Source organism: Drosophila melanogaster, chromosome 2L (assembly GCF_000001215.4).
Source record: "Drosophila melanogaster chromosome 2L".
NCBI lineage: Eukaryota > Metazoa > Arthropoda > Insecta > Diptera > Drosophilidae > Drosophila > Drosophila melanogaster.
Genome location: NT_033779.5, coordinates 10,430,486 through 10,674,278, shown reverse-complemented (window position 1 = coordinate 10,674,278; position 243,793 = coordinate 10,430,486). Strand labels below are relative to the sequence as shown.

General features: G+C 41.8%; 36 protein-coding genes, 5 long non-coding RNA genes and 1 other non-coding gene across 71 annotated transcripts in view, besides 2 other annotated features; 15 read left to right on the top strand and 27 right to left on the bottom strand.

Annotated features, from left to right (window-relative positions):
* Window positions 1-2,791: 2,791 nt before the first annotated feature.
* CG31871 (uncharacterized protein) lies at window positions 2,792-12,198 on the bottom strand. Its single transcript, NM_164939.2, has 5 exons — window positions 11,534-12,198; window positions 5,943-6,120; window positions 5,225-5,586; window positions 4,950-5,108; window positions 2,792-3,759 (listed from the first exon to the last, which is right to left on the bottom strand). The coding sequence occupies exons 1-5, from the start codon at window positions 11,768-11,770 to the stop codon at window positions 3,100-3,102; spliced, it is 1,596 nt and encodes a 531-aa protein (NP_723607.1). The 5' UTR covers window positions 11,771-12,198; the 3' UTR covers window positions 2,792-3,099.
* A 3,521-nt stretch (window positions 12,199-15,719) lies between these two features.
* CG45690 (uncharacterized protein) lies at window positions 15,720-15,998 on the bottom strand. The gene has a single exon (NM_001298879.1). It carries the CDS (start codon window positions 15,919-15,921, stop codon window positions 15,784-15,786), a length of 138 nt encoding a protein of 45 aa, NP_001285808.1. The 5' UTR covers window positions 15,922-15,998; the 3' UTR covers window positions 15,720-15,783.
* A 249-nt stretch (window positions 15,999-16,247) lies between these two features.
* lncRNA:CR45692 (long non-coding RNA:CR45692) lies at window positions 16,248-16,652 on the bottom strand. Its single transcript, NR_124181.1, has one exon. It is a non-coding gene; the product is annotated as a long non-coding RNA:CR45692 (long non-coding RNA).
* A 3,127-nt stretch (window positions 16,653-19,779) lies between these two features.
* Window positions 19,780-22,666, bottom strand: dbf (doublefault). Its single transcript, NM_135586.3, has 2 exons — window positions 20,997-22,666; window positions 19,780-20,846 (listed from the first exon to the last, which is right to left on the bottom strand). Exons 1-2 carry the CDS (start codon window positions 22,162-22,164, stop codon window positions 20,056-20,058), a joined length of 1,959 nt encoding a protein of 652 aa, NP_609430.1. The 5' UTR covers window positions 22,165-22,666; the 3' UTR covers window positions 19,780-20,055.
* Window positions 22,667-22,824: 158 nt separating this feature from the next.
* On the bottom strand, window positions 22,825-23,422 carry lncRNA:CR44580 (long non-coding RNA:CR44580). Its single transcript, NR_124180.1, has 2 exons — window positions 23,263-23,422; window positions 22,825-23,197 (listed from the first exon to the last, which is right to left on the bottom strand). It is a non-coding gene; the product is annotated as a long non-coding RNA:CR44580 (long non-coding RNA).
* A 704-nt stretch (window positions 23,423-24,126) lies between these two features.
* Window positions 24,127-27,864, bottom strand: CG17097 (uncharacterized protein). Its single transcript, NM_135585.3, has 5 exons — window positions 27,725-27,864; window positions 25,603-27,660; window positions 24,998-25,537; window positions 24,681-24,839; window positions 24,127-24,621 (listed from the first exon to the last, which is right to left on the bottom strand). Exons 1-5 carry the CDS (start codon window positions 27,842-27,844, stop codon window positions 24,235-24,237), a joined length of 3,264 nt encoding a protein of 1,087 aa, NP_609429.1. The 5' UTR covers window positions 27,845-27,864; the 3' UTR covers window positions 24,127-24,234.
* Window positions 27,865-28,387: 523 nt separating this feature from the next.
* On the bottom strand, window positions 28,388-30,308 carry CG18284 (uncharacterized protein). Of its 2 annotated transcripts, none has more exons than NM_001298878.1 (5): window positions 30,129-30,308; window positions 29,794-29,934; window positions 29,182-29,721; window positions 28,964-29,119; window positions 28,388-28,909 (listed from the first exon to the last, which is right to left on the bottom strand). In NM_001298878.1, the coding sequence occupies exons 1-5, from the start codon at window positions 30,282-30,284 to the stop codon at window positions 28,529-28,531; spliced, it is 1,374 nt and encodes a 457-aa protein (NP_001285807.1). In that variant the 5' UTR covers window positions 30,285-30,308; the 3' UTR covers window positions 28,388-28,528. The 2 variants fall into 2 exon arrangements, with proteins under 2 accessions (NP_001285807.1, NP_609428.1); NM_135584.4 differs by having other exon boundaries at window positions 28,467-28,909.
* A 431-nt stretch (window positions 30,309-30,739) lies between these two features.
* CG31872 (uncharacterized protein) lies at window positions 30,740-34,348 on the bottom strand. 2 transcript variants are annotated; one of them, NM_001298877.1, is made up of 4 exons: window positions 32,186-34,348; window positions 31,563-32,102; window positions 31,340-31,495; window positions 30,740-31,281 (listed from the first exon to the last, which is right to left on the bottom strand). In NM_001298877.1, exons 1-4 carry the CDS (start codon window positions 34,331-34,333, stop codon window positions 30,904-30,906), a joined length of 3,222 nt encoding a protein of 1,073 aa, NP_001285806.1. In that variant the 5' UTR covers window positions 34,334-34,348; the 3' UTR covers window positions 30,740-30,903. The 2 variants fall into 2 exon arrangements, with proteins under 2 accessions (NP_001285806.1, NP_723603.1); NM_164937.3 differs by having other exon boundaries at window positions 30,787-31,281.
* A 338-nt stretch (window positions 34,349-34,686) lies between these two features.
* Window positions 34,687-35,717, bottom strand: lncRNA:CR45351 (long non-coding RNA:CR45351). Its single transcript, NR_124179.1, has one exon. It is a non-coding gene; the product is annotated as a long non-coding RNA:CR45351 (long non-coding RNA).
* A 90-nt stretch (window positions 35,718-35,807) lies between these two features.
* CG7329 (uncharacterized protein) lies at window positions 35,808-44,927 on the top strand. 2 transcript variants are annotated; one of them, NM_001273428.2, is made up of 4 exons: window positions 35,808-36,053; window positions 43,227-43,409; window positions 43,475-44,146; window positions 44,205-44,927. In NM_001273428.2, the coding sequence occupies exons 2-4, from the start codon at window positions 43,284-43,286 to the stop codon at window positions 44,778-44,780; spliced, it is 1,374 nt and encodes a 457-aa protein (NP_001260357.1). In that variant the 5' UTR covers window positions 35,808-36,053; window positions 43,227-43,283; the 3' UTR covers window positions 44,781-44,927. The 2 variants fall into 2 exon arrangements, with proteins under 2 accessions (NP_001260357.1, NP_609425.1); NM_135581.2 differs by lacking the exon at window positions 35,808-36,053 and having other exon boundaries at window positions 43,088-43,409.
* A 1,297-nt stretch (window positions 44,928-46,224) lies between these two features.
* Trim9 (Tripartite motif containing 9) lies at window positions 46,225-129,396 on the bottom strand. Of its 2 annotated transcripts, NM_001201857.2 has the most exons (10): window positions 127,979-129,396; window positions 54,304-54,399; window positions 54,104-54,235; window positions 53,873-53,974; window positions 53,644-53,803; window positions 52,827-52,859; window positions 51,443-51,582; window positions 51,013-51,151; window positions 48,936-49,169; window positions 46,225-47,586 (listed from the first exon to the last, which is right to left on the bottom strand). In NM_001201857.2, the coding sequence occupies exons 1-10, from the start codon at window positions 128,873-128,875 to the stop codon at window positions 47,297-47,299; spliced, it is 2,223 nt and encodes a 740-aa protein (NP_001188786.1). In that variant the 5' UTR covers window positions 128,876-129,396; the 3' UTR covers window positions 46,225-47,296. The 2 variants fall into 2 exon arrangements, with proteins under 2 accessions (NP_001188786.1, NP_723600.2); NM_164935.3 differs by lacking the exon at window positions 52,827-52,859 and having other exon boundaries at window positions 46,905-47,586.
* Window positions 73,778-81,382: a mobile genetic element.
* CG34161 (uncharacterized protein) lies at window positions 92,577-93,322 on the top strand. Of its 3 annotated transcripts, none has more exons than NM_001103673.3 (4): window positions 92,577-92,777; window positions 92,839-92,855; window positions 92,909-93,018; window positions 93,074-93,322. In NM_001103673.3, exons 1-4 carry the CDS (start codon window positions 92,642-92,644, stop codon window positions 93,186-93,188), a joined length of 378 nt encoding a protein of 125 aa, NP_001097143.1. In that variant the 5' UTR covers window positions 92,577-92,641; the 3' UTR covers window positions 93,189-93,322. The 3 variants fall into 3 exon arrangements, with proteins under 3 accessions (NP_001097143.1, NP_001162942.1, NP_001162941.1); NM_001169471.3 differs by having other exon boundaries at window positions 92,924-93,018; window positions 93,074-93,313; NM_001169470.3 differs by having other exon boundaries at window positions 93,074-93,308.
* On the bottom strand, window positions 93,955-94,526 carry CG34160 (uncharacterized protein). The gene is made up of 2 exons (NM_001103672.3): window positions 94,358-94,526; window positions 93,955-94,282 (listed from the first exon to the last, which is right to left on the bottom strand). Exons 1-2 carry the CDS (start codon window positions 94,372-94,374, stop codon window positions 94,084-94,086), a joined length of 216 nt encoding a protein of 71 aa, NP_001097142.1. The 5' UTR covers window positions 94,375-94,526; the 3' UTR covers window positions 93,955-94,083.
* w-cup (world cup) lies at window positions 96,487-98,419 on the top strand. 2 transcript variants are annotated; one of them, NM_135579.3, is made up of 2 exons: window positions 96,487-97,523; window positions 97,584-98,419. In NM_135579.3, exons 1-2 carry the CDS (start codon window positions 96,562-96,564, stop codon window positions 97,849-97,851), a joined length of 1,230 nt encoding a protein of 409 aa, NP_609423.1. In that variant the 5' UTR covers window positions 96,487-96,561; the 3' UTR covers window positions 97,852-98,419. The 2 variants fall into 2 exon arrangements, with proteins under 2 accessions (NP_609423.1, NP_001188787.1); NM_001201858.1 differs by having other exon boundaries at window positions 97,587-98,410.
* On the bottom strand, window positions 106,267-107,024 carry CG6138 (uncharacterized protein). Its single transcript, NM_164936.3, has one exon. The coding sequence runs from the start codon at window positions 106,894-106,896 to the stop codon at window positions 106,339-106,341; it is 558 nt and encodes a 185-aa protein (NP_723601.1). The 5' UTR covers window positions 106,897-107,024; the 3' UTR covers window positions 106,267-106,338.
* Window positions 129,397-130,756: 1,360 nt separating the features above from the next.
* lncRNA:CR44618 (long non-coding RNA:CR44618) lies at window positions 130,757-131,419 on the top strand. Its single transcript, NR_124178.1, has one exon. It is a non-coding gene; the product is annotated as a long non-coding RNA:CR44618 (long non-coding RNA).
* Window positions 131,420-137,691: 6,272 nt separating this feature from the next.
* Window positions 137,692-139,957, bottom strand: CG18302 (uncharacterized protein). The gene is made up of 3 exons (NM_135576.3): window positions 139,178-139,957; window positions 138,576-139,118; window positions 137,692-138,512 (listed from the first exon to the last, which is right to left on the bottom strand). Exons 1-3 carry the CDS (start codon window positions 139,304-139,306, stop codon window positions 137,964-137,966), a joined length of 1,221 nt encoding a protein of 406 aa, NP_609420.1. The 5' UTR covers window positions 139,307-139,957; the 3' UTR covers window positions 137,692-137,963.
* Window positions 139,958-140,631: 674 nt separating this feature from the next.
* On the bottom strand, window positions 140,632-142,458 carry CG18301 (uncharacterized protein). The gene is made up of 4 exons (NM_135575.2): window positions 142,290-142,458; window positions 141,767-141,944; window positions 141,349-141,710; window positions 140,632-141,293 (listed from the first exon to the last, which is right to left on the bottom strand). Exons 1-4 carry the CDS (start codon window positions 142,425-142,427, stop codon window positions 140,703-140,705), a joined length of 1,269 nt encoding a protein of 422 aa, NP_609419.1. The 5' UTR covers window positions 142,428-142,458; the 3' UTR covers window positions 140,632-140,702.
* Window positions 142,459-142,500: 42 nt separating this feature from the next.
* Window positions 142,501-146,707, bottom strand: Lip4 (Lipase 4). Of its 3 annotated transcripts, NM_001273427.1 has the most exons (5): window positions 146,423-146,707; window positions 144,530-144,717; window positions 144,024-144,201; window positions 143,604-143,965; window positions 142,501-143,423 (listed from the first exon to the last, which is right to left on the bottom strand). In NM_001273427.1, the coding sequence occupies exons 1-5, from the start codon at window positions 146,487-146,489 to the stop codon at window positions 142,872-142,874; spliced, it is 1,347 nt and encodes a 448-aa protein (NP_001260356.1). In that variant the 5' UTR covers window positions 146,490-146,707; the 3' UTR covers window positions 142,501-142,871. The 3 variants fall into 3 exon arrangements, with proteins under 3 accessions (NP_001260356.1, NP_001188785.1, NP_609418.1); NM_001201856.2 differs by lacking the exon at window positions 146,423-146,707 and having other exon boundaries at window positions 142,719-143,423; window positions 143,610-143,965; window positions 144,530-145,151; NM_135574.4 differs by lacking the exon at window positions 146,423-146,707 and having other exon boundaries at window positions 142,719-143,423; window positions 144,530-144,864.
* Window positions 146,708-155,009: 8,302 nt separating this feature from the next.
* On the bottom strand, window positions 155,010-156,944 carry Lrr47 (Leucine-rich repeat 47). Of its 2 annotated transcripts, none has more exons than NM_001273426.1 (2): window positions 156,281-156,944; window positions 155,010-156,219 (listed from the first exon to the last, which is right to left on the bottom strand). In NM_001273426.1, the coding sequence occupies exons 1-2, from the start codon at window positions 156,851-156,853 to the stop codon at window positions 155,506-155,508; spliced, it is 1,287 nt and encodes a 428-aa protein (NP_001260355.1). In that variant the 5' UTR covers window positions 156,854-156,944; the 3' UTR covers window positions 155,010-155,505. The 2 variants fall into 2 exon arrangements, with proteins under 2 accessions (NP_001260355.1, NP_523539.2); NM_078815.3 differs by having other exon boundaries at window positions 155,295-156,219.
* A 116-nt stretch (window positions 156,945-157,060) lies between these two features.
* Window positions 157,061-163,607, top strand: Fatp1 (Fatty acid transport protein 1). Of its 4 annotated transcripts, none has more exons than NM_079984.4 (6): window positions 157,061-157,284; window positions 157,386-157,463; window positions 157,540-157,793; window positions 160,715-161,344; window positions 161,410-161,611; window positions 161,671-163,026. In NM_079984.4, exons 3-6 carry the CDS (start codon window positions 157,687-157,689, stop codon window positions 162,610-162,612), a joined length of 1,881 nt encoding a protein of 626 aa, NP_524723.2. In that variant the 5' UTR covers window positions 157,061-157,284; window positions 157,386-157,463; window positions 157,540-157,686; the 3' UTR covers window positions 162,613-163,026. The 4 variants fall into 3 exon arrangements, with proteins under 4 accessions (NP_524723.2, NP_001162940.3, NP_723597.1 ...); NM_164934.2 differs by having other exon boundaries at window positions 157,386-157,793; window positions 161,671-163,607; NM_001273425.3 differs by lacking the exons at window positions 157,061-157,284; window positions 157,386-157,463 and having other exon boundaries at window positions 157,611-157,793.
* A 218-nt stretch (window positions 163,608-163,825) lies between these two features.
* On the top strand, window positions 163,826-166,420 carry CG7384 (uncharacterized protein). The gene is made up of 4 exons (NM_135573.4): window positions 163,826-164,573; window positions 164,636-164,779; window positions 164,995-166,009; window positions 166,067-166,420. Exons 1-4 carry the CDS (start codon window positions 164,041-164,043, stop codon window positions 166,190-166,192), a joined length of 1,818 nt encoding a protein of 605 aa, NP_609417.1. The 5' UTR covers window positions 163,826-164,040; the 3' UTR covers window positions 166,193-166,420.
* On the bottom strand, window positions 166,247-167,198 carry CG6094 (uncharacterized protein). Of its 2 annotated transcripts, none has more exons than NM_001273424.1 (2): window positions 166,924-167,198; window positions 166,247-166,860 (listed from the first exon to the last, which is right to left on the bottom strand). In NM_001273424.1, the coding sequence occupies exons 1-2, from the start codon at window positions 167,083-167,085 to the stop codon at window positions 166,411-166,413; spliced, it is 612 nt and encodes a 203-aa protein (NP_001260353.1). In that variant the 5' UTR covers window positions 167,086-167,198; the 3' UTR covers window positions 166,247-166,410. The 2 variants fall into 2 exon arrangements, with proteins under 2 accessions (NP_001260353.1, NP_609416.1); NM_135572.3 differs by having other exon boundaries at window positions 166,361-166,860; window positions 166,924-167,158.
* A 65-nt stretch (window positions 167,199-167,263) lies between these two features.
* Window positions 167,264-167,978, bottom strand: asRNA:CR44224 (antisense RNA:CR44224). The gene has a single exon (NR_073753.1).
* On the top strand, window positions 167,500-182,465 carry Myo31DF (Myosin 31DF). Of its 3 annotated transcripts, none has more exons than NM_078814.4 (10): window positions 167,500-167,595; window positions 168,173-168,353; window positions 176,124-176,426; window positions 177,431-177,650; window positions 179,175-179,400; window positions 179,468-179,851; window positions 179,912-179,991; window positions 180,084-181,490; window positions 181,565-181,722; window positions 181,780-182,465. In NM_078814.4, the coding sequence occupies exons 2-10, from the start codon at window positions 168,265-168,267 to the stop codon at window positions 181,946-181,948; spliced, it is 3,036 nt and encodes a 1,011-aa protein (NP_523538.1). In that variant the 5' UTR covers window positions 167,500-167,595; window positions 168,173-168,264; the 3' UTR covers window positions 181,949-182,465. The 3 variants fall into 3 exon arrangements, with proteins under 3 accessions (NP_523538.1, NP_001188784.1, NP_723596.1); NM_001201855.2 differs by having other exon boundaries at window positions 167,500-167,736; NM_164933.3 differs by having other exon boundaries at window positions 167,500-168,353.
* A 359-nt stretch (window positions 182,466-182,824) lies between these two features.
* Window positions 182,825-184,379, top strand: CG13144 (uncharacterized protein). Its single transcript, NM_135571.3, has one exon. It carries the CDS (start codon window positions 182,915-182,917, stop codon window positions 183,788-183,790), a length of 876 nt encoding a protein of 291 aa, NP_609415.1. The 5' UTR covers window positions 182,825-182,914; the 3' UTR covers window positions 183,791-184,379.
* Window positions 183,818-185,585, bottom strand: CG6144 (uncharacterized protein). 2 transcript variants are annotated; one of them, NM_001038806.3, is made up of 2 exons: window positions 185,291-185,585; window positions 183,818-185,227 (listed from the first exon to the last, which is right to left on the bottom strand). In NM_001038806.3, exons 1-2 carry the CDS (start codon window positions 185,318-185,320, stop codon window positions 184,571-184,573), a joined length of 687 nt encoding a protein of 228 aa, NP_001033895.1. In that variant the 5' UTR covers window positions 185,321-185,585; the 3' UTR covers window positions 183,818-184,570. The 2 variants fall into 2 exon arrangements, with proteins under 2 accessions (NP_001033895.1, NP_609414.3); NM_135570.5 differs by having other exon boundaries at window positions 185,291-185,433.
* Window positions 185,586-185,656: 71 nt separating this feature from the next.
* Cog4 (Component of oligomeric golgi complex 4) lies at window positions 185,657-188,741 on the top strand. The gene is made up of 8 exons (NM_135569.4): window positions 185,657-185,868; window positions 185,926-186,662; window positions 186,720-187,035; window positions 187,087-187,217; window positions 187,278-187,881; window positions 187,942-188,127; window positions 188,198-188,424; window positions 188,489-188,741. Exons 1-8 carry the CDS (start codon window positions 185,782-185,784, stop codon window positions 188,529-188,531), a joined length of 2,331 nt encoding a protein of 776 aa, NP_609413.1. The 5' UTR covers window positions 185,657-185,781; the 3' UTR covers window positions 188,532-188,741.
* On the bottom strand, window positions 188,422-190,984 carry Grip75. Its single transcript, NM_135568.4, has 8 exons — window positions 190,853-190,984; window positions 190,651-190,795; window positions 190,307-190,592; window positions 190,086-190,245; window positions 189,519-190,025; window positions 189,082-189,454; window positions 188,752-189,025; window positions 188,422-188,685 (listed from the first exon to the last, which is right to left on the bottom strand). The coding sequence occupies exons 1-8, from the start codon at window positions 190,919-190,921 to the stop codon at window positions 188,547-188,549; spliced, it is 1,953 nt and encodes a 650-aa protein (NP_609412.1). The 5' UTR covers window positions 190,922-190,984; the 3' UTR covers window positions 188,422-188,546.
* A 319-nt stretch (window positions 190,985-191,303) lies between these two features.
* On the bottom strand, window positions 191,304-197,206 carry RluA-2 (RluA pseudouridine synthase 2). 4 transcript variants are annotated; one of them, NM_001201853.2, is made up of 10 exons: window positions 197,096-197,206; window positions 196,687-196,962; window positions 192,995-193,181; window positions 192,709-192,931; window positions 192,570-192,657; window positions 192,296-192,516; window positions 192,046-192,236; window positions 191,705-191,994; window positions 191,493-191,654; window positions 191,304-191,434 (listed from the first exon to the last, which is right to left on the bottom strand). In NM_001201853.2, exons 2-10 carry the CDS (start codon window positions 196,891-196,893, stop codon window positions 191,360-191,362), a joined length of 1,644 nt encoding a protein of 547 aa, NP_001188782.2. In that variant the 5' UTR covers window positions 196,894-196,962; window positions 197,096-197,206; the 3' UTR covers window positions 191,304-191,359. The 4 variants fall into 4 exon arrangements, with proteins under 4 accessions (NP_001188782.2, NP_609411.1, NP_001188783.1 ...); NM_135567.4 differs by having other exon boundaries at window positions 196,687-197,206; NM_001201854.2 differs by having other exon boundaries at window positions 191,493-191,642; window positions 196,687-197,206.
* Window positions 197,207-199,929: 2,723 nt separating this feature from the next.
* Window positions 199,930-210,939, top strand: RluA-1 (RluA pseudouridine synthase 1). 4 transcript variants are annotated; one of them, NM_164932.2, is made up of 11 exons: window positions 199,930-199,997; window positions 201,953-202,803; window positions 207,829-207,921; window positions 207,977-208,064; window positions 208,121-208,343; window positions 208,903-208,990; window positions 209,185-209,405; window positions 209,467-209,657; window positions 209,735-209,962; window positions 210,025-210,341; window positions 210,394-210,939. In NM_164932.2, the coding sequence occupies exons 2-11, from the start codon at window positions 202,108-202,110 to the stop codon at window positions 210,466-210,468; spliced, it is 2,220 nt and encodes a 739-aa protein (NP_723594.1). In that variant the 5' UTR covers window positions 199,930-199,997; window positions 201,953-202,107; the 3' UTR covers window positions 210,469-210,939. The 4 variants fall into 4 exon arrangements, with proteins under 4 accessions (NP_723594.1, NP_723592.1, NP_723593.1 ...); NM_164930.2 differs by having other exon boundaries at window positions 201,794-202,803; NM_164931.2 differs by having other exon boundaries at window positions 199,930-200,131; window positions 201,794-202,803.
* Window positions 210,940-211,806: 867 nt separating this feature from the next.
* On the bottom strand, window positions 211,807-216,621 carry LManII (Lysosomal alpha-mannosidase II). 2 transcript variants are annotated; one of them, NM_135564.4, is made up of 10 exons: window positions 216,317-216,621; window positions 215,461-215,831; window positions 215,194-215,399; window positions 214,999-215,135; window positions 214,762-214,895; window positions 213,759-214,399; window positions 213,478-213,698; window positions 212,999-213,410; window positions 212,494-212,936; window positions 211,807-212,435 (listed from the first exon to the last, which is right to left on the bottom strand). In NM_135564.4, exons 1-10 carry the CDS (start codon window positions 216,425-216,427, stop codon window positions 211,869-211,871), a joined length of 3,243 nt encoding a protein of 1,080 aa, NP_609408.1. In that variant the 5' UTR covers window positions 216,428-216,621; the 3' UTR covers window positions 211,807-211,868. The 2 variants fall into 2 exon arrangements, with proteins under 2 accessions (NP_609408.1, NP_723591.1); NM_164929.2 differs by lacking the exon at window positions 214,762-214,895 and adding an exon at window positions 214,484-214,617.
* A 416-nt stretch (window positions 216,622-217,037) lies between these two features.
* Window positions 217,038-221,602, top strand: LManI (Lysosomal alpha-mannosidase I). 2 transcript variants are annotated; one of them, NM_001273421.1, is made up of 7 exons: window positions 217,038-217,087; window positions 218,081-218,368; window positions 218,433-218,803; window positions 218,855-219,325; window positions 219,418-220,028; window positions 220,086-220,303; window positions 220,364-221,602. In NM_001273421.1, the coding sequence occupies exons 3-7, from the start codon at window positions 218,457-218,459 to the stop codon at window positions 221,567-221,569; spliced, it is 2,853 nt and encodes a 950-aa protein (NP_001260350.1). In that variant the 5' UTR covers window positions 217,038-217,087; window positions 218,081-218,368; window positions 218,433-218,456; the 3' UTR covers window positions 221,570-221,602. The 2 variants fall into 2 exon arrangements, with proteins under 2 accessions (NP_001260350.1, NP_609407.1); NM_135563.3 differs by lacking the exon at window positions 217,038-217,087 and having other exon boundaries at window positions 218,143-218,368.
* A 280-nt stretch (window positions 221,603-221,882) lies between these two features.
* ppk10 (pickpocket 10) lies at window positions 221,883-224,145 on the top strand (the record flags this gene model as incomplete). Its single annotated transcript, NM_001038805.2, has 11 exons — window positions 221,883-222,208; window positions 222,267-222,372; window positions 222,427-222,518; window positions 222,575-222,827; window positions 222,884-223,084; window positions 223,149-223,267; window positions 223,330-223,484; window positions 223,540-223,602; window positions 223,682-223,788; window positions 223,859-223,973; window positions 224,030-224,145. The coding sequence occupies exons 1-11, from the start codon at window positions 222,078-222,080 to the stop codon at window positions 224,143-224,145; spliced, it is 1,458 nt and encodes a 485-aa protein (NP_001033894.1). The 5' UTR covers window positions 221,883-222,077.
* A 53-nt stretch (window positions 224,146-224,198) lies between these two features.
* On the bottom strand, window positions 224,199-231,745 carry loh (lonely heart). Of its 3 annotated transcripts, none has more exons than NM_001169468.3 (11): window positions 231,477-231,745; window positions 229,494-229,527; window positions 229,043-229,118; window positions 228,247-228,770; window positions 227,913-228,094; window positions 227,599-227,756; window positions 226,297-226,498; window positions 226,049-226,230; window positions 224,980-225,987; window positions 224,764-224,914; window positions 224,199-224,697 (listed from the first exon to the last, which is right to left on the bottom strand). In NM_001169468.3, the coding sequence occupies exons 2-11, from the start codon at window positions 229,517-229,519 to the stop codon at window positions 224,567-224,569; spliced, it is 2,640 nt and encodes an 879-aa protein (NP_001162939.2). In that variant the 5' UTR covers window positions 229,520-229,527; window positions 231,477-231,745; the 3' UTR covers window positions 224,199-224,566. The 3 variants fall into 3 exon arrangements, with proteins under 3 accessions (NP_001162939.2, NP_609406.2, NP_001188781.1); NM_135562.4 differs by having other exon boundaries at window positions 224,199-224,700; window positions 231,477-231,554; NM_001201852.1 differs by lacking the exons at window positions 227,599-227,756; window positions 227,913-228,094; window positions 228,247-228,770; ... (1 more) ...; window positions 229,494-229,527; window positions 231,477-231,745 and adding an exon at window positions 226,558-226,643 and having other exon boundaries at window positions 224,199-224,700.
* A 329-nt stretch (window positions 231,746-232,074) lies between these two features.
* On the top strand, window positions 232,075-232,459 carry lncRNA:CR45375 (long non-coding RNA:CR45375). Its single transcript, NR_124177.1, has one exon. It is a non-coding gene; the product is annotated as a long non-coding RNA:CR45375 (long non-coding RNA).
* A 772-nt stretch (window positions 232,460-233,231) lies between these two features.
* On the bottom strand, window positions 233,232-234,839 carry Nse4 (Non-SMC element 4). Of its 2 annotated transcripts, none has more exons than NM_135561.3 (5): window positions 234,660-234,839; window positions 234,391-234,608; window positions 234,167-234,334; window positions 233,774-234,103; window positions 233,232-233,718 (listed from the first exon to the last, which is right to left on the bottom strand). In NM_135561.3, exons 1-5 carry the CDS (start codon window positions 234,748-234,750, stop codon window positions 233,653-233,655), a joined length of 873 nt encoding a protein of 290 aa, NP_609405.2. In that variant the 5' UTR covers window positions 234,751-234,839; the 3' UTR covers window positions 233,232-233,652. The 2 variants fall into 2 exon arrangements, with proteins under 2 accessions (NP_609405.2, NP_001162938.1); NM_001169467.1 differs by having other exon boundaries at window positions 233,586-233,718.
* Window positions 234,840-235,038: 199 nt separating this feature from the next.
* STUB1 (STIP1 homology and U-box containing protein 1) lies at window positions 235,039-236,731 on the bottom strand. Its single transcript, NM_058093.4, has 6 exons — window positions 236,318-236,731; window positions 236,040-236,238; window positions 235,837-235,978; window positions 235,583-235,688; window positions 235,467-235,523; window positions 235,039-235,397 (listed from the first exon to the last, which is right to left on the bottom strand). The coding sequence occupies exons 1-6, from the start codon at window positions 236,438-236,440 to the stop codon at window positions 235,155-235,157; spliced, it is 870 nt and encodes a 289-aa protein (NP_477441.1). The 5' UTR covers window positions 236,441-236,731; the 3' UTR covers window positions 235,039-235,154.
* Window positions 236,732-236,798: 67 nt separating this feature from the next.
* Window positions 236,799-236,867: a mobile genetic element.
* Window positions 236,868-236,962: 95 nt separating this feature from the next.
* holn1 (hole-in-one) lies at window positions 236,963-238,284 on the bottom strand. The gene is made up of 3 exons (NM_135560.3): window positions 238,090-238,284; window positions 237,838-238,030; window positions 236,963-237,772 (listed from the first exon to the last, which is right to left on the bottom strand). The coding sequence occupies exons 1-3, from the start codon at window positions 238,191-238,193 to the stop codon at window positions 237,110-237,112; spliced, it is 960 nt and encodes a 319-aa protein (NP_609404.2). The 5' UTR covers window positions 238,194-238,284; the 3' UTR covers window positions 236,963-237,109.
* A 338-nt stretch (window positions 238,285-238,622) lies between these two features.
* Window positions 238,623-241,592, top strand: TBC1D16 (TBC1 domain family member 16). Its single transcript, NM_135559.3, has 2 exons — window positions 238,623-240,426; window positions 240,501-241,592. Exons 1-2 carry the CDS (start codon window positions 238,942-238,944, stop codon window positions 241,122-241,124), a joined length of 2,109 nt encoding a protein of 702 aa, NP_609403.2. The 5' UTR covers window positions 238,623-238,941; the 3' UTR covers window positions 241,125-241,592.
* On the bottom strand, window positions 241,163-242,941 carry TfIIB (Transcription factor IIB). 2 transcript variants are annotated; one of them, NM_001273420.1, is made up of 4 exons: window positions 242,860-242,941; window positions 242,391-242,802; window positions 242,101-242,335; window positions 241,163-242,037 (listed from the first exon to the last, which is right to left on the bottom strand). In NM_001273420.1, the coding sequence occupies exons 1-4, from the start codon at window positions 242,874-242,876 to the stop codon at window positions 241,754-241,756; spliced, it is 948 nt and encodes a 315-aa protein (NP_001260349.1). In that variant the 5' UTR covers window positions 242,877-242,941; the 3' UTR covers window positions 241,163-241,753. The 2 variants fall into 2 exon arrangements, with proteins under 2 accessions (NP_001260349.1, NP_476888.1); NM_057540.4 differs by having other exon boundaries at window positions 241,357-242,037.
* A 419-nt stretch (window positions 242,942-243,360) lies between these two features.
* Window positions 243,361-243,793, top strand: part of Bug22 (Basal body up regulated gene 22) — a 999-nt gene continuing 566 nt past the window's right edge. The window contains exon 1 of the mRNA NM_135558.4: window positions 243,361-243,793. This exon is cut by the window's right edge and continues 47 nt beyond it. Coding sequence (NP_609402.1) covers window positions 243,565-243,793 — 229 coding nt within the window. The 5' untranslated portion in view covers window positions 243,361-243,564.

Sequence of the window (243,793 nt, the reverse complement as noted above, 5' to 3'; positions counted from 1 at the left end):
CCATTGTTCACAAAACGAAACAATAGAAAAGAGCAACTCGAAGCGAGCATTGTAATTGTATTGCCACAAATTATTATTGCATAAACGGAAAAAATGTTATGCGAATGCAATAGGCCTTGCGTTGTCTTTTGTCTTTGCTGCAAATTCAATTATCGAATCAGAACAAAATAAATATCAGAAATTGTCGATATTCATATAGATTCGCGTGCATTTACATATTAATCCTTAATTAAAAAGCTTCGCTTAACTGTTGTTCAATGTGTAGACACAGGAATATTAATTTAAGCCGTCCAATGACATTTTTTCGTTATGCTTTTCAGCATTTACAAGAGGTAATGCTTTCGGTTTAATTTCATGTTTGGTTAATTAAATTGATGCGCAATGATGAAATTCATGCGACAGAATTTGGCTATTTTATATACCAGTTAAGAAACGCACATTTTTAAAATGTTTGAACAGAATAAAATACGTTGAATTGCTATATATTATCCGTTAGCATAGTAAGCTGACATTAAAGGAACATCAGCTTTAGCCAAGAGAGCGAAGTTCATCAAAATTTTAGTTTATTTAATAAATTATGATGTGTGGCCTTCTTGGCGTGCAAACTAGAGTGTTTGTGCATCTATGGAGCTAATGACAGCCCCTGAAGGAGCTCTACAATATCATTAAAGGCCAAAACTAAATCAACAGCAACTAAGCCAAAAGCCAACTCACCAAGGATTAGAAGGAGATGGAAACAGAGGGCCGGAAAGAGAGGGATATGCGATAGCTAGTTGCACAGGCAAGAGCCACTAATTGACTTTAATTATTTTGTTGTACTTAATGTCTTGTTTACACGAGGAAAAGAAACAGAGGGTTGGGGAGAAAGGCGGTGGCCAAGTGGGCGGGGCACCAGCAAATCACATACAACAAAGGCAAATGAAGAGCAAAAACAAAGGAGTATCAGCAAAAAATGACAGCTGAGAGAGAATGAAAAGGAAAAAAAGTTGAAGTAGATTGAGCTAGATATATAAAAAAAAAATAATGGTAGGAAATTTGAGATTAAACCATATGTAAATCAATTAATTAAATAATTAATTAAGTCATTTAAAACGATATTTTAAAAGCTACCCAAACTATAAGCAATTTATTTGTATAATCAAATAAATTTTTTTCGGTGTATAGAGCAGAAGGAAAGCCTGTCAAAGTTGGTTAAAAGCGATGTGTAAACATGTGGGCTGCCAAAGCTTAGCGGGAAAAGAGCACCTTCATCTGCCTGTCTCTTTCTCCGCTATCGCTTCGTCTCTTTCTGCGAGCGCATCCTCCTGCTAAACTTTAATTAAAGTTGAATTTGTGTCAGTTGTGTGCGCTCGCAACTGTGGCTGCATGTTTGTTTCGCCTGCTGCGAGTAGATTTTTATTTTCCTTTGGTATCAACAGCAAGGATAAGCAAACGAGGATTCCCTGCCATATGGAGGAAGTCATGTCGAGGTAGGAACTTTGTTCTCTTAAATGTAGGAAATTTTATTGGAAACTACTTTTCTCCTTTTCAGTTTCAGTCAAGCTTTTTTGAAGAGTTATCTAATTGTAATATTGTTTAAGGTATATTTTCATAAAATGTTATATTTTATCAAACGATTTTATTGAAAAACTCTTGCGGCTGAACTAGTTTTACTTTGGCATTCAATTTTGACTAAGGAGCGGATGCAATTCGACATTAGTCGACAAGAAGTCAGCAGCCACCGGCAGGAACTGCATTTTTCATTTCCCTTCGGCTGGCAGTCAGCCCAGAGGCAATATCACCTGAAAGTTGTGACTTTCATGCTGGTTCCGATCCAAGTCCCGGCTACCACCTCAATCCCCTCATACTGCCAACACCCACTGGGCGCCTGGGTTTGCCTGTTTATTCAGCAACAGTGCGCGCGGTAAGTTTGCCTACAGTGGCTGTCTGCGTTTTCTTTTCGCCATTCGCTCCTTGTGTCGCCGGTCGCTAGACGCCAAAACGACGACAAATGAAGGCAATTCATTGGGCATGCGGCTTTAAGTTGTCGCTGCAAGTGCACAACTGCGGTCCACAGGCTCTCCGGGCTTCCCAGGCCAAGAACTGGTCTTGGACCTGCACTGAAACAAAAGTTTCTAAGAATTAAGCAAGTGTTTAGAATATCTAGTGGTAAAGACTTTACAGAGCTTGCAATTTCTCTATAATTTTTGCCAGTGTAGACCCGGTGCTGGTCCTGTGGCTTTGACTCCTGCTGCGACCAGGATAAAGTTTTGCACCCTGGCTGTCGAAATGAGTTGCGTTTTAAGTCGCAATTAAGTGTTTGTGCTGTTTTCCGCTCCTTCTTCTTGAAAGCTCCTCATCTTTGCCAGCCATTGGGGCAGACTAAAACCGCAGTGGGTTTTCACCAAAATATATACTTGCTTGGCCTTAGCAAAAGTTTGCGATTTTTTGGCCCAGTCTGCTATTAAATATATCTTAACACGATTTTATTAGATCACATTGCTTAATGATATGCAAAGGTAGTATAAAAATGGGTGCAATCAGAAAAATCTACAAAAAACATTGCATACTTTTGCATGTGGGCAGTAAGATGTAAATGTAAAATGTAAAATATTCACACAGCTTTAAACTCTTCGTTTTAACGGTCCATTTAGAAGACGATGAATTATTTAAATAATAATCCATGATAAATAAACTAGTATGTTTTACATTGTTTTTTTTGATGATGGAAATCCCATTTCTAAAGATACACAAAGCATTGTTTGAATTTCTGGTTTCTTTTTGCCCAAAACGCATTGAGACAGATTTTCTTAAAGTATGTCTTTTATTAAAAATAATCGTACATTTAAAGTTACTCATAAATTTGTACACATAAATTAAAGTATTGAGAGTAGCACAGAAGACGAATCGAACAATTCTGGTGTAAAAAGTGGACGTATCGAAGTTGGGGCTCTCTGTGGGATGCTTCTTGGATGGATGGGAATGGATTGCGCCTGAGTGATTGCACCTGCGGTCCTCCAGCCGGAGAACTTGGCGATGCTGCGATCGGTAAATTGTTAAAAATGTCATCACAGTCATATGGAAGTGGAACGAAACGAGCTTGGCCAGGCGGCGTCAAAGTCACGCCGGTACTTCCGTTGCGGTGGCGGCGGTAGTCAGGACCTCATCCTCCGCATCATTCTCCGTCGTTGTCGTGGGCATGGTCATGGTTGTGGTGGGATGTGTGACCGGAGCAAAGGTGGTTGCCCTGGCCAACATTTCCATGCCCAGTCCGTGGGGCAGGTGCACATTGGGCGGCAGACCCTCCATCATTTGCTGCTGCATCTGTTGGCGGAGCTGCTGGCGCTGCAGCTGCATGGCCAGGTAATTGGCCAAATTGGCCGTGAGCTTGGCCCGATGATTCTCCACCCGGCGCACATTTCGCACGAGGCGATTGTACACCAGTGGCTTCACATCGATGGCCCATAGGAAGTCGAGGTGATTAAAACGCTCCATGGGCACCAAATACTTGTCGATCACATTCGGCAGCTCGCGGGCCAAACGGTCCACTCCCGTGGTGGAGACAAGCAGATCATTCACCGAGTAATATAGTGCCACCGGCACTTTCACCCTGGACAAGTCATAGTCCGGCGGAGTCATCCGGTTGTACTCCAGCTGGTTGCGCAGATAGCCGCGGTCGAATTTCCGGAAATGGCCCGACTTCATCAGCTGGCCAAAGTGCTCCAGCTGCTTAATCGAGGCTCCCGATGGCGTGTGGCTCAGCATCACAGGAAGCATGGTCTACAAGGAATTGTTTTCATATTTTAAGTAAATAAATCGAATCTATGTAAATGTATGGCTAATCGCCATTCCGACTCCCACACCTGTTTCCCGCACAATGTAACAACAGTGCACCCATGTTCCGAATGCCCAGCATGGTATTATTCCCCCACATACATATAACACATGGAGGCGGGCGTGGAGGGAGGAGCAACTGGGTGACCAGGTTCATGTCGGGCCATGGAATCGCGCCTAATTTGCATGCATTGTCGCTTGTTTTCGGTGCTCCGGTATCCCGGCCTGCCAGTTAATTATGCCAATTTCAAACAAGAAGATGCCGCCCACTCTTGGCGGCCGTTGACATAATAGATAATGACACCCTTTCAATGGCAGACACCAGGTCAGGTCATGCCCCCACATTCTGTATCCTACATATAGCTACTATCCCTCATCCCAACACCTACATCTTGTTCAAGTAATTTAAGCCCGCCGCACTTTGTGGGCCATAATTTTGATTCTGCGGGTGTTTAGCTTGCGGTCGATTATCGGGCAAAGTTTTGCCCGGGCATTGAGCATATTTAATGCAAACATCGTGGCCGCTTGGGGGACTAACCTAGTGTTTAAATACGTTTAACCCATCGATAATTGCAGCCCCGAGTTAGTTAGTGGGCCCATCTGAACTGTGCACCGACTAAGGGCCAACTGGGTACCGAAAAATGTATTGAGTTGCACACTCTTTACGTAATTTGCGCTCACAAACGGTCGTGAGCAATTAAGGACATTCCGCACCGACATGTTGTGGCACAAACGGATATGCAAACTATCCCTATCGACAATCCGATTGAGGCGGGTTAATTAAGTGCCAACTTAATGAAGACAATCGAAGGGGACACCCAAATCGATGGCTCTCTCAGTTTGCCTGGCGAGTCACGCGAAATCGTGGCCAAAACACACCCGTAATCCAATCCCACCTACGGATCACACTACCATTTCTAGAACACTGCATAAAATGGGAATGGGAACTAAAATTGTGCCAATAAAAGATAGACTGCGAGCTAATAAATTTACAACAAGCATAAATAACTAAAGAGCATATATTTATCTTCTAAATCAACTGCTGAAATCTCTTCCTACCTTACGTTAATTGGAAATACCATTTAAGTTTTTATTCAGTATATGGATCAACCGTTTTTCACAGTGCCCCCGCTTACTTTGTTCAGCTGTTCGGAGTTGTAGCCGGCGACCAAAAACAGGATATTCGAGCAGACGTCCTGCGTCATGGCGTTGTCGTGGCACACAACCTGGCTGTGGTCCACTAGGAATTTTGTGTTGGGCATGAATTCTGTGATGCGCAGCATTCGTGTGGCGGCCTGCAGGAAAAGAACACGGCATGAGACGGGTGGAAATACGGCATGGAAAATGGAAAATGAGCCAGCCGCATGTGGCGGCTCCAAGCCCAAATCCAAAAACCCGAAGCACCACCCACCGTGAGAAAGTCGAGGAAGAGGACCAGGGTGCGGAACAGGGGGCTCTTCATGTCGTGTATGTAGGCGATGGGCGCCAGGGCGTGCATGGAGGTTATCTTCTGGGTGTAGGCGGGCTGCTCGGAGCACAGGACCCAGAAGATGGCTGTTCCCTGGGAGTGACCGATGTAGTGGACCTGCTCGTATCCCGTCTTGCTCAGGATGTAGTCGATATTGGCCGGAAGGTCGTACTTGCCCATCTCGTGGAAGGTGAAGTCCCAGAACTCCTGATAGTCGCTATTCAAACTGGTGTGGTTCTTGGAGTACCGATTGCCCCGAGAGTTGCCCATCCACACGTCGTAGCCCAGATCGGAGAGCATGTAGCCTGGATAACATATTTAATTTGATTAATTAACATCACAGGCAGGTACTCAATATAGATTTTGGAAATTTTATTAAATACCTCTGCATATGATACAAAAGGAGTACTGAAAATTGCAAAAACCATCGATGCGAAGTATATATATATTTAAATAATTCAATCTTACGTTGATAATATTTTATTTTAGATGAAGTTATCGCTAAATGTTTTCTTTTAGTTAGTATTCAAATTGCTTACTCATTTGAGAACAGTTTTTTAAAGCCAAAAATTTAGTTAAAATAAAATCACTTTTGAGCCAAACGATATTGTCCTTTTTTTTTGAGTAAAAGTAAATATTTTAACCCTGTAAAATAGCTTACCTAATCCTGACTTGGGTCCCATAAGCACCCATGTTGCAGAGGTATCAAGAATTCCGTGCATGAGGAGAACCGGCTGGGCTCCCTTCTTGGGAATGCGATGCATTTCCAGGATATAGCCATCCTTCGTCACCACCGTGTGGGTTTCCGATGGATATCCATATTTGCGTATTAATTTGGGCTGGAAGAGCGAAAAAATGGAGGAAAAAAATGCGTCAGATTGAGAGAAAGGTGTTAGAAGTGCAAATCATGGTAGTGTGAAATTGAGTTGCCATGCTCTACGTTCCACCTGCCCATACTGCTTTTTGTTTTTGCCCCGTTAATTTGCATAGTTCAAATGGAAGGGCAGGTGGAGGAGACCACCGGTATCCACTGGCAGCGTTATCGTCATCAAGGAGGCAATCGCCTGGCCTTAACCACAGTCATTTGGAAGTAATGAATTTTAATTTGCAGCATCAACAAGTTAATAAAGTTACCAGACAAGCTGTTGTGGTCCAGGATTTGAGCCTATCCTCTCAGGCTTGTGCCTGGATGTTAACCCTTCCATCTTAGAGAAGTTAAAGCTAAGTGAAATAGTTGTGGTAGATTATTTCAGAGGCAGACAGGTAAAACGACATTCTAGCCACTATATTGGCTTACAGAACCTTATAGAACCGCTTTATTGACACCGATGAAAACAAAAGTATCGGGCTAACTATAAAGCAAAACATTGGCGATGCTTTATTGGAACTACAGGTGAGGCAAAATACACGCGGCAACCTCTATAAGCACATCGCCATAGTTAAACCCAGTCACGTATCACGCATACGCACTGTATGACAGCATACATTTCTTCCTGCTGGCAAATGAATTTATAGGTTTTTCAGAAGTCCGTGATACGTTTGATAAGTCTGTGCGATTATGTAAGCCGGTCGGGTAGTGGGTGGCCATAAGAAAAACTCATAACACCATTGTTGAAATTAAGTTATAAACACGCGATTACCCAAATTTCGAAGCAAACAAACTGAAAATCAGCTGGAATGAGTGAAAAAGCTAGAGAAAGAGAGGCTCTGCGGGCCGACTGGCATTTTAATTAACCTTGGCAGCGAATAGACCCTCCTGTTGTTGGCCAGAAAATAATATAAACACTGCAATTGGCCAATTGACTTGCCGGCTGGTTGGACAACATGAGGAAGTGGTACGCAAAGTAAGCCAGCGAAATGTTTTTTTCCTGCTCCGTTTCTGCATGTTTTGTATTCGGCCGATTTTTGCCAAATGTTTAAGCATAAATTTGGTTTATTTGTTTTTTTTTTCGCTTTATTTTTGTGTTTTTTTCGTCAATTTCCTTGCCTTTTGTCTTACGTAATTTCTTTGTTTCGAGAATGAATGAACGTGCGAACGGGGCGCAGAGAAGCCGCAGAAAGTGACTTGGCCAAGCCCCGAAAAAATTGCAACAGCTGCTGGCGATGCTACCCGGCAAAGTTTTTGTTTTTCTTAGCTTGACACACATTTGGCCAAACAGCCGGCCAATATTTGCGAAGCGACGCGAAGGCGTTGCAAGATGCTCAAAATGCAACAAAGTGCTGCCGCCAGCTGGATTTTCCCGCCCAGCGTGTTGGCCAATCTCGGGATGTTTTGAAACTCGCACCACACGACAAATGTTCAGTAATAAAAATTTCTGCAATATTTATCTGTGGTCAAGAAAAATGACAACGTATTAAATTAATTGTTATATTTATCATTGCAATGTGAAGAAATTCCATTAATCACAGAAGCATACTGATAAAATGTTCAATTATTAATTGTTTAACAGAAATTGCGAAAATGTATATGAGCGAATTGAATAAAGAAAAAACTAGAATTTATCAAATCATATTGATATAGCATAGAATTTTTTAATAATTTTGTTTTAAAATAAACAATGCCATATTCCATGATTTAATTCAATCATATGGAAATGAAATAAGCAGTTAACAGAGAACAATTAGACAAAAGTACAATAAAACTGCACAAATATTGAACTATTTGATTTAACGCCAATTTTAAAACGCACAGTAAATAAATCAAATAAATTGCCGGGCAAACAATGTGCGCAAACCATGGAAAAACTATAATTAAATAAATATGAGTGGCTAAAATGGAAGCAGGGACTGGGAGAGGCCGATGGAAAAGTAAATGTTGAACTACACTGATTTCGACCTGGCCCAATGCAAAACTGAAATGTGGCTGTTTGTTGGTAAGTCGTCTTTTTGTGTTTGGGTCGGTTTCTTTTTTAATATTTTTACTGTTTTGCTAACTGAACTTTTCGTTCATTCGACTGAAAGCCCGCAAATGCTTCATTAGCACCTACAAAATCGTCTTGAGTTGCGATTAACATAATGCTCATCATGACCCACTAATTTTTGTGTTTGCCTGCCTCCGGTTTGTGTCCATGCTAATTGGCAATGTTGTGTGACTTGATTGTACAGTGAGCACTGACCTAGAGTAACACAGTTTTTTATAATCGCCTCACAACCGGTTTCCTTAAATAAATTCACACATCTTAACTGTGTGTTTGTATAGCAATCGAAAATAAGAAATATGTTCATATTTTCAATTTATTCAGTGTAACAAGATTAAATCGCATAGACGAAGTACCTACTGTAATAGCATGGAACTTTTGGGCGTGCATGGGCATCGGCTTCCATGATTTCGTTTGCTTTGTAGTTTTCCTCTAAAATCCAATGCAAATTTTGCAGTGTCAACTTGTGGGGGACTATTTATAGAGGGCTTTGTTGCGTGTATTTGATTCATTTGCATAAAACACTTTTGCAGTCCGAACTTGAGCTGAGCTCGTCAGTGGATCAATTTTGAAGAAGACCCAATAGCCACTCTTGATTTTTTCGGTTGGACGGTCGGCTGGATGGGCTCTGTGCCGATATCCACTTTGAGACCATCGCTCATTTTGTAACTGACCTTGATATTGACTTCGGCTTTTATCACAGTCATTATAATGACTGCCGTTCGGTTCGAAACGTCTCGATGTCATCGCCACCGACCCCAACCAGTTTTTCCTTCTCTTGTTCGATGCTGCGTCTTTGGCTGCAGTTTCTGTGCCGCCGTGCTGACTTTATTCCGCTGCCGACTGACATCGTTTTAATGACATCAAAATCTTAGAGGTTAATCACATTTGAACCCTGCTCTCAAGATGTCTGATCAAGTGGAGCAGCGAGTTCAAATTTATGCAAATTACTTCAATCGATTAGGGTTGCTAGAACATGCAACAAGTGGTAATAATAAGCTGATAATCGATTGGTATTAAGCGAATAGGGTTTTAATTAATCACAGATAATGAGTTGGACGAGTACAGATTTTTCTTCAAAAGAGCAATTTTCTATTAAAAGAAGGATACTCAGCTTATTCAAATCTATCCTTTGAAATTTCGCGTACAACTCATTACAACACCTAGATGTAATCAGTCCAAAAGACAGCCATTTGCCAATACTCGGTATTTTGGGCCCCAAAAGAAAAGACAATGCGGAAATCTTTAAATTCAAATTAAAGCAAAAACGAGACAATTTTATGCAAAACAAAAGCGCAAAATATCCAGAGCCAAGTCAAATGCCGAAACTATTTCCTTATTATTGGGGAAAAAGCCCTGGGCTTTCTTCGTTGACATTTTGCGGGGAATGTTGATGGAGGGTGTGGAGGCAGGGGTGAGGCAGTGGGTGGTGGGCGGTGAGCGGTGGTCGGAAGGCGGGCAGACTGCTAACCCATATTTCAAAGTCAGTCAAGCGCTGCGGACGTGGACAGGTTAGCCTAATTGCACGTTGATCATTGTGGCGTTGACAATTTCAATTTGTTATTGTCAGCCGCTAGAGGTGTCCCTCTGTGCTATACGAGTTGTAAGTACACATAGATAGATACATATCTGGCCATCTTCCAAGCCCCCTGATTATGCAATTTGGCAACGTGCAGAAATTGTAAAGCGGTCTGGTGTTTTGTTCCGAATTTAGTTACATTGCAGACACGCGCCTGTGAACGCGTTCGAAAGCCCAGCCATGACTTTGCATAAGATTCACTTGAAAAAAGTATGAAGGCACTTGGGTTGACAATGTGCCAGGTAGTACATATGTATAAATATGTATATGTATATTTCTCCCTTTATTAGTTTCTGGGCCTGCGCAACGGCTTGAATCACGTAAATCGCATAAATACGTTACGTTATCGTGGGCCTATCGTATGCCTGCTGATCACTTGTTAATAACTCTTTTCCTTCGGCTTTGCTTTGGTTTATTGGCTTTGTTAATTTTCGCCTGTCTGTTTGTTGACCCCACCCTGAAAGCGAATGCGATTGGGTAATCTTCAGCTCGGTGTGATCTTTGATATTTAGCTGGCTAAATCTGCTGTTTCTCGTAGACACCATGTAAAATGCAAATTTCCTAGCCTTGAGATAATTCGTTTTTGAAAACCCATGGAAAAGCAGCCGTAGGCACTTACAATTGTGTGAACAAATGCCCAATGAACACGTTGATCTAATTGCTGGGCACGTGAGTGTTGTAAATGAGCTCAAGGTCAGTTCGCACTTACCACGGCTATCAATTCTAAATGCCCAGCTCATTAAGCGAACTCGGATGTCTGCGGCTGCCATAAAACGCTTGTTTCGTATTGGATCCATTTCAATGAAGGCTAAGCCCGGCTTTTGTTTTGTTGAAGGTGGATTCGAAAACTATAAGCAAATAAGTATAAAACCTGATTCGATTTCTCCCAAAGTGGAATCCCCTATGCAGTTCATTCTGTCACCTATTAAGTCATAGACCTCGCGACGTTACTTCACGCCAGCAATGATGGCTCGTAAACCTTTTAATTAGCCTGAACTCTAGAAATAAATCCATCAGTTACGTACTCGCCGCTGCGTTAGCTCACTCACTAAAGTTAGACATGATTAACGCCATAAAAAGGCTACGAAATGTACACAAGTTACGGCAACTCCCCCTTTCTCTTCAAACAAAAAAAAAAAAAAAACAAAGGGAAGCGGATGGAAAGTGCAGTGGCAACTGCAGTTGATCACGACAGGTGGCCATTACCAGGTGCCACTGGACAGCTCAAATAAAATCCGTAATACTTGATTCTCACACGAATATGTCGAGTCAACGAACCCTGAGAACGGGAACTTTCTTTCGGCGGCGTGGAGTGAAAAGTGTAAATTTATATGACACACAAAAACTGCTCGACCAAAGTAAATACCAGAACAGAACGCGATAATGCCGTATAGAAAATCTATACAGCGGTATTATAGAAACAACACAAAGTTGCCGTGGAAAACCAATGTCAATGCAAGAGGCAACTCAAGCGTGGCGTTTTGACCGACTTGGACTGGACGCATAAATCAAAACAGCTTTCTTCAAAAGTACTGTTTTAGGTACAAATACATGAAAGGCATATAATTGATAAATGAAGAAACAATGATTTTCTAAGCTTTTGTAAAAATATCAGCCACAGTAATAGTTAAATTTCACTAATATTTATCCACAGAATGGTATTATCAATGTTATTAAACCAAACAATAATCAACAAAAGTGACATACTGATTTGATTTATCCGTATCGTAGCACATTTTATTACGAAAGACTCACCGTAATGAGGGATGCATCTTCTAGGACATCCGATTTGAGGTTCCTTCCGCCGCCGGCCAGGTTGGGGTTGCTCGAGAGCAGCACAGAGTTGAGCAGGTTCTTGAAGCTCAGGGAGCTGTAGCTAAAGGGCGAGAGGAGGGTGAAGGCACCGGCCCGTCCGCACACCTCGAGAGCGACGAGGCAGTGTAGCAGCAGGGTCAACAGCAGGCGACCCTTGACCTCGACGGTGGACCGCATCGGAAGGCCGGAAGGGAAGGAATCGCACCCAAACTTCAAACACTCAAGGCGACACTCACTGGGACACTCACTCCAGAGACACTCACTCACTACTCACTGGCTGGCCAAGCGACTCACGCTCAGTCGGACACACAAAATGGGGCAAATTGGCAAATGCAACAGTTGCTTGCACTTAAGCGTAACGGTTACGTCGCCACTATCTTTTTTTCTCCCCTCTTTCGTCACACTTGTCAGTTACGTGTGGCGTTTTGGCACTCCGAATGTCTCGCCGGTATCCTTCGGATCGACTTTGGATCGTGGAACTAATTCCCACGAAGAGCGCGTTGTATGAGTTGGATATTCCGATTCACTTGATCACTTGGCGCGGGATCAAAAATCTGCGATGGCAACCGTCTGGCTTGAGATTCGTCGTTCGACTGGCCGCTTCGTAGGCAGAATGAGCTGAGCTAGGCTCGAATTGCAGCCACGATCTGCGGGCCAACTTGTTCGAGCCGGCTATTGTGGATCGCGAGTTAGTGGATGGTAGTGATCAGCTTTAAAGCGGGCATAAGCTGCGTTCAATTTGTTTGTTGGCACTTGTGATTATGCACTGTAAATACATACTTGTAAACGTTATTATAATTATTTCTAATCCTATTATTATTGTTTTATAAAACTTATTTGTGTTTCTGAGTAATTACTACAGTCTTTACGTCATTGTGTTTAATATACTAGTTAAATTAAATTAAGCTATGGCACATTAATATAGTAATGTATAGTATGATTACTTTGCATCTTAAAAATAAAATTCAAATCACAAACTTTTCTCCGAGTGTAAATTTTTCCGACCTAGCTTAACTCCCCCGGATTAGTCAGCTGATCAAACCGAAATGTTCGACGCCCCCAATGCAACAAAACCTCCCTGCCCCTCTTGCCCACTTCGCAAACAGAGTTTGGCGCGTGCCAATCAAGTTTTTTTCCTAAGTCTTTCGTTTCGTTTCGCTTTCGTTCGGCCGCAAAAGTTTTTGGTTGGACGCAGCTTGTCTCTGGGTTCGATCCGTTTAGCCGTTAGGCGTTGGGTCGTTGGATCGCCGTATCGTTGGATCTTTTGGCACGTACCGAGCGTCTTAGTGTCTTGGTTGCGTGTTCGGTTGCCGCCAAGGCAATTGCAATTGAAGCCCCCAACCCAAGACCCCGGCTGACGAAATATTTGGCCTGGCATCGGGTTACGTCTGCATTTGGCCAAATTAAAATGCAGGCTGAATTACACACTATTTTGCTTTGTGCCGCGCCTGGCTGAAGGCGGGAGTTCGGGAGCAGCACTCCCCTAAATGTTCATGTGTACATACATATATCATTGCGCGATTTGTTGTGATTGCCCGTCATTTGTTTTGTTTATATTTCGCCGCCGCGTTTGCCATCTGCATCTTTGGACTCATTGGGCCTTGTGTGTTTAGCTGTCTGTTCCCACCAGCTTTGGCAACGATCTCTTCCCGTTTATCTCAGATTTCTTGCCGCACCGGTTGGCCTTGGCCGGCCAATTTGTCGGGCCTTCAATGACAACTGCGCTCAGGCATTAATCATAAATTCAATAACCATTTTTACATGCATTCTTACCACATCCCATCAGCAATCAAAAGTGGCGAAAATAAAAAGCCCAAGCTTCGCGAACACTGTCAAAAATGCCCGCGAAGAATTTATTTTCAGCTTGGACTTCTCGATTGGTTTATGAGCGGCATATAGACATTTTTAGTGAATCTGAAGATCATTTTAAATATTGTTTTTCCTTAAGTTCAATATACATATTTCAGTGAACAGTGCAGTGTGCAATGCTGCAAACAATTGTGACTGAATCGATCACCAACTTCGACTAATCATACATTATGATCGGTAGCTTCAAGGCAAGCAATCGTATAGCAATGCACTCAAGTGTGCTGCAGAATCGCATGGCCATCGGACTTGGACTTGGAGGAATGTCATGACCACGTGCCACATGCAATCAATGCTGGGGCAGGAGCAGGGCCATCAACTTCTTTTGACTGCCGTGATTATTATGGTTGTGTTGCTGTGCTTTTCGTTATTATCTTGCTGGGATTGTTACGACTGCAATTACGAGTATCTCGGGTTTTTTGGCCTCACTGAGATTCTTACAACACTGCGTGCGTCGGATTTTCGGGCAGCGAAATTAGCGCATAAACCATTAAAAGGAGTTTAAAAAAATGTTTAAAATAATTTGTGGTCAACAATGCAATGATAAATGTTTATCAATTTGTAGAAAAACCTTTGTTTTTACCAACTTGTTTAGCTATAATTGGATCTATTAGTTCTTAAAAAACAAAATTTTTATGAGAAATAATAATAGCTATGTGATTACTTACTTTAGTTTGAAAGTTGTTTTAGAGATCTCATAGCCAAAAACCGAAAAAAGCGCATTCCCTCGTCCAAAAGTAATCGCTGCGCTGTGGAAAATTACCCGTTGTTGCGTAATAGGTTAATGCCGCCAATCTCAAGGTCGCAAGGCGACTTAACTTTTTTCTTGTAATTTGTTTGTCCGCTGCTGTCCGAATTTTTGTGATTTTTGTTTTGCCTTTATCCCGCATCACAGCATGACACTGAAAATGTTTATTGGGATCAGAGGGAAAAGGGGTAAACTTTTTTCCCTCGGTAATATCGAGGTTGTCCTCAGCCTCTTGTAAATGACCTTGGGGAGGAGTGCGTGGTGGCACATTTTTCTGTGTTTACCTTATGGTTGACACACTTTTCGTCCGACCATCTCATTTTCATATCATCTTACGCTCGCTAATATCCGCAATGTGCCAGAAGTGCTTAATTAGCGCACTTGACATCGCTCCGGGCATGGGTTTAACTACTCGGGAGCGCCTTTATTATAGTGCTTAAGCTTTAATGGTCCTTAATTCGCTCCCAATTGCTTCGAACTTCTAGCCCGAGGGGAACGAACGAGGGACTAGCGTTGCCCTGAGCTAAAACACCTTTTAAGCATTAAATTTTATTAGGTCACTTAACATGCACGTTCTAGTTGCAATTAAAGTAAGCAAAAAATAAGTCCGAAAATATATGGCTTCTCCTTCCTGCATAGCTTAATGTTGTTATTATAAGACCAAAAGTCAAAGAATAATTTTTGGAAAATACTTAAAGAAGTTGCTAAAACTATAAAGTATCTAATTGCATAATGGTAAATTTTACAGTGAAAATAGTAACAAGACTTTTACCCTACTTTTATTTATGAAGCTAATTTCTCGTGCCTCTGAAAACACCTAATTACATTATTTGCGCCAAAATCAAAGCTGGAATTCAGACCGGGTCGGCTGTGGAATGATCCACACAGCCAGTCCGCGAAAGGATACGCCCTACGGGTAAGCAAACCGCCACTTAATTGTGGCGCCCGCCGCACACCCACGCCAAAAGCGAAATCAAATAGCAAGTCGCAGCCAAATAACTACAATCAGGCCGATGGCGTCAGAAAGTCCCACTTAAGTGGGGCGTTTTCTATCACCCAAGTTGGGGCCAGCGTAACATGGTAGTTTTTGGGTATTTTATTAGCAGTTCAGCTGGGTTCGGCACTGGCTCTTCTCCCGTCGATTATGTAAAGTGATTTCTTAGTCTCAGAAACTTGGGACCCTCGGCTGCGGCTATTACTGTCATCAATATTTGGTAACGAATTCCAATTGCATGGCATTCCAATTTCAGGTTGATTGCACTAACTATTTTGCAGTCGCAGTCGCAGATGCAGTGGCAACCCACTCGGGTCGCTTCTCTCCATCGAATGGCCTGTTATTATATAACCTTCCAGCCAGGCGGCAGAGCTGCTCCGTCTCTTTCATTCCGCTCGCACACAAAATTTTCCAAACAGAGAAAACTCTGCTAATGGCGACATCGAAAGTCGTTTCAAGTGTACTCTATAACGCGAAAAAGCTGCACAAATACGCAAGGTGTTTGACCAACAAAATTTAATTAACCCGATTCAGATAATTAATAAAACTCCCGTTCGAAGAGTTTCGTAACAAGGATTTACATCAACCTGCTTCGGGCATTGCATCTAGAATTCGTATTATACTCAGTAATAGGGCTTGAAGTTCATTATCTTCTTCGATGTTGGCTAAAACACTCAAAGCATTCCTCCTTGAGCTCCTCGATCGTCTAGTTTTTACCATTTTAAGCGTTTTTAAATTTTTTTAAATTTTAAAGAAACTTTGGTAATGTACAATTGAATATCAGAAAGTTGCTTTCACGAAAAGTGTTCAAAACAATACAGGCTTAAAATAATGCGACTTGCTTACTTGGATGTTAAATTGTTAAATGTTAATGATAAAATGGTGAGTCTTGCTTTTTTTTACTTAAGAAAATATTTCCAATATATTGAAAATATAATATGGAAATTATACAAATAATAATATTTATTATATATAGTGCATATAACTGCGAATGCCACATTTATATTGAACCAATAAACTTTGTTGAATGGAATTTTCAATGTTTTATTAAAATACTTCGATTTCCCGGGTAGGGCATTTCAACTTGTTGTTTACAAAATCTAGTCTATTGCAGTTTTTTTTAGCCAACTTTTATTTTATTTTGGCTGCGCTGGCAAAACGAGACATGAGACACAAGGCACGAGGCAGAGCCCCAGCGGTGTTGTTTGTTTGCTTTTCCGTGCAACAGTAATAACAACAACAACAGGTGGCCCGAATGCCTTGCCAGATTTGTCATCCGCCAGATACAACAGCAACAAAACGAACAACAATATCGAAAATGTTGGTAAATGTGTCATGGTACCAGGCAACCGTCTCTGTCTCTGTTCCTGTTTACATATCTTGCAATATTTCTGAGCAAAAATGTCGAAGCAAAAGCAAATTTTTTCCCAACAGCAGGTTTTTGGCGCCCCCCTCTGATGTGAGTGAGTGTTTTTGTTTGAGTTGCCTCGATCGTTCGATTGACACACATCCCATCCCAAAAATTAGTTATGGGGATATAAACTGGATGTCAGCTCCATCTCGGGGGAATTGTTTGTTAATGTCGCCAGTTGGCGATTCTAGTCAACGTCTTGTTCAATTTGCTAACGTTTGTTGCAGATGGCACGGCAGACAGATGATGTCTAATGACAAAATTAGTGACAATGGTAGAATGTATTTTAACACAATGTGTAGTAGTCATTTAAAAATCATGTAACATAGTTGTTATGCTATAACCTCGATTAAATTAAATAACTCAAAGGTTACTTACTTCCTCAACCAAATACCGGAAACAGACATTTGGCAACCCAAAATGCCTCTGCCAAATGAGCAAAAAACACTGATTATTTGCCATCTAAAGGATAAGTAGTCAAATTTTGATAAAAAAAAAAGTGAGCGTAAGCTCTGCTAATTAGCAGTCTTATGTATGTGTAATAGTGTTTCCCCAAGCAGGTTCTGGTTTTATTGGCCGCCATAAACATTGCCCCCTTCTCCATACACTCACTTTTTGTGACACACAAAGTGCGCAAAACACGTAACAATTAAAAACATTAAAAGCATTTTATATAATACCGCAGAGACAGGCAAACAATAAGCACTTCACACGCTTTAAACCATTTGCGCTGATCCCCAACACACCCTTTGGGAAATCTGAGTCTAGTTTTGACATAGCTTCGACGGACCCCGTAATACTGTGTGCCACAAGCAAAAAGGCTGAGAAATAAACAATGTTTATTAGGCTTTGACTAGAAAACGATCACATAACATATGCCATATATATCCGAGACATGCTGAATTGTCTTCAGGCAGTTATGATACGAATTATATGAATGAACACAGCTGTGTGCAAATAAAGATCTTGGGTGGAATATAGAAGATAGGGCACATTACTGTCATCAATCTGAGGGTAATACTGTTTTTAATTAGCTAAATTTATGTTAAGATATATCAAATGAGACAATATGTCACCAAATAACAGATAACATGCTATCTGTAAATCAAATTGCTCAAAACTGTCCTACTTCAAATGAAGATCATGTGTTAGAAATTTAAACACCATTAGCAATATTTAAATTGTTCAACGTGTTTTTCAAAATGCTAATTTCCAGTGCAGCCTCAGCATTTTGTCCAAGTGAGCGTTTGCCGAAATTATGTTAATTGCACAGATGCAAGCCGCATTTGTATCTGGGACTGTATATCTGAATCTTTGCGCCGTAAACGTGACCGTATCTGTGGGCCATGCAAATGCAAATTAGACGCCAGAGTCGAGAGATTGCCCCCGAGAATGTGATTTGGTTTCGATGGGGGGGCCTGGGGGGCTTGGTGTGTCACGCATAAATTTCCTCATGCCTGAGCGATTCAAGCGACCATTTTGCAACTGGCCCATGGGGCAGGGTAATGTGGAAATGCGAATGTTTATGCTGAAATATGTTGAAAGGATATTTTATTGAGCGAGATCAAGTGGGCGGGGGGCAAATGAGTGAAGGGGCTCCGTTTGTTCAGCCACAAAGTTGCATAATTAATTTGTTTACACAGTTGTATACGAACTCAACGCAATTTTCCGGGGGCTGGACTTCAGCTAAAAGGGGATGTGGGCAAAAACCTGGTCAGTCTCAAAAAGAATCACACGCCAGAATTTCATATAAAATTTATTTTGGTGCACTTAAATTACAGTTCAGCTTAAAAGTAAATAAAAAAAAAAAACACAATTGTGAGGCATAAATAAAACAAATTTGCGCATATCTCAGCTCCTTTGTCACATTGTCATTTCATTTGAAGGGAAGCACTTAAAAATGAATTATTATGCAGCTCGAATGTATCTGCTATCAGCTTCCACACGAACATAATGCCAGACTGTCATCGAGCCACATATGGATTGTACATTTGGACAAGGGTTATATCATTAACTGTATCATCGATAAAAGTGTTCATTTCCAGCGAATATTTATTTATATTTGGTGCCATTCTTCGGTCGGTCTATTGCGTTTTTATTTTGTTGTTGGTTTATTCAGTGTTTATTATGGCTGCTTTAATGCACATTTCCGGGCTGCAGTCGGTTGAAATGCAACAATGCCAGCCATGGCGTCAAATGTTTTACAGCCAGATAAGAAGTTTAATTTATGCGAAAACATGTTTGAAGCTTCTGCCGTCTGCCGATGCGACCAGACACCAAATGGTATAAATACAGCGCAGATAGCCGTGTAGTCTGGCTTCAGGATGTGGCGGGCCTTGACCACGCCCACAGTTCCCACGCCGCCTCCGGCTGCCATTGCTATTGACCTTGCATGGCGGCAAGCTTCAAACCCCAACAAAGTCACAGCCCGGCAAAAATTGGCCATAAATTTCGTAGCAAAGTCCCTTTTCCGTTTTTGCGGTTGCCAATGAGCGGCGTTTTTTTTTCCATGCTGGCGCTACTATTTATTTATTTAGCGCCATGTTTTGTCTAGACTCTCGCTGACTGACACTCTCTCCGATATTTGTCAAGCGATAACTCCTTTTTATGGCCACCCATTGTCTGCAGGCTGGAGCCACTGCCACAGTGGCAGCCCCATTGGATTTTATGCCACTTCCGTCTGGATGAAACCAAAAACCAGCGGCCGGAGGAGCGTGCCTCTGCATAAGCAGGCTGGCAATTAAAAGCAAAGATTCCAGACATTTCAGCCACCGCAGAGTGAGTGGGTGTGAGGAATGGGAGGGTGGCCAGTGGATCGCAATCGCATCATTAATTAAGTCCATGCCCGGAGGTGTTGATAGTTCCTTCAAATCCCGCACTCCGGGTCCAGATACATTTTCAGATGCAGATATCTGGTTGCGGCAACATGTTGCTGGCCGGCATTTCGCCGGCAGCCCAGAAGTATGCAACGCAATGTCTGGTGTGGGCAACTCATTAAAATGTTTGCGCTTGAGGATATTCCAAATCGCACAAGGACAGATTTAAGTCCCCAAATTTGTGTTTAAACGTTTCTATTGTGAAAAGGAAAATTATGATATTAAATGCAGTTGCAGACCTCAATGTCGTAGTTTTTTATTAGCCAAATTTATTTATGCATTTAGTTTTTTGAGGTTTATTTATTATACTACTAAAAAACATATAAAAAAAAGTAGTTAGATCAAAAATAAATTGCAAATAACACACAGCGCAGCAGGACGTTGGTTTGGCCACTGGGAACTCCAGACATCATGCTGTTTATTTTTGAAATATTTTCCAAAGATCACGTACTTTAAAACCTCCTCCCGGCACCTTCCTCACTTTCCTCGTTGACTGGTATTACGGTTGCGGGTTGACTTTACTTTTCATCGGATATCTCCCAGCCATTCACTTCGCCAATCGCAAGATCACTCGAAGAAGACCGCTTGGGCGGGCAACCTGTGCATATTCCGGCGGTGCATGCGTCCCTGCTCATGCTGATTCACCGACTTCAGATGGTTGAGCGTAATGTTGCAGGCATCGCAGTAGAAGACGGCACTCGGATCGGTCAGGGATAGCGGATAAGCGGAGCCTTGGAGGAGCTGTGAGCCCAAGGGCCTTATTGGGGCTAGCGATCCGTTGCCGCGTATCCGGTACATGTGCGAGCCATCGAACGGGACCAGACCAATGCCCATTTCCATGCCCCCGGCGGACTCACCAGCATAGGCAATTTGGACCCGTCTACGGTGGCGTGCACCCGCCAGGTGCATGGCCATTTGCGACTCCGAGGTGATGATCACGTCGCACAGCTCGCACATGGGGTACTTGATGTCCGTGCGCACCCAATTGCCCTCCCGATCGTAGAAGCCATCACTGAATGGTCTGATCCTGTGGCGCGCCGCGATTCGGTGACGCCGCCCAAGGAAGTGTTGCTGTGCGTGCGACAACGAGGTCAGCTTCAGGTCGCACAACTTGCAGTAGAATTCCGATTGGCTGATGGCCCCGCCCAAGGCGTCCGCATCCCGTCCAGTAAGGTTGGCGTAGCACTTACGCACCAGCCACGAGCTAATCCTGCGCTCATGGGCACGCGACGAGTAGTGATCAATGGCACTCTGTGTCGACCGAATGACCATGTTACACAATGCACAGTAGTTCCAGCGGAAGAGCGACTGCAGGTCCTGGGGAACCGGTGGATGTGCCTCCGACGGCAACGCCAAATCTAGAAGATGAGTTCATTGTTATTCACAAGGGCAAGCAAGTTATATGTACAGCTTAGGTTCTTCTAAATGTAAAGTAGAAAAATGTATATTCATTTTTACATCAATATTGAAATTATATATTGATATCAGGTTGCAGGGATTTTCCTCACCTGGATTTTGTGGTTTTATGAGTGATTCCTGGCGTATGCGAGGCTCGACCATGGCCACACGACTCTGCAGGTGATTGGGTATAAATCCGGGTACTGCTCCCTGCGCCTGTCCCTGTCCCTGTCCCAGCTTTGGTTGCAGGACAATCCGTTGATCTGCAAAGGCCGCGGGCTGATATTTGTAACCATTTTTTGGCTTCTCAGACTCTTGGGCGACGTTCGTGTAGCCATTGAGTCCTTTAATGGCGGACTCCAACTGGTGGCTTTGATTTTGTATGAAGTAGTGTGGATCCCTGCTCGAGACACTGGGAATGATCGGATCGGGTTGACGGCTAATCAACGGTTGATGCAGCTGCTTGTTGAGCACATACTCTCCATTGCTGTCCAAGCAAAGTTCGGCGACGTGACGAGGCTTTTTCACAGCTGGTCTCGGAACTGTCGGATAACCACTGATAGGATAACCATTGATAGGATAACCATTGATAGGTCGTATCTTATTAGCGACCATAGACTCGGCGTTCTCGCCCAGATAAAACTGCGGAAAATGGGTCGTGGAGAGGGCTTCACTTCTGGGCAAGCCCGTCGATGGACTATCTGATACCCAGATGTCCGAGTAGCTCAGCGGACTTGGTTGCTGCTGATATAGACTGGCCATAAAGTGCGCTCTCAAATTATCCGGTGATTCACTAGTCACAACGGGCTCTCTGAAGGTGGCGAAGTCAGTGGCGCCATCCTGCCCGTTGGTGATGTGTACCGAAGACTGAATCATCAGCATAGGAGGCGGACCCATGTTGGAGTTCGGTGACCAGCCCATCTCCATGATGGAACGCCCATGCATTGGACACGGAGGACGCTCTGGCAGAGGCAGCTTAAGGCCCATACTGTCCAGTGTACCGGGGAGCACCAATTGCTGGAATCGCTTTTCCTCCTCCTCCAAATCTTCGTTGGTCCAGCCCGTTGGCGGCACATTCACCTGGTAGCGGTGCACGGTCTGCTCGTCCGTCCGGCGCAGCTCCACGAGCACGACCACATGACCGGATGGGCAGCGGGGCTGCGGTTGCGGCATGGCGGAGGCCACGCGCACAATGTTCAGGGCGCACTGCTTTGCGATCTGCTCATGGATGACGGGCACACGCCTCTGCGGATGCATGTTGAAGGCGTGGGACAACATGTCCTGCGATGTGGCAACTTTTGTATTGTGGATAGCTTACGCACTGGCTGATGCCTCCTTTTTGGGGACTTGTCTGGGATTGGTTGTGGACCTGGTTTCTTAGTTAGCACATCTGGTCCGACTGCGTTGCTCCCTTAATGGCCTCTTTGACTCTGAGATTTGCTGTCCTTTTTTTTTTAGTTCTTGGGCTCGTCGATTTTCATAGAAAATAGAGAACTCTGGCCGTCGTTGAAATCAGAATGGTTTTTGATACACTTGGGTCGCGCAAAATTCCTCGACCGCTTCTTATTTTTTGTGCTACGATTATAATACGAAATGTTGGCAAAACATTTGAATTTGTTGGGGTGTTTAAAATATGTGTGAACGGGTTTTCCACCAGTCGAAAGCTACATAACAAAACGCAAGTTTTTCCGGCCTTGTCTACGATTTGGATGGAATTGTCAGAGCCAGTCGAGTTTTTCACTTGCCATGTACGTACAGTGTTGCATCTTTTCTAATCCGTGTGGGAAAAGTTACAAAACGATAGAGTTGCCATCATCTCAGTCAACCCTAGTGGGTCTCAACACTAAATCCTCCAATTAACGGAAAATCAAGGAATAATTCAAAACTCTTCATCATTTATTCTAGGGTAGACCTGACTAAAAAACCTAAGCAGGTTTTCCCAGAAACTAAAATGGCAAATCCTTCAAGGACGCGACCTCCTTCGATTCGGGCATCATGGTTGTTCCCAAGAGTCCTCTTAACGCACACGCAAATTCCGGGAAATAAGTTGGCAGGGCTTTAAACATTCCCGGAAAATCCACGCATGTGAAATACAGAGGGAAAAGCTGCCGACTCGCATATATGTACATATGTGACTGCCTGGGGACATTAAAATAATGTTTAGCGCGTGATTTGGACGGCATATCCTTGGCATCAATTGTCAGCTCTCAGCCGGAGGGCAAGTTTATCGGGTGGGGCGGCGGTGCACCTGTGGGAAAGATTCGGGAGCGGGAAGACATCGAGCCCCCCCCCGCTGCCAACATCAATAACACTAATGGGAAAAGGATAAAGATAAGCATTAAATAACACACGTACGCCGGGCCTTTTGGGGCTTACAGTTGGGAATACCACACCGAGAAGGGCCTACCGTTTGGGAGGCAGTGTTGCCAATTGGAAATGGCTAGAATTAGCCAAAAACTATGCTCTTTGGAACTATTATGTAATATTTTTTGATATGTTCGGAACAAAATGTTCCTATTTATTAACATTTGTTTGCTTTCTTTTCAAAGTAGAGCCCCAGCACAGGAAAAGCATGAATAGATGTTTCTATCTTAATTTTATGACACTAATATTCTAGCTATATTTTTTCGATTTTCATGTAATGCAAGCTACTCAGTGAATACATTTAGTTTTTATCCATTTCCAGATGGAATTTCTAGCTAATAAATCGAAAAAAGTCACAGCCAGCTAAAAAGAAGCTATGTGGACACAGTTGCCCCAAATTTTGTGGGCGGACTGCGCCTCGAGGGCCACGTACGTGGAACAGTTAAGCGACACGTTTCACCTCCCCCGATGACACACACCCTTGGCCATCTTTTGTTTGCTCTGCGCATTTTTCACATTTCGCGTTTCCGCTTCCGCTTGTCGCCATTGTCGTGACTCCGCCGAAAGAAATGTGTCACACACGTGAGCAATTTAAAGCCATGGTCCTGGCTTCCTCTCGCCTCATTTCGATTGCAAACTTAATTTGAAAACTTGGCCTCGCGGCGTGTAAATATGCGTTCAGGATGCGAAATTTATGGCAGCGCTTGGGGCCAGAGAAATGCAAATTTTCCTCACTGTTCGTAAGCATTGATTTCTTTTCACTTGAGTGAGTGATGCTGATGGAAAGAGCCTAGAGCCACGAAATTGAACGGCAGATACCCCTATGGAACCTCTTTTATCACTTAATATGGAATAAATTTCAGTATAATTATATATATATATTTAAAAGTTTCACTCATATTATGGTGAATCTAGATTTTTATTCCAATTATTCGTTTCTTGAAACCTAAAGTTCACTTTCAAGGGTTTCATGCCGAAAATGTTCTATCCACTGAGACTGGTTGACAAGTGCCGCAGGACGTGACTGTAGAGTAGAGGACGAACATCCTTGGAGAGCGTGAAGTCGAAGTGAGAGAAGCCTTCGAAATTGACCTTCCGGCTCTCGACGAGATTGGGCAGACGCTCCTGCAGCCGGATCACATCCGATGTGGATCCCAGCCAGTCGCCTTCGCCGTGATGGAGGACCACTTTGCTGGTCGTCTGCGAAAGATTGTAGGCTGGTGGCTCGCTGGACTCGTAGCGAACGCGATTCAGTACCGCTCCATGGTCGAAACGCTGGAAATTCAGGTCGCCCTGGAGCTGTGCATAGTGATAGATCTGTTTGGCGGAGGCGCCTTGGGAGGCATGGGCAGCCACGATGGGAGTGAGGGTCTAAAGTGCATTGGTAGTAATGTGTTAATGAAACCAGAGAAAACAATCTTTCGCCTCACCGTATTGAAGCTCTTCCAGTCGAATCCGCAGAGCACAAAGTCAAAGATGGCGCAGATGCTGCTGCCAAGCTCCGAGCCGGAGCATATGTGCTGGCGGAACTGCTGGATAAGCTTCGTTTTCGCTGAGATCTCGTAACCGCCCAGGAGGTTCAGAAGCATCTATAAAGATAAACGGAATAAGTATGCTGTAAAGCAGTTAAAATTGCTGATATGTCAACTCTTTGTCATGTTATCTTCTTATTGTCTTATCTTATAAATTATAAGGTAATCCTAATGATAGTGGAATTATATACTCCCAAACAAGGACTTTCACTCACCGAATACTTTCCCTTGAACATTCCGAGGAACTTTAGCACTGGACTGCGGTTTTCCTGCAAATAAACCGTTGGAGAAAGTGCCTGCATTAGATTCACCTTATGTGCATAATTGGGTCTCTCACTGCACATGACGAAGAAAACGGTGGAGCCCTGCGAATGGCCAATGTATTGGATCTTTGGCTTGTGTGTGTGAATCAGAATATGATCAATGGCAGCGGGCACATCAAACTTGCCGATCTCGTGGAAGGAGAAGTCCCAGTACTTATTCGGCTTGAGGCGTCTATTCAAATTCTCGCGGGAGTATATGTTGCCACGGGTATTCAGCATCCAGACGTCGTAACCCTTGCGGTAAAGGATATATGCTAGTCCATCCTTGGGCCCAAGTTCCACCCATGAGGCAGAGCTGGCCATTAGGCCGTGGACCAACAAAACTGGCTCAGCCCCAGGACGCGGAATACGATGCAAACAAAGCCTGTAGCCGTCTTCGGAGGTCACGTAATTGGTCTCAGATGGATAGCCGTACTTCTCAATCAGATCAACCTATTGGATTTGTTAAAAAGGTATTCGGAGCGATTGGAATCAGAGGAATAGATGTTTCAACTCACAGTTGTCAGCTTAGTATTATCCAAGATGTCCTCCTGGGTAAGGTAATTTGGTGTTTTGAATACTTTGTACTCAGGCGTAACCACATTGATTCGATTTTTTTGCGTCTGTATATTCGATTCAGCCAAATTGTCCTGATATGTGGAAGGCCCCTGAATGTGTAGTAGCACCTCGGATGGAGACTGTGACTCTAAAGTCTGTGTTCCTAGCTGTGACCTTATCTGTAATTGCGATTGGGACTGAGATCCTAAAGACTGGGAATTAAGCTGTGACTGCGATTGCGACTGTGATCCTGAAGATTGGGAATTAAGTTGTGACTGCGATTGCGACTGTGATCCTGAAGACTGGGAATTAAGCTGTGACTGCGATTGCGACTGTGATCCTAAAGACTGGGAATTAAGCTGTGACTGCGATTGGGACTGGGCTCCTAAAGACCGGAATTTGGCCTGTGACTGCAATTGGGACTGTGATTCTGAAGACTGGGAATTAAACTGTGACTGCAACTGAGACTGTGCGCCAGATAATTGTGAGTCTAACTGTGACTGCAATTGGGACTGTGATCCAGTTGAATCATAGCCTAACTGTGACTGCAGCTGGGACTGTGAGGCATCAGAGTGTAAGTCTATTTGTGATTGCAATTGGGACTGTGAACCAGATGATTGTGGGCTTATCTCTGATTGCAATTGGGATTGTGATCCTCTATTCTGTGACTGCAATTGGGATTGTGATCCTCTATTCTGTGACTGCAATTGGGATTGTGACCCAGATGATTGTGGGTTTATCTGTGATTGCAATTGGGATTGTGATCCAGATGATTGAGGGTTTATCTGTGATTGCAATTGGGATTGTGATCCTCTATTCTGTGATTGCAATTGGGATTGTAATCTTCTATTCTGTGATTGCAATTGGGATTGCGTTCCAGATGATTGAGGGTTTGACTGTGACTGCAACTGGGACTGTGAACCAGACGACTGTGAATCTGACTGTAACTGATACTGGGACTGTGATCCAGATGATTGAGCGTTTGACTGTGATCCCGAAGACTTTGAATTTTGCTGCGACTGTAATTGGGATAATGACCCTGATTGCTGTGATGCTATTTGGGATTGTATTTCGGACTGTGATTCTACTGGTAATTGGAGTTCAATGGCTGGGATTGCTGGTCTTAGCTGAAGAGCCGGAACCAAATTAAAAAGATTTTGTTTCTTTAGTTCCTTTATCTGTCTTTTCAATTCGGCAATTTTGCGCTCCTTATCCGTTTTGTACTTATACAACTTTAGTAATTGATCAATATTAATACTGGTGTTCGATTTTATCTGTTTGTCTGGAGTCAATATATAAACCTTGGGAATTGTGCTGCTATCAGGTGAAATTCGGCGTTTACGTTTTGGCGGACTCGGAATTATCACGTAACGAAGATTTGGGTCCTGCTGAACTGGCCCATTCTGAGGAGGAAGTAGTACAAACTGAGGTCGTGGTTTTGGTATGGAATCTAAGATTAAAATTGGTTGATCGGATACTTGGGGTTTCAACTGACCAAATGCGAGCTTCTGGAGCCCAGACTGTTGTTTAAGTGCATCTAACTGAGACTGGAGTTGTGCCTGTAACTGCGACTGGGACTGTAAATCAGACTGTAACTGTGATTGTATCTGTGATTGCAACTGAGACTGTAACTGAGCCTGTGACTGAGCCTGTGACTGCGCCTGTGACTGAGCCTGTAACTGAGCCTGTAACTGAGCCTGTGACTGAGCCTGTGACTGAGCCTGTGACTGAGCCTGTGACTGTGCCTGTGACTCGGCCAGCGCTTGTGCCTGCGACTGTGACTGTAACTTCCTCTGAATTAAGTTCTGTGATTGATCGACAGTCTCGATTGGGCGATTTTGTGGCTGTAGGAGCAAAGGTCGATCCATCCCTTCATCCACAAGTTGTATAATATTATTAGGTGGTTGCCCTCCACTTAGAGAAGCATCAGATGGCAGAATCTGCGCAACTATCTGATCTTGTGATTGAGATTGCGACTGCTCAAAATTATCCGGATTTTGATCGCTTAATCCAATTTCCTAATATTAAAACATTGGATTGTGCTTTAGGTGCTTATGAGCTGCTTTGCGTTCTTGTGTTTACCTGTAGCTGCGACTGTTCATCCAAAGGATTCGCATATGGGATCCATTTCTGAGAGTTGCTGGGTACCAAAGTACCGAGTAAAAACAAAACACAGACCGGAAGATTTAATACGATAGTCATTACGTTGCAAAACTTAGTTTCGACAGCGAAGGAATCGTTCGTTTATATAGGTTAAAAGATACAAGACCTTGAAATTAAAATAACCATGCTTGGAGTGGATAACTAAATTAACATACCGATGTTGCATCACTACAATACAATTTTCCAATGGTTGGCAGGGAAAAAAAACCTTGAAAATTATAATTTTTGAATCCTGGCGTTAAATAGATATCCTTACAAGTGTCAACAAGCAATAATTTCGTAATATAGATTTGGCTACTTAAAGCTTTTTGGATCAGAAGTGTTGAAAGAATTAAAGGTCTACACATAGGGAGATTTCAACCATGAAATGTACTTAGCGCCTATATAATATGATATAATATATAATATAATATAATGAAAATCTCTTAAACAATGGGTGGAATTCATTCTGAATGCTGATTCCACCCGCATTGTTAGGAAATGTTATATGATCAAGGCAAGTATTTTTCCCCCTCTTCCAAGAATTCTTTTTTCTTTATAATTACTGAAACATGTATCTATATTATTTTAAATAGAATTATTATTCTTTGTTTTTTCTTTACTTTTGTATTATTAGGTACATTGGCGGCGAGTCCTCAAAAAATGATTGTGCTAAGCAAATCAGTTAATTGCTTTGATTGTATTTCAGTTGTAAGCTAAGAGTACAATTTGTTATCTAAGCATTTAACGATTAGAACCACAAAGACTTATTACACGATCGTAGACCAAGGATCGAACGTCCTTTGAGATCGTGAAGTCGAAGTGCGAGAATCCTTCGAAGCGAATGTTCCTGTTTTCTATGCAGTTGGGCAGGTCCCGCTCCAGTCGAAGGACATCCGATTCGGATCCCAACCAGTCGCCATCTCCGCGGTGAAGAGCCACCTTGCCCAGTGCCAGGGAAAGGTTGTAAAGTGGGGGAAAGATCGACTGGTAGCGTATCTTATTCAGAATTAGCCCGTAGTCGTACTTTTGGAAAGCAGAATTGCCCTGCAATTGGGCGAAGTGATAGATCTGCTTGGCGGAGCTTCCCTGCGAGGCGTGACCTTCCAAAATGGGGGATAGTGTCTACAAAAAATCAATATTAACCCGTGAAATCCAAATTAGTGATGAATTTCCCACCATATTGAAGCTGTTGAAGTTAAATCCGCACACCACAAATTCAAAGATGGCACAGATGCGACTGGGGATAAGTTTGGTGCAGATGTGGTTACGGAACATGTCAACAATCTTGTTTTTCAGGGAGATCTTGTGGCCGCCCAAGAGATTCAACAACATCTTTTGAAAGAAATGGAGAGCATTAAATATATACATATTGTTTAGGAATTTCATGCACTCACTGTGAAGCCACCCGAAAATAATTTCATAAACTTAAGTGCTGGACTGCGTGTTCCTTCCATATAAACTGATGGCGAGAGGGACTGCATCAATGAGATCTTGCCTGCATACTCAGGCCTTTCACTACACATCACAAAGAAGGCCGTGGATCCCTGCGAGTGACCAATGTACTGGATGCTCGGCATTTTAGTCTGCAGCAGGATCAAGTCGATGGCAGCGGGTAGATCGTACTGCCCGATCTCGTGGAAGGAGAAGTCCCAGAAGATCTTGTCGCTCTCCCGACCGGCCAGGCGCTCCTCCGAGTAAACGTTACCCCTTGTGTTCAACATCCAGACGTCGTAGCCGCTTTGGGACAGGATGTAGGCCAGACCCTGGGATGGACCGAACTGCACCCAAGTGGCCGAGCTGGCCATCAGGCCATGGACCAATAGGACGGGTGTAGCTCCAGACCGCGGAATCCGATGCAGGCAGAGCTTGTAGCCGTCGGCAGTGAATGCGTAATGGGTCTCTACTTGATGTCCATATTTTGAGATCATTTTGGGCTGTCAAACGATAGAAAAATATATAGTTACTGCATGCTGTCCAAGTGTAATCTTATGAGTGGTATGGCTCACCGTCTCCAGCTTGGCGTCGATCTGGATGTCCACCTCCGCAAAGAATTGTTGGTAACTAGCTTGTTGACATTGTAAACATGACCTTGGTTCAGGCTGTGATTGAATTTGAGCTTGACTTTGTGATTGTGACGTCCCTTGACTCTGAAATGGGAATTACGCTTGATTAGGCTTCCGATTGAGAGGTTGTGATTGTAGTTTATAGGTGATTAAGCACGTCCTTACAATAAATCTTGCGACTGTGATTGAGTTTACCCTTGACGGTAAGCTTGGGTTTTTTAGGTAGTGGTTGTTCTAGGTCCAACGGATCTTAGCTGCTTTGCACTCTCTTTGTTTACCTGAATCTGTGATTGTGACTGCCACTGTGTCTGTTCATTCAATCCTTGATTTTCATCTACAGGATATGCATATGGAACCCATTCCTGAGTCTTGCTGGGTACCAAACTACCCACTAAAATTATTGCATAGATCGCAATATTAAATGCGATCGCCATTTCGTTCCCTTCTTGTCTACTCTCGAAGGCAGAAATGAAATCGAACTCTTTTATAGCGTTAATGATAAAATACCCTGAAATTAAAATATCCATGCTTGGAGTGAATAACTAGATTAACATATCGATCGAGCATCACTAAAGTAATATTTAACAAAGGGCAACCTTGATCAAGGGTTTAATAAATACATTTTTTGTATTCAAGCAGCTAGATGTAAAGATATCGTAACTTTTTAAAGGAGCTTGAATTACAGGTTGATCATAATTAATCGTAAAAGAAGATTGTACTTAGTATGATAGGTATCGTTATTCTTTAGTATTTTGTTTGATTGATTTGTGACCTCATTAAATAACACGGATAAAAACATAACAATTGTCTCTGGCCTGAATTCACCCTAAACACTGGCGACTTTTGTCGGTTTATTCATTTCCATATTTTCGATTATCATAATAAAAGTCTTTCTTTATTACAGCTGGGAAAATTGTAAAATATTTGTATATATTTAATTTCCCTTAATAAAAATTATATTTATTTCCGAGCCCTTAGGAAAAGGCAATTTCACATATGTGCCAAGCAAATCTATTAATTGATTTGCTAATATTTCATTCGTAAGCTAAAAGTTCAATTTGAACCGCACAAATCGATTACGCGATCGTAGACCAAGGATCGAACATCCTTCGAAATCGTGAAGTCGAAGTGCGAGAATCCTTCGAAGCGAATGTTCCTGTTTTCTATGCAGTTGGGCAGGTCCCGCTCCAGTCGAAGGACATCCGATTCGGATCCCAACCAGTCGCCATCTCCGCGGTGAAGAGCCACCTTGCCCAGTGCCAGGGAAAGGTTGTAAAGTGGGGGAAAGATCGACTGGTAGCGTATCTTATTCAGAATTAGCCCGTAGTCGTACTTTTGGAAAGCAGAATTGCCCTGCAATTGGGCGAAATGATAGATCTGCTTGGCGGAGCTTCCCTGCGAGGCGTGACCTTCCAAAATGGGGGATAGTGTCTACAAAAGAAGGTAATATCTGAACCCTTGAAAACAAAATCAGGGACTTGTTTTCTACCATATTGAAGCTGTTGAAGTTAAATCCACAGACCACAAATTCAAAGATGGCACAGATGCGACTGGGGATAAGCTTGTTGCAGATGTGGTTACGGAACATGTCAACGATCCGGTTTTTCAGGGAGATCTTGTGGCCGCCCAGGAGATTAAGCAGCATCTATAATATTGAATATATATCGAACCATATAGAAATGATATACCTTTTAAACTTCTCCTGTACTTACTGTGAAGCCACCCTGAAGAACTTTCATAAACTTGAGTGCTGGACTGCGTGTTCCTTCCATATAAACTGATGGCGAGAGGGACTGCATCAATGAGATCTTGCCTGCATACTCAGGTCTTTCACTACACATCACAAAGAAGGCCGTGGATCCCTGCGAGTGACCAATGTACTGGATGCTCGGCATTTTAGTCTGCAGCAGGATCAAGTCGATGGCAGCGGGTAGATCGTACTGCCCGATCTCGTGGAAGGAGAAGTCCCAGAAGATCTTGTCGCTCTCCCGACCGGCCAGGCGCTCCTCTGAGTAAACGTTACCCCTAGTGTTCAACATCCAGACGTCGTAGCCGCTTTGGGACAGGATATAGGCCAGACCCTGGGATGGACCGAACTGCACCCAAGTGTCCGAGCTGGCCATGAGGCCATGGACCAATAGGACGGGTGTGGCTCCAGATCGCGGAATCCGATGCAGGCAGAGCTTGTAGCCGTCGGCAGTGAATGCGTAATGGGTCTCTGCTTGATGGCCATATTTTGAGATCATTTTGGGCTGTCAAATGATAGAGAAATATATAGAAACCTTTATTATAGTAACTGCTGTCCCCATGGAATCTCTTGAGTGAAATGGCTCACCGTGTCCAGCTTGGCGTCAATCTCGATGTCCACTTCCGTAATGTATTGTGGGTAACTAGCTTTCTGGCACTGTGAACATGACCTTGGAGCAGGTTGTTCGTCAAGATCATCATCAAATTTGGGGCCCTGATCTTGGTCTTGACGTTGTGATTGTAATTGCGATTGCCTCTCGTTGGGAGCTTGTGATTGTGATTGATCTTGCTCTTGCGATTGTGATTGTGATTGAGCTTGCTCCTGGATTTGAGCATGGGCTTGAGTTAGTGATTGTGCAAGCGCTTCAACTGCTTGAACTTGGGATTGCTGTTGGGATTGCGTTAGTGATGTACCTGAGGCTTGAGTCTGTGATTGAAGTTGCTCTTGTACTTCAGCTTGGGCTTGATGTAGTGATTGGTCCAAAGCGGTATTTTGCGCTACATCCCCAGCTTGATCGCCTGATTGATCATCAGATCGAAGTGGTTCTTGCTGCGGTGATTGAACTTCAGATTGCTGTTGCGCTTGCGCTTTCCTCAAGGTTGTAAGAATTATACCATGAGCTTCTGATTGGGCTTGAGATTTCCGCTGAAGCTTAGTATTCGCTTGTTCTTGTGATTGGGATTGAGCATCCAATTGAGCTTGCGTCGGAGATTGGTCTAAAGCGGTATCTTGATCTCGATCCTCTGGTTGAAGTTGTGGTGGTTGAAAGATTGGAGTTCCTTGTGCTTGAGTCTGAGATTGATATTGAACATGAGCTTCTTCTAGAGCCTGATCGAGAGTCTGAGCTTGCGCTTGAGCTTGAGCCTTGTCTTGATCGTTAGTCTGTGACAGAAGTTGTTTTATTATTTCACTTTGGGCTTGATGAAGTGATTGATCTACGGGGTCTTCCTTTGCTTGATCGTCTGGTTCGACCAGCGATTGTTGCGTCGTTTGAGACAGTGATATTCCTTGTGATTGAGCCTGAGATTGATATTGAACATGCGCATCTTCCAGAGCCTGATCGAGAACTTGAGCTTGCATTTGAGCTTGAGCCTTTAATTGACCGTTAGTCTGCGACTTAACTTGGTTTAGTACTTCAGATTGCGCTTGATGAAGTGATTGGTCTATGGGATCTTCTTGTGCTTGATCCTCTGCTTGAACTAGCGATTGTTGTGGTGATAGAGGCGGTGCACCCCCTTTTTCCAGAGCCTGCGATTGATCTTGCGATTGTGCTTGATCTTGGGACTGTTCTTGACCCTCTAACTGCAATTGTGACCGCTCTTGAGCCTGTGATTCAGCTTGGTCCTGATTCTCTGCTACATCTCCCGATTGCTGTGATGATCGATTTTCAGCGTTTGCCGATTCTGGATTAATAGCCTCATCTTGGGATTGAGCTTGATCCTGCGATTGGGATTGCCCTTGTATCTCCTTTTCCAGTCCTTGTCTTTGATTCTGAATTTGAGATTCCGTTTGCGCCAGACCTTGTCTAAGAACTTCAGCTTCATCTTCAATCTGTGATTGAGCCTGGTCTTGCTTTTGATCTCCCTCTTCATTTGGTGGTACTAAAGCTATTTTTCCCGACAGTCCTCCTGGTGCTTCAGCTTCTTCACTTTCTGGATCATCGGCGTTTCTTTGTGATGAAGTTTGAATATGCGGATAAGGTTTTTCTCGTAATTTAGCTCCATCTTGATTCAGTGATTGTTGAATCTGGGTCTGTTGCTGCGATTGAGCCAGTCCTAGTTGTTGCGATTGGAATTGTTTTTGGACTTTAGTTCTGGCTATATTCGCGTATTGGATTTGTTGCTGTGATTGACCTAGACCTTGAGCCTGCGATTGTGATTGAGATTGCTTTTGGATTTGAAGCTTCGCTTCTTCAAGCCCTCGGCTAAACGATTGGGCCTGTCCTTCAGATTCAACTGAGGGCTTATAGCTTGAATTACTTTCCAAGACTATTGGTTGAGGTTTAAACACGAATCCGTAATCTTTTACAATGGATTCTCTTTGCAAGCGCACCTTTTGCTCATCTTCTGTTGAATCTGCATCGCCATTGATGTCCAATATGCTCTCAACCGCAGGAAGGATCGGGGGGCTTATAATATTGTTCAATTGATTGTTTATATCAATAATTCCCTCGCTGGGTTCCACTCGAAATATCGCCAAGAGCGCAACGAATGCGTAAAGGAATCCTAACTGCATTCTGAAACTACTTTTAGCAGCGAATCGGAAAGGAGCCTTTTATAGGCTCGCAAATGAAATGCCATGAAATTGATAACACATGGATTAAAGCGATTTTAAATGGATTATCTCTCGATGTTACATCACAAGTGGCAAATGAGTTGGGACAGCAAGATTGATGGGCTTCTTGAAAATACATTTTATTGTTACAATTCCAGGATTTGGTATTGAATAAGTGTTTTTTTTTTTGCCTTAGCTTCCCAGTTACAAACACAAGATATAGATCAAGTGTGTGGTTTGCGGATTTTTCATTTAATCGAACTTAAATAACTAATTATGTTAAGTAGAAGCTTAAGGATACACTTGATTTTTTTATTACCATCTAAAATCAAAAATAGTGAAACTGTAATTTAAAGAAGAACAATGGAGAATTTAAGGCGCTTCGGTTTGGGTAAAGTTACTGAACTTTTGACAATCTAATTGCACAAGTGCACGAGGCGCAACCGTTATTATCCTTGGTCCTTGTTTCGTCCTTGTTCCGGTGGCGTTGGCAAATTCACGCCACTCGCTTGTTTGCGCAAATTTGATTATCAAAATACCCAAGGAGAGTGCAGCCGTGGTCGGAAAAGTCGGGAAAGAAGTCGCGAAAGGAAGAAGGATAATGCCATGTCGCCGCATTAGCGCCTCTGGTGGGTCGGGTTGGGCGTGGTCGTTGTCCCGTGAAACAAGCTCGAAATTGAGTTTGCCTAGTGTCCTTGCGCCCCTTTAATACCACCCCCTCCTGTCCACCACCACTAGCCCTTTTGCCTGCTGGGCTGATTAAAGCTCCATGCCAACTTGCGGTGATTTGCTTTTTTTTTCTGGCACCATCATTTGGATGCAGTGGCGCCCTGCACAAATGGGGCATTAAGCCCTCCGATGTCGGGACCTGACATATATTAAATTTCATCTCGCCGTCAGTCGGATTCGGATGCGGAATCGGGCGCCTAATGAAGGTTAAGCAACTTTTAATGTCCCGGCCCGGGCCATTTTGCAGACCATTAAATGTTTCGCCTGGCAATATGCCATATGTTTCCAGCATGGACATAAGCCCCATGTCCGGAAAATGTTCGCTACGTTCTGCAAAAACTTTACTTATCATTTCAACGCCAAAAGCCATAAAGACGCTCGCTAAGTCTGCGTGTGTTTGTGATGACACGACGATGACAGTAATCGTAATCCTAGTCATGGTAATGATGACACTGGGGCGCTCAGCCCACAGTCATGCCATATAAGCATATGGCGGTTGGGTTCCAGGAATCAGGCTGGGCAGAGACACTTAACGGTCATGTGGAGGGCTAACGAGCGATTTCACCCTTTATGGCCAGCATTTGGATGCCATCGGTTATCGGATTCCGTCACGAGTATTTTCAATTAGTAATGTGGACTGTGGAAATCGGTTTCACTGGCGTATCGCATTGATATGATTGCTCTTTGTGTTATTAGTTAATTGTTCTGGTTGTTCAATGTATTTCCTTTGGGCTTCCCACACATGTAGTTTCACTCACCGCCAGTGTCACGCCCGATGGACACCTTCCGGAATCCCAGTCAATCGCAATTGGTGTGACTTTCGACTGCCTCAGTTGCTCCTGAACTCCTGAGTTCAATCTTCAATCGTTACCCCTTTGCACTCGAGCAGAACGCGACGCAGTCTTAAGTGGTATGAAGATTGTAACATTCGAACCTTGGTGCACTTGAACAAGTAAGATGGTTGAAATTTAACACTTTTTTTTACTTTTAGGTAAGAGATATAACTATTAGTAGATTTCCATTTTATAATTAATACCACTAGAGCTAATCTCTGGGGATTTAAAAATTACATTCTAAACAGTTTCATCCAGGAAAGCATGTTCTGAATTGATGCTTGTGAGATTTTCTTTTTCTGAGTGTATTTTTTGCCTGGTTATGTGAGCGTTTTCCATGTTCACACAAGTACAGCCCCCCCCCCCCTTTGCCGGCGGCACACCCCTCAGTAATTTCATGCTCCATTGGCCAACGAAATCGCCACACAATCAAAGGAAAAGCTTCGCCCTTTTCGTCAAGACATGAAGTTATACAACCATCGAGGTGAATGCTAAGAATTTGGCCCACATTGTGGCACTTCGAGAGTTCGCTGAAATATATATATATATATAGTATTTAAATTCACAGGCCCAATTTATGCACTTCTAAGTTTTTGAAACGAGACTCGTACATTCATTTCGGCCAGCCAACGCAACTTTCGATTGGCGTTTGTCCAGGGTCCTTGTAGCGATATTTATGCAGTTTTTCCATGGAACAAGGGAATACTATCTCCAGCTGTCGCTGTTGTTGTTCTTGTCACTGCATTCATGGCCACTTCTTTCCGCTCGCCATTTCTTTTGGGCTTTCTCCGCTCCGCTCCGCACTGGTCCACTTCACTCCACTCCATTTTTATTTATTTTCCCCGACTTTTGTATTTCTGTTTGCATTTTTTTTAAACACGTTTCTTTTTTGTGCTGCTGTCGGGCGCCCCAACACGAGAAGTCCATTTCGAAATTTATGTACACACAAATTGAAAGCGTTGGAAGGGACTGAGAGCCGAAATGAAGGAAAGAAAAGTGTTTTGGTGCTGGCGGAAAAACCGTTGGCTGCATTTCTCGAATTGCAGTTTCGGTGCAAAAAGAATTCGGGGCAGAAAAATACAAACGATATGCCTTTAAGTGACACTTGCCAGGAGGTTTTGTATTCCCGATGGGTGGAGTCCTTTTTGGTGGAGCGGACCGATAGTCCAAAACCGTCGACAAAACGTTTGGATTGTTGATTTTGGAGCGGGGAAAAGGCGAGAGATAAACTCAATTGAAAAGAGATCAGATAATGCTTCGACCACTGGGAAAATGTTTAAATAAAATTATCTAAATCCTTTCGCAAAGGGAGCAGTAAAGGAGGAGTGAAAATAAAGTATGTACTTTCCGCAATATTTATTGCTCTTAAATGTGAGGTGGATCGCTTGACATTTTAAGACATTGTTGGGTTCTTATATTTCCTAGCTATTTCTCCCATTAAGTACGCAAATATGCGTGTCAAATCGAGTCATAAAATTCCGTTCCACCCATTTAACCATTGAATACTAAACCATATCACACCAAAACAGTTTTAAATTCAGCAAGAGAAGGCACTCCTGCTTTAAGCTCATTCAGGCTAAAACAATAAACAAGCCGCGTAGTTTATTGCCCTCTGAACTTCTGGCCAGAGCGAAAAGTTCACCTCGTTTATAAGTCGGCATTGGCAGTTGCGATTGCTCTTGGCATAAATTAGATGCGGCAGCGGCTTTTGAAAATAGGTTGCCATGTGTGCGGCACCCGGCTTCTGTTTCCAAGTTGCCAGCTCCCACAGTTTCCATTTCCAAGTTCCTGGCTCCTACCGGTGGAGGATCACTGTGCTGCCCGAGGCGTGTCTTTGTTTTGGCGGCGGTGTCATCCCGGTTTAACCTGGACTGAAATTAACCCAGCTGAGCCCACGAAGCTGCGACCCGTTTCCTGTCAGTCTCTCTGTCCATCGGACTGACTGACTGACTGCATTTGCATTTGCATTTCAATGCCCTGCCCTTTTTAAATAGCGAAGCTTTACTGCGAACAAAATAGTGTACTTTGAATAGTAAGAAAAAACTGCTGTAAACTTTAAGATACATCTTATATGTTGCCACTTAAAGTTTCAAGATTCAAAGAATAAAATATTGCATCGTACATTAAAGTCAAGAATATGAAGTGAAGTTGTCTACAAATGGGTTCAAATAATTTTTAATTTTTTTCCAGTGCTCTTAGAGTATCCCTAATTCTAAACTCAATTATCGCTGAATGCGCGACTGGCAACATTGTCTTGTGCATGCTAATTTCATTACAATGCAGCTAAAGGGTCCTTGCCCAGCCGCAGGACCCAGCTCAATACCCAATGAATTATGATGGACGTTGTCATGAGTGTGGTTCACTCACACACACACACACATGTGCAAGCCGCCTATGTGTGTTGGCCATGTTTATCTCTCTGGCCAACGTATACTTAGCACATTTGTCGGGAAGTAAGGGAGAATATGGAAAACCCGGAGATGTGGGCGGTCGGTTTGGGGCTGGTCAATGAGCGTTTGGCATACACGCTATCAGTAGATTGCTGGCTAGGCGTTTTTAGCCGACACGCCCCAACGAAAAATGGAGGAAAGGGCTTAAAGAAGGACTGATGGCGAAATGAAGTGCTTAACGCCAGGCTACTCACTATAACGCGGAAATTGCACTGGAAATAAAATGCATATCTTTAAAATATTAACGATATATAGTCAGGAAATTCTTTTTTCTATTCAAAATTCTTTTGGTCGAGGCACATAAAATTCTTCTAAATGTACATAGGATTTATGTACCATAAATTCAGTTCACACTCACACTCCAGTTGCAGTGTAGAGCTTAGCGTTGTGGTTGAGAACCCTTTGGCTGCGCCACTTCATTATAAACATTTCTCAATTGATTATCGTTAGTTTTCCATGGGTGGGCTCTCCAACGCGTGTGGGCAAAGATTGCATGTGGATGTGTGATAATGCCATAATTATGCCCCTGCCTTGGCGTGCTCGTCGTTACGGCTCGTGTTATAGTTGCGGCTTTTGCCTCGCCGATTATATTTGCACGCATGTCCCTTTTCGCTGCCTATCCTTCGAGCACCACCCAATCTCCCCCACCCACTTAGCGGGCTTTACGCCGTGTTTTCACGGTTGTCCGGACTCCGGTATCCACTTTTTGCATGCGCCTCGAACATTTGTGTAAGTAATCCCCATAAACTGCTCTTGAAATATTTCATTATCGTAATGAAAAGGACTACACGGGCACATTACATTTATTTCTCGTGCTGTCCCGCAGCAGGTAATCCCCGTCAGATATTGGTAATGAAATGGCCACTGTGATATATTTATATTGTAGAAACCTCACATAATGGTCATGCAAAGCCCTTTGTTAAGCCTCAAAGGCTTTTTGGTGAAGGCATCTTAATTCTTTTCGAAAGGTGACAGGTAAGTGATGCAATCTGTGGCATTATATTGTGGAACACAAAACAATAGTTTACATAAATAATATAGAACACTATTCGATTAATTAGCGAATAAGGTATGCATTTTGGCTTTAGCAAACCTTTTGTGTTTTAAGTGTGTGCTGTTGAAGATAAAAAGCTGGTTCTCTTAAGAGTCTAAAATAAATTATTATAGGTAAAACAATTGCAATTTCAATATTGTCAATTTTCCTTCCACTTATCAAAAGAAATATTTCCTTGTAGTGCAATAATTAATATAATCATTCCACTCAAATTTCGCCACAAATCAATGGCAAATCAATCGGTGAGAGCAGCTCGATTCCTCCACGCAATTAGTCGCACAAACAAGTTTTCATTAAATGAGCTTAATTCAATTAATTTATGGCTGCAAATTACGAATCGTATTAAATTAAATAACGATGCATCTCTTACACGGCTCAAAAGTGACACAAGGCAGCAGGAAAAAACTTCTGCCGTTCGATATTTTATGGATATAAAATGGAAAATCGACTGCCATCACTCTCGGCTGCAACTGCAAACTTGTTGGCCAGTGTGAAAACCATTGATGTTTTCAGTTGAAAGTCTTCTCGTTTTCCATAATTTAATCAATTCCGCGGCCATCGCCGCTGTCAGTCGTAATCCTTTATCACTCGCTCGGTTTATTGATGGGCGACGAGCGGATGCGGCATGATTCTCCGGCTCCAGATATTTGTGGGACCGTGACAATACGCAAACATAATGGCGTAATTAATGGAAAAAGCATCATATTTTTTATTGCCAGAAATTAACAAGCAGTCGACACGTCATGGAGAGCTGGAGGACAATTGATAGCTACCATTCTTGCCGATTCCCTTACTAAAATCAACCATAAATGGCATTTAATTTTTAAATTAATTAACTCGAGTTCCTTTCTGCATAGTCATTTCATTGCTGCACGGCCTTATTTTGCATAACTTACAATATTAAATTCGGGAAAATGGATGAATATTGCTGAAAATGGCAGAGATTCAACGACTCTGACCCTGAACTTGTCGCACTGCAGAAATAAATTTAAAGGGCAGATCCAGATCCATGTACTGTGGCACGTGCACAAAAGTAATTACAAAAGGCAGACAAAATGGGGGCGGGATCCCCTTTTACAGCGAGTGGGCGTGGCCAGGGCCAGTTGAGTGGGGCTGACAGCTAAAAAACGAATTGTAATTGCCTCCGAGTCAAGTTCACAGAAAATATTTTATTCCAACTGCAAGTGTTACCTTTTACATATCTAAGTGTATTTAAAAATGTACATAATATTGTTAAATTGAGCGAAAAAATAAAGCTAGGTATTTGGATAATTCGTTTGTCAGTGAATCAGTGAACCAACTAAAAGAAACTATTAATACAAACTTAGACTGATTTTCTTGCAGTGCACCAAGCGAAGCCGCTAGGAAGTGACTACAATATGGCCAACCCCGACCCCACTTGTCTGGCCAACACTTGACTTTAACCTCTGCTTAAGTGGAAGTTGTTCCTTTGACTGGCTGGCCAACGGAATGGAGTCCTGTTCTGGCTCGGTTCCAAAAACATTGCTAAAGTCGTAAAGTTTCGCAGGCTGACCTTTATGCGACCCAGCCACCTATTCAATGAGGCTTCACGCACTTTTTCTTTTTCCCTGGCGCCGTAATGAGCCAAGACCCGGAGGCAGTTGCTCCGTTTCGGCCAAGACAAAGATATCCCATGAAATTTTATGCGCGCGTGATTAAAAGTCACGTGCGTGGCCAACATAAAGGGGTTCCTCGATGGAACCGAACTGAGCCGGATTTGAGCAACTGCTGCAGCTAATGTGAGTCCACGACGGGCGAACAATGCTGATCATAATCTCACCAGGCCGCGCCAGATGCTGCCACTAACGAGCCTGGAACACTTAAACAGATTCGCCCTACACCTTAAGCAAAATCTGGTATTAATGGACCAAGAACATAAGCAAAAGTACTTACGATACTTGCCGAAATGTCACGCTAGACTAAAAATAACTTTCTATCATTGGCGTTAGCTAATCACTTATGTTGGGATGTCTGCATCACTTCTATCCACAACTTTTCTCCTAGTGTATCTCGATAGTTGCACTTAAGGCCAAATGCTGTGCTCCCATTGTCTCAGTTTAGCCGCCACCAAGGGCTCCCTGGCCAATTGATTGGTCTTGTTTTCATTGTTGGCCAAGCGAGTTTCGTTTTTGGCCAGCACCTCTCAGTCGCTTGCAAGTTGCAACACGCTTTCGGCCAGTTGATTGTCCTCTGATTGGCAGTTGGCACCATAATAACACAAATCCATTGGGAAACCGGGCAAATGGCTAATTGTCGTGGCACGCGTCGCTGAGACTTCAAGGAACCGCCTCCTTGGCCCGACTATTAAGGTGAGACCAGGAAATTAGGTAACCAAGCTGACAGCTAAATTTGTGGACTGCTAAAAGTGGGTCAAAAGGGCAACGTTTTGGGAAAGGTGGAAGAGGTCTATACCAACTAGCACGGAGGTCTTGTTTAAAGTGTGAAGGTAACTCAATGATTTATTGTTGATAAAACAATATATTTTGGAAAAATCATTGACACTTCAAGAACAATGCTCGCCGCTTGTGAAGCCATCCCAATTGACACTTCTGGGAAATTAATTTTAAAGGCAGCCCAAAAGGCATTGTCCCTTGAAGTTCTTGCCCATCGAGCATGAAACCAAGGCTTCAACTTCAACATCCTGCCAACTGACTTGTGCAGAGCCACTGTGCCACGCCCCCCTGAGCCACCCCGCATGTCATGGGTTGTCAAGTTGCCATCGCTGCCACTGCCACCCACATCCACCCACTCACACCCACTTCCACCCACTTTTGTGCTGGCATTGCCAACATGTGGTGACAACGGCGAATTAAGTTATTTGTCAAATGTCGAAACGTTGGCCGGCACACAGTCACACATCGAGCCTACGAATCCCCCGTCATCGGAGTCGGATCCGAGTCCGATTCGAAAATCCGGACACGGACCGGGTCTGGAAGGGATTCCACTCCATCCGCTCTATCCGCTCCGTCCGCGGCGCTTTGTCAGCCTGTCAGTCGTCGTTGTGACAGCAGTTGCTGCAAATAAAGGAGCGACGAATATTTTATGCAGAAGCCGAAATCAATTTTTGCCAATCAATTGCGAAAAAAGAAAGCGATGACGTAGGCAATGAAAGGGACGAATTCAAATGTTTGGCAAGTGGACACGGTTCACTCCACAACTGAATTAAAAATTTAATTTTCCAATTAAGCCGGCAAACATTTCTAGGATCATACGCTTTTCGAAGTGGCATGGCAAATCTGATTAAAGAAGGGCCTTTTGATTTGGCCGATGGTGCGCATTAGGATGTGGATACAAACCCTTAAATACGTAAAAAAAAAGTATTCAACATTTAAAATATTTATTCTAACGTATAGTGGAAATGGAAAAATAATTAGGGGTGATTTAATTCGCGAAGGTATTATATTGAAACTCATTTTAGATCTATTATAATTATAAGTATATTAAAATTTAGAATGAATTAAGGCACTTATAGTTATTATGTATGGATTCTTTATTCGTTTAACTTTGAAGGTATCTCGTCTAGCCGTTCCAGCTGATTTCCCGTCTGAACAACTCAGATTGATTGGTTATTAAATGAGTGGACATATCGCAGCAATTTACGCCAGTGAATAACACTTAACTTTGCCCATTGGCATTTTAAAAACATTTTTATTTGCCTCAATTTAAAAACGTTTTCCGGCACATACAACCGAAAATGAGCTGGTCACGATTCGATTATACGATAAGCGTAGAAAATCCACTCAAACAATATTCCGTACTAATTACAGCGCTTTAGTGGCCCAGTGGGCTTGGACTAAGCTCGATTTAGTCACTGATCGAACGCCATGCCACATGCGATCTGCATTCTCGTAGTGCTCGGGATCTATACGCTCGATGGATCCGGGGTGTTGGGCGGGTTCATGGAGAACACCTACCCGGCAAGCGTGATTGAGGATGCTCACCTGAATACGGTAAGTTAGGTCCAAGTTTTATGGGAACTTAACTCATCGAACTGTTCCTCTCATGCTCCGTTTAGATACAACTACTGGAAAAGTACAAGCATCCAGCGGAGACCCACCAGGTGACCACCGATGATAAATATATCCTTACCCTTCATCGCATAGCTCGACCTGGAGCCAAGCCAGTTCTGCTGGTTCACGGACTGGAGGACACCTCTTCCACTTGGATCGTAATGGGTCCCGAAAGTGGCCTGGGTTACTTTCTCTACGCCAACGGATACGACGTCTGGATGGGTAATGTCAGGGGGAATCGTTACTCCAAGGGCCACGTGAAACTCAACCCCAATACGGACAAGTCCTACTGGAGCTTCTCTTGGCACGAGATTGGCATGTACGATCTGCCAGCGATGATCGATGGAGTTCTGCAGAAAACAGGATACCAAAAGCTGAGCTACTTCGGTCACTCCCAGGGAACCACCTCGTTCTTCGTAATGGCTTCCAGTAGACCCGAGTATAATGCGAAGATCCATTTGATGAGCGCTCTGGCACCCGTGGCCTTTATGAAGCACATGAAGGCACCACTTATGGGAATAGCCCGCATGGGAATGAACATGTTTGGCGACAATTTTGAGCTGTTTCCGCACTCGGAAGTATTTCTCAACCAGTGCCTTTCCTCTGCCGCCATGCTAAAGACCTGTATGCGATTCTACTGGCAGATTGTAGGCAAGAATAGGGAGGAGCAAAATATGGTAGGTATTGTTATGAAACTCCATCTGATATACTCATATAATCCCTATTCTTATACAGACCATGTTCCCTGTGGTTTTGGGCCATCTTCCCGGTGGCTGCAATATCAAACAAGCGCTCCACTACCTCCAAATGCAAAAATCCGATCGCTTCTGCCAGTACGATTACGAATCCAAGGAGAACCAAAGGCTGTACGGACGTTCCACACCGCCGGATTACCGCCTGGAAAGGATCAAGGCTCCGGTGGCCCTGTACTACGGCAGTAATGATTACCTTTCGGCCGTGGAGGATGTACACCGATTGGCCAAAGTGTTGCCTAATGTGGTCGAGAACCATCTGTACCGCAAATGGAACCACATGGACATGATCTGGGGCATAAGTGCTAGGCGTTCGATTCAACCCAGGATTCTACAAGTGATGCAGTACTGGGAAACAGGAGGAGGAGGAACCAAGGATGGCACTACTGGTTCACCCGTGGAAGAGGATGTGCCCCAGCTGACAACGGAGACTCCGATCGAGGAAGGAACAACTCAAGGGGACGAGAAAATTGGCAATGTCCAGGGAAATGAGGAGCAAGGTCATGCTGAAGAAACTGAGCAGGTTCAAGTTACCACCAGTCCTACCTCGGAACTATAGGTTCTATGTGCATTTTAAAGCAATGATTAATGTTATGGTTCCTTAGGTATACGTTGTTCAATGTCAAATGAATTAAGTCACATGTTTTTGAAATAAAAAGTGTATGTCAATACATCAAGCTCAATGAAAATGCTCTCAAGCCATTGCAATATTATCCAGCATGTTCTATAACGCCCAAAAACTTGAAGCTCGGCATCCCAGCTTTTCTCGGTATTTATGAGTTTTTGGGAGTTCCGTTGGGGGGGGGGGGGGGGGCTACTGCAGCAATCACGTGCCACATCCGCCATATAGCCCCACTAATACCAACAACTGGAAACGTTTTGGGAATTTGAGAGGGCAACGAGGCGCGAAAACATTTACTCAACGCTTAGCAGCTGTTGGTTAGTTTTGCGGGGGCAAGTTTTCCCGGGAGGGAAAACTGGATGGGAAAAGTGGGGGAATGGGGTAGAGATGGCGGCTTGTCGGGAGTTGTTCTTGTTCGGCGACGTGCGGTGAAAGTTTTTTATGATTTATGAAGCAGGCGACGATGGAGCAGCTGCTGCAAGTCCTGTGTCCCATGTCCTGCGTCCTGTGTCCTGTCTTCCATCTCTTGTCTGATGTCGACGGATGCGGATGTGGATGCGGATGCGGATGTGAGGAGGGGAGGGTGCAGCTAAGCGCTTTCTCTTGTTAGTTTCCCAACTGCAACCCGGATATAAAAATTGCACTTTGATGCGTTTTCCTGACACATAACTATATACGACTCACATACATATATAAATATGGTGAAAACAATGCGTGGCCGACACAACAAAAGTTTCTTTGGCGGTTTTTTTTTTCAGCGCTGTGCTCATTAAAATTTCGCTTTTGTCAAACCCACCGAACAATGGAGCATCTCCCCCTGCCACCAACATAAAGAACTCGCACCTAAAAACATTCTAGAAATGCCGACTCTGGCAGTTGACACATGCTGCTTTCCAAGCCATCGTAGTGCTAAAGTTAAGTGTGTAATTTGTGAAAGTGTGTGGTGGGCGGTGGATGAATGCCAAAACAACAAACAGGAATCATATTGTTCGTTGGCGACACATTTCCCGCTTCAGATGCTGTCTCCAACAAAAAAAAAATGGAGAACAACTAAACTGCAGAACAAACACGGGAATTCGCTCAGAAATTGGCACAATGAACTCTCCTGGTTTCGGGGGGCTTTTCCACTAATGCGTCAGCAAATGAAAAGCGGGGAAAGTGCCGTTTGTTGGAAAAATAACCATACACTAAACGCTAATTAATATGTGAAAAACTGCCTAGTTTTATAATTATTGCTAAAAGTTTGATGCCGCTTTAAATTTGACCAAAAACACAGCTCTTTAATATTATTATCATTTTTTTCATATTTATTTTGTTTCCGCTTTTTTAAATAAACTCATTTATATGTGTGCTTGTAGTTGCCCACGCAATTACATTTTTTGCTCTTCGGTTTGTTTGCACTTTACTATTATTACTATTATAAATATTTAAACATGCATAGTACTGGTAATTAACTTTAATTGTGGTTTTTGCTGTAAATAGGCTTAAGTTGAAAAGTATAAATAGTCCGTACATACATTGGAATTTAATTTTATGCATTACACCTTAAATAGAAAATATCTAGAAAAGCCGAACGTTTATTAAACAATACATTAATATTTACAGGAAACTTAGTTGTACATTAAGTATTAATATTCCGATGCATATTTGATTTTATAAGCGAAACTCTTGGCTTTAAGTTGGTTTTCGTGTTTGGGGACATTTGTTTTATGCAGCTTTTGCAGTGTTCATAAATATTGAAAGTTACTAATTTTTGGGAAATTTTTTGTTGATTTTGCCTTGGTTAGTTTTGCGCATTCAAACTTTTGTCGTGTTTTTCCTAACGTACTTATAAAAAACATGTTCTTTTCAGTCTTTAAAATAAAAACTCACCCGAAAACACGTTGATTTTGATTTAATTTTAGCCTCAAACAAATGCGTTTGTGTTAGCCATAAACATTAACCTTAACACACGTACGTGTGATGACATACAGATGCAGATTTTTAGCTACACTAATTGCTAATTGGATTTTACCTTAGTTTTTATTCGCTTGCGTTTAAATTAGATTTGTTTTTTTTTTTGGTGTTCGCGATTTTATTATAACTTTTTTTTTGTTGCACGGTGCATGATTTTTGGCTCTATTTTCGTGTTGAAAAACATTGAGAGTTTTGTTATTGTATTTTACATCGAGATACCTTTAAATGCTTTCAATTATTTTGAATAATTCCTATCCGATTTGGCGCAGCGTTTTACAAACAGTGCCTAAAACTACGAATAGAGATACGATTAAATGGAGATATGTCGCTGAACTTTGCCCAAAACTACACGTACACATACACCCATATATGTATAAGCTGTCTGAGTAAATTGTTCGTATTAAGGTAATGCTAACATATATATATAGACACCGATAACTGCCAAATGTCAAGCTCTATGTACACAATTTGCTACTCTCCACCCGGTTCGATCACCTCTAGAAATAGTCCATCTTGGGCGCATCCATGGCCGTGTGCATGGTCAGAGTGACGCCTCGATTGATGCTCACGGCCGGATAGAAGACCCCGTAGAGATCCCGGAATGCCACCGATCCCTGCGGCATTTCGTTGACCAGGAAGCTCAGGGTGTGCCGCTCTAGATCCAGGAGCACTCCGATCGTGCTTCCCGTGGTGATGCCGCCCTCAACTCGCCGCTCGTGTATGGAGTTGTGCTGGAACCAGGATCGCTGCCGGTCGATGTACATGGCGAATGACTTCTCGTCCTTGCCTGAGGATAATAACATAAAAGTACAACATTAATTAGAAGCTGTAATCAATCACAAGTATAATAGAGCTGTATATGGAACATATGCCTGAAGTCGCTTAAGTGCTCATGAATTGGAGTGGCTTAAACGGATATAATTCTCTTGACTGAAATGGAAATTCCACAGAAATATACACTTAAAGCATTTAAACCATCTTCCTCTCAGCTTAAGCCCCAGCAATCGCCATCCAAATTCATTGATAATTTGAATGCCCCAAATAATCTTTGCTCTCCGCTTTCGTGACTTGCTGAACTCAGTTTCAGCTGCAAGTTGCGAACTTTAAACTCCGGCTGGCACGATGGCTCCCCCGACTCGCAGTATCCTTGGCTTGTCAGTTTCCCGTCTGTCGTTTTAGTCCTGCGGAATTATAACTGACAAACGCAGGAGCAACAGGATCGGGCGGAAGTCGGGGGTCTGCTGTGCACATAGCTATATAGATATAGAGATATATGTATCTATAGAACGCATAAGGGTCGTAAAACAACTTGGCAAACTGCAACTGTTAGTGTCAATGTCAGCCGCTGGGGGCGCCACCTGCTTCGTTACGCTTTGCATATGAAAATTTAATTCGAAAACTTGAGTTTTCCAACAGTGGACCACAGCGATGCTGGCGGGCACGTGTTAAATGGCGCGTGAGCAGCTTGGGGAATAAATTGTGTAAGTGAAAAGGATACACAGCATCGCGCAAAGACTTAAAAAGATAGAAAAATGCGGTACGGGATGCGCTGCCGCAAATAAACTTTTGCATTTGACAAAAGTTTAAGTGCCGCACTTTTAATTACTTTTGTCTGCAGTTCAAGTCGCCTGTGGAAACCACCCACTCCTCCTACGCAACCCCACGCACATTTTCAATCAATTTGCCAAGGCATACTTCAAGGCGCCTCGACCAAGTCCTTTTGATTGTGTTTGTCTTTGTCTCAGTCTGGTAACGAAAGACACCCCATCCCACGCACATGCAACAAGAAATGGCAAAAGTTTTCGATACGCCCCCGTACTACTTGGCACTCGATTTTATTGGCATCGCATTGCGAGACGGCAAAATGGCAAAGTTTTTAAGTTCCCGAACCGAACTCCCTCCGGAATCCCAGTCTATTAGCTGTGCGAACTTTGCGCATACGTATTGGCTCTTTTGTCAACGCCAGGAATCTATTTGTTGTGCAGATTTTCCACTTCGGCTCCCCCCCCCCCCTGCTTATTTTCGATCAAAGTTTCTATCCTGGCGGCGCCTGCTCTGAATTTTTAATTGAATTGCGAATGCCACCAGTAACCCACTGTAAGGTGAGCCGTAGGGATGAGGGCCAGGCATACTCACCCAGCATTTTGTTGCGGGCCACGTCGATGCGGGCCACTCCGAAGGCCGGGTCCGTGTCCGCCGTATAGTTGTCGATGGTGAACTCCCAGTAGTGGACGCCGCGGGAGAATCCCACCGAGCCGAGGGCCACCCGGTGTTCCCAGCCCTCGACGCTCACGGTGGCGTTGTTTTTGCTAAAGATTAAGCCAGAACCGGCTCCACCGCTCAGAACGGGATCAAACGTGAACCAGGCCACTGCAATGGAATGAAGAAAAATTTAGACGATAAATACACTTGGCACATTAACTCTTGGAAAGTTGAAAGAATTCCAGATAGAAATATCTTGGCAATACCACCCAGTTAACCGAATCGCTAGATTACTTTTGGTTACAAAACATGTTGGATAACAAACGAGCTCAATTGGATTCCTTAAATGAGATAAGATTATTTTCCACTACCCCTATTCAGCTGATTACGGTCCAATAGTATCCCATTACCGCCGAGTTATTATTTCTAAATTTAAGACCATCATCTTTTCCCAGTGCACGGGGCAGTGAAAAGTGGAAAGAAAAACAAAGCCAGACCGGTTGCAATTTTCCCCATTGTCAAAGCTCAAGTGGCCAGTGCAATTCGGAGTCCAAGTTGGTGGTTCCTTGCAGTTCATGCTGTTATGCGCCGCAAAGTAGGCAACGAGTGGCGAGTCGAGTGGAGTGCTTTATTAAATTTCCTTTTTTATTGTTGTGGCCGCATTAAGTGGCCAAGGCTAGTCCGGAATCAGCTGGGACCGGCTATACATCTATGTATATATAAAGAGAGTCATGGCTCCACTTCTCGGTCTGCTGACGATGATGACGTTGCCTGTTTTATTGGCCACCAAAGGCAATTGTGTGGCCAAACAAGCCACAAAGCAAGCATCTGGGCCAGGAGGACTCCGGCTGGCCATTGTTTTGTTTATGTCGGCCATATGACTTTGCGATTAAAACTATGAGAGATTTGAGCCAGGCGCCATAAACCGAGAGTCCTGGATGCCCAGGCATTTAATTAGTTGTTGTAAACTGTTCCCAGTTTCTTAATTGGATAACCAAGAGGCAGACCGAGCTAAAATATTTGCCAAATGAATGCGTCTGAAGTTGGGATTAGGAGTCTATTAAAAAGGATTAGAAGTGGTCTTTAATCGCCTTGGTTTATTAGGTTTAGTTTGATAACTTTAAGATACGCATCTGCTATGGTTTAATGTATGGATTTCTTTATTTCTGAACTGAGTTTCTCAATTTGTCACGTAACCAAACGACCGCATCATCGCTGGCTTAATTGAAATTACTTGAACCGTCTCACATCCCAAGACTGACGTCTTGTAAACTGTCTCCCTAATGTCCTTAAGGTGTCCGACTTAACCCATTAGTGCCGACCACCCGCAAACGTCACGAGCCATAAACTGTTAACTGGTTTTCCGTTAATTACTTAGGGACACGCGCTCGTTGTAAACACTTTATAAAATGACAATTTGCAGTGGGATCGGCTCGGTTTCGGGTTCGGATGGATACGCTTAAATCGCCTGTGACCCCTTTGAAGGCAACTCGTAGACAGCGAGGAATAATCAATTAAAAGTTGCAAATTAATGGCGCCCAACTAATAAAACGACGGAAAGTAAATGTTGCCTAGAGCGCTCTGTTAATTTTATAAATTAAACAACTTTACGCGGCGTTCCGTTTGTGGTGAGCAGTGGGAGTGGAAGCAGGAGTCGATGTGCCTCCTGTAGGAATAGGAGCTGCTGTCAGGTGGCGCATGCATCAATCAAGTGCGAATTGGATTGCAGAAGACATCCTCCGCCCATGGCGACCACCTCCAGACCCATTTCCATTCACATTTTCCTGCCCTGCAGGCGCAAAAGGGGTCAATGGCTGTTTGACATGCAAAGCACGAACGGGAAGCCAGAAGCAGTCCGAGCTGGGAACTCGGTAGGTGGATATGGATTGGGGTGGCGCATGACCGAAAAGGATTAAATTATAAAACAGTTGGGAAAGTAGCTCAGCGGCGAGCGTGGTGGAGCTTAATTGAAAAAGCTAGTAGAGCTGGAAACGTGAAAAGCGGCACTCACCTTCGGCAGTCTGCAGTCCAATCAGCTCCGAGTATTCACCCTCTCCGGCGGAATTGAAGGCCTTCACCCGGGCATTGTACATCGAGTTGAAGTGCAGCCCGTCCACGGTGCAAATTGTTTCCTTGCCGCAGTAGACTTCCTGAATGGGGGCAGGCAATCAAATTAAAGTTCTGGGTTAATAAATTGGAAGATGACAGCCATTCACTCAGCCAATCAGCACTTGGATCGAACGATTCGTATAGCCATTCATTAGCTGATATGGCATTCACTTGACTTGGCTCATTTACATACATTATTTTATTTACATTTTCATTACATTTTCAACTTTAAAAGCAATCGTTTTGAACAAGATATATATAAAGGATTTACAACTGTTGCCATTGAAGCATTTGTTATATTTATATATTATTTTTGTTTTGATTAAACATACCCTAAATTCACCGCCGCTGCCATCATCCAATTCCAGGACATATCCTTCGACGAAAGAGTGATTTGGTGGCTGCCACGCAACGGTCACCGAATTATTCTCGGCCGAGCAATCCGATGGCAGTATAGTTGGTGTCATGGGTGCTGTGGGAAGAACAAAAAAAGTTATCTTTAGATGGGAAATGGGAAAACGATGAATAAAAGACCCAAATAAGTGTTAGTACTGGTATAGAGGTAGTGAAATAAAAGTAAACCAAATTATCAGTAAAACTAAGACAATACCACAACCAATAAAAGAGTTTCGATGGATGAGAGGACCACAGGACAACCAATTGATCCCAAGACTAACCAAAACGAATCTGTCAACAAAAAGATATGCTCGTTTGTTCAAGTTTCATTTTTTATTAATTGCCCTGAGGGGGGCCACGCCCAGGTGTCATAAAATCGGGGCATAAAACCAACGCCTGGTAATAAAAATTCATGACACAACACAAATGGCGAGTCCGAAGTAAAGCGCCTAAAATTATGCCGCAAAATAAACATAAAAACGACGACACTCCGGGCATTTCCGCTCCCCTGAACAGGCATCGAATTAAAATGGCGCCAAAAGCTGTCAAATGTCACCGAAACAAAAAGCGAGGCACAAAGTAAAAAGTTGAATTCAAGGTGCCTCGGCAATCGGGCTAAAAGTGTAAGGGATAAGCCTAAGCAGCCCGCTTGAAGAGGGTCAATTGCGAGGGAAAATACCAGAAAAAAGCAGCAAGGGTAGCATAAAAATAATAAACATATAAAACGAAAAATGCGAAATAAAAGCTTAAGCATGAAATAATGAAGATGAGAAAGAGTAGTCAAATGAAAAGCGACGGGCAAAGGCAAAAGCGTGGCGTAAAAAATTATGTCACATGAAATGACATCGCCGACCACGCCCCTCCAGTGGTACCGCCCCCACCCACAAGTTGACAGTTTTTTGACATTCGCCAGGAAACGGAAGTGAAGCCGAAAATATTTGGACGCATTTTCGGGTATTTTGTATTTCCAGCTAGTGGCTTAAATGAAAATGAAAAATTATTATGCGTAGGCGTGTGCCCGTCGAACGTAAAAGAACGGAAAACAAAGGTAGAAAGCAATGGCCAAAAACCATGAAAACAAAATGGCCGACAGCCAGGTGGATATGTGTGTGTGTGAGTGAGTCAATGAGCGTGTGTGAGTGTGTGTGAGAGAGGGAAGAAGTCCAAAAGCACCAAAAAATCAGTTTTCCCCAAAAAAAACTGAACAAAAATTATGAAATCAAGATTCATGTGTTTCTGTCTTGTGTACGAAAACTTAATTTGTGTATTGATTTTTTCAGTTGATATTTTTGCATTCAAGTGATTGTGGTTTTTGCTCACCTGCCGGACATCTTTCATCTCCATCTTTGACGGCTTTAGATGATTTGTTTGGTTTTTATGGGTATATTCGATATTCATTTAAATGATAGCAAGCGGCACATTCAGAATGACAGGAAGATGCAAGAAAAGCACAAATATGTTAGCCATATCAGATGTTTAATGTATCTTAATAGTTAGTCCGCAGTCTGTGTGTGCACTATCCGATTTCAACACTTTCACATTAATTATGGGGCACCTATTTTGGGTGTTCATTTCCCCCAGAAGTTGTCAACAGAAACTCTTTTTGCCTTTTTCCCAACACTCAACCAGTTCTAAATTTGAAAACCCAACTCCCGGGGGAGTTCCCAAAACTATTTTTGAAGCCCTTCAGTCGGAACTCTTAAACGACCCTCGAATGAAGGGCTCTTTCCCCTTTTGTTTCAAGTGCGGGCTCTGTTTTTGTTTATATTTGTGCTTGTGCTTATTATTGGGTGGCCCAAAGTCACACCTTTGGCCAATTGGGTGGGTCTGTGTGTTTGTGCGTAATTAGTGACAATATTTATGACGTGGGTTTGCCTGGCACATACATTTGGGCTCAAAAATTCACGGCTGGTTAGGATACAATAATATTGAACAAGAAGTCTGCAGCTCGAAATTGGTGGGAAATTGTTCTACATAGAAATACTCAAGGAGTTCTAGTTACGTATAAATATCTATTAATTTTAGATTCTATAATTGTTTTACCTATACCTATGCATAATGTTATTACGTGGGCTAGCAAACATAGCTATTAGAGTAAATATTTTAAGCATTTTTCATTAGGTGCCCTCGCACTTACCTCTCATCTGGATAAAGTTCAAGTTATCTATGGCACGTGCCAGAGCAGCATCATCCAGGGTCAAGTCAACAATGGGCGAGACTCGAGGGGCGGCATTGGTGACCTCCTGGTGCCAGGTCATGTCCGTGTTGGTCACTCGATTGATGAGCATGGAGCCCACCTGCACAGCAGAATAAAAAGTATTTTATTAACTGACGAACACATTAATTAATGAAGTCAAAAAACCCACCTGAAGAAAGGCGGCGCTGTCAGTCTCTTTTAGAGCTTCAATGCAGAACTGAATTAGTCCTGTGGTTTGCTGCAACTTGCCAGTGCAATTCGATTGTTGGTCCTGTTGTTTAAGTAAAATATTGTACATTTATTAAATTATAATAATTTACAAAATCATTATTTAACTTTCATATACTTTGGGTTTGTATATGTTAGTTATTTATAATAGCTTCTTGAAGAAACAACATACCTTGAGTATCCTGATCTTGGTGTCCTTGTCCATGCGAATGGCCTCCAGCAGATATTCGCGTCTGTCGTGGATGGCCTGAATGAGGGCCTCACACTGAGCGTGGACGAGGCGCTCGAACTCCATACAGGATTCCTGATTACGGATGAGATACGGAGATTTAGCCGAATTGCGGACTTTTTCGCCGGTTTTTTCCCACTTACCGTGACTTTGTCGCTCATGCCTTTGAGCCGCTGGATGAACTCGGTCGTGGAACGTGCCTTCTCCGACAATTGTTGCAGATTGTGTGAGAGCTCCGTCTGCAAAGAAATACGAAGGATATGCAAAAATCAGTCGCGAGGACAATGACATCAGCGCGAAAATTAAAATGAGAAACAGAGCTGGAATGCAGTGTGGAGTAATAAAAGTTTACATACCGCAAATAAATCGCTTGAAAAATCATTTAAACAATGCCGAGCCGAGTTGTTTGTAGGCGAGCAATAATAAATAACACGCAAGCTTTTCCATTTCCATTTGCCGACATTGGCAAACCTCATTTGTTGAATGCGAATGTTTTTTTGGGGAGACAATGTTGATGTTGCGGCATTGGAAACATTTGCACTTGACAGTGACATGACATGCCACGCTACACAATGAACAATTCAATTTTCATCAGCGCGCAATTTGCTCAGCAATTAAATTGCTCATACGCCCCCGCGCCACCAACAAATTTCAATTCATTAGCATTCGGCATTCTGGCTTTGTATCTTTGCTTAATATGCCATTCCTGCCCGGCATTTTCCCCCTTTTCCCTCTTTCCGGCGCTGCCATTGCCCGCAGGACACTTGGGCATGGAACCCTCGCTCGCACAATTATTGTCCAGCTGGATGTCGAGGAGTCGGCTGGTTGGCTCAAGTGTCTGGCAGACGCGCCATGGAGCATAGAAATCGGAGCGGTAACCGGTATGGGGTGCCTCATAATGCCCGCCCTCGGGCTTTAACATGCTTTTCACTTTTCCAGACAACACAGCACGGGGAACGCCGTTCCCTTCCTGCTTTTTTCTCCTTTGTCCAACACGGCGTATACTCATTACCACTTTCTGCGTTTGTCTTCTGATTATTTTATTCTGTTTGCCATTCGTCGCTGTGTTTTTCTGCATGTTGCTGCCGCTGTTTGTCGCCTTTGTTTGCTTATCAAATCAAAATAGCTGCAGGTACGACATTCTAATGGCCTTGCGACCAGGCGGAAAAAGGTAGGGGTTTGTTCTGCTTTTCCGGTTTTATTACGACTGAAATATGTTAGTCTCATTTCTGGAGAGAATTCCTAATCTTAAATGCATCTCATGTATATGCACAATTTTTGCTTCTTTTAGTAATACATTTCTATCTGAAAACCTATCTTTTCCAATCAACCGCAAATGCTTACATCAAAGTACAATTTTTCATTAAAAATACCTAATTAAGAATCACAAAATGCTTTCTAGAAGTTTTGCCCTTTTAAATCGTTGCAAATTCTTTAGAAATCCTTTTCACAGAAGTTTGCCCAACCCTCCGGTAAACAACCAATTTGATGGACAGCGGGCAAGAGCGGATTTAAATTGAATGCACTTTCGTTCATAATTCTCCGAAAGATTCGACTACCACCCCCCAAAATCAAGCCCAATTACAAGGAAATATTCTGTAGACAGGCACTCGTAATGAGTTGGCTCTTCCGCAGCGAAAAGGGCAGCTTATGACGATTACATTCATTAGCTGTATGCCCTATTCCCATTTAAGCGCTACCCATTTCCACGAAAATGCACAGACAGATGGCTAAGCGTCGAAAAGTCGGCAAGAGAAAAGCTACTGAAGGCACATGGTGAGAAGGGGGGGGGGAAGGATTTTCCAAAGGGGGGAAGTGCTGGCCAAGAATGCGCAACGCGGGCGGCAAACTGTTGAAATTTAATCCCTCAAGGGTTGCTTCAACGCTTCCTGCACAATGCAGATGGAAATAGATGAAAATTGTGGAAATGGTGAAAATGGGTGGATGGCAAATATGAAGTGGGGGTGGCATTTCGAATATGAAGTGGACGGCATAAAGCCGAAAGTCTGTTTTGCATTGATAAGCTGCCCGCTCCTGTTGCTCCACGTCCCTTTCAAAACATTTCGCTTGGTCAGGATTCGTTTTCTTTATGACGCAGCTCCATAAAAAGGCGAAACTTTTATCAGCGAGTAAAAAAAATAATAATAATACGACATGTTTATGCTACACAGACGCAACCTCTTTAAAGTTGCCACGCATGCAAATCGTGTAAATAATTCAAGAGCCCTCATCTTCTTCGGAGCTACTGACGTGGCCATGTGACACATGTTCCGCGGGGGGGGGCTGGGGATACCAATAAATTATTAAGTTGTTAAGAGACGCGGCCAACAACGGCAGTCACTCACATTAATATGATAAACGCTGCAACAATGTGCTTGAAATTGAGCGCCAGCATGGGCGACTTAAAAACGGGAAGTCACCGCCAGATGGGACAAGAAATTACCCATTAAATTGCGAGTATTAAGTTACTCATGAGCGGCAGGAAACGTTGAAAGTTGGCTTTAATATAGCAGTTAACCATTTTGACTGTTTTTTTTTTTAAATTATGAAATATTACAGCGTTATAGGGACATTTATAATGTAATTTTTCTGTCTGCGTATCAGACTGCCAACGGCAAGATATCAAAAAGATCCATGAATACAACAAGATATCTTCTGATGGAACAATTTTACCAAAGGCCCTTTATTCTTTAGTTCGCAGTAGTAATTAAGCAATTCGTTCGGCATTTTCAGTAACTGGAGAGCTGGCATTTTCTTATCGCCACAAATAAAAGCAAAATGCGTCTGCGTCTCGTACTAAACTATAAAGATGCTAGATTCCATCTCTTGCAAATGGCAATAAGCCAAAAGGCAGCACAAAAGCGTTGACAACCTTCTCCCTGCCCCACCCAAAACTCACCTAGCACACGACATCGCACAATTTGTATAGTTAACAGTGGGATATAGGCTGGTCGAGGCCAAAGATTAGAATCGCAGACTTTGTGGCGACATCGCAGTCGTGAATTCAACAGAATGTTGCTTGGCGCCGCCATTGGCAACAAGTTGCTAGTGGCTACTGTATAGTGCGATTACACTGGCCTGCAAGCACTTGAGAAACAATCAAATGAAAAAGTCAGACAGAATCTTTTTAGCCATTTATGCTGTTTTAATTTTTGTAATATTTCTTAGAATCCTTTTTAAGTTTTAAGCACTTGTTAATGTAAGCAGTTTTTAGTACAACGATTTTAGATAATCGTAGCTTGTATAGCTTGTAGTCCAGTGTTGCACTGTAATGTTGCCCATAATTCAGTTGGCTCTACGACGCAGTATTCTGCTATAAATAAACCATATTGTGCAGCTCGGATCGTGCCGCAGACCGAAGTTCATTAGTTGCTTGCTTGTTGGCAGCGAATTATCATTATCTTGAGATTGTGCAACACAGGGCAATGAAAAGCTGGCGCTGAAAATATGCAATGAGTTTCCCCAAATGAGAACTCATCAACAGAGCGTAGCGTAAACTATGATACATGTCATCATACAGTTACCAATATTTATGGCGGTGTGGAGTGGCAGGGACGTGACAACGACTCAAATATCCGACGAACAGGTGGCCGGTCAGGCATTCGGGCTTGAATTATAACGCATTTGAGCCGTAAAGCCGCGGATATATGAGATCCGCTTAAGTAGCTCGTGTTGCCGGCACTTTGGACACATGTTGAGCCCGATCCGTATCCATATATGGTGTTTGGCATTAACGCACATAAATAATATTTACAGCCATTTCGTGTTGCACATGCAACACGTGGCTTTGGCGATTGAGTTGTTGATGCTCTTCTTACGGCGCACACATAGCCTAAATGGCCAAAAGATTTAGCCACAAAAATGATGGTGCCTCGAAGTTGGTAGGGTGAGCCAATGCCAATGAAAATGAAAATCTATAGGTAGGGAGAATAAAGTTCCAGGCCAGAAATATAATCATAAATATAATAAGGATCAAAGTAATATCATCGAGGCTTACGGTGTAACTGGGCATATATTTTGATTAGCAGCAAACGACATTTATTAAAATTCATATTTGTTATTTGATTATCTATGTGCAAGCTAATTAAAATGAAGTAGTAGTATATCAAGAGAAAGGGTTTTCACAACAAATCCGATTTTAAAATCGTGAATCACCCTAATCGAAACCGTTCAGGTGGATAAGTGCCGTCTCGGTTGGGCCTCTCAGTTGGCCCAAAAATTTGACTTGTGCTTTACCTTTTACCGTCTCAGTTTCGCCCTTCACCCACGCACCACCGCACCACTGGAGCACCGCCCAGAGACGCCGCACCACCTTCGGCTCCGTTTATCCATTCATAACCAGCGCTTTTGCTTCCTTTTCTCGGCTGCAAGTCGGCGGGGCATGAGTAATGTGAGGCGCGTTGCAGCCGCCTTTTGGGGCCCGATAAAAAGCTTAAAATACAACTTACATTCTGACAAGATATGAATTTTAAGCGCGCGTCCCATTGATTTATGTGGCAGTCAAAGGAAGCGTCTGACGGAGATGGTTTTTTAAATTGGATTATGAGTCTCTGTTTCTCGAGTTCTTCGCCGTCTGCGGAGTTTTCTGCCTGGCTTGCATGCCAAGTTGGCGATTAAAAATGAGTCAAGATGTCAGCTTATTGAGCTACTGGCTCGTCTAATTAATTAGCGACTCGAGCAAATAACATTTGGAACGGCAACAAAAGTAAACAAGATTGGAAATCAGCATGGAAATAGAAATATACGGCCAACGGAAGGGAAAGCAAAACAACGGGCAAATAAACAAACGAGGGGGAATCCCCCCGACGACGATTGATTGCGATCCGGTGTGGCGCCCCCTAGCGGGCAGCAGCACGGACTGACACACAAAGAGACATTCGAAAACCGCAGAATCTAATTTGGAAAACGTATGTGAAATTTGTAGAGCATGTGCAGTCATCTGCCGGAGCAGGGGATCCATGGCAAACAAATGCCCCGGGGGTGTGTGAAACAATATTTGAACTACTCGTCGTTGAGTGGAAATGGGAATGAGGTGAGGAGGGGGAAAAGGTGAAGGCAGCGAGCGGGGGGCAAGCGAATGCGCAACAATCAAAATATTTTCATGACAAATTTAAAACAACAGAGCCATGAAGTGGAAACACGTTGCCAGCATTTGGTCAGCAGCACATTGGCCATAACTGGAAAACAAGTTCTGCACAGCGAAAAATTTTCAATTAAAACTAGAAATAAGAATCAATGTTATTATTTACAGAGCTAGGAATTACAGAAAATGTTATTGGAATATATTATATATTCGCATATTATGGTTGATATTGTAGAAGTACTCATGCCTGAAATGTAGAAAGTCTACATAACGAAGTCTTCCAAGTAACAAACCCATGAAATTAGTAGAGCATCGATATAGAAGAAATAGTTTTCCGAGTGTGCTGGCCAATCAAGCGGAATGGGAAGTGAGAATGGGCAAAGTCGAGACGGGAAGTGGCCAAGTCATGACCGCGGAGGGGGATGAATTCTTGAGGAACTTTCGATCCGTCAAAGTAGAGCCCCCTTCTTTGCGAAATTGCTAATACCCGTCGACCGAGGAAGCGACACACGTGTCTGCGTTTACAATTCATTACGAACGCCTTGAACCTCGAACCTAAGCCCTTTTCCGACTTTCAGATGACCCAAAGTCAATTTCAGACTTTCGCCAGTTGACAACCCCATTGTCTGGTTAGCTCAGAATGCAGAAAGGCAGCTGGCTGCAGAACTGAAAGCCACTTAATCCCGTCGGCGGAAGAAAGAGCCACTATTTCTGCGGCGAAAGGACAACGCCAGTCTTCATCATTACTCGCGCATAAATTAGGATTAAGGCATGAAAGCGACGGGTGAAAAGGGGAATTCAACGGAAATCATATTCGCAATTTTGACCTTATTTGGATTTGCTTCGCGAGAATGCCGACTTCACTTCAGTTTACTCCACTCCTTATACGGATGGTCACTGAGGGACCAACTAAGAAGCAATTGCCATCCTCGTTTTCTCGCTCCTAATTTCGCATCGTTATATTCAGCATATATGTATATTTGCAAAACCGAGCGATGTTGATGTTCCCCCTATCATTTTGTGGCCACTAATGCGACAGAAAACTGGTAAAAAGCTCGCCAGTTATGCATTTTTCTGACACATTCCATATTCGCATTAGTTGCGCTGACATTTCGTGTCAAATTAGTGACATTTAGTGTCACAAAAGTGCGCAAATTCGCTCACGAAAATGGGGGAACTTGTATATCATAAGGAAGTATTACTTAGAGGGGTGACTCTATGTCAAAACAAAAAAAGACCGATGTGTTTATACAAATGATGAAAGGGGATTATTATGGCTTCTTTAATTTGTTTAACGGCTGACTTCCACGTCAAACAGATTTCATTTATGCATTTCCTAATCTCATCCTATGAATTTTAGCCGTACAATCGCAACTGAATTTTTTAAACCATTTTTCTAATCTTTAAATGTATGCCAAAAACCGCAGAGCTGCAGGGAAATAAAACATTATTTTATCATTCCAATCGCTGGATTTCTTTTTTCTGAGACCGTACGAAAAATAAACCCGAAACGAAAACAAAACTCGAAAACTTTTTGCGTTGTTCCCAGTGACAGTTGCAAACATTTTCGGTGCCTTCTTTTTTCGGCAATGTTTGTGCTGGGTATTATTATTTTTATTCTGATTGTCACAGCGGCGGCAGGGCAACCCAAACTGGTTTTCATTTTGTTTGTTATTGTTATTGCTGTCGGATGCATTGTTGTTCCCCTTGTTGTTGTGGTAGTCCTCTGTTAAACATGTTTGACACGGACTCTCGTGGGATAAGTCCCCCTATTCCGTAACCCTCCTGCCGCATCATGCGAGTAAAAATAAGTTTTGGTAGCTGCGGCCCGCAGAATTCGCTCTCCCCCAAAACGGGGTAAAAAAAAAAAAATACAAAAATAAAGCATCAACAATGCTGCAGAATACCGAGCTTGGGGCGAAACCCAACCCAATCCAATCCAACAGAACCAAACCAAACGATCTGGCTGTGACAAGCCGCATACCAGAAGCATCCAGCAAAATGCTGACAGGCTGACAAACCGACGACCAACTGGGAAAACGGGGCGCATGTCTGCTGCTCCTTAATAATTTAATTTGTATAAATTTACCCAATATGTCAAGAGGCCCTCAATTTGCAGCTGAAACGGGAGTGGACTCCCTAATTAGCAGTCCATTCGGAGGAATGTCATTCGCTCCAAGATGGACATGGGTATTTCAAAACCTTTTCCCAATTTATTTGAAACTGTAAAGTGTCATTATAGGTTTGCTCAAAATCGAATTTAGTAACCATAACTTCAAATTAAAGTTATTAAAGGAACTCATGCTAAAGTCCACGTAGTAACGAAGCGCACACCGCGATGGAATAACTCGTTCTTCTTATAATTTTACTAAACAACAAAAAGGCTTTTTCTTTTCCCTATAGTTTCCAGCAAAAGTGCAACAACCCTGCAGTTTCCCCGTTGGCCTTAGTTATTATTTTCCTTGGAAGTGATTCGATTTGCCACCCAACAACTGGCTGCCTCATTTAAAAACTAATATTTACACTGATTTCCTCGGCACTCCGCCTTGCACACGCAATTCCACGATATATTGATGGCTCCCATAATTTGCCTGCTCGCATTCTGCACTAAATGTCCCACAAAGTGGTCTTGGTCATGGCTTCCAGCTGGAGCTCGCTGCCGGGATTGCGACTGCGAGATGTGACTTTAAGTGTTATGGGGAGCGGCGGCCATTTGGACGACGTCCCAGCGACGGGTTAAGTGCTGGCTAAATGCTGCCAGTTTCGCATTTCTTTCAGCCGGCCATAAAGCGAGAAAACATGTTAATTGAACCGGGATTGAACCAAGTGGATGCCGCAGATTGCCAGTGTAAACAAGCGGCGAAAGCATCAATGGAACGTGTCAAAACATGGATTATGCAGGTGGTTACTAAACTGTATCGATTTGGCACTCAAAGAAATATTTGCTTTAATTAAACTAAAGTGAATAAAACTAAAGTAAAATATTAAATGTATCTAAGGTATGCATATGGATAGCCGCATATGCATCTCTTAAATTTTTTCAATAATGCCTACAAAATCCTCAATTAAACCCTATATTTTTGAGTGAGTTATGTGACAACAACGATTTTGGTATTTTCCGCACAAGTGGCTAGCAAATTGATACATGTCCCGGCGACCAATTGCCTCGCAAAATCCGATGAGTAACCATGGGTATCCGTATCCACTAAGCCGAAAAGTCAAATTGAGTAACCAAATCCCCGGCATCGAAAATCAAGGCGCAACTAATTTGGCGAAATGTCAAGTGGTCGGCACTCCAGTTGCAAAGAGCTGATGTCTGCTGCGATCCGCTGACAATGCCACCTACGTAGCACAGTGTAGCCACAAACATACACACACACACACTTACACTCGACAACAAAAGTGCCGAACAACAACTGGCAAATTTGTGAAGTGGCTGTGAAAAAATTTCACATATTTCGACAACGAAATCTGCTTGTTGTGCGACGAAAATTGTTCGAGTACCGTCGTTTCACACATGCCACCAACTACAACAACAATGGTAATAGCAACAACATTTAAAGCAGCTACAACAACAAGGGAATCAACCATATAAAGCAACAAGTGGTTGTTGTTGCGACACAGGGGTTTTTGGCAACCGAAATCCTTTTAAGCTTTAATGGCATTTCGATAAGGAAATTTGCAAGATAAATATTTTGCTGCATCAATTTCGCTGGAAAGGTTGGCCTGCAAAAAAAAAAACGAAAAACTTTGTCATCAAGAGGTGAAATCTGATGAGCAAACCTGACTCACACAGATGAGTTTGTTGTTATTCAATTTGCCAAATGAGTCAGAAAAGAAAGTTGTTCAGAATATACTGGGCTAACTTAGGAGCCAAAATAAAAGCAAAATAAATCTTATAAAGCTATCTTGTTTCATTAACCTTTATCCTTGAAGCAGATCAAATATTTCTTAATTCTCTCACATTTTCGACTATTAACCCATTGTGGAAAATCTTTAACGACAATTTTCCTGTTAACATGCAACTGTAAACCGCGCATTGCTTTGCTGGTAAGTTGATTTTCCATTATGCGGCTTCATAAATAAAGGAGCAGCCCATTTCGACGTATCCGGCGAGAGGGAAAATGGGAAGGACTCCCAGGACTTACAACTTTATGTGAAGGCATGCCAGTCGAACCTTTCCACACGTATTCTCCGCTGGGCGGAATGCAGTCGGGTAAACAATTTTAATTGCATTTAAATACGACATTTATTTGCATGTAAAATTAACGCGAAATGCAAATGACTTCATGCAACGGTGGGGACGCATAAAAACCATCCAGGGATCTGGAGTTGCAGTTGGGCAAAAAGAGGGCCAAAACAAACAGAAAAGTTGCTACCCAGACGGAATTGAAGGCCTTATGTTTCCCATTGCGGTTGCGTGGGCAACATCAACAGCAGCAAGTTCGACATCAAATTCAATGGCCCAAACCGACGAACAACGTTGTGGTTTTTCGCTTATGTTTTTAGCACCCGCAGGAAATGTGTCCAAAGTTTTCCTTTCCACCGACGGCTGCATTTTTAAAGGCCTTTTCGGCTAACGTGACATTGAATTGGCCACGTTGTTAGCTGGCTGCGTGGGAATTTGGAAATTCGAGCTGACAAATGGGCAGCCGTTAGCCGCAGGGTCAAATGCAATTTAATAGGCCATAAATCAGCGACGAATGAAGACGTTTCGAGATGAACATGCATCTCGTTTGCCACAGAACTGGGCCAAAGCCATTTGAAATTTGAGTGACGGATGGCAAACAGCATCGCATGCCTGGCAGGCCTTAATTAATTGAAAATGCTGCCAAAGTGCCAGAATGCCACATTATTCATTGTGCCAGGGCAATTATCTCCCCGATATATATATATATATATATATGCATCTACATAAATCGGTTGGAGGTGCAGATGCATCCACAAACATTTTGACAGCCACAACTGACAGTTTGCAGTTCGCTTCCAGGCCATTTATGATTTTTGCACAGTTTTAATTAAAACTTTGTTCCCTCCTGGGAATCTTTTTGGGAATGAGGCAGCTGAAGCAGTAAGGTTTCCAGCTGACAAGCCGATGATTTGAAACCCAAAATGCTGACCCTATTGCCATCCTGCTGTTTCCCTTCTTTTCTCGCCAGAATGATGCAATTTTTCATGCCTTCGCGTTGCATTTTATTTCGTGCGCCACGTGACCTGAAAATTCTGAATTTGGACCTTTCGAAAGATCGAATATACGCGATTTGGTGGCAGGCGCGTGTTGCTAGATTTATGGCCAGGCAAATGGGATCGAAGTGTGTAAGCCGATATTGATGCCCAATGGAGGCACATGGATTGGTAATTGAAACTCCTCGCAGAGATGTAATCGTGATATGATAGGACAAACACAAAGGAAGGACTGTCTGCCTCTTGAAAACATTAAATAAATGCCACTGCTACATATGTATTTATATCAATTTTAACAATACCCTTACTTATTGATGAGAAGAATTTTCTAGAATTTTATATTCCCAATATTATATTTTTTAACAACAGCAGCGTCAGTTGTGCTCCTTCCTAATATAATTCTTCAGATAATCGTAATTAAAGTCAACGACCCAAACATTTTTACAAATTACCTAGCGCCGTCATAGAAAAATGTCGCCCCACCAGAACCAATTTTTTCCAATTAGCGAGGCAAAACAAAAGAAAGTGGAGAAATATTTGAAAATCGCCCAAGTCATATACTATGCGAAGCGAAGGAATAATTTTACGGAACTGTCCCATAAATTCAACTAATTGAAAATTTTCACTGGCAGGGAGTTATTACCCGGCTACCCCACACACCACACACATGTCGGGCCTCATTAAGCATTTCATAACAGGAAGGGTCGTTAAATATATTTACCTAGCCCCGAAATGCTCTGCTAACCGAAAGGTATACCAATAGTTCGGGTTTCCTAAAAACCACCCTCGATTTCCACTGGAAAACTACGTAGTTAGGCGAAGTGTTAATGGGACACGCTGAGAATTCCTAGCGAAGATGTAAGATCTTCAAAAATTCAGGGGCATACGAAGAAGTATTGAGAACTCATCATCAACCCTCGTGAAATGGAGTAGTAGTTGGGCACAAAGGCACCCAGAATCCGGACACATCTGGGAATCGGCAACGTGTGCATTTCGGAGCGGGATGATGTGCATCCGTCGTCGCCAGAGAGAGAGACGCGTGCTGAGGCTTCGTCATCGACAGATGTTTACCAAATTGATTACGATAGATTCCGAAATGTGTACGATATATATATATATAAGCCCCCTGCTATTGGGAAGCTGAGTGATCCATAAAGTGCCCAATTTCTGGCGCAGGGGGAATGGGTAAGTGAGTGAGTGCAGCCCATTGTGAAGTTAACGATATTGAAAGATTAAGGACAGCTTATCCGATTATGGAGTTCGCCAGGCCACAGCTCGGACTTCCGGACGTCTTCCCTGGAAGTAGTTCGTCCGATTATGCAGAGGATTAATCACTCCGGAGGCTGAACTGAACTGCATGCTGGGTGTTCTGCGTAAACAAAATAAAGTCTATGCTGGTGCGGTTTGTCTTGGTCCCATAAACAATCCCCCGACGCCATAAACACCAAGTGACGCCGAGGGTATTGGCAAAACATATGCAAAGTGCATGGCGAAATGCAAAAAAAATGCAATCAGAAATACACAACAACTGACGCCGAATAAGATGACAAATGCGTCTAGCCGTGGAAAAGCTGGAAAATCAACCGGGAAAAATGGGATAACTTTGTGACAAAAACAAAAAAAAAAAAAAACAGAGGAGCGGAGGAGGAGCATTTCCAAGATAACGGATTAAAGTCGACTGTGCCAGGTTTTTCCCGCGCCACCTCGAGTTTTCCAAGTGTTTTCCGGTTGCTTCCTGCACGTGTGCTCAAGTGATTCCCCACGACTTTGCGTTATTAAAAACGAATTATGAATTATGTGTGTTTTTCATAATTCCACATTCATGGATTGTCTGTTTTTGTTGGCTGTTGTCTATTGTTGCCGGGCGTTCTGATGAGCCGCATGGATTATATTTTGGTGCCCCCTGCACGTCGTAGTTGTGCCACATAGATAAGGCACATTTGTAGGGGATTACGGGTGTGGTGGTGCCACGGAAAACTCGGAAAAGCGGGCGGCAGAAAACAAAAGGGAAAACTTTGGAACATAACCAAAAAGGTGCAAAGAAGCGGACGAGTTGGTAGCATATGGTATTCATACGACTGAGATTGTATGGGATTAAACTTTGCAAGGGCTTTCGCCTGTAAGTTGGCTGCCTAAGAAATATTTTTAATTTCACAGAATTACTTAAAATAATTAGGGTTCCGTGTGGGAGATAGCAGAATGGGTAAAGTGTGATTAAGTTTAAGCCTGGCTGAGGATTTTCCAAGTTAGATCTAAGGCATTTTATTATTTATTATTCTCATCCCAGTATCGAGTTTCACAGAGTGACACTCAATCATACCGATTACGATAAAGAAAAAACCGAAACCCATTAAAGTGATTTAATAGCCGATAAACTTCTCACATATCCCAACACTGAGAGAAAATTGGAGGTTGGGCGTAAAACAAAGCGATGGGAAGTACAATGGGAACTAACACACTAACCGCATACAATTACGAGTGCATTGTTCGCCTTTTGTTCGCGGAAAAAAGAGAACTATTCGGATACTCAAGTGTTTTTCAACACTTTTTGCCCCAGCGGGGCAATGGAAGTGGGATTGGAAGTGGGAATGGAAGTGAATGTGGAGGGGGTGCACTTGCAAATGGAGGTGTGCTGATGGTTAGCGCAATTAGAGTGCGGTGACAATGACACAAAAGCGCGGCGAAGCATTAAAATCCATGGTAGAGCCGCGTGAAAAGAGTTTTTAACAAGCGTCCTTTGTTTGGTCCAGATCTCAACGGACATCGATGTTGGTTTTTTCGCACAGCTACCCGCGCTCAATCAGCAAACTATGAAAACAAATCGCTAGCAAATCTCTGTCTATCGCATACCCTTGATAAGGATCCAGTTTGGAAGAAAAAATTCCCGGCTGCCGGATAAAAAATATACTACACTATTTGCATATTCGAGGCGTGGGCCATAAAAACAACGGGCTATGGCTTTGATTGATGAACATGTGCGACGAATTTTTGGTCATTCGAACTTTTTTTTTTTGTCGGTTCCACAGGAAGCATGAAAAATTCGGTTGACATTCTGCTGTTGTCCGTTCGTTGGTGTTGCTGCTGTTTTCGGCTTAAACGAGCGCTTGGCCAGTCTAAAATTTTGATTACATTCAACTTTGACCAGACTGTTTGTGTGCGTCTCTGTGTGCTGACCATTTTCAAATAGTTGCAACGTTTAGTTGATTAATAGCCACAGAGCAATGTGGAAAAAGCCGGGGGAATCCCCGAAAAAAAGTGGGCATTGGCCACACATACACATACGTAAAGCTTTTAGTTTAAGCCCCACAAAGGCTTTTAGCAATTTAACGCACAGCTTAACAGCTGGCCAAAAACGGAAGGGTAGGTGTCCGGAAGGTCAGAGGTCGATCCTTTCGGGGTTGACCATGTCACATCGCTCGTCTCGCCTCGTTTTGTTTGGTCTGTTGTTGTTGTTGTGTCCTGAGTGTGTGTAAATATTGACACTGCAGGTGGATGTTGTGGACCAAAATGTACAAGGGGGAATCAGCCGGGAGTCCCAGACAGATAGGCCAGGTCCTTGTGGCAGAGGTTAAAGTCTAACCGAGTGTTGTATAACATACCTGCAATAAAAAATAAAAAAGAGCGAAAGTTGGAGGATTAGTCTGTGTTGCGAGTTGTAGTAAAATCAATGGGATTGATGAGTAAAGCTAACATTTTAATTAAGCCGAGTTAAAATGTTCCCTTAAAATAAACTTAAGCAATTCCCATCCACAGCAGGTACTCAATATTATATAGCTCAGTCCCTTCATTAAATCATTACGCTGCCGAGCTGTGAAATCACAGCATTTTCCCAGAATGAGGGCATGGAATTTTCAATTAAGTCCCGGCATACTGTACTCTGTCACATGTTCATCATCATCTGCATAACTATTATTAAAAGCCCTCGCCCACCCACATTACAAACTCCGCAGAGTTCATTAAACCCCAAGGGAGGGGGGGTAACTGAAAAGTAGTCTCGTGTGAGGAAGCCAAAGTTCCCGCATCCCGGGGCCAAAGTTAATCGCCAAACTATGCCAGAAATCACGTAACCTTCCATTAATCAAGGCAGAGTCATAAAAAATGGTTGCATCTCCCCCAGAACTCCCTCGTTCTTCACGCCCATTTAACTGGCACTTCCGCACTTCGCCGAAGCACCAATCCCAACTTCTCGCAACCTAAATGCAACATTAGTCAAGTCAAAGACTTTGATTAGATGAGATGCGAACCATCGAGTTTGGCTGCATTTTGTCCCGGGGCCATTCCATTTAATTATTTTGACAGGCACTTGAAGATGAAAATCCGCAGTGTTTGGGGTGTGATGGTTTTTCATATTTTCCAGCTGAGAGATTGGGATTCAGTTTAGTCATTTAAAGTGCTGCCAGCGGTTGGCGACAGTCGCTAAGTGAGAAACGCGTGTCTGCCTCTGGCCACAAGTCACAAGTGACATCACATAGGAAAGAGCACTTGAAATTATTATTAGATGTTTTACATTTATAAACTTTATTTAGGGAATACAGCTAAATTAATTACTTTGACATTTTCCAAACTGTTTCTCTCACATCATGCTGTATATAATTATAAACTGTGTTTGTATTACATGTAAATGTTTAGTACAACATTTCTAACAGTCTATATTTCGTTGAAGTATTTTCCTCTGTGTATTTTTTTTAGATACTAAAGTGCAAGAGGACCGACTGAAGAGGCAACCCATCCGCTCAATCGGCAGTGGCAAAGCCAATTTGGATGCGCTGCGTTTTTCTTTTCTCAACTTCTTCTCGCAAGACGTCGCGTAATCAAGAGAAATTAGTTTTCGACGTGCTCGATTGGCTGCCCCATCCACTTGGCACCTCCCACTTGGCGCTTCCCTGGGAAATGGCCACCAATACCGGTAACAACTCGTCTGAGTGGGCTAAGAAAAGACGGCGTCGGCGAGATGCTTGGGCTAATTTTGAAAAATTGTTCTGCAAAGTGGCGGCGATCCAATGTTTGAAATGAATGGCGGCAGCACATCTTCTTTAAAGTTCTAGCGCTCTCGGCTTACAAGGGCTTTTCCACGCTTCTCCTCGCTTTTCCCTGCTTTTCCGCTCCAACTGGTCAATTGTACAGTGTGATTAATGCCCAGATCTTGGCTGTTGATTTTCGAGTGCATTTTGACATTTGATGTATTGCATTGCTTCATACCAACCGTTCTGCATTTCCCCTTAGAATCGCTTTGTTTTTCCTCCAACTTGAAGTTGGAAATCCGACTCGTTTGCAGCATTTGCTATTCAGCCATTATAATGAGGTTTCGATAACTCCATTTGTCTCTGTCTCCAGCAGATTTTTCGGAAATGCCCAAATTGTCTTTGGCAACAGATGTTGGTAAATGAGCAAAAGACTTATCAGGCAAGGGAAGTATGAATTCATAGTTGGCTCGGTATAGTATCTTATAACAAATTTGGGAAGAAATAAAACATATTTTAAGGCAATATTCATATATCCTCAGAATTTTTGCTTTTTATGTTAATTTTCTCCGAAACAATGTTTGGAAATAAAAATATCTTCAATCTGCTTTCATTATTTTCATTTTTCACTTTCATTATTATTATTATACTCAGATGAACATCTATTTATTCGATTAGAACGTATTAGTCAATGTGTAGACCTCTTCCTATTTTTTTCTTTATTGCGGACAAAACAAATTGTTTGTGCTTGTTGCTTTCGCATTCAGAAACTTGGTCCTGCTTCCTGCCCCGCCGAAACACTTTGGCATTACTAATGGCAACACATTTTGTCTACAACGGAAACGGATATTAGTTGCAGTCTGCCAGACACCCCTGACACCCCTGACCCCTTGACCACCCTGACCATCCTTTTCACCCCTTCCACCGTCACCAAAACACAACAAATATGGCGCGACCGATTCGATATACGTATCTCGGAATCCTTTGGCGTTTCTATTCCTGCTACTCTCGTTGTTGGCCAAGCAAACACGTTTGTCAACCAACAGGATATGCAGGCAGTGCAATTTGGCAACTTCGTCCGACAGAGGGCGCCACATGGCAGGACTGTTAGCCTCAACCTCCTGCCGAAGGATCCCTTTAATGCGCCCTTGATAAACGAGCCGCTCAGTCGCAGGACCCGGCCGATAATAAAAAACTACAAGACCAAGCCGGACCAGACTGACAAATGTGGACAAGTTGTGGGAGGTGCGGGAAGGTCAGCATATATGTGGGGGGAATATCTGGAGCAGATGGAGCCTGCCAAATGTCCGGCGACAGAGGGCGCCACCGACGCACAAGAAATTATTTTATGGCGCGTAATGTCTTTATGGACCGACAAAATGGCATCCATTTGGCCGAATAATAATATTTAAGCACATTTAAATAAAATGGCACTCGAGAGACAACGAAAACCGGAATTGCAATTTGCATAAAATTCATTTGTTTGCCCATTCCGCTCTAGTAAAAAAATGACAAAAAAATGTAAATGCGGCTTCCTAATTGACATTTTGCCTCGCTGGCAGCTCCATTTGCAGGCGAAGCTTCGGTGAATGATCCTTGTGCCGGCTGGAAAATCAATTGATTGCCCTGTCATGGCCCGACCTCTCTAATTTGTGTTTAGTAGCATGTGGCATGTTTGTCAATTACTTGGCTCAACTGTGGCCCTCGTTTTTTTTTCTTTTTTTTTTTTTTTGGCCAACTTTCTGTGTCTGGCCAAATGTTTGCCTACAATTTCTCAACGGCCCACAGTGCGTATGTGTATTATTTCCTTGACTACGTGCGCTCACTTAGTCCTGGCCATTTTTCTCCACTCTCTCTCTCTGTGTGCACTGCGTTGTGCTACGTGTGCGACATTTTCGAATAGCCAGTGTAATTATATTGATTAGGATGGTTTCGGCACAGAAGACATTCGGGGTCTCGAAAAGGGAGAAATTAATTTTTTCCTCCGATTGTGACTAGCATATTAAGTTGTGTAATGAAAGAGTAGGGGAATTCACTGTATTTAGTTTATTAGCTTCCATTTTTAAAAATATGTTATTTGAGGCCGGATAGCAATATATATCTGCCTGGTCGTAGTTCAACTCACAGTGAACTCATAAATCAGAAAACAATCATAGCCAACATTCTAAGAAAATATCGCCCGTGGCCCGTAAAAAATTAGGGACAGCTACAATTACGTGACTTGTCAACTAATTACAATATTATATCCATCCGTCTCCTGGCAGGATATCACTAGAGCACCTACCATTTGGCAACCCCCAACTCCTCAGGTAATTAACGCGTGTCATTTATGCGGAAAAGAATTCCAGGCCAGGAAGATCATAAAAAACGCCACCAAGGAGGAGACACGCGTTCATAATTTGTTTAGACTCCGGCAGTCATTTTCTGGTGCCTTCGCCACATCCAGCTCATTTTTGCTGTCGTTTTTATGAAAATTCCGCAATAAATTAAAAATTATTGCTCCCGCTGCTTTTGTTCTTATGCAGCTTAATTCTTTGCTGTAGCATTTTATGTTAATGTCTGCCATTCGCGCAGGTGATAAAGTTTGTCCATTACTCATTTTGTAGCGCCGCCGCTGGCGGGGAATCCCCTTTTGGCCAAAACCGAGGAGCAAACAATTTATGCAGGGACATGCTTAGTGCTGCAGATGCTCCAGGAAAAGCCTATTTGCAGAAGGATGACAAAGGCGCTGACTTTGGGAGATAAAACATGGCCTTTATACCTCGAAGGAAGCCCAGCGAGCTCAAGTTAAGATTACTTTAATGCGCACTTTACCAGGAATTAATTAAATTAAGCAAGCTATAGTAGTCACCACAAAAAGTTAATCCAAAATCGTTTTTTGGGGAAAAAAGTTAAGCTTACTATATTAATATAGATGTTAAAGAAAATAGGTTGCTATGAAAACACATCCATCATTTTTTAGAGCTCATAAAAAGTAACTAAAATTTTTAGCAGTCACCCGAGAGAACTTTTAATCTATTAGCTGGTTGAGTATGACTTCTAACTTTCTCTTCACATGGCTTCCTTTCCTCATATATATTCCGCACTTATCCCTCGTTTCCATTCTCTTTGCCCTAATCAAAACAGGAAAAGTAGGGAAATAAAATGGAAACTCATTATGTGACCCTCTGCCGAGGTCCTTCCGTCGTCGAACCAATTTCTTTCCTTATGCATTACGTCTCACTTTTATCGAAGGCAGCACGCAAGGCAATTTGGCCACACCTCCAAGGATACGCGACGTTTTTAAGGAATGGCTGGCTTGCAAAAGCGTAACGCCACTGAAAAGCCTTTTCGATTTCCACCGAACACAAAAAAAAACGAGCGTGACAATACCAAATGTGACTTTGAAAATTTGATAAATGACCCAAAACTTCCAGACGCAACTTCTTTCGGGGGAGGTTGGAGCATGGGGATAACTGTTTGGGTTCGATGTCTGGAAATGAAATGAAATAAAATTCAAGCCATAAACGAGAAGCCAAAAGCGGAACTGAAGCGGCTCACGCAAAGGCCAAAAAGAGCCGAATGAATGAATGAATGAGTGAGTAAATGGACGCAAAACGTGCGGGGGAATAAAAAGGAAAATCGAAAAGGAAAGAAAACCCGCGACACTTTTTCCTTTGACAGTCGACGACGTTGGAAAAGCGAGACATAAGCGCCACATGTGTGTGTCGCCTTCACTTCTGTTGATTCATTTAGGCGGCTGTGTCGTCAAAGTCAAAGAGTGTAGGCACTTTTCCTTTTTCGCATTTACTTCCTGCGATGCCACGCCCCTCAACGAGCCATCTTGTTCTACGCCCCAAATTGGCCAACTTCTACATTTATTTTGTACTTATTTGATACTCTTAGCCGCCTTTGTTGGGATTTCAATTCAAAGTCGAAGACCCCCGCTTGCAGTGGCAAATATTGATATTAAAAAATCGCATCACGTCGCTTAAGTTTTTTGTAAATAATGTTGTGGAAAATTTATTACGAAAGCGAATGTCTGTGTCTATTCGTGGGCGAACTTGACATTTTTTTTTCCTCCGTTTCAGGCAGCTGGATAAATGCGATTTAGTGAGAGATTTACGCAGGCAGCTTTGAAGGGGATTTTGAGAATTCTCCAAGAAGCCGAAGGCTTGACAGGTGTCAATGACGGGAAGAAATAAAAGAAAACGAGTGTAAGTTAAGGTAATGTGCTCTTGGCTAACATTGAGTTGATTTAGCCATGAATCACGGCAACTAGTCTTGGAAAATCCAATGGAATCGGAAGTAAGTTAAGTAAGCTGATTTAAAGCCAATAGTTTCCTATAGTCTTCAAAATACTCCATCAATACCACTAGAAAGCCAACCACAATCAATTAGCATTATTCAAGTTAAGAACCCTCTTCTTGCGCTCTTCGTCAGGACTCACCAGCGCTCGGCTCTCGTGTTTTCGGGCCCCGTCAGCAGGCGACTCGGGGCCTGTCTAGTAACATGTTCGTGTAAGTTACGAACCCTCTTCTTGCGATCTTCGTCAGGACTCACCAGCGCTCGGCTCTCGTGTTTTCGGGCCCCGTCAGCAGGCGACTCGGGGCCTGTCTAGGAACATGTTTGTGTATGTGTGCATTCGGAACAAGTGCCGTTGGTCGCACTCAGGGTGAGGGGTCAACGGGGGAAGCGGATATAAAAGCAGCGGGGCGGGAGAAGAGGCCCCAGTGTCGAACGGACACATAACGGAACCGCTAGCAGATCGCGAACTGAATCTTAAAATAAAGCTAATCGTAAACTCGAACCCTCTTAACTATCTTGACTATTATTTGGAGAACCACAGCATGTTGGTTGTCATATCAAGGTGAGGTATGCGGCAGCGAGTGCCGAGAACCCTGATGCAAGTGGAACATGCGTTAACTGGCGCCCGAACAGGGACCGGCAATGTCCGGCCGATAAAAGTGATACGAAAAAATTGTGGAAATTTGTGCGTAAAAATAGTGGTGGTGTGCATAAGTCAGATTAAGATCTGAAATCCATAAATGAAAAAGAAGTGCTGCGTGAGCTGTGTATAAAATGATAAAATAGCAATTACCCGCTGCCGGGGGGAACTACGCCCATCCCGGGGCGCAACAAATATTGCATAATTCAATAAAAGGTGTAAAATTTCTAAAATAAAAATGTAAACCTATGTTGCGCCAAGACCTAATTTAAATTAATAAAACAACGACCCGCTACCGGAGGACGCCACGTCGCCCATGCCGAGCGCAAAAGTTGTACGATACCTATAACATAATTAAAACACGATCAACCCACTGCGGCGGTACGGCTTGTGGGAAAATTTTTTTTTTTCTCTCCTTGCCAATTCGCGAGTGCAAAAGATTGTGTATAATAAACCAATAATTAACCATTGCAGCAGTTTACCTGCGGCAGTACGAGTAATATGAGCGCCCAGAGTGATAAGGTGGTGTGTGGCAGCTTGTTGGATACGTTAAGTGGTGTGGAATGCACCCAAAAAAAACCGCCCAACAAGTTGTGTGGCGGCCGTACCTTAGTAGGCAACCAGCCAAAAGGGATACTACGGAACCACCGTGCCCAGTGCCGAAATAAATTAGAGGTCATCAATAAAAAACTGTAACAGCACGCACGCAAGGAAAAAATATTGCAAAATGGAATAGCGCACAAAAATTGTATAAACACATGCACAACACCACAATTCAAAGGAAAACAAGTATAGTACAATTTCCCCAATTTCCCGAAACGAAATGAATAAAAATTCTCTACAATACACTAATTCACCTTTTTTTACTTATCCCAATAGAATATTCATGCTGTAGGGGTACAACCTAAACGACGAAAACTAATAAAGAGCATACAAGGGTGAGTGAAATATTTCATTAAACTTTATTGCCATATTTGCTAAATTTAGAGAAATAAAGAAAAAGCAAAGAAGAACAGATATTCTTTTTTATCGGGTTAAAACCGTTGTCTCACATTTCCGTAAAGTAATAACGAATTCTGTTGCCTTGAAAGCTTCCTGCATCTTTCCAACGCAAACTAAAAATCAAAATGGAAGAGACCCTGCGTGCTCTTAGCGAGTCCCTCAATGCCCTGACCAACGTGGTGACAGGCATTAAGGAAGATATTAAGAAAAATAATGATAGGTTGGCTATTTTAGAACAGGAGCGCGGGAACGCTGACCCTACGGTCGACCAACCGCAACCCCTGGTGCGCGCACGCACCGAGTATGAGCTGAGAGAGATATCGGTCCTCCCTGACTGCGTCAAAGAACTGCAGGCGTTCGAAGGACGGCAGGAGGCTTACCTGTCTTGGATAAACAGGGCACAGTCAATACTGACCGAATATGACTTGATTAAAACCAGACCCCTGTATAGGGCAATTGTCTTGCATATTAGACAGAAAATAAGGGGACACGCCGACATGGCCTTGGCGGCCTATGGCGTCCAAGACGACGATTGGGACGACATAAAACGAGTCTTGGCGCTGCATTACGCAGACAAACGAGACTTACGTACGCTTGAGCATGAGCTTGGCGCTATGTGCCAAGGTTCTAGACCACTAGATAGGTTCTATATGGACGTTAATGGCCATCTCTCGTTGATCTTAAATAACTTGAAGGCCAGAAACCACCCTCGTGAAGTAGTCAACGCTTTGATAGAAACCTATAGAGACAAGGCTTTGGATGTTTTTATCCGAGGAGTGGGGAGAGATTGTTCCAAACACTTACTTGTCCGCAGCCCGAAGAATCTACCAGAGGCTTACTCTTTTTGTATGGGATTGCAGAATGTAATGTCAAGAAATTTCACAGCTCAGAACTATCAACCGTCAGGTGCCCCAAGATTCGCAGGCCCATATCAACATCAGGCCAGGCCACCGTTCCGAACCCCTTTTTCTCCTGGTTCAGGCAGATTTTCGCAAAACTCCTACAGAACTCAGGGTCCTAGACAGGCCATAAAAATGGAATCCAATCGGTCGGGTCAATCTTACCAATCAGGATACAGTGGTCGCCAGGAAGAAGGCTCCGGTATTAAGAGAATGTCCGAAGGAAACAACCCATTCCAAAAGGCACAAAGATTGTACCACATGGAATTGGCACCACCCCCGCTAGCCCCGGCGGCTAGTGGAGATAACCAAGGACGTTCACACGAGGGTTACTATGATGACGAGTCTCAAGCTGTCGAGAGAAGCAACAATTATCCTCCGCAGAAAAACGTGGAAGGAGTTACAGATGCTCCACATAACCTTGAGACTGAGGGAGGGGCAAATTTTATGACCAACGCCTCTCCAGTGTACCGTACTTAGAGTATGCTACGGAGAGGGGAGAAAGGCTGAAGTTTTTGATCGACACGGGGGCGAACAAAAACTTTATTAGCCGAAGACTTGCAGCCGGGTGTACCACAGTCCGTAAACCCTTCTCCGTACTGTCCGCTGCGGGTAACATCATGATAACGCACCGCCTAGTTGGTAAATTCTTCAAACCACTAGGGAACGACTCGGATATTACCTTTTTCGTACTACCGAATTTACATTCCTTTGATGGTATCATTGGCGACGATACTCTCAAAGACTTAAAAGCCATAGTGGATAGGAAAAACAATTGTTTGATAATAACCCCAGGAATTAAAATCCCTCTTTTGGCGAGAGCTTCAATAAACGTTAACCCGCTACTCGCCGCCGAACACCCAGATGGTACACAAGAAATTTTGAATTCCCTTCTCGGGGAATTTCCCCGCATCTTCGAGCCCCCCTTATCTGGAATGTCCGTGGAGACGGCCGTCAAGGCTGAAATCCGGACAAACACACAAGACCCGATCTATGCTAAAAGTTATCCTTACCCAGTCAACATGCGCGGAGAAGTCGAACGTCAAATCGATGAACTGCTGCAGGACGGTATAATTCGACCCTCTAATAGCCCTTACAATTCCCCTATCTGGATAGTCCCGAAGAAACCTAAACCAAACGGAGAAAAACAATATCGCATGGTAGTCGATTTCAAGCGGTTAAATACCGTCACCATACCCGACACTTACCCCATCCCAGATATAAACGCTACGCTAGCCAGCCTTGGCAATGCCAAATACTTTACCACCCTAGATTTGACTTCTGGATTCCATCAAATCCACATGAAGGAAAGCGACATTCCAAAGACAGCTTTCTCTACTCTAAATGGAAAGTACGAGTTCCTCCGTCTACCATTCGGTTTGAAGAATGCACCTGCAATCTTCCAAAGAATGATCGATGATATTTTGCGCGAGCATATTGGCAAGGTCTGCTACGTTTATATTGACGATATCATCGTCTTCAGTGAAGATTATGACACACACTGGAAAAATCTCCGATTGGTATTAGCGAGTTTATCAAAAGCTAACCTCCAAGTGAACCTTGAGAAGTCGCATTTTTTAGACACGCAGGTAGAATTTTTAGGATATATCGTCACGGCCGATGGCATTAAGGCAGATCCGAAAAAGGTCAGAGCGATTAGCGAAATGCCTCCTCCGACCTCTGTTAAGGAGTTAAAAAGATTTCTAGGCATGACCTCGTACTACAGGAAGTTCATTCAGGACTATGCGAAGGTAGCAAAGCCCCTTACAAACTTGACGCGTGGATTGTACGCTAATATAAAGTCTTCACAATCAAGCAAAGTGCCAATTACATTAGACGAGACGGCCCTACAGTCTTTTAATGATTTAAAATCAATTCTCTGTTCTTCTGAAATACTGGCGTTCCCATGTTTCACTAAACCTTTCCATCTAACCACGGACGCTTCTAACTGGGCCATCGGAGCTGTCCTCTCACAGGACGACCAGGGTAGAGATAGGCCGATAGCGTACATTTCCCGTTCATTAAATAAGACGGAGGAAAACTACGCTACTATCGAAAAGGAAATGCTCGCGATAATTTGGTCATTGGACAATCTTCGGGCTTACTTATATGGCGCTGGTACTATTAAAGTATATACTGACCATCAACCTCTAACGTTTGCCCTAGGCAACAGAAATTTCAATGCGAAGCTAAAACGCTGGAAGGCTCGTATAGAGGAATACAACTGCGAACTCATCTACAAGCCTGGGAAATCTAATGTGGTGGCTGACGCGCTTTCACGCATTCCGCCTCAGCTTAACCAGTTGAGCACCGATTTAGATGCTAATCCCGAGGATGACATGCAGTCTTTGGCTACTGCCCATAGCGCTTTACATGACAGTTCACGATTGATTCCCCACGTTGAATCTCCAATCAACGTTTTCAAGAATCAACTCATTTTTGACACAACCAGGTCAAAATACTTATGCGAGCACCCGTTCCCAGGTTATACTCGCCATCTGATTCCTCTCAAAGACGGATCACTTGCCGATTTAACCAACTCGTTACAATCGTGTCTACGACCTGTAATAATTAACGGCGTCAAAATCCCGGAAGCACATTTGCAACGCTTTCAGTCCATCTGCTTAGCGAATTTTCTTTTATACAAAATTCGGATAACGCAGCGCCTAGTGGCGGACGTGTCTGGCGCAGAGGAAATTTGTGAAATAATTGAAAAAGAACACCGTAGAGCACATAGGGGCCCTACGGAGATTCGTCTCCAACTTTTAGAAAAATATTATTTCCCGCGAATGTCCAGTACGATCCGTCTGCAAACTTCCTCATGTCAGTGTTGCAAACTCTACAAGTACGAGAGACACCCTAACAAACCAAACCTACAACCTACGCCAATTCCTAACTACCCATGTGAAATACTTCACATCGACATTTTTGCGCTCGAAAAAAGGTTATACCTAAGTTGTATTGACAAATTTAGCAAGTTTGCCAAACTTTTCCATCTGCAGTCAAAAGCATCTGTGCATTTGCGAGAAACTTTGGTGGAGGCCCTACATTACTTCACCGCCCCTAAGGTCTTGGTTTCGGATAACGAGCGAGGGTTGTTATGCCCCACAGTGCTCAACTATCTTCGGTCTCTAGATATCGATCTGTATTATGCTCCAACCCAGAAGAGCGAAGTAAATGGTCAAGTCGAGAGATTCCACTCTACGTTCCTAGAAATTTATCGTTGCCTTAAAGATGAGCTCCCTACCTTCAAACCCGTTGAGCTGGTACACATAGCAGTGGACCGCTACAACACTTCCGTTCACTCGGTAACGAATCGAAAACCAGCAGACGTTTTTTTCGACCGCTCGTCAAGGGTAAACTATCAGGGTCTGACAGATTTCCGGCGGCAGACTTTAGAGGACATCAAGGGCTTAATTGAGTATAAGCAAATTAGAGGTAATATGGCTCGGAATAAAAATAGGGACGAGCCAAAGTCTTATGGGCCGGGAGATGAAGTTTTTGTTGCAAATAAGCAAATAAAAACAAAGGAAAAAGCGAGGTTCAGATGCGAAAAGGTACAGGAAGACAACAAGGTAACAGTTAAAACCAGATCAGGAAAAATTTTCCACAAATCTGATCTAAGAAATTGAGACGTGGCTTTCACATTTAAAAAAGAAACGCGAAAAAGAATAACGAAAGTAATAAAAGTACGTTGTGGCAGCTAATGAAATATTCCACCCATGCATACCCTATATAAAAAAAACATTAATAAAAAAAAAAAAAAAAAAAAAAAAAAAAAAAAATGAGTTAAGAAATACAAAAAGAAATACAAAAAAAACTATAAAAAAATAATATAAAAAAATACAGATTATAAGAAATAAGAAATAAGAAATATAAAAAAATAAAAATATAAGTACACAAAATGTACCGTACCCCCACACACTACGTAGTCTTAGAACAACTTAGACGACCAGATATTTACGAATTGTCTTTTTGTAAGCGCGATTTCTGCATGCGGCGCAAATCCCGCTCACTGGACTGGCTGGAGTCGGCTTGGAAATGGGTAGCTGGATCTCCAGATGCTGCTGATTGGAACGCCGTCTTGGCCGCGCAAGCGACGGCTTCGAGGAACTGCAAAAACTGGAGGAGGCTAGCTGTATCCCTCGGCTACTGAAGTAACCAACGAGTGGTTAAGCAAGTCGACGATGGAATGCTCCTCCTGACCAACTTCAACGGAACTCTAAGAACGGCTGCAGAGAACTACGACCTGATCGGCTCCTTTATCATCCAATTCGACAATGAGACGATAATGGTCAACGGTCAAAACTATTCCAGTTACTCGGTCAGTCATCTAATGGCGATGCCGGCCGTGTTGAGCCACATAACAGCCAGCAACTTTCAACTTTCTCTGGAATACGTCCACGACGTGAGCATGAAGAATTTGGAAAAGATGTCCAACATGGCGAGTGAGCTACTAGCCTCTCTTCTCACCGAGGCGGCACTCGCAATCTGCATATTCCTAGGCTTTTATTTCCTATGGAAGAAGCTGATGTCCACCAAAGGCATGCCCGATGTCCGCGAGATTGCCGCAAACTTAGAAGCATTGGGCCAAACCGAGCTGAACAAGGCTCACTAATCTGCGGGACGCAGATCTTGAGGGGGGAGGAGTTAAGAACCCTCTTCTTGCGCTCTTCGTCAGGACTCACCAGCGCTCGGCTCTCGTGTTTTCGGGCCCCGTCAGCAGGCGACTCGGGGCCTGTCTAGTAACATGTTCGTGTAAGTTACGAACCCTCTTCTTGCGATCTTCGTCAGGACTCACCAGCGCTCGGCTCTCGTGTTTTCGGGCCCCGTCAGCAGGCGACTCGGGGCCTGTCTAGGAACATGTTTGTGTATGTGTGCATTCGGAACAAGTGCCGTTGGTCGCACTCAGGGTGAGGGGTCAACGGGGGAAGCGGATATAAAAGCAGCGGGGCGGGAGAAGAGGCCCCAGTGTCGAACGGACACATAACGGAACCGCTAGCAGATCGCGAACTGAATCTTAAAATAAAGCTAATCGTAAACTCGAACCCTCTTAACTATCTTGACTATTATTTGGAGAACCACAGCATGTTGGTTGTCATATCAAGGTGAGGTATGCGGCAGCGAGTGCCGAGAACCCTGATGCAAGTGGAACATGCGTTAACTTTCATAAGTCGCAAGGATTGAAGTGCTTGCATTTGAATAATTTATGATTGTCAATATAAGCAATAAATTGCAAATGAAAGAGACCCGCCGCACAAAGCAAACAGAGGGAACTGGAAAAAAAAATAATAATATAATTTTCAATAAATAAAAAGAGCGGCCAGCATAAATATATATATATTATTCAAGAAGAAATCCTTATGAGGCGACAAAGTGAGGAAAAGCAAAAAATATGAGGGCGAATCTATGGGAAAAACGTGATTCAACTGGCGCCGCAGAGCTGCAAAATTGAAAAGGACAAGTTAAGCGACCAGGACCACAACAAGGGAAACAAGTGCCCGCTGCAGGAATCCTGGAACAGGGCTAATAGAAAATGGGGAAAATGGAAAAGCGGGGTAAGCGAGGCGAAAGCAGCATTATAAATCATGTCTGACTAGTCGGACCACAGGATCAGCGAAGGGAAGGATATTCGCCATCCCTATTTCGCCTCTCTCCTCCTTTTTACTTCATAGAAACCAACTAAAATAAATACACGACGGGAAGGGAGGGCAAAAAGCCTGATGAGGAATAATGGCGAATGGAAAAAGCGACAAAGTCAATTATGCAGGCAACAGGAAAAGGAAACACAAAGCCAAGGCGTCCTGCGTTATGCTTTAATAAACTCAAACTGCCATTCGCAGAGCTCCAGACTTCGGGCCTCACAGATCCCAGACAGCATTATTGAAATATTAATGACCTTCGGTATATTCAAAAAAAAAAAAAGAACAGCGAGTAAAAAGACGACACCCGACGGCAAAGTTTTGACTCTTTGCAAATCGAATTGCAAATTGCAATCAAAACTTAATCAGTTTAGAGGCTTAGACAAGCCACTGCCTTACCCCACTGCTTCCATCTACATCCCTATGTAGTACATATTTGCCTAGCTTTCAATTAAACAAAAACGCTTGGGTCAGCAATTCTCCATTCCCCTCGGCAAGTTCCTTGCATCCATCCGGGGCCAGAAATGTGGAATATTTTTTCAAAAATTAAAAGGATTTCGAGCGTCAATATTGACACAAGTCTTCATTGCGGCTGCTCTGGTGAAATGTTTGGCTGATGGAATGATGAAATGAAGTGAGTGGGTGCGATTCTGGCTGAGAATAACGCAAATATGAATAGAACTTTTCAGCTTTTTGCGGTTTTTCGGTTGGTCGGGCATAATATTGCCGCCAATAAAGTGGGTTACTAAAAGATTCGACCGGCAAGTGGTAACGGCTGATAAAATGAACCCATTTGTTAAAATGGTCTACATTGTGCTCACACTTGTTGTGCCAACAAACCATTAACTTTTTGGTTGCAAAAAATAGTCATCTCTGCTTCATTTAATGGCTTACTTTAAACAACCCCGCTCCTAGACTTAAATTTAAATTTAGTAGGTCCAACGAGAGGAAAACCGCACAGGACGAACCGCAACAACCTCGACCAACCGCAAAAAGGATAAACCAACGGCAGATGATAACAATTGCGAGTGCAGCAACAATAAATAATTAAATGCAAATTTTCGCACCTCAGAATGCAAATAAAAGGTAATTGCACTTAAATGTGCCCAAGCAGGTGCAGCAATCAGCCTATAAATCATGTCCTGCCACAAGGACAGCAAATGAATAAATGATAAGCGGGCAAAAGCAGGCAGCGAAAAGTGGGCGAACAGAGCAAAACTTTAGAAAAGTTTGGGAAAAACACTAGGAAAATCTGTCTGATGTACTCCTCTACCAGCAGAGTAGAAAGCAGGAGCAAGATAAATTTGTTTATTCTTTTTTTTTTGTTAATTGTTTTGTACTGCTCAGTTTTCGCATCCCTCGGCCAGCCTTCAACTGCAAAAACACATTTAACCCATTAATTAAATGGCCAGCGGGGCGTATACGCGATCCAGCAATTGGTGTGCAAGTGTGAAAAAGTCGAGCAATTGCGTGAGCTTTTTTGTTCGCGCTTCAATTAAATTTAATTGCATTTTGAAGGGTCATAAATCCCAAACAGTGGCAGCCAAAAAACTACGCACCGTCGACTCCCAGCATTGTTCTCTCCCTCACTCACTCACTCACTCACGCCTTCTGTCTCACTCGCACAGCCGAAGAGCGGAACAAATTGCAGTATGCAAAGCGGGACAAAATGCGACCATTGATTAATGGGGTCCGCAGATGAAAAGAGCGAACAAAACGGGTAAAACGAAAATCAATCACAATACAAATTGCCGCCACACTTTAACTTTCGATGGTTCGAACATGAATAAATGGTATATAGCTTGGTTTTGTGGACCGAAATCTAAAGATCATATAGCTTATTAAATGCGCCCCCTTTCCCAAACACTCCATTCATCTGTCATTGATGCGTTGTGCATCATCATCTGTGCTGGTGATAATTTATTTATTGCCTTGACTCGCAGGCCATCAAAATATTGGAAAAACTAAGCGTATGCCCCCCATACATTAGATAACTTTAAAAAGCTATAATGTGGGATATATGCTGCTGAGGGAGGGTTGCCGATAGAACCCCAAGCAATTCATTTTAATTATTCACGCAGCAAACTCCAAGATTTCACACTCTACAGAAAGGAATACCACATTTCGGGGAGGGTGGAACTTCCACTTGATTTATGGTTTTGGCTCTGGAGCAATATTAGGTGATAAGAACATCGAATTGTAATTTATTGTTCAAAAAGGGTCCCTTTCCCCCTATCTGCGGTTTTAATTTTAAAGTTTTATTGGCCTAAATGGCTTCTTACCTTTGACAGTTTTTAAGATAAGTTGAGAAACTTTATACTTAAAGCAACGTATTTCCACAGATTTTCAGCTTATTTTAAAATTGTAATCTGGCGAATTGGGTTTGCCCGCTAGTCTTCTTATTGAACATCTACACATCGATCTCTTGAAACCTCCAAAGCTGCCTTCTCCAGACCCTCAAATCCGCCCTTTGTGCCGCCACATCGAGCTTCTTGGCAGAGTCCTCTTGAGTTGGCTGCCGTTTAACCAGCTGCTACCTAGTGGCAGGCCCTCCAAACAATCATAACGCACTTTGTGCATGTGGCACAATCAAACTGCACTCCAACGTTGAGATCTGGAAATAGTCAATGTCTGGCCTTCCAATCGTACTCCACCGTCTCCACGAGACGAGTAGCATCTATGTGTCCCTCCCGTTGGCCCGGAAGCTCCATAGTTCATGGACCGGAAAATGAGGTTATGCTCGGGCTGCTGCCTCGTCTGCGATGGCAACATGTTACTTCAGTCGATGAGTGTGTGTGCCTTCTGTGTGATTTATGAAGAGCAATTTTAATGACATTTGCTACGAGAGTATCGACACATATCGGTAATGTTCCTCGGTTTGTTGGCGTGGAGTGGGTGCCCAGCTCCTACGGATGCATTAACTGCAGCTGACGACTGCCTTTGGCCAGTCATGCGTGCCAATAGGCCAGAGATCCCAGTAACCCGACAATCCGAGCACCTAGCCCAGCCCACCTCACGACCACGTCCATGGTACTCACTCGCAAGACCTCGAAAGACCTGGACCTGGACACACCTCAAAGTGATGTCGATTCGAATGGTAGATGTGCAACTATATCTGCACGAATCAAATACCCTAAGACAAATATTACTAACTTGCTGAATTCCTTTATCAATTTACTTCAGTCTTAATTAAATGAAAGCTTTCAGATTGCTTGGAACTTACTATTATAAATTGAAACTTAATATGCTTAATTTATATACAGATTTACAAACTATGTATTAGTTCATATCTCTATCTGTATCTCTAATGTATCTCTACATTGCTTGTAAATAGCATTTGTCAGCTACTAAAACTAAATTTTTCAATCTTTTCCATATTTATGAGAATCTAATGAAGCGGATTCCGCAACATGCACTTTCGAAAAAAAATTCACATAATTGTGTCCATAAAATGTGACAGTAAATTATTAAAAAAAAAAAAAAGAGCTGAATGAAATCAGTCTGCGATGCATCGATTTGGAATCGTTCCACATCGCTGGATGGACCCAACCCACTATGGAAACCATGGTCATTGGGTGTCCAAAACACTTTGCATGAATAATCGCCGCTCATAAATTTGAGTGTGATATGCGGCAATTGACTCCTTTTGTTGCTGCAGTGATAAGCAATAGTTTATTGTGTTGCCTTCTTTTTGTTATTTTTGTTATTTTTTTATTGCTCTTTTCAGTGGGTCACATGAATCAGTTTCTGATGATTGCCCAATGGCGAATCCACAGCCAGCATAAAGTGCAAAATCATGGGGATTTGTGCAAATCTGGTATTTGTCTGTCGTTTGCCAAACGGGCAAACTTCTGCAGTTGCAATGCTTTATTTGACTCAGTGTGGTAAATAAATAACGAGCACTGTTGAGCCACATATATCCACGTACATATACTTTTTATGGAAATTTACTGCATTTTCCATTTCAATTGCCTTTTGAGTGGAAAAATATGTAAATTTCGATGAAGCGCATGGACAATAGTCGAGGCTAGGCAATGCATGCCCATCGATGCGATGTGTGCAGTAAATTGCAGTTTGCCAAAAACATTTTTGCCATTCGCTCGATGCCCCCACAAGTCACCATTTTCCCCACCTACCCCCCCTCTCAGTTCCCCCAGTCGATGAAATTTATGGCCAGCGGCTATTTTAATGTGTGGAAATGAGAACTTTCTTGATATACGACCAACACGATCGGGGACAGATATTATATTGACAGTAGCAGAAGTCCAACATCCCAGTGCAGTTATTGGTTTCTACTTTGGCTGGGAGTGGCAAACTCAGATGGCTAAATTCAAAGCAACAGCCTTAAAATAAAATAGCACATTTTGATATCTTTCAATATTTGATGTGTTGCTTTTTACATTTCCCCAAGGCTGCTTACTACTTCTGCTAATCAGACAGAAACAATTAAGTGTGACACACATCCATTTACCAGTTTTATTTAACAACCAAACTACCAATCTGCTAGTGTGTGCCAAACAAGAAAGATTTATATTTGCCATTTTCCAGACTCAAAGAGGAAAAAGAGTCCAATTGAAGGTCCCTCTGTTGCACTCCTATTTTTGGTCCTAGAGCTCCGCTCCTGCTGATTTGTTGCCGATGTGTTCTTTCACTAAACTCACTTAAATTCATGTTATTTCCGCATGTTTCACACCACTCACCTACCGTCCCTCGTTTCCCTAGCTCCCAACTAATCCCAACATCGCGTTGATTTTTCCTTTGCTCACAATTTGCACTTCATGAATACCAGATAGGAGAGAAAAGAGCAAAGGAGCCAAAAGGGGATCCACATCCAGCTGCTCCATTAGACAATTTCCCCATCTTCCTTCGACGACTTCGTCGCTCCGGAAAATGTGTGTGTTGTTCTTCTGTGCGCCTTGAGTCAATTGAAGTGGAGGCCATATGAGGCTCCCTCCCAGCAAATTATTCGATTGATGCACAGAGTAAACTTCCGTTTTGCCATTGACCGTTTAATGTGTGCCCCATTCCGGGAAAACTGGATACACATGTGGCCAAAACTCACTATCCAATTGGGTAAGAAAACTTTAAAATAGAGGCCAGGAGGTTAGAAAAAGTGGGCTAAGATTGGTTTTTATATGCTTAGTATAGAGTGCAACTTTTACTGACTCAAACATATAGCTTCACATCGTATTTGCTCCCCTTTTTTCAGTGGAGTTCCACCAAATTCTTGTCTGCAAATCCCTTGAAAACGCATCTATTACAATACAAAAGCCACAATATCTGAATGCATAATGCAGCCATTTCATTAGAAGCTCATTGAGCTTGCCACAATGTTTATACTCCGTTCCACTTCCATCGGCACTACAATTTGCTGGCCAAACATTTTCCCCAAATATGCACCACCACACATCATTACTGCTGCTCCAGCTTCACTTGTGCGCCACTTCATTAACAGATTTTCCATAGGGAGCCGCCGCCAAGTTGGACCGCAGAAAGGCCAGCCCCATTAAAACGCAATCGCCCATCGGAAGCGATCCGCTGTTGGCCATGGCAACGGAGTCCGCTGCTGGCCTAAAATATTTAACCAATAATGCAATTTCGCTTGTGGCCGACAAACTTGCGCGCAGCTGGCGATTTGCACAGACAATAGATGAGTCCGAAACCGATTCATTCCGGCTGGGGGAATCCCCCCGATGGCAAGGGCAAACAGGAGCTACCCAAAAGGACCTATCTCCAATGGAGTTACGTCGATTGACCAACTGTCCACCAGTGTCCATTGTGAACTATACCCCTTTCCCATTTCCGGCCGTCAATTAATTTTCCCCACCCAGTGGCACTGATTCCGTTTGTTCAATAAACGCATAATTATGCGCAATAATTGCATTAGCAAATATGGGCATGGAATTAAAGGCCACAGAGTAATTAGGAATGTCATCATCGTGTAATCGTCCTCAGTAGGTGGCTGGCTGGCAAAAGAGCTTCTGCATCTTGAGGCATTTAATTAGAGGCGTTAAGTTGGCTAATGAATGCGGCAATCACAAGAAGCCTCGACTTGCTCACTCGAGGCCAAAACACTCGGATGCAGCTCATCCTGGCAGTCTCAGCCTCGCGTTTCAACCTCAGTGAGTTGTGAATGCTGTGAATGGTGAATAGTGAGCAGTGAGTGTGCAGTCAGTTAGTCACTCGGTCTGCACATGCCGGATAAGTGAATAGCATTAAATAAACAAACTGGCGAACAGCACAACAACTGCCAAACAACAGCCGGCAGCAATAAAGGCTACAAAACTGATGCACTGCGGAGGAAATACGAAAAAATGTGGCAGTCAAAAGGACGAACGAATAACGAGGCGAATAAAAGATACTCTACTATAAAAAAAATTGTAATGCTCTCCAACCTAAAATATATTATGATACAGTCTATAAAGTTCAGTAAAAAGAAATGAGCAAATGAGTTGGTAAAAATGTAATATAAACTTTAAAACATTCGTGTAATAATGCTTTTTGACAAAGGACCCTTTGATTAAACATATTTATAAAATAAACAAAAGCCTCGATAGACCTACAATATGCCCGATCAAAAATCATCGAGATAATAAAGAGGTAACTGGAGCACACACATAGTGAATGTAGTGTTCGAATGTTTTCCCCATTTCCTGAAAATGTTCTCTGGTTTCGGGATCTGATGCATTTGATAAGCGTCACGTAGCACACGCCAAAAACCATTCCGTACCATGCCATACCAAACCATACCATTTTTTTTTTTGTTGTAGTTGAGAGTGGAAAACTGAGAACTGAAAGCCTGGGCAACCGATTGCCGAGTGCTTTATTATCCGTATAGCAGTGGGCCACAAGGATGCATTTGTTTGCCACTTACACACACAAAGGAATAGCGAAATGGCGGATCCACGTGGTTGGAACGTACCGGCAAGGATGTGGAAGGATACGTAGGGCATTAGTACGAAATCTTAGCAGAGCACACCTGAAAACATCCCAACTCCCAATCCCTCGCTTGCAATTGCATTAGAATTTAAGATAAGTTCGAAGCAGCCAGAGAACACGGGAGTGTGAGTAATGGCAATGGGTTTGGGGGTCGAAGTGGAAGCTTCCAGATTGGGGAACTCGGCTTACAGGTTGCTCCAGCTCCTGCTCCTGCTCCTGCTCCTGCTTCTGCCTCTGCTGCTTCTTATTGTGTGTTGGATTTGGAGCCGAAGTGTGTGTGGGGCAACTTGTTTACCAAACTTTATTACAACTTGGCAAACAGTCGTCGCCTTTGTAGTTGGCTCGAGTCGAGTCGAGTTCTGTTGCTTTGTCTGCTAACTGATTGCAGTTACAATCAGTTTATTGTACGGGCCTGCTGGAGAATAGATTCGCCTGGACACACGCACACACACACACATCCCACCTTGTATCCTTGCATCCTGGCATCCTCGTATCCTTGCAACATGGCAAACAGCAGGAGCAAAGTGGAAAAAGGACTTTGTAGCCGGCAACAAGCTGCACAAGATGATGCCAGAGTCGCCACTTGAAAGCGGATAATTTGTAAATTCTATAACTTGAAGTAGTAAAGTTTGGCGGCACTAGAAATACATGCTACATTGTAAATTTCAATTATAGGAATGCGTTTTCTAGCTTAGTATGTGTGATTTTAATTGAAAGTATCAGCTTTGCGTTTAATGACTGAAAATTGATCAAATGTGACTTAAAGTATATTTTTTCTATTATTCACACGATTTTGTCACCCAAAAAATTACTGAACCCTAAATCAAAAATCAATAGGGCCACACCAGCAAAAAAAAAATGTCATAAGTGATTTCCTGTTCCGTTTCACGTTCCAATCAAGCGTAAAATAATTTTGTAAAAATATTTACCCAACTCGAGACCCGAAAAATCGAAAATATGAAAGTTATGTTAGCCAGCGAAAGATGAAAAATGAATGGGGAAAATGGGAAAAGCTAGTGGCTGAGCGGGTGACAACTGTCCTCCTAGGTTTTCCCAAAGCCACTCAACCAAGTGGGCTTTCGCCTTTCCAAGTGTCCCAGCTCGGAGCGATCCGCTTGAATGCGCGTGGTCGCCGCCCAACTGGATGATGGTGTACATCAGTGTCAGATTAGGGCGTGGCCGGGCCAAAATCACAGACATAACCGCCACTCTCACACTTCTGAGCACATACATATGTACATAAGTGTACATGGATAGGTATAGGAACATTCGGTAGCTTCCTGAGAAGGCGCATAAATTCCAGACACTGCCGCCCTGGTGATTTGTGGTGCAGAGACCACATCAAACATGGCAGATTTTCACGGACTCGCCGACTGGCGGGGCATGGAGTTTCTGAGACAGAGACTAAGTGTGGGTTAAGCACACTTGAAGTATGTGCACGCTTGGGTTAAGAAAAAGGGATTTGCAGGCGCCCAAGGAGCTACTCCCCACCCATCCAACCGGATTTATGTATGGGTACACCAAAAAAAATAATCATCGCACTTTGGAAAGGCTCTATTGAACAGCTTTTCATGGTAGCCCCGCTTTTCTGGCTGTGTAAAAGCTGTGAAAAGAAAACCCGACATCTATTGGGTTGTGGGGTGAAAATATGAAAAGTCGTCGTGCTGGGGGAAACTGAGTTGGGATCTCCTGCCAAGGTGAGGATTGTGGTCTCACTGCGGTCCTGAGTTCCTGAGGTCCTTGCGGCTTACGATATATAAAATATATGTATAAATGTGTCGGTATGTGAATGCGATTTCTCGTAGTTTTGCTTTTCCACCTTGCGACAGCCACGAGTAATGCAATTATATTGAGGCAGGTTTTCTGTCACAACTTTTTCACTTTTCCCGTACATATTTTTCCGCTTATCGCATCGAAGTTTGTTGGCTAAATAGAATGGAAGCAGCTAAGCTATAGGAAAATCCATATTGGTATCAAAGAGTTTGCTTGCGGTGAAAGTGAAAACTTAGTCCTATCTTTAGACACATCCCATTCTCCGGCTGTCTCGATTTGCCGCCTCAAATCCCAGTAATTTACGGCAACAGGCAGCCCGGGTAATTGCCAAAGTTTATTAACGGAAACAAAAACGAGAACCCGGCACAAAGGACCAAACTGCAGGCGGAATCGGAAGATGGAGTTACGGTGAATTCGGCGCGTCCATGAATATGAAATGAAGTCAAAGTCAGCCCAGACAGAGAGAGAGATTCCCTTTGGGGGGGATCCAGGCTTAGGATGTCCACGGAGTGAAGTTGGAGGGTCATAAACAACAATTTGTAAGCTTTAATGAAAATTGGTTGAGAGCTCGAGGGCGGCGGAAAGAAGTTGGCCGGCTCACTGCGGCTTTTTTGGAGCGACTTGCAAATAAATTAACTGCCAACCAGGCGAATGCAAATTAAGCGCCTTGTTTACACCTCGGATTGGTCCCACCCACCTGGCTGCGCCCCTTTTTTTTTTTTGGCCATTAAATTTATGCCTCACACGGGAATTGCCTTGCGACAGTTCATAAATCCTGCACCTTTTTCCAACCATCACGGCTCTGCCAAATTTGTCCTTTCGCTTTCGACAAATGCATATGGAAATTTTATGCAAATTTCCATTGTGTCAGCAATTTGTAACGAATTTGCGCTGTGAAATGGCTCGAAAAAGCCGCCGCAGGCTGGAAAATTTAATTTGCCCTGTGCGGTAGGTAAATCAAATTGCATAAACGTCAATTTGCTAATCCAATATTTGAGCCGAAAGTTTGGCAAACTCTGCGGCTTTTTCGAGTGCCGCTCTTCAATTTCAACTGGCGCAACTTTAGTGGAGCACTTTAAGTGGCGGATGAAAAGTTACGCCAGCTAGTGCAACTGAAGCTGACAAAATATTTTCTGATTACTTTCCCACATTGGCGACACTTCTCAAAATGTCCCCAAAGAGCTGACAGGGCAACAGTAAAGCTAAGAAGAATATTTTGAAAATAAATGTTATTGTAAGAAAAGTTGCTTTCTTGCTTACTTACTTGCCTGCAACTGATAAAGAACGAGTAGCAAGGACATCCTTGTGGGACATCATCCTGTTGATGGCACTTTGATGATGGCCAAGGCGAACTTGGTCAGCTTCAATTACTCGGATCCTCTCGGTCGGTTTCGTGCCGTGACTGGGCCGCATTTGGATACTAGAGGCTGGAGCTGAGAGCCCAGAACTTAGGGCATCATCATAATCAACAGTCAACAAAAAATGAACGAACGACCAACACGTGACTACACCACAAAACTCTCAGGAATATAAAAGTTTTCGCCCCAAATGAGCTGCTGGCATTCTGCTGTTTCCATTTTTATTCTTTTCGGTAGCTGTCTGCACTTAATGGAAAATGTCAGTTCGCCTCCGGCGTCAAACGTTTTATTGAAGTTTTCAGCGAGGCGGCGAACCCGACGAACCCAATGCGTCATCTGCTCCTTTGGCCACCTTTTGGATTTCTCCTGCTCCTCCGTCTCTGCATGGAGTCCTTTCTTCCGCGGCCAGCCGTCAGACTTAACGAACCGGAAGTGGTTAAAGGAAAGGTCTTCTCTTCCAGCTGAAAAGTGTCTAAGTACTCGGCGATATGATGGCGAAACGCGCAATGCCAAATGAGCGTGAAAAATTGTTGTTACTTTTAATGGCAGACAAATTCGAATGGCTGGTGGTTGCAAATGTTTTAAGATTCAACGAAACTGACCACAATATAGCGTTGAAATAATATTCACAAAGCAGTACTCAAATATTTAAAATCTAAACAGTCATTGATATCATTCGCTTTACCTGGAAAGTATAAGAAATTTCTTTAAAAATGAGCAGTCAAATTAAAAAGTCCAAAACGACCACCAAGAAATTGGTGAAATCATCTCCGAAAGCTCAACTTCCAAAAGCTGCGGCACAGAATCAAATTTTTAGTTGCCAATTCGAGGTGTTTGGTCATGTGCAAGGTAAATATAAATCCAATTAAACGGAGGCATATATTAGCTGATTAAATACATCACTTTTCAGGTGTCTTCTTTCGCAAGGTAAGTGCTTTACTCATGGTTTATTCTTAATTTTACAATTATTTAACCTTTAGCACACTCAAAAAAAGGCCATTGAGCTGGGCATAACTGGCTGGTGCATGAACACAACTCAAGGAACGGTTCAGGGAATGCTCGAAGGATCCTTGGACCAAATGACTGATATGTGAGCCAGATATTTGAATGAAACATTCTATTTTATAATAAATAATTTAACTTAGGAAATACTGGCTGCAGCACAAGGGAAGTCCTCGTTCGGTGATCGAAAAGGCTGTATTCTCCGAGAATGAACCACTGCCCATCAACAACTTTAAGATGTTCTCGATTCGTCGCTAGGGATTATTTTACGCCAAAATTCATTTATTAATTTTATAAAGTTGAAATTAAGATGTGACTCGAGCTGAAACGTGAGAATCGCTTTGAGCACGCAATATATACATATGTATGTGCTTCTAGATCCCAAAGCAATTAACATATTAAGTGGGTGTGGCTAAAAGTTGTCCATCCTTCGGGGATCTCTATTTGCTAGCCCATTAGGAAGGCCATAAGCCATTGCGAATTGACTTTCTAACATTTTTGGATGGCAATTTTTACACTGATGCCACGCCAATTGTCAAAACAATTCCAATTTTTATTTTTTCAGCCATCAAAACGCCGGTGTTTGCGACTACAAAATGGGCAAAGTTGCGACGCGCTTCTGCCAATTTTGCGACAAATATTGTGCATCCCGAAAAAGGCAAAGCAAATTTACATAAATAAATAAAAGTTGGTTGAGTTCACAAATGGTAACAGTTGGCGCCTGATGGCAATTAAAAGCCTCTGCGCCACTCTCAACGGTTTGCTTTTTTATTTTGTTTATCTTTTCCACCAAAGGGGGATGCTAAAAAACCAACTCCTCTGTATGCCACTGTTATTTATTTGGATTGTTTTGTGTGTCTGGCACTTTATTATAAACTGTTGAAACCGCAAAAAAGTGCACGGGCTAAACAAAATTGTTTTCGTTGCCCAATTGCCAGTGTCGCGAAAAATGGCCATTTATTTATTTTAATTGTAATTTTACGTGGCTGAAATATGAATTTATCATGAGAAAAGCAGCAGTTTTATAAAAACCATTTAATTATAATTGAAATAGGACCAAAATAAACAGGAGAAGTGGACGAAACAACTTCTTCCTGAGTGCAAAAACGTAAACTCTTCTGCCATAAAATATGCGGAATATGGATAGACTTATTCAGGACTTCGGAAACCTGCCCTGATCCTGCTCTTGAAGCGTTAGATTTCTAGCCCTTGCGATCTCCCGGGGAGTTTTCCCGTCACGTGCCAACTCACGGCACAATAATCGTCTATAGAGAAGCATCTTGCGCTTGGTTTCCGGCGTTCCCATGGCAGTGCTGAACTGCATCCCAGGATGTCGGCCTCGGGAAGAGGATCTTCATAAGAAAAAATATACATCCAAAATTGAAAGAATAGAGAATGGAAGGGAACTCTGCCTGCTGTTAACTTACGCCTTGTTGTTGGACATTTTTGGTTTATCAATTTTGAAAAGTCCAGCCAAAGAGCTTACGTTATAATTTCGGGGGAATTTGGAAAACTAAAATGCGACCTTTGTCGAATTTAGTACAAAAGTGGTGATAGGATTGTCATAGGCATCAAGATCTCTATAATTCCCATTTAAGAAATATTCTAAAGAGATTAGTTGCTTTAAGTGAAAAAGTCGAGTGTTTCGCAAACTCTAGCCGGGTTTTCCTGCATTTTCCAGCAAAGCAGTGGCCCAGTCGGCCAAATTAAGTCATTAAATGCCAGCGACTTCTGAATGCAGGCAGCCAAACGACAACAAGGCACGCAAACAGATAAAAATTATGGAGCAGGGGTTAAAGGAACAGGAATTCGGGGAGAGTGGAACCGAACTGAACTGAAGTGAACTGAACTAAAAGCCGGATTCGGTAGCGCCGATAATCAATTCCGTTTCCGGCTGACAGTTTGCCGCATCGTGCGTGACCCAAAATATGCATAAACAGCACGAGAAAAATAATAATAATAATAATTGTAATAATTTCGTGAGTCGCTAGTCGTTGGGGCGTCGTCAGGCGAGGGGGCGTGGCACGTGCTGCACAGTTACCGGGTTTTTAAAACTTTTGGTTCGCGTGCTCGCATGTCGAAAAACGTTTGGAAAAATCCGCTCTATTAGCCGCCAAAAAGCGTTGATAACGAGTTCATTGACGAGTTCATTGGCACATTGATTCACATTGATTGTATGGCGTTGGATTGGTGGGGGTTTTTAGCCCCAAATGCGGTTAGTGTGGCGGCTTAAATGTGCACGCTAATATCACGTTCTAAAGTAAAGCTAAAAAAAGAAGCCTGAAATGTATGTATGAAATATTTATGCTCTAAGACAATCAACTCTGCTATCAAATATTTCAATTAGAAAAAAAAAACTTATAAAAATTCAAATAAAAATAAAGGAAGTTTGATTAAAGAAATATTATTGTTTTAAATCAATATTTATTTTATTTAAATTTTTATTGTTAAATCCATTCCCACATTTTTATAAGAAATCTTAACCCCACTTTCTTTCCAATTCCAGTTACCAATCCTGGCTGCAGCGGCTTATTAGCCATGCAGACCATGTTCCTTCGGGCCATTCTAAGCCACATAAGGCCCTCGAATTTGCCAGCTGACTGTATTCCAAATCTCAGACCACACAAAATCGCTCCAGACGGATACGTGGGGCGAAAATGCCGCATCACCAGAGGAGCTGCAGGAGTAGTAGTATTTGAAACCCCTCCAATTTCCCTGCCCTTCAGTTGTCTAGACGCAAAACCCATTTCTATCCCACCAAAAAAAAAAAAAAAAAAAATTGTTCTCGTTGCGCAAATGTTGCATTATAGACTACGAGTAGAGTTCCATGGTGGAAGCAAGTGTGGCAGATGAGAATGGGGGCTTCGAGTTTAGATATAAGAACAGCCGTTACCAAAGTAGGAAAACTTATTAAAAATTTACAGCCCCAATTTTAGCTGTCAGCAATGTAAATTTCTCAGCTTGAATTTAAATGGCATTCTAATTTTTGCTCTCTTCTTGAAATTTTGTTTTAATTATTTTAAAGAAAACATGTGTTTTGTGCATTTTTTTTTAGAAGCATTCATTACAATTTACTGTAAATTCTTAAACATATTTGTGGCATTGCATGCCACGACCTCGTGTTGCGTGGCAATTTGATGAATGTGCTCCTTGATTAACCCTGATCCCGGGTCAAACCTCCTCGAGGTGGGCCTGAAAATCAGTGGTAAGACCTTTGCATGCAGCTGGAAAATTTTAGAGGCAAGCAAAGTTTGCATAATAAATAAAGGCGATAAGAATGCTGTCCGGCTTTGTTTATGTTTATGTTTCTTTGCCTTTTATTTTTATGGAATACCTAGGGGCGTTCGAAGGGAAACTTTTGTGGGTGGCAAATACTTTTTGCGCCTCGAATCAGATCCCAAATGCCTCGAGCTGTGGCCAGAGTTGTCGTGGCTTTGAAGATTTCCGCACAGAATGCCTTTTGTTTCGGTGCTATCGGAAAAAGTCAAGGGTCAAATTGGCCTTTGAACTTTTGTTAAACCTGCCGTACGGAGTTTTAGCCAGTCAGTCAAATGATGTGAAACAAGTCGGGTCAATTTTCTGTACACAAAACCAAACAAAACACCGTAAACTCAAATTTTCGACCTGCAAAATGGAAGAGACCGAAATTCTGAAAAATCAAAATGTGCCACAAACAGACAAGATGAAAGCAGCAAGTGCACATAGTGAACACAACGAGCTGCATTTTATGAATCACTCATATTCAGAAGATTCTAAAGAATCACTTGGCCAAATGAGTCTTGAGCAAAATAAGTTCAGCGCGGTCAAGAATCTTACGAAACAGCAATCACATCTGCACAATTCGGAAGAAAGTCGAGCACAGGAAAATACAAACGAAATAACTAGGAAACCCGCAGAAACTGAAAAAAAGCGGGACATTTCCAGTAACGAGAAAGAAACGAAATATTTTGTTTTAAACAATTCTAATGAATCAAAGGAACAATACCAGGCAGAAGCAAAGATAGAAAGGAACAAATGCAAAGAGTTAATTATTGACAAGATCTCTGATGAAACTATCTCCCCGAAAACTAAGGCACAAAGTCAAATGAAGTTAAATGATGCCGTTTCTGATAAAACGCTTACCATTGAGAATGCCCGAAAATCAAAGCAATTAATTGCAGAAGAAACGTTAAATAGTCCCAAAGAAGAAAGCTCAAATGTCGTGGAAAATTTACCAAGCTCACCAGAAAAACCAGTAAAGGAAGAAGTTCAAGAAGCCAAGGAACAGGATACCATCATACCGCAATCCGAGGAAGTGAAAATCGAAAAACTGGATCAAATGGAGGCAAGTACTTCATCGGCAGCTCAGGAGGCGGAAATGAAAAAGCCAAACGAAGTGATGCCTGGCAAAGAGGAATACATTGACCCAAGGGAAAAAATCAGGAAGGACATGGAAGAATATTTTAGTGGCATTCAGGCTCTGGAGGTCAAGAAGACAATTCGCGACGAGCTGAGTGCAAAGGAAGGTGAAGTCATTTTAAGAGAGGATCAGCGAAAGAAAACCTGGAAGGGAATGCTTCTATCAGTGACCCACACAACCTTATCTACATCTACGTAAGCATATATGGTTTATACCATATGGCATATAATACTTCAACTTATATTTCTTTACAGTAGTCACAGCACATCTTCGGGTAAGCCGCCAAAATCCGCCGTACAAGCCATACCACAGCGCACCGCCAAGGCGGACTTCAAAAGGAAAATGTATGTCCTTAAGGAGAACTACAATTATCGATTGGAGCTGCTAAAGCAGCTGAAAAATGACATGAAAAACAACTACAAAAGCGAGGCCCAGCAACTGTATATCCACTATCACTCCATTAAGAACCAGACGTTAAATAGCCCCCCTTTAAAAGAGATGCTAGACGCAAAAGAGGAATAAGTGGATCCACCACCAAAGATAGGATAATATCACACCATCAGTTTCTAGATCGTTGCTCCATCTAGCACAGACTCACACAAAAGTAATGATCAAAATTAACTAAACACACTACATTTATCTACAATGAAAGGATTGTTATTCCTGCTACTGCTGCTACTTACTGCTCACTACACTACACACTCAGTACAAGCACAATTTTTACAACATACACCCTACTTCATTTTCTAAAAAATATCCACAAAAGTGTTGCCGGGCTTTCCAAATCTAGAAGAATATAATATAACCTAGAACCCGAGCCCCGAAATCATAGCTACGAAGTGGGACGACCTGCCGAAAGGGGGATTCAATGGGACTGTACCTCTTGCATTCATTGTGTGCACTTGCTTCTTTGCATCTTGAAGAAGTGCATCTGTATCTCATTTACTGAGCTTCCATGGTACAGTCACCACTCTGAACGCCCCGCGGTATGCAACAGTATTTCTGTGCTTTGTATATGCCACAAACCTTAAATTTTCGCCACTTCTGTTTTGCATGTCGAAATAAAAGCAAAGACAATGAGAATTGACCCAAATACCTGGCTCTATTGTAATTTTGCTCCTTTGGTATTGTAATTTATGGACTGCGAAAGTGATGGTGGTGGGGCTTTTTTGGGGTCGCAGCAGCCAAGAGAAAAGTGGAGCAGCGAAGTGAACAAAAGGTGTCCGTTGGTATTCACTTCATATTGTTCCACTGGCTTTAAAATTTAATTCAGCAGGAAAGTTGTACAGTAATACTGAAACTTGAGGGATACTTGAACTGGGAGTTTCACATGATTTTTCCGCTTAAGGAAAACTTTAAACTTTCCAAATACCAAAGAATTGATCGCCATGGTGGTGAGTGGGAATCGCTCCACGGGCGGCTAATCCGTTCAAAGCTGCCAAAAATCTGCGTCGTTTTTCTTCGATGTGACGCACAAAACGTAGATGGTCCGGATGAGGAGGAAGAGGAGAAGCTGGGCTCAAAGTGGCGGACGGACGGACACTCGTGGCAGGCGCTTAGCAACAGACAGACAAAGCTTCAGGCTTAAGCCCACGGGCCACGCCCCCTCCTACCAAACCGCCCCTGCGGCGGCTTACAACAAAGCAAAATGGTAAATAAAGGCCAAAAGCGATGACAGCGGGCGTTGAAATGGAAATCAAAATCTGACTCCCATCCCAAAATCAAGACAAATCAATGCGAGGCAATAGCTTTGGACTCCCCTCTAAAAAATTGATGAAAATTCGAAATTGAAAATTTACTTTGGCAATTTGGATTGCAGCACCGTTCCGACAATGAAATATGTCAATTTCAATTATGCCCTTTGCCGCGGGCTAAAAAAAGTACTCGAATCCGATTTTATTTCAGCGTTTCAACAAATGTGTCAATTTTCCTGTAAAGCTCTATCGATTGCAGAATTGGCAACGCCTTCAATTGTGGCATCCGCATCCACATCCACATTCTCTGGGCGGATTGATTGTCTACAGGGTAATTATAGTTGTTAGGGCTCAAATGTTGGCCCACAATTTGCTGACAGTTGTCAGCCGCCCGAGGCGCGGATTTCGTAGGAATAAAGCACTCAGTTTACCAATAAATCGAATGTAAGTTGGGACCCATTCTAGATAAGCTCTTTCACTTAAGTGTGTTAGAATTTCAGTAGAATAAGCCAAGGTTCAAGGCTCAAAATACATATCAATCGAAGTCTAGCTATCAAGATGAATAAGCACTGTAAGAGGAGATACTAAACAAAATAAAATTCATCTTTAAATACATTTGCATAGTTTTCTAGGCTTTAAACTATTATAAATTAAATATTCTTAGTAACTAGTTTGATGTAAACACGTTGTGCTGGCAAGCGGAAACATAAGTGGCATGTGCGAAACTTTACACAAATCACGTTGAAAACTTTGCGCGAGACTCATCAATTTCGCAGGTCTGCCGTGAGATATTTCCTGTAATATAAACTCCTGGAGAGGAGGGCCGCATCAATGGAAACTATCAAAGGGTCATAAAACTTTCGCCCAACACTTTGCAGACAGGAAATATGACAGGGCCCGCACAATAAAACGAGCTGCCGGTCATTTGCCAATGTCTAGCTGACTGAATGACTAGCTGACTGAATAACTGACGGACTGACTGACTGACTGACTGGCTGGCCATCGCTGTGTCCACCAGATTGATTTGCAAGTGGTTGGAGGGCAGAGCCGGGATTGAAATTGAACTTGAAAAGTGCACAGCAGACAGACGACATCGCAATGACAATGACAAGGCTCTCACGATTACACAAAAGCCAGCCAAGCCAGCGGCAGCAGCAGAAGAAAATAAAATGCCACGACTCCGGGACTCCGACGACTCCCTGTTGTCGATATGATCTCGTCATTATGTCGCCAAAGGCAGACACCATAGTCCCCGGGTTCCAAGGCGGATCTCGGGGGGCAAAGACGTCTGCACGTTGCGTCGTGTGGGCGACACATTTATGTGAAATTGATGATGATTGAAAGCTGCATCGGTTGGAAAGGCAAGGAATTATTGGACATGACAGCGTGATGCTCACGACATTTGCGGATAATAGATACATTTATATCTAAGCTATATATTTCGACACATTTTTGTGAGAAAATGATCTTATATTATTTTAGATTATTCCATTTCATATGCAAAGTTCCTGACATTTTCTCATCACCAAAGTACATTTACAAGAAGTACATATAGCATTGTATATGTAGAATACTAGCTCATCTCTAGTTGTAATCTTGTGCCATCCGCTCGCTGATGTCGGCATACGAATTAAACAATTAAAAGGCAAACAGGCTGTGTTGTATCCCCACATCAGAGGCCCCCCACACCAGCCCATCCCCAACCCATCTCATACTTCCATTTAGGGCTGGCCACAGATTTTTATGGCGCCACGATGTTCTTTAAGATATATGTGTCAAAACTACTTGTGTGCCATCGTAAATTTAATTCATAGGCGTCTGCGTCACCAGCTGATGATTGTCATCATCATCATCATAATCATCATCATGACGATGATCATCCCAATCGCAATCACAATCCCAATCGTGTGGGACTTGAAGGCGAGTGCTCATTGCATTTTTATCACTTACGCGAAATTGGTTTTTATGTGTCGGGAGTCTCATGTGCGCCTATTAAATGGAAACGCTGCCTCCAATTCCTTTGGCGACCGCACTCAACATCAATTCCACATATCACAACTACCATAAGTAAGTAGGCCTGTGCGTATGTATGCCACGAATATGAAGGGAGTACACAGTACGTATACGCAGCGTTAACCGGGAAGGCAGTTAAATAAAATGCTCCGCTGGCCGTTTAAGCGATGGCAATCAGCCGAATAGTCAAGTGATATATGGCAGAGCACTTTCAGCCACCTAAGAACTAGGAAGACCAACGAAGGAGACTACTCTTCTTAGGGTCTCTTGTCATTGTTTTATTGATTTATAGGTAAGTGACTGGTTGGGTTGTGCCACTTAAGACATTTCAACTTACGCACTTAATTTGGGTATTGAATGGATGAAATCGTTGGAAAATTACCTGCAATGAAAGGAGAATTGTATTATTAGACAGAGAATTTAAGTGGGATATTCAACGTTTGTGCAGAACAAACTTCATAGTACACGTGTTATATATATCATACTCTATTGACTCCATATGCCTATCTATGACCTGAAGCACACAGGGCAAACAAACTTCGACCACCAGAATTCCCCTCCCTCATCCAGGGAATGAAAAATCTGTCAAGCTCAACAAACTGACAACTTAATGCCACAAGCCGACCAACCAATCCCAACCAGCCGCAGGAGCAGCCACTGGTTACAGGATGAGAAGGACGACGACTACACAGGCTCAATGACTTGGCCAGACTGGTCTCTGTGGTAAAATTTAATTTAACATACAATTCAGAATGCCCGGCGACAAAATCTCTGGCCAGCAACTAGGGCCACACAATGGCCAAAATTGTTGCCAGGACACAAAGTTTTCTGGCCACGAGGAGGTGGTGGTGATGATGGTGGAGTCGAAGAGTTGGAGAGTCGAGGCCCAAGGCTCGAACCCTTAATTATATTGAGTGTATGAAATCCTTTGGCCACACAATGGCCGGCAGGAAGTGAAAGTGGCCATGTCCTTGTCCCTGCTCGCCGTCGTGTTTAATCCAAGCAATTTGCAATTTTTGGTAATTTAACTGACAAAACTTTTTAATGGGGATGAAGTCACCCCACTCACAGACTGACAATGGAAACGAATGGCATTTGTGGCTCCCGTTCGATTCGATTCGCAACTGTTGCCAGGATTCAGGCGAGCTCCCTAATCCCGGCAAGGAAGGACTCTTCGAACCCTTCAACCGGCTCGAATAAAACCATAATTTTCGATTGTTATGTACTTAAAGGAGAATTTCGTCATGTGCGCTGAATGCAAATATCGTTTTCAATTTCGCTTTTTATGTCTGCCTTTGGTCTATTATATTTTATGATTTATGTTTTCGCAGATTGTGGGCCAAAGGGGTAGATCGTGGAAGGGGCTACATTAAGCGGACTAAGGCGTTAATATCCTTGGTGCAGGATTTGTCGCCGCATGGACTGGGCGGCAAAAGAGTTGTGGCAATTTACGAGATGATTTGATTTTAATCTCTAACCGCCCTCTGGGAATACAATGCGAATTGCGTATTTTGTTTCTGCTGAATCGGTGATGGTAACAGATTAAAAACCAAATATTTATAAGTGAAGGGGATTAGAGGAGATTTATGTGAATGAGAAAAGTTTCCGACAATGATCTGTTGCCTTCGTCGTGGGAGTATGGTGTGAATTATGCAAAATGTTTAATATAAGTAGCTTAAGGCATAGATTTATTTAGAAACAAAGTTCCTATTGCATGACTTACTCAACTGTTTATGAATTTACCTACTCCCCCATGCCTCATTAATCATTCGCAGCTCAGATCGTATTCTATCCATCTACTCGAATACTTTCTGATAGCTCTAATTACAAATAACAACAGCAGATCGCGTTGACGACAGAAGTTTCAGCGCTGAGGGAGTATAAAGTTGAGTCGATAAAAGAGGAAAATGAATGTCCTACCATAAGCCGTAATTTTTGCGCAAAAGTCGAGCTACTGCGCCCCCGAAAGCAGTTTGAAATGTCAGAAATGACAAATAGTCCGTCGAGGATTTAATTTTGAATGCACCGCTTCGCAGTCGCAGTGCAGTGGAAATTAACTAAGCGACGTTTCCCCATTGGGAGAAGTCAGTGGGAAAAGCACCCACCATGGCAACACAGCCACCACCGAAAATCTCGCAGACGGAAAGCGGCATTAAAAGCGATCCACACACACACACACCTTCCCAGTGAAAATCGCATCCCTTCCCCGCCGCTTTTCATAATTTTCCAAGGGGTGCGTTTGTCCAAAGGGGATGCAACCATGTTTGTCCGGGAAATTAGTTTGGCTCAACAGCGGCATCATTGGAAAATAAAGGATTTTCAGTTTAGAACAGTACGAGTATTTATAAATTACTCGTCCGCAGCACAATTGCTCAGCCATACGTTTTATTGCAAATTCTGGAAGAAGAGAAAAAAAAATAAAGGATCCCAGGTTGCTGGGACTACTACGCACGTGTATGAGAGAAACCCTTCGAGCCATCCACTTATTAAAAATACTTGTTTGTTTGCAGTACTATATCTGCAACTGGGCATTGTCTATGGATTCGCGGGTTGCGTCAACTGGCTTTATTTGCGATTCGCTGGGGCATGTAATTAAATTTTCGGATTGCACCTTTTCAGCAGGGAACTTTGCACAGACAGGTCAAAGGATGTGGGAGTATGCTTTACAGGCTCAACATTTTGCATGTTTTTCAAGTCCACTAAAACATTGCCAAGTTCATACTTTTAAGGCCAGTTAATGGCTTTTTATTAATTACTTCCTACCACTTATCTTTGCTGCCCACCTTTTCTTGCATAAACTGGGCTGTAACATTAATCATTGCATAATTTCGTGGTTCATAGCTCATCGGCACTGTAAACTAAACTCATTAATTACTACAATTAGGCCATACACATTTTTTTCCGCTAGCCCTCAAATTGTTTAATCTGGCAACCGATTCAGGGCCGCACTGCCCGCTAAATGATACGCACGCGACCCCCGAAGAGAACCCAACATTGGGTTCCCAACTTCCCATTTCGAGTCGTTAAAATGGTCCGCTTTGGATAAGAAGTGGAAAAAGAAAAACTGAAATGAAAAGGAAAAATATATGTAAAACTGCCGTGCTAGACTCGGCTGCTTTGATTAATGGTTTCTTCCAGCACGTCATAAGCGGGCAGGTCCTGGCAAATCCCTACCCCGCCTCATAGCCATCAAAGGCAAAGCACCTTTTTTTTGTATTTTTTGTGTGTAGGGGGAAAAAATGAAAAGACTGGGCCGTGTCGTCCAGTCAAGTATAATTAACAACTTTGTTGGGCCGTTTGGGCTTTCCTTTCGCTGTTCGTTAAGAAATTGCAAAAACGTTGTTGCTCGTTCTATGTAAATGATGTGTAAACACCACGTGCAGGAGTGCCTCGAAGTTCATAATAATCCGGAGCAGTGCAACAATGTGGCATTTTGAAAAATACTCGATGCATATTTCGTGGCGCATGTCCATTAGCATTGGGTAAAGGGACTAAAACGAGAGTACAACGACACGTGTCGCAGCGATTTATTAGCATAATTTCTCTTCCTCAGGTTTTTTAATGCTCGCCACGGAAGCATTAAAGCGAAATGGATGTTCATCTACCCGAAATGATCCGAAGGAGTGAGAGTGAGGCGGACTCGCTTTTCAATTTCCAAGGCAGCCCCGGGGCCATCATCTTTGTCAGCATAAATTCCCAGGAACTACTCCCTTAATTGTTGTGCATTTGTCAACCTGAGCACACGAAAGCACTTTCAAAAACGGCGTCAAACTCTCGAACGTCTTCATCTCCATCTATCCAGAGCCATCCAGAAGATCCACACTTGAATCCAGTTCGAGCACTTTAAATTCTGGCACACAAGACAAGGCACAGACATTTGCTCGATTCGAGTGCTATTTATGTCTTACTTAGTAGCACATTTGCTGTGACTAGTTCGTAAATTAATTGGATTTGCAATTACACGCCCCACAAGAGCCAGACTAACAAACAGCAGAAAAGTGGTGGGACAAAGCGAGGCAGTACAGCCAGTATTGAATGAGAAGAGCTGACTAAACGGATAGAAGGCAAAATATATGTACAGTCTGTAAATTCAATGGAAAAGACCCTGAAAAGAGCAAAATAATTGAACGAGTGTTGAATAAGATAACAGAGCGAAGTAAACTCGTTGAGAAGCGCATAGAAAGGCGCGAACTTAACCTTAAGGTTATATTACGCTTTTCGATACAGTTTGGTACTAATCGATACAAGTGTATGAACGTTCTGGAAACAATAACGTGCTACCAAACAAAATCAGAACCAGAAATCTTGAAGTACTCTCACTCCCTCATAACATTCATATCCCTTTCTCAGATCGACCATTACACTAATTGCTGGCATACAACATTTTTATTGCAATTGCCGACTCCTATTCTGGAATTTCATGCCGTACATACCGCCGCTTAATATGCATAGCAATAAATGGTCATATAAGAGCATAGGTTCCCCAACTCTGGACCTCAATTTCGCCAAGGGAGCAGTCAGAGAAATACTCACAAATAAACACAAAAATCAAAGGCACGAAAAGCGAAAGCAAATTGCTTGAAGGCCTCACCTGTACAAACCAGTCCCTGGCGAACATTTCAATACAAATGAAATCGGCAATGGAAACGGACAGAGAGCAAATTTCATAACGAAATGAAATTAGAATTTTTCGGCAGTCGAGGAAATTGCTGCACGCACGCAAACACCAGAAAATATTGAAATTACATCCAGGAACGCAGAATTCAAAAATATATATATCGCCCAGCACTTCTATGCAAAATAACCGCAGGCCATTTGTTTGTAGACAAACATTTGGCATTCTGTATGCCGGTATCTGAGCATCCGAGAGTGGTTTGCGTGCCCAGTCAAACGGAAATGGGCAAATGCCTACGCAAATGTGCGCATTTCAATTAAATTTCCGTTTTAATCACTTTTACAAGTTCCATTGCTACCATTCAGAGTGGCCAGCATGGGTTAAGCAGGGGGTCAAAGCCCCATGTTGTTGGTATGCTCACTCATTAAAACTGTGTCTGGGGTCAGGTCATGCGAACTAATTTGATGACGTGGATCCGTGATCTGCCATCCACTTCCGAGCTAAACTTGTTGAGAATCACGTAGAGAGGCGCTTCACTGATGAAGGATTTGCCGAAGTGGTTCCACTAACAAGAATGCTTGTATACCTTTTTCAAATATTTCAAATATTATAAATGTTATTCACCATTTATTAAATATGTATGAAACTTCAATCCGCTTACTATAATTTTGAAAAATACTATGTGGCCTAATTTGTAATACTGTATCTGCGCCCGTCCGCTATAAGTGTAGTTTCACTGTCCGTGCTCTCCTGATTGTACTCTTTGTTGTTCCATACCAAGTGAACAGGTATGCTGAGCGAGATTCCCGACGATGCGAAGCTACGGCTGGTGATTGTGGTGTCCGAACTGCTTCGCTCATTGCCCAGTTCCTCGTAGGGCACCAGTGCCCTATCTGAAGGATCTGAAGGATCCTCCTTATCCCAATCACCCAGGCCGCACTCCGAAATGATGGGCGACGAACGGGCTCCGCTTTCCGCCGAGTTCCACGCCTTATCGCTGGTCCTCTCGTAATTGTTGTCCACAATAGGCAGCAAGGATGGCAATGCCTCCAGTTGACCTCCAGCTTTCGATCTCGGCATGGAACGCAGACTCTCCTCTACGGGCAGCGAACTGCGCCGCAGGAGCTTCTGCAGCGTCTTGAAGGATTCACGCATCTCTAGAAGTTGCCCCTCATCGTAGGGTTCGGTGAGTGGAGTGTTTGGCACCGACAGGGCGTTGATAAGAAACTCCAAGTCATCCTCCATGGCTTTTATTGATTTCGATGATTGTTTGGTATGTTCCAAGAAAATTAACTTTATTAAAATTTAGAAATTTTATTCAAATTTGATTTCTATGCCGACGATGAGAAAAGCAAAGCTATCTAACCCCAATGCCTCGATAGAATCTTTAACTTTCATTATTAGAAAGTTGTATATTCTCTTCATTTGTATAAATTACTTTCTTATTACTTTATTGCATATTTGGTCTATCGCATCATCTTGTAATTTGTGCCTCACCATTGGTTGTCCTTTTCGAACTGCAAACTTTTTTCATTAATTCCGTCTGAGGGCTTTAAGAATGGCATCTTAAGTTCCTGTACCGCCCTAATCTACATCCTCCCACCGCTCCATCGTTCAATCCGACTCCATCCCTACCGAATTTTGCTACAAAGTCATTACGAACAACTTAAGTTTGTGTTAAACACGCCTACATTACCAGATTTTGCATTTGGAGCGGCAAAAAGCAAAGTTGAGGGAAAGCAGCCGAGGCAGAAGCGAACTGCAAGAAGTGGAAAACTTGAGTTTGGGTCTCCGTGTAATAATTGTAATTTCGCAGTTGCCGGAGGAGGAAAGCGAGGCAAACCGAGGAAAACACGAAAAATAACAATCAGAAAGCATTTAGCAGCAACTTCTGAAAGCGAGAGTCCCAGGGGAGCCGAGTTAACCAAAGTGTGTTCGCTTGTCGACGCCAGGTGGCTTCCTCTATGGTCGAGTTGCAAGTTCGTGTGTTGCCGATCAAAGTAATACATATATGTGGTATGGTGGCTCCCCTTTTTCGTGTGTCAACGCATAGGAAAACTTGAACGGCCGGAGGGAGAGAAAACCAGAAACAAACCATGAATTCCTTTAACGATTAAACAAGGAGCAGGATACCATATAGGATACAGTGTTCCTTCCTCCTTCTCCCTGCAAAGAAACACACATAAATCTCGTTTTGGGGTGTATCCCAGAGTGTGTGTTTCTGTTTCGCCTGGCGTGGCAATTTTAATGGCCTGACCTACTTACTGTTCCTGCTTTTTATTGATCACTTAAAGTAACTAGCGTTTCGTTTAATTGCGCAAATTTCAACATAAACATCAGACTACGTAACTTCTTTGCTCACGTGAAAAGTTTTACCACCGCTTGTCCTGCCATTTGTCAGGCATCAGAAAATATGTTTAATAATCTGAACGCATTACCAAAACAGCAGCCACTGTGCAAACAAACGGAAGTCGAAAGAAAGGCGCTTGTGGTTTGGGGCACCAACGGGGTTGCAAGGATAGCGACAAGGAGCAGACACATGTAGACGACTCCAAAAGACTGAGGACTCCAGACAGGCAGACAAAACAAACAAAGAGGGTGAGATGGAAATATATCAGGAGAGGCGGGGAGCAGCGAGGAGACCTGTGATACCAAGGAGCATATTTTTGGACAGTGGACCAAAACGCAATGTTATGCCTTCTAAAATAATTGATGAAGATGGATGTACAAATTAAAGAATCGTTTTGTCAAGTTAGGCTTACTTGACGCATGCAAACCATTTCTTAAAGTTCAAGGAATGTGTGATTTTTAAACTACATTTTTTCCACTGTGCCGAGCTGCCTGCCATTTGGTGCTCGTCTTCCGAGTCGCAGAAGCCTATTAAATAACATGGTCCTACACATGCGACCTCCGAGGAAGGAAGGCAGTCAGCAGCCGAAAGTTTTGCTCACAATTTCCAGGATAACGTAGGACTCGCAGGAGTGAGCAGTCGCAGTCGGAGGAATCCGAAAAGTGGTCACATGAAAATATGAAAATATTCATGGCTAAACAGGAAAAAAAAAGCCAGCAAAATAATGACGACAACAAAAATACAAGAAAGTGGAGGGAAAACCCCGACAAAGTAGAGGGAAACTCGCATGCAGGCAAATGGCAAAAAGTAAACAAATAAACAAATGGGATCGGGCTGTGTATCCTTCGTTTGATGGAGGAAAACTTCAAGAAGGATGACGATGAGGATGCGGTAGTGTGGTTGTCATCCACCCATGTCTTAGATATTTGCATATGGAGCTGGAGCAGCTTCTGCCTTTACTATTTGCCCGAGTGAGGCATCATTGGCCAAATTTAGGGGAAAATTCTATTATTTTAGCTGCTCAAACAACTACTCAGACTCCCAGCAGTTAGTTGTTCACTTTGTCAAACAGATGACCGACCACTTGAGTCCTTTTGAGACCCACTACTACTACATGGGTATGTAAAACATTTAGCCCCTCCGTTTCCTTTGGGCAACTTGCACTTTGAGCAGCAGCTGGAAAATAAATGTTCAATTTGTAGTTGTCAATTGGCTACTTAGTGCAGTTGAAACATCGCCCATTGAAATGGAGGAACAGCCAAATGCCATGGAACAGCAATTGAAAAGTAAACGAAACTAATGCAGGAATTTGGCAAAGTGCCATCGATGGATGCTGGTATGTATGCTGAGCAAAAGTGAAAAGACCCCTTAAAAGCTACACAAAAAAGAAGTTGATGTAATGGAGCGAAAGGATACATGCGATATCCAATTTTACACTAAAAAGGAAAAGGAAAGATATTATTTTTATGAAAAACATGAACTCGACATTAACCTTTTCGCAGGAGAAGATGAAGCCATATCATTAACTTAACAAGAAGAAGCCGAGATTTACCTTTTGGCCTCTCGATAAGCAGCTCATTACTCAAATGCAGAAAAGAAAAAACCCCGAAAAAGGTCGAGAACAAAACCCCCGAATTTTCTTTTTTCTTGATTTACTGGGCTCGGTGAACCGCTTGGATCAGCTAAAAATGGCAGAAACATAATAATAATTTGTTATATGGGAAAAGCACAGTGCAAAGGAGATAAACAAAATAAATGACAAAAGCATGTCAGCACAAAGCCAACTAGAATGGAAATGGAAAATGGATCCGCTCCTCGAATTCGGGAGGCTTTTTTGTTGCAACCCTCAGCGATTTTCTGTCTTCTTCCACGGGACTACAGACTACAGACATTTGCATAAATTATCATTTGTTGAGCCGGAACAAAAAAGCCCAGGATGGGCAGAGAGATATACCTTTGAAAGAAGGCATCGATGGAAAAATGGGTAATAAAAGCCAAATGCATAAAATAACATAAAAATAAAACAAGAATTTATGTGCTAGAGCTGAGCAACGGCAAATATCAAACGAATTGCAATAAAATGCAAATTTAAATAGAGAATCGGCAAAGTTTACATAAATTCTGGCCTTACATTTTAAAGCCAGCCGAAAATGTTGCTGGCTAAAACAATTTGAATTTAAATATTTTATGCTTAATTTTAGAGCATTTTATTACCGAACGGCAGACCGCAGAAAGCGGTGAAGTCCCCCGGATATTTGCTGGAAAATGCGAAGCTTGGGGCCCAGAACACCACACCCCTTGTTTGTTTCCAAGCAGCTGAGCACAGCTGGAAAAGTGGTATGGAAAAACGAAGACAGCATTTCCCTACGTTTTTAATACACTTTTCCACCGAACACGACGGCAAAGAGCAAAAAGCAACAGCCGATGGCAGGTGAAGTCCACCCATCCGCCAGTTGCTTGTTTTTTTTTTTTTTTATTATGTTCTTTAAAGAAAACTTTTTCTGCACAATGAATTTTTGCGCATTTTCCACCTGTATGAGCTCGCCCCGGGAAAAGCGTGGTGCTGGGAAATTCGCCCAGGAAATCGATTCGTTGTGGTTGTTGCTTTGGTAATGAGACTTTCCATCACCGAAACGGAAAACGCCAAAGGGGGAAAGAGCACAATTTTCCAATGTTTTTTTTTCCAGCTCGTTTCGGGTGAATTCGCAACTATGCAAATGGAAGGTAAATAACGGAGCTTAGTCCTTTGGTTCAATTACTGGCAAAGGAGCCTGGAAAGGCTCCTCTTCTCGCTTTTCTCAGGATCTGGAGGAAAAGCTATTAGCATGTGGGTGAGAAAAATGAGGCGGGGCAGCAACAAATCTCAGCTAATTAAAGTCAACAAGCAGAATTATTTGAAATGCAAATGTCAAACGGCGTAATGGTAATTTGCGAGTGTGTGTGTGTGTGTGTGCGGGGTGAAAGACAGAATAATATGTGTATGGAGAAATTAAGCTAGCCAAAAGAGCAAAAACCAAAGAATCCCATTGTTGTTGAAGGTGCCTCGACTATTTCATACCCATTAGCATGAAAGTCAATATGCGGTATAAGCCATTACGTATTTGAATGCTACAGTTATCGCAGTTACTAAATACTCCTCTTGTGACAATTTGTGTACCTTGCTTATGGTGATACCATATCAAAAATCTGATTCCCTACCAACCCTAGCAACTCTTTACCTAGAATCCCTCATATGTTCCATAAGGGCCCTAACAAGTTGAAGCACCCGCACAAGCAGCATCACAATATTTTGCTCTTTAAAACTGAAGTACACAAATTTTGATGAGGGTAATTATTGGCAGACTCCGCGGGGCTTGAGTTGAATGGGAAAAGGGTAAACTGAGATTTATAACCGAAATGGATAGGAAGCTGGGGTGAGCAAAATAAAAAAAAAAATTAAGATAGAAGGAAGCATAGAATTTCAATTAAAATTAGCAGCCAGGTCGTTAATATGAAATATTGCTAATTAGATTGCTGTGGACGCAGACCAGTAGCATCGACTGCTTCGCCTCCGTCTTTTGCATTGATTTTGACACGGTCATGAATATTAAATTACCAACTCACACATAGATGCCACATAGATGTTTATGGTATTGGGGAGAAAAGTTTGTCTGCCATAAATTAAAATCAACGCCCATGGAACACGCCCCTTTCTCCCACTTTCACCTCCTTCCCCTCGCACAGCCGCCACTCAGAATGTTGACGGTAATTAACTTTTAGGCATTTTCTATGCATATTTATGTGGGGCGTACTTTCTAGAGGGAGGGATTGGGCCGTCTGCTTGCATAGCATTAACGAGGGGCAGTGGGTGGTGGGTGGTGGTGGGTGGCTATACCCTCGCCACGACAGATGATGCGTGCAAGGTCGAGAAAATTACGCTTTTTCTTTCTCTTTTGACAGAGGATCTCTTTATTCGCATGGGAAAGCCCTACAACTACAAGGACCTCGCATTCTTTCATTGGAAATTCACTTTCTATTTTTACACACCATCTGTAAATGTCATAAATAAATAATGAATTAATCATACAGTTTAGCGGATTTTTCTTTAGCCCACGCCAAGAGTTTTCAATTGTGAATTCAAGTGAAAGCAGTCCTTGAGTTTTTCCATTTTCTACACTCCGCACGATGTGCACTCATTTATAAATTATTAATGATGTATTAAATATAAATTGGGGCGGTGTTCGCTTTCAAGGGATCTCTTTTTGCGTCTGGCAGCTTGTCAAAAACATAAGGAGGCGTTTTTAAAAAAATGAATTCGAATTCGAAAGACTGTAAATGCGAGTTTGATGGAACTTATTACTTGGCAGAATGACAGCAACAATATATGTACAGCTTAAATCTATTAATATTGCTATCAAAATATCCATCTACTGGGCAATAGTAAGTAAATCAATTTGTTTCCAATAAAAATTATCTCTTGCCTGAGAGGCAGTGTCTTAACTTCATTTTACCCTTGCAAACATTTCAAAGTGTTTTGTTTTTTTTTTGCATTTTAATTGAAGGCAACGGCAAACGTTGTCATAGAACGGCACTTAAAACTCAATCAACTGCATCTAACCATATTAAAAGGAGACCCAGGAAAAGTTGCGGCAAGGGGAAAACGTATAACGCATACGCCATGTGGTGCATGGTGCACTGATGTCGTCGGCATAGAAAATAAAAGAATGCAATCAATTTGTCAACGTCTGTGTTCTGGTATTGGTGTATATGGCACCGTTACACGGCCGTATATATGCATGTATGCTATGTCTGCATTCCGTCCGCCTGTCAGTCTGTCCATTTGTCCGTCCGTACCGCTTTCCCTTCATCCATCCGCGCCAGGCCATTCATTCATCCATTCGTTCGCCTGTCATCACACACGTATGCCGGCAATTTATGTGTCGTCTGGGTCTCTGGACTTTTTGCCTTTGCATTCGAGGGAAAACCAGCAAAACAGTAACAGCAGCAAGTAAATAAATTTAAAAGCGCTTAAAATGGGCGGTTGGGGGGCGTGGCACATCTGCAATTTACCATGTCGCAAGGTGACTCGACAACATTTGCCGTCTGGGCTTCGGTTTCAGTTGCAAGAAACGACAATGATGATATTCAAGTTAACTGTGACACGAGTAAATTCAATTAAAACACCATGTCTTCGTTCGCCGGGCAGCTAACTGGTTTACTTTCTAGTTGAAACTTTAAATCAATTACTCTTGCGATTATGAAATACTTTGTAAGCTGTGCAAGCGGCTGTAGCAAAAACTCTAATGGTGTATAAACAAATTAGGACTCAAATAAAGTCATTTTTCCGAAGTATATTTAAAAAGCGTATTGTAACTATTTTATTTACTTTTAATATTCAAGTTAGATGTTTTAATGCAAATGTTGTGTTCTATTCCTAATTTGTGGCCCCGCCTTGGTCGCAAAAATTGCAATCCTTAATCACATAACGCAGATGCTCCAGCCGGAGGATAAGGACTTGGACAAGAGTGGGGCAGCTGGAGATTTCTGCACTTGTGGGTTTTGTAAACTTGTGTGAGACCAAACAGCCCGGGGCGAAAAAAAACAGCTCAAAAAACAAACAATGCTGGAAAACAAGAGTCGTGGAGAAGGATACGAACGTGTTGTTGCTGTTGTCGTTATGATATTATTGCACTTGTCAGCTCCACACATACACACAGACCCACTCCACAGGGACACTCGCTCACACACACACACACCAGCACAATTATTTGTAGCACAGATGAACATTCCGCAAGCTGCAAGAGACGCCACAAAGTATGCAAAGTTTTTATGCCAAAGCGCAAATGAAAACAGCCAGCGATACACAAAGTTACAAGGATATATGTATATATGTGCAGGTGTGGAGTGAGTCACAAATGTAATCCTGCGCAGGTATATATGCCTGTACGAGATGCCTACAAAGGCATAGCAAGGACTCAGCAGTATCCAGCTGGAAATATGTCAACACACGGGGCGTATGAGTAATAAGTGCGAGCACGAGCCAAAGACAACAGCTGCGCATCAACTGCGAACGGGAATCAAATTTGCACATCTGCAGCGGAATGAAATGCATTGCAATGTTAGCCACAGAGCTATGGCATGCATAACCCACTCGAAGTCGGAGAATGGGTATCGCCAGTCAAAGGTTGATGTGGAGCAAAGTGAAACATCGCTGCACTGTGAGAAGTTTCATAGTTCATCAATCAATTATAAGAAATCTCAAAGTTCCTAAACCTAAACTTATTGAAGTTCAGCCTTCTGGTTAATGTATTGCTTTAATTAACTATAAATTTTGAAATTAATTTTTAATTTCTCCTTATATTTTCCACAGTGCAGATGTGTTGAGTTCTATACTTCCTTCACGGCTGCCATCGTTATTGCTTTTGGGAATATGCACGGCATGCCAAACACCCGCCTCCCAGTCCTAATTCCATTTGCATGCCGCAGCTCGAATCAGTCTACTTCTGTTTTATACATTTTAATTTGAGTGAGCGAGTCGAGTCCTGGCTGCCAGGACACATCCAGGATTCCCGCATGGAGCTCCATCCTGTTGCCATTTACCGCAGAGCCTGGTTCCTCCACCTACGAGAAACCATTCCACAACATCTCAAACCATTCCAAGCCATGGTCTCCCTTCAACTCGGCCTTGTCTCTTGGTATTTCGCCTCGTCTCGTTTCGTTTCGTTTCGCATCTATTTTTTATAAGCAGACGCAATTGTTTCGAAAATGAAAGGTTAAAATGTTAAATGCGACTTTGGATGAGAACAATGGGTTAAGGGTTTGGCTGCTGTCATTGTTTTCTGCCAAAGGCTTGGCTGTAACCAGGAAATGCAGGCCCCCTTGGAGAGATCAAAACACGAACTTTGTCAATGAACTTCATATGTAAAGTTACTGGCGCAGCAATCTGAATTTTCTGAGCGGGTCGTGAGTTTGATAAATGGGCTCGGGGAAGCTGGGAATTGCTGCGTTCATGGATTACTAGAAATTCAAAACAAATATGTGGGTTTTAAGCCAACTGCTTAGTAAAATATTTGTGAGAAATCTTAATTTGTTACTAGCTATTCCTTATTGGAAATAGTATAAAGTATTCCTTTTATTGTTTATGCTAGCAATATTTTCCTTTCGCCACACAATATTCATTTTCAATTTCACCTATGCGTCAGCTTCAAAAATGCATTAAATTAAAAATATTTACGCAGGATACAGGCACTTTTCTCGACGCACAAGAGCCGGGTCTCGAAATGCGTATGCCAGCCAGGATATTTTAGTTCTTGGCCATTGTTCATATTAAATTTTGATAGCCAGCCATACATCCGACCGAAAAGAGACAGCCACAAAGGGATGCCAAAGCTTTTTGTTCATAAACATTTTTGTGTGTGTTTCGCCTGGAGTGGGGAAGACGGGTGTACGGGGGTATGGCCAGATGGAAGCACTCTGGAATGCCTTTCTTTCCTCTTTTGTGGGAAATTCAGAAATTAGAGATAGGCCAAACAGAGATGGTCAATGCAAAGAAAAGGAAAATTAGGTCAGGCAAACAATAAAAATCATCAGACAACGCTGAGACTTGATGAGCAGCTCGCCAGCTCGGCAGCTCGATAAAGCTGCAGGAAAAAGGACATTCAGGCTGCGAAGGAATGGTTGGGTTTTTGGTGGGGGGGGGGGGGGCAGTCAACCCCTAATGGCATAATCTTCACTAATTTAGCGCTCATTAATTTCTAGCGCTTCCATTCTGTTTGATAACACGAAGAGCGTAATTGAATTAAAAGTGGCAGCAGGACAAGGGCCGAATATATCCAGGATTTGGCAACCATAAACATCAACATGTCGAGAACTTCTTTTCGTTTCTTTTCCACTGCCAGCATTCCGTGCTTTAATTAAAATGGCACAATCAGGACGAAGAAAGTCGCCTCCTGTCCGTCGATATCTTCGACATTCCGTTTCGTTCCATCCTAATCAGCATGCCATTTGTGTAATTTGTGTCGTCCTTGGCGGCATTGGAGCTTCTGCCAGCTATCGCAGCCTAATCATCTCGAGACCCATTTGTTGTTACGGCCTTTGCCATTTTCACCCAGCCCGGGCTTTTTATTATAATTAGATACGAATTGCCGAGCACTCGAAGGCAGAGTATCCTGCCAGTCCTGTGTCTCCTGTGCCTAATGTCTAATGCCAGTCTCATCATCTCATCAGCACGCACTCCTTATCGCAGGACTCTCCTTTGTCTTATCCCTTTGCCACATTGACTTCCTGACGATTTGGTTGGGTCAGCAGTTTTTAATTGAATTGCACACAGCGCGTCCTTGGCGCCAAGTTCGTTTATTATGCGCATCCATTTGCATTTTCCATCCACAAATCGTCAAATGCAATTTCATCTGCGGCTAATTGTGTATTTCTGCGGCTGAGAAAAGTTAATCTAGTCAGCAAAAAGTGAATGAGAAGTGCTACTCAAATGGAAGCTAGTTAGGCCAGCAGAATTTTCAACAACTTGCTTTAGATAGTTTGGGTAAATTTAAAGTAAAGTTTGCATAATAATATTCGTTTTGTAGAAGCTCAAATGCGTAACTTCCTGTATAATTTTCGAAGTAGTCGATTAATTTTTCCTTTTTCGCATCTTTATAACAACACTTGTCCTTTGCTCCATTTTCATTCATGCCTCACTGAAAATCTGCAACATTATTCTGGTCACTTTATGTGCCTTCATCTCTTGGCGAACGAGCAAAAGGCTAGATGGATAAATGGGAAATAATTTAATAAGAAAAAGTTCTCCCAGATACCCATTGACCTTTTTTTTTTTTTTTTCTAGCTGAATGTGCAAAGCGGTTGACATAAATAAAAAATGTTACTACATTTTGGCACATTACATAAAATAAAAGCGATGAGAAAAGGCGAATTCCCCAAAGAAAAACGAGTGGGAATGAGAAAATGGGCCTGAAAATAGCCTGATAAAATTGTGAAAAACTGCGAAAATGTGTTGGGCAATTCTCGGGAAAACGTCAAGACGAAAACGGGTCAAGTAATCAATGCTGTTGGACAGGCTTGAGAATTTTTCCAAGGGATCCGCTTAATTAGATCTCATGTTCGTGAAAAGTTTGGTCTTCTGCAAAAAGGGTGTTCGCATTTATCTAAATTATTTCGTTAGTGGGTCCAAACAAATTAAAATAAATGTTTGTCAAAGGTCCGCACGAAGAGTCAACAAATTAAAAATTGTTTGTGTTCGTGTGGGCGAGGTTAAAAGGGGAAAGGTATTCGGGGTCATTTGGGCAGGTGTTCGCCAAAAAAGGTTTTTCGTGTTTGCTTTTTTCGGCCAAAAAGTCAACCCCAACACCAATTGCTTCATTATATTGGAGTTGTGTGAAAGGTTAAATTTGTACATAACCATTGAAACTTGAAGGAGTAACAAAAAATGTGAATGCTTTAATATATGTATTCAGAATGTAAGTACACATAAAATATCGTTTTCGTGGTGAGCATTTCTCCCCCTATTGAATATTCAGAAAAAGTGATTCCATCACAAAATGCCTCCGGCAAACGGAATGATATAAATTCATATCTGCTGCAGGGTCATGTCAAAATGTTTATCAACAATGGCCTCAGGTTGTGTATTGATTAAAAAATTTCGACAAGCGCCAGACAGACGGGAAATGAGGAGGAAAATGGTAGGAAAATGCTGCCTGCACTTGTTGACAGCCTTACGCCCGGGGTCATAATTTCAGTTCAAAGGCCGCTGCGAAAACTTTACAAAAATTGTGATTTTAAGCGGCTTTCAGGCGCTTTCCAAGAGCACCGATGATGATGAGGGCCGCGGTAAGCTACGGAAATTTAATTAATAAAAATTATTCTGCGGCTCTTTTTGCTGAGATTAACAGGCTTTTTTTTAAGTCCTTGGCCACGTGTTGAAAATCTGATTACAATGACACTCGAATGCTTTGATTCTGGTTTCCATTAAGCAAAATGACCAAGAGGCGAATAAGGACTTACTTGCGCTTCAAAAATCAAAGTGGACAGAAAGCGGGATTAACATACCTGAAAAAGAGAGAAGAAAATGGAAATTAGTTGTTACGTTCTATCGAAACCTAAAGTGTATAATACTTAAAGCCCCTGAAACATTTGCTAAGACCATCCGATAAGATATGAGACTAGTTAGACGACACTAAATTAATTAAAGTTTTTATTCCATCCGATAGTAATCACAGTAAATTACAACTTGAGCAGACCCTTTACATAGCCATCAACTTAGTAATCAACTCAAGTCAACGCCCCACAAAGTTGCGACCACTCTGCTATCTGTAAATAAATCAAATTGTTATTGCATTTGAAATCAGCAGCATTGAATTATTAATGCCGCCTGCCTTTCGGCACAAATGTAACATGCTAATGGAGTGGAGAAGATATCCTGACCAAAAGCGGGCTTAAATCAGCTCCAAACCAAAGTCCACTGCCAGTGGACGGCGGCCAAATGCTGACAGCTGACAAGCCGCAATCCGCAGAGATAGGAAGCGAAATCCTCCACCATGCACTCCCAAGTCCAAGTGGGACAACAATAAACCAGCCGGAGGCGGGGCACTTCACGCGCCCTGACCACAGGACACGCCAAAGACCAGGATACGAGCGCAACCGTTGCAGGTGCTCACCTGGGGAGCCCACCTGGGCAGAAGCAGAAGCAGAAGCAGAGACAGTGGCAAGCAGGCGAGGCACTTTGAATAGTTCATGAAGTTGTCACTTTGTCGAGCGTAGCATGCCCCACGTCCCGTACAGTGCGCCCCCTGTGCAGTGGAAATGGGGTCTTGGCTACGTGATGAAGATTTATTGCACTTATGTGATTGGTTGGAATTTAACAATGCAAATGCATTGTTTAAATTTATAGTTTAAATTTAAGATTTTTCGAGAATGGCAAGTGATACCTATAGGTCACTGTATCTTTAAGTATCCTTTCTGCTGCTGCCTTTTCATACAGTTCATGACTCTGGACAAATAAATCTCTTATCTTCTGTGACAGTTGTAGCCTTAAAGCCATCATTTCACTGCAATCGATTGACAATTGAGACAGGGACTATCCAAGGTAATGCTTTAATGGAAAATATCTACAACTCATTCTCTTCTTGCGTTTCTGAAACTCTATTAAGACATACGCTCCCACGATATAAGGGAAAATGGGAAAACCATTAAGTTATCTGCGATATATGATAATTGGGAGCAAACCTTAATAATTTCAATGTGGCCCATAAAACCAAATGTTATTCGTTATCGATGCCCAGTTATGTGCTTTGATTTCGATTTCCCCCACCGCCGTCGATTCCACTCCTTGGCCCGCTTGTCGCTTTATCAGTTTTTGTGATTCAGTGTGTGATTCTTGTGAAATGCAATAAACTTCGATGTTGATAAACATCTGTCAGTCTGTCAGCGAGTGGGTCGATTAGGGGATGGGGTCCCTACAGTCCCTCCACTCCCCCCATCCTCTCCCCTCACTTTGAGGTATTTTTATGGCTTGCATACGTGCAGCATGTAATTGCACCCTCGTGCGGCACTGAATGCTCAAGTAGCTGATCCCTAACGAGCTCAACTTCCAGGTGACAGCACCCAACGAAGCTACTAAATATTGAGATTCCCAGATATGTACGCTCGATTATTCGGATTGGTTTGCATTGCATTGGATTGCATCAAGTCACCCGGCTTAATAGTAACGCACTTTTATGACCAGACATAAAATTTGTCAGAAAAGGGGGCAGCGATTAAAATAATTACATTTTATTGGGTTTATTATTGATGGATTTTAAGTGTTTTATGTGGTAAGATTTAAATTGGAATATTATTTATTCATATTGTTTGATTTATAGCATGCTTATCGATGAACTGTCTGTAATCTACACAGCTTCTAAAATTACTTAATTAATATTTATAAAAGTAAATAAAAGATTTGATAAGCACTACTATTCACTATAATTTATAATAATTTTGTTCCTAAATATTCAGCATTCCTGCACATATTGCACAGATTTCCTGCATTTAAGAAAGCTCGAAAATTGCTCCCCTCAGCGAATCCCCTGTAATTCCTCACCTAACTATGCCATTAACACTTGACCAGGCGGATGGGATTCGGTCACATAAGAGCCCGTACCGATAGCCATCTCCCCACTCCATGCCCCCAACCCAATTGGCCCACATTCACATGCCACACACGCAGCCGGCGAAGAAATTTAAAACGTCAACAAGACCGTTGACAGTTGGCGCTGTGCAGGACTCGTAAAAAACTGCGTCACTCGGATGGGGATGCCCTGTGTGTATATATATAGAGAGAGGGATAGGGATACGACTAGGGACATATATATATAAATATATATATGTGTTTGTGCAGTCGAGTGTGCACATTGTAGTTTTTAACGACACCTTACAACTGCTGCTCATGTCGCTCGTGCCACATGTGGCATGCTGGCTGATTCTGCGGGGTGACTTTTTGTGCGGCGGCTAATTAAAAAATGAGAGACGGTCACAAAATGAGCAGCGGGAATATACATACATACATATATTTTTTTACGGCCCCATTAAGTGCGAGCGTCAAACGTTTAACAGTCATAAAAGCGCCGCCCAACCACAAATTTAATACGAATTCAGCCATTTAATGCATTGGCAAACAAAGAACATTATTTAATTTCCACATTGGATTTTCATTAAGTTTTTTTTTTTTTTTTGTTTGCGTGCTGAAATTCTTTGTTTGTCGCCCAGTTCATTTAGTTGGAAAATTTGCATATGCATGTAAATTAAAACTTCCGTTTTGACACTCCAAGGAACAACAGAAATGTTGCATTGATTTACGTATTTATTTATTTTTTTATTTTTACGCATAATTAAAAACAATTTTCAATTTCGATTTTTGCGCCAAACGGCTGCTGTAAACTGTTTGAATTTCATTGCCATTAATTTGCATATGGGTAAAATCCGCGGGAACGCTTGGATAATATTAATGTTAAATCGATTGTAAATTTGTTTAAAGCGCACTCTCGGATTTTTATTTATTGCCTCAGTCTGAGATATAAATCCCCTCTACACTTGTTAATTGAACGCCACTAGCAGTGCGTTAAATTAAAAACACAATTTTCCTCCAATTAACTATTTTCTTGGGCAACGCTCTAATTTGTTTTTAAGCCCGTGCTGCGACAAATTGATTCTACTGCCTGGCAATCAAGCAAATCAATCAACAAATTGAGTCGCACCTCAGGAATCGGTAAATCAAACACAGATACTCAGTCCACATTTGTCAATATGTTCTGGAAGGCATTGACATGAACCGAAGCTCGAAGGTAAATACCAGCCAAGATGTCTTGAGACTATAACCTTATCGACAAATATGTAAACTCGTATCTGGCAGATAGGAAAGACAAACCCATTCAAAGTACTTGAATTGCGATGGCTAATTGCCTGCAGATAAGGTTGCAGTTGCAAACTAAAGCAAATTTAAATTTGGCCTTGAAAATTATTTGATAATAAATTTATATTTAAGGAATTTGTGCGTAAGCTTAGGTATTTCAAATGAAGTTATAACTACAGTAGTGATTGCTACCAAAATCCCAAAATAAATGGATACTATTTTAGTTTTTGAATCCAAGCACAGGTGTTTCAACTATTTGTTGCCAAAATTAGTGCTTTATTTATCTCGCTAATGCTGGCAAATCGTGAATAATATCTCAATATATTTCAATATGTATCTCTAGTTGCCAACCGCAGTCGCACGGAACAATTTTCAACCAGGCGATAATTTATTTATTTAAATAACGCAACAGTGGCCTGCACTAGCCGGCGACATTATTTATTTATTTACCATTTAAATTAGCGCTTAAATAAATAGAAAAATACACTTTTTCTCCAATTAACCAGTGCAAAAATGTGCTCTTTATTGGCGTGCACAAATGGAATTTACATAAATTAAGAGCAATATCAGGTTTTTTGTTGCATTTAGCTTATTTATAGTTTGCCGAGTGAGCAATATGTTGACACTTTGTTGTTCATTGTGGAAGTTATTTATTTCTAAATATTCGCATAGTTTGGTTTGGTAATGAAAATGCTTTTAAAAAAAATACATGTAAGCGATGTTAAAACTGTTGCAAGACCTGAAAAGCACTCGCAAAACAAGACAAATTCATCTCAAATAAACAAACAAAGCATTCTTAAAAAATCAAATAAAATTCAATTTACGTCAATTTCAAGTATTTTACTTGCACTCATTTCGAATAAAACCTAAAACATGAAAATGCATTCAGTAGCAGACCAAAAAAATAACCCACACACAGTAAGTAGCGGCGAAAAGCAATAAAAATGACTCTCGAGAATGGGAAAATTCGATGTGATGGCCATAAAATTTTAATAACTTTTTCGACCGGGTCACCACCGCACGGGGTCACCAAACCCACATCGCTCAACGCAAACAGTGCAATCACAACAGAAGCTGAAATTTTTAAAAACTAAAAACGCAGACGGACAAACAAAATTCGGAAATCAGTGAACTGGTCAGCGGCGAATGGAAACTAATTAAATTAAATCAATAATGGGTGGGCCCTACATACGGGCTGATAGAGGGATACTCGATGGTCATGCCCTCAGAATTATGCTGACACCAAAAAAAAAAAAAAAAAGAAACAAACTGAACCACAAAATCCAATAATTTTTAACGCAATTTTCATGGCCAGCCGGCTTCCTTGGTGGCCAAACCGAAAAAGTTTTGCGGTCAAAGTTGTTCTATGTTCGTGGAGTCGCGGGGTCGTTGGGTGAATAAACAAAAGTAATTATAACGCAAAAAACCAAAAAAAAAAAAAAATAGAAGAAACATTTACAAAAAACCTTGACAATTGCGCTGGGACATGCAAAATGCGCATAAATTACAGCGAGTGGGGGGAATTATTTTTTCCAACTTTTGTAATTTCGCATTTAGCGTTGAAAAGGCTCGCGAAAAGCAATTTTCAGATAAGCGATCCTGACCGTCGAAAATCAGCACAACAACAACAACAGCAGCAGCAGCATAAAAACGGGTGGGGTCACGCCCTCAAACCCACACCACCCCCAACCATCCAACGCCCACCCAGCCATCTGGTTTGACATTTATGGTGGAAATAATTAGAGGCTTTCACAGCGGGCATTTTCACGATAAATGGTAAGCGGTAGGACTTTCCCCGTGCAATTTCCACATGAAAGTGAAGTAAAGCCTCGCCATGTTAATGGAAATCATGTGTATGGGGTAAGTATATGAATAGACACATATTTATGCGATTGCCTTGCGGTCAAGGATTTGCTGAGAACAACAAAGGTCCTTAAAGGAATTGCCTTATTATTTGCTTATTGGCTTTGCGGTTTCAATCGAGCTATAAAATTCTTTGAACTTCTAGATGGAATATCTACCTTCTGCTCATGATATGGCCATAAGCTTTAATGGCTTTAATGCTAAGCCATGAAAATAAAGGTCACATATGCAGATTACTTTTCAAAACAATAGCCAGCAAACAGTGAAATGGTATACCAGCATAACAACCCTCCTGAAAAAGGCTTATCAAGATGTGAAAATATCAATTACCCAAAGCTTTATCTGTTCATCGCAAAGTAAACGACGAATGGGTGCCAATTAAAGCCATGTTGATGGGCCGAGTACAAGTTGGCCGAATGTAAGACCCCGGGGAATACCCATGGCTCATATACCGACGACAAAATGCTGTGGACACTTGGTCATTAAACTGGTGTGTAGATGGAGCTGGACACGTGACTCCATAATGCATATGTCTACAGCTCCGGTAAACATTTAGTGCCACTCAGCTAAGCTCCTTCGATCCACTCACCCCCCTTACAACCGAAAATTGTGTGGAAAACTCCCTGCTTTCATTTCAGTTACCCCCTTTGGGGCATGGGACACACCCAAACCAACATTGAAAAATGCCCGAAAATTATGCACTGGGGAAAAGAAATTCCTTTCTATTTTTTTTCGACCAACATTCGAGTTTGGGTGGATAGACAGGTAAAAATTACAATCCATTTACAGGGTGGCTTTCCATTTGCGCAGTTTGTTATTATTTAGTGAACAAGCAAATTGTTGAAATTTACTCGTGACAAAATAATTTCAGAGTTGCGCAAAAAAGGGGCCAACGAGCAATTTTATATGAATTAGGGAAAGTACATCAGCCGCTCTTCTGTTTTTCAGAATTTTCATTTTTTTTGCCTGGCTTTCATTTCGTTTTATTGCCACCAGTTTTCTTCTATTCATTTTTTATGTTCCACCTTTTCCCCTTTTACAATTAACTTGGCTTTTGCGCAACACACATTATCCTGGCATTTTTGGGGATGTGCTGCTACTTTCATGTGACTGAGCTTTCTTTCCTTTCTCTTCAGGCAGCTTTAATTTCTTTAACCTCCCCCCCAAAAGACACGATGGTCTGTTAATTAGCCCGGCGTTGAATGTTGTTTATTAATTATGTAATTCATTTTTCCGCTTAATTATATTGCGAGTGGAAGACAAGCTAGCCAGCTGCCAGCGTCAGAAATCCAAATGTATCTACACATAAAGTTCGTGTAATTGGACTGTAATTAACTGAACCGCCTGACGTGAAAGTGGGGGCATTAAGGAAGTATTCCCGCTTGGCTCTTCCTTCCAAAAAGGAATTTCTGTGTATGTGTATAAAAATAACACCCAAATTAGCGGAAATAAATTCGTGGAGGTAGAAGAAATTTTGCTGGACTTAAAAGGAACAGCAGAATTTGGTTAAGATTTGATTTTGGTTGGATTAAGGACATCGTCTTTCAAAACACTCTTTCATATATACCATCGGCATAAATATGTTCTTCACATTTTTTGTAACAACAGCACCATTGTTAATGCTTCTGCACCTCCCCTAATCATATATAGAATAACCTATTTAAAGCCATCATTGTTGGGAACTACAAGGATCTACAACCTGAACTCTGGGCGGTTTCCAATGGATTCGACACACATCTATCCAAAGAACGTTGCCCCAGGGTTGGTGGCGGAAAAACAATGGAATGCTGCCACATTAAACGGAACAAATGCAGTGCAATCATCTGGCAGGACCTTAAAAACGAGGTACGAGGGGTGGATCGGGTGGATCGGGTGGTTGATGGTGCTGATGATGGTGAGTGGTGGAGGGTACAACACGAAACATGTTGCAAAATATTTCAGAATGTTTTCCCCAGCCAGCGGACAACTGCACTTTGATGGTGTCATAAATCTCAAAGGAGCAGGAACAAGAAGCGAAAAGGAAATAAAAATGTATGAACAACAATGAGGAATGTCGAGGTGCAGAAAGCAGGCCAAGGATAACTCGACAGGATACGGCAACGGAATAAGCAACTCCATAATAAACAGTGAAATTAATGATTTACAGAGGCCCTGCAACAACAAGTTGGGAAAGTCCCAGGCTCAGGCAGAATTCCGATTACCTGTTCCAAAATGACAGGTAGAAAGGTAAAGAGAGCTAGCCCACAATTGGGTGTGAAAAATGGCACAAACTTATCTGCAAACCAATCTTCAGCACAGAAAAGAAAAAATTAAGGGACTTGGATAGTTATTTAAGGGAATAAAACAATGAGAGTGCTCATTTAATTATTTATATTTTATACTTATTTTATTACTAAACCAAGCGAATATGACTTCAAAAACTATAAATCATTATTAAGAAAGTGCCGCATAAGTTGTGTGTAAATGTATTTCAAGTATTTTAGCTACTGTATTAGTTTCTTTTAATTTTGTATCTCAAAAATACATTTTTGAAACATGCGTTGTATTTTTCCAGGTGACCTTATGACTGGTTGCATGATGACTACTACCACTCGGTTATCTTATCAACTCTTTTTGGGTGAAAGGCGGAAGCGTCACTCCGGATTGCGTGCGTGTGTCATTCATGCGGGGCTGAGCTGGAATTTGGAGGTAGGAACCTCACCTGGCTTGTGCCATTATGCGGCGTGCAGCTGCCCGGGATCAGCTGCCCCCGTGTGCATGGGGATGCATTTTGGCATTTGGCATTGTTCGAACGAAATTTTGACTTTGCGCCTGCAGGCGAAGATGCACGAACAATGGAAATTGAAAATCAGTTGCAGGCCGCCGATGGACGAAGTGATGCATCAGGATGGATATTGGAGTGCGACCAGATGCCAGATAAACCGAAAGGAAATGGCAAATCTGAAATCTACGAAGGACTACTCCAACAAAAAAAACTCCATTAAGGTTTGTTGCGAACGGGAACAATACAAATGCGGGTATTTGGCTGGCAAATCAGTCTGATTTTGTGATAAAAGTGATAAGAGCACGGAATGCGTAATTTGATGTGGAAACATTCAACCCAAATAGATATACAAATAGGGCGAAATGCGCCACAGATACTGTTATCATTGCGCGTACTCTTCAATTATGAAATATGGTGAAAATGCAGGAAAATTTATCTATTCGAATATTCCAGTTTATAGTGCGGGTCTATCAAATGTACTATCGAAATAGTAATGTTTTTTTAACCTATTTATATGTATCTAATAGCCCACTTCTGCTGGAAATCCTGCTTGAGATTCTTAGTTAGATTACAGGTTAAACCAGAGACCAGAGACTGTGAAATACTTTTGCGCATTTGTTTTTGGGATACAAAAAATGCTTTCTATTCCTTCTGCCTTGTTATCCTTCGGATAATATCCTTCTTGACCTGACTAGACAGTTGATTTCCCTGCCTCACTGTCATCCTTTGTTTTGGCTGCCACTGCAATTTGTCACTTTTCGCACTTGGCTCTGTCCTTGTCGCAGTTCGTCCTCTTCCGCTGGCGTCGGTTTGTTGTCCTTGGATGACAGGATGTGCAGGCACTCGAAACATTTGCCATATTAAAATTGCTGCCGTTGACAATTGCCAGTGATTCGACGACAGACGGCGAATTCATGAATTCAACTGGCGAACGACAGGTGAGAGGGCCAAAAAAAACAACAACAAAACAAAAAATGCCACTGAAGTTCTGTGAAATGAAATTCCAAAAGGTAGGAAAACGAAACTTATCGCTGAATTAGCGTGCCAAAGTTGCGAGATTGTGGCACTTGGAAGGTTCCGTCAAAACAAAAGCTAACGAAGGTGGGTAGAAGTTGTAAAGAATTTGCTTTAATGAAATACTTCAACTGGCTAACAGACTCAGAGATACCCCTTTCAAAATGTTTGTCTGCAGTTGTGAAATGTACAAAAATTCTTAGTATTTTTTCAAGCCTTGTTGTTATCCTTTTCTACAGTTCCACATTCATAATACAATTTCGTTGATTTGCAAGCTGCTTTAAGCACCAATATTCCCAAATACTTGCAGCAAAACAATGTTGCATGAAAAATGTTCGGGGCCACAAGACAAGCCATAAATTTTCCACAAAAAAGCCAGACGAAAGGCAACAGTAGAAATGGAATACAATCAACTAAAAAGGAGGAAGCAAGCCAGGATGTGGCCAGGATATGCGATGCCTTCGCCAGCAAATACATATTTATTTCATGAGGTCCCTACTTTCGCCCCTAATTAGTTTGCCTCAATGCCGTATTTTTCTTCGACCCCCCCAAAAAGGACTCTTTTGATTCCTGGCAATGAATTTCCGGACATCACGGTCATATCATTGGCCTTTATTGGCTCTACACAAACTGCTGGGATCTGAACTTGGTTTGCATAAATAACCAATTCCTATTTGGTATTTCTTTAATTAGCACATCTTCCCTCTTCTGTCTTTCAAATAAAAGCACTTTGTTTACCAATAAATTAAACAAATATTTGTATTTGTCTGGCTGTTAGTAGAATGGTCTGCAATATTGACTGAAGGATTCGAGCATATTGTGCATTTAACAAATTAATTTAATAAATACTTGTACTTGTAGTATAGATTCAAGCAGTTTCTCGTTTTGATATGGCATATGCAACTCGCAATCATTAAAGTCAACTATTTAACTATCGAAATCCCATCACACAACTCACCTTTTGAGCCTTGCAGGTGACGTTGATGGACTGGACGTCGTGTGCCTGGTGGCGCAATTCTCCGATGCAAAGTCCGCAGGCGGGAGCCTTGCAGCTGAGGCAGTACTGGGAGAGGGTCTCCTCGTGCTCCCCGCAGACGGACTCCCTCTGCTGGGCGGCGCCGCGCGGCTTGACCAGCGTGTGCTTGGCCAGCGGTCCGCGGGCGGGGTGGGTCAACTCGCGGCAGGCGTCGCAGTAGCGAATCTCGCACTGCTCGCAGATCAGGGAAGCGACCTTGGGATCGGTCTCGCACATCTGGCAGCGGAGGGCCTCGCGGGCGCAAAAGCGATCCACAATGGCCTCCATGGCGCGGTAGGTGGGCAGATTCCTAACGCCTCCGTCGTCGAAGAAGACGAGCTTGCGGCAGAGCGGACAGGTGAGACAGTAGGCGGCTCCAGGCGGTGCCACCACATTGCCCACTCCTGGCAGCAGTCCTGTGCCGGCATAGGACACCGGACGCGATGTGTTCGAGCAGCAGACCACGCCCGAGTCCGCCTCGCTGAAGATGCTCACCTTGTCCGACTGATCCTGGTCGGAGGTGACGCTCTCGCTTCCGGTATTCGAGCTGGCCGTGCTGGCAGCGGAGCTGTGCGAGCTGTGCCGTGTGCCGGGTCCATTGGGATTTGTGACTGGAGCAGCTGCTCCGCCGCCGGCACCGCCTCCATTGCCATGCAACCCATTGTGTCCCGCTGCCGAAGCTGCACCCGCTCCGTTGACAGCGCCCGGTAGAGCCGATCCCGGACTGTACGGCGTCTGGATGTCCAGGGCACAGCCCAGGCAGAGGGCGTGGAAACATGGCAGCAGCACCGGATTGGCGTACAGCTGCTTGCACGTGGGACAGCGCAGTTCGTCCTCCATGTCTGGTGGTTATAATCCGCAAGAGCAATGCGATTCGGATTGAGTTGGCGAGGTCAGAGGTCCTGTTTAAATCGGTTTTATCCTCGCTTTAGTTGGGTTGCACTCTTTGGGACAACATGTCTTTGGTAATCCTCGAATTATTCACTTTACACTTTAATAAAATCGCGTTTAAAATCCTGTTTCTTGTTTACAACTTGTGCGTTAAAACCAAATCATAAATTGTTTTCCACATTTGAAACTTGCGCAATTTTTGTTTAGTTCGTAGTTTTTGGTATCTCAACAGTACCACACTTTTTACCAATCTTCACTTTGAATTCAATTTCAAGTCCTTGGAAAATTCACTTTTCACAAATTTTGTTAAAAATGTCCTTTGTTTTTTTTTATATATATATTTTGCAGTTTGTTTTCTTTCTATTCAACTTTCTTGCCACTTTGATTACGCGCCTAACTTTTGAACGCGACCAATTTCGATTTTGGGCATCCGCAACACGACCGATCCGCTTGAGATTTTTGAACGACTGGCAGTGGAATAACTTGCTTCCGCAGTCGAGGTTTCAATTCGAACTCGAATGCGTTCGACTGAGCGAACCAACTTCTTCATACCGAACTTCTTCAAGTTCGAATGAAATTAAACTATTGTCTAATAACCGCTGAAACATACGCAAAAATAATTATTGTAAAACGTATAAACGTAAAATAAAATTATTATTATTTTTTTTTTTGTTTTTTTTATTGTTTTTTATTTGTCATGTGAGTTAGTTGTTATTTGTTGACTGAAGTTCGATTCGAACATGAGCTGGCTCGATTCGAACATTCTAACTTGACAGTTTGACTACAGTTTGAGAGCGACTGCTTAAGAATAATTTTCTGAGTAAGCACTGGAAATTAAGAATTTGATATAAGGATATTAAAAATAATATAATAATAAATAAAAATATTTCAACAAAGCATTAAAAACAAATATGCGTTCAATTTCACTATCGCATTTTCTATCGTAATGCACGAATTGCCTTATCGTGAGATTGAACTAAAGCTATATAATATGATAAACCTTTATCAGTACAATACGTTTGTTTTACACCAGCTGCAGAAGTAATAGCAACTAACAATTATTCTTTTTAAGAATAAATAAAGTTTGTGATATTTTTATAATATTGTAGTTATATAATAATTGTACCAACTTTTAATAACAAAGTTCCAAGCAGCAGCAAAAGTTTGGCAAGGAACCTCACGACTGACCAAACTATTTGTCAACTTTGACTTGGACTTGAAGAGCTATTAATTGGAGTACCACCACTGTAAGTGGCTCAGGTAAGTGAGCAGGTAATGTCGGTGCCACCAGTGCACCACTATACCACTGCACCACTGATAAGCCCCGACCGGCCACCGACCCACTCGTGCACATGGCGACATTCCTAGTACCAAGTGCTTATATGAAGGTATGTACTACATCGCTCATTCCCCAATGGAGGTGTCAGCTACGTCGATTCTACGATCTACAAATATTATTGGACCACGCTGTTTGTTTGACTGATTTAAAATCGGACTCTGTTTCAGACCGTTTTCCAGTTTGTTTTGACACCGGAGCGGCCAACCGAGCGGGAAATCGAGAGCTAGCGATTGAGGATGGTGAAGAATTCCCCACGGTAACTGACATTCGATATCGGAAAGCTAAATACAAATAGGTGACCTGCTCTAGATGTTTATCTACACAGAGAGAAAATCGTTAGCATGATGGTGTTAAATAAATAAATAGCTTTCTTCAGTATGTATACCTTAGGAAAGTAATAATACTATTTCATATACTATATTTGATTCATTTTAAATTTAACAAAGGGTTTTTCAAATGGTGCTAACACAAAAATTGTTTAAAGTATTCTGATATTTTACAGATATTTTTTTGAGTGCACGCTATACAGCACGGTTAAGGAAAATGATGGAGAACGTAGCAAGAAAATCGTGCGGCGTGGAAAGTGCCTGACTCCCCCCTTTCCCAATTCAAGCATATCCCCACCCAGAGCAGTGCGTAATCCGTTCGACTTAATAAGCCACGTTCCTGCTGGAGTATTTGATCTGGATTTGGAATCGGGAGGTGTTAAGTGGCTCCCCACCTGAATGCCGCACCGAAGCCACCAGACGAACGTCTCACTCGACTATGCAAATATTGACAGGGAACGCATTCGTATGCTTAATTTGACTCAATTTATTGTTGTTTGCTTTACTTTTTCCCAGCCGAGTCCTTAATTTCCGCCTTGTATTCTTTTTCTAACTGACTAATAAATCACAAAATCGGACAGCCAGTGACGAAGAAAGGGGACGAGCTGGGCGCCTAATTGCCGTGGTATTGATTTTTATACTCTCCTGACCTATGTGTGAACTTTGGAAGGGAGATGGCGCCAAAGAATATGATACACAAAAAACGATAGCCTTAACTGGGATTGATGACATGCTTAATTATTGCATCATTTAAAAAAGACTCGTAATGTTCAACAAAATGGTACTAAATACAATTTTCAATGTCAGATATTGAAATGTATCTCAGATAACCAAACTTAAATCTTGATATGTATTACCGTGTATCTAAGATGCTAGTCTATTTATTGTTTAAACTTATTAGTAGTTATAGTAGAGAATTTGAATTTGATTAAGCAAAATACCACAATAACATAACCAATATTCAACGTAAGTTCATTTGTAAAATTAACTTCACAGATACTTTTGGGCGAGAGAATCCCATGGATGCCTATAATTCACTGCAGCTTAAAATATTTAAAAACTTTTAGCACGCTAGCTGGCCACTAAGACTGCCGGAACCAAACATATCGCAGTGAAAACCACTTTCGCACCCCAAATCCCTGGCCTCATCCTCACGCCTTTTTTGGTCCACTTTAATGCCGTATATCATGTGGTGTAACCATGGCCAAGGACATTCGCCATATGCGAGCATGCATAAAAACGCAATAATAACAGTGTGTCCTCGCCACGCCACTCGGTCCCTCTTCGGGCGCCATTCCGAAATAGCAGAAATACTTTGGCCACCGCGGGTGCGAAACATTTTTTTGCACTTTTCCCTGCTGCTTTTTCCCGGGAAAAGCTGGGCGGCGAAAAAAAAGGACCGCGAGGAAGAGCAGCAAATTTTTTGACTGGCGGCGTTTTAGCCTGGCTTTTGGTGTGCGTGTCTCTGAAGCTTCCAACTCCAAAAACTCCCTCTTTTTTCCCCCTTATAAACGCGGTTCTATACCCATCGACTCCCCATTTTGACTCTTTCGTGCGTTTCGTCGAGCTCCAAAAGGAGGCAGCGGTCACAGGAGCGGGCAGGATTCGCTATCCGTCGTCATTGTCGGGTTAACAAACACACACACACACACGTAGACGCCAAAAAATACTTTGGCCATAATAACCATAACCGAATGGAAATCATCAAGGACGATTTGCATACCCTATCTGCTTTAAGAGGTCCTGTGTTCCAAATACAAAATATTTCAGCAAAAGGAAAACATTATGTTCAATTAAATTAGTTAGATGCTCTCGGCCAAATCAAGTTTAAAACAAATCAAGCTAAAACAAGCTTTTAATGACAACTGTACAAATATTTACAGGGTATCACAGCGGAATTCTTTTATGCTACTTTGGCGGACAATATGTAAAAAGTTTAACCAAAAACTACAGAATGGAGTTGCCAAAGCCGTGGAGAAAAAAGAGCCCGAGGATGAAGTGAAGAGCGGACGCTGGCAGCCTGGCGAACAGTTGTTGCTCCGTGGAGTCCTTGCTGTGCTCGCTCGTTCAGGATAACATCACCAAATGAGATTAGGAAGGACATTCGCGTATTTAACACAGGCGGACGCAACTGAAACTGCTACCAAGAGCGGAGCATCGTGGTAACTGGTAACTGGTTACCAGTAGGATATCCTGACTGCCTGTTAGCCCGTTCGGACTACATCCACGCGGGCAGGATGAGTTCTCCTCCTCCCACTGCTGCTGCTGGGGAGCCATTCTGTGGGTTTTTATTCGTTTTTCGTTTTTGGCCAAAATGTTCAACAGGGGAATTTTAAGGGGGGGGATGTGGAGCTGGGTTTGCTGGGTGGTGGTCAGACTGCTAATATTGTGTACCATGCTTAGCGCCTCTGTTGTCATTGCAGGAAGTTGCAACAGTTTGAGGCATTGTAATTGCTTTTTTGTTTGTCCCGGCGAGGCAAGGGGCTTTTTGGCCGTTCCCCGGACTATCTCGAATTGCAGCAAATTTTTAATTAGTTTTTTTGATTTTTTTCTTTGTCATTTTCGGGGCAATTTTTATGTTTCCACCGCCTGAGGTTCAGCAACTGACACCAGCCTTAAATTGGGTTTTCAAAGGATTTCTGGTTGGTTTGGGGGAGTCAGTCCGTGTGCTCAGACACATTTGCTAACGAGTTAAAGCGAAGATAAATCGAAAGTTATGGTCCTTGACAAATCGTTTGCTGTTCACTTTTGGGTGGCAGAGATGTTTTCTAAATTACGTCAATATATGTTTCGCGGTTTTTTGAGTGCTAAAATTTATAACACAGAGATTTTCAATTATCTCTAAGGTTGTGTTAAGCAATTTTGAATTTTAACATATTTACAAGGCATTAACGTTGCTGTTTTGCACTACAAAAGTTGGACAGCTCCAACATTTGCAATTAAATTAATTAAAATGCAATTTCTTACGGAAATCCAAAAGCTTATCCTTTGTATCTGCGTGCCTGAAAAAAAGGAACCCAACCGCACAGTACAGACCAAAAACAGCTGCTCAAAGTTTTACCCCAAACCTCAAAATAAACAAAAACAGAGCACGTATAATTAAATACGCTTTGAGTATTCTATTGCGGGGAAGTTCAAACAGGGAATCTTCCATCTGGGCGTCCATGGTGGAAACTTCATTGCAATTATGAAATTTTAGACATTTTGATGTACTGCAGCATGTAAAGCTCACCCTGCGTTCCATCCTTTGTTGTCCAAAAAAAAAAAATGATGGCCAACAAAGTTGTGTTTGGCCAGGAAAACATGAGACGAGTGTCGACGATATGGGAATACCACGTATAGCATTCTACAAAAAAAAAAAAAGTTATTGCTACCAGACGGGTGGCTTTTTGGTGGGTGGAAATCAAATTGCGCATTTGATTATGAAATCAGATACTTTTTTGGGCATGCAGTTTTCGCTGGCGAAATTTCTATTAATTTTAGTTGGTAATTGCTTTGCGTTGTTTGGGGGAACTTCATAGAAAACCCATATTCAATTACACACCTCTTAAACTTTTTTTAAAGATAGTTCTTATCTAAAAATTGCCATAGAACTCAATGGAATGGATATAAATTCACTTTTATTTGCAACAGTAATTGAAAGTACATTTACCCACCGAATTGAGCAGCTGAACATTGGATGAATTGTGCTGCTCCAGGTAAGAACCACATAACATCAATTATAAATGCACTCGATAAATTATTTCCAAGTATTAACTTGGCTTTCAGGCACTTCAACGGCAGTTGGCCATGTGGATGGGAATTTATACTGCAGCATAAGTACCTTTCATGGCTAGATGTGTATTTACAAAAATTATTTTCAGTTTACTTTAGTTTGCAGCTAGTTTGCCAAGGAAAACTAAACCTAAGAATGCTCCTCTTTCTTCTTCGACTTGAACTCTGTTTTTCATTTTCCTTCCAGCATGAGTGTGTGTGTGTGTGTGAGTGTGTTTAGGTGAGCTTAAAATGGCCACATAGTGCACGTGCTTGTGCACTGGTGTTGGTGTTAAGCACTTCCGCTTGGCTGCTCGACTGCTCACCTGACATGCGTTCCCCACTTCGATGGCTACGCCGTGGGGGGGGGGGGGGGGGGGGTAGGGTTGAAGGGGAAAAACCTCTGTGGCTTCGACCCGCACTTGCAACTCTTGGCTTCTGACAGATCCCCATTTTCCACTGCGAGCGACTCCCACGTGCTGGTTTGATTTTTCATTAAGTTTTCAGGAGGAGCTAGCTGCAGCGTAAGTCACCTCTTTGTTGGTTTTCTTTTCACCGGGCATCGTTAGTAAAAATTATTTTCAATTAGCCAGCTACACAACTTGCTGAGCAGGGAAATGGATGGGCCACAGTTTACGGTTTCCTTATTTCGATTCCCGAACTCGCTGCCACTTTCCTTATTGGCTTAAAAAATGCAAGGGAATCGGGCACAGATGCGGATAAAAATGGTGCACCATGCTAAGATTCAATTTACACATATGACAGCTGGCTATTGCGGAACAGATATTGATTTAAAAGCATATTTTTACGTGTTCAGCATAAAAAAAGGGGATATAAAATAAAGTAGTGAAGTTCTATAACTATGCACACTTGCATATGAATTTTAATTCAGTATTAAACTGATGAATTATTTAATATTATTCAATAGTCTGAATCGTTTAATATGTTTGCCAATAGTTGACAGATAAATTAATAATAAATAAATAACAAATACAATTTTCAAAATGATTTATTTATAAAATTTTAAGTTTGTGCATAAAATACTATAAAAACTAAGATAGTTTAGAATGAGCTACAAGCAATACAGCAATTAAATAGGCAAATAAGTAGTTGCATATTAAATTTGTGTACAAAGTCATTGGGCAAAGTTAATGGTAATTGAAGTAGTTGGTGGTTACTTAATCCTACTGAGCTTGAAAAGTTTCCTGAATTTCAAAACTCATACCCCCAAAAGTAGACAACACTTGTGGCCTTTGCCGTTGTTGCAGCTGACAAGCCAAAGAATTTGGGGCTATTTCTCGGCTAGTTCTAGTCGTTGGTAGTTTCCTCCCGCCCGAAAAACAATGGCAAAACAATGAGTTGGGCGGTGCCACGCCCCCCTCTCCAGCCACAACAGCTGGTGCTTGACCTAAGCCTGGCCAGAAATGGAAAAGAAAGCCAAACACTCAAAGTTTACCCCTTTGTAGCCCATTCAAATGCAAATCGGTGCGCAAATCTTCAAATGACTTCGATTGGTTTTCTGGCCTCGGCTTTTGTTTCTGCCGGCAAACTGTGCCACGCCGACAGGTGCTGGACAAAGGACCTGCTGTCTTTGGGCACTTCTAATCGGGCACCATGGACAAACATGTGGATGCATTAAACAATGGTTGCCACACAATTTTAACGAGTTTCACCAAAAACCAAATTGACAATTTAATTTGCTGCCGAGCGTTGTTTTCAGTGGCACCGCACCCCTTTCCCAATATCTTGCTCTGTTTTTGAAACTTTATGAGGCCAAGTCCCATTTGCATTTCTGTGAGAACTCGATTTCCGCTCGGTCAAGTGACATGATTGATACTCCGGGCGCCAGGCGTCTGAATGATTCCAGGGGATCGGGATTGAGAGTGGTAGTGGGAATGAGTATGTCCTTGCCTCGCCCGTTGTCTGCGGGCGTAAAAACAACACCCCGGGTCTGTGACATCTCCGGTCATGTCCAGCAGTTGGTGGCGACACACGGGCGGAGTCCGCAGACGGACATGCCCATGGAGACGGGACATGCCAAGCAGCCGGGCACGAAGAACAATGCAACGAACGGGCAAGGGAAGCGGCGCATCACATCAAGTAGCCGACACGTTGCAGCTTACAAAGTTGTGTAAAAGGATTTTCGTTCCTCACTACGCTGACTATCAGAAACTCAAGCTGTTCGTAAGCTCACTGGTTGGGTCTTCTATAGCGGGAATTTTTGAAATTAAACTTTAGATTGGGGGGTTAAGATAATAATGGGACTCTAGACGAGTAATGATGCTTAGAAAACAGACCGAAATTCTAGATTCTTGAGCAAAACTCTATACAAATCAACTCTCCTACAATTACTGTTCATAATATTTTATAGGTACTGATCAATTTGATTCCAGGGTAAAGATCCATTGAGTTCACACAGCCAACTCAGATTTGATTTGGTTTGATTTTCGCTTTAAAATGATTTCTAGCATAAACCTCATTGCTGTGCAATCAGCCCGAAATTCTACACATACTACTTCTGTGAGCATTTTATTCGGCCTTTATTTTAGAAATTGAAACTAGTGGCTGTCCGTCCTGTGGGTCGGCATATCGAATGCTTTTGTTTGTTCTACTGGTTTCGGACTCAGACAGCAAACAATTAAGTTTGCATCTATGGAGTGACACTTTTATTTTCTTGTGGTTTGCAGGCACACCCCAAAAAAGGACTCACATATATGCACACACACACACACACATACACACATGCACGGTGTCAGTGGCAATTTCGGGTTTTTTGGCAAACTGCACGGAGTCCTGGAGGGGACTTCCCCCACTTCGAAGTGTCAGATGCAATGGAGTTTTAAATAAAATGTACTTGCAATAAATTTGCAGCAGCTCTATAGAAATATATTATCAGCATATGCTGGCAGCTACTGTTTTTTTGTTTTTTTTGTTTTTTTTTTTTTTGGCACGCCACAAGCCTCTTGTCCGATTTAAATATTTAATCTGATTTCATGTTTCAGTGCGTTTCATGGTAATTTACAATAAGTCTGCTGTTGAGTGAGTCAGTGCGCAAAGAAAGCAACAAAATTTCAAATGTATTTACAACAGCTTTTGCATTCGGAATATTTATGCATTCAAGTGACGTTCTGCACTTTAATTGGGCCCACAATAATTATTTTAAGGAATCACTTGGTCGACGTTTAAGCCAACTTGGAAGTTATGCCCAAGTAATTTTGGCCTTAATAACTGTGGTGTTTAAAGCTTCTTAAAGATGCTAGAGTTTCTACGCAACAAAGCTAGCAATTCAATGTAACAACTCAAATTGATTTGATTTTAATTAAATAATGCAAACCATAATGATAATTATTGGTGATTAAGCCACTTATTTATTGCCTATCATATAGTACGTGGATATATATATATATATACAATTTGCTACATTGAGCATTTAAAATCCATATTTTTAAGATTTAAGTAGGCAGTATACATAAAAAGCATTACTAGCTATAAAAGGAGTGCAATTAGTTAACTAAAACATTCTGAGGTACTCTTAAAAACCAATTAATTTAAACATTTAGATAACACAGAAAAGGATGGCCTTAATTTTTGGATTGATTTAATATTAAATATAGTACTCCTACACTTCGCCATTGTCAACTTTTCGCATTAGTTCTATCATGCGATCGTTGAGAACGGTTTTCACATCATTTCCCCAAATGAAGTTGATGTGGTTGTACAAAGGATCGGGAAACATGTAATCGAGCACTACATTTGGCAGGATATCACGTAATCGAACCACATCCTTGTCGGATGTTAGACGATCGTTTCTACTGTAGTACAATGCCACTTTGCAGTCGACATTAGTGAGTTTGTACTGTGGCGGAGTGTCGACGCCGTGGTTTCTTCGATTCTCCCAGGTGCTGTAGTAATTGTACTTGAAAAACCCACCGCTGTGGATCTGCTGGCCATAGTGCTCCAGAGACTTAACCGATGATCCGGAGGATGCATGTCCCGTGAAGAGCGGAAGAAGGCTGGAGTTGAATTGTGCGTAGTCCACGCCCATGGCTTCCATCAGGAAATAGGTGCAGGTATTCTGGAAGACGAAGCTGCAGATCTTATGTATCAGGCTTCGCCACACTTCGTTCTCCGGCGGAAATTCGTATATTCCAAACGATCTGGCAATAAACTGAAAATCAAATAGTGTTAGTTGATTGATATTGATTGATAATATTTATTAATATTTACTCACCACTAATGGTCTCAAATACTTCACAAAAGTGAGTATAATCGGTGAATCGATGTAGTCCCAAAAGACAACCGGAGCCAGAGCCTGCATAAGTTTGATCTTTTTCATATAGGCCGATCTCTCACTGCCCATCACAAAGAAGGATGTAGTTCCCTGTGAGTGGCCCACATAGTGGATCTGTTCGAAGTCCTTGCTCCTTGCAAGAACGTAATCAATGGCCGCCGGAAGATCGTACACTCCGAGCTCATGGAAGGAGAAGTCCCAGAACTGCGGCTGGTATCGATGATATCGCTTGTGCTTCCGGGAATACCTATTTCCCCGCGTGTTTAGCAACCAAACATCGTATCCCATATCGCTAAGCAGGAAGCCCAAGGATCTTTCGGGACCCAGTATCACATATGCCACCGAGCTGTCCAGCAGGCCATGTACCAATAACACGGGTTGTCCTCCGGGCTTGGGAATCCGATGAGCCGTAAGGACGAAGCCATCCTTGGCCTGGATCTTATGCGTTTCAGCAGGATAACCATACTTCTTGATCAAATCCGGCTGGGTGAGTATTCTCAAATATATATTTTGAATTATATATAATTATTGTGTGCCATTACCGTGATCAGATTGGCATCCTCCAATATAGTTTTGTCGACCTTAATCAAATCGCCGGAAGCGGTATCACAGAAAATGAAAAGGCTAATCAAAATGCCATAGCAGTAGTTTAAATGACAGCTTTTAAGCATTTTGCCTCCTAAAACTTAACTTCGATCTCAGCAATTTGCCACATGCACTTTGAAATGCGGGAATTAATTTAAGCCAACAAAATTGGCCAATCAATTACTTTGCGCTCGGATCTGATTGTGTTAATAGTGCATTTGGAAAATTGTTTTAAGTTGCATTTAATCGACGTGAGAAAGGTTTTTTTGATGCTTCCATTTTTCAGGCATTTTAGTTTAGTTTCTCAGATTTAGTTAAGTTGTATTGCACAGTAACTTAAAATTTCTTTCTTCTGTATTACATTTTATTGCAGTTTATTATATATCTTTTATTATCACAGGTACCTTTATTCTAATTTATTTGATGCACAAGCGAGTTTTAAGTTGGCAGTCTTTTTTGTTTATTAGCATTTTAAAGAAACGTACACATTTATTTATAATTAAATTTTATCATAGATGTTATCAATTATTCTGTATAAAAATTATGTACTTTGGAATTAATTGTTTTATTTTTCCATAGTTCCGTTTCTATCCTAAACATATCGATTTATATCCTTAAAAAGTCCATTTGATATATAATTCTGTATTTTTTCCAATTATTTCTATCCTGCCTTGATTAACTTCCTGCAATTAATTGGCAGTCGTTTAGCTTTTAGAATTAGAACCACTCCCGTTGCGCGATCAATTGCCACTGAGCAATGGAATTTAGTCGTGTGCCATTTTTGATCGAAGCGGCTAATTTAAGTTGGCGATGCTAGTTAGTCGCCCCCTCCTTGACCCGATTAGATCTCACGTGAATCAGGGCAATCAATATGCATAAAATAGCAATCTCTCATTGTTTCGAATATATTAAACGAGTTTTCCCAGCACGGTGTGTGTGTGTGTGTGTGTGTGTGTGGAAATGGAAGTGGATATAACAACAGCTTGACAGTTGGATAAGGTCGTGTAAAATTGATGTGAAAGCTGAATAGAGCGCATTGGTAAACTGATAAATCACATATAATTGTTAACAGTCATAGAATTTGAAGCTAATAAAGTTTGAACGAAACCGGTTTCCAAGCGAAAATAATTATTTAGCTAACACGCTCCTAAATTATGCGATTAAGGCAGTTCAAATAAATAAATGTGAGGCTATTAAATTAAATCCAATGGAAGTGACTTTATAGCCGATAACTATTTTTATTATTCAACCGGGTAAAGAAATTGTGAATAAAAAAAATTATTGAATATATAATAAATTTTATGCAAATACGTTTATTGAATATATTTGTTATAATCATATCGGTATAACTTGTTGTCTTCTGCAACTGCTGATAAACATTCTTTATAAATAAAATGAGTAAATACTGTTTAGATACAAAGACGAATGCTTTTATTTGATAGTTTTTGTAAAATTCCTTTCATTTACATTTGAAAACATTGATTAGAATCGATTTACAAATACAGTTGTGATACTATCGCCATCATTGTAGGAGGAGTATGGAACAACTGATTGCATAACTCCAAGCATTCGATTCCACAGAATTCTCTTTGCATCTCTGCCCCAGACCAGATCGAAGTGGTTAAAGTTTTCATTCGGAACGAGATACTTTTCCACCACATTGGGCAACCTGTTGAAAAGCATGTCCACATCTTCCGGCGGAGCTATCCAATCGTTTTTGGCATAATAGATTGCCACCTTGGCCTTGACTTTCTCCAGTTCATAAGGCGGTGGGGACAGGCTGCCATAATGCAGGAAGTTCAACAGTCCGTAGTCAAACTGCTGGAATTTCCCAGAGTTCCTCAGCTGGCCGTAGTGGTGCATCTGCCTGATGGATGCACCGGCCGGAGTGTGACCCACTACGATCGGCAACATCGTTTGGTTCACTTGCTGGCCATTGAAACCGAAAAGAATAAAGAAGAGACTCTGACAGACACTGCTGGAAATGATATCCCGGCAGGCATAACGCTTGAACTGATCAATCACACTGTTGCTGGGCAGGAACTCATTGTAGCCAGCCGCGCTTAGGAAGGACTAAAACCAGATATTAGTTAAAATGTATAAAAGTGTAAACAAATCTTAAACGTACGGCAACTGCAGTATCCTGAGAGGCCAACAAATTCACAATGGGACTACGGCAATGGGACAGGAAGGCCACTGGAGCCAATGCCTGCATCATAACGATCTTTTCCATGTACTCTGGTCTTTCGCTGGCCAAAATCCAGAAGATAGTTGATCCCTGGGAGTGACCAATGTAGTGCAACTGACCGAATCCAGATTGCATCAGTATGTAATCAATGATGGCAGGCAGATCGAAAATGCCCATCTCATGGAACGAAAAGTTCCAGAAATCGGAGTCTTCGGCGGAGTAACGAACATGGCGTTTCGTATAGGTATTACCCCGCACATTGGCCATCCAGACGTCGTAGCCCTGCTCGTACAACATGTATCCTTTGGAAGAAAATCATTCTGAGTGCACTTAAAAAACGAATGAAATTCGATTGTACCTAAGGAACTGGAAGGACCCATCATCACCCAGGTATCGGAACTGTCCATTAGTCCGTGGACCAGCAGCACAGGCAGGGCTCCAGGACGTGCGATCCTGAAGAGTCCCAATAAGTAGCCATCGTCACTCTGCACTGTGTAATTCTCCGCCGGGTATCCATATTTGGAAATCAATTGTATCTGCAAAAACAGGAGAAACAAACACGGCTTAATATAACTATTCGCTAGAGATTTGCCCTTAAATACTTTGAGTGTACGTAGTATTGAGTGTACGTAGTATTTAGAATACATGAGATTATAAAACTATGACCAATCAGCGAGTAATCCGACCTTTATAGTAAGAGCTATAACCTAGAAAGCTATATATGTACTTACACTCACACAAATTGTGTCTATATCTACAGATGTTTTATAAGTCGAAATATAATGCACTATATTAATCTAGATTTTTAGATCTGGATAAACTTCCTATGCTTTATTCCAAATGTTACTAATCGTTGGAACCCGAATGATTTTTGAACTTACCGTATTCAAGTGTGCATCTTCTAAAACTGATGAAGGTATAGCCAGTTGAAAAGGATTGAAAAATGCATTGGCTTCCAGCTGGAATAGGCCCAAAAAGAAGGTCCATATAAGAAATTTCGAAGACGATGATAGAGACATCTGACTTTATTAGAGACAAACTTTACTAATCCGATGTATACAAGTTCCAAGTGGAAACTGAAGCAAGTAAAATTTTGGGATACTAAAAAAGATTGTACGTAGGCAATAAAAGTGCAACACTTTAACCTATGAATAAAATTTACATTTACCGCTTGGGTCTCAACTTAAATACTTTCGGAAATAAATATCATTCATGTAACTTAAGCAAAAAGTTTGTTGCTTAGCAAAATCGAATTAAAAGATATATACTAATTTTCATATCAAAAAATAGGAATAGAAAAGATGGGAATTAATATTAAAAATGTATTAATTGTAAGTTGTTTTTATTGGCTTTTATCGTTGTAAAATTGTTGTAAATCGTCTTAGTTTCTACTAAACAATAAATACCTAACTAATAATAATATACTGTGAATAACTAAATTATAACCATAGTTCTATTCCCCTTTAGATAATTGAATTCTCATGATTTCGCATTATTTCCAGCATTCGATCCCACAAAAGTTCCCGGGCATCGATGCCCCAAATGAAATCCAAGTGGTTGAACTCCTTGTCGTCCACCAGATATTTCTCCACGACATTGGGCAGCTTGCGGTTCAGCATTTCCACATCCTCCGGCGGAGCCAGCCAATCGTTTTGGCCATAATATAGTGCCACCTTGGCCCGAACATTCTCCAGGTGGTAGGATGGCGGGTCAATGGTTCCGTAGATCCAGTGGTTTCTGAGCCATCCGTGATCATACTGCCGGAAACCGCCAGATCTGTTGAGCTGTCCAAAATGCTGCATCTGCTTGGTGGAGGCTCCGGCCGGAGAATGACCCACGATTACCGGCAGCATAGTCTCGTTCAGCTGGAGCTTGTCGAATCCGGTGGTCAGGAAGATGACGTTTGAACAAATCTCTTTCGTAATAGTGGTCTCGTCGCAGATGATCCGGTTGAACATGCTGATGAACTCATTCTTAGGCAAAAACTCGTGAACGCCAATCAGCTTGAGGACCAACTAAAATATTAAAATAATATAAGTTAACATGAACAAATTGAATGAGAAGAGAAGGAGAAAGATGTTTTGCACTGGATCGTGTTTATAATAAACAATGATTAAATTTACATTAAATTTGGATGTATTCCACTGCAAAAACGCTCTTTGAAAGGATGGGATAATTAGGATGGGGTAACTTACGCTCACCGATAGATGCCACTCGGCCAGGAAGTTGACCACCGGACTGCGGCAGTGCTTGAGGAATGCCACCGGTGCCAATCCCTGCATCAGAATGATCTTGTCCATATACTCGGGCTTCTCGCTGGCCATGATCCAGAACACAACGGTTCCCTGGGAGTGACCAATGTAGTGCAATTGGCTTACGCCCGTGGAATTGAGGATGTAGTCCATTGTGGCGGGTATATCATGCTTTCCCATCTCGTGGAATGTAAAGTCCCAGAACTTGGCATGGTGGGTGCTATACTTAACATGCTTTCTCGAGTACGTATTGCCACGAACATTGGCCATCCAGACATCGTACCCCTGATCGTAGAGCAGGTAACCTTTGGAACAGAGCAACGCAATCAGCATGGGACATTTGGAGATAGCCTATGATCTTACCAAGTCCCTTGTTCGGTCCCATCATCACCCAAGTGGCTGAGCTATCCAGTAGTCCGTGCACCAGAAGCACTGGCGTTGCTCCCGGTCTAGCGATCCTGTGCAAGGTGAGGATGTATCCATCATCCGTCTCCAAGGTGTGATTCTCCGCCGGGTAGCCGTACTTTTTTATCAGACTGTACTGCAGAAGGGAAAAGAGACGAGGTTATTACAATTGTACTAAGAACAACAAATTTTCTAAGTGTAAGTTTCTATCAGCGTAATCGTTAATTTAACGATTAAATTGATATGTCAATTTTCAATAATGTAATTACTTTTCTTAATTATTAGGGAGAGGTACGAAAATCAAAAAGCTTCCTATACAAACGTAATATCGTAAAAATAAAGCGATGACAACATCTGACTAACTTTTAAACGTATACATTAACACATTTTAGCAGCAAATATGTACTATTACTACTAGATCTTTTATTGGCGTTAACTTTTTCCGACTATGGGTATTAACTTACGGTATTCAAGTGTGAATCCTCCTGAATATTGGGATCCACATCGTTCTCCAACCGCACATTGCTATCCACCGCCACGGATCTTCCCAAAAAAGTTGGTGTTTTGAAGTTAACATTAAAGAGGGTTATATCTCCGAGTGATAATGATATACCCTCGACGATGCCCGACTGCAGGAGGCACAAACTAAGCGCTACAATTAGCAATTTCACCGACATTATTTCACCGATTTTACGACTAATCTCAGCGGTTACACTCGTACTACTATTATAATACAATAGATATATGGGATCTATGGCTCGGCGGATGCGATCGGTGCGAGGCACAATTGTTGACTGATGGCAGTCCCGATTGACGGCAACAAAGAAACCTTCTGTGAACGCGAGAAATTCGACACTTGCCCACACGACATATGTATTTTCGAAATAATCAGCACTTCTCGTACAATACTTTCGAGGGAATTGAATCACTGGGGCACAGTGTTATAGCTACATTCAACCCACCGATAACCTGACTGCCTTCGTCACTGGCCAATCGATGATAAGCCGTGGGTCCGGCTCGCAATGGTCTTGACTTTGGAATCACTTACGCACGAGATGTCAAAGCCGCCGGCCCCCAGCGGCAACTGAAGAAGATGTTTTGTCGTTATACCGATTTTGATTTCGATTTTGATTCCACACAACCCAAGGGGATCCACCTTGGCAACATTCGCTCGGCGGGTAAACAAACAATTCAACATGTTGCCAGGCCAATTGATTCGCCCAACTTAACTCTCCGCATGAAAAAAAAAAATAATAACAACTGGTTGTTGCTCTGCTCAGCCGGAAAGAGAAAAAATGTGAAATATTATTAATTACAACCACGCGTTGTGAAAACTGTGATTCATTGCTGGCTCATTTTCCAGATGCATGCAAATCAACTAAAACTATGTAGTATCATTTTCTGACCTCAAGTTGTAATCTTCAAAACATAAATTCTGTGAAGATTAGCACGGATTTTGAACTAATCAGGCAAAGTCCATTCCCGAGACTATAAATAAATACCACCAATTAAACTATTCATCTAGCTTAGCAGACCTTTGAATACTTTACTTGAGTTGGAAAATTCATTACCACTTTCCTTGATCTCCAGCATTCTTAATTTTTTTTGATTTCATTAGTATTATATTAGTTTATTAAATTAACCTGTACATCAAGTAAATCTTTATTGTAAATTAAGATTTCAAGCCTGAACTAGAACTAATAAATAAATGTTTTAATGGGCATGTTATTAATGGGTCACTCGTCAAATTAGTTTATGTCTCCTTTAGCTTAAATTAAAAACGTAAGTGCTTTTGCGTAAATCAAATTAAATTTATTGCAGAATTTGTTTCTTCGTAATGGATTTAAAATCAAGCGGATTAAGTGATTTCTAATGAAGGTCTTTCGCCGTAATTGCAAAATAAGTTTAAGCAACAGAACTGTCTTCAAATAAGCATGCTGCCTTAATAAATAAATCAAAATTAATTTAACAAATAGCCAAAAAATCTACTTTTATATCTTAAAAAAGCTTGCACATTATTCATGAGATTGTAAATATAAACAATCAATATCAAATCTTATTTTTTGTGGGTTAAAATAGTTGAATCTTGTTAGTTGAATATAAAAGTCCACACTTTGAAAATTTCGATGAGCTTCTTTAAATTATAAATATTTAAATTAGCACGGCAGCTAGTTAAATTATTCAAATTAGTGCACACTTTTTCGAAAATATTATACCTTTTGTGCTTTGAATTTTTCATACTTGTCGTTCAATAATAACCTTCCTCATAGTGAACCCAAAGTTTTTGGTCAACAAGTTGCTCATACGCAAACTGCTGGCAAAAAAAAAATACAGACGATTACTTATTAATTATTTACCGATCAAAGTGCAATCAACGACGCCAGACGGGTGAATATGAGTGTTATTTTTGCTATTTATACACATTCATAAATTTTATCGCACTTTTGCTGAGGGCGTGGCAAGGGCACGATAACCACCGAATCCAAATCGGACACACGAATTGAAATTAATTTTGGAAATTTCGTATTTGCTAGAGGTAAACACAAATGCTGTGATAGAGATGAATTGGTCGAAAATATGGAATATAGGCTGTCCGCTTATCTCGCTGACCATTTGTGGGAGTTGAGTTAAGTAGAGCCGAGTGTTATTCAATTACTAAGTGTAGCTCATTCTGCATTTAACGAGCAAATAAACACGCACTCGCACACAGTGGCAGTATTACATGCACTCGCAGAAAATTGTCTTAATTTATTTGTATATTTTGGTAAATAACGAAATACAAAACGAAACTAAATGATTCATAATTACAAACTTATATTGAAATATTTTCAATATTTACATAAAAGTAACCATAACTATTCTTACCTTTTTGCTTTGATTTTTCTCAGTGTACATACGCAGATACAGCTACATTTTGCGGCGACAGCTACGCACTTACTTGCTATGCAAATCAGAGCGAACAATGCGCAGTTCATTAAATGGACTGCTGAGCATAAATGTATAAATTTATGCATGTTATTATCGCCCCCATCCCGCCCTTTGAACTCACCAACAATCGGACATTTGCAATGTCAGCTACAAACTGCATTATCATATGAAAAGCTATTTTCGACTCAAAACTCGTTTTGTTTCGGCAACATTTCGCAGCTGGCAACATGCTGCCATCACTAATCGAGAAATTGACCAATTCAGTGACTTTTAAAGTCAAGTTTCAAATTATCCACTGTACGATTCAAATTTTCTGGTTGCAAATATTGAAATTCCCCTGCGAAGCCCTCAAATTCGTGGTATTTTTGGGCACATTAATTTTCCGCTTGGGCATTTGAATTACTCACCACAAGCCGCAAACGATTTTCACTGCCACAAACTGACACCGATTGACTTAAAAAGTTACAGTCAAACTTTTATTAGTTCCCAAAGAGGAGGGCACAAAAGTTGGCATAGAAACTGAGAGAATCAATTGAAATCCAATCACAAATATTATTCAAAAACTATGTGAACATGAGACAGCAGAAATAGTAAGTGCAGATAATGTCTATCTAAATATTTGTGAAAAACCTAATGCGATAAGAGAATAAATGTTTCATTAAATGGGTCAGGAATTAAGTTTGCTTATTTGCAAGCAACATCGTAGAAAATATATAATAAATAGATTATAAAGAGTTTACATTTGTTAATTACGATTTATAAGAATCGAATCTTAAATTACTTAAATGTTTTCTTAGCAAATACTTAAGTGGTTCTTAAAAATGCCATTTCTTGGGCGTAAATTGTATTAATAGGACTTTTACTTTGCCAGTGGCAACAAGTTGAATTCCTTTGCCAAAATGCTAAATACTTTAACTTCAAAAGAGCCCCCTGAAGTACCAGAAAAGCACACACAAGAAATCTGTTGAATCATTGAAACTGCGACCTACTAAACACTTCGCATCGAAAGGGAGCGAAATCAATGTGCAAATCTCATAGGATGCGGGTGTTTTGGGATCCCTGGAAATGGGGGAGGGAAATGGGTACGAAGGATATGATGGGGAATTCCCTCGTCAGAAGACAAATTTCGCAAATGCCCGAGTGCCAGGCTGAGCCTGTGTAAGTGCTCAGTGTGTCAATGTGGCAAATGTATCTGTATCTTTTTGTATCTGCACCTTAGTGCTAACCCTCCGAAACACGTACGCAGTTCGTAGTACTCAGCTCGTTGCTCGGATCAATTTCCAGAATGAGATTTATGCGCTCGCCAAAAAGGGACCATAAAATATTTATTGTTTTCAAGTTGCAGGGCCCTGATAAGCGGCTGAAAAGGCAATAGCAGGCGCAGGATAAGCGAAGTCTGGCTCAAGGATAACAGAACAAAGAGCAACAGGAACAATCCTTATCCTTATCCTGTAATGCGATACCCGTTCGATTGGCGGCAAAAGAAGGGGGCTTGATATATTACCTTTAAATAGAAATGTATTTTCATGCCGAGCAAGAAATTAAAATGAGAATGGTTCTTGTTCAAGCAACTAGCTTGAAATTTAAATATATATTTCTTATATTTAAGCCTTAAAGGCACCAAATTAATTATAGAAAAATTTCAATTACATTTTGTATCCAATTTTTTCGCACATTTGCACACGTAGAATTCAATTCAAATACATTTAATTCAATGCGTCTGAGCTTAACCCTTCATTGGCCGCAACATCTGCAGCGATTTATACAAATAATTAACTGTCAACTGCAGGCACCCTACACACACGTCGGAATTTTCCGCTTTTCCAATCCATCCTGCTCAGCGACACCTTGAGGGATCAGCATCAGTCCTACACTGGAAATTATAGGCAATTCTGCTGGCTGCCGCTGCAAATGTGAGAAATGAAAAATGTAAATAAATTTTTGACGATTGTTTGGCCACTGAGAGGCGGCAGGGTGATTTATAAAAATGTGCGAGGAAAAATGATTTCTGCACGCCTCAGGGCCGCTGACAGGCCCAAACATCACCCATCACCCATCATCCACTGCCGCTGCTCCAGCTGCCAAAGTCATTAACTCGACAAACCGCCGACGTCAACCGAGCAGCTAGAGATGGCACACATATCAATATATCATTATATCATTATAAGGGATTTTCCGATTTTTGACAATGATCAATATGGTATTTATCCCTAAATATATAAATATCACCTATCTTAAGAATGTTCATGCTCTTCTATCTGATGTATTCTGTGTCCAAAAGATATTAGTCCTATACCATCTGATTTATTAAACTAATTTATTCTCCAGGTCCTAAAACATGTGATATAGTTATATTAAGAAAATAATTATCACTAAAATATGTTATGGTATAAGTTATTTTAAATACTTTCAAGCTCTTTTTAAAATGATTTTGAAATTGGCTTCTAATAGGAGACTGTTGCAAGATCTGTGTTAATGTTAATTGAATGTTAATGAGATTTGGTTGCACTGTTTTACTATATTATTATTAATATTATTGTACTACACGTAATGCCCATCTCCAGATGCGCAGCGGCAGCGACGTCGGCAGAGGCGAGTTATGTGTAAGTGGAGCGGAAGTGAACCCCACACACACACACACACACACACACACATAGGGGTCGTACTGCGAGGGGGCGGGGTAGAGGCGCGGTGAAGTGAAGGCAACTCGAAAAATGTTAAGGCATTCGTTATGTCAACAAGCAACAATGAGCAAGTGGAAGTGGAGGGAGGAAAGGAGGAAGGCAGGAGGAGGAAGGAGGCTGGCAGGGAGATCCTTGTTAGGCACATTACATCACTCATTTCGAAGCAGCCTGTGCGCCTGTCGTCCTTGCCGAAGTGCTTGTGTTTGTGATTGTAAGTCGGGAGTTTCCTAACGACCAAGTTGCCTCTGCCCCAGCATCCTTTTTTAATGAAGTGCAGCTCCTGTTTTCGCCACCGGGCCCACTTCCTTCTTCATTTTTTTTTTTCCATTCAGCTTGCAATTGCAACCAAGCGACAAATGCCCATTTGTGGTGGAGCAACCGGAGTGCTCAGGGAACCCAGAACCCAGAAAATCCGGAGGAGTGGGAAAGTCCGGGATACCGGGATCTGGAACTCCGTCGACTCGGTGGCCTTTTCTGCTTTGTGGCACGTTCACGATTCCTGTTTGCGTTTTGTTTTTCAGCCTTTTGCCGTTAAAGGTATACAAATCTCTCGCTTCGGTGAATCCCAAGTGGAAAATGCGTTAATTGGGCATTAAATGGAAAATTCGTTGACGCGGTCTATTTTTTTCTTTCCATAAAGTATAAAGTATAAGTATTTTCATTCTTTCTCATGTTTTCTCGAAGCATTTTTCAGTTTGCATTTCATGTAGGCGACTTTTATGAATTTAATAGTTATCTCTCTCTTCTGTTATATAAAATTTTGATTTTTGACTTTCATTTGCCTCTATAAATCGCTAAAATATTAAGTTTTAGTTGACAGTAAGTTCACTGCGCAGACAACCTCATCGCATCCAACTGTGCCACCTGCTGGTTCAATCAACTAATAAACTTCCCTCCGCCGACGGCGACTGCAAAGTGATTATTGATTTAATTACACATCAAAGTGGCGCAGAAGATCACGGAGCAACGATGGGTGGTAGTTGGCAATCAATGGCTATATAGAACGAGGTACGTCATCATTACCGGGAACCAGGAACCAGGAACCGGAAACCGGGCACCAAGAACTCGGGGCTGCTGCTGTCGTCACTATGCCAATGTAATAAAATGCTAATGAATTAATTTTCGCAGGAACCTTGCAATAAAGTTGACTTCCCCTGCCATTTTGCCGCACTTAACTGCTGCTGATATTTAACATTTACGTTGGCCCGAAGACATGAAGGCGAGTGCATTAAAATTTAACGAACTCCTATTAGGCGGGGCTGCAAAATGAATTATGCATTTAATATTATTATTAAACATTTTACTAGACCATCAAAGACGGCTGCAAATATTTGATGTTGTTAAATTTTAATCATCTCATCTCTCCCGGCCGCTGTTTGCACAAGGGAGCAATTCGAAATGAAAACGCTCCCTAAATAGTTGCATTAAACAAATATTTCGGATGGCAGAAAAGGAGTCGGCGGAAGTAGGCAAAAGCAATTTCCTAGTCACAGATTTGATTTTGTTTGTCGAAGCGGTGCGGCATAAAATCGTTTGCCAAACGCCAAATGCCAAAGCGCCCAGCTACAGATGATGCGGTATCTGTGCGATACAGTATCTGCGAGATACATTCGGCTAATGAAATGCACGCTCCGCCATTTCCATTCCCATTCCCCTCCGGAAAACTGGGCAAATAATCAACTCCGGAGCGGGCACAACAATAAGGACCACAGACGAACCGAGCTGCCTAAGAGCTCGTAAAAAAAAAAACTCACCGCACGATAAAAATCAAAGGGAAATATCTGCCAACTTGAGTTCAATTCGATGGTCAAGGAACTAGACTCGACTGTAGGATACCCAATATGCTGTAAATTGGCCAATCAAGTGTAAAAATGTACTGAGTAAGTTATTTTAAATAATAAATTAAAACATGCAAATAGGAGTATACATTATTATATTATTATGTTCTTATCTAGGTGATAAGGAAACATTTGTATTATTATATTTTATCATAATATATAGATTTTCATAGATCTTAGATTTAAAATGGCCTAATCTACCCTTTCGACTTCCGGAATACCCTAGCGGAGAGCCCGCCTCTGCTGACCGCAAAGCAAAACTTTTTGCGTCAGATTTATGCGGCAATATTTTGCTTTGAAATCGCTTCGTGTGGCCAACACGCAGTGCCACCCCCCGCCCACTGCCCACCGCCCACTGCCAAACCACCCAACTATTCAGTGGAGCACAAAGACAAACACAAATACAACCTGTGGCATTCATTCGCCTGCCTGAGTTTCGGTTAAACGAGAGTTCTATTTACATTTTGCGCTCGAACGCATTTCATCTTTATCTTTTATGGCAAGCCGAATGGAATCGAGGGGATGAGCATCTAAATTTTAAATTGAAAATTGATTTTCCCCCCATTCCTTGCTGTTTGTCTAGCATTTGATTTTTCCCATCTAACACTGCGCGGATTGGTCAGTTTTTTTTTATTTATTTTTTTGCGATTGATTCCGTCTTTGGGCTGCGGGTTAGATGGAAGCGGAATTCTCTACGAGATGCCGAATCCGAGGGGTTGGGGATTCGTCGGGGGTCGATTTGCCAACATAAGTGCGCGCCTCAGTGACTTTCGATTCCATATTCAAGGATTGCCCACTCTGATTAATTTTTTCTGGTATCGTAAATATGGAAAATGCAAGGCAAATGATAACCCCAATCCGAGAGGCCTTCGCATTGGAAAAGATTGGATTTCTTAACTGATTTCAGATATATATGAATGTAAAAAACAAGGTTTTCCCTTTTCTCTGCACTTTTCCGATGTTTTGCTTGCTTGCTTAAAAGTACATACTTTTACTTTTAAAAAGTAGTTCGTATTAACCAACTTTTCGTTCTTAAAATGCAGACGTTTAACTTTCAGCTAACAACTTGTCCTATATCATTTATTCATTTTCCTACCCATTTTGTCCAGTAACTTAAGATCCCAGTCTATAGGCATTCCTTCAGTCTCTCCACAAGGTAAGTCAACTTTTTCCAACCCTCTTCCGAAAATTCTACGAGTGAGCTTATTGATTTTCTGTGGGTCTTATCTAAATTTGCTGTAACAGTTAGCGGGTAAATTTGAAATATTATTAAGACAAATATACAGGGAGTGCAGGAATGGGAGTCTTTGGCTCATGGAAGGCGGTCATAAGCCTATGAAAACGTTTTTATTAGATCCCTGCACGCGCCCCCAAAAAGAAGAGTGAGGGGGGAAAACCGAGGAAATCGAGGGGGTCGCCAACAGTTTCGCGTGTGTTTGCACTTTTCCGGCCGCTTTTCCAGCTTTCCATGGGGGATGTTGGTATTGTGTTAAAGAAATTGATAGCCGGCGACAAATCATACCTTGAGAGAAGGTCGAAGAACTGGAGGCCTGCACTTGGGGTGGCTTGTGGCTCCACGGATTATTTGGGCCGTAATGTGGTGTTGCTACTTTGTTGTTGCACAATTTGCCGGCCTGCTAATAAAATTTGATAAGCCAAAGTGGAGCAGCAGAGCGCCAGACGAGTCAAATAAAATGTTTACCCGCTGCACGCAAATTGGGGATAAATTTTATGTAATGCAGGGGGAGTGACATCCAGACTATCCACCCCAGATTCACCCTGGAGTTGCCCCCCCAAAAAAAAAAACACCCGGCAATTGCAAAGTTAATTTGCGCATAAAAATGTTGCCAGGGGAGTCATCTCTGGCCTCCTTCGAGGATTAGCCATAAAAGTGGTTCGCCAGTTTCATTTTTTTTTTTTTTTTGTTTTTGTCCGTCCCTTTGATTTATGCCAATGTGTTTTGATTTGCGCCATTTCATTCTATTCTATTTGATGATACCCTGGCCATTACCATTTTCGGTTTGATGCATGCGAAATGCATTTTTGATGACAGTTAATGGAGTTTTTACTGTCCCACTCCCCCTCCCCACCAACGTGGACTTTATGTGGAAGTAGGGTTTTTTTTGGGGGGGCACTCGCTAAATTTCCATTCCCTTCGCTGACTTGGCACATTTTTTGATGTTGGCCTTTGGTTTTTGGGGCGCAGTGCAAATGATTCCGGGGGTTGCTTGGTTTCATCAGAGGAATGGGTATGGGATTGGAGGCCAGACAGACCAACTTTGGGAACGTTTTTATATGGTCTGGATGGTTTATAAGGATTTTTTACATTTATGGGCGTATAAAATATACAAATTGGCGAGCTAACAACGTTTTTAGAGGTCTCGTGCTTTCCCTTAAGGGCCTGAAATTTACGAAAGAAAATATGCAAAATGAAAAATTATAAAGTCGAATGGGAAATCATTTAAACTCTTCACTTTCGAAAGAAATACTCAAATAATTGAAAAATTTTTAAATGTTATGTTCTTTAAAGGCAATACTTTTTCAAACTACGCAAATATTTATATTTCCAATTAAACATTACAATCACATTCAAGCATAAGCCAAAATTCCATATGCACATGGCAGAGATTTGCCTCCATTAGGCGATCCTATTGCCTCTTTTGGGCTTACTGGCCGACTCAAATGTAAAGTCATGCCAAATATTTGCGCACACAAAGCGACAAAGTCAGGGCCGAAAGGCAAAAAGGACATCGTGTGGGCAAACACACTTACACCCGCACACCCACACACAAATCGACAAACACCCACTCACGCATCTGCATAGCAAACAAAAAGGAAAGTCTGCAAGGGAAGATGGGGAACTGCGAAGGCGGCAGTGGAGCCAGGACACTTAAATGCTGCTCAAAATTGGATTTGGGGCAGCCTAGAGAAGTGGGGCAGCCCACACCCCACCCCCACCCCTCGAACAGACAAATGCTGATAAACATTTTTATAGTTGGGCTCGAGTTTGCCACAAGTCATGGCTCATCCTTTTCGTCCTGAAAGGACATTTGCCTTCGCCGCCCGATTCCCCAGCTGCACATTAAAGCCCAGCGAAGGAGCTGGAGTGGCGAAGGTCCTTGAAGGCTGCGTCGCTCTTTATGCTTATTTAAAAAAGTGGCGTCACATCCCAGTTTTGATTTGATAAAGCTAAAGAAAAGCAAAGAACAGCAAGTGATAAGGAGAAGGCTCACAGGAAACATGAGGTATCCAATACTCGGATACCCTTTCAAGGGCTTAGAATATATAGAAATAATGTTCGATCACATATGTATCTTGCATATCTCTAAGGTATGACAAATATTAAACAAATAATGGGACTACATTTTTTAATAATTAAACCAAAAAGGTAACGGACACATAGGTAGTGTAGTCAAATGGATGGACGTATGTGGTGGAAAAGCAAGAAGGCACAAAGTGGAGTGAGTGGTGAGCCGGCTGATAAAAAATCGTTTATTCAAGTCACATACGCACGAAGCTTTTAATAATAAAAACAACGAGCTTCTGTAATACGAAAACAAAGTAAGCAACCAAGCGTGCGTGTGAATGTCTTTATGCCACGGAAATTGTGCCGTGAAGGAGGATTCACTGCATCCAAGGACTATTCAACTTATTGCCCAAAAGGAAAATCAATGCCTTATGCTCACATGTGTAGCATATACTCATTCCTTGGATACCTTAAATTACAACATATTCTTAAACTTCTGGTTATTTTGCACTTAAGCCTACTAACTTATAATAATCGTTAATTCGCATTTATTGGCAGTACAAGTATAACAAATACGGTGAATGAAAACATAACCGAGCAATGATTAATGATTAAGTATATAAAAATACGTATACTTAAATAAGTGCTCCGCGCCAATTAATTTTGGATCAATGATGTGGTTTAGTGAAATAATTTAAAGAAATCTTTGACTAATAGCTAAAAATGTACACCATCTGATTCAATCAGGAAAAGATTATATTGAAGAGCAACTTCAGTTCAGCAGATGCACTGCACCTAGAGTCACAGAGGACCACATCCGCGTAGATCTGATGCTCACGACTGTATGTGAGGTTCTTAACGGTGATGAATTTCGGCTGAACAACGCGCTGGAAGAGGTCCTCCTTGCGCTGGGCATAGCAGAGCTCGCCGCACGGGCATCTGGGAGCCTCCCTTATCAGATCTATTAGCACAGCGGGAATAGAGCCCGCGGACAAGGGCAGCATATACTTATCCACAGCTCGAGCTCCCAAAAGCCACAAAGGTTGCGGCGAATTAGATGCCGCCTTTTGCAGATACATTTGCTGCGCGGCATCTGCATTGAATTCCTTGAAGCAATTGCCCCACACATCCAACAGGTCGATCCGTAGATCCTCGACAGCAGAGGGCAGGGACTCTAGTTCGTTGCTGCACACATAAAGTTTACGCAGTGCTTTCATCCGGCGAATGGCAAAGGGCAGCCGACTCAGCAGATTGTTGTTGAGATTCAGCGATACAAGCGACTCGAATTTAACCAGCGGAGGTGGAAAGTAAGTCAGCCCGTTGCCCGACAGATCCAGCTCGCCGAGCGACTGACAGAGCTTAGTGCCCCGCAGCCAGCACCAGTCATTCTGAGTACCCAGTAAGTTGTTGCCCAGGTGCAGCGAGGTGAGCGGAAGACGACCCAGCTCCGAGGGAATCTAAAAGGCAGAATTAAGCTTAACTCAGTGGTCTAAAATGATAACTAATTAGTCAATCCACCTTGGTCAGCTTGTTACCGCTGACATCCAGCTTTGTGAGGTTGCGCAGGGTGCATATCTCGAAGCTCAGCTTCACTAGCTGGCTGTTGTTGATGGTCAGCGATTTGAGGGTGCGCGGAAATCCCTTGATGGGATACTCGCTCCGCTTGCTGATTACCATGCGCACCTGGGGCTGTGCCTTCTGCGGAATTGCCGTAGCGGCGTTTATGTTCAGTCTCAAATTGATGGCGTCCTTGCCATCCATGCCCAGCTTGAGGGTCTGCAGGAATCCTTTCAGCTGGATAGGATCGCACTTAATAAGCAGGTTATCTGGCGGCTGTATGAAACCAATGGTGGTCTTCCCATCCAGCACAAACTTGGTGTGCACGACATGAATGTTATCCTTGACCTTGTAGCGATTTCCAGTCTTGTTTTGTCCACTAAAGAGCACCATTTCCAGCTCCTTCTTGGTGTTTCCATTCGCATCCCTGGCGCTTTGCTTGTAGCCAATGGCCAGTGTGGATTTCACGGGACGTGGCGTTTTGTTCGTCTGGGTGGCGCGATTCACCACCTGAACTTCGCACAAAATCTTCATGGCGAGGCAGTGATTAGACAATAAACAAAAAAAAAACCCGCTAAATAAAACTAAACATTTGTTTTGGCCTCAAGAGTTGCCACCTGATGGTTGGGACAGCTGATGATATCGAGCAGCCATTCGATAGTTAGTGGTGGACCACATACCGATGTTTTGGATTTTAGGAACTAGTTTCTAAGAGCAGCATCAAAAGCTCTCGAAAAAAAAACAATTGGCGCAGGACAAGTTACAAAACCAAAACAAGCAACGGCAATTGTTTAAAAACTGCAAAGTTACTCCCATTTAAATACCGGAAAATGTTATTTCGCAAGGCTCGCCGACACTTTCTGCCGTTCTACATGTTCAATGGATTCTTGTGACAGCGCAACGAACGATATCAGCGTTTGCGTTACAATAGCTCAAATATTGGTCATCCGAGGCATGAGCTTACAGTAAGTAATGTGTGCAACATATGGAGCAAGACAGTGGTCATGCAATACAAAGAACACTCAAATTTTAAAAACTGAAATAAAATGCAAAAATGTTTCTGCAGCACAACAGCCTGTTGGACAACTATGCGAACAGCAATGTGATAATAAACATTGACAACTGCGCGCTCTACAGCACCAATGTAAGAATTTAAATCTCAAAACCCATTTCGAATACTAACGATCTTATTTTCTTTTCGCTGATCTGGCAACGCCAAGCGGCCAGCTGATCGAAAGTCGATAACCGACGGCTCGCACGATCGACAGCGACGTCGCCGCCAGCGGTTTTTAGTCATTTTTCGGTTTTTCTGCGCAACGGTCGCTTTCGGTTTGGCAATCGCCTGCGTCATCTACACGCTCCACACAATGGGCTGGATTTTTGCTGTGCTCGTCGCACTGGTGGCTCTGCTACTGACGAAACCCGGCTGGCGCTGGTTCTACATAGCGGGTGCGACCGCTAGTCGCGATCTAACGTGAGTGCTGCTCTTGTACAGGGAGGGCATACTGTACCCAAGACCAAGTCCAGTGATAAGTTTACAATACCGCCCCCGTGCGGTTTGCATTTCAATACACAACAACATCTTGGGGGCTTTTCTTTTGTGAATCGATTGAGAACATAAGCGAACTGAAAAATCAGCCGAGTGCGAGGTTCACTTCGTAGCCGAAAGTCAGAAACCACAGTGGAAAAAACTCGTTTTCCATCTATTTGGGTCGCCAACAGCAGCATTCATTTCCAGTTGGGAAAACCATAAAAGAGAAAACTTAACTGGCGAAATGATCCATGCGACATTGTGACGAATAGTCAACGCAAATTATTAGTTTTTGCCACTCGATTACGAGCAGTTTATTGACTTCTTCAGGTTCAAGGTCGCACAGCCCAAAAAAAAAAAAAAACCTACGAGAAACCAAAACAAAACTCGCTTTTATTTACCATTGACTTCATACGATCGTCGCCCAGCGAAACCCTCCGCGCATACTAATCGATCCGAATGCGATCGAGTGCGTCAGGCGGAAGACCACTGGCACACTAACCGATCTGTTCTTGAAAACGTACGCCAAAGAGCCAAAGCTTGGGTCATTATGATGGCGGAAGTGTCGCCTGCGTCTTGGAATTTTCGTTTTTCCAGGGTTGCCAGGGCTACTTACATTTTGAAATTTTGCAGAAAGGTTATTAAGTATTCAGAATTTTTAAGCAGCTCTTTACTTTTAAAATTGTTATAGTTAAGAATGTCTAGGACTTGGATATCAAAGTAAGTTTGCTAACCTCATAAATAGTATAAATTTAAAGAAATTACAATAATATTATAAACCACATAGATTTTTAATTTTTAAGTGATTCACTTTTTTATGGCTACAGTGGAAGTGTTAAGATTCCAGGGTTGCCACGGCAAGCCAAACTATACCAATTGTAGACCAAGCAATAAGCGAACGAAAAGCTTGTCAAAATTATGTATGTCTCATCAATATACTTTGTGTCGTCTGTCGTTACGATAATTAAAAAAGCGGAAGTGTCGCCTTTTGACTTGTGTATGTATTTTGAAGACGGCTATAGATATTGCTTTTTAGCACAGGTATTGTTAGTAATATACATTTTTACAACCAAAACCATCTAACCAAACACCTTAACTAATAGGAGCAAAATCTTTACACTTCATTTTAACTAAGTATTTTAAGATTCAATTAAGTTTGAATTGAGCTATAGCCTTCGCAAATATTCACACATTGCAACGCATTTTACAAAATTATGTTTGACCATAAATAAGGTTAAATACGTAAAGTTATAGCTATTAAAATAGCAAGTATTCTCAGCAGCATTTAATTTGCTCGGCAGTTTTCGCTTAATGAGTCAAACTCGGCAGATCAAGTTCCATGCCAAGGCCAACACTGGTTTCCCATTTACCCAGCTCGTCTATATGGCCATTCGTATATTTCGCGCTCACAACAGATTCTTAAGATCAACTTCAAGTCTGGCCGGTCAACCTTGGCCACGTATCGAAGTTTTTTGCTCGGCCACCAAGTAGACGAATCCAATCTGCGGGCAAACATGTGCAGCAACTCCAAAAGGAGCCAAGCAAACAAAGCACTCGATGGGGGTCATAAGGCCTGATTAAAAACCCTATAAATACGCGGCTAATGTGCGTTAAGCGCTAAGCTAAGTTAACTAGCTGTTACCGGCAATCTTATCGACACTTCACTGCCCCGTTGACGGTGCAAAGTACGCACGGGTGCAAAGCGAATTCAAATTGAGATCGTCGTTGTGGTCGAGTCCCAAGTCGAGTGTAGGTTTTTTTTCCCCCTTTTCTAATACAGTTCCCATCGAACTATTGTATTTGCGATTTGGATTAGTTCTACCTCACACTCTTTCCTATCGTATCAAATCTCTGTGGATCTTAAGTGCTTGCAAATGCCTTTCAGACCGTAGCATCAGCTCTTCTAGAACTTGTAGAGGAAACTATTAGTATTACAGAGGCAGCTCTTTATAGTTTATACAAATTAATACCGTGTAACAACTTGAAGGCATCTATCTTTATAAGAAATACACATGATTACAAAAAAATCAAATTTCTAAACTCACATTTGTCAATACAAGTGCAATTTATTTCAACCGCTAGTCAATGATAAACATTATCTGCCTTCGTTCAGTGTGCAGGTTTATTTATTTTGCCGATAGCTTCTTCAATATTGATAAACATGGGCCAAACAACAGTTACAGTTTAAGTATAAAACTCTTAATCCTCATAAGTGATAAGATACTAAGATGTGTAAGAGTTCTGTTCCAATGATTATACGATTGCAAATGAAAATATAAACGTCAGATTTAGATATCTGTAGCTATTGGTTAAGCTTTCTCCCGGAAAATTCAAAAGCCCTTGAAACTGGCTAAACAAATACGATTTTATCTCAACCTTCCCGTGAACTTTGCATTACTCAGCTCGAAATTAGCAGCGTCATTAAGTTGTGGCTCGCATGGTCGGACTAGGTTACCACGTTCGGATTGAATTGCAACCACTTCGAGCGGGTTTATCTCTGGGTTTATCGCATCACGGCTGTTGCGCTTGTCGAGCTTCGATTTCTGTTGGCTATTTATACAGACCCCAACCACTAACCATAAAACACACGCGATTGATGGCAAAGATAATGCCGGTACGGCTACTATCCTCGACTAGCCGCTAATCAAACACTTTCCCTCCAAAACTGAGTAACATATCAATATCCGTTGGTTATACACGTTATTTGTGGATTTTCCATTGCAAAGAAGATACGCTATCTTCAAAAATATTGTCTAGTCAACACACTTTTATATAGCACTAACTAATTTAGCATTGTTCGTTTGAAGATTCCTCGATTTATCAGGTTTGATATTTAATTTACTAATCAAATTTCCCCTTAACAGAGCTCTCTGGGCCTATATCAAGCTGCTGAGGTACACGAAGCGCCATGAGCGGCTCAACTACACGGTGGCGGACGTCTTCGAACGAAATGTTCAGGCCCATCCGGACAAGGTGGCTGTGGTCAGTGAGACGCAACGCTGGACCTTCCGTCAGGTGAACGAGCATGCGAACAAGGTGGCCAATGTGCTGCAGGCTCAGGGCTACAAAAAGGGCGATGTGGTGGCCCTGTTGCTGGAGAACCGCGCCGAGTACGTGGCCACCTGGCTGGGTCTCTCCAAGATCGGTGTGATCACACCGCTGATCAACACGAATCTGCGCGGTCCCTCCCTGCTGCACAGCATCACGGTGGCCCATTGCTCGGCTCTCATTTACGGCGAGGACTTCCTGGAAGCTGTCACCGACGTGGCCAAGGATCTGCCAGCGAACCTCACACTCTTCCAGTTCAACAACGAGAACAACAACAGCGAGACGGAAAAGAACATACCGCAGGCCAAGAATCTGAACGCGCTGCTGACCACGGCCAGCTATGAGAAGCCTAACAAGACGCAGGTTAACCACCACGACAAGCTGGTCTACATCTACACCTCCGGCACCACAGGATTGCCAAAGGCTGCGGTTATCTCTCACTCCCGGTGAGTGCAATAGCTTTTCTGAACTAAGTTTAAATGGAAAGGTTCTAAACAAATTTGTACTTTAGTTATCTGTTTATCGCTGCTGGCATCCACTACACCATGGGTTTCCAGGAGGAGGACATCTTCTACACGCCCTTGCCTTTGTACCACACCGCTGGTGGCATTATGTGCATGGGTCAGTCGGTGCTCTTTGGCTCCACGGTCTCCATTCGCAAGAAGTTCTCGGCATCCAACTATTTCGCCGACTGCGCCAAGTATAATGCAACTGTAAGTGAGATTTATGGCCTAACTAAATCACTCTCTAATTTGGCTTTTGTGATTTCCAGATTGGTCAGTATATCGGTGAGATGGCTCGCTACATTCTAGCTACGAAACCCTCGGAATACGACCAGAAACACCGAGTGCGTCTGGTCTTTGGAAACGGACTGCGACCGCAGATTTGGCCACAGTTTGTGCAGCGCTTCAACATTGCCAAGGTTGGCGAGTTCTACGGCGCCACCGAGGGTAATGCGAACATCATGAATCATGACAACACGGTGGGCGCCATCGGCTTTGTGTCGCGCATCCTGCCCAAGATCTACCCAATCTCGATCATTCGCGCCGATCCGGACACCGGAGAGCCCATTAGAGATAGGAATGGCCTATGCCAACTGTGCGCTCCCAACGAGCCAGGCGTATTCATCGGCAAGATCGTCAAAGGAAATCCTTCTCGCGAATTCCTCGGATACGTCGATGAAAAGGCCTCCGCGAAGAAGATTGTTAAGGATGTGTTCAAGCATGGCGATATGGCTTTCATCTCCGGAGATCTGCTGGTTGCCGACGAGAAGGGTTATCTGTACTTCAAGGATCGCACCGGTGACACCTTCCGCTGGAAGGGCGAGAATGTTTCCACCAGCGAGGTGGAGGCGCAAGTCAGCAATGTGGCCGGTTACAAGGATACCGTCGTTTACGGCGTAACCATTCCGCACACCGAGGGAAGGGCCGGCATGGCCGCCATCTATGATCCGGAGCGAGAATTGGACCTCGACGTCTTCGCCGCTAGCTTGGCCAAGGTGCTGCCCGCGTACGCTCGTCCCCAGATCATTCGATTGCTCACCAAGGTGGACCTGACTGGAACCTTTAAGCTGCGCAAGGTAGACCTGCAGAAGGAGGGCTACGATCCGAACGCGATCAAGGACGCGCTGTACTACCAGACTTCCAAGGGTCGGTACGAGCTGCTCACGCCCCAGGTTTACGACCAGGTGCAGCGCAACGAAATCCGCTTCTAAGAGCTGCAATAGAGTTGTGTCTGAACCTTGCCTTTTGCCCAATATGCTGTTAATTAGTTTGTAAGGCTAAGTGTAGTAGAGGAAAATCGGGGGAAATCGGCAGCAAAGATCATTCAGCCTAGGAGAGATGCATCCGAAGCACATTTCCATGTCAACAATGCACTTTTGTATATCGTAAGCATATATATATCGTATATCGTAAACGTAGTTGTATCTGCATTTGTGTAGATGATAGCCTCCTATACGCATTTCAATTGTTTTTAGCGTGCTAAAGAACCTTGTTAAATGCAATTTCAGCTATTGTTTAGTCAGTTTTAGTGGCATTTACACTTCCATTCTCGTTGCGTTTCGTTTTTGCCTGTACATATGAGAAGCTCTGATGTTTTTGTATCAAATAAAGTTTATTCCTTCACCACGGACCACGTATTTAAATTCGCAGTCTATCGTGCGGCAGAATGACACCATTCCACCTGCATACAAATGATTATGTGCGATTCGCTCCTCGACTCTCCGATCTATAGAAATGCATAGAGATATACTTACACTCATACCCATGCTGTGAGTATTCAATTAACCAAACTTGAACCTTGTCGACGTTCAAGTGCATGAAATTAACGAGAATTTTTAATAGCATTATATAATAATCTGTGAATCAGCTAACGACAATAACGTTTAATAGAAGATGCGCCCTTAATTTAATTATGGTTCTACTCCGCTTTCTGTGATTTTTGAAAAGTTGAGAATATAACTACTCACTGCTTGCTTACTCTTTCATTATCGCACTATTAGAGATACCCATTTAATGGACAGCAATTAAGGGGTAATTATATTCTAGCAGTTAGCTTGTTTAAGCCAGTGCTAGTATTGGTAGCATCATTCAATCAGAAAACGTTTCAAATCTTTTTGATATTTTAGAAGAATAATGTAACACAATGAGTCTTTCTTTCAAAGAAAAACCAAATAAAGTACTTACACATCCACTTTTAAGAGAACTTAAAGAATATCTCAATTTCTTTGGAACATGCTTACTATATCTGGATATTAGGATGATAGTTCCTAATAGTTCAGAGCTATTCCATTTGATATTAAACTTTGCAATGGAAAATTCAAATCAGTTGGAGGGCGGGCGAAAGAAAAAGCTCTTTCCCTCGCAGATCCTAAATATGACCAAGTGGGTGAGTCTTCCGGGTGACTGGCAGATCGGTAGGAAGCAGCAGCTAGTCGAGAACCGTTATCAGTGGCGGCAATAACAAGCGAGGCTTCAATTCGCTTCCAGTGCAAAGAAGATTATTGCAGTTGCATTGCCGGGTGCGATCCGCCCAGTTGTCCACGTGTGAGTACGGATGATTGTCGATCGCTCGATCGATTTCATACAAAGTGTGTGAGGTGTTTACCTCGAGTCCAGAAAGTCAAGACCAAAACGCAACGATGACGGGAACAGCGGCAGTGCGACTCAGCATTACGATACCCACGAAGGCGGAGGAGGAGCGCCTGAAGAAGGTGTACGTCCAGGTGGTCAATGGAGAGGTCGCCACGCCCATGGGTACCGCCAGCAGAACCTCAACCATTGAAAGCTTATCGACCATTCGGATCGGGGAATCCCCGGAACGGCAGAGCCACAAAGTCCTAAATACCTTGCCAAAGATTGAAATTCAGACGTGCCACGATCAGCTGCTTGATATCCCACTGGACACGGACCAGGAGCAGGTGGTGCGCCAGATCCTGCACAGATTTCACATACCCAATGCCGTTTGGCTGCCCAGTCTAGAGGGTAATGCTTACCACATCAGCTTCTCCATGGACTTTGACGAACGCTACGAGAATCTCTATGAGGCGCTGCAGGAATTCGGCATCGGTGATCGTGAGGGATCTACAGTATCCGTGGTCAGCTGCCTGGCCCACAGATCCTACGTTCAGCGTGAGGATACGGAGGAGCAGGAGGACCAACCATCGAGCACAGAGTAAGTCAAATGAAAATGGAAAAGTTCAAGCTACTTCAGTTCACAGGATCCATCATCTACAGACACATCAATGCCCAGAAGCAGGGTATCTGGGATCGGTTCATGAACTCGGTGCGATCCCGATTGAATGTGGCACAGATCGTAAGGGATGTGCGCCAGGATGCGGCTATTACCTTCGACTTTTGCATACTCCTAGTTTCGGCGGCGTAAGAAGTCACTTTTAATATAAATATTATAGAATTGGAATTTGGAAAAGTGCCTAGTAAAAAACGATTTTCCAAGATTTTCATTACCTAATTAAATGGAACTAAGCTTGTAATACAATCTTGTTTCTGGAAATGATCTAGAAATTTTCGAAATCCAATATTCTATATCTTCAAGTTGTAGGATAACACCTGTGATAACACCTATTCCCTTACAGAGTTCTGGCGAGCTTTGGCCTGGTGGAGAATAGCACGATTTTCCTGGCCTCCAGCATGCTCATTTCCCCACTGATGGGTCCCATAATAGCGGCCATCTTTGGAACTGTGATCCAGGATCGATCGCTCCGCAGGCTGGGCATGCTGAACGAACTGATTGGTATACTGACCGCCACACTGGTGGGTTTCCTATTCGGTCTGGTTGTGTGCACCACGGATCGCAAGTATGGCATTGGTGAGGGACTGACGGAGGAGATGCTATCCCGCTGCGATCTGCACTCCCTCGTCGTTGGGGTATTCACGGCCATACCGTCGGGAGCGGCGGCTGCCATCGGAATCCTGGGCGGGAATATTGGTTCTCTGGTTGGCGTGGCCATATCGGCATCGCTGCTACCGCCTGCGGTTAACTCCGGTCTGCTGTGGGCGGTGGCCTGCATTTACAAGATATTCGAGAACGACGATTCGCTCTACGTGGATGTGATTAAATCGCGCCGCTACTCGGACAACCAGGCCACTGAATTGGCCGTGCTCGGCGGCATCAGCATGTGCCTAACTTTGTCCAACGTTCTGTGCGTCTATCTCATGGGCATCCTGGTGCTGAAGGTAAAGGAGATTGCCCCGGTGATTGGGCGCAAAAACCGACAGTTCTGGAAGCACGACATAAAGCTGGCGCGTAATGGCAAAGTGGAAACGGAGTCGGAGATACTCAACGAGCTAATAGCCAATCTGGCCACCGAAGACAAGCACGCACTGGGCTCCATCAATCGTCAGTTCCTGCGCCATCTGGACGAATCAAACTACCAGCACACTTGGTCGCCGCTCAGCAACCGACATAGTTTCTCAATGCCACAACCGCCTGGCGCCGGCATCTCCACCATCCATCGCCTGGAACAATTGTATGCGTCGAGAATAGGGTTTAATCCACCAGCAGTAGAACGACGCCAACGCCACAGCGTAGTAAGCAGACCATCGCAACGGAGCCACGAGGTCTCCGTTCAGCTGAGTCCTCCACAGCCAGTAAGTAGCACACAAAGCTGTCTTGTCTATCCCGAGTGCTCATTTCGTGTATTCCAGCGTCCACGATTCGCGAGCATGCCATCGCAAGTGGGAAAGGACGAGCCAGCTAGGGATGCGGCCATCCAAGTCGCGAGCTCCAAGAGATTTACGGTAACACCAGCTCGAGTGGACGAGCAGACCTAGAATGTTGTCAAGTCCATTTGGGTTTCCACTCTCACAGATCTTTGTATAATATTTAAATAATGTAAGTGTCAATTTTGTAAAGTTAATTAGTTGTTATACTCCAGCAGGGGGTATGTCCGTACAGAATCTGTGATAGTGCTAACCTGCAATGGCGTCCATAGCATAGTTAAGCGTATATGTGTAATGTGCATCTTTGTATAACAATTTCCAATAAAAAACTACAAGTCTAATCCGCTCGGTCCCTGCCGATCCGCTTTGACTTGGGCGCGACCACGTTTCAGTTGTAGACGTTCGCGGACCGCTCGCTCCTGGCGCCTGCGCAGCTTCTCCAGTGTCTCCTCGCTGGGTGGCGCAGGTGCCACAGCCTCCTGGGAGCGTATGATGGTGCGCAGCTTCTCCAGCGCATCGGCCAGGTTCATTTGCTGGGAGCGCGTAAGATCACTCTTGATGTAAAAGTAGCCGTCTTTGGTAATCCGGTTTGCCAGCACCTTGAGCAGCTTCTGGCGCGTCTGCTCGGGTATCCAGTCCGCTTGTGCCACCTTGAAGCGTACATCCACCTTGGTATTCACCGTGTTCACGTGCTGACCACCGGGTCCGGAGCTCCTGCTGTAGGTGATCTCCAGTCGGTCCATGGGAATGAAGCCGCTGAACTTGTCGCTGCCACTGGGCTGGGTGGGGGATGTATACATATATCAATAGATGGGATCCCTGAAGGCACTGCATCCACTTACCGGCGGGGGCGGCGTGTAGATTTGCAGTCGGGCGCCGGGATAGATCTTGTCCAGGGATAAATCGCTCTTGTAGGAGAGCTGACGACCCAGAAGGTTGCCTGTGCCGCCTGAGGAGCTGCTCTGGCGCAGAACTCTTATGAAGGCACTCGTAATTTTATTCATTTTATGCCAAAATTTCAATGAGTTAAGCTAAATTAAATGTTACGAGAACGACGTTTGTGTTCACCACAGAACAGCTGTTCGAGGTGAGTTGCGTGCAGTGTGACCGAACTTAGCTAAGCGCGACAATTCAAAACTCCCAAATCGAAAGCTTGTTTTATCTTTTATGTAACCGTGTTTTCTTTATTGTTAATCCTAAAAAACAATCTTTAATCTTAAAACAAGGGAAAACGATACTTTGTACGCCATACTCTGTAACTTTTCCACTGTCACAAGCATAAGGCAGTGTGGAAAGTGCATTAGGTAAGTCCTCTGGTTGAAGTGCGCACTAGCCAAGTTCCAAGCCATTAGTGGAGTGCCAATTTAGGCAATTTTCAGCTTCGTATGGCGAACATTTTCGTATTCGAAATGTCTGACCACAGTCCCTCTGCAACTTTCATTGAATGCGGTCGAGTGCGGTTGTGCGACGGCCGATTGTTGTTATTAATCCGCCGCAAACGAAACTGAATCCAGGTGGGCACTCACACCGATCTTCCGGACTATATTGCACCGACCTTAAATATATACACGTATATCAAAGACTGGAGAACCCAAAAACTAAATGTTTACAACGTGCGGCAAACGCGAAATTTGCGGTTTTCATTAAACAGTGAGGTAGATAGTGGTTGCGATCGAGTTCTCGTTATATTTATATTTCTGCTTTCGATCTTGTTCTTGTTTTTTTTTTCTCCTGCTCGATTCCAATTGGAAGCGTTCGATCGGTCCAGAAATCCAGAATTATTCTTTATTGATCGCTGTGACTGCGTGTTCGCCGAGAATTATTCGTCGTCATCAACAGAAGCGGCCCGAATTGGCTCATAAAACATAAAAATCGCTTGGCAGCAGCCACACGGAATATATATATATATACATATGTATAAATTTATTTATATTTGTACGCATATATAGTTAAAATTCGAGACGAGACGCGAAAGGCGAGGCAAACAAAACAAGCAAATAAAAACGTAACAAAACAAAAACGAAGTGAACAGCGTGTTTTTCGGGATACTCCTTTCGTTCTTACCTGAGTTTTCGACTCTCACCTTTGCAGCCGGCAATTAGCATCCCCCCCTTCGATCCCCGGAATACCGCACCCTCCGCTCGCGAGTTAAACTCTAATAAACGCAGGATCAAAAGGACACCATGGCTATGCAACGGGAAGCTGGAGTGCAGGACTTCGTCCTCCTCGACCAAGTGTCCATGGAGAAGTTCATGGATAACCTGAGAAAGCGGTAAGTTTGCCTCTAAATTATTTAAGAATTACAAGCTAAGCTAGAATTTTTAATAATAACAAAAGACAGAGAGATTACTTTTACCTTTACCGTATCTATTGATTCCTCCGTTGGCCTTGTCCTCCGCCAACTTGTCCATCTCCACTCCACATCACAAACGACTCCCCCCGCGAACTCCGCGCCTTTGGGAAAACCACTTTTCCTCCAGTCGATGGTCTAGTTCAAGGCTTCTGTTTTGATCGATTAGCGAGCGGAAAAACTGGTTTGACCGTAGTTCTTGGCTTTTCCGCCTTGATTAAACTGGATTTGCTTATCGGCGTTTCAATTAAAGCCGACCTTATCTCCCTCATTTAACCCCTTCCCGCCGAGTTTTCGGTTCCACTCCAGAGGGCACTCAATGGACCCATTTACGTGCTCATTTGGAGTGCTAAACTCTCCTTTTTGTGGCATGACTTTCGGTTTTAAATGCATTCATTAGTGGCATTTCAATTCAATTTGGTAGTTGAACGGAAAGTGGTAATAGATTTGATGGAAAAGGAGAGAAATTCTTAAGAAATATGATATATTTAGCTTAATTAAAGGTTTTTTAAAGTTGGTTACAAACAAAAAATGTGACTACAAACTGCATGAATAAATATTATAAAATGATTGAGAATCAAGCTAACATGTTCAAATCTTTCTGCTTTTTGTAGTTTAAAATAGTAGTTATCAAGTAGCAGATGTATCTGTAAATCATCCAGCTACCATTATCTAAGTTAAATATTTAAGAGAGTGAAATCCATGTCACATTCCCACTCCGGGGACCAACCGCCCAATCGCGTGTCAATATTTGTGTGGCCGGCACTGTGGTTCCAGGTGGTTACCTACATGACCATTATGTAAAGTTCCTTAACCCACCGACAACCACGCAGCCACAACCCACATATATCATTTCATTTTATTTCATTTCGGTCCGAGTGTCAACAACTTGTTGCAACCGCTTCCTTTGCACTTGGAGCACGAATGGATTCCCCATCCATTTTCATACCGGGTCGCTGGTTTGCTGCATGGCTGGCTAACTTTCATGTGGAAATGATCGTTATCCGGAAAAGTTCTCGCCACCACATACATTTTGTTCAACTGATTGGCAGAGCATTGCAAAATTGTAGAAATTCGGGGTTTTGGTAACAAGTCTGCTGTTTGATAATTAAATGATTATTTTTCCAAATATTTTGCAATGTCTATAAATAAATGGTGTTACGATTCCCCGGCACTGATTCATCTAATCTGTTTATGTTTATATTCACTTAATTGCTAAAAGACTCTCGGACGATTCATCACAATAACGATTTGAATGATAAGACAAAAGCTGCAAATGAGTCAAATTGTTCAAATTGCCATCGCAAAAGGAAACGCATTGGAGTAAACCCAGTTGTATTTTGAGCTGGTTAATTACCATGGTTGAGATTAGTGGCTTGCATAAGACTGTAATTAAAGCGGACTTACGGCCAAAGATGCGTTAACCCACTTTGGTGGCTCACAAATCGCTTATCAAAGCATCAGCAAATCAAATTAAGCTGTGTAAATTGAACTAATTACATAATCACAGTCATACCTGCAATAGCAAACACGATTTTCATGTCTTACTGTACGGCATAATCGTAGCATAACTCAAATCAATTTGCTGTTTGTTAATAAATATTTAACAGGAAAGCCGGAAAACTGAAAACCAAACGAGTTGAGAAACTCGCCTCAACAAATTGAGGGTCAAAAACGCGCCAAAAATGGGAGGAAAACGCACACGTAATTGGAAAATGTGCGATGAAGACGTAAAAGAAATAAAACTCACTTTCATTTGGCATCAATCAAATGGGGAAATGAATGCATTTCGCTGCACATATATATATATATATATATATATATATCTAGTTTACTTGTTTGCCACATGACATCACATGTGTACTCATTGTTTGGCAGCTTGAAAATCCTATATTTTATTTAAGCAATATTAAATATATCTGCATGCTCCGTGACTCATGCTGTGTATCTTGCAGATACGCGAGTCAACAATAAGAAAACTGAAATAAAAATGCCATGGCGTAGCCAAAATACGAACCGGTTGATGGCGTCAGTTTGGCCGAGAGAGACTCACCCACAAAATAGAAGAGTGTGTATGTGTTTTTGAAAAGAAAACTTGTTTCTTTTTGCCCCCAAAATGAACCCATCTGGGATTCCACGATCCCCCAAAAGAAACAGATGAGTTCTCTGTTTGCCGCAATCCAAGTTCGCAGCATTTGGAGCAAGTTGATCTTTTTTACGACTGTCATTAAGTCGAGTGTCCTCATGGGAGGGCCAAGTGGCCCATAAAATGCCTGATCGATTGCCCTCTGACCCTTATTGGCTGCCAATGCATCACATGCAACAGAACTCAAGTGCCCCATTTCGTGTCTACTTAGCTGATAAGTTTTGTTTTCATTTTCGACAATTGTTTACGCATTTATTTGTATTTCAAAGAGAACTAGCTAGCATCTAAAGCTCTCGTATTTTCCATGAACTGCTTTCAGTGTGAAAAATATTCACTGGGGTCGTTGAATTTGGAGCATTATTTTTGGATTTTATTAAGTAATTTGTTTGACATCGGAAAAAAATTCAAAATTCTTTAAATGTGACGAGGTGAAGAAGCCGATTAAACATAGGTATAAATAATATATAGCAAAAATGCTATATGTACATTTTTACAACGCATGTCGAATACATATAAATTATAATAAAGTGTTGAGACTATAAATTTATGGAATCCTTAATAGATTGTACTACACTCCATTGCTATCAGTGTTCAGAGCGATAAGCTTGGCACACCCACTTAAGCAAAGTTCCTGAGAGCTCGAAGTGGGTCTTCCCCATCAGGCACTTTATGAAATCGGTGGAACAAACTATGAGCAGTTTTAGCCGACAAACTGATGATTCATACGACGATATCCACTTTCAATGCGAACAACAAACTGCATTTCATTTTCATTTAAATGCTACTCACTTTGTGCTCCTACCGATTTTATTTTATTTTATTTTAGTTTTTGGCTTGGTCAAGGCTTAGATTTTAGTATTCCACTCAGGTAAATACTTTTCATTTGAGTGCAATTTTAAGTGCTTCTTTATGGTCAAATAAAAATCGCAAACCGAAGCGTATAAAACTGCAAATAATGCCTTTTAAAAAAGCTGCCTTGTTGATCAATGATTTTAGCGTTTTAGGCAGCACTACTTGATAGGTCTTATCGTCTAGCCAAAAATTGATACTCCATATCTATTAGAATTGAAATAAAAAACCCCAAATTTTCAGTTTTTCAGCTACTAAAAGTGGTAACATACCATGTACTGGATTCTTGGGAAGCGTCAAAGTAGCGATAAGATTCCAGCAAAATTTGTCGCCATATAGGCACCTCATATATACCATATAGTTCGATAGCCATGGGCAATACTTACTGGCAAGGTGATAAGCGAACTCTTGGTTACGCAATTATTGCACTGAGACCTTCCATTGGATTAGGTTTCCATTTATGTGAGTGCTTATTTCTCGCCAATTGTATATTGAATGTTTATTTATACAAACGCAGCTGATAGCCGTGCGATATTTCCACTGCCTTCGTTTTTGTGGAAAAATATTAAAGAAGCCGTGAGACGTAAACAATTTATAGTTGTAGGGGAAGAAAGCTATTAAAGTGTGTAGGAGGAGCTCTTCTGGGGATTTCCGATTGCAATCGAAGTTTGTCTGTTTATTTGTGCAGGAGCATGGAGGAGTGCGCCCAGTTCAAAGGGAGCCTTTCATCTGGTAAACACTCTTAGATATTTTTCACCTTGCGTTGAGTGCATTCCAGCGATAAGAAGGAGGCTATCTATTGAAGCCCGTCATTTTGCCAAGATAAGCACTTTATGATACCGGAACGGAAATCAAATCATTTACCCAGCATAACCACAGCGTTTTGATGGCCGCTTTTCTGTCGGTGTTTTTCTCCTTGGCATGTCATAAACTTGCTTAATGTGCGAATTCTTGGAAGAAAGGCATTAAGCTTGAGTAAGAAAAGAAAGGGAGAACGACCTGAGAATCCCGTCTAGACGACGCCTTAGTATTTCCACTCGCTTTGTTTATCCAAAGCCAGGCAATGTTTGTCATTGGCATTGCAATAACTTCTATACCTATCGAGACTTGGAGCTGGGAAATGCAGTGGCATCTGCATTTCGTTTACACAAATCTTTAGCGGCCTGCCAGCCGCCTACCAGACTTTTCTCGAGACTTTTCCGCTCCTGTTAATTGATTGGCCTGGGTGTAAATTGAAGTTAATTCCTTGGCGCGGTCCAGATACAATTGTTTGCATTGCGCAAATTGAGTGGAAAATAATACAGAAAAAATGAATTTCCTTTGGGAAAACGAGAAGTAACGATGAAAAGAGTCTGGAGAAAATTATGCAGATGGTCAGTAGACAACGGGGCAAAAGGAAAATGATTTCCATAATGAGATGGAAACGCTTTTCTTGGCCGATCTGCTGCGATTCCCATGAATTGGCAGACGTTCAAGAAATTCGCAAGGGACTTGACCTATCAGTGCATAGCACGATTCTTCAGCGAATCTTTTCCATTAATCTTAATGTTTTCCATCAGTTTGTAGTCTGCAGTGCTGGGAACAGAATGATCTAAACGTATAACTTTATTTTAGAATGATTTATAAACTTTCTTTATTCACAAATAGATGCTTAAAGTTTTCTTTATGTTTACATGTATATTGGTTGATAGCATAACAAACATATTTTACTATGTATATCTATCATTTGCATTGTTTTATCTTCTTGTTACACTATAGTTTCACTCAATAAATCGCCCAAATTCAATTAGATAACAGCGCAAACAAACCCCTATTAGGACAAATAAAAGCATTGACCCACTAAAAGCCAAGTTTGTTGACAAACTGATGACGTCAGCTGAGAGCAAACATTTTCCGAACGCATGTTCCTCGTTTTTGGCCATGAAAAATGCACTCTATTAACTTATTGATTTTCCGTCTGGAATTGGGATTGCGTTTTTTCAACAGTATAGTAAGTGATTCATCGCAAGGCGTTGCAAATTATTAATGGCTATATGCAAATCGCACTTTGAATAGCCGATTATTGAGTCATGATGTTAGCGTTCAATTTGTTTACTTCTACAATTTGTTATTAAATAATAGTATAAGATACCAATGCCATGTGCTCAGATGAGTCAATAAAACTAGTTGAATTATCGTTGTAAAACATTGAAGCATTCAGGAATTTCGCATATACGAACGTCGATATATTTGTTTTCATACTTTAGTTATTTCTTTGGCTTTTATCTCGATTACGTCATTCGACTCGGAATAAAGAAAGACACTCACAGTCAGCGGCGACAATCGTTAAAGTGAATAAGTTTATGAAGTGCGCGAACGAATATGAACATGAAAATGTGCGAAGCCAGCAATATGAATTTAATTTATGAATGTTGGGGAATCCGACAGAGAGTCCAAAATCGTCTGTTGGCACTTGAGCAAACAAAAAAACATGTGAAGTATTTGGTAATTTTTGGAGGGCAGATAACTTTATTATATATTATTATATATATATTGTATATACATATACATATGTGACAAATGGGGTGCAGCGAATTCTGAAGTGATAAGAGAGTTTGAGTCAGAATTTTGGCTAGATAAGGCAAATATGTTCCTTATGACAAATATCTCTAATAAAAGTTATTTTTTAAATAAGCTCTCATATTTTCAAAATCAAAATTTATAGTTAAATAAAATCTAATAACTAAGCAGTATTATTGTTTCTTTTCAATGTTCATTGAACTTGTAGCATTTCTTGAAGTATATATTCATATAGTTTCTTTTCCTATACAAACCGACCAAAGACCCCGATTATTCAAACTGAAACCAAATTGAAATTTTCTGTCCATTGAGTCTTGACAATTACAATACACCTGGCCAACAATTTCTATAGCCCCATTAGGCCCTCCTCCGCAAAAGGCGAGTGTGCTGTTCGTCATGCGGGCCAAAAACAAATTTTGACATGATGTCAATCATACGCCCCGTGGGCGATCACCACCCACCCACACACACACACACACACAAGGACAGACCCTTCGCAGTGGCGCGCACATGGTGTCAATATGGTTGTTGTAAAAGGGAGGATGGGGTAGAAATCATACAAATCTGTGGCGTATTGGGTTTCCTTTGCCTCTAAGAGGCTTGTCATTTGCTGCCTGCCCTTTTGCCACTGAGTTCAACTTATATGTATGTACTTACCATAATGTGATGGCCCCAAAAAAGAAGTTGAAAAGCGCGCTAAACGGCGTCTTGGACTTTCTTGGCCATTCTGGAGCCGGAGTTCAGGTGGCCATTTGTCACTCGTCGCACTCGTTTTGACGCAAAATTCTTAATGTGTTGAAAAGGGCAACAGAAGGCAAATAGAAGTGCCGGGGCAGCCAAAGGCATACAAAACGAAACAGAAAGCTGAAAAGCCAGCGCAGTCGTCTCTATAAATAAGCACTGAAAAGTTAAGTAAAAACATGTGTTCGAAGAAAAAATGGGCACCAAACCAGCAGCCAAAACATAAATACAAACAAATGCGCGTATTAAGTGTATTGTTTTAATCGTTTTCATTCCCTCAATTCGGGCTAACGAAAACTTTTGGCTGTTTGGTTTGGGCTTAGTTTTCGAATTGGTCTCTGGCTTTAAACAATTTTACCGTTTCTTTGTCTGCTAATTTGTTGGCTTCATTTTCATTTACATTTTTGGCTTTTTGTTTTTCTGGTTTTGGGAGGGAAAATAACACTCTGTCCAGCCTTTTGTAATAGCCACTTGTTGCACAGTTTTGTTTTTTTTTTCTTTTTGGGGCTGGACTTTTGGTTATGTAGCTCATCTGGGTTAATTTACACTCGCTGATGGTGTAACTCTTACTTTCGGAACACTCTGGGTAATTTTCTGGGAACACGTAATGCGTAATTTGCATTTAAGTTGCTTTATTGTTTTTCAATTCCACTCACATGCAGTGAAATCTAAACTGTTCTTAAGGCAAACTAGAAAATCACTCTATCATGTGTAAATTCAACTCACTTTTAATCTAAATACTTGTGAAGAGGCAAAGTTCAATAAAAAAGTATCTTTTGCAAAATCTTAGTTTCCAACTTATAATAATCCAGTCGATAGTTTCAAGAACTCGCAATCGCTTCAGATAAGATAGCCTGTGTCATGAAAAAGACTTATTAGAACTCTTATCAACTAAAGTTTTAGTTCAGAATAATATATACTTTATATTGTAGTCTCCAAGTGAAATATTTGAGATTCTCATGCTCTCTTTCTTTCTCATTGTCTATCGATCGCAAGTGACCCACTTAGCGAATGCATTTTATGAACACAACAAACTTTTATATGCCCAATCTTTTGGCGCCTGACAAATCGAGTGCAGAATAAATGCATCCACATGTCAGTCAATCAAAAAGTGAGAAAAGAGATCAACAATTTGATCTACATAGCGCATCTCGCTCAATTATATCGATCGTTGGCTTCATGTGGAGCAGGTATATCAGGTATATAGACCCGCATGTAGAATGTTGAAAAAGCAATTTTCGAATTGAAAGCTACAGGCGCCAACGACGGGTGGTGGCTCCCCACCTGTCACTCCCACTCACTCGAAATGTATTTCGTAAGCTTGGGGAAATGCCATTCCAAACACTGCAGCGAACACTGCCGAACTAATGAACGACTGTCCATTACTCTTTCTCTAGATTCCAAAACGGATCCATCTACACATACATCGGCGAAGTGTGCGTCTCGATGAATCCCTACAGACAGATGAACATCTACGGTCCGGAAACCATTCGCAAATACAAGGGTCGGGAGCTCTTCGAGAATGCCCCACATTTGTTCGCCATTGCCGATTCCGCCTACAGGGTGCTCAAGCAGCGCCAACAAGACACCTGCATCCTAATTTCCGGTGAGTCCGGTGCGGGCAAAACGGAGGCCTCCAAGATCATCATGAAGTACATTGCGGCGGTGACGAATGCCCAGGGTCAGAACGAAATCGAGAGGTAAGTGGATGGATGAGCTGAATGATGGATGAAACCATATACCCAATAAATACGCTTATATATTGTTTAATGATTAGACACAAAATGTTAGTTTAGATAGGAAAATTCTTGATTAAATCTTCAAGAAGGACAAGTTTAATTAGCAATTGTCTTGGGGAAATCAAGTTAATAGCACCAAATACAAAGTAATGCAAATATGTTTATCTAGCTCAAAGGTTCCCAAGCCGTTTGCTCTGATTACATAGTAAATTAGTTGATCAATTTGGCCACATATTTACATAGGTTGATGGAACGCTTGCGGCCTTATCACAATACTGTGAACCAGACAATGGGAACCTCAAACCGATCTATATAACAACATGTATGTACATCATAGGTCCCAGAGAAAATCCACCATTGTTTCGCATGCAAATGCGCAATGGAATTCTCATTGAGGGAAGATTTTCAGACGCGGTTGCCAGGTGGCAGTGGCTAATGAAGCATTTCCCAGATGGGTCATAATCGCTGGCATGGTCATCGCGTGACCCATGACCCCGGATGACATCAGTCGTCTGTTGACTTGCAGTTTAAGTTGCCAAATTAATTGCCCCACTAATTGCAAACCACTTTGTCCAAAGGAACTTTTTATCACTTGGGTGTAGTTTAAGGTGCTCCATAAAAGCGCTAAAGCCGCCATGGCCAAGCCCCGGAACACAATGGTCTTTTAAATTGCCAATTTTTAGTGCCTTGAATGAAATGGGAGACGACATTTAACATAGTTTCGGGGATTAGGGTGAGTGCCATTTTCCAAATTGCTTGCCCACCGAGGGGAGAAAAATTTACGAAGCACTAATAGCGTATTTATTGTGTTGATTTCGTTTGTTAATTATGTCGATTTGATTTTAATGAGGGTTGTCTTTATAGTCTTGCTGGCATGGAAATTAATTAAAAATTTTATAAGAGAATGATTTTATAGGAAGAAGTTCTTAAGTACATATATAATAATAAATATATTATTTTTCCAGAGTCAAGAACGTTTTGATCCAGAGCAATGCAATTCTGGAAACCTTCGGCAACGCAAAGACTAACCGCAACGACAACTCCAGCCGCTTCGGAAAGTACATGGACATTGAGTTCGACTACAAGGCGGATCCCGTGGGTGGCATCATCACCAACTATCTGCTCGAGAAGTCGCGCGTGGTGCAGCAGCAGCCCGGCGAGCGGAACTTCCATAGTTTCTATCAGGTGAGTGGCATACGGATACGAATCGTTCCGAACTAGTCGTGTGTGGCATTAAGTGTACACGATTATTTACCAAGTGAGTCAGCGTGACGCGTGCCAGGTGACGAAAGGTGTTCCAGCTCATGGGTTGGGTGCCATGGCAGTGGGGCGTCCATTACCTGGGGGTGTCAGGTTGTTGTGGCCGTGATGAAGTTGCTCTTTTTTTCTTCTGGTTTTTCGGCTGGTTAGACAGTTATTGTCGCTGGCTCTTTTTGTGGGTGCGGGCTTTCGTTGTAAACAATTGTGGGCATTTAAATTGAGTGTTGAGACAGTTTTATGAGGGGAATACACATACGTTGTGTGCGGCCGCCTAGTATTAATATAACTTTATTACTTTCAAGTCGTATGACTAAGTTGTTTGGCAACAGATGAAAGCTGGTCATGATCTCCTTTATTTTATAGATATATTTAAATAAATGTATATATAAGCAAATGACACATGCCTAAGTAATTTATGTATAATCATTATTGGAGATTCCTCTGCCAGTTATAAAAAAAAAGTCTAAAACTGTTAATTAATTTAATTAAATTTGCTTCCCGCTGCAGGCCTACATTGCTCACTTCTTTTTAGGTATCCAGAATTGGATGATATCACTGGCAAAATGATAACATAGGCGTAGCCAAGACTCATCCAATAAACTAGAAAAAAATATCACGTCACAACTCAATCGCTTATTCATCATTCAAGGCGTTAACTTATATATTATATGATCCATTCATCTGGTAAATTAAACCTGCTGAGGTGATAATTGATCACTATTTCCGATGCATGCATATCTATTTGAGCAACACGAAACACTTTTAGCACATTTATCATCTGGAAACACTTAATCAAGTCAAATACTTCATCTGGCTTTTGTTCGAGTTTAAACGATTTGTTTATTTGTTGGAAAGTGCAAGTTGTTTATTTTTAAAGTGAGTCAAAATAAATATTTGCCCGTATTATGGAATGCTTGCTTTGGGAATGGGTCTACAATTTGTCTGCATCGGTCATAAATTTCCAACTTGGCTAATATATAATTTATGACTAGCCAGGCTATCTTGAAATAAACAATGTTCAATTAACACTCACACCGGCAAAAACGCCGATAGGCATGTATGTAGATTTTTATTGATTACCAAGTTTACGGGTTTCCCAACATCAAAGATCTTGAAAATATCTTACTCAACTAATATGATATCAATTTACCTATCTGTGATGAATTAATGGGAAAAATAGAAATGTAGTTAATGGGAAAAATAGAAATGTAGTTAACTTTATGTTAAAAGATACAATTTAATAACATGTGTTGTTAAAGTTTAAAAGGCAACTGCCAAATGCTCGACAGGAAACGGAAGTTTAATTACGCTTAGCACGTCTGCTAATTGTCTGGCGTGCTAAATTCTTGGCACATGGACTGACGGTCATGTTGCACTGACCAAGTTGGGTTAATTTAAAATAGTTGCAATCGCTTAATTAATACCCCCAACCAATTCATCCATTTATAGCTGCTGCGTGGAGCCAACGACAACGAGCTGCGGCAATATGAACTGCAGAAGGAAACGGGCAAGTATCACTACTTGAACCAGGGCAGCATGGACATACTGACGGAGAAGTCCGACTACAAGGGCACCTGCAATGCCTTCAAGACCCTGGGCTTCTCCACGGATGAGGTGCAGACCATTTGGCGCACAATTGCCGCTGTCTTGCATCTGGGAAATGTGGAGTTCCAAAGTGAGTTGCTTAATATTCAGTTATTTCCTAGTAGATATTTCCTACATCTCCTGTTTTCGCATTGCAGCCATTGAGGATGAGCTGGTGATCAGCAATAAGCAGCACTTGAAATCCACGGCCAAGCTGCTCCAGGTCACCGAAACCGAGCTGTCCACGGCACTGACCAAACGGGTCATTGCGGCCGGTGGAAATGTGATGCAGAAGGATCACAACGCCACGCAGGCAGAGTACGGAAAGGATGCTCTGGCCAAGGCCATCTACGACCGTCTCTTCACCTGGATCATCTCCCGCATCAACAGGGCAATCCTATTCCGTGGCAGCAAGACGCAGGCGCGATTTAACTCGGTCATCGGAGTGCTGGATATTTACGGCTTCGAGATCTTCGACAGCAACAGCTTTGAACAGTTCTGCATCAACTATTGCAACGAGAAATTGCAGCAGTTATTCATAGGTATTATGCTTGATTCTTTTATTAGCGATATATCATAATTAGCCGTGTTATTCCCCAAAGAACTGGTGCTTAAACAGGAGCAAGAGGAGTACCAGCGTGAGGGCATTGAATGGACCAATATTGAATACTTCAACAACAAGGTGAGTTCCAACTAATCGAATGACATTTGCGAACTTTAAATGGTATATTGCATTGCGAAAGCACAAAATATCTAAAACTGCTCCAATTCCAGATCATTTGCGATCTCGTTGAGCAGCCGCATAAGGGCATCATTGCCATCATGGACGAGGCCTGCCTCAGCGTGGGCAAGGTGACGGACGACACACTTCTGGGGGCCATGGACAAAAATCTGAGCAAGCATCCGCACTACACCAGTCGTCAGCTGAAGCCCACGGATAAGGAGCTAAAGCATCGCGAGGATTTCCGTATCACCCACTACGCCGGCGATGTGATCTACAACATCAATGGATTCATCGAGAAGAACAAGGATACGCTGTATCAGGACTTTAAGCGCTTGCTGCACAACTCTAAGGATGCCAACCTGAGCGAGATGTGGCCCGAAGGAGCACAGGATATCAAGAAAACCACCAAGAGACCATTGACAGCCGGCACCTTGTTCCAGAGATCGATGGCTGATCTGGTGGTTACTCTGCTGAAGAAGGAACCCTTCTATGTGCGCTGCATCAAGCCCAATGACCTTAAGAGCTCGACAGTTTTCGATGAGGAGCGTGTGGAGCACCAGGTGCGATACCTTGGCCTACTGGAGAACTTACGTGTCCGTCGAGCCGGATTCGTTCATCGCCAGCGCTATGATAAGTTCCTGCTGCGCTACAAGATGATCTCGCAGTACACTTGGCCCAATTTCCGTGCGGGAAGCGACCGCGATGGTGTCCGTGTGCTGATCGAGGAAAAGAAATTCGCCCAGGACGTTAAGTACGGCCACACAAAGATCTTTATACGCTCGCCACGCACCCTGTTTGCCCTGGAGCATCAGAGGAACGAAATGATCCCACATATTGTGACGCTGCTGCAAAAGCGAGTGCGTGGATGGATTGTGAGGAGAAACTTTAAGAAGATGAAGGCGGCAATTACGATCGTGCGCGCCTATAAGGCCTACAAACTGCGTAGCTACGTCCAGGAGCTGGCCAATCGCTTACGGAAAGCCAAGCAGATGCGCGACTACGGCAAGAGCATCCAGTGGCCACAGCCGCCGCTCGCCGGACGTAAGGTGGAGGCTAAACTGCATCGTATGTTCGATTTCTGGCGAGCCAACATGATCCTGCACAAATATCCTCGCAGCGAGTGGCCGCAATTACGTCTGCAGATTATCGCCGCCACTGCGCTGGCCGGAAGACGACCCTATTGGGGTCAAGCGCGCCGCTGGGTGGGTGATTATCTGGCCAACTCGCAGGAGAACAGCGGATATGAAGCCTACAACGGAAGCATAAAGAACATAAGGAACCACCCCGCCGACGGCGAGACCTTCCAGCAAGTGCTCTTCTCCTCATTCGTCAAGAAGTTCAACCATTTCAACAAGCAGGCTAATCGCGCCTTCATCGTTTCCGATTCGACCATCCACAAACTGGACGGTATCAAGAATAAATTTAAGGACATGAAACGCACCATTAAAATTAGGGAGGTTAGTAGATAGTATAATAATATATTATATTATTATATTATAATATTAATTCCGTATCTTGACTTCGCTTACAGTTGACGTCCATTAGTGTCTCACCCGGCCGGGATCAACTAATCGTCTTCCACTCGTCGAAAAACAAGGATTTAGTGTTTTCCCTGGAGAGCGAGTACACGCCCCTCAAGGAAGATCGCATTGGCGAAGTGGTGGGCATTGTGTGCAAGAAATACCATGAGTAAGTGGAACGCCCATTTAGTATGTTCACCAGATATTAATATCAAATCCTTTCCAGCCTCACTGGAACCGAGTTGCGTGTGAATGTGACCACCAATATTTCCTGTCGCCTAGACGGCAAGGCACGCATTATTACCGTGGAGGCGGCGTCCAATGTGGAGGTCCCCAACTTCCGTCCTAAAGAGGGCAACATCATTTTCGAGGTGCCGGCGGCGTACTGCGTTTAGGCGGAATCAACTCCGCCCAACTGTATTGTAAATTATGGAACCTAGTTTTAAGACTGGGCTCATCACCCTCTTTTCTACTTGTGACCCATGTGTCCCACCAAGGACATGACGACTCTGTGTATACCGTGCCTTCCGCCAAACACCCGCTTTGTAGTTTTTAATACGTCATTCTATAGTTAGTCCTATCTGTTTATCTGTTCTGTGTGTGACGACATGATTGTAATTTTGTACATTTTTCTATTATGCGTATGCGTTAAGGCGATATTTATTTAACATCCATGTGAGAGGAATACCACCTCCGCCGGTTGAGCTGGCCGACGAAAAGAACGAAAAGTATTAAATGTACTTTGTGCATTTCTTCAAATATGATTCACAGCACACAAGAAACCATTTGTAACGATCAGTAAAATGTTTGTACTTAAAGCGAAAGATCACAAACATATGTGTGCCATTTGCAAATATTATTGAAATAATATATGAAATAAAAGATGTAAACTTTGTACTTGAGAAAGCTGGTTAATGACTATTTTTTTATATCAATAAGTTAAAGAGAAGTTAACTTACCAAACATAAGCATAATGTGCATAAGTTCCCTATCCCAACCTTGATCTGAATTGAACCCATTCAAAATTTCGGTCATTTCGTCATGAATTCCCCCAAAATGTGCGTTCGGCATTTGAATATCTGTGAGTTTCTGCATCTGTGAATCTTTTTCAAATGCTGCTTTAAATCCAAACGTAAAATCCGTACGCATTCGTATGCGAATGCGATCAAAATGTATTGGCAGAGACCGAAATAAAGTGCACATGGCTCGCCGCCGATTGATAAAAGATAAAAATAAAGAGATCGGCCTCTCTTTATGCGGAATGTGCGCTCGCATTCGCCTGTAAATTCTCGAAGGGAACGCGTGCAATTCGGAGCATCGAAGCACCCAAGGTGATTACATAAAGCCAGAAAACCAGAACCATGCAGAAGGCCATCAAGAAGGAGCTCAGCTTCTCGCTGGACACGCTGGAGCGCTATAGGGCCAAGTACGGACGCAGTGCATCGCTGGACACAAACGGCACACCAATTGCACACACAGACGGCGACCAGGCTGCTCCTGCGCCGCCACCGCCCTCGATCTTCACAAAGTCGTTGTCGCCACCAAAGATGACCAAGCTTCAGGAGTTGCAGCAGAAGAAGGAGGCCTATTTAAGGGCCAAGGAGCACGAGCGGGAAATGGAGCAGCTGCAGCGCACAGAAAGAAGGTCCATCATAAATGGTTCGGATACGCCCAAGCCCAAGACAGGCAGTCCAACGAGCACTTCACCGACTCCCAATGCAAGTTCCTCGTCAACCGCTGCCGTGGCTACCAAGACCTCCAGTCCAGCTGGCTACACCAACTGGTCGAATCACCATGCCACACTCTGCTCCCAGTCGTGGGTGGCCATCTCCGAGCTCATGTACTTTTGCGACAAGTATGAGTTCACCACCCTCAGCACACGCGATCTGAGGACGCACCAGGAGATCGTGGCCGAGGTGAGAGCTCTGCTGTCCGGCAAGGCGCCCTTCGATCAACGCACCCGCTTCCCGGGTAACATTCACGATCCGGAGAACTTGTGGGTTTGCATCGGTCGCTGTGCCAGCGTGGAATACCATCTGCAGCGCATCATCAGCATCTTTCGCAAACCTCTCAATCAATTGACACCGGACAAACAGCGAACGGTGCGTCAGAATTTCCACCTGGCGGTCAGCGAACTGCGGCTGGACATCTCGGCGAGGATTAGCGAGGTGCGGCTGTACGATCGCCTGGTCTTTGAGCGCGAGTTCCGGCTGGAGTGGCTGGATGAGGAGGCCTAGTGGATTAAATGGTTTAAAGGATGAGTTAGGTGGACAATAACGTTTATTGGCAATTCTTCGCTCTTTTTTGCGGTGCGCGGTGGAAAAAACGGTTACAAAAATACACTTGGACACAGGAGGCCGGAGCATGGAGCACACGACTATGGTAACCAGTGTGCTGGCTGCTCCATTCAACATACATATAAGGGGTATCTCGTCAACTGATCATCATTATGATTTCTTTGGCTGCAATTGATTTGCTTAGTAGTTAACGTAAGGAACATTTTCAATCAGAAAGATTTTACATAAATTCTGTGTAGATTCTATTGTACAAAGCATTAGGACAATCATAATCAAAATCAGTTGTCGCACATGCCCATATACAAAGTTAACCACATATTTCACAAATCTAGGCCATGGATTCCTGCAACAACTGCTCGCACAACTAAATCTAAAGGCCGCCGGCGGTCAGGTGGAATCTGAGGATACAGCTCGAGCCTGTCCGCCGATCAGGACAACTTATTGCTCCGTAATACGTAATACAAACATTTATATATATGTACACAATGCTAGCGGTATAAATAAAGCACTTTTGTGTGGGCCAACATGGATTTGCTTGCGAACAAGTGTGCTGCTAGTGCGGAGTGCTTTAACATCTAGCGGAAGATTCAGGTTGCAGATTATCATAGTTCTTTTTGGATCCCAGGGATCTCTTCAGTGGGTTCGTTTAACGTGCAGCTAGTCAACATCTGTGTAATCTGTAATCTTTAATGCCAAAGAACATCGAATGGCGGAATGAACCTAGCAGAACTTGAGCTTCATCTTGCTGGTCTTGGGCACATTACGGATGGTGAGGGAGATGCGCGGCGATCGGCGTACTAAGTGATCCCCGATCTTGTAGGTATTCTCGCACAGATCGTAGTTGGAGATGCGATCGCAGAGCACATCCTCGCTAGTCTCGGAGATGGCGTGCAGATAGTCGGTGTACAGCGTGTCCTTGAGGATGAGCAGGCTGCGCGGTTCCAGCAGCAGCTTGAAGAGCACTTCACGGGTCGTCTGATCTCCAGCTTCTGTTTCAGTTGTGGTGTCCTCACGCTTGACAAACTCCAGCACGGTATGAGCACCCGTGGAAATGGTGGAGATGATGGGATGGAACAGTGGTCCATCTGTGTGCGGCAGAATTCCCTGACCCGGCAGATACTCGTTGACCAAAACATGGTTAGCGTTCTGCGACTCGAACACCCCCAGATTGTTGACCTTGTCCACATAGGTCTGCAGCCACTCCGGAATCTCCTCGGCAATCATTCCGTTGGGATGCGGCACACCGCCGTAGTTGACCAGCCGGCGGTTCAGCAGCTGCGTCCATCGAGGCTTCGGAGTGCGCTCGATGTGGCTCAGGATGCGCTGCTCCTCCTCGGAAGTGATGAAGTTCGGAATGTACATGACAGTCGGTGGGCACTGGAAAGGATAAGCAAGGATAACGAGGACTTCACTCGAGACACTTGGGTGTTATTAACTTGCCTTTCGCACTTCAAAGCCCGTGAAATCCATGACTAGGCCTACACTTATCTATCGGAATGCTACGCTAATGCTAATTCTACTTAAATTGCAAATCAATACTTTTGTTGGGCTTTGAATTCTGCATCAGCTGTTTGGAAAATCGAGGGTGCCCGTATTTTTAGTGACGTATGGTGTTAATGTAACATTTGCTTTTAAACTTGTCGCTTTTGAACGATTGTATTTTAACTAAGAAAATACATTATTTGTATTTGTAAAATCATTAACTTTTAATTAAACAGCAGATCGAACTTAAAAGTATTTTCACCGTCTTATCGTTGCCCTCATGTATCGATATACCACATTCCGATACATTTGGTCCAGAGCCGCAAACTCCCATCGCTATTTCAAAGCAAAACAAATTTTTCATTCCACGTATCAGATAATTCATCCAATTGGAAAAAGAGATCAAGAAATTTAACAAAGATCCGGAAATCCGGACCGACGGCAGCGGAATGAGTGTTCTGGAACAGCTGGGTGCTCTAGATATCGGTACAAATGAGCAGGTGGACGAAACGCTGCAGCGGATTGCCGACGAAGAGGTGGAGTCCCATGTCAATAAAACTCCGGTTGAGTCTTATGTGTTTCCTCCGTTTTAGGCAAAAGTTAACGAGAAACTGGAGTCGCTGCTGGCCAAACAATGCCAGATTGAGGCCAAAATGAGTGGCATTGGGCGATCACTCAGCCTGCTTCACACGGTGGACAGCGATTCCAACAAGCTGAACGACCAGATCGTAAACACTGCCCAGTTGGCCGAATCGGTGAGCGCCAAGGTGCGCCGTTTGGATTTGGCCAGGTGCCGTGCCTCCGAGTGCCAGCAGCGGGTGCACGATCTGATCGACCTGCATCTGTGTAGCCAGGGCGTGGTGAAGGCCATCGGCGAGGAGGACTACGAGAAGAGTGCCACCCACATTGCCCGCTTCCTGGCGATGGATCAGCAATTGCTGCGGCGCACCGCCGACGACGTTCAGGGCTCCATAACGTCGGTTAGCGATGCGGTCAAGACGCTGGAGGATGCCACCGAGAAGACCCGCGTGCTGATTGCCAAGCGCTTCGATGAGGCAGTCAAAGCCGATGATTTGGCCTCTGTGGAAAGATTCTTCAAAATCTTTCCACTAGTCGGTTGCCATCGCACCGGAATCGAAAAGTTCTCGCTCTACATTTGCCAAAAGCTGGCAAACAAGGCGCAGAAGGAACTAAGGAACGCCCAGGACATAGCCAAGGCGGAATCGCGCCTGCAATTGGCCTACGCAGATCGGCTGACTGCTATTTTGGAAAACTTCGCCAGGGTGGTGGAAGTCAATCAGCCGATAATCGAAGCCTTTTACGGACAAGCGTAGGTAGCTTAGTTATGGCAAAACAGTATCTCTTAAAATATGTAATTCTCCCGCAGTTCATCATCACTCATCGACATGGTGTCCATACTGCAGCACGAATGCGATACGGAGGTGAAGAATCTTCTAATGGAGTTCAACAAGAACCGGCAGATCCAGTACCGCAGCAAGCAAGTAAATGAATCCACTCAGCGGTCGGCCGGTGGCGGAAATCTCGGGAGCAACAGCATCCAAGCACTGGGTCATTATAGGAAACCATCTGGCGGCTCGGTGGACAAGCTAAATCCCAAGGAAATCGATGCCATTATAGCTGAAATAACCGTCATGCACGCCAGGGTCGAGTTGTACTTCCGATTTATGCGTCGGCGCCTACAGGCAAGGAGAAAAGGCTCTCACAAAATGGTTTGATAACTATTAGTATTGCAGGTACATGTGGAGACGTGTGTGCCGGAAAAGGAGCAGTTTGATATAATGGAACGCTATGAGAAGATCATGAAGAACTCCGATCTGCGCCGCCAAATGCAGGAAATTCTGAGCACCTATTTGCTGCTGGAAAGGTAAAATTCGGAAACTATTGTAAGCTGCCTAAATGGTTGTAATTGTATATATATTTTTAGATATTTCATGGAGGAGAGCGTACTGAAGGCCATCGGCTTGGACACCTATGAGTCTGGGCAGCAGTGTTCGTCCATGGTGGACGATGTGTTCTTCATTCTTCGCAAATCCATTCGCAGGGCTCTGACAACCCAATCGATAAACGGAACCTGTGCTGTGATCAACAACGTGGCTGCCTGCCTGGATGGTGATTTTGTGAACGCACTGAAGGCGCCCTTGAAAAGCGGCTATCCCTCGGGCTACATCGACTTGGCCCAGGCATATAATGCTATACAAACATCGCTGCAGCAGGGAAAACTACATTCCAGTGATGCCGATCGAGGTCGAGCCAATTTCTTGGTTCAGCTGAACAATGCCGACATATCGACAGAGTATATTGAGACCTTGTGTCAGACGATGGAACAGGAAATTGCTGGCACATTTCCACAAACGACCCAGGTGGAGCGTCAAATGCTGGACAGTTGCCTCACGGAACTTAAAGCTGTGCGGGACGCGTTGAAAGCCACCGTTGATTTTGGAATGCAGCAGCTGCGATCCAGTGTCATAAAGCCACGCCTTAATCCCTGGATCAATCAGTTCCTGAACTACAGTCACAATTTGAATGAGGTAAGTATCTGTATGGACTAAAGTATCTTTATGAGAACGCAATGCAATCTGTTTTTACAGGAGGAACTTGCTGCTTACGAAGCTGGGGAGACATTTGTCCAGTTCTTCATAGTGCAATTGGATGGACTACTTAACTCTTTTAAGAACTCGTTGAGTCCGCGCAACTATGATGCACTCGTTAGCATTTTGGCGACCGAAGTGACTATTCAATTGGAACGGGCTATTAAGAAAATCAGCTTTAATAGAGTATGTATCTCAGCAGGTCAAATTTACCTTGTGGAATTAGAATAATAATGGATTATGTTCTATTCAAAAGCTTGGCGGTTTGGTGCTTGATCAGGAAGTTCGTGCCTTGGGAAGTTATCTAACAGGAGCTACATCGTGGTCGGTTCGAGATAAGATGACACGTATATCCCAAATAGCTACGCTCCTCAATCTGGACAAGATTACGGAGCTATCGGAGTACTGGAATCCGGAGAATAACAAAGAGATGTCATCTTGGCATCTCACACCTAACGAAGTTCGCACATTTTTAACGTTAAGGTAAGAAAGTTTATTTAAAATATAACATTTTCTTCAGTTTATTAATCGTTTGTTTGTTTTTCAGAAATGACTTTCGTATAGAAGACATTAAGCGGCTACAACTTTAGGCAAAAACATCGTATTCATGCGGACGTATTATGACTGGCACTGAACCAACAATTGAAATCCAAACGCAAAAGCAGCTGCGAAAGCGGACCCAAACAAGAAGCTGATTTTACATCGACTAATAGTTGGATAAGGCTCGCAATTTGAACACCAAAACTATAAGAAAACAACGTTTTATTATTATACAATAATAACCCACTTATCCAAAATGTAAAGACATACCTTTCATTAAGTTGGTCGACTTCATCCTCTAAGTCATCAGACGGATCTTTCGTTTGGGTCATATGCGCAAACTTCTCACATATGCCAAAGAGTTTAAGAAGGGTTCCATAAATGGGATTTCGGTTTTGGCTCCCGGTGACATTCAATTGGGTCTCTGATTCGTTAAGCAGGAAGCAATGCGAAAGAACATTTGCCAGAAATACAGTGTGAGCCCTTTGTATAACTTCGAAATCACTCCTGCTCTTGATCACATTCATCAAAATTCCAAATTGACCTGTAACAAAATGTGAGTTATTTTCGATCAATTTCGTATTGCGCTCAAAAACTCACTTTCCAGCACATCAACTTGAATGTAATACTGCATGTTGTTCAGAAAGAACATTAGATAGTTGCGAAGAGTTATGATTTTGTTATTTGGAGGCACATCCTTTGCACTCTTCGCCCTCCAAGTCTGCTTGGCCCAGACCCTTTGTATTTCGTATTGATATGTTCGAATGATCAGTAAAAATCGGAATATATTGTTGTACCGCTCGATCGTTGTTGGGGAGAACAAAAGATTCAATGGCCACTCATACTCATATTTTAGACTGAGGCCTTGCAGAAAATTAAAGTCGGAGGTATCGTCTGGTTCAGACGTGCTTCTCTGGCAGATCAGTGAAAACTTGTCCAAGTCATCTGTGATTCCCGTGACAGTAGCTGCCAGCTGAGTATGAGTTAAAAATGTAAATCTAAAATACATATTTAACAACATTATGCGTAATTAGTACCTCAAATGATCTAGTGACGTTTTTAAAACGTTCTTCGCGATAAGTTTCCATGGTACCGACCATTTGGGAGCAGAACTCCAAGTAGAACTCTCCTCTGCCTAGCAAAAAGAAGTCCTTAATCAGTCCCATTTGCCGCTCCAGATCCACTTCGTTCACAGCGATCTCCGACAGCCGGGCGCTAACGTAATTCTTGATATCGATAATAACCTTCTCGAGGCGAAACACATTGATGGTGTCCTCGTTGCTCAAATCAACGACCATTTTGAAGAACTCGGACTCCCTGCCGCTCCACAGCTGATAGATATCATCTGAATCCAATTCAGCCAGTTTTGCCGCCAGTGGGTCGGTTTTGTTTTTAACTTTTACGTTGCGCCCCATTTTGAAGACCAGCACTGTTTGTCCCACGAACAGAACTTTTTCGGCTAAAACGATGGAGAAAAATCCTGGCAGCTGAGACATATTCACCTCATATTGCCATATGTAATCCTCGGGGTTTTTCTCTGCGCTCTGGATATAGATATGCTATTTATAATATAGGGTAAGGATAATCGCTTGTTAAGTTGTTACCAGAAGTGAGCAAGTGGCTGATTTGCTGAATGAGCTACCATCAACTGCATCCGTTGGGGTAAACTTAATAAAGAATTCCGAGTGGACATCGTCAATCACTCCAAACAACAGCCAGTGAGCCAGGCTGGAGAAAAATGCGTTCTTAACAGGCTTCATAATTCTGCATAATGAAGAGCATTTGGATTATGGAAACAAGGCGTTGTGTGTTGGCTATCACTTGCATCTTGATTGCTTTTTCCAGTTGAATATCGCCGTGCTCGCACTGCTGATGTAGATTGTGGAGCAAGACGCATCCTCGCAGATTCAGCACATGGATCTCTGTGATGAGATTACGCATGAAGACCAGAAGGGGGAACTTGGCGTACAGGGCATTGTAGACATATGAGAGCGAATTGCGCTCGTTACCCAAACAATACTTCTCCAGACGTCCGATCTCAGCGTAGTACTCCTCCAGAGCCATTTCAATGCCCTTGGCCAAATTGAGCAAGTAGTAACCATGCAAACTATCTGCGATAGAAATACACATTTGAAATCTTAAAAACACTATGCAACCTTCCATTTATACCTGGAAGTTCGCCATGTGTGTCGGACTTTCTTCCCGATGAATGGGTAAACTGCTCAACTTCTTGGTAAACCTTAATGATTTTTATAATGTCCATAAATATCTCCCGCTCGCAAGGATGTATGAACTGGTCAATGACTGTGGTTTCCTAGAAAGTTCGCTTGTAAGGCTTTCGAAATTATTTATTTCCAACGATTTTACTTACATTGAATGCCTTTATACCCAGCTGCTCCGGATTGTGGCTCCGGCAAGCCAATAACAAATCGTGTATCATTGTTTTGCTGCTTTAATTCGGTATTTGTATTTCATTTGCGCCAGATGTCCGACAGAGATGACACATATCCTGCCCCGTCCGTTATCGATAAGAACCAACTAATCGATAGAATTAGGGGCATTCCCTTCCCGCCAACTGATTGTGGTTTTAAATTTTAAAAATTCGCAGAACTGCAGTTAACTGAAACCACTGTGAGCAGAGTGTTCAGGTGAAGTTCTTGCAAAGTATTATCCAGGATAGTTGGCATCCTAGGACATCCACTGCACGACGATAAATAATACTCCACGAGGACATCCCCTTGCACCGCAAAATGATAAAGTAATTCGGCAAAGTAATAAAACAATGCTACAAATGAAGATAAAATGGAAACACAATTTGTTAAACTCTGTAAAAATATTTCTTTTTACTAAAGCGTCGTGTTTGCAATCAATTTTTCCTTTATACTTTATCGTAATCAATATTCGAATTACACGCCCATTCCGGCAATTCGGTTTCGTACTCCCAACCAACGCCCTGAAAATAAGATTTAATTTGAAATTAAATCTTTAAAAATGTATAGTTTGAAACTGACCTTGTATTTCCATGCATGCAAGTACATTATGAGATCCTTTGTGCCGGGGTCTCTGTAGTTTATCTTGCATTCAGAACATTGCGGATCCGAAGTTGTCTTCTTGGAATCAAAGGACCTGTCTGGTTCCTCATAGCACGTTTGGGTGGCAATCTGTGCAGTAGCCTATAAGCATTGTGTTCTCCAGACTTGTACAACTATTTTAAGTTACTTACATCGTTACTTGGTTCAAGGTTTTTTGAAATCACAGGCTTTTCAGTTTCACTATTAATAGGAGCCTGAACTACTGAGGGAGCCTCTACTACTGAAGTACTTGCTGCTACGTCTTTTATTTCCCCTGATACGATTTGATCTCCTTCCAAGCCCAACCAGTTTTCTGCATTATGAATGCTAATTAGGTTACTGATCAACTGTTCCTCGGTTATTCCACCGATATCTCCTCCTCTTCCTTTCAATGGACCGAAAACTTCATGGTTGTACAAAGGATCATTTGAAATGGGATAGCCTGTGAAATACGAGTGTTATAATTGAATGGAATTATCTGGTTGTCACTTACCCAAGAATTGTAAATGCACTCGTATTTGGTGCATTCGTCCTGTTAGTGGTTTGCACAAAACAATACTATCACTGCCCACCTCGCCGATTCTTTTAAATGTGGTCTTACAGTCCTTGCCCTTCGGTGAAACCTTACAAACACCTATTTTGTAGCTCACGACGTCGATTTTCTCATTGCATTCAACTATGCCACTACGAAAGATATGAAAAATAAGCAGATATATAAAAGATTAGATGCATTTTGGACTTACTCTGGAAAGCGTCCTTCAACGCGGCAAACGTATTCCTTTTGCACTTGGCGAGTTCGGATTTGCAGCTCCAATTCGCGGGCTTTTTCAGCAGTCCGTCCAAACAAAAGTAGGCCAGATGTGAGACGATCCAATCTGTGAATGGTTCGCAGGTTCTTCAGATTGTGCTCCTTGGCCAGGATGAAAACTACCGTGTTGTGTCTATATCTTCCACAAGGATGTACCTACAACATACGATTGTTATTAAATCAAATTCCTTCCAAATTAGTATACCTACCGGTATCGATGCCGGCTTATTCACAACCACAATATCCTTGTCCATGTACACAATCTTGATGGGCTGTGAAGTAACAGGGACTTCGTGTCTAGAATGCAAATGTGTGCATATTCAAATGAGATTTCCTGCTGATGCTTACCTATGCACCACATTGGCCAGCAGATCATTGTGCTTGATTTTATAGTCCTTGGGCACTTTCTCAGAGTTAACAGTCAATTTTCCCGCTTCCAGGCTGCGTTCATATTCCTCCGGCGGTGCGGCTCGAAATTCGCGGACAAATACATCCAGAATTTTCTCATCAACCCAACGTCCTTTGGCGAACGTGGTGAATGTGAAAAAATAAGGATACACCTTCCGCAGACCTATAGATTGCAATTTTATAACAGAATATCTTCTAAGTTGGTTTATTAATATGTTGGCCATACCATTCTCAAAATAATACGATGTTTCGTCGTATCTTTCATCGCTGAATCCAGGACGCTTCGTTTTTAGACTATTGGCCTCTAATTTTACTTTTTTCACATGCCCTTCGTCATCTGTGCTGCTAGCTTTTCGCTTTTCCGACAAAACTTCTTTTGATTGCGTTTCAGACTTTTCCTCTGATATGGATATCTGTAAGATAAACCACGACGGGTGGTAATAGTTTTTTAAAATATTTTCAGCTTCATTGAATGTCTTCTTTTTATTTTTGAGCAAAAACACCTTTAGTTCTTGCTTTAAACTGAACAATTGCTTACTATTTAGAAAATTCGTTTAGATTTGAGGAACTTCACTCTTGAAGATACAGAAAATACGAAAGCCTACCGTGCCAAAGTCATCATATATGTATCCTTATCAGCTTATCAGCTCTTAACACATTGGAGCCTTGTTTCCGGTGTTTGTGTGCAAACAATTCCTCGTTTTCATTCTGCAGCCCAAGCATAATTTTCAGACAGACTGTTTGTTTTTTCCTTGTTGCACACTAAAAGGAAAACAAAAACTACAAAATTGGCTGCGAACCAGTAGTATTTTGTTGGTTACTGGTCTACCAGCCAATATGTTCTAGCCAGGAAGCAAACATAGACAAAAGTCCATAATAAAACAGGTCTCTTGAGTTGTTTAAGGGTTATGCAAAGTTTAAAACTATAAAATACAAACATTTTTTATCATTTTTGTGCTGCCCTCCCTTCTCCACATCTCAAGTGCCATAGACATCATTGATTCTGCGTCGGTCCTCGTAGTTTCACGAAGCTCTACAGCAATTACCTTAAGAATTGCAATTACCTTAAGAATTGCAGTGACCTCTGATCCTGCAGAGATTATTCTAAAGCTGTTATCAGCTAACAATGGGTTTCGATAAGGTTTTTATATTGTTAGGCGGTGTTTTTAAGACTAGAGGAGCTAACTCCCTTGGGTACTGCTTCTTGATACACCCTGATTTCATCCGGATCAGCATCTTGGAACTTATCCAACTGGAGGATAATGACATGCTCTTCTTCCGTCGCCTTCATTGGCTCATGTTTCTGTTTCCACATGCTCTTGATGGCACATTTCCAATCCGTCCACACCTGTGCGCATAATTATCATACAAATTGGATATCATCGGCGGCTCCCCTCACTTGCCGCCAATTCGCATTCTATTTTTATCGCGCTTTTTTGTAAACAAACCCACGATTTTTCTTTTTCTTCACATTAACCTACATTGATAACAAATTCAACTTAGCGTTGCCAGATCAATTCAATTTGGCGCCTCGCAGATATCTCAACACATTCGAAAGTGCCATCTCTATGGGTTTTGTTCCCTTTATGGTCTTAATTAATATATATACTACACAGATTTTACATATTAATGCAATTGTTATTTTTATTTATTTCATAATTTTTTGTTTGTCCTTGGCTATTAAAGTCAACATAAATAATGCTTTTGATTGTTCCAAGTCAATATGCCACCATTATTATGCCACAAAAAGAAAGTTAAAATCATTAATATTACCTGTTAATTATAATTAACAGAGGGGATGCAATCAAACCTTATTAAAAAAAATAGGTATTGTGTCTGTGCAAAAAGCCCAACAAGAGTTTTTAAAGTGGCAAGATTTGGGAATATTTGATATGTTCGAATGACAAGGCTTATGTTTTCTTAACAACCACTTTTCTATACATTTATTTATTTAGTTAATTGCGCAAAGTGTGCCTGATCCGCAAAGCCACTTAGTCCACAGGCAGCCTATCTTCCCTTTTAATTCCTCAGTTTGATGGCGCAAGCCAGTGTCAGTGGAATGGAAAATGGAAAAGGAGTGCAGGCGACCAAGTCTTAGAGGGATTTTCCTCTTCCTGCAAACCAGTAACCGCCATCCGCGGCGGTTTTCGTAATGCGTGTTTACATGGTATTGTAAGAATTATAAAAACGACTGGCCCAAAAGGCGCATCGCGGAAACAATGAGGACCGCACTTAGGATACCCACCCGCCCGTAAGCACGAGGCACTGACACTAATAATTGCGGAAACATCACGACCAACAGACCAACTTGACAAAAGTAGCTCGTTAGGCAGCCACCGCGCGAGATGCCGGGACACTAGAAACCCACTGAAACCCCACCCAAAAAAGAACTAATTATGACAAATCCGTGGTAAAATATCTACGAAGGCAAGTGAAACGTGTCCGTCCATTCGTGCGTCCAGTTGGTCCCCACACATAACTTAACTCCTTGCAGACGACAACCTCGAGCTATTTCCCTATATACATATATATACATGTATATAATGTATATGCGTTTGTATACACTCCGGTTTTTAGTTTATTGATTAGTTTAATTAGCGAGAGAGAATTAGGAATGGGTCTGGCGCTTTAAGTGTACACTCTGGCTAAATATTTAAGGCCATTTGACACTGTCACGTACGTTGAGGTGGAGGAACCAGCAAACAAAAAGCCACGAAACTAGCATGCCTGTACCGGTTTTTGTGGGCCATTAAGGGTTTTGTCTAAAATCTGGTTTTTGTTGCACATCTTAGCAAAGCCCTAAATTTTTAAGAATCTACTGACGCCTAGGGGTGGCTTTAAATTTCTATGGCGGCCAGAACGTTGACTCTTCCACTGCAGGCACTGACTGCAGTCTCGTTTATTGGGGCATTTGTGACTCAAAGTCTCGTAAAAATGGCTTAAATCTCCAGGTACCAGGGTGCAGCTACTCCTCCTGGCTCCACCGCATGTTTATATACAATTTTATGACTCTCGAAACTTTAAGGTAATAGAATAAAACTGAAATAAACCCATTTCTTTCACTCACATGTGTGGGTGTCACGCAATGCTGTTTGAGCTTTCTTTCATTATTGTTATTAATTAGTTTGCAACTTACTTCGAAACTTTTTCTGAAGAATAAATACAAAACAACACTTTAAGCTTCAATCAAAAACCTAATTTGCCTCTAGTTTATTACGTCAATTTAGAATTAAACTACTACAGTATGAATGAGCTTAGATATGAAGAGCATTACAACAATTGAAATTGTACCTAATTAATTGTTTAAATTAATGCAGCAAATTGCATTTGCTACTCCCTGATTAGCTTTTTAATTAAGTTTTAAGTGTGCGATTGGAGCTGCTGCATTGAAATTTCCCTCGACACCAATAATACTGCATAAGTGAGGACAGGAATCCGAATCCACACAATTTGCGAGCAGACCGGACTAAATTGTTTTGGGCATTCGATTCCCCCAAGATAAATATGCTCTTTTACTAGCTGCGAATCGGTCAAAGTTGGAGAAGTGGTCGCCAGCCGCGGATTCCTCGCTATAAAGCGGGTAAATAAATGGGAATTAATAATGGAGGGCGACACGCCAGGGTAAACAAATATGCATTCAAGTGCATGAACAAAACGGCATTTAATCAAGTTCAGCTGGATTTTACACATAAATATATTCCTGAATATACAATATATTTCTAACATTTCTGTAATGTTAAAAAATTATAACTATACAGTATATAATTTTAAAAATTTAGTTTTCTTTTTTATAAATACACAAGGTATACTCAGCAAACAATGCGGATCATATGTAATTATATATTGTATGATATCTTGATATATAATAGTAACCGGATCTATGTACTTAATAGAATGTCTTATCTTATCACTACTCACCGGTGGATCTTTGCTTTCAGCTGGACTACCATCCTTGTCGTCTGGACACCACACGCATTCGGGGGAATCTTCCCGATCATGGAGATTGCCATCCGAAGTGGGATTTGTGTATAGCATATGGCGGTGCAGGAATATGTTTTCCACGTCCACGGATGAGGCATCTCCATGCTGGGTTTGTGCATTTCTCAAGAGTTTGGAACTCTCCATTTTCAACAGCCACGAGAATTGTTTATAGTTTTTGATTTGCGGCCAATTTACTAGAATATCTAAGCAACGCTATAATAATAACAACAAGTTAGTCAACACGTGCGCAGATTTCAGTTTCAAACACAAAAACACTCTGCTTTATGCGATGATTCAATTGAATGAGTTAAATGTTACTTTAATTCATAACACAAACACCACTTGCCAAACGAAAAACGTCCCTAAATTGCCGCAAAAACCGCATGAAAATTACGTTTTTATGCCGAAAGCAAGCAAAACCAAAACATTGCCTATCGATAAGCGCGCGAACCACTGATTCGCGCCGATTGAACTTCATTAGGGGTATTTGCACGGAACTTACTGGTTTTTCAAAGCCACTCGAAACCGTTTTCGAAATGCTGAAGTTCAAGATAGGATATATGATATTCGTTAAACTAAAGATATTGCGTGAAAAACCAATACAGATTTAAATTGTAACAAAATGTAAGAAATCGCTTCCACCAAAAATGAGGCAGTCCTGGGATAATGATAATGGCTTAACGTTTTTGAAACCTTATCTTCAAGCTGTTTAAGTTCTTTTAAAATAACACCCAAAATAACAAGCACTCGAATTGAAAATCCAAATTAGCAGCAGTCATAAAGAAGTTAATTTATAACTGCCTGCAATATCGCAAATAATATACGACTCGAGTTGGCATTTATCCAGCCTTAAGGCTTAATTACATTAACGTGTGTTCCCATATTTGGTAACTGCATACATGTGTGCGAACATGCATGTGGGAGTGTAATCGGAGGCCCAGCACACCTTTCTATATATATATACATATAAATGTTATATACAGGTTGGTAAGAGATCTGTGTTGTTTATAAACACGCGCATGATGGGCATGTTTAGAGGCAAAGCTTTTCTATGAAAGCGAAAAAAAACGCGATGTCGTCATTTTTAGTTTTGTCCAGGCGAAAAGTCAATTTAGAACAGTAGCTCAAATGTGTAGGTGTGTGTGCGGGCTCACACACACACATACACGAATGCGGATGGGAGAAATTTAATGGGTGAGCTAGCGCACACCTACAAAATATCGTGCTGATTTAATCACTTTCTTCGTTTTCACAAACGAACGTCAACTTCTCGCACACCAACACACACACACACACACCTAGTCGCACACACCCACACACACCAACCCCTGTTTATTCAGGATGAGCCCTATAGCTTTTTAGCCATATAGCCATATAGCCCCATAGCCAGTGGCCATTAAATGTTGCCTCAAATGACGGGCAAGCCTTTTCTTTGTTGTTCGCTTTCGTGACCAACCGCGTTTCAAGGAGACCTCCACTCCACTCCACTCCATATACCCGTAGACCATGGCGTCGGGATCTGAATGGAATGGCCCGTGCGAAAGTGGGTGAGTTTCGGAAAACAAAAGTCACGCAGTCAAACACGCAATTCGCGGAGCCTTAGCCCAAATTTGATCAAACATAATGCCTTCTGTATTTTGGTTAGTTGCTAATTGGAAAAAATTATTAAAACTAATCCAACTATCTTTGAGTTGTTTCAATAGTCCTTGCTTATCTAAGGATCAACACGAGCTCGCTTGATTTAGCTTAATTTGTTGCCTACTTTTTGGCGCTCAAAAACATGGAACCAAACTTACAAGGATAAAGTTGCTTAGATACTGAAACAAAAATTATGTTTTTTTAGATTATAATAAGAATTTCTTCACTTCCACAAGATCTACGTTACGAATTTCACTTTTGGTGAATCAGATCTTTTATACTTTTGTTTCGCTCATCATCAGCCTCAACATTCTTTTGTTCATTTTCACTGTGTCAATCGGAAAAGGCAAACGCATTGTTTTCAGAATATATGTACATTCATGTTGGTATGTAATTTTTGAGGAATTCTTTCGAATGATTATTTGGTGCAAGTCGTAACTGATATTAGAAGGTTGTGGCTGCAACACCAGAAGTATGATTTTGAATATGAAATTGCTTCGAGCATTCCGAAAAAGTGGATTTTATACGAGTAATTGTGGGTGTGCCAGAGGACACTTACCATTTGTTTAGGGGAATTGTGTCAAATGGTCCCTGTGGCTTTGCACATCAGTGAGTTGATAGAAAAATTCAAGAGCAACTTACTCGAAGTCCTATAGAATTAAGCTGACCACTTACACAATTTTGTTTTTGAAGAAGTTCTTTACAAAATTAAAAAGAAGATGAATTGCTAAATTTCGTATGTCATAAAACCATTGCGATACTAATTTCTGGCCTAATTTGTAAAATCCTTTTTATTTTACAAAAATGCTAATACAGTCATGTTGGAATGTGTTGCAAGCAGGCAATCGCATGTTGCATGTTGCAGTTCCATTTCGAGTGCAACCACAACCAAGTCGCCCGACTTTTTATTTGAACGCGAAAGGTGAATTTTGGATTAAGGCCTTAAACCACAAAAATTAATCAAATTAATGGTTAATTCAATGGTTTTGGCAACAATTAAATGCTTTACCTAAGTAGGTCTTAATTGGTGCACTTCGAAATAGACATTCTAATAAAACGCGTAATTACTCGTCAAAGTATTTTATTTTAGTAATTGAATTATTTATTTATTTATTTTGCTGTTTGGCGCATGAGACAAGATTTTTAATTATAAGAGTTCCATAAACTTGATTTTAAATTATTTTAGAAGAAATACTGCTAGAAAAAAAAAACTACATTTCATGTAATTTATTGACAACTTACCATTGCATCAAACAAGTTACAAATTCACCACTATACAGTGGACCAAAAATGCATTTTATGGGTAAGAATAAAACTGTTTGGGAATAATATATTTATTATAATGTTAAAGTTTTTAAATTTGTTTTACCATATTGCAAAACCGGCTCGAGATTTTCGTAAATTGAATCAAACATTTAAACACCTGATCCTACCAAACATTTTAAAATTAAAAATGCGGTTTGCCCCACTGTGCAGCGGAAAATTCACCACGACGGCGAACGGCAACCCAAGTTTGTTATGTTTGCGCCAAGTTTTCTGATTTCATTCGGTGTTTTGGACTCGGCGAGACTGGAAGTTGATGCTGCCGCGTGAATGCCATCGTCGGTCAGGTATTAAAACGTGACACTTCTAATTCGCGTGTGATTCCCCCGAGTTTGCAGTCAATTTGTGATCAGAAAACATTTAAAATGCGTGGTTTACTTTGTGAAAAGATCTAATAACACTATGAAACTTAAATCAATGTGCAAGTGACGGTTATATAAATTAATTATATTAATTTAAAGCATAAATAATGCGAAGAGCCTGCAAATAAAGTACACTAAAAATACTCAAGGAAACATAATTTTTGTCGACATAACTCGAACAACATAATAGTGAATAATCAACGGCGCCGACATTTTGGCTGAAGAATACAAATTTTCATAAACGACAAACGATAATTTTCCATAACCAATAATATTATGACACATTTTATTGGATTTTAGTGGCTGAAACTATGGAACTTTGAATGAAATGATTCAAATAATTGGGCATATGTTAGAATTCATTGCTATATAAACCGATTATTATGCGCTTATTAATAGGAAAAGCAAAACTAAAAGAAACATTCTCCATCGGGTCGCAAAACGGTCCATTAAAATTATTATGTTGTGCTCTATGAAATTCTATGAGCCATTTTAGTTTTGTATTTTCCTTACCAACAGTTTAGAAACGAATTTACCTTCTGCTGGCGCAGATATACAAATTTTCTTATAAATATAGAAGTATCTCTCACTAAATTTGTTGTTCTTGCTTTTAAGCCCATGATCTATTGTCATCCTGGTGATTTTGAGATCTGGGGACTTACACATGAAACGTTCACACGAGCGCATATATAGGATGATTTTTTTTTTTTAAATATATTTTTTCTTCCCATTGTCTACACATAATATAGTTATGCAAGCATTTTGTTTGAGAAATGTACTAAAATCACTCGAAAAGATACACAATTGTGGCTGATAAAATGGAACTAAGACAAAAGACGACTGATGACAAAAATGAATGTGGCTATATCTCTATGTCTCTATGTACATACATTCCTGCGTCTTAAGGCACCGAAAATCTCGAATAATTCTTTGAAATTCTGGTATCTTGTCGATACAGCCCGAGTGGACCTAGTAATATACAAAAACTTAATTTAGCACAAGCTGCTAGCGCAAATGAAAATGTTTACACGTGCGCATTTGTGCCATTTGTCTCAGTAGGTGGTGAGGTATATATGCACGCTATATATACATATGTACATATATATATACCTGATTCTAAACATTCTAAATCGTGAGCCGATATCCTCCTAATGCCTGGTCTCGTATACGTATTATTCCATCCATTACACATCCAAACAGTCCAATATATAGGCACCCCCATACGCATTTCTTCTTGCCAGAATTCTGACAGACGCATGTACGGTTCCGAATGTAGGTTTATACGTATTCTAGAGGATATATTAGACTTTGTCTCGTGCAATTAGAGTAGCCAAGTAGCAGATGGCCCCCGCGTGTATTCCAAATGTATTTTCAAAGTATCCATTATCGTTTGGCTTGTATTTAGCAAAAGGAATCTACAACTCTCATGCGAATAGAAATTCTTTGATCCAATAATGCTCTTGTGTATGTATGGCCAATGAAAATATTATTGTTAAAAAAATATTAACGCGCACACGATAGACAAAGTTAATGCAGTGCAAAAGCTAATCAACATATTGTTCCGACTTTTGTGTGTGTGTGTGTGTGTGTGCGATGGGCTATTTTTTAACGCCAATCCGCTAATAGAAACCACAAATTAACGCATTTCGTGGAGCCTAATATGCAAGCTTTGGTATAGGTGTTCATAAACACTATAAAAAATAAATAAGTCGTTTGTTTAGGTTTTTAATTCGCATTATACAAGCCCGAAAATCGCTTCGACTTTTCAAATAAAACAGTCGAAACAGCATATGTACGGCCAAGACAATTTGTAAACACGTACAAGTACACAAAACGATTTGTAATTGACTTTAAGAGCCATAATGCTATCGCAATCGAAGTAAACAACAGATGATCGTATAACTCGGGAATGTATCCGTGAAGTTTTCTATCCGCAGCGATATTAATGTCATTTTCGATCAACAACAAAAAAAAACCCATCCAATCTGCAGTTTCCTCTCAGTGAAGTGAATAATTGCCCAGGATCGTGTCAACAATGCAGAATTCTCCGGCTCCGTGTGCCTGGTACTTGCCCTGGTCCCTGGCCGCCCAGCAGCACCAGCAAAAGATGCTGCAAATGCAGTCGCCGTTTCTGGACAAGATGGGCGCCACATCGGTGGGCGGCATCTTCGCTGGCCAGCCGCAGATGCAGCAACAATTGTCGCCCAATACGGCAGCAGCACCGCCGGCAAACTATCAGCAGCCCGCTTTGCATCCAAGCGCCGCACCAGGCGCACCACACTTCCACATGGGATCCCCGTATAGCCATCTGGCACCGCAGCTCCTCAACGCCGGACAGCTGAACCAGAACGCACTGATGCACTCCGCCATGTTCTCTTCCCTGCCACTTGGTGCGTACTATGCACCCGCCGCCGGCGCAGGTCACTCGGCCTTTGGTGGCGTTCCCCTGACCACGGCTGCCCAGCAATCTCTATTGGCCGCCACCGGAGGAGCAACTGCTGGCCATTTGGCCAACCAGCAGACGACGGCTCAAGTGCCCGTCCAGGTGCCCGTGCAAATGGCCCAACGGACAGCTCCGGCCGCCTGCTCCATGGTCCAGCCACTTAACTGCCTGCCGCACCAGGAACTGAATCACCTGTCGTCCATCAATCTCAACCTGCTGCGCAGTCCGGCGCCTCCGCTCCCAGCCATTCAGGTCTTGCCAAGTGCCGAGGTGCCGATTAATAAGAAGGTGAGTTGCAGTTTGCTTAGTACTTGTAATGATAGGCACTATTCGTACTTGAGCGAAGGCTAGTACTTAAATTACGTAGACAAGTGCACTGAGGCAAAATATCAGTAACTAACTTAGTGGTACAATAATATACGAAAGATAGTCTCACATGAAACTATTATCTTAATGATGGAAATATGTTACGTTAAAGGGTGGAGCAGTTTCATTGCCTTTTTTGTTTTCTTGATCATTCATAATTGGTATATTGAATACTTCATTGTATAATATATACACGTTTCTTAATTAAGAACAAGAAACAGAAATCTTCTTAATGGATAAAACAATTGATGGATTACTGCTTAGCTGCTTTTGTTTAATCAAGACATAAACACAAAAAGTTCTTCAGTTCCTCATGTAACTATAAAAAATTAGTTATGCAAATAAATAGAAAACCAAATCACTTGTGATTGCTTGTGCCTAATTAATTCTTTGCTTATACAAAATATGGCAGTGATTTACACTTTCACAAAATAATGTAAACTAAGTACACTCGATTTCCTTTCTATAATCCACAATTAAATCGCAATCCCGCGAGTGAGCAAATAAAAACCTAACCACCACTAATTGGTCTTCCAAGCGTTGATGTTGCCCCATAACGAGGTGTTGCACAATTCAAGCCGACAGCGATGTCAAAATTAATAACAAATTATTTCACATTTGAAAGCATATGGTCGAGTGTGTATGTTATTTAACAATAAAATCTTCTCGATATGTTTTTTTTTTTGTTTTGTTTTTAGGAGCCAGCTCAGTTGCGTTTTTCGGCATGAACATCGAGCTCTTTTGGCTCCAAGATTTTCCGCTTGGCTAAAGCCGCCTTATAATATACCTACTTACCAGCTATTTGCAGTGGCTATCTTTTGAAACCCGATGATTTCATAAGCCAAGTGGTGAGCGGGCAGCCGAATGAGCTGGTCAAGGTTATAGTTGGCTATAGCCTTACTCCAAACATATATATACATACATACATATATGTAGCTACTAGTAGAGTAGCTCCCAGATGTGCGATGTTTTCCATTGTTTAATGCACATGGGCTGTTTACACAGCGCAGTGTCTATAACTTTACACTTGCCATTGAATGACCATGAAAATCAACTTAGTTGCATCTGCGAGATAGCTAACGCTTGTAGATACATGCAGGCAGGGAGTATCTGATGGATGGAGGTGGTTCGAGGGTCTAAAGTATCTGCCACTGATTGATTGCAACAAAGGCTGCCCAGTTAGCTGCCTAAAATCTATTGATCGACTAATTGAAATGATTCACAAGTATCCATCTGAGATAACCCACTGCAAGCGGATCCACAATGCATATGTATGTATATACAATATATGTACATATAAAGTTGACATATATAGTATAGAATATCCGAGTTTGATCTTCACAGCCGCCAAGAACTGGAAAATCATATGTGGCTAAGTAGGCAAGAAGCGCCGTTATGGAAAAACTTGAGTAGGATGTCATTGGACCATTCCTGCAGCCTGATCGTTTGGATTCTTACACTTGTCCGGGTCTAAATGCATTCGTCAACAAGTTGCCTTGTTCGGAATATGCCCACTTACTGGAATCTAGTTTACTCAATCAAAACTGGCTTAAGTTTATACAGTTAAGCCCGATACAAATCACCTGGGCAATTTAATTGCTAACACTGCTACGCCATCGCAATTCTCAGAATGGCTGCAAAGTTGCTCAGTTGAAACTATGAAAGTTCAATAAACTCAATAGATAGCATATTTTAAAGTGAATTTTCCAATATCAAAGGTTTTTCCACCGTAGCACAGTGCCAATGTCATTTTCAATTTTAGAAAACCTAAACCATTTTCATTGTCACATGCTCACATTGTCCAAGTTTTTTTTTTTATTGTTTTCCATTTTTCCTCCGAATGCTCTAGCATTCAGATCTAGTTATCTTAAGCCTATTATATCAGCCATTTCAATGACGTAGTTTTGCTTTATGAAAAATGTTTTGTTTACAAGAGGCAGCGTATTGTATGAATATACTTTTCCATGCGTAGATCAAATACGTAATCTCTTTTAAAATTGATGTTTAAAAAGAATTTGAAGCAGAACTAAAACTGTATGATCAGTGCTCTTGAAAATAGATAATTAATATATGCATAGACATGGGTGGGTGGTGGTGGTCACGTGTAGTGCTCGTTTTTCAGTTTTTAGTTTTCACCATTCAGTTTTCCGCTTTTCCAGACATTCGCCGATCCGTTCGCACCTTGCGCAACACATTGGTGGTATTGGTGGTTTGCAGGCGATAAAAGCGTGCCGCCCGCGATTCGTACTTCGCCCCCGCACCTCCTCAGCTGATTCTCCATGAACAGCCTTGGGGTGGGCGGACTCATAAATATGCTCCTGGTGCCAGAATGAGACACTATATTTTCCAAGCGGCCGGCCACTCACTTATATCAAAGATTCAAAAGGCTTTTTTTAAACACACTTTCCCGACAGGAAAATACCTCGGAAATGCATTGGCTGTTCCATTTGGCTGGTAAAAAAGCACAAATTTAGAATATGATATAATGTAACTGAAACTATTTCCGTGGCAGTTCCGGAGAAACCAATATGCTCCGTGCCAGCAGTCATCAGGTATAATTGAATATGCATTATGCGGCTATCTCTGTATGTGCATATATATGCTCATGAATATATGCAAATGTCTGCTCATATATATATATATGTATATATACTACATACTTATAGAATATCTATATACACCAGCGATAATCAGTTACACTCAGAAATTTCGAGACAAGAACGATCTCAAGTGAGAGAAAATAAGAGACAGAGGCAAATATATGACCAAGCCATTTGCAATCTGAGAACGATTCGATCTTGGCTAGATTTTGAGATCGAAATGGATTTTTCTCTGAGTGTAGTGATCGTCTGTGGATGTGAGGGTGCCATGTGGGTTGGGATGATATGGTAAGGGGAACCGCCGTGCGCCAAGATCGCTGGCAACAGGTCGCCGCTGTTGAATGATTCAATTAATTGATCATCTTCGTTTATACTCAGCTCCCATGGATGAGTGGACGTGGAAGGCGGCGTGTAGGAGGTCTTCATTCATTTTTGTGTTCAATGGATATCATCACCGGTAATTGGCCAATACGAACGCAAAACGCATATCATTCGCCCGATCAAATTTTAGCCAACTAATTTCTGGATAGTCAGATTTCTTCTAGTTACTTGTTAAAAAAAAAAAAAACAACAACAAAAGGGGAAATAACATATATTTCGACTTTGAACGGTGCCAAGAGCATGTGTGTTTCGAATGTTATTAGTTAATGTGTCTTAAATTCTTGTGTCAATCAGAACTGATTTATTTTTAGTGGAGGACATGCACTAATGTAGCGTAACAAATATTTACTGCCCGCCTGTTTGTACATCACTTTGTGGGGTTGTCTTGTTTAAACGCTAACTCGTTGCGAGCAGGTGTTTACTGCTGAAATTAAACAAAAATAAACAATTATCTGCTAGTCGAATCTGAAGTTGATCAAAACTGGCAATTACATACATGGCGCGAGATGAACGTAGATACTGAATCTTGCGGATACAAGTCGTTTGTTACCCACTTTATTTTAACCGGAATTCCAGATGAGTTGCAACAAGACGATGTTCAAACTGAAGAAATAGTTTTCTAAACCATAAATTAAACATTTCATTTTCCCCTACTCTACATCCGGCAATAAATTAGAAATCTAAAACGTTCAATATTTCTTTAGGTTTCTATCAAAATCGAATCAAATCAAAATTTGGACATATTATGATTCCGCGATATAAAAGTTTCAATGGGAATTATGGGTAAATAATGATATCATAAACACGCCCCAAAAACCAAATACTTGCAGTTAGCTTTTACCATCGTTTTAGGTTTATTTTGGGTTAGTACAACAGCGCTAGTATATGTTCGGCTGTTCATAATGATCTAAATTTAAAACGTATTCATATATACTTCGAGTGTATCTTCTGTGCATTGTTCTGGGCTGAGACTGCTTTTCTCAAATATGCACGGTGTACACGGTCATGCATATGTGTATCCACGCGTTTTAGACCCATTGTAACTGCGGGGATTTCGCCGAGTATCTCAACCCGCACTGCCGGACGGCCGTCTAATGGTATCTGTGCCCATGGTATCCCCCGTGGTCGTGGTTGTGGTCCGTGGCTCTCCCGCGCGACTTTTTGGGCATGCAACATGTTTCCATCACCCGTTGGGCGCAATGCCAACGAAAGCAACGAGCAGCGGAATGCCATAATGGAGTAATGCGACTAGCAGATACCGGGCACTTGAAACTAATATACCCTCTTGTGGGGGCAATAAAAGGGGGCAGAAGCTGATCAAAGATTTATTTTCTTGTGCTTTTTAGATTACTAAGTTTGGCTACTACTAAAAAAATTTCATATAAAAAGATTATGTACGATTTTCAATAATATTTCAATGCTGTTACTTAGCTTTGTTTGAATTCTTGTGAGGCTTTATGGATTTTTCAACTTTACAGTACAGTACGAGGTCCGTTAAACTTCCAAATTTCAATTACATCCTTTTCAAATTGTCCAATATGCTCCGCTTACCTTCGAATACCGCGCATAAAAGACAAACGTCAGCCAATAGTAGCTCTATGAAGGCACCAGACATATAAGCGTCGAAGCCAAGTACATATCCCAAACTGTTTATAAATATATATATGTGTTCCTAGAACAATATTTAGGTATCTGTACGAACTTACGTAATATAAAGCATAATGTAACATTAGACCTGCCGACTTGCCCGCCAAGAGCATCTCACTTTGACCCAAATGGAATGGGTCTACCAAAGATTAATGGAGGGAAAATAAACAAAGTAATTCCCATTGAAATGAAGGAGAAGGTGAAAATAGATTTGGGTAATATTGGGGTTGATATTGCGGATTATCTATAGCTGATATATGAGCATCTTAATCAGAATGTGTTAGTTACATATCTTGAAATTCTTAATTATTTATTACAGACTACTTCTCCCAGGGACTCTGAGAATCTTAAAATCAAGGTTCCAGAAAAGCGGAAAACAGACGATAATGATCAGATAAAAGAGCTAAAGAAAGTAAGTAATACTCAATGATATGTGAAGTACATTAAGTGATGTAATAATATTTTAGGCTAAACTGGAGACAAAAGCATTGAAGGCTAAGAGGCCGGGATTCACGGATGAAAGATACCAGGAAACATCCTACTATATGGAAAACGGTATGTCATTCTGCACATCACAAAAGAATTATCGTTGAGAATGCATTTATAAATAGGTCTACGCAAGGTGTATCCGTACTACTTTACATTCACAACATTTACAAAAGGTCGCTGGGTGGGCGAAAAGATATTGGATATATTCTCGCGAGAATTTCGGGCACATCCCGCTGAGGAATATGAACGTTGTATCCAAACTGGCACATTGACAGTCAACTTTGAGAAGGTACCCATTGACTATCGGCTGAAACATAACGATCTTCTCGCCAATATAGTTCACAGGTATAATATTCATATTTTACTTATATATTTTAAAACTCACATAATGTGTTCTGTGTAATTTCTCTTCATAATCCGTCTATTCTAAATTTGTTTTTCACCAAAACCAGCAAAGTAACGCTATAAATTATAAATACATTGTCAACTGTTCCAAAATCATCAATTCAAATAAATAATCCATAGTTAATACAAACCCAATGACTTAAAAACCTTGTTAAGATTTTTTGATTTTCTAACATTATAAATAATTGTACTTCATTAGTAAAACATACTTACAATTTATAACTTAACTGAACTAAGTCAAATGAAACAAGTCTTTTCAACTATACATAGCAATAGAAATGAATAAAAAGTAATATAAATTTTTACGACCATAGCCATATAATTGAAAAGCCTTTCAAGATACAGCCCATTAAACCAGACTTCAGTGAGCCAATGAGAATGAGTCTCGTAAAAGTTGCCCATCCATTTAGCATATCTTAATAATCTTACCGATCTCTAGTGATATAGCCGATGGAGATGATATATCGAACTAACCCCAGTTTCATGGCTATCTTTACAGACACGAAGTTCCTGTGACTTGTCAACCAATTAAAATTGTGCATATGGATGAGGACATTGTAGTTGTAAATAAGCCAGCATCGATACCTGTAAGTGGCTTAAACGACCGCCATGTTACACATTTAATACAGAAATAGTTAATTACTTCGACTTTTGGCTGTATTTGAATGTTATCACCGTCAGCCAAACCTACTTCCTGCACATCTATATATACGCCGATTTTATGGTTTAGCTATTGTTTAGATATATCTAATCCTTCCTTGTGACTCCTTGTGACTTACAGGTGCATCCGTGTGGACGTTATAGGCACAACACCGTAGTCTTCATTCTGGCCAAGGAGTTCAATCTCAAGAATCTACGCACAATTCACCGACTAGATCGGTTGACCTCGGGACTCCTACTTTTTGGACGCAGTCCGAAGAAGGCGCGCCAAATGGAGCAGCAGATTCGCAACAGGCAGGTGGAGAAGGAGTACATCTGCAGGGTGGAGGGCGTTTTTCCAGAGTGAGTAAAGATACTAACATTAAAGATAACCTTAAGATAAGAATTTTTTTAAATTTCCCAGTGGCATCGTGGAGTGCAAGGAGCCCATTGAAGTAGTTAGCTACAAGATTGGCGTGTGCAAAGTATCGGCCAAGGGCAAGGATTGCACGACTACCTTCCAGAAGCTATCCCAAAATGGCACCACCAGTGTGGTGCTCTGCAAACCACTCACTGGCCGAATGCATCAGATAAGAGTGCACTTGCAATATTTAGGTGAGTTTATCTTGAATATAGTGATTTGTAATACTTACTTAGTTAGTTACTAAATGAAAGTGTCACATTTTCCGTAGGTTATCCCATTCTAAACGATCCACTGTACAATCACGAAGTCTTCGGTCCGCTGAAAGGACGATCCGGAGATATCGGTGGCAAGTCGGATGAAGAGCTTATACGAGATCTCATAAACATACACAATGCAGAGAACTGGCTGGGCATAGATTGTGATTCGGATATATCCATGTTCAAGAGCACCAAGGATGAGGCAGATCGGGAAAGTCTCAGCAGTGAGCACACTTCCGGTGTGTTAACCCATATGTTATCTTAAGATGCAGTGTATCTTATATCCTATGACATCTTTCAGTTGTTCATCATAGCGATGATGATGGATGCGTCAATTCGCGGGAAACTACACCACCTTGCAATGAGCCACAGCAGCCGGAAAATAGTGTTAAACTTTTAGAAACTACAAATGCAGTCAAGGAGTATCAAGTTGCGGCACAGAAGTCTTCCTCGGAAATTTGCCCAGCTCCACTGGATGCAGTGGAGAGTCCACTGAATGGAGGTGGATGCAATGTGGGCAAGGTGACAGTAGATGAGCATTGCTATGAGTGCAAAGTGCACTACCGTGATCCAAAGTCAAAGGACCTTATAATGTATCTGCACGCATGGAAGTACAAGGTAATTAATTAAAATACAAACTGTAATCATTTAATAACTATATATTTTCTAGGGCCCTGGATGGGAGTACGAAACTGAGTTACCGAATTGGGCCCGCAACGATTGGGACCACTTAGACTCGGCATGAGTATACAATAGTGCATATGTTAGCAACCAAACAGACCAAAATCAAACAAAATTCTATATATCATACATAAAAGATGTGCCTTTAAGATTGGATAGCATGCGTACGCTTTTGTTAATGCGTTATACGATAATATTTACTATATACACAAAGGCGTTTAGATCGATTGTATTAAAATATATATAAATATATATATTCTAGGATCCTATCAAAGTTCACAATCAACCACAAATAGGCTAATACAAGAGCTGAAAAGACGTGCAAATAAATTCGAAGCTTTTACTACAAAATATTAGGTATATTTATATGTATACAAGACATGCACTTATCTGAATTAATGATATGTGAAAGGCAATATATTATTATACTGTAATCGGAATAGACAACTTTATAGAAATTAGTTTATATGAGTGTAAAGCAAAAATCATATACGGAAAAAGTGAATATAAATAAAATTTTACAAATGTTTCTTAGAAAATGTGCCGCATTTATCTCAAGGAATTCAAATCTGCAACAAACATATATTCAAAAGCTCTTTGGATGGTAAGTGCTTAAACATTAAAGTCCCTGAAAACCCAACGAATGAGAAAACTAGACGCAATTAAATCTAGAATAAGAACAAATGGTACAAAACCGACTTGCCGCCCCTTTTGCAATGAAAGTTTTCAACTTTTTTCATTAAAATACGCTTTTGCATTCTACTACTTCGTACTGCTTCAAAAGTAATAGATGAATTTTTTATTAAAGAGGGTAAACATACAAGCACTTGCACCCTTATATGTGCTAACTGGACTTTTGTTACCCCTTGTGGCACGAAAGTTATTAAACATTTGAGCAATGACTGCAGTCGGTACACCACACATGTATATTCAAGTAAGTTCGTGCCCCTGGCTAAAAATTAAAATTGGGGTTATTAAATAGGAATGCATGATTAATATTAAGTCATCCGCATTGCAATTTTGGAACGTCTGTTTTTCAAGTTCTCATTGCAGTGTAATAAAAAGGGGTAGCATATAGTATACCCATGTCCTGAGGTTGCTCTAGTTTAAAGTATTTCAATATATGTATACCTCACAGATTCTTTTCTGACCGCAATTTTAAACATTTCCTCTTAAGACATCTCAAAACACATAAATCAAGTCCAATCGCCTGAGGACAAAGGATTTTCCTTCCTTGAAACTTACATTGTTGGTCATTCTAATTTATAATCCAGATGTATTGTTATACTAGTAAGTATCCACAGAAAGAAATTCAAAGTATCTTCAGCAGCAGGAGATTCAGAAATTACAGGACACTCTGTGATATACAAATAATGAATGCTTAAGAAAACATCTCTAGTTTATATTACTCATTAAATTTTATTAAGCATATACTTTCGTTGCTTTAGAGTAAAAAAAAGTATTTTACGCTGGTGTTAGGTATACAATGAATGTTCTGATTTCCATTGGGCTCAGCTCGATAATGTATTCCTGGTTGCTACTATCTGACTTGAAGGAGTTGTAAGGACCCTCAGTCGACTTGGAGCTGCGTCCCTCGTCCTTTTTCTCCTGTCGCGTTTCTGTTTCGCGCCTAATGCGATTGCTCTCGGCACCCAGCTGTCCAGCTGGCAAGGCTTCGTCGGCGTACTTAACACCCAACATGGGCTTCTCGGCACTTAGTAGGTGAACGGATTCGGCGGGTTGCGAGAATGTGGCATACGTGTTGAACGCGGCTTCTTCAGGATCCGGCGCAAACTGAAGTCGTCGACTTTCGTCCAGCCAGGCATTGCCATCCAGAGTCGTTTCACGGATGCCCTCGACATCGAAGGCACTCAGCACGTTCTTGACATTGAACTGCACGGGCTGGGAGTAGGATGCATCCTCGCCGTTCTCCATGATGTGCTCGAAGCGCACAAGGAGTTGGTTCTCATGCCAGGGCTCCAAGGTGAGCAGATGCACGGGCTTCGGCAGAACCAATGAAATTCCACTAAACTATAAGATTTCAATTGAAATAACATCAATTCATTTTATAAGTATGCCAGCCACTTACGATATTGGTGAAAGCTGTCTGCCATTCATCGGCACTGTAATCCTCCATATTGCTAAAGAACTTCCATGTGGGCAGCAGTTTCTCCAGCTGGGTTAGCCTCTCGATTCCCTTGAGGGAAACACCTTCCCGATCCGTCGACTTGCCGAAGAACAGATGATGCTTGCCTCGGGCAATCAGTCCATCGCCATACTCGGTTTCATTCAAGGCCTCGCCCACACCAAAGGCATCGTCCTTCAACAGACGACGGTGAACCATCAGTTCCAAGGATCCGTCTTTCAAGGAGCTACCACCCTGGGCTCTATCCGTAAGTATGGCCATGCGGGCTGTGTCATCCTCCACATCTATTTTAGTCGTAATGGGATAGTAATTGCCAGCAACGGCTTCGTTGATTTTCACACTCCACGTATCGCGATGGTTGATTTTCCTCTTGATCATCTCGCGACCTGTTAGAAGTAATTTGGCTTGAAAATCTGATCTTAAAACTTATGACTTTCCTCGGAATTACCATTTGAATCGGTGCGGAAAATGCCATCCGAAGCGATGTCAGAGTTGAAGCGAGTAATCACCTCCTTGCCAATGCCATCATCAATGGGAATGGGTCCAACCAACCATTCGAATTCGGCGTATGAATCCTTGTTGTAAACACGCACCACCTGGCTAATCCAATCGTTGAACTTCTGATGCACCTCATGAACCAGATCACCCTTGTAGACTTCAATTTCGACTTGATCGGTGGCAAAGTGAATCTTGTTCTCGTTGGGTCGGAAGATATAGGCACCAGATGATCGATTCAGGAACTCCGCGTTGTTTCCAACAGCACCCTCATAGAATAGGAACTCCTGACTGACCAATCTGGTTAGGCCATCAGCAGTGACTTCGGAAAGGAAACCATTGGTGTCGAAACCAAGTTGAATGTGCTAGAAACATAAAAAAAATATATTAATTTATATAAATTATATATATAGAACTGTGTTAATATCTTACACTATTTCCAATCACTGTAACGCTGGAGGTTCTTTTCGGCAAAGCCTTTGATCTAGTATTACCCTCGGTACTATCCAGTTTTTCAACATAGTATGTACGGTATCCCAAAGCTGGAATATTGGTGGCTAGGAAAACAATTTCGTATTTGGCTGTGGAATTTCTGTGCTTAATGTCGATCAGCACTTGGGGAATCGGAACAGCTTGGCTTTCCAGAGTAACACCTGAAAGTAATGATCATCTGTTTATACTGAATCTCTTCCAGCTTTTTCTATGCAACATACCCTTGTTATCGATGATCCTGTAGTTGGAATATGGCACAGGAATCCTCACATACTCATTAACCGTGTGAGCCAGTGGATTGTAGAGGGTTAGAGCAAATCTATCGTTCGCCTCGGACACGGGACACGAGGTGATATTTAGTAGGGCACACGTTTTGAACTCAAACACATATTTGGCCGACGTATCCTTGACATTATCCTTCGATTGCACCGTCAATTGATTCAAGGCATTACGAGTGGTAGCTCCACAAGCTCTGAAGGCAACACTCATCCGCTTGGCATAGTCCAGAGCCACCTTTTCCTTCTCTGTTCCAGTTATGGCATCGTGATGCTGCATTATTCCGAGCGTTTCCCTCATGAAGGTCAAGTGGGGATCGAATTCTTCGGGTTTCTTGGGCGCCAGGGCACTCAACTGCTTGCAGACCTGCAGGAAATGATTGCCATCCCGTTCGAATCGCTTCAAGGTGGGTCGCGATGTGAAATATCCCGTCCAGTAAGCATGAGGATCGGAAGCGTATGGGAAGAAGTCGTCGCTCTTGGTTGGCCAGGTGATACCGGCATCGTGCAGGGATTTCAGATAGCACGATGGAGTGGAGTATAGAAGATTGATATTCGAACCATTTGCCTGGCGTTCATTGCCATATCTATGGGTAGGTAAAAAAAGGGAACTATATAGTGCCTATGCCTTTTCTCATCGCCAAGCTCTGTTAAGGAAAGCCCCTACTTACTTAATTAGCTTGTCCAGATTTTTGTACCACATATCAGCGTTCTGGTAGTGGAAATCCTCACCCATGGTCAGAATCACGTTGGGCGTGCGAAAGTGTTCGGCCATTTCCGTTACGTAAGCCAGGAATGCATCCACCTGTTTTTTCACACACATGGCAGTCAAATTGAACTAGGTTTCTGGGATGATAACGGACGGCACAGTTTTGGACAGAACAATTTGGAATTTGAAGGGGCTTTCTTTAACAGTTAGCTGCGCAAGGACATAACAATATGCAATTACCGTATCAACTTGTCGAGGTTCTTATAGTAAACTTGAGCAGCCTGGTATGTAAAATCACCGCCCATTGTGACAATGATATTGTTGGTGCGGTAGTATTGCGATTGGGTCTTGGCGAAATCCAAAAACGTATCGATCTAATAATGATGGGAATGGGATACACAAATGAAAGACATAACAGAAGCTCAACCAATGCCAGAGTAAAACATAAAAAAGACCACATATGGTATCAGTTCTTACGCGCTCTTTAACATTATTGTCGGGACTGTGTTTGCCATCGATTATGGGTGCATCGTTGCATAGGATATCGAAGCAGAAGCCATCTGGTGCCTGGTAGTTGTTGTAGAGGGCGCCACTGAACAGATCCGCTTCCTCTCCTAAAATATAGCAAGTAGATTTAGTTAAAAGGTCTTACAATGAGCGTAAGTTAAGTACCCAAATTCGCTGATCCATGCCATATCATCTCTGCATTTTTGGTCATCAGACGCTCGTCCTTATCCTGGTAGTCCAGTCTACCGAAGAACATGCCATCGAAACCCATTTGCGCAAACATGGATGCCATTTCACGGGAATGACCAAAGGGATCTATTTGCCATCCAACACGCGGACGTCCGCACTCACCAAAGGTATCATTCAAAAGTCTGCATTTGAAAAACTCATTTAATAGTTAATACAAAAATGTATCAGCGCATTCAGACATACCTCAATCCCCAGGAGAACTGATCAATCACACTCTGGTAATGGGTGGTGGCCTCGTCATTCATGCTCCAGGCGCCGCCAATAAATTCGAGTCTTCCCTGCTCCACCAGCATCTTTACTGCCTCCTGGACCTTGGGCTTCTGCTCCTTCCACCACTTGAAGAAGAAGGCAGATTCCACATAGATGAAACGCTTCTCGGGATCCCTGAGCAGAGCCTCCACAACCGAATCGATTATGTACTGGACTCCAGCCTTTTGGATCTTGGTCTCGCTGCCATAGTAGTATTGGTCAACGGTCTTCAGCCATCCCACATCGTCATGTGTGTGGGCCACCAGGTGCACGTTCAACATGTTGGGTTTGGTTGGATGGCAGCTCTGAAAAATCAAAATTGGAATATTTATATCTATTTTTTTCAGATTTATTAAATCCTCTTTATCTTGCCATTCAGAATTTCTAACTAAGCTATGCATTGCTTATATAAATTACAATAAATATATCAGAACTTCATTCATTTCATCTGCTTTACGATTTTGAAATAGTTTAGTGAGTTGAGTGTATCGGCACTTAACTGTCTCAAGTCCTATATCATTTTTCTCCTTTGCTTAAGGCTTATCAGTGCAAAATCGAATAGCTTATTTGCCTTTATTTTTCACCTTTTGCATTTGTTCACAAATTAATGCTGAGATTGCCGGCAAATTTATATACCCTATGCGTTTATACTGTATACCAGTAATCAGTTCCATTCTTACTTTAAACTGAACCTGTAGAAGGTGTTTTCTGTATTTGCAAGGCTGCAAGCAACATGTTGCATGCCCCACCATTTCTATGCCTTTTTCTAAGAATGGTTTAAGTAACCTACCTGATAGCCGCACTGGGATGCTTTTGGTTGAATACTCCGCAAATCGGCATCGTGAATCAGGCAGCCGAGGGCGCAAAAGAACACCAGCCACACCGAAGTCTTCGCAGACATTGCACTTTTCGTATTTTATTTATTTACGTTTGTGCACTTTACATTCAACTTTTGATTTTTCACTTGCACAGTACTGCACGATATATATATATGTATATACACACACAGGCACACAGAGGTTGCGGGAACAACCGACTTATAGAGAAAGTTCCAACCGACCCAAACGATCGCATCGGCCTCTCAATGCGGACTGCTCAACCTGAGATCGTAAACTCAGCTCGAGACCTACTTGAGAATGTACGAAAATTGAGAAAGTGAGCAAGTATTCCCACATATGTACATATGCATATGTTTGTACTTAGGATCGTTTGTAGGTATGTATGTGCGGGTAATTCGCCGGGTTGAAATACTGATAGGCTTATAAAGTATGTACATGCGCGCTCTTAAGTATTCCTTTAAAGATTGCTAAACTGGCTTTAGATTGATCCATTTAATCGTTTTAACACCATAAATTGCTCAAGTGCTTAATTGGTTTCTGAAAACCGATTGCAAACACAAGTGCATTCGTGATAACCAACTAATCCACATTACTATCGAAAACTCAAAAAAGGGTCTGAGTGGTGCACTTCAGAAACAGGAGGTAATAACCTCGGGCCCAGTAACTGCGATAAAACTATAAACTATAAAACCATAACTTCGCAGTAAGGTGCGTTTATTAAGGTGAGTTCAAAAGATCGTTCGAATATATGTAAATGCTAACCGTACGAAAGCTGATTGATAGAATGCTGATAATCCCAATTACCAGTAAAATATATCAGAAAATTGTCATTTCAAAGCTAGAAACATCGCAAATCGTAGCATTTCTACGACTTGAGATAGTTTACATATAAGAACTAAGAAATTTCAGGAAATTTCATTCAATAACTAAGCAGTCCAAAAAAGTTCATAAGTTCATTAAGTATTATTATACTTAGGTATTATACTCTAGGTATATTATACCTAGATGTGCATATATATTTACAAATATCTGCAAATTGTATATATATATATATATATATACTAATGATTGGAAGTCTTAGCACAAAGTTTTGTAAATAAATCCCATTGGTTTATTAACATTTGGCAGGGGATAAATTGACCTTCAAAAATTTTGTTCAATTAAATTGATGGCATTTCTAAACTTTTTACAAAAGAATAATAAGGCATGAATGTTTGGAAATTTTTAAGTTGTGGTCTAGAACATTTTTCCCAATAAACTTTGGAAACTATCGGATGTAGAGGTTTTTCTGCATAATCTATATATTATTGTAAATAAAGGTATTATTTTATACATATGAATACAGTATCCTTGAAGAAAACCACATATCACCATTATAATTGGTATAACAAATACAAGACCATCTATTGTATGTATGTACCACTTGATTGAGTACAAATTCATAAAGCTTCCATTCGTAATCGGAATAATTAATTACTTGAAACGATTGCAGCGATGATAAGGATTATAATGCAAAATACAGAAGTCGTTGAGTACAAATTAAACATAAACAAATGCGAATAAGTATGTTTATTTTGAAAACTCAGTTGATAAGCGGCAAACCTAAAGTTCACTCCTCTATACATAATCATTATTTTTAGCGAACGTGAATGAAGATTTACACTGGCATAAGTACAAACAAACCAATATTAACGAGTATTTTCCCATCTATCTAGGGTGTAAATGTTTATCGCTGTTGCTCCTAAATGGATTTTAATTTCATAATCCCACTCAAGTTAATAATGCGATCGCAGTACAAGGTTTATCGCCTCAAGTGCCACATTGCTGGGGCCTAAGGAGTTGCCTCATTTCTCGTTTCATTTTATTCGACTCAACGCTACCGATAAGACCAATCCCCGAGGAGCTCTGCGTTTACCGAAATGGAATACTTCGGTGGCATACTCGTATTTATCACACTGTTTCTACTGAACACAGCGATATGCGAGACAACCTGTGGATTCGAGGTAACCCATTCTGGAGTACATATTTGTTGGGCCATATATCTTGAAGTATACCCACTAATTGTAGGCATGTCCCGCAACGAAACTAAACATGATCAATGTGCACTTGGTGCCGCATTCGCACGACGACGTTGGATGGCTAAAGACAGTGGATCAGTATTATTATGGTAGTCAGAACAAGATACAACACGCTGGAGTCCAATACATTTTGGACACCGTGGTGGAGGAGCTCCTCAAGGATTCGTCGAGGCGCTTCATCCAGGTGGAAACGTTTTTCTTTGCAAAATGGTATTCGGAGCAAACTGAAACGGTCCAAAGGGCGGTGAAAAAGTTGGTGGCCCAAGGACGTTTGGAATTCGCTGGTGGAGCTTGGAGCATGAACGATGAGGCCACAGTTCACTATCAAAGTGTTGTAGATCAGTTTAACCTGGGCTTAAGGTAGGTTAACTTCCATTAAAAGGATAAGATATATAGTTGATTCTATTGCAGATATCTTAAAGATACTTTTGGTGATTGTGGACGCCCCACGGTTGGTTGGCAGATCGATCCATTTGGTCATTCCCGAGAAATGGCCTCCATATTCGCACAAATGGCATTTAATGGTGAATTTTTCGCACGCATGGACTACGTTGATAAGAAGCAACGTATGCTGGATCTGGAAATGGAGATGATTTGGCAGTCCAGCGAGTCCCTAAAGAATTCGAATATATTCACTGGCATGCTCTACAATCACTATTCAGCTCCTCCGGGATTCTGTTTCGATATCAATTGCGAGGATGCACCAATTATCGATGGCGAGAGCTATGATAATAACGTGGATGCGAGAGTCAGTGAGTTTATAGACTATGTTAAGAACATGTCTAAGTCGTATCGATCCACTCACATCATGGTGCCCATGGGAGATGATTTTCAGTACGAAGATGCAGCAGTTAACTTCAAGAATATGGACAAACTTATCAAGTGAGTACAGCAACCAATTGGCATGCAAAACAGGAAGTTTTATTCAACATTACTATATTTCTTATCGATGGCTTTTCTATAATACTTATCAGGTACGTCAACGATCGCCAATCGACGGGATCCCAAGTCAACGTATTCTACTCCACACCCTCGTGTTATCTTTATGAATTGCACCAATTGAAGCAAACTTGGCCAAACAAAACGGAAGACTTCTTTCCATATTCCAGTGATTCGCACTCCTACTGGACCGGATACTTCACCTCACGACCCACCCAAAAACGTTTCCACAGGGATGGCAATCACTTCTTCCAAACTGTTAAGCAATTGAGTGTGTTGGCCAACTTGAGTGGCACCCAGTACTCCGAAGATCTGGATAATCTGAGTCAGGCAATGGGCATAATGCAGCATCATGATGCTGTTACGGGTACCGAAAAACAGGCGGTGGCCAGCGACTATGATCGCTTATTGTTCAAGGCCATCGTTGGAGCTGAAAACAGTGCCCGAGATGCCCTACGATCTCTGACCAATCTGACCTCAGGGGAGTTCGAGAGTTGCCTGGAACTCAACATAAGTGTTTGTGCCTTCACCCAAGATACCGCCAACAATGTGATTGTGACCCTGGTCAATCCATTGGCTCATTCTTCAACACAATATGTGCGTGTTCCGGCGAAGAACGAGAACTACATAGTCACCGATGAGAAAGGTATATACTCTATATCCATTCGGAATAATAACTAATCTTTCTAAAACTTCAAATCAGGTCGTGAAGTATTTTCCGAAGTGGTTCCCGTTCCCTGGCAAGTTTTGGCGTTGGAACATCGACCTAATGATACCCAGCACGAGTTGGTTTTTGAAGCCAGTGTTGATAAAATAGCCAACTTTTTGATTCGTGTGCTACCATCACCGAAAAATATTGCAGAAGATCAAGTCCAATTCCCGGTAGAGAGGAGCCAGGATGAGTTAACAGTGGAGACTTCGGTAAGGATATACCTTGATCTTATTATATATTAACCATTAACTTCAACTAACACATTTCAGCTGGTAAAACTGACTTTTGATACCACAACGGGTGGCTTGAAAACTGTGAAAATGAACGGATTTACGGAAAATATTCAACAGACCTTTGGTATATACAAGGGTTATCGCGGCAATAATGGTGAATCGAAAAACCGATCATCCGGTGCCTATGTTTTCCGTCCATATGGCGATATTGAAATTGTGAACAACAAGGTGGAGCTATCATTCTATAATGGCACCAAGGTTAAGGAAGTCCATCAGCATGTCAACGAATGGATCTCCCAGGTAATCCGAATCTATGAGGACGTCAATCGTGTTGAATTTGAATGGCTAGTCGGACCGATTCCAACGGATGATGATGTTGGCAAGGAGATAATCACCCGGTTTTCCAGCAACATATCCTCGAAGGGCAAGTTCTACACGGACTCAAATGGTCGTGAAATCCTGGAACGTGAGAGAAATCAGCGGGAGCACTTCACTCCGGATATGTCGGAGGCTATAAGTGGAAACTATTACCCGGTGACTGGTCAAATTTCGTTACAAGATGACGAAAAGCGAATCACCCTGCTGAATGATAGAGCCCAGGGTGGAACCAGCCTAAAGGATGGCGAACTGGAGCTGATGCTCCATCGTCGCCTTCTGAACGATGATGCGTTTGGAGTGGGCGAAGCCCTAAATGAGACGCAATATGGAACTGGTTTGATTGCAAGAGGAAAGATATACCTAATCCTCGATGCTGTTGATGGGAAACCAAATCAAAGATTGCTGCAACACCAGTTGGACCAACACTTCTGGAAGTTCTTTAGCAAGTCCAATGGCGTCGCCTCTGTAAACAGGAACATGATTCCCGATTTCTTCGGTATTCCCGAATCCGTTGAATTGCTTTCCTTGGAACCCTACTCAAAGGACCAAATATTAATACGACTGGAGAACTTTAATACCGAAGGAAACGTAGTTAGCTTCAACATTTACCCACTTTTTGAGTCCCTAGATGGATATCAAATTTGGGAAACCACTCTGGATGGTAATATGTTGTTGGAGGACGTGAAGAGATTTAAATTTGCCCAAGATGGCACCGGTTCCATTCCTTCCTCCGTTGAATATTACCATGCTCCTCACAATCCCTTGACGGCCAATTCAACGATGAACGCCTCCGGATTCGTGGTCACACTGGTTCCCATGCAGATTCGCACATTTATAATCCAACAAAAGTATATTCCATCATGAATCAATAAAGAAATATAACGACTTTGCAAAACTAAACGGAGCTCATGAATTTTTTTAAGTTATTTTAAAGTTTATAAAAAATTTCACTTCACTTGCATTTAGTATACTATCCATATATATTGATTTAACAAATCGAGAATTCGATATATAGAAGACCAACAATACCTTCGAGTAATTTCTTTAAACAAATTGTTTAGCAAAATGTAATTTGCTTCTTTTTGACCAGCCGTTTATTTAAAGTAGTTTAAGTATAATAAACATCTAACATTCCAAATGGCAGAGTGGCGCAAGTGCAAAATGTAATAGTTTTAAATAAATAATGAAGTTAGCTGCTGCTTAATAGCAGAAAGCCATTTTCGAGCTTAGTCACGCTAAAGAATTTATGGCTTTTCAAAAGGCAAAATTGGTATAAAATTTGTGGTCTAAAAAACAATTATTTAGTCGCCTAAGAACTGGATTACTATACTCATAGTCAATAAAAAATAGGAATCTATAGAATTTCATCATTATGGTGGCCAAGAACTCAAAGTACAGAAATGGTTTAAAAATTGTAATAAATTACTTTGTTTTGTATTTCAACAATTGTTGCATACATGGATTTCGCTATCTTACGGATTCAATGCTTATACTGTTCGAGAAGTAAGTTGTAAATTACTTAAACTAATTATTAGTGATTAAAATACGTTTCGGTTTCCAGATTCCTCTGGCTAATTCTACTGATTGCTTCGATATATTTTTGCATAATTGTCTGCTTATCATCTATTGATCGTTACTACACCAAAAGCACACATATTGGAATCGAAGTATTGCTAAATTCCCATAAACTAAAATCAAACAATAATTTATTGATTTCATAGCGAAATTATATTTTTTGGAATACAACTTTGCCGAGTGTTACAGTTTGTCCAGTGGATCGACTTAATATCACATATTTCGCGGATTATTGTCGGTAAATTGTTACTAAATGTAATCATATAACTCATATTTTTAACAATTCATTTCAAGTAACAATGGCATCAAGGGACCGCAAAGAGATATTTTATGGGATTTTCTCGAGAACTTGGCCAATTCGACGTATATAAACTTTCAGAATATTCCCCAGAACGAGCAGATCGATCAGATAATTGAGGATATAGGTCTGAAACCGGAACACTATACCGAGCTAATTTACAATCTAACCTACGATAGAACATATGAACCCAATTTCAATGAACGCATTCGCTGTATGGATGGTGCAATGTTTATTCATGTCCGCCAGGTTTTTGAAATCAAATTTAGTGTCTGCATCTTTTGACTTACATTTATTTCCGACAGGTTCTTACTGAGTGGGGATTGTGCTACCTGGGCAATTCAAAGCTAACCGAAGAATATAGCTCACGTTATTTCATATTCGGAAAGTATCCAGAGTACAATAAGTATGAGTACGAAAACATACGACTTCCATATCAGGTTGGTTCCTTCTTTCAAAAGGATACGCAATACGCTTTACTGGGCTTCAAGGGTCCGGCAATAATTGTGAGTTGTTTAAAACTAGTTAATTGTTAATTAAGCAGTTTATTGAGTGCTAAACATTTCAAAGGCCTTTGCACATTCAGCATTTGAGGTAATGAAGGTGGATTCCAATTCTGATTATGCCTACGATGGTATTTTGTACGATCTGAGCACCGAAGAGATTACTGCCGAGGATAACCTAGAGCAGTGAGTTTCAAGTTCATTTTATAAGATAAAACAAATCCATAAATTATTATATTAATTCCCAGAGATACCACGGTGGCCATGAGAAGATGCCGATTTCCCCACGAATCAAATTTAACACATTTTCCCTTCTACACTCGAAATATTTGTCAGCAAGAATGCAGGATAAATCTGGCATATAAAATTTGCAAATGTATCCCACATTTTTATCCCAATCGCAGTAAGTTTAGAAAATGTTTCTCTTTTAAATCTGAAAATCTTGACTTTTCATTTAGTTGCAAACCCCAAGCCAGTGTGCGATTATAAAACTTTAAGATCGTGCTTTCCCCATCATGCAAGTAAGTACAAAACAAGTGAATAAAAAAATTTTATATCAAATAATGTTCTTTGTGAATAAAATATATTCACCTTTTATAGGTTTTTTTCTAAAGTTGTACGAGGAAAATGGCAAACACGAGAATCCAGCTATTTGTTACTGCGAACAGAACTGCCATGATTCAGTAGTTACAATGAAGTCCATGAATGTAGGTCTCACATTTAACTATATTTAATAAATAAAAAAAACATTAAACATATATTTCAATCATTTTTTAGCCCATGTCCGGAGCAAAACAATTACTGGGAGGAATTGGAAGCGCTGTTTCAGTAAAAACTTGGCCACAAAGTCGACTAAGACGACAAGTTATATTCTCACTGACCGATCTTTTGGGTAACTAATTACATAGTTTAATAGTTTCTTTAATTTTTAATTAATTTAATTATTAGTTTCGATTGGCGGAACAGCCGGACTTTTCCTGGGATTTAGTGTTCTGGGCTTTGTTGAAGTTATATACTTCTTTACAATTAGAATAGTCTTTCAAATATTGGGTTACACCCTGTAAGAATAAACTAATGCTTTGTTTAATATTTACAACATTAATAAAGTAAAGGCCTTCATTTAATCTCTGTTTTATTGAAATTCATATGGTTGCGTATGAAACAACATCGTTTCTCGTTTCTTAATGTTACGTTTAAGAATATGATAATTTCACTAAATAATATGTTTTAGTCTTTATCTAGTTTACTTTAGTATGTTGTTATTGATTTGCGTTAATACATTCTTTTCGATCGATATTTTTTAACTTTTGCATTTCCCTGCAAGCTTTTTTTTTGAGCTTTAGTGTCAGAAATACTAAGTTCTAGAGTTAACAAAATGTCAAATGCGTGGGGTAAAGCTTGATAATATTTGTTTTTTTAGCTATTCTGCACGGCGGTTAAATAATCGTTTTATAAATTAATTAAGAGTCTTACGAACTACGAACTTTAAATGCCACCCGTGCAGGAAAAACAACAATTATCGCGATAATAATCGTAGCTACATAACTTTGCCTGCGAAGCCCACTGGCAATTAGAGAACTTATCCGCACAGACTGGAGTCACTTCAGTTTTCGGAACTTCTGTAAAAGTAAATAATATAGTAAATATATAAATTTAACTAAATATTCCAAGTAGAAACCCACCTGCACACGCTTGCACATTGCAATTGCGATATATGGGCTCCCTGTTGGTGTACCGACAATGCGTTGATTCCCGCAAGGCGTTCATCTTGATGTCGTACTCCAAGCATCTCACACTGCGTCGCTGGGTTCCACCGCCACATGGTTTGGTACACTGCAATAAACGAATGCAAGCGGATATAGTAACTGCATCACAAATCAAATCAAGTATCTGGCTACCTCCGACCAATCCGAGTAGTGCCAACGGGCAGCGCAGTACTCCACCTCCTCGTGGGAGCACTTCTCAACGGATTGCGGCTTCAGCTCCGGCGTACACTCGCTGTGCTCCGTAATCAGCTGGCTACGGATGCACAGCACCTCGCGGGTGCGTGTCAGGTCGAAACAATCGCCATTGCACGATGACCACGGACCAGTGAACCAATCACCCAACTCGCAGGCGGGCTTCTCGCAGGGACGACGACTTTCCGGAGTGGTGCTAGGATCACATCTCTGCTCGCCGGCCTTGGAGCGATCACAGAATACGGTACGATACTCAACGCCCGAACCGCAGGTGACCGAACAATACTGATTCCAATCGGACACCAACCAAATGGCCGTGGCGTCGCTGCCATCGATTTTGCTCCTCTTCACTTGGCTGCTATTCGATGAGGATTCCGAAGGACCAGACAGGCGGTATCGGGATAAATTGCGTCGCCTATTCTTGGGACATTCGCACTGTTTCTGCATGGGTGGCTGATCCTCCATGCAGGCGGCCTTATCGACGTGTATGACCAGTCCGGAAGCCAATTCCTGGACACAGCTAACCTCCCTGCGACGCAGACCGCCGCTCGACGAGCAGCGACACTCGCCCCAATCGTCAAATCTCCAATACGCCGGACAGGGTTGCGTGTTGCAGTGCAATAGGTTCTCGTTCAACACCGGTTTCACGGAATGCGTGCAACGTCGCTGCGAGTAATACCGCAATGGATTCTTTCGAATGCAACGGATGATGGGTGTCTGCGTGCCGCCGCCACAGGATTTCGTGCAACTACTGAACCCAATTACTTTCCAATTAAAAATACGTTTGCGTCCCGCCCGCGAGCTACTGGATGAACTGGTGTCCTCCATACCGGATCTCAACAGGCCATCGCTGCTCTCCAGCGACATCTCGTTCTCCTCGGACTCGGATACTATGGGCAGCATGTACTCGTACTTCACGCCAGTATTATTGGCTGACTTGGTGAAAACCTAAAGGAAAGTATTTAAATTATATAGAAGTCTATTAAGAGATTTATATGTGGGGCTCTACCATAAGTTGCAATGAATCCCGAATGGGTCCAATACTCGTTATCCACTCGGTCACCCCATTGCTGTCCTCAGCTCCGTCGATTCGATGATAATCGAAGACAGCACCAACCGCTTCGTAGGATCCGCTCTCCGAGACAGTGTTCTCTCCATTGAAAATGGCCAGCTCATTGGAGGTGCGCAGGACTGGAATTCCACGAAAGAGATTTGATAATCAAACGTATTATTATGCAATATCAAAATATGTATTACCCAGCAAGTTGATGCTATTCTTAAGTTCAGTTATCGAAATATTGGAGGCACCCACTGGCAATGTGGTAACATGTATATAGGCATGTTCCGGCAGAGGATTTCTGGTAAAGATGCCCGTAACTGGCCGGCAAAGTAATCCACCACAGCTCACGGATCCACTGTGCGCATACAATCCATCGATTTCGCCACTGGCTTGCACTGCCTTAAATATAGTTTTTATAATCCATATTATAGATCGTTATAACTATAATGCTTACTCACCAGCAACAGCAAGGGCAATAATGCTATCATATCTGTTAATTTTTCAACTACTTTATCTACATATATATTTAAAACATTGATTATTCTTTATATCGATCCAATCCACAAAAACTATCTACAGCTTCTGCAGGGGAATACTAAGAATACGCCTTTATATATGGTAAGTTCAGGGTAATATTCGTACGAGTGGAATTCGTGGGCTTTGCAAAAACATTATTTATTGGCCACTTATTAAGCATACAAGATAAACAACAAAATAAATGAGTACAAAATACATTCAGTCAGCCATATTAAGGGGCATATGTTCTATAAGCAATTGCTTTTTGGATCGACTTTCTGTACGCACAACTGCGGCAATGTGTTTACTAAAATAATTCATTGAAATTAAGCTCATTGGACTTATTCCAGTTTTTTGCTTTCACAAAATTATTTCCACTTTGATTTGCTGACCTATTCCGCTTCTCAAGAATCAATTTGAAATTTAGAGCCTTGCAAAAACTATACTTAATTAAATAAAACAGGTTAAAAGGGTTTCAATCAGTAATGCAAATTAAATTGTAACGCAAATCAAGTAAAAAAAAAGGGAAACGATCAATTATATCTTTTATTTGATATATCACAAATTTCATTAACTGATTAACAGTTTCAATGCCATTTAAATATGCAGTCTTTGAAGCTTATAGTTTGAGAGACTGAAAACATAAATCAAGGTTAAAATTAAGTTTGCCTTAACACTTTATTTACGTCGAAATGTCTTTATATTGATTGTTTGAATTTCATTACGAATCACTTTATATGCTGCGTGCTTTTTGATTCAATGTAAAACCAATACTAAGTTTTCAATGCGATTCTTGTACTTGAAAAAGCTCTAGTATCGAAAAATGAGTGCTTTTAATGTGCGATCGTTAGTTGCTCTGTTGCTGGTGGTGGCACAATTATCTTATTTTAAATTTCAATAAAAATTTTTAAAAAAATCTATAAGATCAAGTCATCATTGCTGTATTATTCTAGCATTATTATTGTTTATTTAAATTTACTAACCTTACAAGCTCCATCAACACAAACAGCGCGCTCCCAAAATTGCGATCTAAAATATTCAGCTGGATGTCCACATGGAGTTCCATCAATTACGGATTCGTTTAGTGTGGCAAATGATTTCATTCCGAATGGCATACAGTTCAGTTCGCATTCAGCGTCATCTATAAATTATTATAAACAAATTCAAAGTGTTTAAACTTGTTAATAGATTGTGGGACTTAAAATGAATTATATCTAGATATTTTTTGGTGAGCTAATATCTAGTTCTTTTACTTTGTTTCGAATAAAACCATATTACAGATCATAAATGCACATACCCTTGACATAAGGTTCCCACCTATATCGATGACCATGAAACTCTTTATCGTTGTAAGCCGAGCATTGGGAGGCCCGAAAATCTGGGGATTGTTCGTCGCATGGCACATCATTGCACAGTTGATAGCGTTTAAAGTAACCGACACATGCATTACTCGTAAGCTGATTATTCGTCAATAGGTTACTGAAATCGGTAAAAGAGTAGAGTGCTTAGAGATATTATCCCAAAACATGCTAATGAAGGCAAACTGTAGGGTTATGAGCGCATATATATATATATATATATATATAACCAATAACCTATATATCTTAAGCAGTAGTATTAGTATAACTCACCGATTGATGCATTTCCTAACCTGATACTTAACGCCACCACCGCAACTTCGGGAGCAGGAACTCCAGTCACTCCATTTGTCCCAACGTGGATATGGATACACCTTCTTTTTCGCCTTTTTTGAAGTTGACGAAGTTGCTTCTTGCGGTGGATTGGGAGACGAGAACACCTCCTCGACTTTCGGAGTCTGTCTTGTGGTCGCAACATTGCCACTTTCAAAGAGATCCTTGGTAGTCACACTTGGTAATGTAGTGGTTTCCAGAACGGATTTGAAAGTCGATGTACTTGGATTGGTGGCATTTAATGATATTATCGTTGATGACTTTAATACTTTTTCATCGGATTTATTGGATATTTTACTAGTTGTCTCGTTCTCCAAGTATTCCTCCTTATTATTCGGTTTTTGCTTGGGTGATGATAGATCCTTTCTCGTATGCCACAAGTTTGCCAGCTCATAATATGAGTTAATTGAGATTTTCTTTTTCGTTTTAGGTTTTCGGTGCTCTCTGAGCCAATCCTGATGTTTCTGTGAGCAAAAATCAAAATAATAAACATGATTTCATCAATTTATGACAACACATTAAAGCACTTTACAACAAATTTATGACAGCACTATTTACAGCACTATTAGTTTGACATTAATTAAAGTTCTAGCTTATCAACACCAACATGACATATTTTTCAAAAGTGATAATTTATAATAACACTTTAAATGGGCATTGAACGTAATGAATGAGTTCGAATCAGTAATTAGATTAATTCGATTTTAAAGTTTATTGTTTATAAGGAAGGTCCTACCTTAATTCGCTCTTTAGTTGTTAAATCCGCCTGCACAAAACTAGAATCGTGTATCGTTGCGAGAATTGTAAGAATACTGTAAACAGAATTAAATAAAATAAAAATACAATATTTGTGTGCAAAGGAGAATATTTTAAGAGCGGAAATTGAATGTTTCATCAGTTCCATCTCATCTCTGAATCACTTCCGATTGATTCCGAACACAGCAATGCAATCTTAAAGGCAAAAAAACTTCTTTGAAGTATCTAGATCTACACTTTTTACAACGTTTTCTGTGAAAACGAGCCACTGTTCGGCGGCAGGGCAAACAAATCTTGATTAAATCCAGCTGAGCAAGATGTTCACCCCGCCCACTTTTTGTGCTATCAAATTTGTATCTATTGAAAAATCCATGAATTCGTTTTTTTTTTTAGGTTGAGCTACACATCGGTTTGAGATACTATTTTCTTACCTGAATATTAACAACAGCTTCGCCATTTCTAAGCCTGTAAAAGTCAGGGAGATACATTTAATTACAATTACAAATTATCCAAAAACTAAAACGTGTGCCATACTTAAAGAATTCCCAGAGACCACAGCCTAATATTTAACAAGCTACATATATTTAGATTATTTCTCTATGTACTTTTAGATAAATTCGCTAGCTATTTTTAAGCGATCTTTAATGTTTGCCAGTACGCATGTAGAGGCTTGTATTAGCAGCTCGGGACAGAGGAACTCAAGTTCCATTATTTTCATTGATTACGATTAAACCGAGCGTGACTATTCGACTGGAATGGATGTACTTTCGGCAGCATATAGCATATAGCATATAGCAATGTAGCAAATAGCATACACTACCAACATCCGTGAACAAAAATGGGAAGGGCGTATTTCATTAGAAGCCTCCACACCCACTCAACATTTTGGAGCTACATATGTATGAGCACACAACTATTGCGTATACTACAAATACGCACAAATATGTTATATAATTATATATAAATCAGTTTGGTTCTCAAGCTGTGACTTAGGAATTTTCGCCTAAAGCTAGGTTCTTATGTATAACATCTTCTGAAAGGATATAAACCTATATATTTTGACAATAACTAAAGGAACTTGGCATGGATGCTTTGTTAGATCCCAGCTTTTTAAACATAAGATACATGAAATCTTAGCTTTAATGTCTTATCATAGTGTTGTATGTGTGTATGTACTATGTTATGTTGTTAGCATTTCTGGATTCCTTATAAAGAGCAAAGTGCTCTGCCGCCAGTGACACACATTCGTGGAGCGGCAATTGCATACCCTAGAAGTGTACAAGTTGGCGGGTATGCGAGTTCCTAATGTCACAATGGACTTTGCCTACTTAACTGTGTCAATAGGGCCATTTTGAGCCAATCGTTGCATTTGAAACTGCATTTGCCCATGTGTGTTGCAATGGCATTAGCACTTCAGCATGCCACTGAACTCGAAAACACTCAATTCGAAGAGTGCGGATATTATGAAGAACTTGCATTAAACTGAAGTGTTTGGAAAAATGTTCAATCGTTTCGAGAGAAGGCAAATTACATGGGGGCACCAAAATATTTTGATACATATGTCATATTTTCTGGGCATTCTTGTATTTCGTCATTGACGCTTCGCTTTGCCATAAATTACATGTGAAACTTCCGCAATTAGCAAAACGGGAAACTATTTTGAAACATGTGTGTGCGCGCAGATGGGATTGTTTAAATTAAATTGAAATCTATGAAGAAAAAATACTAGTGTGCCTGTCATTCGATTTCACTTTTTAGATTTGGACAACTGCCTTTGCGGCTCACTGCCTGTATTATTATTATCCGATCGATCCTAAAATCTGGAAATGACTGCAATTACGCTGCCACATTTAAGGCGTGCAAAATAATGTTGGGGGTTTTTTTCGAGATAAATTAAAAAACTCCATCGACAGAGGGCTTTCTTTCATTATGCATTCAGTGCTTGAGTGATTACTGTCATCGGACAGATGTGATTGAGGTGAATTGGTTTGTCCCACAACGAAAAACCCGAATCAATTATACGCATTTCCCCCAAAATGCAATTAAGCCCATATTCAAAATGTCTTCGGACCTTTGAAGAGTTAACAAACCGAACAATTGTTGAAGATAAGGGTTCACTGAAAAGGTTTTCAAAAAAAAAGAAAAGGACATGTCACTCAAAACGATCAATTATCGGAAAACCTTACTTTTTCGTTACGCTCACTAAAATGATTAAATTAAATTAAATTAAATTAGTTATTTAAATTTATATGTTTCGTAATTTGGCTCTTAACTAAAAGGATCAAAAGGATCTTCGCTTAAATGTTGTAACAAAATCACTCAACAAGCAAGCACAGGGATTTTGCAATTTTCTAATATTAGTTATTCGCTTGATTTATATATTTGCAAAAAATATATATCTATATATGTAGCACCCCGTGTATCACTGCACGCCTAATTCTGGATTAATTGAAGCCGTCGTCTTCATCGCGTGGTACTCAAATCCAAACTGAAATCCGAACTGAATTTTCGGGAAAGCCGCTTTGGGAACAAAAGTGCTGGAGGCAGAGCGCGCCGCTAGCATCAGCGCAGCTCTGGCGATCGAGTGGTGCTAACAACGGCACCCGTGGCTCCCCGATTTCCACCGGGAGGAGGCGGAGGAGTGGGGACCCATCTCACCAAGCCCCAACCACAGCACTCACATGGGCATGGAGTCGATTGCCAGCGCCACCCAAAAGTCTGGAGCCAAACGTGCGTACATACAGATAGGCGCACATCCACAGCACAGCTATGGTCGAAAAAGTAGCGAAACTAAGTTTGAGTTACAAGATACGAAAATTATTTATAAATATTTTAAATTTAGATTTTAGCATAAGCTGTATAGTTTAGAGCTAGAAAGGCTCTTAGTTCGCTTAAGTCTATAAAGCAGCATGAATAACTTTTTTTCTTCCTCTTTTACCTTTATTTATAATCATATTCTTAACTGACCTTTTTCCAGTTAAATATAAGGGGTAAACAATTTATTAAATATATTTCATTTTAAATCAAGGTAAACAATTGCTACTCATTAATATCATACTGCTTTTGGCAAGACAAATAAGAACCCTATATAGTTCACACTTCATCTAAAATTCAGTGATGCTATTTAGCTGACCGCAGGTGTGCCTGTGACCACGGGTGAGTTACAATAATGTGGGTGATGTCTCTGCATATGTATGCATTTAACTTTATGTAGCTTTCAGCGGAATATCAATGCGAGAACAAATGTACATTCGAACCTTACGCAAACGCTTAATGCGAAAGTGATCCAAGGAAATTTATGGAGTCCAAATTGGTTATAATTTAGCAGAACTGAATCCGGACTTAAGCTTCCCACACAGAAACTAAGAGAAGAAGGCTCCCAAAATGGCAAGAACTTAAAAAGTTTGCTTGCAAAATAAGAAAACTTTGAAATAGATAAAATTTAAAGCTAAATTGTTTTTTTGAAATAAAAACATATTGCAGCATATGCATAAAAACAATACATTTTTTCAATAATTTTCCAGTTAAAAAAAAACTATTTTCTCTTTGCTCAAACTCATAGTAGCATAATGCATTTACTAAGTTTTTCATAGAAGTAGAATTCTTCAATGGAATTTACTAAGACAAACCCAACTTGGCAACTTATTGAAACTGCGCTTGTGCATCATTAATTTTGTATTTTGAAGATTGGGTGGCTATTAATTGGGTCGTTTGTTGCTATGCTGATATGGAGCAATAAATCTTCATTTTGGTTTTATATATAATTACACATTAGCTTAGTTTCCTGCACTTGGGTCAACTCTCTTCGCCCACATGAAGTTGAAAGCCCCAAAATCTCAGACAATAGTGCATCGAGTAACTTGATCTACTACATCCAGTTTGAATAGAAGCACTGATCTCTTAGAAAAGGCTATACTCCATAGAAAGCCTTTTAAACTCCGTCGACCGCAAAGATGCAATTAACCCTAAGCTTCATTGTGCAATAAATCTTAATTAATCTTAATTTCTCTTTGTGGAATTAAGTTAACGGAATTCAATTAAAAGCCGCTGTGCAACGGAAAGTGCACTAATTTCGAGCACAGGAGTGATTTTTTAATTAATGGACCAATCATTCATTCATTCATTATTCCACTCTGCAAAGTAATTTATTTGTTTAATTCTTGGTATGCCACCCATTGAGACCAGGAAAAACGGATTAAGAACATAATCCGAAACTGGTTAAAGTTATAAGTAAACAACTTAACTAATATTTAGTTCCTAAATATAACATACATACATTTTATATTGCTATAACTTCACAAGTGCCCCTTCTACATATTTCACAATTTGTAGGCGGTCATAAAAATTGACATAATGGCAGGGGCGGATTCGTAGTAAAATATTGGGGGAAGTGTTTGAACTATGAAGTAACTGCTTGAGTAATAAAATTCATTTAATGATTTTGTGTTGATATTACGTTAATTACTTAATGTTTGGGGGAAAGAACACTTTCAATTACCCGATTATTTATGCCGTACATGAGTAACTTTAAACGTTCTATGTGTTTTATTAATAACAATATAAACTATTAATATGAACTAAGTGATATATCTATTTCTCACTAACCGGAAGTCTTTTTAACATTGGCTCATGTAGGTTGTAGTGCTTTACCATTTTCTGTAATTTAAATCATATCAATTATAATGCTTTAAACAATAATTGAAATACGAACCTCACAAAAGGTAACATCGATGGAACAAATAGCCTGGGACGGTGCGTTTCCTTCGACCGATTTGGAATTCACAACGCGAACCAATGGCAAACCATCCTCGCCATTTTCGATGGAAATATAGTTCTCCTTGACAAGAAACGACAGTTGCAAAGCGTTCTGAACGGTGTCCATAAAATTGTTTGGATTGCAAATCAGTTTAAAGTACGGAATCGGCTCTTGATTGCCATCTCGATATATTTGTCTTATTTGCTTCAGCATGTGGGTTACGGACGCTGCTCCTTCGTCCTTGCGTTCCAATTGGTCACTCTTTTCTGGACGCTTCTCATCTACCTACAAGATCCATAATAATATGAACAAATATTACTGTGAGAAATTGTTTAACAAATGACTTACTTGAGATTTCGTTTTGCGAGGAGCACGTTGCTTTTGAACCACCACCTTTGGAGTAACATCTATGAAGGGCAGCATGCTATCATTGGTGAAGAGTGGTCTTCCGAACTGAATAGCCAATGAACAAAGAGCATCCCAATCTTCTTCGCTCTCTTTGAAAACCAAATCGTTCTGTAATAGGATCAAACATTACGATCAGGCATAAATAAAGTACACAGTGCACCTACGATCGCCGTGGCCACCATTCGATCCGTGACGTTGGTGTTATGTTGGATAGCTTTTCCCACAACTTCGAAATTGCGACGCAGTAGCTCCGTGTCCAGGACAAGTTCCGTGGAGTTTGTACGGCGGTCTTCATGTCCCTTGCTGATATCGTTGGCTGTCTGAATGATTTCCTCTATGGCCGTGATAGACTCTCCGATGGTGTTGTTTTCGATTTGTTGCTCTGCAATTCATATAGTTATTTCAGATATTAGTAATTTATGATTTAACTTACCTATCTCAATATTCTTTTCGATCAGATTTTGCAGACGCAGTATGCGAGCATCTTGGTCATCCATTTGCGATTGGCTTTCAGACGAATCCATATTATTGTTAAATAAATACTAAACAAAGAAGAGCGAAGTTAATCCAATTGTGAATTCACATAAACAAATTTCTTTGAAAATGATTTCTGCAAATCTGTAAGCAGCTGTATATCGATAATTTGTTTGGTCAAGATATCACCAACTTTTTGACTAACTGGAACGGGTGATCGAAACTATATTGTTTTCACACTACCGCTAACTCTCTATCGATATCGTGCAAAAGCTTTTTTATTTATATTTTGAACATTATGCTGTTTAATTTATTAATAATTACAATTTATCCATTTACAATATAAATCTCAATTGCAGATCCACATTTATTATCACTTATCTGGTTTTTAGACAATGGGAACTGGGTTCTAACATCTAATCAATTACAATGACAATGCCAACTAATAAGTAACTTAATAATCTAAAGACCATTCATTCTCGGCAATAAAAGAGTCAACCACTTCCTTCATTGAAAAATTTGGTATTAGTTGATCCTGAGTGAGCTTAACGCGTGTCACAGGATCGAAATGTCCAACCCGCTGCAAGTGTTCTTCTATATCTTTTCGTTCATACGTAATTCCAGATGGAGTTATCACAGGGTCTGTTAATATTTCAAAACTTATTTTGCCACATAGAAAATCGGGAACTTCACGTTTCTGTAATATGTAAATAACAATATTAGAACAATATTTTTAATATTGGTTATTTTTCCTTTAGTTTCTTACCTTTCGACGTTCGTCAACCTTAGAAAATATATTGTTAAGTTCCTTAATATGGTCATCCTAAAAAGTAAAATTAGATTGTCAACTCCGCTAAATATTCTGGTTAAAGTCCAACTTACGCATTCTTGCTCAATTTCCTGTTGCTTGTCTTTCAGCTGCTCATCGTGTACATTTCCATTCAGCTTTAAATTGGCCAAACGGCTTTCCATGTCCCCTTTTATTAGACTGAAACATAAATATTTAGGTTTTGCACAAATTTCGCTTTTTTTAATATATATTCTATCACATGAGGACAACAATTGCCTCGATATCGTCGTGCGGTGACTAAATTTAGTTTGCAAAAGGCATCTAGAGAATTCGAATAACATCTTACCCATTTAAATAGCTTTGCAGCTCGATTTCCTGCTGTATTCGCTTCTCCTCCATAACATTCCAGCGCTTTTTGCGAGCTAGTCGCAACTGTAGTGTAATATCATCCCCAAAGTTTTGCTTCTGCTCCTTGGACAGATCGTATGCTATAAGTTTCATATATGGTTAGTTAGTGTAGAGAACATCAAAGGTCAGGTATTATCTAACCCCGTTGAAGGTGCTTTATAGCCTCGTCAAAGTTGTCGATTTCCATGAGTCCTTGGCCCAGGAAGAAGTGACCCTTCAACAGATTCCCATCGATGTCGAGGGCGCGCCGACTATCCTGGCAGCACAGTTCCCATCTCTTCAGTTTCAGGTTGCAGAGGGCTCGGTTTGTGAAGTATGTGGCGTTTGTGGGGTTCTTTATCTACATATTATATGGAGCATAGTGCACATGTAAACAACAAAATACACATCACAATAACAAAAATATGTGAGACACCTACGATGGCCTTTGAGTAGCAATTTATTGCGTCGTCATATTTTCGGGCTGCAAACAAGCAGTTTCCCTGCTCCTTTAATTGCAGATCTGATAAATTGGTCGTGGAATAGATGTGCTTGGTCGTCATCCTGACGAATCTTCTGCGCCTGGTCCCAAATTTGATTTTCCACCGATGAAAAGTGAGTGTGTGTCCAACAACACCGAAGCACTCGTAAATTTGTTTCCTCTGCAAGAATTGGGGAACTGCTGCACGAACTTAACAGTTAACAAAGTATTAAGTGGGAAACGGTAGTGACTTTTGAACGCTCATAACACCAAAAAGATCTTGAGCTATTCGCCTGTATTTAATTAAACATAAAACAATTTTCAGCTACGTTAATCGATGTGTTTCTAGAGTTGCCAAGACTCACAAGCTTAAATTAAAGCTGCACATTCATCGATTGCACTATCACCGCCCAAACGATACTTTTGCCACACTATCGTTTGCACATTTCAAAAACAACAGTGCCATTTTCGAGTTTCTCGACTATCAGATATCTCTTACTGAACTAGTGGGTCTAATAGAAGAATCTTTCGCTATTCGTCACTAGCGCAAGTAACTCGGATACATAATTTGGTATATCTGACCAAATTTAAGAGCCGACAGAATCAATATGAATATGAATTTTATTTTAAGTCCAAACCAAGTGCAAACTAATTGAAACCTCTTGTAAAGTATACAGTATACAATTATAGAACAAAGTATTTGCAGAAAACATGTTAAAACCCAAAGAATTTAACATTTGTTAACTAAGGCCTACAAGTACAAATCGAAATCTATGCGGTTGCTTGTATAGAAATTTGTGTTTTCGCCGCACTTTCGCACATAGACTCCGTTTTTAAAGTAGTTCTCCTGGGACCATTTCAACATTTTCTCCGTGGAAAAGGGTCCCTGGATATCAGTCTCATCCTGCGACCATTTAAACTCCCAGGTCACCTCTGAGGTAGTCGTCGTTGGTTTGGAGCTATCACTCGACGATGTCTTAGAGCGCTCCAATTCTTTCGTTTCGAAATCATCTGCATACATATCAATATCATCGGCTACTTTAGGTTTGCTCGTTCCTGGCAAATCGGCGATCTTGGCCTTGATGCTTTCGTACGTATCCTGATATATATCCATATTGCCCGTCTTCGAGAGAATCTCGTTGGCCAGCTCGGTGAGCTGAGAGATTTCCTGTGTCTTTGGGTCAACGATGCCGGCCTTTTTCTGCTTAATCCTCTGAAGGGTTGTTAGGACGGGGCGCTGCTTACCCAGACGCTGCAGGGTCATCTTGACAGTCTCTCCCGGTTTCATAAACTCGACCATTTTCATGAGGTTCATGGACAAGTTAAAGGCCTTGCCCACGGGTTCGTTCTTCTCCTCATCGGAAGAGTTTTCTTCATCTTTTGCCGGGTCGAAGGCGTTCTTCTGTGTGCCAATCTGTTAGGCAAATATTGCTTTTAAATTAAATGATTGTGTACAGGCAGCAGTGATGGAATCCTTACTTTAACCCAGTCTATGTTGTCCAACCAATTGTCCTTTGCTTCCGTCTCCTTGTTCCAATGGTAGTGACCATCTTTGTCGAAGTGTCCCTCCTCCAGTTCTTCCTTCATATTGAAGGGTGTTACCTTCACATCGTCTTCCACTTTTGCCACGCCCTCCTCGCCGCCCTCAATGTCGCTATCATTGAGGTATTCCCTGCAAACAAAAAGTGCCGAAATCAAAACAATCAATTGTTTGCACATTTTAAGCATTACCTTTCGTAGTCGTCAGAATCCTCTTCATCGGAGTCAAGCGTGTGTTTCTTGAAGGATTCCTCTTTCACTTTCTGGGATGCTTGGTGCTTTCTTTTGCTCGCCATTTTATCAAGAACTCAAGACAAAACTAAATGCAATGTCAATATTTTTAAGCGACTATTGATTCTATTTACGTTAGTGAAGGTAAGTCTGATATCGATAGCTGGAACATATGCTGTTCCAATACCAATGTTCCTGTAGTTTCTAAAATTTATTTAAATTATATTTAATTAATGTATATATAATATGTTTTGTATTCCATTTGATATATAGTATGATTATGTGAAGAAAGCTTATAGAAATAGACTTAGATTTGATTGATTTGCAAGCTGAATAAGAAGATATTAATATACACCTACTCGCATTTAATATATTATCATTGTTATTAAAAATATACCTTTTCATTGCAGTTTGAATTAATAAATCCTCAACATTTTTAAAGTATTAAATATCGAAACCAGTCTTAAAACCATCGACTGTTAACTGCGCCTGCGCTGAGTTTTCGCGTAAATTCTTTTCCTCCAATGTCATCCTGCTTGTGAGAGGTCCCTAGAATCAAAAGTTAATAGTTTTTTTTTTCACCAATCCGCTGTGTTACAATTAATTGTCGAATCAAAGGTTTAGCCAACCAATTCCTAAAATTATGGTAACCAGCGACCGCCATAATCAAACAAAAATCCGCCAAACCAGAAGCTAACCAGAGAAAAAAGTTCCCCATCCGCCCACTAGTAAATCCGTTAGGATAACTCCGGGAAGGAAACCTATAATTCACCATATAGTAGTTACCCGCTCAAGGATATCAAATTCGAGACCATGCCCATAGGAAGCATTATCAAAAAGGCTTCTAGTTTCATACTGGGCGACGAGAGATTGGACAGAAAAATCGATATTGCTTACGAAGACAACGAAATCCTCTTCTGCAAGAATAACGTCTGCATCCATCCGCCCACAATCGCCCGCGATGAGTCGGATATACTGCACAATCCGGGCTATTTGACCTGCACGACAAAGACCTTTGTAGATCAGTATAATAGCGCCAAGAGGCCCACGCTTCTGCTCACCTGGATACCGAACTCGTCGCTATGCAAGTATACCAATCTGAATGCCGACGATTGCCGGGGTCAGTGTAATCCGAGGAGCAAGTCGCCGGACTCTCGAAACGGCTACTGCCACGTGACCATACCGCAGACGATCCAGGAGAGGGACATTCGGGAGGAGGATGAGAACGCGGCGGATATGCAGGAGCTAAAGAACGAACTGCAACCGCTGCTGGGTGGCCAAGCTGCATCCATAGACGACTTGACCGCTCTGCTGAAGAATAACCCCATCACGTCGGTGAACATAACGATCTCCAATCCGCAGATCGAGAACAGCAATATATCGCAGTCCTTCAACTGCATCACCATCCGGCCGGATAGTAACAATTGCTCCGATTGCACGAATGGTTCTGGAGTAGGCGATGGCCCGGCAACCGATAACCCAAAGTGGACAACACCTGAACTGCTGGCCTTCAAGCACAACCTGGAGTTCCCGGATAGCGGCAATTCGACGCCAGCCGATCGCCAAAAATCCGCGATGAAGTGCCGCCATTTCTCCGTTGACCTAAGCCAAATGCGATCTCTGCGCCTTTTCTTCAATGACGACAACTGCACTTCGGGTCAGCTGGTGATCGCGTCGCGGGAGTCGCAGTACAAGATTCTACATTTCCATTACGGTGGCTTGGATCACCTGGCCCAGGTGCTGCACCAGTGGCACTGCTTTCTGCACAACATCACATCGGAAACGGGCCAGGATAAATTCGATTTGCCGTACAGGCACTTCATGGTCTGTCGGCCGGAGGTTAAGAAATCGGAAATGCATCCGGACGAGGGCGATGTCAAGAAGATAACAACGAACTTTTTCTACGGCACGCTGCTCAATGAGAAGGGACAGATCGAGGACGACTTGCTGCTCCGGAAATGTGTCTTCTTTGGTGGCTTGGAAAAGAGTCTGCGAAAGACGGTGTGGCCATTCCTTCTAAAGTGCTACTCATTCTCCTCGACATTCGAGGATCGCGCAGTGCTCATGGACATCAAGCGGCAGGAGTACGAGGAAATTACGCGAAAGCGCCTGTACTCGATGTCCCCAGAACAGCAAATTCACTTCTGGAAGACCGTGCAGATTGTGGTGGAGAAGGATGTGGTTCGCACGGATCGCACCAATCCGTTCTTCTGCGGCGACGATAATCCCAATACCGAGGTCATGAAAAACATTTTGCTTAACTTTGCCGTATACAACACCGGAATGTCCTATTCCCAGGTGGGTCCTAGATCCAGTTAATGGTTAGCTCGCTTCTTCAAATTGTCCTTAATATTTTGGTTTATAACCCACAGGGTATGAGTGATCTCCTTGCGCCTGTCCTGTGCGAAGTTCAAAACGAGTCCGAGACCTTCTGGTGCTTCGTTGGCCTGATGCAGCGGGCCTTCTTCGTCTGCACTCCCACCGACCGGGATGTGGACCACAATCTGAGCTACCTGCGCGAACTGATCCGGATAATGCTGCCGCACTTCTACAAGCATCTGGAACAGCACAACGACTCCATGGAGCTGCTCTTTTGCCATCGTTGGCTGCTATTGTGCTTTAAGCGCGAATTCACCGAAGCGGTGGTCATACGGATGTGGGAGGCGTGCTGGTCAAACTACTTGACAGACTACTTTCATCTGTTCCTCTGCCTGGCCATCATCGCTGTCTATGCGGACGATGTGGTGGCACAGAATCTACGCCCGGACGAGATGCTGCTGCACTTCAGTTCGCTGGCCATGTACATGGACGGCCAACTGATCTTGCGAAAGGCGCGCGGCCTGCTCCACCAGTACCGCCAGTTGCCGAAGATTCCGTGCACCCTGAGTGGCCTGTGCAAGCGTTGCGGTCCGGGAATGTGGGACTCCGAGCATCGACCGGCGCTGGAGTGCGTGGGCCACAGTGATGACGAAAAGTGCTCGCTTTCTATTGACTAGTTATCTAATATATACACTGTTTAAACTCAGCAATAACTATTGTTGGCGACTGATATAATTCGTCATTAACTATTAACTATTAGCACATGTATTATGCTTTGGAATTATTAGTTTGCTGCCCTGCTTGGCTCTCTAAATGAATTTAGCCATTTACTACGTTTAAACGCCCCGCTTTATTTGCAATTGATAATGTTGAAAGTTACAGATTGGTCGTCTTATTTGCGAATTTTTTATCCATTTATATTATTACTAATTACTTAAAGCTTATGTATAAACAGAGTACGTGGTTTGTTAAACTTATTTTCGCAAATAACTGGCAAATAAACGTAGTGTGCAATTTTTGTTTCTGGTTATTAGCTTATATTATACCAAAGATACACAAAAAATGTAAAAATAAATCAAGCAAGCAAAGTATTACGAATCATTGGAATAAAGTTCAAAAACTGAAAGGGTTTAACTCAGATAATTAATTTAACAATGATTTAATTATGTTCTGATTGGTCCAACAGTTCTATTTGAATATTAGTTATGCTAACTTTATTTAATAAAATCGTAATTTGTGATTAAATTAGGAATTTTCCTTCACTTAACGTTAGCGTTAGTATTGAGCATCGGATCTACGAAAAGAATTACATCTGTGGTAACTGATCAATGGGAGTGGTAAACTTAAAGTCCTCGGGGAAAAGCTTAGCTGCGTGCGGATACATAAGTTTGTAGGACTGTCTGATGGTGACGTCGGCCACACCGGCTATATCACCGATTTCCTTCTGGCTTCTCTTATGCTCGGATGCTTGTGAGGCCATATAGATTGCGGCTGCGGCCACAGAAATTGGCGAACGTCCCGGTACAATATCCATCTCGACGGCTTTCTTTGCAATGTGCGTGGCAGCGCGTTGGACCATGTTCGGCAGGTCTGATAAGAATTATAGGTATTAATCCTGCTACCTTCAAGTACAGAAAGTGTAAAAACACTTACCCAAGTTGGCGCAGAAGCGGCACATGAAGTCCGCAGTGGTTATGAGATCCACACTTGTCTCGAGAGCCTTCAATGTTAGCTTAAAGCAACGGCCAATCTCTTTTTTGCTGATCTTGCTGACAGCACATATTTCCTTGAATGTGCGAGGAACTCCTTCTTGGCGACAAGCTATATACAGACAAGCGGATGCCTTGGCATCGTTGGAACGACCCTTGAGGTTCTTTCCATCATGAACCTACAAGAAAACGGCATGAGGTCTCAACCAAATCAACCGCGAACTCGAATTTCACCTGTTTGAACAAGTTGTTGGCCCGATCGACAATGGTTTTGGGCAAGTTAATGCGATCGGCCATCGAGGATATCTCCTTAAAGGCTGATATGAGGGAGCGATCCGAGCTGCTCATGGTGCGTCTGTTTTGGTACTTGGGTGCTCCAAAGGCGTCAAAGGATGCGGATCCTGTGCCCGGACCAATTATGGTGGACAAGTCGCCGCCACTGAGCAGCGGATTCTCCGGTCCACCGACACGACTGGGATCCACGCCGCTCTTCTCGTTGCTAAAGGTACGCCACTCGGAGCCCACATCAATTACGCGGTCCCCAACCACCAGACCACACTCGGAGCAAATCATATCGCCAGCCCTGTAGTCCTCGATGAGCGGAGATTCGGGGTGTGCGTAGCAGCACACCTTGTTGTTGTCCAGTCTGCAAGCAGTAAGCCATTATTGGTGTTCACAAATTGTTAGGAAACCCGACTTTTACCTCGATGTCGATGCCATTTGTACTCTGTAAGCTATATATTTTTTTAATACTCACATCAACTGGTGATGTGACTTTGCCCGATAACTCGATAGCTGCTTAGGTTTTTGCTTCACAGAAATCGGAATATGGGAAAGTCAACTTTAATAATTATTTTTCTGTATTTTAAGTTTTCTTGCTGTTAATAATAACTTAACCACCTTTAGCATTTTAGCAATCTGTTTTACTTTCACAATTAATGTTCTATATTTTAAGTTTCCATGCTGTTAATAATAAGCACCATTTTAACTTGATTAAAAGTTATTAATTCATAAATAAAAATTTTTAACAATAATAGATGTTTTTTGTCTAGCCAATTCCAAATTAACGCATGTTATTATTTATTTTTTAAGCTGTTTCTTTTTCACCGTTCCATAAGCGAGACAGGCCTTCAACTTCGCAATTTCGCACCCCACATAAACATGCGAGCATGTTCAAGCATTTGGAAACGTGGCAACCCTGCTCGCTTATTGTTATGGCAACAACAGGATGCCGTGCTAAACAAACTCATTGACATGAGAAAATAATCAAGTTCCGCATTGATGTTCGTAGTTTGTACGAGTTTCGGCTGTGCGAAAAATTTACGGCCAACCTTAACTGGCCCTATATAAATTTCGAAGAGACTATACTCTCCGTGGGGCGAACCGGTCACTGCACAGCAGTCGCGAAATGTTCAAAAACACTTTCCAATCGGGATTCCTATCAATTCTGTACAGTATTGGCTCAAAGCCACTGCAGCTGTGGGATAAGAAGGTGCGCAATGGACACATCAAGCGGATCACCGACAACGACATACAAAGCCTCGTGTTGGAAATAGTCGGCACCAATGTCAGCACCACGTTCATAACATGTCCGGCAGATCCGAAGAAGACGCTGGGCATCAAGCTGCCCTTCCTGG

Excerpts from the sequence above, each read along its gene's own strand:
- CG17097 (NM_135585.3), bottom strand. The coding sequence starts at position 27,844 with ATGACTATCGTATTAAATCTTCCGGTCTGTGTTTTGTTTTTACTCGGT. Across the intron at positions 27,661-27,724 it reads ATGAACAGTCGCAGCTACAG|GAAATTGGATTAAGCGATCA; the intron begins GTAAACACAAGA and ends TTTTAATATTAG. Across the intron at positions 25,538-25,602 it reads ATAATACTAAGCTGACAACT|GTTGATCTGATTGAGAAGTA; the intron begins GTGAGTTGAAAC and ends CAAATCCAATAG.
- Lip4 (NM_001273427.1), bottom strand. The coding sequence starts at position 146,489 with ATGTGTATAAATAGCAAAAATAACACTCATATTCACCCGTCTGGCGTC. Across the intron at positions 144,718-146,422 it reads CGTTGATTGCACTTTGATCG|CGCTTAGTTTGTGCCTCCTG; the intron begins GTAAATAATTAA and ends TGCTAATTGTAG. Across the intron at positions 143,424-143,603 it reads AGTGGCATCTATCGGTGAGC|TTGGTCCTCAAGCTGATTGG; the intron begins GTAAGTTACCCC and ends TTAATATTTTAG.
- CG18284 (NM_001298878.1), bottom strand. The coding sequence starts at position 30,284 with ATGGCGATCGCATTTAATATTGCGATCTATGCAATAATTTTAGTGGGT. Across the intron at positions 29,935-30,128 it reads AGTCACAATCACAGATTCAG|AGTCAAGGGACGTCACAATC; the intron begins GTAAACAAAGAG and ends TTCCCATTTCAG. Across the intron at positions 29,722-29,793 it reads TCGACGCCAAGCTGGAGACG|CCCAAAATGATCTCAAAATA; the intron begins GTGAGCCATACC and ends ATCGTTTGACAG.
- Trim9 (NM_001201857.2), bottom strand. The coding sequence starts at position 128,875 with ATGGAGGACGAACTGCGCTGTCCCACGTGCAAGCAGCTGTACGCCAAT. Across the intron at positions 54,236-54,303 it reads GCATGAGCGACAAAGTCACG|GAATCCTGTATGGAGTTCGA; the intron begins GTAAGTGGGAAA and ends ATCCGTAATCAG. Across the intron at positions 53,804-53,872 it reads ACAGCGCCGCCTTTCTTCAG|GTGGGCTCCATGCTCATCAA; the intron begins GTGGGTTTTTTG and ends TCTGCTGTGCAG.
- Nse4 (NM_135561.3), bottom strand. The coding sequence starts at position 234,750 with ATGGATTCGTCTGAAAGCCAATCGCAAATGGATGACCAAGATGCTCGC. Across the intron at positions 234,335-234,390 it reads GAATGGTGGCCACGGCGATC|AACGATTTGGTTTTCAAAGA; the intron begins GTAGGTGCACTG and ends ATCCTATTACAG. Across the intron at positions 234,104-234,166 it reads CTCGCAAAACGAAATCTCAA|GTAGATGAGAAGCGTCCAGA; the intron begins GTAAGTCATTTG and ends TGGATCTTGTAG.
- CG34161 (NM_001103673.3), top strand. The coding sequence starts at position 92,642 with ATGAGCAGTCAAATTAAAAAGTCCAAAACGACCACCAAGAAATTGGTG. Across the intron at positions 93,019-93,073 it reads TTGGACCAAATGACTGATAT|GAAATACTGGCTGCAGCACA; the intron begins GTGAGCCAGATA and ends AATTTAACTTAG.
- CG6094 (NM_001273424.1), bottom strand. The coding sequence starts at position 167,085 with ATGAATAAAATTACGAGTGCCTTCATAAGAGTTCTGCGCCAGAGCAGC. Across the intron at positions 166,861-166,923 it reads TCTACACGCCGCCCCCGCCG|CCCAGTGGCAGCGACAAGTT; the intron begins GTAAGTGGATGC and ends TCCCCCACCCAG.
- CG6138 (NM_164936.3), bottom strand. The coding sequence starts at position 106,896 with ATGGAGGATGACTTGGAGTTTCTTATCAACGCCCTGTCGGTGCCAAAC.
- CG45690 (NM_001298879.1), bottom strand. The coding sequence starts at position 15,921 with ATGGTAAAAACTAGACGATCGAGGAGCTCAAGGAGGAATGCTTTGAGT.
- CG18302 (NM_135576.3), bottom strand. The coding sequence starts at position 139,306 with ATGCTTAAAAGCTGTCATTTAAACTACTGCTATGGCATTTTGATTAGC. Across the intron at positions 139,119-139,177 it reads AGGATGCCAATCTGATCACG|CCGGATTTGATCAAGAAGTA; the intron begins GTAATGGCACAC and ends ATACTCACCCAG. Across the intron at positions 138,513-138,575 it reads AGTATTTGAGACCATTAGTG|TTTATTGCCAGATCGTTTGG; the intron begins GTGAGTAAATAT and ends TTTGATTTTCAG.
- CG7329 (NM_001273428.2), top strand. The coding sequence starts at position 43,284 with ATGCCACATGCGATCTGCATTCTCGTAGTGCTCGGGATCTATACGCTC. Across the intron at positions 43,410-43,474 it reads AGGATGCTCACCTGAATACG|ATACAACTACTGGAAAAGTA; the intron begins GTAAGTTAGGTC and ends TGCTCCGTTTAG. Across the intron at positions 44,147-44,204 it reads ATAGGGAGGAGCAAAATATG|ACCATGTTCCCTGTGGTTTT; the intron begins GTAGGTATTGTT and ends ATTCTTATACAG.
- RluA-2 (NM_135567.4), bottom strand. The coding sequence starts at position 196,893 with ATGGAGAGTTCCAAACTCTTGAGAAATGCACAAACCCAGCATGGAGAT. Across the intron at positions 192,237-192,295 it reads GTTGAAGGACGCTTTCCAGA|TGGCATAGTTGAATGCAATG; the intron begins GTAAGTCCAAAA and ends TATCTTTCGTAG. Across the intron at positions 191,995-192,045 it reads AGTGCATTTACAATTCTTGG|GCTATCCCATTTCAAATGAT; the intron begins GTAAGTGACAAC and ends CGTATTTCACAG.
- TfIIB (NM_001273420.1), bottom strand. Across the intron at positions 242,336-242,390 it reads CCAACAACTTGTTCAAACAG|GTTCATGATGGAAAGAACCT; the intron begins GTGAAATTCGAG and ends GTTTTCTTGTAG. Across the intron at positions 242,038-242,100 it reads CCGCTTCTGCGCCAACTTGG|ACCTGCCGAACATGGTCCAA; the intron begins GTAAGTGTTTTT and ends AATTCTTATCAG.
- STUB1 (NM_058093.4), bottom strand. The coding sequence starts at position 236,440 with ATGACGACCAAGCACATCTATTCCACGACCAATTTATCAGATCTGCAA. Across the intron at positions 236,239-236,317 it reads ATTGCTACTCAAAGGCCATC|ATAAAGAACCCCACAAACGC; the intron begins GTAGGTGTCTCA and ends TATAATATGTAG. Across the intron at positions 235,398-235,466 it reads AGGTTGACGAACGTCGAAAG|AAACGTGAAGTTCCCGATTT; the intron begins GTAAGAAACTAA and ends TACATATTACAG.
- Grip75 (NM_135568.4), bottom strand. The coding sequence starts at position 190,921 with ATGATACACGATTTGTTATTGGCTTGCCGGAGCCACAATCCGGAGCAG. Across the intron at positions 190,246-190,306 it reads CTGGAAAAAGCAATCAAGAT|AATTATGAAGCCTGTTAAGA; the intron begins GCAAGTGATAGC and ends TTCATTATGCAG. Across the intron at positions 189,455-189,518 it reads ACGTCACTAGATCATTTGAG|CTGGCAGCTACTGTCACGGG; the intron begins GTACTAATTACG and ends ACTCATACTCAG.
- CG18301 (NM_135575.2), bottom strand. The coding sequence starts at position 142,427 with ATGTCTCTATCATCGTCTTCGAAATTTCTTATATGGACCTTCTTTTTG. Across the intron at positions 141,945-142,289 it reads AAGATGCACACTTGAATACG|ATACAATTGATTTCCAAATA; the intron begins GTAAGTTCAAAA and ends CTGTTTTTGCAG. Across the intron at positions 141,294-141,348 it reads CTCAGGATACTGCAGTTGCC|TCCTTCCTAAGCGCGGCTGG; the intron begins GTACGTTTAAGA and ends ATCTGGTTTTAG.
- CG31872 (NM_001298877.1), bottom strand. The coding sequence starts at position 34,333 with ATGCAGTTAGGATTCCTTTACGCATTCGTTGCGCTCTTGGCGATATTT. Across the intron at positions 31,496-31,562 it reads TTCTTCAGGGTGGCTTCACA|ATGCTGCTTAATCTCCTGGG; the intron begins GTAAGTACAGGA and ends TCAATATTATAG. Across the intron at positions 31,282-31,339 it reads ACTTCAACAGCTTCAATATG|ACACTATCCCCCATTTTGGA; the intron begins GTAGAAAACAAG and ends CTTCTTTTGTAG.
- CG13144 (NM_135571.3), top strand. The coding sequence starts at position 182,915 with ATGCAGAAGGCCATCAAGAAGGAGCTCAGCTTCTCGCTGGACACGCTG.
- Lrr47 (NM_001273426.1), bottom strand. The coding sequence starts at position 156,853 with ATGAAGATTTTGTGCGAAGTTCAGGTGGTGAATCGCGCCACCCAGACG. Across the intron at positions 156,220-156,280 it reads GCGGTAACAAGCTGACCAAG|ATTCCCTCGGAGCTGGGTCG; the intron begins GTGGATTGACTA and ends TCTGCCTTTTAG.
- dbf (NM_135586.3), bottom strand. The coding sequence starts at position 22,164 with ATGTTGTCCCACGCCTTCAACATGCATCCGCAGAGGCGTGTGCCCGTC. Across the intron at positions 20,847-20,996 it reads CATAAAACCACAAAATCCAG|ATTTGGCGTTGCCGTCGGAG; the intron begins GTGAGGAAAATC and ends CTCATCTTCTAG.
- CG31871 (NM_164939.2), bottom strand. The coding sequence starts at position 11,770 with ATGCGGTCCACCGTCGAGGTCAAGGGTCGCCTGCTGTTGACCCTGCTG. Across the intron at positions 6,121-11,533 it reads AAGATGCATCCCTCATTACG|CCCAAATTAATACGCAAATA; the intron begins GTGAGTCTTTCG and ends TCGCTCTTCCAG. Across the intron at positions 3,760-4,949 it reads ACTCCGAACAGCTGAACAAA|ACCATGCTTCCTGTGATGCT; the intron begins GTAAGCGGGGGC and ends AATTCCTTGTAG.
- w-cup (NM_135579.3), top strand. The coding sequence starts at position 96,562 with ATGGAAGAGACCGAAATTCTGAAAAATCAAAATGTGCCACAAACAGAC. Across the intron at positions 97,524-97,583 it reads ACAACCTTATCTACATCTAC|TAGTCACAGCACATCTTCGG; the intron begins GTAAGCATATAT and ends ATTTCTTTACAG.
- RluA-1 (NM_164932.2), top strand. The coding sequence starts at position 202,108 with ATGCAGAATTCTCCGGCTCCGTGTGCCTGGTACTTGCCCTGGTCCCTG. Across the intron at positions 202,804-207,828 it reads AGGTGCCGATTAATAAGAAG|ACTACTTCTCCCAGGGACTC; the intron begins GTGAGTTGCAGT and ends TATTTATTACAG. Across the intron at positions 208,344-208,902 it reads CTCGCCAATATAGTTCACAG|ACACGAAGTTCCTGTGACTT; the intron begins GTATAATATTCA and ends CTATCTTTACAG.
- CG6144 (NM_001038806.3), bottom strand. The coding sequence starts at position 185,320 with ATGGATTTCACGGGCTTTGAAGTGCGAAAG. Across the intron at positions 185,228-185,290 it reads CGGGCTTTGAAGTGCGAAAG|TGCCCACCGACTGTCATGTA; the intron begins GCAAGTTAATAA and ends TATCCTTTCCAG.
- CG7384 (NM_135573.4), top strand. The coding sequence starts at position 164,041 with ATGACGGGAACAGCGGCAGTGCGACTCAGCATTACGATACCCACGAAG. Across the intron at positions 164,574-164,635 it reads GACCAACCATCGAGCACAGA|ACACATCAATGCCCAGAAGC; the intron begins GTAAGTCAAATG and ends CATCATCTACAG. Across the intron at positions 166,010-166,066 it reads AGCTGAGTCCTCCACAGCCA|CGTCCACGATTCGCGAGCAT; the intron begins GTAAGTAGCACA and ends CGTGTATTCCAG.
- LManII (NM_135564.4), bottom strand. The coding sequence starts at position 216,427 with ATGTCTGCGAAGACTTCGGTGTGGCTGGTGTTCTTTTGCGCCCTCGGC. Across the intron at positions 214,896-214,998 it reads ACAATAATGTTAAAGAGCGC|ATCGATACGTTTTTGGATTT; the intron begins GTAAGAACTGAT and ends CATCATTATTAG. Across the intron at positions 212,937-212,998 it reads TTTCCGCACCGATTCAAATG|GTCGCGAGATGATCAAGAGG; the intron begins GTAATTCCGAGG and ends TACTTCTAACAG.
- loh (NM_135562.4), bottom strand. The coding sequence starts at position 229,519 with ATGGCGAAGCTGTTGTTAATATTCAG. Across the intron at positions 228,095-228,246 it reads GTTAGGAAATGCATCAATCG|TAACCTATTGACGAATAATC; the intron begins GTGAGTTATACT and ends TACCGATTTCAG. Across the intron at positions 226,231-226,296 it reads GAATAGCATCAACTTGCTGG|TCCTGCGCACCTCCAATGAG; the intron begins GTAATACATATT and ends GTGGAATTCCAG.
- TBC1D16 (NM_135559.3), top strand. The coding sequence starts at position 238,942 with ATGCCCATAGGAAGCATTATCAAAAAGGCTTCTAGTTTCATACTGGGC. Across the intron at positions 240,427-240,500 it reads CCGGAATGTCCTATTCCCAG|GGTATGAGTGATCTCCTTGC; the intron begins GTGGGTCCTAGA and ends TATAACCCACAG.
- Cog4 (NM_135569.4), top strand. The coding sequence starts at position 185,782 with ATGAGTGTTCTGGAACAGCTGGGTGCTCTAGATATCGGTACAAATGAG. Across the intron at positions 186,663-186,719 it reads GAAGCCTTTTACGGACAAGC|TTCATCATCACTCATCGACA; the intron begins GTAGGTAGCTTA and ends ATTCTCCCGCAG. Across the intron at positions 187,882-187,941 it reads ACAGTCACAATTTGAATGAG|GAGGAACTTGCTGCTTACGA; the intron begins GTAAGTATCTGT and ends CTGTTTTTACAG.
- Fatp1 (NM_164934.2), top strand. The coding sequence starts at position 157,687 with ATGGGCTGGATTTTTGCTGTGCTCGTCGCACTGGTGGCTCTGCTACTG. Across the intron at positions 157,794-160,714 it reads ACCGCTAGTCGCGATCTAAC|AGCTCTCTGGGCCTATATCA; the intron begins GTGAGTGCTGCT and ends TCCCCTTAACAG. Across the intron at positions 161,345-161,409 it reads GCGGTTATCTCTCACTCCCG|TTATCTGTTTATCGCTGCTG; the intron begins GTGAGTGCAATA and ends TTTGTACTTTAG.
- LManI (NM_001273421.1), top strand. The coding sequence starts at position 218,457 with ATGATCAATGTGCACTTGGTGCCGCATTCGCACGACGACGTTGGATGG. Across the intron at positions 219,326-219,417 it reads AATATGGACAAACTTATCAA|GTACGTCAACGATCGCCAAT; the intron begins GTGAGTACAGCA and ends AATACTTATCAG. Across the intron at positions 220,029-220,085 it reads CATAGTCACCGATGAGAAAG|GTCGTGAAGTATTTTCCGAA; the intron begins GTATATACTCTA and ends ACTTCAAATCAG.
- Myo31DF (NM_078814.4), top strand. The coding sequence starts at position 168,265 with ATGGCTATGCAACGGGAAGCTGGAGTGCAGGACTTCGTCCTCCTCGAC. Across the intron at positions 177,651-179,174 it reads ACTTCCATAGTTTCTATCAG|CTGCTGCGTGGAGCCAACGA; the intron begins GTGAGTGGCATA and ends ATCCATTTATAG. Across the intron at positions 179,992-180,083 it reads TTGAATACTTCAACAACAAG|ATCATTTGCGATCTCGTTGA; the intron begins GTGAGTTCCAAC and ends CTCCAATTCCAG.
- holn1 (NM_135560.3), bottom strand. The coding sequence starts at position 238,193 with ATGGCGAGCAAAAGAAAGCACCAAGCATCCCAGAAAGTGAAAGAGGAA. Across the intron at positions 238,031-238,089 it reads GATTCTGACGACTACGAAAG|GGAATACCTCAATGATAGCG; the intron begins GTAATGCTTAAA and ends TTTTGTTTGCAG. Across the intron at positions 237,773-237,837 it reads ACAACATAGACTGGGTTAAA|ATTGGCACACAGAAGAACGC; the intron begins GTAAGGATTCCA and ends TTTGCCTAACAG.